General features: G+C 35.3%; 1 protein-coding gene and 1 pseudogene across 3 annotated transcripts; one reads left to right on the top strand and one right to left on the bottom strand.

The window, feature by feature from the left end:
* Window positions 1-296: 296 nt before the first annotated feature.
* Window positions 297-226488, bottom strand: VPS13A (vacuolar protein sorting 13 homolog A). Of its 3 annotated transcripts, XM_045781058.2 has the most exons (72): window positions 226189-226488; window positions 207288-207331; window positions 204802-204844; window positions 202489-202584; window positions 202132-202233; window positions 196294-196403; window positions 195602-195661; window positions 193876-193935; window positions 193602-193682; window positions 189510-189567; window positions 186524-186651; window positions 186229-186335; window positions 184636-184807; window positions 183017-183079; window positions 182367-182496; window positions 181474-181568; window positions 180990-181132; window positions 177251-177440; window positions 177050-177164; window positions 170829-170965; window positions 168958-169090; window positions 166362-166479; window positions 153998-154136; window positions 141446-141527; window positions 139659-139813; window positions 139125-139281; window positions 132264-132343; window positions 130729-130788; window positions 130365-130518; window positions 129542-129658; window positions 129359-129462; window positions 124195-124362; window positions 122520-122824; window positions 113196-113343; window positions 110049-110199; window positions 103199-103326; window positions 102692-102861; window positions 101937-102154; window positions 100575-100807; window positions 91563-91655; window positions 90489-90845; window positions 89251-89352; window positions 87789-87947; window positions 87369-87624; window positions 85865-86025; window positions 75993-76096; window positions 72240-72522; window positions 69402-69797; window positions 69041-69145; window positions 68771-68917; window positions 64509-64637; window positions 63944-64077; window positions 57843-57972; window positions 50933-51165; window positions 47791-47944; window positions 47130-47276; window positions 46846-46927; window positions 45680-45749; window positions 44771-44876; window positions 40739-40852; window positions 39525-39670; window positions 38236-38317; window positions 37072-37185; window positions 36161-36236; window positions 35909-36072; window positions 34998-35043; window positions 34768-34891; window positions 28152-28266; window positions 11670-11755; window positions 9126-9249; window positions 6691-6765; window positions 297-5664 (listed from the first exon to the last, which is right to left on the bottom strand). In XM_045781058.2, exons 1-72 carry the CDS (start codon window positions 226286-226288, stop codon window positions 5614-5616), a joined length of 9519 nt encoding a protein of 3172 aa, XP_045637014.2. In that variant the 5' UTR covers window positions 226289-226488; the 3' UTR covers window positions 297-5613. The 3 variants fall into 3 exon arrangements, with proteins under 3 accessions (XP_045637014.2, XP_045637015.2, XP_045637016.2); XM_045781059.2 differs by lacking the exons at window positions 297-5664; window positions 6691-6765; window positions 9126-9249; window positions 11670-11755 and adding an exon at window positions 25024-25607; XM_045781060.2 differs by lacking the exons at window positions 297-5664; window positions 6691-6765; window positions 9126-9249; window positions 11670-11755 and adding an exon at window positions 25614-27950.
* LOC148107179 (thymosin beta-4-like) lies at window positions 148957-149078 on the top strand (annotated as a pseudogene).
* Window positions 226489-236985: the final 10497 nt, after the last annotated feature.

Raw genomic sequence — 236985 nt, 5'->3', positions numbered from 1 at the left:
TATACGAAAATCAGGACTTTGGCCAATCTGTTTGTTATACACATTTATTTAGGCCCCCAAGAGGGCAGAGTTTAGATAGGTGAGGGAGGACTCACTGGTAATGTTTCTGGTTCTACCCAACAACTAAAAACAGAAGCAGACTGAAGATCAGAAAATTTTATTTGACCCATTTTATTTGAAAAAGTATACATAAACTGAGGAGTCATCTGACCAAGAAATCTAATTCTAACCAAGTGCAAAAATTAATACTTGTTTAGAAAAAAGTCATTAGTGAGCATGGCTAATCAACTTGCAGGAAAAAAAAAAAGACCAAGTTCAATTTCAAGGGGAAGAACGTCACTATAAATGTTTCTGTTTATAAATTATCAACATAAAAAAAAAAAAACAAGGCAGAGACTATAACAGGCAATTGGGTCAGGAGCCCACATAAGGGGTAATAAGGAACACAAAAGTGAAGGAAATATGGCAGCATTGCAGAAATAGATATTCTAAAAATTGACATCATAATAACCATATTTTTACCAAAGAATAGTAAGCATCCCAAAGAAGCACAGACTATTTCGTCAATAGAAAAATTAGTAAGGAAGTATTTTTAACATGCACATTCCCTAAACAATCCATTTTCATTTGTCATACACATATTCACATACAGAGATGATCACTTTTTAAAAAGTCTGTAACAATCTACCCGACCTTGAAACAAGCCCCAGGTATAATTTCTAATAGATAGTGTATGAAATTGTTGATATTGAGAACATTTCAATGTAATCTACATTTTTGAGTGTTTTTCAGCCCCTAAATGGAGAAGTATGATGGCATAATAAGGGATAGGGGGGCTTTCCAACAGGTTCTAAATACTCTTCTGATTATTAGACTTTTTATTGTCTAACTCTCACACGATTTCTTGTTACAGGACCTCACTAGAAGGGACCCATTATTAAGGTCTCAGAGCAATACTTACTGAGTGGTGTTCAGTGACAGGGTTTTCAGATCGACAGATCATATCATAGCGGCATTAAACTATAATACATATTAATTTGTATTGTATAAGGTTATAAAAAGTCCAAGTACACACATATCAAACTATAAAATGTGAAGTTACATTTGTTATGTAGCTCTTTGGGTAACCGAAATTATCAACTTTTTTGAAAATGCTATTATGCTTTAAAAAAAGAATCCATACTTCTAAAGTAAAACTTTTTTTTTTTTAATGACATGGCACAATTTATTTTACAAAACAGGAAATAAAGTAGAAAAGGTTTCAATTAAAGAAACATGAAGGAAGTTTGTAATAGAGTAGGATCCAGGATCTTCTCAGCCCATGCGCTGGCCTGCTTGCAGAATAACCCTGAAACAAGTATTCCTTTACCCCAATTGTGGCAGAAAGAAAAGAAGCACAAGCAAAGGTCTCCATTAATAGCTGTATTGGCCAATGACCAAAACTAGAGAGTCAACGAACCATAAAAATTATAACTGATTAATACCAACTTGATTGGTCAGCATTAGCAGTCAGGTATAATTTCAAAAGTATATTTCAAAGCACTGGGTGAACGGCCCTCTTTTAAGGCATATGAAGGAACTATAGGGGATACTGGGTAATAGCACCAAAGAAAGTCAGATTGAATGAATTTTGTCCTGAACCTTAAATGAGGGATGCAGGTTATTTCTACTGGATATCTACAGAAATGAGGAAATCCAATTATTTCACATCAACTGCACCGACATTTGTGTAGCACCCTCCAAAGAACGAGTACTTTGACCCTACAAAAGTGTGACCTATAGCTAAGCTCCCCATTTTTAAGGGCCTTTACCACCTTACAGTGAACCATACCGAAGGTGGATAGAGCAAATTCATAAAAGGAGAGAACTTCTGTCCCCAATCCTAGTAAAATGTTTACTGGGAGAGAGGTTAAAATATCCATAGCTAAAGAATCTCTAGTTAAAAGCCTGTGAATTTTTCTGGGTGTTGTTTGCAGATCTAACTTTTCTATGCTTTTTCTGGTACCGGAGGGCATCAGGAAAGGAAAATATCTTATAAAAAGCAAAACAAGACCCAGCCTATCTTCTCACTCAAAAGAAAAAGACAGTGCTCACAATCTGAAGACGTCCCTGAGTTCTGGATCTGCTGCTCCTTATCTAAGGTCAGGCTCCACACAATCCAGACTGTTGCAACAATCAGTGCTGGGGCCACGCCTCCCACAGCAGAGGTTCTCAAGGGTTTTTGTTTTGTTTTGTTTTTAAACTGCAATTCACAATAGGAAATAACGTTTTATATTATAACCCGGTACACATAGTATGTAAACTATTTAGGAAACATCTCAGAAAATAATATTTAACCTTGTTACATGCAATGTTCTCTTATTTTCATTTCTATTCCACTTTTAAAATATGCTGGCCTTGAGCTGTGAAACTGGTTTTATGGCCCACTAACGGGTTAGGACCTACAGTTTGAAAAACACTGTCCTTGAGGATTTTGATTGATCTTGACCCAAACAAATTTCTCTCAATTGTGTTGGCAGGAACAGGAAAACATCAGTTCCAAACGGCTACTTCTATCTGCAGTGTATTCAGCACCCAGTTGCAACTCCTATAGGCAAACCAGCCTAGTATCTCCTGTCCCAGCCTTTTTTAATACAGGACCTTGGCTTGGCCTGAGGGATCACTTAACACTGGCAAGTGATGACTGAATAACTAAGGTGCAGAAAATTCAGCACTATATTTTTTTTCTCAGACAAGAATAAAATACTACAATATTTCTAAGAGATAAGCTAGATGCATACATATTCACTGGGAAAATTTACTGTTATTACCATCATAAAAAAAAGATAATCATGATGGAAATTATATAAGAAGAAATTCTTATTTATTTGGAGGCCACAGGACAGTTTTGTCATGGGTTAGAATTGTGGAGGAGGGTGGATCAGGGAAGGACTGCCTACAGCAGCTAATGATTATTTAGGGACCAGAAAATAACTTGGCTGTATTAAACTGAACCTGGGGGAAATCCCAAGGTCTTAATACTGGGGGAAAAGCAGCTAATACATACACAGTAAGAGCGAGGCCAACGGAGAAGTGCACATGCTCTTGGGTTCAGACAGTATCCTGTAAATGTGAAGAAATCGCAAGCTTCTCATTGTACCAGAAATCAAAGTTGCTATTTCTAGTGATCATAGTTTTCCGGAGGAGAGTTGGCAGGGGACAGATACTCTTTGTTGGGCTTTACACAATCCTCATGGACCAGAACAGATGCTGGGCTAGAAATAAGGGGCTGGGGATAGAGCTTACAACACAGAGAAGGGAACACAATACTCGGGATCTCATCCCATAGCAGCTACCTAACCAACCAGGAGAAGCTTAAAGCTCTCAAACAGAGAGCCATTACATGTTAAATAGAATTCAGGGAAGATTATTTTCAAATACAGTAAGATTATGGACTCTGTAATGTTTAAGAAAAAAGAATATAGAATCAAACATAGAATTATAAAATGTTATGCTAAAAAGACTCCTTATCTAGTGATCTACAGTTGTTCCTTATTTAGATACAGACAATCTCCTAAGACAATCGATAAATGACTGCTCTTGTAATCGTGGGTCTTCCTATTCTAGAAACAAAGGAAGTGACGGGAGGTGTTGATGGGCAGACCATTACTCAAAAATAAGAAAAGATATTTCTAGGTCCTCATGGGTAAGTGAGCAGGAAGAACAGGCAGGCTGGCTTTGCCTCAGTACTAGTTATAAGACCCGTTCCCTTCTGCTCTCCAGAGGAAACTAGAAAAATCTTTGCTTACTCTTTTAGGCTTTTCCCCTTTACCATGGAACACCCAAGAAGTTATGGGTCTGTATTTTTTCTGAGAATGAAATCATGAAACTGTAGTAGGTAAAGAGGTACTTGGTTAATGGCACTGAATAGAACTCCAGTAAAGCAACATTTAAAATGGGGACAATCTGATGAAAGTTTTCTGGCCACTACTTTTAGTTTTAATTCTAATGTATATAAAATCGGAGGAGCTGAGCAACAGAGAAAATGTCTATGTTGCTCTGAACAAAAGTTATCATGGGAACACGCACTACCATGGGATATGAAATTTGTCATCATTTGATTCAAGTTATGTTCAGCAAAGAAAAACACATTCTGGGGGAAACTACTGATAATGAAGTGTTTTTATAATCAAAGGAAAATCAGTAGTAGGATTCGGTCAGGAAGAAATACAATTACCGTCTGGCATGCTGTTTATTTTAGCTTTTACAACAAAGCAAGGGTTTGCGGACCCTGAGAAAAATTTCACAATCACCGACTATACAGAGTCTCCAATCCCAAAAACAGTTTATAATAATTTCATGGCACATACGACATGCATCAAATACTCTGTACTATTCAATAACTAAATAAGACACTGCATCATTCTCTTCATGGTTCACAATCATATATTCATCCCCTTTCACTTGAAAAAGTCCATTTATATTAAGGTACAAGGATCTTGGACAAAAACCAAGGGAAAATAACCCCATGACCTTATTTTTACTAATGCGCAGCCCATGATTTTTATCCTGATGAGCTTTTAAAAGTGATTCTGATTTGAATAACTGCAGAGAAAGCACAGCAGCAATTCTCAATCTTCTGCCAACAGAACGGGTAATCGACACTTTAGAGTACAGACACTTAGTTACAAGAAGGGCTACCTGTTCTGAAGCATAAGTTGTATCTAAGATGGTGGGAATTTCGTTTATTTCATATTATCAGTGAATGGAAAGTTGGTATTGTTAAGGCTTCAGGGATTTTCCGTTAAAGTCAGCAATCTGTTAAAAATGTGACTTGGGTAAACCAAGTAGTCCCCATGAAGTTGGCTTGAGGAAGTATTTCTAAGGCTTCAAAGTTCTGAAAAGGGCTTTTCCTTTTTGGGTATGACACTCATTTCTTCCAGCCCTTCTTAAGATGAGGCTTGAAGGGGTATTATTCAATCTAATATTATATATTATATTATATTATATTATATTATATTATATTATATTATATTATATATATCAAAAAAGGTTGTTTTTCATAGTCATGCTGTGGAAGTATAATTCAAACCTATCCTTTATAAAAAAAATAAGGAAAATAATACCAAAATATTTATCTGTAAAAAGAACTTCATGTTTCTAAAGAAACTACCACTAAGGTTCTCTCGATACCATTGAGGCTATATTTGATTTGATCGTTTACCTGTTACTGATTCAGGGAGTCTGAAGTAAGCACGACAGAAGTCTAAAATACGAACGAGAAACATTAAACTCAGCTCCATGGCAGGTGCGCAATATGGGCAATTTCTCCGCGTTGCAAAGAACCACTTGGAGCAAATATTTAAGATTCATAAAAGAAATGTTTCTTTTATAAAGTAATTAGAATTTTAACTAGATGCATGATTCAAGTTAGAAAACCAAATGGATCCCCAATGAGTTGAAATATTTTAATCACATGATTGCTTTACCTGATTGTAACCAATTTTTTGTTTTTTGTTTTTTCCTTCAGTACTTGAGATTACTTCTGTACTATACTTCCCAAATTGGTTTTGGAAGGTACAAGGTTGAAACTCTAATGATTTATTGCTGTGTCTCTTCAGGCAGTATTCTCCATCATAATCTTGGGGAAGGTTCTCTTGCTTCTTCTAGTTTTGTGAGGATCCACTGTTGTGGGGAAATAAACCAACATTTGCTTATTTCAAGAACTTGCAATGAAACTCACAATGTAATGAATGTAAATTTAGAAGTTGGCTTTCTAGTTTGGTTAGGTGTATACTCATGGCCAATAATTAAATTCATCCTGCATAAGACATCATTTACCTCAGTTAAATAGCCCGGAAGTTCAGAGACAATGGTACCAGGTTTGATTTAATAGTTAAGAATGTTTTTCTAAGGTCTTTGGACTTGAATATTCATCTTCAGAACAAGAAAAGTAAAATAAACCATCCTGAGAGAGAAGGGTAATTTGGCAGCTGGCTGAATAACTGTGGCATAGTGTGAAAACTATCTATGCAAACTTACTTCTGACTGATGTCAATTCTGACCTTCAGGATTCCATATATGGGATTCTACTGATGGAGTAGGAATAATTACATATAATGCTACAGTGGCTGGCAGCATAGCAACCTTCTTGAGCATTTTGGGTGCTCTCATCATACAGATCTTTTCTATTTTAAAGGCTTTAAAATTGCAAAAATAAAATGCAAATATAATGTGAACCTTCCTACCAATAATGTCTATTATCACTGGGGCTGTGTGCCAGATGAAAGCCCTGGAGGCAATATTAGGGTTATCCCATTACGAGAAGCTTCAGCAGAGGTATATGTGCTTCTATTAACGTAAGAAGAACTTAGTGGGAATGTCTCTAAGATAAACAAAGAATGAGAACTGAACCCAGTAGCCTTCTCTGGATGTTTCTGGCAGAGCAGAAAGATTAAAAACAAACCTTCTGGGATAAAATAACATGGTGACAGAGATTAAATGAAAAACATATTACAGAGAAACTGAGAAAGGTGGTAATGAAACATAGTTTTGAGGAAACATTATCCAGTTACATACACTAAAACTGTAAAAATGCAAAAACAAAATTAAAAACAAAATTTATCTGTCTTAGAAAACAGTCCAACTTATTACATGGCTTTGAAATGAGAAGCTTCTATCTGTTTAAGTAAAAGAGATTCTTATATTTACCCTAGCATCCTCTGGGGTCTTGAAGTTAATTATTTTTCCAAACTCTTTGGCATGAAACACAGACTTCACCCGTTCCTATAAACAGAGTAACTTCATTAAAATGAAAATCCAGTTGTAGAAATAGGATTTAAAAAATGCCACAGTTTTATAAATCTGTGCTTAAAGTGTCCACCTTACACAAATCATATACCTTTAAAAAAGCCAAGAATGAAGAACCAAGAAGAATCAAACACAAATGGGGAAAAAAAAGACTTAATTCTAACATATCCATTATCATTAAGCTTAAATTAGGAAGCTTTGAGATTTCAACTGCTAAAGCCATACAGCGTTTATGCAAAGGATGAGGAGGTAAGTCAGAGCAGTGTTTTCCCCTCCAAATAGTTTCTCAGATAGTTCTTGGTATCTGGCCATGAAATCAAGATGAGTTCAGTTAAAAAATAATATACACATGTGTACAGGGGTGTGTGTATGTATGTAACTTCTGATATTTTAAATCAGTCATGCAATAAGAATGTAGCTTAGGCTTAATGCCCTCTACTTTTCTTTTTTTTTTTTTTTTGTCTTCCACTTTTACACTCCTCTGGTATTCTTTTCAGTGTTTGTGGGGAGAGCTAATGGTGGATAGTAAGCATAAGAGGGACAAACAGAAATAATAGGACTAATGATGAGTAGGGCGATGTTTACCTCTATTAACTTAGGGCAGAGCTATACAGGAAGCAATGTGAGGGTCTCATAGGTCGAACAATTTCTCTAGTAATTCAAACATTCACATAAATAGACTCAAAAGATATCAGATTCTTTTACTTAAAACACACACACACACACACACACACACACACACACACGCAGATATTTGCTGATAAAAGGTTTCAGGAAAAGGTAAAAGGGAAAGAAACCAAGAAGATAAGAAGAAGTTTATCTTTAGAGAGAGAAAAAGATATGAAAAAAGCCAGGAAAGCAGTATAGGCTAGAGCAGAAGGTAATAGCCACTATCCATTATTTCGCATAAGGCAACAGGGCCTTTCATTTTCTGAGTGAATCAGAGAAATTCTCAAAGTGTAAGTTGGTCTAGGATCCTCAAGAACAAAGAGCCAGTCTACTCAGGAGCTGCCTGTGTCTTTGGAATGAGTGGTAAGACTGAGACGTGATCTTTAATGGTTAAACACAAGGCCCCGGGGCAGTTCTGTTCTATCGGCTAGCCCAGAAAACATCTGTTTCTGCCTGCCTGTGTCTACTGCTTCTTCCTCAGCTACGACTTTTTGAATCTCCTTTGGGCAACTATTTCTCACCTTCTCTCACTCCAAATACTTCAGATAGAGCTGACCCTTCCTTCTTGGTAGCACCACGGTGATCCCATGACCCTCACCTGGCCAACTGGCTCATAACAGCTCTTTGACCAAAGTGACTGGCTCAGGAATAGGTATGTGACCAAAGGTGGCCCAGTGAGACCCAGTGAGAAGCTTTCATGCTGCTGAGCTAGTAGGATATAAACCTGGAACTTCTGCTGGCCAGCTTGACAATGAAGACAACACTGAAGAAAGCAGAACCTAGAAGTGGGGGTGGTGAAGAAGGGGAGAATGGAGGAGGACAGGAAGGGAGAGAGAGTAACTGCTAATAACATCACAGGAGCACATCTAACTAGCAGATACAGACTTAGACTTTCAGTTATAGGAACCAATTAAATTCCTCAAAATCAAAATAAAACAAAATAACAAAGAACAAAACTTACTTGGGCTGTATCATTTACAGTATTTCCTACTAATACAGCCAGTGCCAAAGTGCCCCTACACAAAGGTATCTGGTCAAATACTTTGAGGACAAATACCTTGCATTTCTTTGTATCACTTATAATACCTCCTGCAATCTTTAAAACTTACAATGGATACTGAGTCTCTGTGATTTGCCAAATGACTAACAATTCATTATATCTACATCCAAGTACCAGATACCATGCTAGTTATCAATGCAGAGTGAGAAATGGTCTCTACCCTCAAGATTATAATGGAATTGGGAAGTTGGTATCTATAAAAAGTACCACCAATAACTGTCTGTTAGAGAGAGAGGTAACTTTTCAAGTGTCCTTTTTTTAAGATTGTCAGGGAAAAACATTTTGTATGGAACTTCTAGGGATTCTGAGGTATACAAATGATTTTCTCATTTTTGTGTCTTGGACAGCAGTGAGAAGTTGGGGTTCTAGAAAGTGAAGGCCCAGGAACATTGCTGTCAACACAACAGCACACAAAGTCACATATTTTTTCTTGGCCTAGCTTGCTTTTCTTTAAGCCGGAATAAGACAGGAGGTATAAAGGAAAACCACAGTAAGACAAAGCAATGTCTATAAAAGAGATGGGAAAATTACAAAAGGAAAGAGGACCATTTCAATGTATTATTTTCAGTTCCAAGTTTTTTAAAAACATCTATTCTATTTAACATACCTTTGCTTCAATGCGTAATCTTCTCCCATGAACAATGAATGGCTCTTTGGTAAACTCATCAAAACTATACTGCCACTCACATGTAAGCTGTCCAAATGTTCCTTTTGTTACAAACAATACACCACTGGGGGGACAAAAAAGAATCCACTGTAGAAATAAAGGGATTTATGTCCAATAATATAATAACAGCAAGATATACATTCATTGCAAGTACACATAAAACATTAACTAAGAGAGACTATATTCTGAGTCATAAAAAAAATCTTATATTCCTTAAGGAATATAAAAGAACTGAAATCATACAAAGTATATCCTCGGATCATAATGAAATTAAACGAGAAACTAGTAACAGAAATTTCCAAATGCTTGGAAATTAGCATACTACTATACAATCCATGGGTTAAACAATCTCAGAAGAAATGAGAAAATATCTTAAGTGAATGAGAATGAAAATATAACACAACATAGCAAAATCTGTGGGATGTAGCTAAAACCATGCTTAGTGGGAAATTTATAGCACAACATACTTATGTTAGAAAAAATGAATGTAACTTCTAAAAGTCAAATATGTAAGGTATTTTACACACAATAGAAAAAATTTATAGAATCTATTATTAGCTAATATCTTGGAGAACTTTCATGTAATTAATCACTTTAGAATGTTTATTACCAAGGCTCCATGCAAAAGGCTTACCAACCTACCTCAAAAAAGTATTTTAAAATTAATTTTTGTTTTCCCACCTTAAAGGAAAAAAAATCAAATGAAAATGCATTCTGTCTATAATAATTCTATTTAATCCTTCCTTCAAAGGCCTTTACTTTCCCAGGTCTTCTTTCTGCTTGAAACATCAATTCTAGGTGCAACCAGCTGTTTTTTTGTTTTGTTTTGTTTTTTAAGTAAGTCAAGGGACTGCATTTAAGAGCTGGCTCCTGGCAGGAACAAGCGCATCAGGATTTACATCTCTCACTTCAATCTTCTGTCTCTGCTCCCCTCTTTCACCAATCCTGGATTACAGGGACTGTTCCACACATCTTCAACCATGTGAAAAATCCAAGACAGGCTAATCTGGCAGCGGGCACCTGGTACTCCCCGCCCCCCCATTCAAAGACCCTTTAAATCCTCAAATCTGAAACTTGGAAAGAAAGGAAATGTGAAGTATGAATACCACCTTTCAGTCAACTACAACTCACTGTCTTCCCTTACTTTATCAAGTTTAAAGGACTTCCTTTAAAGAGGTCTACTGTGTTGAGAAGGTCAGTTTTTAAATGTTGCAAACTAAATTGTAAACTATTAAATTTTGCAGCTGACTGCTGTTTAACTCTGATGAGTCACGCTTCACATGTCAATGATGGGAGAGAGGGTTAAGAAAAACATGACCGAAAATCGCTATGAACAGAAATGGCTGCTGAAGCACTGTCCCTAATTATAAAAGTTTATTAACAACTTAGATGTAAAATACAGTACATATTCTAAATGAACGCTAAGCAGTCCTTTAAAAATTAAGAAAGATGTCCATATGCTGATATTGACATAGATCTAAAGCAAAAAATTACAGAATGGTACATGTAACAGATTTCCATTTATGTTAAGACATACATGCTTGATGCTTGTATAAGCACAGAAAGTTCAAGAAGGAAACAAGTCAAAGGGGTTGCCTCTGGGACAGGGAAAGGAGGGACTGGTATCTGGGACGGAATAAAGACTAACTTTACATGTGTATCTTCTAATACCATGTGAATTTTCTACTCTGTGTTACTTTTTAAATAAGAAAATTAGATAGTGTAAATTTTAGACTCAGAAATGATTAGGATGAAAAACATTAGAAATGACTGCTAAGTTCAACAGTGAGCTTGAACTAACAAGATGTTCATATAACTTCACCTTTTCCATAGCGAACAAAACCACAGAGGCTTACTGACCACTCCTTTCTATTCAGCCATAATCTCTGCCCCTCAGGCATATTTTCACTCTGTGCCATCCATCCAGAAATCCCCGTTTTAATACTGCACCAGCTCATTCTTTTCCTCAGTTTAACAACGACTCTTGCAAAAAATAGCCCCTCCGAAGCTGTGTATTTTTACATGTACCTCTACCGTCTATAGTCTACTATATTTGGCTATAGCTGGGGGTATCCATGTAAGAACTGATCTGTCTCCAATGGTGTATGTACGTATGTGAGTGAATTTCTATGCATTAATGAAGAGATATCACCAGAAGACTTGTGGGTTAATCTGAAATCGTGTACTTTTTCAGAAGGGGAAGAAATGGTATAGTTTCATGGGAATTTCTGTGCTATTCATATTGGTTGAAAAAATACTAAATTATTTATATTTGTGCATGGCTATGCACTTATATGTATGCACACACAAATCTAAATATGAACTTATGTAAGGTTTTTGGTACAAGGCTTGTAGCACAAGAGGACCAGAGTTAGCAGGAATCAGTGTGACTGTCTGCAACAAATGACGGATGTCGACTGCTGCTCTTCGTGAGTGGCTTCTCAGTCAACCTCTCATCCAATTACATTCCAGAAAGAAACTTACCTTTTAGTTATCATTAACATATCTGTCTTATTGATCATGACATGGGTAAAATACTTGTACTTTGCAAATCTTCCATTTTCCATGACCTAAAAGAGGGTGACAGAGAGAGAATTTCATTATTATTCTATTCTAATGCAAGTAATGCACTGTGATCCTCTAGAAGCCATTTCTCAGTGGGGGCAAATTATTAACATACAGTAAGTATATCATCATAAAATTGAATATGCACAAAATCACTGCTGCTTCCTTTTTAAAAGCAACTTTTTGCATTGCTTTATTCAAGATGACTCAATTGCAGCTATGCCAATCGTTAATGCTGGATTTTTAGAAGATATTGTTATTACCTACAAAGTTTAAATTGAACCTATTAAAGTTACTATTAGTACATTCATTTTATCCTGGAAAAACATAATCATACTTGATCACATCTGCATAAAAACACATGCTAACACATATTTACATGTATTAGTATATTAGTATTAGCCCCATCTTGCATCTTCCTGTTATTTTCCTATCTGCCTTACAAACATGCTTTTCTTTGCCAACCTCCTAACACATTCAAAAATAAGGAACAGAGTGTTTCTGGACAAACATGGAACCCCAGGACCTAACTAGCTTACGCGACAACCTTTATTTTCAAGACTGCTGAAACACTGTCTATCCATGACATTGTCAACAATTCTTTTTCCCTGAAAATATTAAAAAACAAAACAAAAAATATACTTATCATTTTTAACTCTCAAAACACTATTTGCTCTGAGGATGGAGTTACTCAGGCTATTTAAAATATATAGTAGGCTAGACTACTATTTTTTAAAGGCAAACAATGTAATTGTGACTAAGATCCCTCAACAGGAAGGAAGTATGTTAAGAATTTAGCCAAAATGTTAAATCTCAAGAAATTCCAAGAAATATAAAGATTTTAGAAAACTGTGTTCCATGAGGCTATATCCAGAAACTAAAATTATCTAGCTTAGAAGAAAGCTAACAAGTGACTTCATAATAATCTTAGTAGAAAAAGCTATCAGAGTGGTCTTCATTTTATTGCAGACAAAGTTAAAAAAAAGAAAAAAGCAGTGAAGACCAACAGCAGGATGAGGCATACAGATTAACTGCATGGAAGAATTTTCTAACTTCAAAGATAATAATATTGAAAAAAGAGTATCTTTACTCTTTACTGTAGTAGGTAAGGCAAGTAAACAAAAATTCCTTGAGTAACAAACAAAAAGGATATAAGCACAGATTCAAAAGAAATTAATAAGAATTATTAGATAACAAATTATGCAAATAAATTAGAAAAACTAGGTGAAGTGGGCCATGTTTTAATATAAATTATTTTTTTAATGTTTTTTTATTATATGTTAGTCACTATACAGTACATCCCTGGTTTTTGATGTAAAGTTCAATGATTCATTAGTTGCGTATAACACCCAGTGCACCATGCAATACGTGCCCTCCTTACTACCCATCACCAGCCTATCCCCTTCCCCTACCCCTCTCCCCTCTGAAGCCCTCAGTTTGTTTCTCAGAGTCCACAGTCTCATGCTTCATTCCCCCTTCTGATTACCCCCCCCTTTTCTTTATCCCTTCCTTCCCCTACCGATCTTCCTAGTTCTTATGTTCCATAGATGAGAGAAATCATATGATAATGGACAGCACTAGATGAGATAATGCTAAGAAAATATAAATTATTAAGAGAAAGAAATATCAAAATTGCAGAGGAAAAGTAGAAATTTTTTTGCAGATGACAGTATTGTCTGGAAACCCTAAGTACGTAAACCCAGTAACTTTATTTTATAAACACAATTTCAAATTGAAAAATGGAAGGAAAAATTGTTTACGAGAGTAACAAAAAAGATAAATATTTATGCACAAGTTTAACAAATAACATGCAGAATTTACATGATAAAAGCTGTAACACTATTGAGGGGAATAATGGAAAATATAAAAATAGAAATCCCTATCATATTCCTAGATAGAAAAATTCATCACAATCATGGTGTTACTCCCTCTCCCCAGCCCCAATTTTTACACCCCCCTCCCCATATGATCCCAAGATGGTGTGTCTTTGTTCTGAGGGCAAGAGATGGAAGTGTTTTGACAAAATTATACTAAAATTTACCTAGGAAAAAAAAAGTGATAATATCCAATAAATTTTAAAAGATGAATTAAAAGAGAACTACGCTAGCAGACAGTAACACAATCTATAAGCTTCAGCAGTGGAACAGTTTGGTGCTACTACAAGTAACATATAGACATATTAACAGCAACAATATAGATTCCAGAAACTGACCCAAATGCACACTAGGACTTTATAAAATCCTATATATCCAAAAATAGGAATAAATAAAATCAAGACTGCATTTTAAATTACTGGGGAAAAGCATGTTTTAATAAATGGTGTTTCAGGCAACTTGTTGGCTAAAGCTGGGTCCCTACTTCTCTCTATACCAAATTAATTCCACATAGATCATTGATTTAAGTACACAAAATGAAACTATAGAATTACTAGAAAAAGTAACATTTTAATCTTAAAGTGAGAAAGCCTTAAATATAAAACACAATGCCCATAAACTAATGTAAAAAAAATTGTTCAGTACATGGAAATTAAACATTATGCAGTGGCAAAACAGTAAGTAAGTAAACAAATATAAAGTAAATAGCAACATAAAAAAGAATTGGGAAAATTCTGTCAATACAGAGATATGGACCTAACTTCATAACACAGAGGAATATGAATAAATCAACAGAAGAAAACTGAGTAAACCAATAGGAAAATGTGTCACAAGTTTATGAACAGGTAGTTCAGCAAAACACAAAATCTGACCAATAAACATATGAGAAAATGTTCACCTTAACTCAAAATCAAGAAAATGCAAAACAACTAAAAGTATGCATTAAGTCAAGAATTCGACTGCTAAGATTTTATCTTATGCAAAAGTATGCCCAGATATACATACAGAAACCTTCACAGTTATCCTATGTTAAAATAAAAATACCTAAATGTTCATTAAAGGGGACTGTTTAAATAAATTATAGCATAGCCATACAATGGGACATTATGTGGTCATTAAAAAAAAAAGGGTAGATGTGCATACTGATATCAAAGATGTGCAGATATACCCAGTGAAAAGAAATTAAATTACTGGGAATGAATGGCGGGAGACTAGAAACACATTCGTGTATACTTACTTACAGATCCACAGAATATACCTGGGACAGTTGGTGGTAACACACAAATCTAATAACACTTATCTCTGGGCTTGAAAAGGCTAATAGTGGGGGCAGAAGTGAAGTTTCATATTTAATTTTACAAACTTTTGTTTCAGTTATTTTTCGTATTTGAAAATAAATTAGTTTCAAAGTATTTATTTTCTTTTGTTCTACATAACCAAGTAGTAAAAATCAAGGGTACAAATATTGATCTCCTCAAGAACATCAGTACTACCAGGAGTCAAGAGTCCACATGCCCCATTAATAGACTACAATCCTCAAATAGCTCAAAAGCTATGGTTTACCTCTAAATACCTAGCTTCTATTTCAGTATTGTTTTAAATTTGGGCATTACAGATGCCCCTGCTTCTCATCACTTTCCACTTTTCAGATCCAACTTAAATAAAATCTAACCTTTGCATATAAGCAACTAAACCTATGTCAATAGTCACAATAGTACCGACAGAAATAAAAGCTAAAAATCTCAAAAAAAAAAAAAAAAAGTCATTCACGCAATATTTTTTTGGAGTTCACCAAAAACCTTAAATGCAACACCTGAGAGATGATTGGACATTATGGTCATAGTAATTTACTTTGAAACTATTCTCTGTTATCAGAATGGATATATTTGAATAAATATCAAAGGTAACTCCTCATACAGCAAAATTTTGCTGGTCAGTCTCCGTTACAAACAGGTACACAGGGAATAAAACCAGCACTATAAGCAGAAGCTAAAACTTTGGAACTAAGTCCCAAAGAAACATGGGAGCGAATGAGAGACAACCTGATGGTTTATCAACAATCATCTGCCATCATGCTGTAACGTCTACAAATGTCATGCCTTTGACCATAATTTCCTAATTATTTGTCTTTATAAGTTTCCTATATATGAAGATATATACTTTTCAAAACATCATTATAAATTATTTTAGAAAAAAAAAACCTCCAGAATTTTAGACCTCAAGGAAAGGTATTGTTCATCTAGGCATGAACACGTAACACATGAAGCAGAGGAGGATCAGGTTAAGTGTCTTACCCACCTAATCTTCACAACCACCTTGGTAACTAGGTAAGGTAACACTTGAGTGACTTGCTCGGGGTCATACTGTTAGTTGCAAAACCGGGCTCAGAAAAGTGGTTTCTTCAACATCTAGTTCCAGAGCTTTTCACTAAACCATGATGTGTCCTCTTATGGTGTCAGGCACGTGTTTCCCATGGCACGTCAAAACGGTCTTCCATACCCCTGGATGCTGGGTGATGCTGAGGCAAGCTGCTAAAGCAGCAGGAAGGCTGAGTTTTTTTAGGTTAACAGGGTCCAAACAGTTTAGTATTAATATCCTATCTTCCTCCCTCCAAAACAGATATTAGGTATCAATGTTTCTATTGAAATAATTTGATACCCTTTAAACTAAATGAAGAACTAGCAAAACCGGGGCTAGAAATCACTATGTAGAGATTTGCACAAAGACCAAAATTTGGCTGAAATATGAAATAATTAATTAGGCTGAAGTATCAAGTACATTAGCTAGTATGCTAGACATGTCAGCCTCATGAACATGAGGCAGTGTCAAATAAAAAACAAATTTTTCTGTATTCATTAAAGTATATATTAATTACTTATCACTGAGAACTTCCTTAAATAGAGAAACATAAACAAACTGTTACATATAATTGTCAGAATTTGTAGCCAACAATTAAAATGTATGGTTATTGGTAAAAGGGTTCCTTTTGCATTAGAAAAGATGAATATGTAGACCTTAGCTTATTAGATACAAATAAATCCAAACCGAAGTGACCGCAAACTTAGAAACACAGAAAGTAGGCACTTGCAAGACAGCGGCATCGGAGTTACCCTCTACTAACAGCCACACTTCCCTTCAGATCAGTCCCATTACTTTAGAAAAAGAACATAAGCTGGAAACTATAGTAATGCAGAGAATATTGCTAACACTTCCAAATCATCTAAATGCTCTGAAGCAGCAAATTTCCACAACAAAAATATTTCTGGAAAAACAGAGCAAAATATGAAAACACAGGTATTAGGAATAAATCACTAACATGGAAGGCTTTAAATCCCAAACAATATAAAGTGCTAATATTCATGGGAAATATATTTAAGGAAACTGGATAAAGGATAAGAACACGCAGTTCAGCAAAAACAAAAACAACTGTCTAATCAGTGTCTGACTCTTTTGGAAGACTAGAATCTCATGGAGGTAAGAGTTCCCCCCCCCCCAAGATAGCAACATGAAGTATAAGAGGAAAATGAAATTCATCTAGATGAAAAATAAAGAGTAAGAATGCTATCAGGCAAGAAACTCTATTGGACAACAAATAGATGGCTTTATAGATTGGCTAATTTGAATAGTCAGGAGATGATGGGGAAAGAGGAAAGGTTTATAAACATGTTCTATTAAAAAATTAAGCTTGCTTTTAAAAACAAAATTTAGGCAGGTAATCATAAATTAAAATGGTACATGACAGCATTTCTCAATTATTTAAGAAATAAATAGACAACGTGTTCAAAACAATCTTTAGAGAAAGATATAGTAAATAAGTAGAACTTTCCTAGAGTTATCTGATTAAAGGTTAGGGATAAAACCTTTTTCTAATTCACTTTAAATATGATTGATTTGAGGGCCATGGCCCAGGAAAAACAAGGCATTCAACCAAGCTTCATGATAAAATGTAGTAGAAATTCATTACCTCAAAGCTCAATGATTTCATATACAATAGAATAAACACTTTTAACAGTGAAGAAATGATATTTGTCTATTCTGTGAGGCAAGTTGGTGTTAAAAAAAAATCAAATCTCACTGTCATCAAATCTGATGAAGAATTAGCTCTTACTGAATCCCCCATACCTTTGTCTCCTCCCAAGCTAATGAGCTATCTGGATTGTTAACTAAAGGATATGCTATGCTAACAGCTTAGACAGGGCATGTAAGCGGAGTATAACCCTGCGACATAAAATCAAATAAAATATTACCTTAAGAGATGTGAACCATCATCAACTGGTTCAATTAAAAGTCTGGACAAAGGACAGAATCATGCTCATGACATAATTATGTACATTGAAAACAGAAGACCATTAATTAACCTACCTAGTACATTCTAGAAGAAGGGCCAGAGGTGGGTCAGAAATAATGTAAGTGGATAGTTATGTCTTTTTAACATATTTCCAGCAGAACCTCTACTGAGCAATATTTACTTATTCATGATGCTATCCATACTTGAAAACAGCAATTTCTTTTAAACATTTTACCATTTCTCTTAATATATTATGAATTTCAGAACAGTTCAATTACTGAGGTTTTATTGTTTCTATTGCTCACCAATTAATGTGTGGAAATGGCTGTGGTATTTTTCAAGTATTCTATTAACACTGAAAGGAAAAAAAAGGGTAAGATTTATTGATGCTTTTATCCCAATAAAAAGGAGACAAATGAGGAACATAAAATTTATGTAATAGTGACCAAGAACTAGCATCGGTTGGTGTTCACCTGGAATAATGAAAACATAGCAAGTTCTTACTATACATTGTGCTAATAATTATCTAATTACCTCACTTGGTTTAATTATTTTAAACCACCAAGGTTACTGTTCTTTTGTTAAGTAGTGCAGTTATCTCCATTTTGCAGTCTGGAAACTAAGGTCAGACAAGCATAAGAGAAGATTATAAAGCTAGCAAAAGGAGAAGCTGGAACTGAACTCAGGTTTACTTGGTTCCAGATTCCAGGCCCTGAGCCATAGGATATTGTTGCAGCTCAGATACTTTTCATTGTCAAAATGGATTAGTACAGAAGAACTACGTATAGTCCAGTGGATGCAGGGAGATGCCATTCTAACAGCTCACTGGAATATGGATTCGGATATCCCACAAGCTGTACTGTGTCAATGCTGCAATGTCATGTAGTACCTAGCAATCATTATCTTTTTGGATGACTTGGCATATCTTATGTCTCCTTTGATTCTTACAGTTCCTCTGAGCCTTGGTGTAGCAGCTAATCAACCAACAGTGAAAGTCTGACATGACAGGGCTGGCCTCTAACACAGCTCTGGATTTATCTTCAAATCACCAGCGTAATAAATGTCACTACAGTTATAATCTCATGAGAGATGAGCAGGAATCTTTGACTACTCTCTTTAGGCCTGTAATCTTAAGATCTAGAAGGGTGTCCGATACATAAGAGTTTAACAAATACTTGTACAGAGAATAAATACATGGCATTAAATTTTTTCTTTGTATTCATATGAACCATACTAGATCATCTAACAGAAATTCACTTATACATATATAATTATACATTTACTCTTGGCAATTTTGAATTTGAAGTAGTCTGGCAATTTATTCTACTTTACAAGAAATATGCAGACTCCCACACTTGTATGTTCCAACACTGGTGCTTTATTATATCTTGAACTTAAACAGCTACCTCAGATTTGAAGTGCCACAAAATGCCTAACATAACGTTTCTCCACCTTGCTTCCTATAGGGTTCTTTACAGTGGTCAATTTTCACTGAAAATTTGACATTACCATTCATTAGAGTCATCTTCAGAAGTAACTGGGATATCATTTCATTTGAATTTATAAATTAAGACTCTTAACTGGCAGAAAAAGTATACACGGTGCTTCCGTTCATAGATGACATTAAAGTTTGTTTTTAGATGAATGAAAGTGACCTCCAATTTGACTTTATATGAAAAGGAATAGTTTCATTTGGCAAGAGAACATCCTTTCTTTCATAGGCTATCTTGCCAATAAAAAAATAGACTTCAAAACTTAATACTAATTGTCTTCTAAAACACTACTGTTAGAACACACACTAAAAAGTTTTCAATGAGCTTCACTAAGTTCAACTAACGCTGAAAATTTAGCACCTTTAGTAAAATAAAGGTTAAAGATCTTCTAAACTAATACTTCGTAAGAAGAGAGTAAGACTCCAGGTGAACCTACCTGAGTGTAACATTTGAGGATGTACTAAATTTTGTTTTGATAGTATTTATTCTTCTCTAACATATTTACAAATTTAAGGGATACAATAATGACAAACATTTGAAAAAGATTTAAAAATCGAATTGGTCTCATTCAAATTGCTGGATTAGAAAAGAGAATTTCAAAAAATCATTTTATACTTGAGACAAAGAGAAAACTGGAAACTCCACTAAGTAGAACCATCACCTCCAAAGAAAAGATATAATTTCAAAGTCTTATTCAAAAAGGACTATTTATATAATACTGGATGGTTCTAAGTGGAGTGAAATATTTTTCTGGTGCAAACTAAAGTTAGTGGGACTTACTACTAAATGTTGGAAAATATGGGCCTTTGAAAATGATGTACCCAAAAACTCTCCAAGAAAACTGATAAATGAGGGAAGAGACTGTAGCCAAGTTGGATGGGTAATCTCCTTTCCCATAGGATCTGCTTTATTTGGGACACTAAAAGCTCGAACTTCCCTGGATAACAGATTTGGCTCTCTTCAGTTTTCTCATCCCATTCAGAAGTCTACTTCTGGAGGAGAAGAGTTACAAAATGAAGAGTGAAATCCAATAAGCCTTTGTCTCCTAGTTCTTGTCCACTTACTCAAAATTTCAGATGAAGCCAGGAAGAGTGTTCGGCACTACTCTGGTGATCTGACTGCCTATGGTAAGCCCTTTCTTCCAGATCAGTTGTAATTCTCCTCCCGAGGTAAAGGGAAAGACCACGTCGGCTGAAGGCAGTTATCTTCCAACTGCCATTTAGGCAGTGTTTGAAGCTAATTATAAACATCTGTAATTTCTGAAAGAAAAGAAATACACGACAAACAAAAACAGCCTCCCTGCTACAACAACTCACATAATCATAACTATGATATCATGGAAAGAGATGTAAGAGATTCAAAGACAACACAGATAAAAGTTTAAAATACCTGAAATGCTTAAGAGTATACTACCCTCGTGGGATAACCCAGCTGACAACATTCATACACAGTGAATGACACAAAGATCACACACACACACACACACACACACACACGCACACTCATTTTAAGAGGCAAAATTTAAGGGGTGAAAACCTTTTTTAAAAAGACAGAAACATGTTCAACAAAAAACAAGAAAGGAAAGCTGTTACAGCTATAAAAATTATAAAAATTAAGAAAATTTTTTATTGAGCTTACATGTATTCCAGAATTTTTTCTGCTGGCTTTTATGCATTCCAGAAATAAAGACCAGTTTCCCCACACTGGGATTTATTTTATGAATAGATCACATTTTCAAATTCAGAAGTTAATAATTCTACTTATAAGAATTTATAATAACAAAGACATACAACAGAAATTTATATATTTGGATCATAATCATGTTAATAGAAAATTTAAAAAGGAAATATACCATAAATGGTGGGGTATTAGGATAATTTTTATTTCTACAGTTTCCTACTTTACTGAGCATACATTAATGTAAAGAATAATTTTTGAAAATTTTCATATCTCCTATAAAATACTACAATTGTACACCGAGAATCAATGTTAGGTAATTGATTCACAAAAGGAATTAGCTTTTTCCATGGAAGTGCGGGTCTCTAAATTTTTTAATTCATAGAAATCCCAAGCTCTACATTCAGAAAATCTTTGCAGACATATATGATTAACAGGTTATTGATAAATGATAACTTAGGGTAGAAAAACACAGCATACACAAATATTATATATATTTAACTAAGTTTCTGACGATGCTGATTATGTTTTTTTAAAAAAAGTAATAACTATTACTTTCAATGCTTCTTTAGAGCATCTCTAAGATTCAGAAGAATGGCATAGTGCAATTTAGTACATATCTTTGTTATCATTTCCACTGCTTGGAATATTTATATTAAAAAAGAGGGCTATATGAAAAGCCAATTTGATAAAGTTATTAGACATTTAATTTCAAGCTCATTTTTTAGAGATACCTTGTTGCTAAATTCATCACACTGATTGACAGATAATAAAGTACATGAAAATGGTTTCTCACAATAAAACTATCCAACCATAAACCCCTATGTGTGAAAATTATATAGTATTCTAATTAGCTCCCTAACAGACCTATTTGAAATCATGTGTTTTGTTCTTCTCTGATTCAGGACTTTCCGTAATGTTCTGTATTGTACTAAGTGTACTCACTGCACTGCATCAATTCAAACATTCATCCACTGAAATTAAAGATTACATTAACAATCTAAACCTTTTCAATTAATCTCCATTTATCTCAAAGGTGCAGGGATAGAACAATCAAACTGATTTTTTATATGTCCATAATTATTACATGATCTAAATGAATAATTGTGTATCTTATTTAGATCCCACAGAACCTTTAATTTTTTTTTACTATTATAAATAATAAATTATACATTTGCAAGGAAATCTATAAAACAAAACCCAAAGGCTTGAAGGTACAGTATAAGAGTGCACAATAACACCTAGGAGGGTTGTTTCTGTTCCTCCTCCCATTACTATAGGGAAGTATGAAGCTAAATTTCACCACAGGACTCAAATCAGACAAACTACTATAGCAGCTATCATTCTTTTAGTATATATGACCTTGGGATGTAATTATGATAGCATATATTTCATGTTGAATAGTGATGTCTTAGTCACAGACCTACAATGGCTCCATTTGCAATTTTAGTAACATGACCTGAAGATCAACACTTAACACTGATATGTGTTTTGAACAATTTCAAAAAGTAAAATTTACAAAATCCAGATTATTTTAAATACAGAAACAAACTGAAATTTATTCTGACTTCTTTTTTTATAAGGAATATTGACAGCTCTATCATTCTGGATCTACATTTGTCATATCCAATTCATCTTACTGCATTTATAGGATGCTCTTATAAATTTATCCATGGTAACAGGTGTTCACAATTTCTTTATGAATTTTTCAATATGTTATTCAAGTGTCAAATAAATACAAAGGCGATAAAGAACGAGCAATTACTCCCTTAGAAAAGACAGAAGGACTCTCCTTCCCTTTTTCTATACATAAGCAGTGACCATGTAGAAATTCAGAATATAAATAAAGGATATGGACAGGTGTGTTATTTCAAAATCAATCTTTCAAATGCAGCTTTCTCACTAAACTTTCTCATTAGATAATACTCTGATTTTGAAATTCTAATTAGTTATAGAGCCTCTAATAAACAAAAGAACGATTCATCCCATGAAAGTGCCAAAGTTGAACTCATTTTCTATTTATTTGATGAGGAGTAAGAAGATATTTTTGTCCATGTCCTTTATCTCCAACAAGAGCACATTAGTGTAAAATAAAGAGTGCAACCTTAAATCTTGAATTTTTCTCTAATAAAATCAACACAATTTTTTTTAACTGGAAAAATAGTATCTGTGGTCAAAGAAGCTTGGAAAGATTTTTTTCACAGTGGCAGGAAAACAGAAACAGAAAGATCAAGGGCAATTATATTGTTAAAGAACGTATTTCACTTCTAAGGGTTAAAAAGTTAAGACTACTGAATCCGTAGAACCACATGAGCCACATGACAGTTTACCTGGTACTAGAATATTGTTTTAAATCATTTCACTATTCGAGAGATTTTAAATAAATGTAATCCTACTTACAATTTTTTTTGCATTAAAATGGCAAGTCAATGCTGAAATATCCAGAACTTCCCCAGATAAATTCTTATGAATCTTTATGAAAACTATACCATAGCATTAACTGTCATAGACCAACCACAGGAAACTCAGTAAATGCCTTGCCAATCAAGAAGTTTAGCACTTTCCCCTTTTAGAAAGGCCCTGTGCCTAGTTGAAATGTAAAAAGCCGATGAAGACATTTCCAGACCTCGCTTTCCTAAGGCATACAACAATACATAACAACAGGCTGTGTTCTTTCTAGCTTCTTGTAGGAGTAGGTTTTGTATGATTTGGCCAGAGGTGAGAGAGACCAGTGGGGACCAGATACCAGACTCTAATACCAGTCACGACTATTTTAATGGTCACTGTTCTCATGTATTTACTTACTCCAAAACGATAAGAAAACTATTTTGATGAAAACAGTAATTACATTCTTTGGCACTCACGTATTTCTTAGTCCTAGTACACACAACCTTGATTTCCATTTAATTTAAATGAATGCTAGGCAGGTAGACATTTTTTGTAAGCTCAATATTAAAAAATTAAAATAGTCACTTTCTAAGAAATAGAGAATACTGATTTATAGAAATAAAATCTTGGTAAACTTAAGAATTAGATTCAGAATCATGGGCTGAATCAATTTAGCCGAAAGTTGAATAATTAAGGCAGTTATTTACTATAATCTAATTAATATAAGCTCAATATACATAAACTGATTAACATAAATAAGGTAAATGTTTCTTTGTTGATCCAAAAGCACAGCAGTCATAGGGATTAAACATCATATTACTATAAAAGAGAGAGAGACACACACAAACCAAGAAATAGACTCTTTACTACAGAGAACAAACAGGTTATCTGAGGGGAGATGGGGGGGAGGGGCGAAATAAATGATGGGGATTAAGGAGTGCACTTGTGTTGGGCACCAGGTGATGTATGAAGTGTGGAATCACTACAGCTAGTAGTGAAACTAGTTTTACACTGTATGTTAACTATACTGGAATTTAAATAAAAACTTCAAAAAAACCCATCATATTACTAATAGTCATTCACTCTTTAGAGGGTTTTTTTGTGTGTATCTAACTTACTAGTGAAAACAGGACAGAATAGTTTTATCTAAATTGAAAATTAAAGAAAACCCTTCAGTGCACAAAACATAAAACAGTTCTGCTCCTAGATCTTTGAGACACTGATATTTTCCAATATAACCAAGAAAAAACATACATAATTATGTTTACTATAAAAATTCTTTTAATGTCCTGAATTAACTTTTAATATTTAAAAATAATAGGGATAGAGCATATGGATATTTAGAGTAACAAGTAAATATAATGAGTATAAAACCAACTTTTGTTCATTGTTGATATATATATGTAATAAAATAAAAAGTGAACCAAAGAACAGAACTTCTTTTTTCATTCTAAGACTATAAATTATGACACTAACTTCCATAACAAATTGTGAATGTTCCTTATAATAGCAGTATAACCTATATGGTTTTGGAATAGAACAACAAATCCATATTGTTGGAAGTTACATAAGTTTATTATTATTATTAAAAGAAATCTAACAAAAAAACTTTTAAAATGCTAAATATAAAATACTGACTAGCTATTACTATTCTTTTCTTTATACAATGGCATTACATTACAGCCCAGAAAATTTACAGAGAATGTTAAAAATGGCATTTTGCTAATAAGCAGATAATTGAAAATAAAACTAGTGAACATTAAAAAAATATTTAACTTTAAATCTTAAAGACAAACTGCATTGCAAAGCTACAAAACATATACAAGCAAATGCCAGAATATATAGTATGCCCGACTTTGGATATAGAATACATTTTTTCTGTGCTTAAATAACGCAATTACTTTGCTTTCTATACATACGCAGAAAAACATTTTAAAGGAAAAAAGTATTTTAATTCCCTAAAACTGGACATATGGGCATTATGGTAGCAGTCATACAAAACATGTTAATGAAACATTCCAAATAAAATGACAAAGAACATATGAATTTAACATTTTAGATCTGACTAATCATCATCATCATCATCATCACTACTGCTACTGTGAGTCACAATCCACTCCCTGTAGACCTGAATTTTCTGTAAGCATGGTAGAGGAAAAAAGAAGCACAAAGGTTAGTTAAGCATGGCAAAATGCTTGGAAAACATGTAAAACTATGAAATGTTCAAGGAGTCAGAATAATCTTAAGGCAGAGTTCAGATCTGAGTAGGGCAGTAATAACGGATACAGTATTCCATAACTTAACAGACCTAAGACCAAACCTCACTGGTTGGTACACTCAATGGATAAATAGTTGGATGACACCAGTAAGGCATTCCATGAATATATGAGAATTATTATTCTATTTCTCTAGTAGGTAACTTGAATTGACTAGTAGGAGGCAATATAATATGGTACTTTTTTCTAGAGACAAAGGCATACAACCAACCAGTGTATTTTGTATTTAGTTATATATAGGCCCATATAATTTACTGAACACAGAGTACTTTTTTTTAGAGAATTAGAAAATAAAAGGAGAAACATTTAAAGTATTAAACATTTTCTAAGGCACCAATGTTAAATCACTTAGATTAAATCTCTCTAGATGAGATTTTAAATCCTGTTTCTACGTCATCTGCTTTTTTTCTACAGTACTGGCACTCATGTCTTGTAAACTATTTGCTAGTAATAGAGTTTTAATTTAAAAAACACCATTACCACCAAACCAACAACCTCTTTCTTACACCTGTAAGAGAACAATGATCCTAAAGCCTCTGGTGAATTCCTACAGGTACTCCAGCTAATACTGTGTTTAATGCTCTTGCTGAAATACAAGTAAAAGGGCTGACAAGGATTGTGAGGTTTTAGTCATTTAAATAGCTCTTTTAGCAGTTAATACTAAAACGGGCCTACTAAAAATAATATGTACCTTTAAAAACACACAGTCGAAGGTCATGGCTTTTAAATCCCAAAGTTTAAAGCTTCAGCAAACCATTAATGAAGGTATAAAATAAATTTACTTGTCATTAAAATCAAGTTAGAAATTTTTGGTATCTCATGACTTTCTCGTTTATCATACTCTATTTCCTAATAATGAGGATGTATTTCTAAATTCTCCTCACTACTCATCCTTACTTCTTACTGAATTAATTAAAAGTTTCTCAAGAAATATTTTGTTTTTCCATAGGTGATCTAATAACTATTCAGTCCAGTAAAATGTCAGTAATATGTTATTAACATAAGCCACTGACATGTTACTTCCCTAAAAAGAGAAGGCAGGAATTGAGAAGAAGTATATTTTTCAATTGCATTAACCACGGGTGACTTCTGCACCATTTCTTCTTCCAAAGAATGATACACTGTCATTGTAGAGATTGCATAAAATGCCTTTTAGAGCACAACCTCTCACTAGATTGCTAGTTCTGTCCCAATGTGCAATTATTTTGATGCTTTAAAAACATTGTAAACCCACTATCACTTTGCTAAATAATACAAATTATCTCAATGGTCATGTTTTACTATATTAGATGGAAGTACATTTTATGCAAAATTATATACTCTGCATGTAGTGGGTAAAATATTGAAGTTTTAAATATTTACCATGATCATTTAAAATATGATAATATTTAAAATATCAAGGCTAAAAAGGAAGGACCATATCCCCATAGTTTATTATTACTATGAATATTTTCAAGTCTATATAACATGACCCCTTGTCTGTTTGCAAACAAATAATTTGATTTAGTAGTACACATCTAAACCACAGATGAAATAACTTTATATTGATGTAATCTATTATGGTATGTTACCTACACCATAATCCAAATTTTAAAAAGTCTAGTTTTCAAAATAAAAAAGTATTTTAGATAAAATATTCTACGTTCGAATGATCTTTTGTTTCAAATCTACTTTTCTTTAATAAAAGATGTTGGCTTCATGTGAACTGCTTATCAGATTCCACAGGTTTTAAATAGACTACACAAGCATAAGGCAGGAAGAGGGTCAAGGCCAGTTGAGTATCTTCAAAAGAAAAGCCTAAGAACCCAAGAATTCGCCAATAGTAGCGGTATGGTTTTTTCCTTATCCATGCCCATGTGGACATGAGAACTGTATAAAAACTACTAGTGGCTTGATATGCAGAAGGTAGTACCCTAAACAGAAATGGTTTAACTGGTTAAGTAAGTACCACCAACTATGAGGGTACATAAGGCACAATGGTTTTCAACAAATCCAGCAAATCCAGTACAGAACTAAGAATACCCTATAAAAAGATCAGATTCACTAAAATCCTATTCAAAAATTTACCAATACAAAAGCTTTTCTTTGTATTCAAAATACTGAAACAGCTGTATGTAGTTTGTAAATTTTAAGACTAAAATCTACTGTTGGCTTTCACTTGCAAAGTCATGCATTAACTGTTTTCATATCAAACTTTTTGATGCCTGTAAAAAAGAAAAAAAAAATCTTATAGTAAATAAATGTACATTAAAACCTAAGTAAATATAAGAAACTTATAAATAGAATTAAGCAAAACATATAAAAGCCCAAATAATCTAACATACATTTGAAATATTATATAACTACTTTTAATAAAGCGAACTTGACTACATTAATTTTAATGTGTAAGATATCTCTTCACCCACCTGTAACATCTGGTTTCCAGTCCCATCCCTCAGCCTGTAAGGTCTGATAACTCCATCCTCATTAAAGAATCGAGGGGGTCGCAGGCTCTCCACTTCATCAGAAGTCTCTGTAGCTCTACAGGAAAAAAAATATAACTTGATTATAAAAATTATTCAAAAACTCTTAAGTACACTTTAAAATGTAACTACTAAAAAGAATCTTCTTTTGGATAAGACTATTATTACATCACTTCTCTATTTTAAAATTTGTCTTTATGGCACTAATGTAAGTTCTCCAGAAAAAAGTTAACTTGTAAAGAAGTTTGTTTATAGATTGTCTTAGACTTTCTTTGTAGACAATAATCAGAATCAGCAAATGAATACCGCTTTTTTCTTTTTTCTCTGATTTAAGACTTAATTTCTTTTTCTTTTCCTATTATACTGTCTGGTTCTTCCAGTTCAATGCTAATTACACCAACACAATACTAAATATAAGAGGGGACTGTAGGCAACCTTGTCTCATTTCTAACTTTAAGGGGAGAGCTTCTAAGAGTTCTCCATGAAAAACCAATATTAACTAATGTTTTTCTTTTGTTTTTAACAGCACCTTTTGTCAAACCAAGGATGTTCATTTCTATTCCTAGTTTGTTTATAGTTCTTCGTTATTGTTATTGTTTTTAAAAATCTTGAATGGTCAATGAATTTTTTTTTTTTAAGAATTTTTATTTATTTATTTGACAGAGAGAGCACAAGCAGGCAGGGTAGCAGGGAGAGGGAGAGGGAGAAGCAGGTTCCCCACCAGGCAAGGAGCCGGATGCAGGGTTCGATCCCAGGATCCTGGGATCATCACCTGAGCCAAAGGCAGTTGCTTAACCAACTGAGCCACCCAGGTGCCCCCGGGCAATGAATTTTAAATAAGAAATTCCTTCCTGGTCATTGCTGTTATCATATAGTTAATCTCCTTCAATCTATTATTGCTATAAATCACATTGGTTTTCTAAAGTTCAAATACCCTAACATTCCTCATAGTCCCACTTGGGCTTGACATGCACTGTTTGAAACATATATATGAACTGCTAAATTTGGTACTATAATAATTTAACATTTTTGACTGTATGGACCTAAATGAGAATGGTCCATTTGTTCATTCATTCAACAAATATTCACAGATTCAATAAACATTAATTAAGAGCTTACCACATAATGTATCCATCTGTATAACACATACATATGGGTAAATTCTCCAATTAAAAGGCAGAAATTGGCAGAATGGATAAAAAATATTATCCAACTATATGCTGTCCAAAAAAGATTCACTTTAGAGTCACAGACGAAAGTAAGTTGAAAATGAAAGGATGGAAAAGATATACCATGTAAATAGTAACCAAAAGAGCACTGGAATAGCCATACCAGGTTTAGAAGAAAATGAAATTTTAAACAAAAAATTCTCATTAAATACAAAGAAGGACATTTTACAAGAAAAGTTAATGTAACAAGAAGATATAAAAATTATGAACGTTTAAGTACTTAACAAAAGAGCTCCCAAATACATGAAGCAAAAACTGGCAGAACTGAAAAGAAAAAAAAAAAATCAACAGTTATTTCTATATCTTACTTTCAATAATGAATACTAAACAGAAGATCAGCAAGGGAATAGAAGACTTGACTAACACTATAATCCAACTAGACCTAACAGACATCTACACAGAGAACAAGTAATTCAACAACAGGAAACTATATCTTTTTCTCAAATGCACCCAGAATACTTTCCAGGACAGACCATGTCTTAGGCCCTAAAACATGTCTTAATAAACATAAAAATACTGTAACTTATGAAGTATGTTTTCTGGCCACACAGAATAAAATTGGAAATTTATAAGAGAAGGAAATTTGGGCAATTCACAAATTTGTGGAAACTGAACAGCAGAAGCCTAAATAACTAAAGGTGCAAGAAAAATAACCAAGGAAAGTAATAACTTTGAGACAAATGAAAACAAACACAACATAACAAAACTTACGGGATATGGCAAAGACAGTGCTCACAGATTGATTTATAGCTGTGAATCGTAACACTTAAAAAGAAGAAAGACCCCAAATCAATAATCTAAATTTACACCTTGAAAAACTGGAGAAAGAAAAGCAAACTATACCCGAAGCTAGCAGAAGGAAAGAAATAAGAAAAATTAGGGCAGAAAAGAAAATTAGAGTAGAGATAGACAGAAAAACAATGGAAGGGATCAATGAAACCACAAACTGGTTCTTTGATAGAATCAACAAAAATAACAAAGAAAAAAAGAGAGAAGACTTCAACTGTCTGAAGAAACAATCCGATTAAGACTTCTATCAAATAAAGAGACTGAATTAGTAATCAAAAAACTTACCAGAAATAAAAATCAAATCCAAATGGCTTCACTGGTGAGTTTTATCAAATGTTTAAAGAAAAATTAATGTAATCCTCCACAAACTCCTCCCAAAAAATGAAGAGAAGGGAACACATTCTCATCATTCTATGAGGACAGTATTACCCTAATACCAAAACCAGGCAAAGACATCACAAAAAAACTACAGACCAATGTCCCTTGTGAATACATATGCAAAAACAAACTCAATAAAATGTTAGTAAACTAAATCTAGCAGCACATAAAAAGGATTATATACTATGACCAAGTGGGATTTGTTCCAGATATGCAATGTTGGTTCAACATATGAAAATCAATTAATGTAATATACTATATTAATAAAACAACAGAAAAAACAAACAATGCCAATTTAATTAATACAGGAAAAGCATTTGACAAAACCCAACATCCTTTCATGATATAGGCACTCAAATGCAAAACAGAAAGGAACTTCTTCAACCTGATAAAGGATATCTACGAAAAAAAGCAATGGCTGTTATCGTAACTAATGGTTTAAGACTGAAAGCTTTCTCCCTAAAATCAGGAGCAAGACAGGCATGACTGCTTTTGGTACTTCTATTCAACACTGTCCTAGAGGTCTAGCCAAGGTAATTAAGCAAGAAGAAGAAACAAATGGCATTTAGATTGGAAAGGAAGAACTAAAACTACTTTTATTTTTAGATGGCATGATTTTATATATACAAAACCTTAAGGAATCCAACTATTAGAGCTAACAAGTTTGGTAAGGTTGCAGAATAAAAGTTAAATATACAAAAACTAGTATTTCTATATACTAGCGATACACAATCCAAAAATGAAATTAAAACATTTCCATTTATAAAAAACTAAAAATAATACTTTGGAATAAATTGAAGACATGAATACTGAAAACTATAAAACATAATTGAAAAAAATTAAAGACCCAAATTAATGGAAAATGAATCCATTTTCATTCATTGGGAGACTTAATATTGTTAAGATGGCAATAATCTCCAAACTGATCTTAATTCAATACAATCACTATTCAAAATTCCCACTGTCCTTTTTTGCAGAAATTAACTGATCCTAAAATTCATATGATAATTCAAATGACTCAGAGAACATCTAAACAATCTTAAAAAAGTAGAACAAAGTCAGAGGACTCACACTTACGGATTTCAAAGCTTACTGCACAGCTACAGAAATCAAAACAATGTGTATTGGATACAGATCAATAGGATAGAATGGAGAATCTAGAAAAAAACTGAATAGTCACTTGATTTTGGAAAAGAGCGTGAAGACCATTCAGTAGGGAAAATGCAGTCCTTTCAACAAATGGTGCTGGGACAACTAGATTTGCACATGCAAAAGAATGAGTATGGATCCAACCTCTCCAAACTCTCATCACATACCAGATTTAAAAATTAAAATGAATCAAAGACCTGAACTTAAGAGCTAAAACTGTAACTTAGTTTTAGATGTAAATCTTCATGACATTAGAGTAAGTAATGCTTTCTTAGGTATGACAGCAAAAGCACAAGCAACCAAAGAAGATAAAAATAAGTCAAACTTCATCAAAAGGCACTAGGAAAGAGCTAAAAGACAATACACAAATAGGAGAAAATGGCATCTGGTTTCCAGAATATATAAAGAACTCTTACAATTCAACAATGAAAAGACAATCAGCCCAACTGAAAAACACAGAAGGATCTGAACAGACATTTTGCCAGGAAAGATACATAAATGACCATTAAGCAAAATGAAATGAATGCTCTACATCATTAAGAAATGCAACTCAAAGCCACACTGAGGTATTACTTCACCCTCTAGACTAGCTATTAAAAAATAGCAAAATGGAAAATAACTAGTACTGGAGAGGATGTAGAGAGATTAGAACCTTCTACGTTTTTGGTAAGGATATAAAACAATGCAGCTGTGTGTAGAACAGTCGGGCAATTCTTCAGAAAGTTAGACACTGAGGTTACCAAACCGACCAAGCAGAGCAGTTCTAAAGAAAAACTGATGAGAACTGAAAGCCTATGTCCACATAAAAACTTAAACATTGTTTTTAGCATCATTGTTCATAACAAAGAGTAAAAAACAACCTAAATACCCGTCAGCTAATAAATAGATAACCAAAGGTCGTCTACCCATCGAATGGAAAATTATTTAGCCATAAAAAGGAGTGAAGGTCTCACTTATGCTACAACATGGATGAACCTTGAAAACATCATAATGCTAGAGAAGGCCACACATTATATGATCCCATTTATTTGAAACATCCAGAATAGGTAAATCTACAAACAGAAAGTAGAACAGTAGTTGCTACTGGCTGAGAGAAAGAGACATGGTGAGTAACTGCTGACGAGCACAGGGTTTTCTCTGGGGTGAAAATGTTCTGGAATTAAGAGAGTGCTAGTAGTTGTACGATCTCGTGAATGCTAGAAACTACAAAATGCACTTTAAAACAGCAATTTCTTATAGTATGTGAATTCTATCTCAATTATAAATAGACTATATTAAGGTGTTTAAAGGAGCATTAAAGATTTCAGGGGTCTGTGGGAGGGAGGTAGATGAGTTGTGAAAGGGTAATGCCAACTATTAGTGTGGTGCTGGAACTGTTTAGTATCCAGACTGGTGGATACGTGAAAGTGACGAAATTGCATGGGATGAGAGCATACACATGCCAATGAGTGCAAGTCCAAGTGGGGAAATCTGAATAAATTTGACAGAATGCATCAACATCAATAACCTGGTTGTGATATTACACTAGGGTTATGCAAAATGTTACTAGTCTGAAATCAGAGCAAAATCTATGTAGTGGTCTCAATGGTGATTCTTGAAGAAATCAGGCTAGATCTCTGAACTTCTGAATGTCATTTTATATGGTAAAGTCTCTGAGAATGTGACTAACTGAAGGACTCTGATTTGAGGTGATAATCCTGGATTATCTGGGTGGGCCCTAAAAGCCACCACAAGTGTCCTCATAGGAGAGACGTGGAGAAAGACCAGGCCTACAGAGAAGACGGTGATGTGAATGAAGGCAGAGCTTGGAATCACGTGGCCACAAGCCACCAGAAGCAGGAGGAGGCAAGGTGCAAATTCGACCCTCCCGAGGGACTGCAGCCTTGCTGCCACCCTGATTTCTGACTTCTTCACAGTCCATCTTTAATAGCTCTTAGTCTTATTTTTATTAAAAATGTTTTACTTTGCCCTTAATCCTTAAAGGTAATGCAGCTCAGTACAGATTGTTAAGTTTAGAAAAATGGAAGGCTATTTTAGCAACTCTGGGCATATACTTGCATAGCTCTCTCTAGATCTTATATTACTTATGTTTCAGTTTTGAGCTTCTCTGATGACTACAAGTAAACAAATTCTATTTGTGAATTTAAAGTTACATGTAGAAGAGACTGAACCTTTTTCCCCCATCTTAACTCTAAATTACAAAACTGAAAACACCCAATTATAGTAAGCAGTATGAGACACTGACTTAAGGGAAGCAGCTCATATGATGACATTACTTATCTCTATAAAGCAGGCAGGAAGTAATATATTAGGGTGATGTCCACCCACCTAGCTTTCTAAGTTAGGTCTCATTAGCATGAATTTAATCAACTGTTGTATGTGTTACAAATCTCCACAGCAGAGATAACAATAGTGCAAATATCAAATTTCAGTTCTAAACTAAATTTAACTTGGAGGAAGAGAGAGCATGTTTTAAAATTATCTGCACAAATGAAGAGAAATAGAGGAAATGGATGTAATAGTTTCATAACAAAGAAGATCATAAAGGGAAGGGGAACACAAGCTGAGTTTGAACCAGGAATACAAAATGCCATTCTTTATTTCTTAATTATATTTGCTAATTTTATAAATCATGGGTGTGTGTGTATGTGTGTGTGTGTGTATATATATAGCATTATATTAATATATACAGATAGCATTACATATATATATATATATATATAGTATTATATATATGGCATTATATTATAATAATGTACTTATAATAAGTAAAAGCTTGCTTAACTTGCCAAGCCTTTCCTGCCAAGGTTCCTGGGAATGAATGAGCAATAATAGGAGACCTCTGTAAACTTGAAATGATACAAAGGAAACAACTTAAAAGGGAATTAAGAAGATAATATGTAACTTGCCATATTATAAGGTTCATAACTTAGGGTTTTGAGCCAAACCACCAATTTATTTTATTTCTCATAGTTTAAGCATTTTACTCATATCTTCCACCAAAGAGAACTTACCTTTTTATTCCCTGAAATGTACTGCTGGCCATGTCTATGATGCCTCCAGTTGGCCTTGCCACTGCTCCAACTAAACCTTTCCCAACACCTTTGAAGAAACCAGCTGCTCCTTCTTTTTGAGCTCCTAGAAAGAAAAAAAGACAAAGGTTTAGGCAAGTGGATCAAGAACGAAAACAGAATCAATCTGTGAAAGACCCGGTAATATACATTACCCAAAGGAATATACTTGCCTTTTATTGGTTTTGTAACAATTCCTGTTATGCCACTTACAAAACCCTAGAGGAAAAGCACAATCAAAAATGTATAATACTTTCTTTTAATAATATTTTTTATTATATTATGTTAGTCACCATACAGTACATCCCTAAGTTTTTGATGTAAAGTTCCATGATTCATTACTTGCATATAACACCCAGTGCACCATGCAATACATGCCCTCCTTAATACCCATCACCAGCCTATCCCATTCCCCCACCCCCCCCCTCCCCTCTGAAGCCCTCAGTTTGTTTCCCAGAGTCCATAGTCTCTCATGGTTCATTCCCCCTTCTGTCTACCACCCCCTTCTTCCTCCTTTTCTTCTCCTACCAATCTTCTTATGTTCCTACTTCTTATGTTCCATAAATGAGTGAAACCTTTCAACATGATGCTTTAAAGAACCAAGTCTGGCTTACAAAAAAATAGAGAGCTCTGCTTTCTAAATACCATGAGAATCTAGAAAGCACTGAAACAGAACTACATCTAGAAATACATTACCTAAGTACCTTAAACAGAATGCTTTTAGAGGCTACTGACATATTTTATATAGGACACAACTCACTGCTCCTCCAATATCTAAATAATGCTTGAAGGAGTGCAAGTTAAATGTCTATTTTCTTATTCACAGAGTGTGGCTTTAAAAGATATTCCTTGAGGGGCGCCTGGGTGGCTCAGTCGGTTAAGCGTCTGCCTTCGACTCAGATCCTGGGATTGAGCCCTGAGTGGAGTGGGGCTCCCTGCTCAGCACGGAGTCTGCTTGTCCCTCTCCCTCTGCCCCTCCCTCCTGCTCATACACTCGCTCTCTCAAATAAATAAAATCGTTAAAAAAAAAAAAAAAAAAAAAGATAATCCCTGATGGGTTCACAACCCTGGGGGAATTTCTTACAGAAACTAAGCCTTTTCCTCCACGAGTGATGCCTTCTCTAAGACCAGCTGGTTGCTTATTCATGGCTTCCCTTCTCTTCTGTTGGTAGTCTTCATCCATAGTCATAGCTGCCACCCCTTTAGCCATAGCATTGGTGATTTTGGAGGCAGCACCAGCTAATCCACCTAGCAGAAATGATAATTACTTTTAGTAAAAGCAAAGGTATCATTGCTTTCTAGCATAATCATACCTGGTAGGCATCGTCTTTCTTACCAACAGCTCCACCAACTAGCGCCTTCAGTCCTAGTGCCATCCCCTCCACAAACTCTTCTGGACCCTGGATGGCTCCCTAAAGGGTCAAATAACAACAACAAAGGTTACATTTTCTTTTAAGGTGAACTTATTGATATAAATGAAGACGTAGTGACAAAAATAAAAATATCCTAGAGGAAGTGACAGCAGCAAAAAACTTCACAAAATTCTCAGAGATATTTCACGACACTGAAAGTACAAAGAATAAGTTGACCCAAACTCAGGAATAGGACTATTCACCAATGTGTACAAAATCCTGTACTATAAGTTACAGGATGAGAACGTAAGCACCAACTACTCTGGATAATTTTTGTAAAAGAAATAACTGCACTTTAATTCTTAACATTTCTTATATTTTAAATTATACTGCACAATACGAATAAAAGTTTTACTTTTTCATTATCTTCTACATTTAAAAGTCAAGGTAGGAGAGTTTTGAATGTTTTAACAGAATATGTTAAGGGACACAAAATAATCACAGTTTTTGCCACAGATTAAGACTGCTTTGCACAGTGTCTGTCTGCAGTTATTTTTACTGTCCCACACAACTGTGCAAAGCAAGACTGTCTGCCCATGGTGATCTTACTTCTACTACCGACAAAGTTTATCCACCTTTAATATTCTAACAGAATACTTAAAATTCAGTGTATCTTAGTAAAGTTGTAAGTTTAAATTTTGAGGGAAAGGGTTAAAATTTCCCTCCAAATTTCTCAAAATTTCCCTCAAATTTGCATTCTCTGCTGCAAATTAAGTTCTTTCGTTGTGTTTTCCAAAATCTATTTACACTTACACTACTTAGTAATTGGGAATGCGTTATTTATTCAAAAGTATTAGTGATATATTACACAATGCAAGAATAAGTATTTTATTACCTGGTAAGGTTCATAAAAAAATGCTTCCACACCTTCAGAAAATTCTCTAATCAAGCCAAAGGGATTTCCCAAAACTTCAAGTCCAAGAATGAGTACGTACATTTGCTTAATGGCCTAAAAATGAAATACAAACATAAATCAATTCAATCAGAAAAAAATTTTAATATTCAGTACACACACTCAGTTTTTGTTTAGGCTAACACCCTGATCACCAATTTAAGCACCTACACCCTAACACCCTATTTATCACTAGTTTTGTTTTTAAAAAGTGATTTGGTGTTAGAGTATTAGAAATCATATGCCATATTTACATAAAGCTTTAGAATACTCAAAATGCTTTCACTTTTACAACTATGTGTGACAGTTGCTATTACCACCATCATTTTACAGACTGGAGAAACATACAGGTCAAATGATGCCCAGGCTCACACAGGAGGTAAATAGCAAAACTGGAATCCAAACCCAGACATCTTGAATCAGGCTTAGTGTTCTGACCACTATAGAGCAGCTGTCTCAGATGCTCTATAAGTTATAGCGTAAGATACTGGAGTCTTTCTAAAGGTGGAAAAAATCCATTAAAATAACACATCTGGGGTGCCTGGGTGGCTCAGTTGTTAAGCATCTGCCTTCGGCTCAGATCATGATCCCAGAGTCCTGGGATTGAGCTCCGCGTCAGGCTCCCTGCTCAGCAGGAAGCCTGCTTCTCCCACTCCCATTCCCCCTGCTTATGTTCCCTCGCTTGCTGGCTGTCTTTCTCTCTGTCAAATAAATAAATAAAATCTTTTAAAAAAATAATAAAAAATAAAATACAATATCTGACTCAACAACACAATTATGTTAAAAACAGCCTGTATTCAGTTAGTTATTAATAGTTTCCCTTGAAACTATTTTTTTAAGTTTGGTGAATTAGTTAATATTTTCTTTACAGATATTTGTTTAAGTCCACACTTATCCAGAAAAGATTTCTGTCAGTGGCTAAAAAACACAAAGGTAAAAACTGAAATGGTGGCACAGCTCCATTTCTTCCTCAATTCTGAGAAAAAAAAAGTTTTAAGATTTTGAAAATAGCTATTCACTTCCTTGTCAAATCTACATTACACGTGTACAGACACAAACAGTTTCACTATATCAATCTGTCCCTTTATAAAACAATCTCAGACAAACCTGTTTCGAATAGTGTCTTATTACTTCAGACTGTAGTTCAGATGCTGTATGGAACTGATAATTCAGTTCAAAAAATGCAAGCCTGAAAAACATATATAAATATGTATGAGGGTGTGTGTAGGAGAGGAAGAGGCAAAGAGGGGGAAGAGAATGTTTTCAACATTTACAAGTGGTTTCATTTTCTTTACAATTTTTCTCTCTTTCCTTTCCGTACCTTTCCCATGCCAATCAAGAAAACCTGCTCTTTCACACATGCACCTTCTGGTCAAAGAACCCTCTAAGAATCTCATGAAAGCTATGGATCTTATCCTCAAGAAAGTCACCAATAAATACATATTTTCACATCCTTTAGGGGATTCAGAGACCCTCTGGATCCCACTCTCAGACATGGACCATACTTCTCAGCTCTGCCCTGTCATGGCCCACACAGAAAATGTCTGACATGCTGAGATGAACAGAAGAGGATGCTCAAGAATGGCCAGGCTTCAGTTGCTGCGGATCCGGTCTCGTCAGCTGACAGCTGAGAATCCGAGGTCGGCTGACTGCTAACCTAGTCACAGTATATACAGATCTACTGCTTCGGAAGCACTCTGTTAGCTGGTAAGACAGAAGCTGGATGAGAAATCTCATTCTATTCCCAACGTTCTCAAACCTATGTTCTTTAATTTGACTGTTACCTAACTTTATCTAGATTTAGAGTTACAACCTACTGGACTCATTGATTCTTACTACGGTTCTTAATAACATTTCTGGGTGCTACCTAAAAAGGTCATTCTCATCTGAAGTCTCCACTCAGACCTTTTTGAGTTTCTTTGGTCAGATACTCTAATAGACTCCATTATGACTCACATTAAAATGTAATATTCGTGGCTGTAACATTTAAATGAATCCCTTCATTTCCCCTATCATGGCATTCATTTTGTTCAAGTCACAAATGCTTTGAAGAATCTTGATCCTAGAAGACTTGAAGCCACATGGTTTAAGTGCCATACCTTTGGGCACAGACAGCTTCTTAGGAATCCTTCCGTAGGCCAGAAAGGACTTATGGATGCACAAACTTGTATGGTCTCTGTCCCTCTTTCTTAAGGAAATTATTTAATAATTATTCTGTTCCTTGATAGTGAAGGCTTAGCAGGTTAAATGTTACTTAAATCATATTCCATTTAACAGCAAAACCCATATTTATCTATGATCTCCAATGTCCTTTATATACTTTTTCACTTGTAAAGCTTTTAGGTAAATGTAAAATGGACTTTTCATCAGTTTATAGATTTGAATATTGAACATACTTAAAAACTACATCTTGTACATCTGTAAGGGTAGCACCAATACTCTTCAGCAAGAGATTTAAAGAACGAACAGCCATCAGTCCTTCCTGTTGTTCTGAATCTTTAGCTTCTTCTCTGCCCGAACTCAGTGAAACACTTAAATGCAACTAAAGAGACAAAGAGGTAAGTATTTAAAGCACTATCTTCAAAAGGACAATTTTAACATTTAAAATTTAATCTTATTTTAAATTTACTACACCATAAGATTTCAAAGTTACCTGGATTATGTTGAAATTATTAAGTGAAAAGTTAAAAGGAATTTAAAATTGAATACAGATCTTTTTAAATTTTAACATCAGCAATATAAACTAATATGGTATTTAGGTTCAATCCAATTCTTTTGGTAAAGCTATGAAAATAATAATTTTTATATATTTTAAAATAATAATAATCTAGAAGTTGAAGTATACTCAATAACTCAAATAGTGTTTCAACTATTAGAATTAAGTTAGCATGTTGAAATCAGTTAACACTTTCATACTGCATGCATTTATATATATATAAATATATAGCTATACAATAATTTCTTCAAGTGTTCAATAATTTTCTTCAAGTAATTCAGAACTCTGTGTGAGGAACTTATATTTAGTTCTATTCAGTCTTCAGTTCTTAAATCAAGGTTACTTCATGGATTAATTTGAAATTTACAGACTATAGTTATATTGTAGTGTGCTACTTGAAAGTTGCTAGGAGAGTAAATAAATCTTAAAAGTTCTTATCATAAGAAAAAAAATTTTTTTTAACACTGTATGGTGATGGATGGTAACTAACTTACTGTGGTGATCATTTCACAGTGTACGCAAATATCAAATCATTACCTTATACACCTGAAGCTAATGTATATGTCAATCATACCTCAATAAACACACATACACACCCCCGCCACACACAAAATTTTAAAAACTGTCATTAAACACATGAACAGAAAACTAAGGTAACAAAATGTTAGGTCAAGATATAAATATATATAGGTGGCTCCAATATTATTTCCATATAGTGAAGAACTGTTAGAAGCATAAATAAAAATTTCAAAGGATTATTCCTGCTACTTTATTTACAGAATTTATATACTATTAGAGAATTATAATTTATATGCTCATCTCCCCAAACGGATCAAGCCAATTTGTCATTACCTAGATTATCAAGAATAATAAAAATGACTTCTATTCCCCTACCTTGATAGGAGATATATGGAAGTATTCATAGAGACTGACTTGTGATGAATCTACTAATGAAGCTGTTTTATATTCTTCTTGGAAAGCTTCTATATCTTTATGAAAAAGTTCGACCTATAAAGAAACAAAGTATTAAAAACTTAAAGGATCTATCTGTATGAGGCACTTCAGTCAATAATTCAGACACTGTAGAACACTCCTCTGTAACCTCCATATTCAACACTGTTCATGACTATAAAGTTATTGCATTCACATTTTGACCTACCATCAACAATATCAAAATGATAGCCTTATTAAAAGTATAGTATCTGGAAATTGACTTCTGGGATGACAGTGTGAAGGGCTCTTCAGACCATTTCTCCAGTGAAACTGGTGAAATTAAAAAAAAAAACCAAAAAAACCAAAAAAACCAAAAAACATTTGGGGTGCCTGGGTGGCTCAGGTGGTTAAGCATCTGACTCTTGGTATTGGCTCAGGTCATGATCTCGGGGTCATGGGATCGAGCCCTGCATCAGGGTCCACACTCAGCGGAGAGTCTGCTTGAGATTCTCTCCCTCCCCCTTCAAAGCCCCCCCCCCAATGCATGCTTTCTCTAAAATAAATATTTGAAAAAAAAATCCAAATATTTAAAGGCCTCTATGAATGAACCTAACAGTATAAGCAAATAAAACACCTTTTCAAGAAAATCTACGAAAATTTGGTAAGAAAAGTCAATATGTAGTATTTGAACAAGTCCCACTCTCCCAGATTCCCCTCCTAGTTCAACAAGCCATAACTCCACTCTAGACTGCTACACCCAAGAACACAACGTTCCCTCTCCACCCAGTCTCTAACTGGAATACTTTCTTCCTGGGAGGCAAAACACGTCAGCATTTCTCATCCTGCCTCCAATTACTAGCTGCTAATGGTACATTATGGGGGATGTGGGAGCCTCCATCCAGTTGCCCAGCCTCTACTCACGAACAAAAAGCTCTAACTGGGTGGGATACCACTGAGAATACTGGGTTCTGACCACTCCTGTTCCACCCCCCCACCCCCCCTTGTGAAACTCTGGTTCAGGTATTTTTGCCTGGAGGACAAGGAAACTTTAAAATAACTCCAAGTCTTTTCCCAAAGAAACTGCCTTCAAGGGCAGGAGAATGCGAAGAAGTTCAAGCCTGAGCTTTAGGAAACAGTGAATGTCATAGGGAAAGGTAACTAGAAGGAAAATCAATGATTCAGTGGAGATGCAGGCTAAACTGTAGGCCTCTTAGTTTTCAGGAGTGAAATGGGGAAACAGTTTAAAGGGGTCCCCCTGGGGTCAGAACAAATATCAAACACTGATCTCCGATCAATTCCTTCAAAAAAAAAAAAAAAGCCCAAGTTTTATTAGTTTGCAGAACAATTTATGGCCTAAGGTACTGTGGAAAAAAAAAATAAAGCAATCAGCCCGCAATTAGTGGAGCTCAATAGTTAGGTGTGGTTGTGAAAAGATAAGAAGAGGGCCGGCCCCAAAACCAGTTATTCCACGGAAAGGGTGGGTATCCCAGATCTTCACCTCTCTGAGGAGCAACACGAAAAGCTGAACAATGCAGGAAAAGTCAGGGGTATGGGTAGGATAGACTTCAATAAAAAAAATCTAACTAACCAGTCACAGAATGAACAAATAAGCTAATAACAATAAGCTTTGGGGAGAGAGGGACTAGTAGCCAGTTTTTATAATGTATCATCTAAAATGTCTAATTCCCAACCAAAAATTATGATATATGCAAAGACATAGGAATGTATGACTCATACACTGGGAAAAAACTAGGCAAAAGAAACTGAATGTGAGATGTGACTAGACTGGATTAAAAGAAAAATACTTCCAAGTAACCACTGTAAATATGTTCAAAGAACTAAAGAAAACCTGGGGGCCTGGGTGGCTGAGGTGGTTAAGCATCTGCCTTCAGCTCAGGTCATGATCCCAGGGTCTGGGATTGAGCCTGGCATAGGGCTCCCTGCACAGCAGGGACCTGGCCTCTCCCTCTCCCTCTGCTGCTCCCCCTGCTTGTGTTCTCTCATGTTCTCTATCAAATAAATAAATAAAATCCTAAAAAAAAAATAACTAAAGAAAATCATATTTAGAAAAATAAAAGAAATTATGATGACCATGTCTTATCAAACAGAATAATATACACAGAGGGAGAAAAATTATATATTAAAAACCTATTAGAAATTCTGGAATTGAAAACTGTACATTTCTGTAACAGAAATGTAAGATTCACTAGAAGGACCTAACAGTGTATTTGAGCTGACAGAAGATCATTATAGCTAAATTAAACGCATTGTTTCATCATGAACTTGAAGATAAAGTGTTAAAGATTATGCAATCTGAAGAACAGAGGAAAAAGAGTGAAGAAAAATCAACAGTCTCAGAGAAATGTGGTACATCATTAAGCATACTAACATACACAATATACGAGTATCAGAAGGAGAAAAGAGAGAAAAAGCAGAAAAATATGTGAAGAAAAATAGCTGAACGCTTTCTAAATTCAATGAAAAACAATAAGCAACATATCCAGGAAGTTAAATGAACTCCTAGCATACAAATGGAAAGAGGTTCACAACAGACACACAACAGTAAAATTGCTGAAAGTCAAAGACAAGGAGAAAATTTTAAAAACAAGAAAAGCAACTTATTACCTACAAGAGGACTCTGATAAGATTAATAGTTTGGATGCCCGGGGGACACAGTTGGTTAAGCGTCCCTCTCTCGGTTTTGGCTCAGACTGTGATCAGAGGGTCCTGACACAGAGCCCTATGTCAGGCTCTGCATTCAGGGCAGAGTATGCTTGACTTTCTCTCTCCCTCCACACCTCCCCAACCTGCACATGCGCTCTCTAATAAATAAATCTTCTAAAATAAAGATGAATAGTTGACTTCTTAGCAGAAAGGAGGCAAGAAGAGAGTGGCATAACATACTCAAAGTACTCAAGAAAAAAAACTGCCAACCAAGAATCCCATATATCCAGTATAGTTTCCTTTCAAAATGAAGGGACATGAAGACTTTTTCAGACAAACAAAAACTCAAAAACAGAGAAATTTATTGCTCACAGGTGTGTCATACAAGAAATACTAACGGAAGTTCCTCAGGCTGAAAGCAAGTGACCCCAAATGGTAATTAAAATCCAAATGAAAAAAGAAAAAAAAAAAAAAAACGGAAGAAAATGAACTGGAAAAGACAATTATGTAAAATGGTATAAATACATAATCTTTTCCTTTTCTTCTCTTAACTAATTTAAAGAGCAACTGTATATATGTATAAAAAATATAGTGCTCGCCCTATAATAACAGACCAATATCCCATGAATATGAACACAAAGATCCTGAACAAAATACTAACCCAAATCCAGTAAAATATGAAAAAAATTATACACATGACCAAGTGGGCTGTTTTAACATCCAATGTAATAAAATCAACAGAACAAAAACCACATGACCATCCCAACAGATGCAGAAAAAGCATTTGACAAAATTCGACATACTTTCATGATAAAAAACACTCAACAAACTGGGAATATTAGAGACCTCAACTTAATGTACGTTATCTACAAAAAATCTACTGTTGATATCATAATTAATGGTAAAAGACTGAAAGCTTTCCCTTTAGATCAGAAACAAGGCAAGGATGTCTGTTCTTGGCACTTCTATTCAATGTTTCACTGCTGTACTAAAGATTCTAGCAGGGTAATTAGGCAAGAAGAAACAAGTCATCCAGAGTAGATCAGAAAGGAAGAAGTAAAACTATTTTCAGATGGCATGATCTTATATATAGAATCTATAAAACTATTAGAGCTAATAAATGAGTTCAGTAAGGTTGCAGAATACATCAATATAAAAAATCAATTATATTTCTGTACACTTGCAATGAACAAACCAAAATAAGAAAAATTTTGAAATTTTATTTTTAAGGGGATCAAAACCATTTTAATACCTTTAAAAATTTATAATTTTTTTTAGTCCTCCTTGCTCCCTGACCCTTCCCGTCAGTGCTATCATTCTAAATCTTACCTCGGTTTTTTCAGTCACTTCGGCTTCTGTCATAAGTTCTGCTAAAGCATAGACAAACCCAAGATCTAACCTGAGGTCCATTTCTTGGATCAACACCTTGAAATATCTATAATACAAAGTAGAAAACATTTAAAAGCCATCAATTAAGTGCATTAAGAAAACCAGATAAGAAAAAAAGCATTAGATAACTATTAGAATGTTGAAATTTAGGATTTCCTAGATGAACAAATAAAAATATCATGGCAACATTGTTCCTAATAGCAATAAACTCAAAAGGTGAAAATGCCTCTGAAGAGAAAACTGGTAAGTAAACTGTAGTATACAGTCATACAGCAGAATATTATACATCAGTGATAATAAACTCAAGCTACACACAGCAAAAATAATAAATTTTAGTAAAAAGCTGAATGAAAAAATCCAGTAAGTATATGTTGAGTTTAACAAAAAAAAAAAAAAAAAGGAAAAAAAGGAAAACAAGAAGCATAATATTTAGATACATATGTACAATAAAACTATTTTAAAACGTAAGGGATGAAGTTAGTGTTTATTACGGTTGATAGCGTGGAGAAAACAAGAAATAGGGGAGTAATATATCAATGGATGTTTCTGTCAATATTCTATTTCTTAGACTGGGTGGTATAAGAATTTTAAAGTATCATTTTTTTTCTTATTTCTAAAACAATATGCAGTAATTATAGAAAACGTAAATGAGAAAATAAATATAAGTACATTTCATTCAGAGCCTTCTGACTCGTCAAGATTATAAAACAGATTTTCCTAATGATCTTCATAATATTTTGCACTTAAACCTTTGACTCACCTAAAATTGATTTTTTAAAGAGTATAATTAATCCACATATTCAAATCAAAACATTAAATAAACACACAGAAAGATATTAAGACACTTACTTAATACGTGATATCTGGGAATGCCCTGCAGATCTCATGACAATACTGACATCTGTAAAGGGCTTTGGAGCTACAAAAGTTAATAAATATGATTAATCCCCTGATGCTTTAAGCAAAAGATAAGCATTTTCTTGTGATTTAACACACATTATAATGGAGAACTAAATGATTTACTTAACCATGAGTATCAATTAAAATTACTATTTGCAAGATTGATTACAGTCTTAATTTCAGACCCCAGGATTTTTTTTAATTATCTATATTCACTTTAAGGATAACTAATCCTTTAAATTAGTGATTTTAAAACAGAAGTATGCACTAGAATCACCAGGGAAACTGTGAAACACAGATTTCAGGGGCTTGTCCTGGACTTCCAGGTAGAGGGTCTTGGGCATATACAATGGTCAAAAGCTTCCAAGCAGATGATCAATACTGCCTTAGATAGTTCAGAGCCAGTGGTGTGGAGGTGGGGGCAGGACGCAAGGGGAGGAGGGAGAAAAGAGAAAAGGGAAGAGGGATAGCAAAGAAAGAAGGAATCTCAAGGGGAAGCAGAGGATGGAAGAAAAGACTTGTCACTACACTCATCTGGAGAATACGGGACATTTTCCATGGTTAGAAACCACTCTGAATTTGATTTTCTTCACAATTTATTCAAAGGTCCTAGTGGCTTTTAAATCAGGGATTTACAAATCAATAATATTTCTAAAAATTTAAATATAAATTTTTTTCTGTATCTTGTCTTGCCGAAACCTTTTTTATTATAATAATTTTTCTGTGCATTTTTTAATAATATTTTTTATTATATTATGTTAGTCACCATACAGTACATCCCTAATTTTTGATGTAAAGTTCCATGATTCATTAGTTGCATATAACACCCAGTGCACCATGCAATACATGCCCTCCTTACTACGCATCACCAGCCTATCCCATTCCAATACCCCCCTCCCCTCTGAAGCCCTCAGTTTGTTTCTCTATCTTTTCCTCAGAATTCAGTCAATGTGTTGTTGATCTTAGTTGAGTACTTGTTCTTTACAAGCGGTTCAATTTTCTAATGATCCCACTGAAACTAAACTTGAGAATGGTTTCATTTCGTGTTTTTATCGTAAAGTAAACCATACAGCCGATACAAACATTTTTATGGCAATCTAAAAATACAAACAAACCTGAATCCATGCTGACCGACTTGGGAGGTTTAATTGGATAAAACACAAATGGAAATATAGCACCATGTATCTGGTTTTGGATCTAAGAAAATAAAAAACAGGTCAGTATATTAATATGTTAATTACAGAACCCTACTAGAATAACAGGATTTAATAAGTAGAAGGAATCAAGCAGTCTAGTTCAACACTGAAATTGAAGTACTAGGTAAGAGAGACCACGGGAATACATTTGGTTTATTGCTATGTTCCTTATGAATACAATTTGACAATCTTTTCAGACTCACCTGTATTCTGTAAACTTGAATTCTAAATGCTGACTGATGCGCGGATGTGCTATATTCTACTTTTAATGCTGGAAGATAATTTCTTCTTATAGCTATTACATGTGGCTGCAGAATTTTCATGTTAGTACCACTAGGTGTGAAGCGAACCTGAAAAATACACCCCAAAACATTGACTTTCTCTGTATTCATAATTGTTTAAAATTAGAAATTTGTATCTAAAACTTCAAAGATAATGTTAATTAAAACAGTAGGCTAAATAGCTGATTAGACTGGATCTTTACAATTTGACTGGGTTTAGACCAGATCTTTCCAATACAACTCACAAAAATGTTCATATAATCTTTATAGCTTAGTTGTATAACTTTTTATATTAATTTACTAAAAGAAAATAAAGTGATAAAAGAAAAAATAATTTTAAAAGTAAAATAAGTAAAACAACATATTGACTTCTTGTTAACTAAGGAGTAGATCATTAGCTTCTTAAGAGAAAGTCTGAGTTACTAATACAGACAACTATCCCTTTAAAGTATTTTATATAAAGTATATATGATAGAATCATTGTTTTGTAAGGAAACCAGACTTTCCTTAAAAGTTCACTAGTGATTCATCTAATTACAACAGGCAAAAATTAAAATTTCACATCAGTACTTAAAAATATTACCGGAACGTTAGTGTCCAATTCAATAACCTTATCTTCTGAAGGTGAAGATTCAGTATATTCCTTAAATTCTTTCTCTAACTTCTCAGTGTGCTTTACACTCATTGGCTTCCATCTTGCCTTCTTCTTGGGCTTTGTCTCCCAAACCACATCAGAACTTACAAATGAAAGCAAAAATCATGGTGCTAATTTATAAACATTTTCATTTTACCTGGTTTATTACATGAATTGCAAAACCTTCAGTAAAATTTTACCATATCCTCAGTCACATGCAAGCATACTACAGATTTAAAAATATGAATTCATTCAATCAATACTTAGACTTTTACTCAGACACTATTTTAGGTGGTAAGGATATTATCAGTAAACATCTTCACCATCCTAGAGCTTTATTTTAGCTGAGTGACAGACCATAAATAGTAAATATAATAATTTGTATATTTTATAGACTAAGAGGTGAAAACGGTTTTGAAAAGAGAAAAAGTAAGACAGGGTGAGGTAGATCTGGAATACTGAGATATGCCAAGTGATGGGGCTTGCAGTATTAAAATAGAGTGGTCAGCCAGGGTGTCACTGAGAAGATGAGACTTCAGCAACCTCAGGAGATAAGGGAGCTACCCAGCAGACAATAAGAGAAAAGCATTTCTGGGACAAAGACAAGCTAGAACAAAGACTCAAAAGCAGAGCCTGCCTGTAGTGTACAAAGAAGAGCAAGGAGGCAGGCATGCCTGGAACATACTAAGAGTACAAGATGAAGACAGATAGTGGGAAGCCAGATAATGTAAAGCCTTATAGAATACTGTAAAGACTTTGCGTTTTATTGTGAAATGAGGAATCACTGAAAGATGATGAGATCATCAGTGTGATCTGACTCAAGCTTTGTAAAGAATACACTGTGTGCTGGGATAGAGGGGAAGGGGTGGGGGTGAAGGTCAGAAGCAGGAAAACTTGTTAAGTTTAATGGAGTAAGCCAGGAGAAAAATGGTGATGGCTCTGCCTAGGGTAGAACAGTGAGGCAGTAAAAAATGGTCAGACCCTGTTTCTATCTTGAAGGCAGGGTCAGCAGAGAACTTCTAGATGGATTAGATGTGGGGTGTGAGATAAAGAGAGGAATCAAAGATAATTCCAAAGCTTTTCACCTGAGCAACCAGAAGGAGGACGCTGTCATTAACTCCAATGGGGAAGCAGGTTTTGAAGAAGGACATAAGGAATTAGTTCAATTCCTAATTAAAAATTAATTCCTAATTAATATGAAGTTTAAGAAGTCTCTTAGATATAAGAGTAGATATTTTGCATAGATGGTAGATATACAAGTGTGGAGTTGGGGACAAAGTTCTGGTTAAAGAAACATTGCTAAATTTTTTGGCATATATGTGGTATTTGAAACAGAGAAGAGGACTCATGTCTGAGGGCCCCAGGGCATCCAATATTAAGCAGTTGAGATGAAGACAAGGAACCAACACATGAAATGGAGAGTTCTGAGATAGAAAGAAAAACCAAGATGGTGAGGTATCCTGAAAGTCAAGGTAAAGAAAAACTATCAAGAAGGGATCTGTGTTCAATGTTATAAACTTAAGCAACATGAGGGCTGGTCTCTGGTGATCTTGACAAGACCAACGTCATGGTGTGTTGACAGCAAAATCCTGGTGGGGATGGTTAAAGAAAGAATGGGTAAAATAATTGGATATAGTAAGTATATTAAGCCCTTCTGTAATTGGTAACACTTTTGAGGAGTTTGGCTAAAAAGGGAAGCTAAAAAGTGGGCATATGGGTAGCAGGGAAAGTAGGCTCAAGAGAATTTTTTTTTCAGTTGAGATAAATAATACTGATGGGCATAACCCAAAAGAGAGCCAAAAATTACTGATGTAGGAGAGAGAAAGAAGAGAATTGTGGGATCAATGTCTCAAGAAGGCAAGAGGAAATGGAACAGAATGCGAAGTTGAAGAATATTTTTAAATAGGAGCACATGTATCTATAACTGTGGAGAAGATGCTGGCACAGTATGTAGGTAAAAAATGCTCATAGGTAGAAAGTTGTGATTTGGGCGAGTGGGTCTTTGGAAATTCCCTTTTGACTGCTTCCATTTTCTCACTGAAATGGGATACAAGGCAGTGAGGTGTGAGAGAAAATGCGGGTTTAAAATGAGACAAAGTGTGAAATAGTAATCTAACAGGGGATGAAACAAATCTCATTACTGAAAAATTGCTGAAAGACTTACATACAGAATAAAAACATCCAACCACATTCTAAAATTACTCCGCTTACATATGTTAAGTATTCTATTTATTAATTCCCTCTAAAATTTATATTCACTTAATAAACAGAGAGCCAGGAAGTGTGTATTATTCCTCTTTGCACTCACATCATTTAGCATAGCACTTAGCAAATAAGAAACACATTTCTTGAGAATAAAAATTTGTAAGAAAATAGTTTTTAATATTCCTTTTTAAATGGCATGGATTTCATTCAATGAAAAATCAAGGGCATTTCTAGATGAATTTATATAGAAAACAAATTTAAACCTATACTACATACCTTTAACATATATGTTTGACAGCTTAAACTCAAGGGTTAAAACTATATTATCCTGGTTATACAAACTGGAATCTAGAAATGCTCTCAAATTAGGCACTAATATATACAAATTAATTTCACCTTAAGCATTTATGAATAGGAATATTAAAGGCATAAAGAAAAGAGTTTTACTGGTGATGACTTACACGAGGGAATGATATATTTCATATTACCTTATTGTATCTTAAGAGCGTCAAGCTCAAATTAAAGAATGTATCGGCTTTATTCCTCCAACAACTATATATGGAGCATCTACACTGTATCCTATACTGTGGTGGTAGTAATAGAAAATTAAATATTTCCTTACGACATGTTAAATAAAGTATACTTCTGATAAGCTGAACAAATCTTTTTCGAAAGCTGAGAGAATCAACATAAGACAGGATTTATAAATTTGATTTTTGACATATCTTTATCTCAAAAGGCAAAAAAAAATATCAAAAGCATTTTTAAATCAGCATTACCTTAGTATAATAGTCAAAACACAAAATTTAAACTACATTATTTTAGATTTTATTATCACCGTTCTTAATGATTAAGAACTAATCATTTAAATTTAAATGTATCTAACCTTGTAATGCCAATATAGGCTACTTCTTGCTTTGTGTAATTGTTGACGAGAGAAATTCCAACATCTTGTAAGGCCAACACAATTTCTTGCTCCGCTAACTCTGCTTTCTCACTTTCATATGTTACTTTAAATACCCTTGGATCTTCAGTGAATAAAATAATGCGTTGCAAGCCTTCAAAGAATGAAACTAAATAAATGGTCTTTTTCCCCAAATTTATAGGTGTCATCATATCCTAAAACAAAACCATCAAAAAATAAAAAATTAGAGTCTTATTAACCAACAGGAAATCTATAATCCACATTTGAAAATGAAAATTATAATGGTAAGTCCTTCAAAGGGTTGGACAAACTAAATGAATTAATATTTGTATAACATTCAGAAATTTACATAATTAAAATCAGTTGATGTTAGCTTCTGCCATTTTTATTATGCAGTTATTAATCAGAAAGACAGGTCAATTGTTATTGTTCTTTCTACATCTTAATAAAATCTAACTCGTCTTTTGTAGGCTAATCAGTAACACAAACTATTATTTTCTCTGCTTTAGTCTAAGACTAACCAATGTGTTATATATTAAAAGTTGTTCAGTCAGAAATTTATATTTCCTTACAGAGCTGAATTAAATAGGATAAAAGATATCTGACACTTCAGTTGCATGCTCTGTAAAGCACAGATATTCACCACATGGTTAATTCTGCAGGAAGCCCTTATTTATAAGCACTGTGTTAATATCAGGGTCTTGAAGTTCAATGACAATAGCAAATTCTAATAATAGCCATGAATTTTTGGTCAATATTCTAGTGAATATTCTGATCAATAGGAAATTTTAATATACAGTAGTCCCCCTTCTCCATGGTTTTGCATTCCATAGTTTCAGCTACTTTTGGTCAACCACGTTCCAGAAGCAGATGATCCTCCTTCTGACATATGGTCAGAAGGTCAATAGTAGTCCAATTCTACATCCCAGTGTCTACAACTTTCATCTCACTTCATCTCACCACGTATGCATTTTATCATCTCACATCATCATCAAAAGAAGGGTGAGTACAAAATGTTTTGAGAGAGAGAGCACATTTACAGGACTTTTATTACAGTAAATAATTGTTCCATTTTATTATTAGTTTTTGTTTTTAATCTCTCACTGTGCCTAATTTACAAATTAAACTTTATCATAGGTATGTATGCATAGGAAAAACATGGTTTATATAGGGCTTGGTAGGGGCACCTGGGTGGCTCAGCCGTTAAGCGTCTGCCTTCGGCTCAGGTCATGATCCCAGGGTCCTGGGATCAAGCCCCGCATCGGGCTCCTTGCTCGGCGGGAAGCCTGCTTCTCCCTCTCCCACTCCCCTTGCTTGTGTTCCCTCTCTCACTGTCTCTGTCAAATAAATAAATAAATAAAATCTTAAAAAAAAAAAAGTATTATATAGGGCTTGGTACTATCAGTGGTTTTGAGCATCCACTGGGGGTCTGAGATGGCAGGGAGCGGGGAGGACACATTGTATCATACACATTCATATTATAATGCAGTGAATTTAAAAAGTGGAGTTGCTACCATAAAGTCAGTACTTAGAAAGAGCTAAGCTATTTATAAGACTTTCTAAAATAAAATACATAGCACTAAAACTACATTGAAAAATAAGACAACTAATTTATTTCCAAATAATTCTGAAGTCCTAATATTTTGAAGTGGATTTCAGATTTATCTTTATAAAGTTTATTATTATGATATAAATATGCAAAAGTACTAATCAATAGATCAAATACGATTATTTAAATAAAAATAAAATTATTTTTCCTGAATAAATTCTAATAGCCAAGAATTAAAAAATTAAAATTAGGCTTCTCAAATATATAAAAAGACAAAAAAAACCTATACTGGACTCCACAATAGCAAAACTAGAAGACAATGGAAAAATATATCCATATGCTGAGAAAATGACACTCAACCCAAAACTCCTTACTCAGCAAAAATATCCTTCAGAGAGTAGAAAATAAAGTTGCCTAAAGACAAAAACTACTAAATTTTACCATCAACAAGGACTGTCACTCAAGGAAATTCTACATGAGGAATTAAATACTGACACAAAGTGATTCAAGATGGATGTTTGCAAGAAAAAAATGTTATGCAAATAAAATAGCACCTATTTGGGAGAAAACATTTTCTAAAATTCAATATCCAATCATAATAAAACCTTTGGCAAACAAAGAGTAGATGAGTTGTTTTTTTTTTTTAAAACCTCTTATCAAATTGTCCTCTCAAGAAAATACCAAACTTTGGCAAAGATCATATTTAAAGACAAAATGTTGAAGGTATATAATTTAAGATCAGATATAAGGCAAAAATATTCGCAAACACCACTTTCACTCAATAGTATATTAAAGATCCTAGCCAGTCCAGTAAGGCAAAAAGAAATTAAAGATGAAAGGACCGAAAAGGAGAAAACAAAACTCTCATTATTTGAGTCATGACTGCCCATACAGAAAAATAAAAAACAAGTAATATTAATTAGAGAATTCAGCGAGTTTTCTGCATACAAAATCAATACACAAAATGCCATGACACTCCCATATGCTAACAAGTTTAATTTTGAAAATATACCATGATTTACTGCTCTAGCAGTTGATGAGTAGGTAGTCTTTGGACCAACCCTCTTGCTAAAAACAAGAACTTTTGCTAGACAAAATATAAAAAGGATAATGGTCTGAAAAGACAGTAAGGCTACTAAGGCAGTGAGGATTAATGAAGCCAAGATCTGAGTGAGAAGGAAAGCCAATACAAGTGAATTTCATATTTGTAGTTGCTTTCTCAAAAAGTCAACTGCCAATTCTAAAAGTAGAAGCAGACACCGAGAAGTTAAGAAAATCAGAAAAATATTGTGTAGTCTCATGGAAATGGAAAGATTAAAACTGGAATATATGGCATACCAAAAAGAAGGGGTCAACAGCTTAGGCTTTTAGTTGAGCCCCCAAAGATTAAAACTGGAATATATGGCATACCAAAAAGAAGGGGTCAACAGCTTAGGCTTTTAGTTGAGCCCCCAAAGGTAGTTGAGCTACCTATACTCTAGGTAGCAGGGTTCTTACAAGGACTAAAGACTAGATTCAAATCATTAAAATCCCCCTTTAGATTAAGGCAATCTCTCCCTAGACCAGCTGCCTGAGAAAGGCAGAACGATTTCTTCTCAAGAAAAAGGGACACTATACAAAGCCTAAACTGTCGCTAAAACTTTTCATATATTATGTCCAGCACACAGTCAAAATTAAACATGCATTTAAGGAATAGATGTGAGTGAAAACTAAGAAATAAAAGAGAAAATGTAGCAGTATCCACAAGAGATCTAGATATTAGAATTATCAGATAGGCTTTAAGGTAGCTATGATTAACATATTCAAGGAATTATGTAACAAGATAGAGAATTTTGAAACAAAAACTTCTAAAACAGAAATCCTAGAACTGGTCATTTCAATAATTAAAGTTAAGAACTCAATGGATGACATTAAGAGATTAGATACTGCAAGAGAAGTATAGTGCAAGGTCAGAAAAAAATATTCATACTGAAGGTCAGAGAGAAAAGGATGAAACAATAGAGTATCACATGAAAATCACAAGGGACATGGTGAAAAGGTCTAACATTTACATAATACTGGAGTCCTAAGGTGAAGGAAAAAGGTAAGTGCCAGCTCTGAAATTTGACATACAGCATAAATATCCTACCAAGAAAAAAGACAAAATAAAGACATTTCTAGACAAATGAAACTGAATGAGAATTTGTCAGCTGTTGACCTGCATTAGAAAAATACTGAAGAGAAAAAAATTTAACACAAATGGAAACATGAAGATGCAGGTTGGAAGGAAAAAACGGAAGAAAGAAAACACGTGAGTTAACACTATTAGTCGCAGAAAGCAGTATCAATACTTCTTATGGGATTTAATATATATTTAGAAATAACACACACAACAACAGTACATAAGATGAAAGGGGATAAATGGAGTAAGAGTTCTAAAGTCCTCATATTATTGGGAAAGTGGTATCAGTACTAATTTACAGCAGGTTTTAGTAAGTCAAGAATGAGTGTTGTAATATTGCTAAAAACTATTGATTTCTTTTAGTGCAATGATGTCTGTACATTCCTTGCAGAACACCTATAAGCTATGGTCGTGGGTTGTTACAAGAGATATGTGCTACTGTGGAATAGGGCTTGTAGGTCAAAGTGGCTCATAACACACCCAAGTGAGCCTTGTTCCATCAATAAAACCGTCATTGCAGGTGACCAAAGAGAATGCTTCCTTAACTGCCAGGCAAAATGTCCGATGCTCCCGGCTGGCATGCTTTGTTCCCTGGCCTGTATCTTTCTGAGTAGGCAGTTGCAAACTGCAGCCTATGATAGTTTTGAGAGTCTAAACGTTTAAATCTAAAAAAGATACAATGGTGGGCATTGTACTATTATATACTAATGATGCATGACTAAATACTAAAATGATCAACCTAACAGGAAGATACAGCAACTCTAAATTTTATTAACCTAATCACACAGTCTCAAAATATATAAGCCAAAATTAATGAAACTAAAAGATGGAAGTATATTATCTACAGGAGATTTTAAATACAATGGTACAAGCAAACATATGCACAAAAAACCTAATGAGCTAGAAGATTTAAACAATATAATAAACTTAAACAAACTGACATATACAGAACACTGTAACCAACAACTACAGAACACGTATTCTTTTCAAATATGTGTGAAATATGCACAAAATGACTACACAAAATCTGGCCCATAATATCTATCTCAATAAATTTCAGGACCAAATCAGAGTATGTTCTCAAATCACAGTGGAATTAAGTTAGAAATCAACAAACATAATTGGAAAATTCCCTTATTTTTGAAAATTAAGCAATGACCTAAGGAGCCATGAAACCAAAATATTAAAAAAAAATCACAAAATATAAAAATATGTAAAATATTAAAAACAAAGCAATATATATATATATGGAATACAAAAAAAATAAAAATGAAATTTAGGAAATGTTTTGTTTAAAGATTTTATTTATTTGATAGAGAGAGACAGCCAGTGAGAGAGGGAACACAAGCAGGGGAGTAGGAGAGGAAGAAGCAGGCTCCTAGCGGAGAAGCCTAATGTGGAGCTTGATCCCAGAACACCAGGATCACTCCCTGAGCCGAAGGCAGACGCCTAACGAATGCGCCACCCAGGCACCCCAAAATTTAGGAAATATTTTGAACAAAAGGATAATAAATATAAAATATATCAAAATTTGTGAGATAAAACTAATGCTGTTTTCAGAGGGAAATTTGTGCCTTTAAGTGACTTCATATAAGAAGAAAATCTGAAAACCACTGATCTCAGTATCTGCTATTAACTGAATTGTGTCCCCTCACTCCCCCCAAAGTCATATGTTGAAGCTCCAATGTGACTCTTTTGTACACAGGGCCTTTATGGAGGTAGTTAAGATTAAATGACATCATAAAGGAGGGGTTAGGGCTCTGATCCAACAGGATTAGTATCCTGCTAAGAGACATCAGAGAGCTCACTCCTTCTCTTTCCACCACGTGAAGACATAGTAAGAGGGTGGTCGACTGCAAGTCAAGAAGAGTCCTCACCAGGTTCACCAGAACCTGACCATGCTGGCCCTTTGATCTTGGGCTTCCAACTCTCAAACTCTGAGAAATAAATTTGTGTTGTTTAAGCCACCCAGTCTAAGGTATTTCATCATGGCAGCCCAAGCAGACTAACACAGTATCTATCTCAAGAAATTTTTAAGATTTTGTTTATTTGTCAAAAAGAAAGAGAGAGAGAGCGTGCACAAGCAGGGGGAGTGGCAGGCAGAGGGAGAAGCAGGCTCCCTGCTGAGCAAAGAACCCAATGAGGGACTCAATCCCAGGACCCTGGGATCATGACCTGAGCAGAAGGCAGACACTTAACCGACTGAGACACCAGGCGCCCCAACTAATAACATTTTAATAAAAATTTCTCAAAGTCATTCCAAATGTTACTGGAAAATACTTATATATAACTTAATCATTATAATAAACCACTCAAAAATGAATTCTTTAGTGGGTCCCTAAATGATCCTCACAGAAGCCACATTGACCTAAAATGGCTGTCAGTGCAGAGACTCTGTTATGAGACAAATGCTGAAAGCACCTACCTAAGCCTAGTGTACCTTTTAAAATGTAAGAGCAGCGAATAATGATGTAGCCATAAAATAGGACCCCATCTGGTTTTAAATGTTTTTGGCTAAAGTCTGAATACTGCTTTTAAAATCTTTGACATTTTTTTTTAAACAATATTTGGTTCTAATACATGAGCATGGAATATTTTTCTACTTCTGTGTGTCATCGTCACTTTCTTTGATAGATGTACAGATCTTTTACTTTTACCTCTTTGGTTAGATTTATTCCTAGGTATCTTATGGTTTTGATGCAATTACAAATGGGATTGATTCCTTGATTCCTCTTTCTGCTGCTGAGAGACTACTTTGCTTAGCGAAATAAGTCAGAGAAAGACAAATACCATGTGATTTCACTCACATGTAGAATTTAAGAAATAAAACAAATGAAGATAAGGGGGAAAGAAAAGAGGCAAACCATAAAATAGACTCTTAACTACAGAGAACAAAGTGAGGGTGGCTAGAGGGGAGTGGGTTAGATGGGTGATGGGGATTAAGGAGGGCACTGGTAATGATGAACACTGGGTGTTACATGTGAGGGATGAATCACTCAATTCTACTCCTGAAACTTAAAAAAAAAATCTTTGGCAGTTGTATAAAGTACAGACACAAAACAGGCCTTATAACTAGCAAAGCAGGAAGAGAATACCTTAACAAAACAACAACAACAAAAAAAGCATGCTTAGAACATAGTAATACTTAACCCCATACGTACATCCTTTTGTGTTACTTCACCATGGCTTTTTCCACATCTCCACTTCAGCTTTCTAGAGCCCACTGGATCAGCCCATGTATAAAATACTGCTTTTCCAGGAGGGAGGGAATCTTCTATTTCACTGAGAGAACTATCATAAATAGTAAAAATATGCATTAAATCAAGTGCAAGCATATGAATATACAAAGAATCTAAAATAACACTTAGATTCTGAGTCCACTCACTGAGATTTGTGGCAGTTCTGATTAAGAGTAGATTGAAATTTATTTTCCTTATACAATGAAAAAGAGGTTTTCTTTTCTTTTCTTTTTTTTTTAAAGATTTTATTTATTTGACAGAGAGAGACACAGCGAGAGAGGGAACACCAGCAGAGAGAATGGGAGAGGGAGAAGCAGGCTTCCCGCTGAGCAGGGAGCCTGATGCGGGGCTCGATCCCAGGACCCTGGGATCATGACCTGAGCCGAAGGCAGATGCTTAACGACTGAGTCAACTAGGTGCCCCTGAAAAAGAGGTTTTCTAAGAAAATGAGAATATTTCAAGGGAAATATCTGTCCCACTTAGAAGATAAAGAGTTTCATGTTTGAAACTTTTTATTTATTTATTTTAAAGATTTTTTTATTTATTCATTCGACAGAGAGAGAGACAGCCAGCGAGAGAGGGAACACAAGCAGGGGGAGTGGGAGAGGAAGAAGCAGGCTCCCAGCGGAGAAGCCTGACGTGGGGCTCGATCCCAGAACACCAGGAACATGCCCTGAGCCAAAGGCAGATGCTTAACGACTGAGCCACCCAGGCGCCCCTGAAACTTTTTTTTTAAAGATTTTATTTATTTATTTATTTGAGAGAGAGCACGAGCAGGGGGAGCGGCAGGCAGAAGGAGAGGCAGGCTCTCTGCTGAGCAACGAGCCTGATACAGGGCTTGATCCCAGGACCCTGGGATCATGACCTAAGCAGACACTTAACAGATTGAGCCGCCCAGCCATCCCTGTTTTTGAAACCTCTTTGTGAACTTCTGTTTTAATACAAATGAATTGTGGAAGAAAACTATTCCAACTATTATATATACTAAATCTAAGAGAATTTTTTTGAGAACTCTTTCCTAAGTATTGGTCTTATTCTGGCAAAAACAAGACAGCTATTTTTTTTTTAACCTTAAGACAAAGGCATATAAATCTAATTAATTCAATCAACTCACAAAATAATTCCCAGAAAAACAAAAAATTGGAGAAGATACGAACCAAAGAAATAATAGAATATAACTTTTTTGACTGAACCAGCAGCAGACTCCGGAGGTTCAATGGCAGGGCATTACACAAAATTAATATAAATGGGTATCATCCTAGACATATCTTTGTAAAAAGTTTAAGTTTTAAAGAAAATATAGGGAAATCTGCCCATAAACATGTAGGAAAATCACAGTTTACCCACAACGGAATAAAAATAAGACTGGTCTCACATTTTTTTGTAATATTGAATGCCAGAAAACAATGGAGCAATGTCTACACAATTTTAAGAGGTTAGGACTTAAAATTTTATGTCAAATTGTCATTAATTGCAAGAGTAAGATTCTCAAACAAGCAATAACATATTATCCACAAACCCTTACTGAAAAAGTAACTCAAAGTCTTTTTCCAACCAAGCCAGAGGCACCTGACTGGCTCACTTTAAAGATGGTCTGGCTCTTGACCTCAGAGTCCTGAGTTCGAGCCTCACATCAGGTGTAGCCATTACTTAAATAAAACTTTTTAAAAAATTGGGATATAAAAATATTAAGAAACTAAACTAGTCAAATCAACTTGTCAAATGCCAAAAAAAGCCTTGAATAAACAGTTTTGAAAAGCTAACCATCTTATATTAATTTGAGCCAAAAATTTCAAATTATATTCATAAGAAACTGGGAATTTGGAAAGAGAAGCTGAAAATGTGAACGTGTTCCATTTTTTCACCATGGGTCAATTAGCAGATTCTGTTTCATTCTAAATTTAAAATGCATCTAAATCTTCAAGAACAAAAAAGTAATTATCTACAACAAACACAGAATTTATATTTTCCAAATCATCATTAGAAAAAAATAATCCATATTACCAAAAAAAGGCAAGGAATCTTAAGTTAGTTAATAGAAGGGCTACAAATGGGTTAAAGATCTTTCTTAAAAGAAATGGATTCTAACATTACACAATTAGACAATAACCATAATTCTCAAGAATATTTATAGTGCATCTAAATGATGGGTCATCAAACATTTATTAAAAATTATTTAAGGGTAAATTTACATGCTCACAATAGCTATTAAAAACAAGAGATTCAGAAATATAGATAGCAACAGTAAAACAGTGTGATAAGAAATGCAACAAAATGTTGACAGTGTTAAAAAAAATGTTGACAGTGTTGGGATTTCAGGATTATGGTTTTCTTTTCACAATTTTTCTATGGAATTAAGAAAATTGACAGCTATACTTTTTATATGCAGGAAACAATGAACAACCATATTAACAACAACAAAGCCAAGGAAGGAAAAGCAGAGGTGAAAATAGCCCTATGGGCATTGTTTATTCCATGAAAAAAATATCAGATGTAAATGTAAAACAGATAAATTGGTTTACAAATATTGATATTGAGAAATGCTTTTAATTCATATAAATTGTAATCTGTTTAACTCACTGCAGAATATTTCTTACAAAGAAAATTCATCTCAATATTTCTCAGATAGGCAATGGGAATTCAAAGAAAATAAAACTGGAGTCCTCAAAATGCCAACTATACATGCGTACAGTCTTAAACTCACAAGACAATGACAATGAAATGTGACAAATGCTTTAATCTACATACGCAAAGGTACAACTGAAAACTGGTGCACAGATTAAGGTAGTGGGGAAGGGATCACAGGCCGTAGAAGCTTTTCTGGCAGAAAGGAGCACCAAAAAGGTGAAAACACATGGAAGGACAGAAAGCATTCAGGAAACCAAGACTTGAGCTTGTCTTAAGTATAGGGAAAGAGAAATTGTTGAGAAAAGTAGCTGAGAAACATATTTTATTTGAACAGAAATGGAAAGTCACTAAAAAACTCTAAACAAGACACAGACAAGATTAGATTTAGTATTTCTGGAAACCTACCTCTGGTGGCAAATGGAGGATTAAGTAGAGACATGAGCTACAGAGATGCAGATTAAAAAATCTACTCAAACAAGAAATTTGGGAGCCTGAACTAGGATAATTACAGGAAAGACTTGACAAGCGGAGATTTTTAAAAAATAGTTTAACTATGTGATTGAGTATGTGATACTATTACTTATCAGAACATTACAACTATTAATTATGTGATAATGAGGAGGAGGTAGCAGCCTGAAGCTCAAGAGAAGTGGTCTATGTTGGAATACAGTTTTTGCGATCACTGGCATACATGACTCTGGAATTAATGAATGAATGAATTTGTTTGTTTGTTTGATAGAGGGGGTGGAAAAAGAAGAGAGAGAATCCCAAGCACATTTTGTGCTGAGCGGGGAGCTGGACTCATGACCCTGGGATCATGACCAGAGCCGAAACCAAGAGTCAGACACATAACCGACTGTGCCGCCCAGGAGCCCCTCAATATTCTTTTAAACCACAATTTCAGGTTCTTGATTTAACAACTACAAATAATTTTAAACCTAAATCTAGTGTTCATTACTACAGATTGTTAATTTTATAAATTTCCATTAAGATCGCAATTTTTTTAGGTTTTAGAATTTCAATATAAGATCACATTCCAGTTTCTCCCCTATCTATTACTTTTACAATTTTAACAGTGGAGTAGTTAAGATTTCTAAACACTTTATATCTGAACTGTATAGATAACTGTAAGGTCAAGGCCACAGATGAGACTGAGAAGTCTCTAGTTCAGCTTCAGCCAAGCTCAACCAGTTGTCAGAGAAACTACGGTGCCCTCCATCATTCATAGTATATAAGGAATTAACTTAGCTCCTCAGTGTGGCTCTAGAACATTACCAGCCATACACTATCCTTGAGTGAACGGAAAAAAGAGTTACTCGAGTCATTCTCTGTAGGTCTTAATTCTGAACACTATGAGAAAGGCTACTTGGGGTACGTGGATTGAAGGGCAAATAAACTCTTTATTTTCATCGGTTATGACCAATCAACTCATTATTTTTGTAAGAAGGATAATCATAGAACACAGGCTTTCCTGTTTCTCAACATCTTCCACAAATGAGAAAACTGATAGGGCAGGAGGAGTTCTAGATACTTGCTAGTCCAGCCTTAGGGTCCTTACTCAATGTTTATTTGATCTTAACCAGTGGTTAGAAGTGTACATTTAGCAGTGGAAGGAAAGCATAAATGAACTCATGAATATAGGCTTACTGACAAGTGACAGATGAAAACAAAAAGAGCAAAGTAAATTCAGGAGAGCCTGGGACCAAGTAAGAAGAGGAACAGAAAGTTACATAAACTGTCACAGTACTAGGAGGATATGATATCACAGCAAATTAAAACAAACGATGTTGAGAGTAATCCTGGAAAATCAAGATTTAGATATAGTCTTTAGGGAAGCTTAAAAATGTAGCAGTCCTTTCCACCCACACCCATCACAGCAAGAAGAGGGTATCTACTGCTTGAAAAAAACCTAAAGTTTCAAAATTTACATTATGTTCATTAAAAATATGAAAAATGTAAAAAACAGACCAAGTTCTTATGATAAACCCTGACATTTCTTCACCAGATTCTACAATGATCAAGCTTTTGCCATACTTGCTTCAGTTCTTCCATTTTTCTTTTTAAAAGTAATGAATGCCACTAATCATCAGAGAAATGCAAATCAAAATCACAATGAGGTATCACCTCACACCTACTAGAATGGCTATTTTCAAAAAAGACAAGAAAAGAAGTGTTGATGAGGATGACTGCTGGTGGGGATGTAAACTGGTGCAGCCAATGTGGAAAAGAGAAAACAGACGTTCCTCAAAAAATTGAAAATACAACTACCATTTGATCAAGCAATTCCACCTCTGGATATTTATCCAAAGGAAATAAAAACACTAACTCAAAAAGAAATCTGCACCCCCACGTCACTTCAGCCATTATTTAAAATAGCCAAGACATGAAAATAACGGAAGTGTCCATCGACGGATGAATGGATAAAGAAAATGTGGTGTATATATACAATAGATTGCTATTCACCCACAAAGAACAAAGCTTTGCCATTTGTGACAACATGGATGGACCTCAAGCGCATTACGCTAAGTGAAATAAGTCAGACAGAAAAAGACCAACACTGTATGATCTGTATGTATTTATAAAAGGGGTCTAAAAAGCCAAAAACACCAAAGGAAAACAATGAAAAACTCCAAACACATAGATTGAAAAAAAAAAAAAAAAGTGGTGATGGTTGTTAGAGGTGGGAGGTGGGGATAGGGTGTGAAGTGGGTGAAGGGGTCAAAAGGTACAAACTTCCAGTGAAAAAATAAATAAATCATGGGGCTGTAATGTACAGCATGGTGGCTACAGTTAATACTACTGTATTGCATATTTGAAAGTTGACAACAGAATTTTAGTTGTCATCGCAAGAAAAAAAATTTGTAACTACGTGTGGTGATGGGTGTTAACTAGACTTACTGTGGTGATCAATGTGCAATATATACAAATAAATCATTATGCTGTATTTGTGAAACTAATATAAGGTTATGTCAATTACATCACAATTTTTAAAAAGTAAAGTACAGATATTAATGTCAGTTTTACCCCTACATACTTCAGTACACCTTCTTTAAAAAATTGTCTTTAATGTCATTATCAGTGATTTATTTTTAAAGGTTTTATATATTTGAGAGAGAGACAGAGCTCACGCGCATGTGCGCATGATTTGAGCGAGCATGAGCAGGGGGGAGGAGCAGAGGGAGAGGGATGCTCCCTGTTGAGTATAGAGCCGGACATGGGGCTGAATCCCAGGATCCTGAGATCATGACCTGAGTCGAGGTCAGACACTTAACCAACTGAGCCACCCAGGCACCCCGTCAGTGTTATATTCTTAAGAAATCATCATAAAGTCAATGGCCCATGACCTAGACTCTGCTAAAATCAGGGGGATACTGTATTTGTGATAATCTTCTTACCTTTGATTGTACTGAACAATGTCACTCTTGGTGTGATTTATTAATAGGAATGGAGCTGCTCCATCATGATAATCTGAAAATGTAATAACTGTAGAATGCTCAGCCAAATTAACTTCTGCTATAATACCTCCAAGCTAGGAAAAAAAAAAAAAAGGAAAAAAGACAAATATTCTCTTACGTGATCATTTTTCAAAGAATATTAACTAATAACATTCAATAAGACTATTCATAACTTAATACATTTTTTGATGATTAAGAAAGCAAGTCAGGATTTTCTACTGCATATCCGGGAAACCATGAATCTCAATTAGTGTATACAGATGGGTCAAATTCCGTATGTTCTAGTATTCTAGGCATTCTAACTTTCTGTTAAACAATTAAATTGTTTTATGTCTCTGTTTCTGTTTAGTACTTTTTCCCTTTACATAAAGAAATGTTTGTTCCTTTTTGGTAAAAGGGAAAAAAATCAAAGATACAAACAAAATTACGAGTAAGTATATAATAGCTTCTCTAATCATACACACACACACACACACACACACACACACACACACACATCACCCACCTCATTATCCAGACGCAATAAAATGCAATTTGCTTGCTTGTTAAAATGTATCTTTTTGGGAGGGCCTTGATTTCTTTCAACTTGAATAAGAAGTGCATTAGAAGCATCCTCGGGCCAAAAGGGGATACACTAAAACACATATTACACACATTTATTTTTTTTAAATTTCATCATCAAAATTTTATCATTTTAATAAACCCATCAGGATAGACTTAAAATAAATGTCTTTCAACACTGCTCTAGTTATTCGGTTGCTTGGCTAAAAAGCTACAAACTGCCAACTTAGAGCTGGGACACCACCTGTGGGCACTGTGAGTACAGGCAGTGCTGGGTGGGAAGTTGAGGAGCTGTGGTAAGCGGAGTGCTGGTGAAGAGATTTCAATGTGGTCCAGAGATCTAGAGGAGGGATGAAAAATCAGCATATAAAAGCTGAGCCCAGAAGCAAGTGATCAGTTTAAAACAAGGGTACATTCAGTTCCTAAAAATCACAGTCAGGTTGTGGGTATCATTTGGTAATTAAACAACAGCCAAAGTACATGCAAATGTTCAATCAGGTCATGGGTGAATCTAGAGTCCTGGAAGTCCAACAATGGTAAAAAAAAAAAAAAAAAAAGTAAAAGTAGTATCTAAAGTTCAGAGTAGGAAACAGGCTCAAAACCTTAAGGAACAACATGAGCATCAGTGATCTGGAATCCAAACTAGTAAAACAAGAAACAGTCAACTCCCTGAGAGAGACAAGTTCAGACAACAGGAGCAGAAACAAAGGAAAGAACTAGGAGAAGAGGAAAGGAGAAGCAGCGTGGTCTGTAAGCTATTCTGTACACCCTGCCTTACTGTGACAGGCCCCCACCAGACCGATGACTTCACATACTTCAGTGAAACTGTTCATGTGGGATACCCACCAGCACGACATGACCTGGAGCAATGGAGGAGGAACCTGGATCCTAAAGTCAAGTGCCTTAGCTTGTTAAAGCCAGCCTATTCAACCTTAAGAGGTAACTAATGGAACTAGACAGGAGACACGGTTAAGGCTGTAAGAGGCTTAGAATCTCCCACTCAGGGCTTCTTGCAACCTAGCAGGAACTTAAATGGGAGAGTCAAAGGAGCAGCAATACTAACTGAAGCGTCATACTTCCCATGAGGAACGGAGAAGACTAACAATGATGTGCTCTCTGGATATTCCCAAGCCTGCTACTCCCTGGTAGCCTTGGTTTAAAAATGTATGCTATGTTTAGCAATATACACTGTATTGTTTTAAAGAGTTATGTGCTCAAAATTTTGCAACTAGAGAAAGTGCTAATGTACTTGTCTTCTGTAATGGGAAAAGAGAGATCTAAGTAAGTTTAACAAACAACATAGGCAATAATCACAAGTACACATCTTAAGGTTGACCACTATATGCCAAAATTGAAATGTAAAAATTTTAAACTAGCACAAGAAAATTTATCTTAAGAAAAGCTGAAATTGAAAACAAAAAGAAACAGAGAAAGTAAAATAAAAAATAAGTTATGCAGTTGTAATTGCACTTCATGTAAACAAACTGTTCAAAGACAGAGGCTGTAAGTCAGGTTTTTAAAAAGCTAAGGCCCAACAATGTTATCTGCAATAGACATACAAATCAAGACACAGAGCTGCTCTAAGTATGGAAGAAGATACACCTAGAAAAATAATTAAAGCAAAACAAAGATGGAGTTGGTAATCTTAGCATCTGGACACAGAGAGCTCTACATCCAACAAACCAAGAACCCTAGACCTAATGAGCACACGTGGAACACTTGCAAAAATAAAGTATATATTCATTCAGTAAATATTTATTGAGAACCTACTAATCACTGTTCGAAACCATCTAACAGCTCTTCACTTCATGCAGAGCAAAAGCTAGAATCGTTGCAATGGCTCCCAAAGTTCTGCATGATTACTCTTCATCACTGTTATGCCTTGTTCTCCATTACTTTCCTGTCTCCAGTAATACCGGCCTCTTTTGCTATCCCCCAAACATGCCAAAGTCCTTCCACTTCAGGGCATCTACCCTGGATGATCCTTCTGCCTCTAATGCTCTTTCCCCAGGTATCCACATGGCTGAGGATTCCAGCTCCTGGCTAAAAACCTATGTGTATTTTTTTCACATCACACCACAGGCAAGTACAAAGGCCTTATCCGGCAGGCCTCACAGGGCTAAGCTGCCCCCCTCACAGCAGACTAGGTGCACAGTCAGCATACAACAGTCTCAAGGACCCAGCCCTCACTTCCAGCCATGCATTTACACGTATCTGAATTCCTACCTGAGGTACCTTCATTCCGAGGCCTCTCTATCATGGCCCATGGCAGAGGCCTCTTTGAGGAACCTCCCGGCCAGACCTCTTTAAAAGGAGAGAGGGAGAACCTTGAAGATGCTTTTTCTCCCCTCTCAGTGTTCAGTACTTTTCTACTCCTAGCTCTTCCCCCTTGTTATTGTTCATCTCCTAAGCCCAGAAAACTGGAAGAGCCTTTTGTTCAAGGCTCCCTTGACAGTGACACAACCTCCAAGTCTGTGCTGATCCACATGATCCCTGACCAGTGCTCTTCCACAGGGAAAGTAGAATAGGGTGGGGAGAGCTGGCGCTTTCTCCAGTTTAGTCTCTTGCTTATACTATGGCAGTAAGTGACTAAAGGCTTGACTGTTACTTTCATTTTGAGTTGCTGTCCTAATAGCTACTCCAAACACATGGCAGCTCACTGAGCTATCGGCAACTGCTACCTCCCATATTTCCTACAAGTCTGCTCAAATATGACCTCAATGAGTCCTATCCTTGACCACCTTATATAAAATTATAGCCCACCCTGAGCTTGCTAGAACTCTTTAATACTTCAAACCCGTCTTATTTGCATTTCCCCAATTAGACTTTTCACCTTTAACCATATTATACATTTTACTAAGTATGATATTATTAATGTTTCCACACACCCCACCCCATGAAACGTAAACTACACAAGCACAGGAACTTGTGGTTCTTTTAATAGATGTTATCACAAGGCACCCAAGGAATACACACAACTATTCATTAATAAATGAACAGGCAGATTTTAAAAAGGTAGAACTTCTGAAAATAAGAAATATAATTATTCAAATAAAAAACTCAACTGAAGGCTTAATAGCAATTTAGACAGAGTAAAAGTAAAAATTTATTAAAGATATACATGTAGAATTTATCCAGAATGCAGGAAAGAGAGCTATATAGATGGAAAATACTTTAAAAAATGTTAAGAGACATGGAAGATAGAATATGGAGGTCTAGAGTATATCTGATTAAAGGCCAACTGAGGCAAATGAAAGGACGAAGAAGAGACAATATTTAAAGAGACAATAGCTGCAAATTATACAGCAAGTATGAAACAGATCGATTCACAAATCTCAGAGCATAGCATCTCAAGTAGGATATATAAAAAGAACCCACATGTAGACAAACAGTAGTACGGCTACAGAACATCAAAGACAAAGATCATGAAGACAATTAGGAAGAAAAATGACCTCTAAAGGAATGACAGAATCACAGAATTCAACTAAAGTGGAAGCCAGAAAACAGAGTAAAATCTACAAATATTGAGGAAAAAAACAGAGAAGATAAGCAAGAGAAATTATCATAAAAGAACCATGACAAAAACTTTTATGGATAAACACAAACTGATGGCATTTCCCTCCAAAATGAGCTCTGAAGGAAAATCTAAAGAATGTCAAGAAGAATAATCCCAGCAGGATGGTTTAAAAGCAAGAAGGAACAGTGAACAAAAACAGCAAACACTTCTCTTATAATTTTAACGTATTTAGAATATAATTTCTTCAAAAGTAAAATATTCCATCAACCTCAGACAATCCTTTAGAAAGCTCTTACCCAGAGGTCTAATAGCTAAACATGGAGTAGAATCAAAATTTCATTCCTAAGCCACTACCGTCTTAAAATAATTGGCTTAACTTATTCCACAAAGGCATTCCTAACAGCTTCACAGAAAGAGTAAATCATTTCCTACTCCTGATAGCATTTATACCTTATCTAGTCATCTACTGCTGTATTTAGCCTGCTTGGTTACTAGTTGTTAAATATCTATTTCCCTTATCAAGCAATGCATTCCTAAACGACAAGCCTTGGTTTTTAAAAATTAAATCTAGAGCCTGATACAAATAAAGGGGGGGGGGCAATTAAAAACTTACATAGTGGTTTCAAGTAGTTAACTTCAAGGAAAAATGAAAATCCAAAGAGGTGCATTTTTGAAATACATCTACCCACCTGCTCCAAATCAAGAGAGAGCCATTTGTCATTTCCCTGTTCAGCTACTGATATATGGTATTTGCTTTTGTTTTCAATCATATAAAAAGGGGTAAATGTCACAATTCTGGTAATGTTAAAACTGCTGAGGTCTATAGTGACACCAACCTAAAAGGAAAAAAATTAGCATTTCAAAAACTGTTACATTATTACAACATCCTTATAAAAATTAAGTAGTCAGTACACACAGTTTAAAATACAAGTTTCTCCATGAGCGAAGAATGAACTCACTTGATAGTCCATTTTCAGGCCTTTACATTTAACAGCTCCATGACTACCAACAGTATCAATTGAAAACTGATCCGACAATTCACTATCAGTTACCATAAGCTGAACCTAGGAAAAAGTATTCCAAATACATTACAATTTAGGTACCTTTAAAAATTCCTACCTCAACTGATAAATTTTTTGCTTTTTGTATAAATATTATATTACTAATGCACTAAACATTTTCCCATACTAAATTCTAATGTTTTTGACCTCAAATATTTAAATGTTATTTCTACCTGTTTCATAATATTCTTCAAGACTCAAAAATTAAAGGAGTGAAAAGTAGCTAAAGGAGAATGAAAGTTTTCAAAAACTTACATACCTTATTATTATTAAAAAAGTGCTTTGGTTGAAAAGAAAATAGAACTGGCTTTTTATAATTAGGTGGATGCTTCCGATGAATTCCATCTGCTTTATACTGTAACATTCGACTGGTTTTATTGACCATCCAATAAGGACTATGAAATGCCACAACTGTCTGGCCAGTATTATAAGTCACATGGATAGCAATATCTAAATCAGTCTTTTCTATTTCTGTAACACAGGTAAAATTGATGAAACTAATATCTTGCTGATTAGGTTTTATATGATATTCACTTTTCCAATCATGATTAAGATAGTCAAGTAATTTTAAATGTAGTCTGGCTTTATCCAACTGCACAGTACAAATATGGGCTGAATGTCCTTCATTTAGAGTATAAACTTTATGTTCAATCCCCTGCAATAAAAAAAATACAGTCAAATGTTAAACATGTCAGAATAATATGCCAAAAAATTCTATTTAATGATTCCAGATGTCATACACATAAGGCTTTTGAAACACCTCTGCCAGAACAAGTCAAAAGACTTATATTTGAGTTCTAACTCTGCCAACTGTGTAAACTTCTATAAATTGAGATTTGAATTACTGTGTTTATAAAATGGAATAAATGCTCTACTTCAAAGGACTACTGTGAGGATAAAATTAAATAACACAAAGTAAAACTATGCTGGAACTAATCAACATTATGAAACAATGTAATTAGTAAAATACTTAAATAAATGTTATCCATTAGTGATTTTAGTTTTTAAAACTACAAGACGAAAAATGAAAAAAATGACAGTAATTCAAAATAAGCAACCCCTACTAATTCCTGTTCTTGCTTTTTAACAATCCCTCATCATCCATTTCCAATCACTGTCTATACTACATCTTCTGTATGTCTCAAAACTGTACCCTTATTAGTTCATGTCACTGTGACCTCTCACTTTAAGAGTCTCCTAACTGCTCTTGTCCCTTATGACCCTCTCTCCATTCCACGGCTGAACTGTCTTCCTAAAAATTTAAAATATCCTTTGGAAACTAGCAAACAAAATGTGATCTCTAAAAGTATCAAATTAAAAGTTCAATAAGAATGGGACATAGATAGATAGTACATCACCAGTTTTTCCATTATCTCTAACCTGATTCCTTCCTGTTGTTAGAACACAGGAATTTCTTAAGATTTTAAATTACTTAAAGCAAAAATTATATAAATTATTGATGCCTGACATGTTAAGTAATATTTCACAAAATAAGAATAGCAGTGGTTGGTGGTGATATGAGAGAGGAAATAATTGGCAACCATGCGCCTGAGAGGCACTATGCAAAGTCCTTTACATGTATTATCTGATTTGATTTTCCCCATATCGCAATCATGCAAGTTTTATTACTATTCCTATTTTATAGACTAGGACAAATGATTTAAAAAGATAATACGACTTGCTTAAAGACATAAAGCTAATAAATGATAGAACCAGGATTCAATCTCAAATCTGATAGCAAAGTACAAATTGTTATGGTATCTGGTATCAGATACTATGGTATCTGCCAACCATACAGAAAATTGATAACCTTAAACCATAGATATGTTACCTTCCTCCCCTGAATTTATCAGACAAGTATACACATAGTAAATCCCAATTATTAATAGGCAATAAAAACTAGTAATTAATAGACTACAATAAGGAGCTACTCTTATATTTGAAAAGCATGGCAAATGGAACATTTACATAAAATCTTAAGATGAAAAGATCCCTGTTATAACAAACGGAAGGAATGAGATGTAATCTATTAAAACAAAAACCACTTAAAAGAAAAAACATCTTTACAGGGAATTAAAATCCTTTTTCAAAAACTAGCATGAGAATAATATAATGTAGGGTGCTTTTTCTATCTATTTAAGTCTAGTATTTGAATATTAAGACTAATTCTCATACTTGTTTCAGAAGTTAGTGTCCATCTTTTAAATATATATTAAATGAGATGTACATGCACAGAATAGATTTTAAAAATATATACAGGCATACCTCAGAGATACTGAGGGTTCAGTTCCAGACCACAACAATAAACCAAGTATCACAATAAAGCAAGTCGAGTGAATTTCTTGGTGCCCAATGCATATAAACATCACATTTACACTACACTGTAGTCTAGTAAGTATGCAATAGCATTATGCCTAGAAATCAATGCATACACCTTAATAGTTTATTGCTAATAACGTTAACCATCATCTGAGCTTTTAGCAAGCCATAATCACTGATCACAAATCATAACGATTAAGAATGAAACGTTTGAAATATTGTGAGAATTACCAAAATATGATACAAAAACACAACGTGAGCAAACACTGTTGGAAAAACAGTGCTGGCAGACTTGCTTGACACAGGGTAGCCATAAACCTTAAATTTGTAAAACACAGAGTTTCTCTGAGAAGTGTGATGAAGGGAGATAAGCCTGTATCCTAAACCTGAGATGCTATCTTCATCTGAACATGCGACTTTCAGATGAAGTAATTATAGGCAATTTTTATTAGCCCTATTTTCTAAATTTTCCCATAGAAATATATATCATTTTCATAAATGATTTAAAAAATGGAGTATCACTTTTGTGCACGTAGTTTATATTCAATTTAGTAGCCATAATTCTATGGTAAATCAGTGGAAAAAAATTTTTTTTAAAAACCCTTTTTTTATAACGATGGAAACATTTTTTTTCCATGTGAAAAACATCTGCACTACCCATTCACCAGTACTATCATTTTTATGAGAACATTAAAACATTGTTTTATTGTTCATAATTTTGAATAACGAAAGCTACAAAATCAAAGACAGGAAGGCATTAAAAAAAATTCTAGAATACCTCTATATAATAAGCAATTTTATAAGGAAGAAGATTTCGTAGCAGGATAGGTGGCCACAAATGCATTATGTATGGTAAGTCCCAACCATCTTCTGAATACACTGACAGAGAAGCCAAATTATCTTTTTCTGGGACAATATGAATGATAAATGGTTTCTTAGCAGTGTTTTTAGATCTACATTTCTTCTTTAGAAAAGTGCCATCATTTTTTATAATTTCTTCAAAGTCAATTCTTTCACATGTTTGATAGTCCTCATCTTCTGGCTTCAGAGAAAGGGGTGATCTGTGTAAAGGTTGAAACAATAAGTCTTAAAATGCTTTAAAAGAAAACATAAATTAGGTGATTACTACTTTGGAACAATGAAATTACATCATTCCCCACTCTTGTAATACGTTTTTTATAGGTTCGCATTCTTCTTGAGATAGCAGATAGACTGGTAAATAGATACTTAACTATCTGGAAAACTAATCAAGTTATTTGTCTCTTAAGAGGAGAATATTTTTCTTACAAACGTACTATCTTAGAAGTTTATAAGATAATAACTGGTTTCCTACAGAAAATATGTAATTTTATAGATCACATATGCAAAGCAAACATACACAACTATCTGTTGGTTTGCACATTTAACTTAAAAATGTTGGCTTTCCTGAATAAGTGGTCCTCACAGGAAGTACATGTCATGACTGAATTCATAAACTAAAAACACATTTCCATTAAAAAAAAATCATCAGCTTTTCAGTGTAAATCAAACAAAAGCTTTCAATAGATATTTAACTGCTGAAACACTGGGCACAGTTGCAGAGGTGGTTGCAAGAAGATAGTGATAAAATCATGTAGGATTAATTCTTATATTTAAATATCACACTCTCTGTTTACATTTCAATTATATTTTAATCATTTTTCAAACCTAACATGTCCAAATATAAACACTTAAATATTTTTATACTTGTAAAACCAATCTTCTATGATTGTGACACTATCCCTTACAAATGAACTGTCCATACTATCTCCAGCCAAGATTTTGTCCTCAGCCCTAGTCCTAAAACTTTAAATATCCACTACACACTTCTATAATGATGTCCGACAGTGACTTAAATTTGCTAAATTGAACTTTAAACAGTCCATGCCCGTTTCTCTGTGTGTCCCTTTTCAGGAACTTTCAAGTACTAGCACTCTGAACTATGAAAGAATATTCGACTTTTCCATTTCCACTGACATATACATAAATCTAATCATAGATCAAATCAGTTATCAGATTTAACCTATTTTGTCTTTACATTCTCTCTCTAATTTTCATTCTCTTTTCCAGTCTAATACTTAAAAACTTATTTTTCTCCAAATTAAACTAATGTCAATAAATTCATCCTGATTATCAAAACATTTATTGGGCCCATTATTTAACAATGAGAAGGTAAAACTGGAAATGAACAAATGAGTAAGTCCTTCTTTACACTGTATTACAGAGATCCCAATTAGGTGGAGGAAGCAATGTTAAAAGAGAACTAATGCACTGTGATAGGTACAAAAAAACATATGTACACGGCAGACTGACGGCAAGAGAGTGTGGTGAAGTCTTTCTAGACAGCTGCAGAGCTTTTTGCAGAGGTAACAATTTTTCCAAAAAGCTTTATTCTGAAGAGAACACCTGAATTCGAGAAATATGCAAGGTTAAAGTTAAAGGAAAGTTTAAGAAATGAGTATGAAGAAAACGTGAGAGAAAGATGGTCAATGGCAAGAGGTTCTGAATGAGAAGAGCTATTAGAATGAAAGGTCTTAAAATAGACACCAAACGTTCTGAGAGAAGAAAGAAGAAAAAGAGCATATTCAACATACAGGTAAAATTAACATAAATGGGGGCATGAAAATGAGGGAGCAAGTACCTTAGTATGAATTTAAACTGTTTCAAATGCACACTACACTCTAATCATGCCGCAACTATTTTTTATAGACACATATAAACCCTGTGCTTGCAGGCCTCCTAACCCTCGTTCATGCAATTCCTTCCACTCAAGACTGCCCTTCCCTGCTATTCCGCACATTATTATGTTTGACCTTTAATTCATGTATCTCTCCCAGGAGTTAATCATTAATACCTGCTTTGTTTTCTGTGGTTTCCTGCAACTCTACCTCTTCTGTAATTCCCTCCCTACAACCCCACTGTTCTTTTCCTTCTGTATTTACATAATGTATCAATCTCTCAAAGGTCGCAGCCATGAATAATCGATCTTGGCATCCCAAAGTAGTGTCTTATACACAGAATATCTGACAAATATTTGTTAAATGAATTAAATTTAAAGATCAATATATTTAAATTCTCCAGGGAAAGGTAGCCATTTAACTTAAGACCTCATATCTTAAATGCAAGCATACCTATCTATATCTAAGAACTGGATTAGAAACATATCTAACGTGAAATATAAGCTGGCTCATCGTTAATAATTCTAATTAAGATTAATTAATTTCCATTTGACAAATTAATATTTAGCCTTGAACAAGAAAGTGTAAAGATACTGTAAGTTTTCTCTTCTATGGACAGAGTCACAAAACATGTAACGATAATTTGTTAAAAATAAAGCAAAATGCCATTAACTTTTCTCATTCAAGGATGAAATAAGTTTCAATTTCTTCACAGAAGTTTTTAAACATATCCTAATCTAGTCTTGTAACCTTTAAACATATCTTTAATCTAGTCTTGTAACCCACCAAAAATCCTTCCTAGAATAAGGTCAGATATTATGAACAACTACATGGATGTTGTTCTCGCAACAACAGAATTCTTTCCCCAGCAAATTTGAACTACGCAATAAAACACTCATTAGGGTTAGAAGGTATATGTAGTACAGCACTCCTTGGAACTAGCAGGTCTACTAACTCAAAGAATGTGCCTATAACTGCTAGACTGCTCTCTAAGCATGAGGGAGCCAATGTGGAACTCCGGGCAGGGACGAGAGGAGAGGCAGAGGGTATCTCAGAATGGCTTGCAGTTCTGCCTCCTTCTGCAGCACTGGTCTGGGCCCAGGGCTAGTGTGTGTGTGCTGAAATGGTACTTAGACAAACTATAGTGCTTATTCTCAGGAAGACAGTATTTTCCAATAGAATTCATTATCCCTGTAAGAGATTATTTTCAACTCCTAATATCCAGAATCCCTGTTCATTATGATATTAATCCCATAATTTTAAGACCAGCCCATCATTAGCATTTTCTAAGAATTTTAAATATAAGAATTTATATCAAGTTTAACCTTATTTTTACTATTTAAAATTGATATATGTCATAATTTACAGTGTAATTCTATCACTGAACAATTAATAAATATGTAGATAAAAGATAAAATATTATGTTTTCTAAAGGGATTTTTTTAAAAATTCTATCGTAAAACATTTGAAAAGTAAAAAATCACTTCATAAGAGTTGCATATAAGTCCAGAAGCTACCAATCATGCTTAATTCAACATTTTCTAAAAATCATATATAAATGATTATAGTTATGGCAGCTATACTGTAAGCATGTAATAATTGTATTTACTAGTAAAAGCATAAGTAATTTATATAGTATAAATTAAATACATTAAATATTTTTTAAAAACCAAAAAAAGTTTTAGCGTGCTTGGAAGGTTAAGTTAGACAAATTATTAACAAAACAGATTTGATTAAACTTTGATCACTTAAAGACAGATATCCCTACAAAATCAGAAACTTAAAATTCTATAAGACACTTTAGAGCAAATAAAAAGGTAAGGAAAAGCAATCACCGGTAAGATGTTAACGGTATGTTGAATTCACTTCCAGGTGAAGCCGTTCCCAATAAAGTGTTCCCTTCATAAACACAAAGTGGGATTGAAAAATGATTTTTAATCTGAGAAAGAAAAATAAATCATATTTAGCACCATTAAGACTCTAAAGACATTTTTTTTAAATCCCATCAAAATATCCCAATAAAGAAACTCGCAGGCAGTATTTACCTTATGTAATTTAGAAAAGAAACAAACACGCTATTATTTATCCCCAAAAATGCAAGGAAGGCCAGCAGTTTTATAGAAAAGGTGTGTGAAAAACAAAAACTTTAAAAATCCTAGAAGGAACTAAGTATGTTTTTGACCTTGAGATAAGTATTAACTTCTTCAGACAAAAATAGAAGAATTCATGGGAAAAAATATTATATCAAAATTTGAGATGTCTGTATGACAAAAGTGGAAAAAAGGCCACAGGCTGGGAAATGAGTGCCTTTGTACTTCACTGTTGTATGCTGCTCATGGAATGAGATACTCTCCATGCACTTTGGAGAATATCTCCTCCATCCCACGAGCAGCATACAAAAATGATATAAATGGTAACATTGCTTTGATTAATATATATTATTAGATAAACTTCCAAACACATTTACCTTTGAGATGGATAAAAACAAATCGGTTAATAAAACCACTTTCATATTCTAATCTTTCTCTTAGTAAAATCTTATTTAAAAAAAATCATACCAAAATGGAAAACATGCTGAGAACTAAGAACTGAAACATGGATAACCCTAACTAAACTCTATCTCTAGATAAACTGTTTGCTCTATTTGAAGAAATAGGAATACATTTAAGTTTCTATAAAAAATACCTAAAAGAAATTTAAAATTAATACATAACTATTTAAAAAATAAAAAAAAAAATCAACAATAGAGAAGTAGGCCCAACAGTCATCTTTTAAAACAGTTATCTACAGATAAAAAAATTGAAAGGGAAGAATTTCTGCTTTCAGCCATGATGGAATAATAGAGACCAGATAAACCTTCCCAATGTAGACAACTAAAACACAGGGGAAAAAGAACCCACATTAAACGATGGATTTCAGAAATTGGGCAGCATACAGCCCAGGAAAGAAAAAAAATTAAAAAGAAACCACAAAGATAAGTCCTCAGATTGCCCCAGTTGCTGCCTCAAGTTTCTAGAATACTGTGTAGGAGAAAAAGAGAAGTCAAACAGAGCCCAGTCTGCTGGAGTCAAAGAAACAGATATAAGAATTTGGGGAAGCCAGTGTTTCTTAAACTCACAGCACACTGAGGAGCGAGGTACGTGGAGAGAGAAGAGTTACAGATTTAAGAGTGTCCCCTGTTGTCAAAATTTCACATTGGTACTGACTGGAATATGCACATGAGTAAACAATCAAAGGCTCAGTAAAGACCCGATGACCAACCTGCCCTCAATAGGAGTTCTCCAGAGCAGCTCATGTCTCCTCCCTCCCACAGTGGACCTGAGCAAAACCTTATCACCGTGCACCTACTTCCATGTTCTCCTGCAACAGGAGTCATTCAAAGTGGTGTCATTATCCTTGCAGTGTGTAAGGAGACCCTACAGTAGCCAGCATCACTTCAGAGTGACTGGTGTGACCAGGAGAGGGGAAATAACCAGACACACCAGTTCAACTACAGCCTCAGCAGTGGGCTGGGGGCAGACAACTGATCTGAATGTGGGCCTTGCCCACCAACAAAAGCTTCCTGGGGACAAAACAGGGAGAGTACCCTACAGTTCAGTGTGACTACAGCTCTGGCAAAAGCGTGGTCTGAACCGACTCAACTTCAAGGTGGCCCCAGACTGGCCCACTAACAACACAGGGACTAAACCCTACCCACAACAGGCAAAGAGTCATTGCACACAACTGAACTGAAGGCAAATGCAGCTCAGCCACAACAGCAGGGCACACATAACACACATAGGACACACCTCTGAAGTGCCACATTCTGGGTACCAGGGGATATTACATTGGAGGACACTACAGGACTTCTTCTTCGTAAGGCCACTACTTTCAAGATCAGGAGACATAGCTGACTTTCTTAACACACAGAAACAGACACAGAGAATTAGACAAAATGAGGAGACAGGGGAATAGGTTAAATGAAAGAACATGACAATCACAGAAAGAGAGCTAAATAAAATGGAGACAATAAGCCTGATGGAGAATTTAAAGTAATGGTCATAAGGATACTCACTGAACTTGAGGAAAGAGAGGAGGGTCTCAGTCAGACCCTAAACGAAGTGACAGAAAACATTAAAAAGAACCAGAGATGAATAACTCAGCAAATGAAATTAAAAATATACTAGAAGGAATAAATAGTATATCAGAGGAAGCAGAAGAACAGATCAGTGATCTGGAAGACAAAGCAATGGAAAGCACCGAAGCTGAACAGGAGAGAGAAAAAGAATATTAAAAATGAGAATAGGTTAAGGGAACTCACTGACAAGGTCAAGCACAATAACATATGCATTACAGGGATCCCAGAAGAAAAGAGAGAAAATAGGACAAAAATTTATTTTAAGAAATAAGAGCTGAAAACTTCCTGAATCCAGGGAAGGAAACAGATATGCAGATCCAGAAGGTACAGAAAGCCCCCAGTAAAATCAACTCAAGGAGGTCCACATCAAGACACACAGTAATTTAAATGGGAAAAATAGTGATAAAAAGAACATCTTAAAAGCAGCAAGAGAAAACAGTTACATACATAAGCCTATCAGCTGATTTTTCAGCAGACACTTTGCAGACCACAGAGAATGGCACGATATATTCAAATGCTGAAAGAAAAAAAACCTGCAACTAAGAATACTTTATGCAGCAAGGCTATCATTCAGAATAGGAGAGATAATTTCCCAAACAAAAATTAAATGAATTCATCACTGGTAACCCAGCCTTATAAGAAATGTTAAAGGGGACTCTTTAAGTGTGAAGGAAATACCATAAGGAAGAGTAAGAGAAGACCAAAGACAGTAAAACTAAGTATATCTATAAAAATAAGTCAAGTGATTCACAATGTAGAAGAACATAAAGTATGAAACCACATACTTAAAATGTAGGGAGGAGAGGAGTAAACATTTAGTGCTTTTAAAAAAGGTTAAAAAAATGGGTTCAAACTTAAGAGACAATCAACCTAATATAGACTGTTACAAGCATAAGATGTTACATATAAACCTAATGGTAGCCACAGATCAAACACTTGTAATAGGCGAAAAATAAAAGAGAAAGGATTCCAAGTGTATCATTAAAGAAAGTCAGCAAACAGAGAAAAGTCCAAGAGAAGAAAGGAATCGAGAACTACAAAAACAACCGTAAAACAAGTAAAAAATGGTGATAAGTACATACCTATTTAAGGACTTTGCATGTAGGAGACTAGATGCTCCAACCAAAAGACACTGGGCAACGGAATGTATAAAAAGCAAGAACCATCCATATGCTGCCTACAACAGAAGCATTTCAGACCTAAAGACTTATGCAGAATGAACACGAAAGGATGGAAAAGCATTTATCATGCAAATGGAAGTGAAAAGAAAGCCGGGATAGCAACATTTACATCAGACAGACAGACTTTAAAGCAAAGACTGTAACAAGAGACAAAGAAGGACACTACATAATCATAAATGGAAAAAGCCAACAAGAAGATTTAACAACTGTAAATAGTTATGCACCCAACATGGGAGCACCCAAATACATAAAGCAGCTATTAACAAATATAAAGTAAGTAACTGATAGTAATACAATACTGGGGGACCTTAACACCCAACTTACATCAATGGATACATCATCCAAACAGAAAATCAACAAGAAAACAGGAGCTTTGAATGACACATTGGAATAGATAGATCTAACAGATATATTCAGAACATCCCATCATAAAACAGCGGAATACACATTCTTTTCAAGTGCACATGAAACACTGTCCAGAACAGATCACAGACTGCCATAAAACAAGTCTCAATAAATTCAAATATTGAAATCATACCATGCATCTTTTCTGACCACAGTAACACGGAACTAATCAACCACAAGAAAAAAATCTGGAAAGAACACCAATACACGGAGGTTAAATAATATACTACTAAGAACAATGAACAGGTCAACCAAGAAATCAAAAATTACATGGAGACAAGTGAAAATGAAAATACAAAGGTCCAAAATCTTTGGGATGCAGCAAAAGCTGTTCTAAGAGGGAATTTTACAGCAATACAGGCCTACCTCAAGAGGCAAGAAAAATCTCAAAAAAAAAAAAAAAAAAAAAACATAACCTGGGTGCCTGGGTGGCTCAGTGGGTTAAGTGTCTGCCTTCAGGTCAGGTCATGATCCTGGGATCAAGCCCCACATCGGGCTCCCTGCTCAGTGGGGAGTCTGCTTCTCCTTCTCCTTCTCCTTCTCCTCCTCCCCTTGCTCGTGCACACACTCTCTCTCAAATAAAATCTTTTTTAAAAAATGCTTAAAAAAAAAAACCATAACCTTACATCTAAAAAAGCTAGAAAATGGACAAAAACCAAAACCAGTGAAGGAAGGAAATAATAAAGATTAGAGAATAAAGAAAACAGAAATTTAAAAAAATAGATCAATGAAACCAAGAGCTGGTTCTTTGAAAATATCAACAAAACTGATCAATCATTAGCCAGACTTGTTAAAGGAGACAGAGCACTCTCACACAAACAAAATCTGAAATGAAAGAGGAAAAATAATAACCAACACATTACAAGAGAATATTATGAAACATTATATGCCAACAAACTGGACAACCTAGAAGAAATGTAGACATTCCTAGAAACATATAACCTACCAAAACTGAAGCAGAAAGAAATAGAAAATTTGAACAGATTAATTACCATCAATGAAATTGAACCAGTAATTAAAAACATCCTAACAAACACAAGTACAAGATCAGACAGCTTCACAGGTGAATTCTACCAAACATTTAAAGAAGAGTTAATACCAGTTCTTCTCGAACTATTTCAAAAAATTAAAGATGAAGGTAAGCTTCCAAATTCATTCTATTAGGCCAGCATCACCCTGATACCAAAACCAGATAAAGACACTACAAAAAAGAGAACTACAGGCCAATATCTCTGAAGAACATAGATGCAAAAGTCCTCAACAAAATATTAGCAAACTGAATTCAACAATGAATCACACAAAATCATTCACCATGATCAAGTGGGATTCATTCCTGTGATGCAAAGGTGGTTTAATATTCACAAACCAATCAAAGAGACATATCACATCACCAAAAGGAAGGATAAAAACCATATGATCATTTCAATACATGCAGAAAAAGCATTTGACAAAGTACAACATCCATTCCTGATAAAAACCCTCAGCAAAACAGGTTTAGAGAGAACATACATCAACATAATAAAGGCCATAAATGAGAAACCCACAGCTAACATTATCTCAATAGTGAAAAACTGAAAGCTTTCCCCCAACACCAGGCACGGGACAAGGATGTCCACACTCACTACTTTTAATTCAGCATAGTACTGGAAGTCCTAGCCACAGCAAGCAGACAAGAAAAAGAAATATAAGGCATCCAAACCAGTAAGGAAGAAGTAAAACTTTCATTATTTGTGGATGACATGATGCTATATATAAAAAACCCTAAAGACTCCATCCAAAAACTACTAGAATTGATAAATGAATTCAGTTAGATCACAGGATACAAAATCAATATACAGACATCTATTGCATTTGTACACAATAATAACAAAGTAGCAGAAAGAGAAATTAAGAAAACAATTCCATTTATAATTGCACTAAGAACAGTAAAATGCCTAGGATAAACTTAATCAAGGAAATGAAAGGCCTGTATTCTGAAAACTCTAAAACACTGACAAAAGAAACTGAAGATGACACAAACAAATGGAAAGATATTCCATGCTCATGAATTGGGAGAACAAATATTGTTAAAATGTTGATACTACCTAAAGCAATCTACAGATCTAATGCAAGCTGTATCAAAATAGTAACAATAGGGGCACCTGGGTGGCTCAGTCGTTAAGCATCTGCCTTCGGCTCAGGTCATGATCCCAGGGTCCTGGGATTGAGCCCCGCATTGGGCTCCCTGCTCAGTGGGAAGCCTGCTTCTCCCTCTCCCACTCCCCCTGCTTGTGTTCCCTCTCTCACTGTGTCTCTCCGTCAAATAAATAAATCTTAAAAAAAAAAAAAGCAACAATATTTTTCATAGAACTAGATTAATCCTAAAATTAACATGGAAACAAAAAAGATCCCAAATAGCCAAAGCAATCTTGACAAAGAACAAAACTGCAGCTATCACAATCCCAGATTTCAAGATATACCAAAGCCATAGTAATCAATAACAGTATGGTACTGGCACAAAAATAGACACATAGATCAATGGAACAGAACAGAAAGCCCAGAAATAAACCCACAGTTATATGGTCAATTAATCTACGACAAAGGAGGCAATAATATGCAACGGGGAAAAGACAGTCTCTTCAACAAATGGTGTTAGGAAAACTGAACAGCTACTTGAAAAAGAATGGAACTGGACCATTTTCTTACATCATACACAAAAATGAACTCAAAATGGATTAAAGACCTAAATGTGAGACCTGAAACCATAAAAATCCCAGAAAAGAGCACAGGTGATAATTTCTCCGACACTGGCAGCAGCAACAATTTTCAAGACATGTCTCCTAAGGCAAGGGAAACAAAAGCAAAACTAAACTAGTGAGACTATGGCAAAATTAAAAACCTTCTCTACAGCAAAGGGAATAGTCAACAGAATTAAAAAACCTACTGAATGGGAGAAGATATTAGCAAATTACATATCCAGTAACGGGTTAGTATCTAAAATATACGAAGAACTTACACATATTAACACCAGAAAAAAACAAACAATCCAATGAAAAACTGGGCTAAAGAGATGAACAGATTACGAAGAAGACATACAGATGACTAACAGACACAGGAAAAGATGCTCAACATCACTAATCATCAGGGAAATGCTAATCAAAACCATTGAGATATTGCCTGACACCTCAGAATGGCTAAAATCAGAAACACAAAAAACAAGTGCTGGCCAGGATGTGGAGAAAAAAGAAACCTTCATGCACTATTTAGTGGGAATGCAAACTTATGTACCCACTGCGGAAAACAGTGTGGAGGTTCCTCAAAAAATGAAAAGTAGAATTACTGTATGATCCAGTAAATGCACTATTGTGTATTTACCCAAGAATACAAAAACACTAATGTTTATTGCAGCATTATTTACAATAGCCAAATTATGGAAGCAACTCAAATGTCCACCAATAGACGAATGGACAAAGAAGATGTGGTGTATACAAACAATGTAATATTATCCATAAAAAATAATGAAATCTTGCCATTTGCAATGACATGGATGGATCTACAGAGTATAATACTAAGTGAAGTAAGTCAGAGAAAGACAAATACCATATGATTCACTCTTACGTGGATTTAAGAAACAAAGAAAAAAAGACCAAAAAAAGAGATTCAAGTATAGAGAACAAACTGGTGGTTAACAAATGGGGGTGGGTGGTAGGATGGATGAAATACATGAAGGATAGTAAGAGTACACATATCACGATGAGCAATGAGTAACGTACAGAACTGCTGAATCATACACTGTACACCTGAATAACACTGTACTTAATTATGCTGGAATTTAAAAACTAATTTAAAAAATTAAAAATCAACTGTCATTGAATACAGCAATTACAAATCAATGTAACTCACTCACCACATTAATAAATTATTTTTTTAAATCCTTTCAATAAACAGAAAACCGTTTGACAAAATCCAGCAACCGTTTCTGATAAAAACTCAGTAAACTAGAAAAAGAAGGGAGCATTTTCAACCTAAGAAAGGTCATCTACAAAAAAACTACAAGTCAAAACATACTTAATGATGAAAGAGTGAATCCGTTAACTGCTAAGATTGAGAACAAGGCAAAAACACCTGGTTTCAGAACACCTATTCGTGTTGTATTGGAGGTTCTAGCCAGTGCAACAGTCAAGTAAAAGTAAAATAAAATAATACACATCCAGATTTGAAAGGAAAAGGTAAAAAATTTTATCTGCAGATATCAAAACTGTATCTATGAAAAAGCTACTAGAACAAATAAGTGCACCCAGTAAAGTTGCACAATACAGGTTAATATAAAACTCAGCTGTTATTCTACTAGCAATGAAAAATCAGAAATATGTAAAAATGCCAATTTAATCATAGTGTTGTAAGAAACACTGAATATCTGGGGCGCCTGGGTGGCACAGCGGTTGGGCATCTGCCTTCGGCTCAGGGCATGATCCCGGCGTTGTGGGATCGAGCCCCACATCAGGCTCTTCCGCTATGAACCTGCTTCTTCCTCTCCCACTGCCCTCTCTCGCTGGCTGTCTCTATCTCTGTCGAATAAATAAATAAAATCTTTAAAAAAAAAAAAACTGAATATCTAAGTCTAAAATTTAAATGCAAATAGAATGGACTTGGAAGAGCCAAAACAACTTTGAAAATGAACAAGGAAGTATTACCTGATTTCAAGACTCATGATAAAACAGTAATGAAGACAATGTGGTACTAGCATAAAGAGATCAATGAAACAGAAAAAGAGAGTTCTGAAATAAATCCACTTTGGGGGGGAGGGGACACAAAATGTCAAGGCAATTTAATGGGAAAAGGATAATGTTGGCTGGCACAACTGAATAGCCACATGGAAAAACATAAACCTCAACCCTTACCTTCATAGCATATATGAAACATTCATTCAAAATAGTATTTGGTATATCCATTTAATAGATACTAATCAACAACATGTAACTACACACAATATTAATACACAAAAGTTGATACATGTAAAATGACACTGAGTGAAAGAAGCCATACTCCTTTTTGTACTTCATTTACCTAAAATTCTATACTGTGCAACTAATATACAATAAGAACATGTAAGTGGCTATCTAAGAATGGAGTAGGAAGAGAGGGAACTTTCTGGGGTGATATGTTTAGCATGTACACTGTAATGAAGGTTTCACAGGTCTGTTTTTGTGTCCAAAATCATCAACTTTAAATATATGCAGTTTATTGTACATCAGTTTGACCTCAATAAAGACATAAATATTTTTCATATTTTCTAATTAAAATCAAAGGATATGCATTATACCACAAAGACCTAAAAACAAAATATTGATGAGGTATTTTAGAATAGTCCAAAAAGAGTTTATAGAAAGAGTCCTATAGGGGCGCCTGGGTGGCACAGTGGTTAAGCGTCTGCCTTAGGCTCAGGGCGTGATCCTGGCATTATGGGATCGAGCCCCACATCAGGCTCCTCCGCTATGAGCCTGCTTCTTCCTCTCCCACTCCCCCTGCTTGTGTTCCCTCTCTCGCTGGCTGTCTCTATCTCTGTCAAAAAAATAAATAAAATCTTTAAAAAAAAAAGGGGGGGGGGCGCCTGGGTGGCACAGCGGTTAAGCGTCTGCCTTCGGCTCAGGGCGTGATCCCGGCGATCTGGGATCGAGCCCCACATCAGGCTCTTCTGCTATGAGCCTGCTTCTTCCTCTCCCACTCCCCCTGCTTGTGTTCCCTCTCTCGCTGGTTGTCTCTATCTCTGTCGAATAAATAAATAAAATCTTGAAGAAAAAAAAAAAGAGTCCTATAAAAAGTTACAAGAAATATTAAACAAAATCCTACCACTGTTTATTCCAGAGTAGTATAATTACTGGTAATGATTCTTCTTTTTTATATTAATTGTATTTCTATTACAGTTTACATTCTTTTGGTAGTAATTAGCTTTCTTTTTTTTTTTTATTGACACACAAATATGTATAATATGACCCCACAAATAAAAAAAAAAATTATTTTGTACCTGCACTGGGGAGCGAATTGTTATCTTCTTACTTCCTTCCACTCCATCAACTTGACAAACAATAGATCTTTCAACTCCAGACACTCTGTGTCTTACTGTGTATAGTCGTCGACCCACTTTTGTTAAAGGGATTTTATCAGCAGTAGAGTGGTTAGCAGGTGCTAAATGGAATATATATGTTGGAAAGTTTTTATTATTAATCATATATTAATCTTAATTAGATGTTAAATGCTAGACATATCAGATAATTTCTTAAACTTGTAAATAACAGTCACTAAAGTTTTTAGACATAAGACTATAAAAAAAAGGGCTATTTCTTTGTATAATCTATACAAAGGGATATATTAAGAAGCCACAATACATTCCCAGGCATTCATCTAAAACCTTCAAAGCACTTAACAAAAAAAAATTTTTAATTAAAAAAAATTTTCATTCAGTAGTTTAACCTAAGTGCAATATATGTTTTGAAACTAACAAGAGAAATTATTATAAAATATAAGAACACTGATCTTTGGTTTGCTGTCTTAATAACCAGAGCCTAATACCTGCTGGCACTCACTGGCAATTACCAAAGTAGCTGCAAAATTTCAGTTTTTCATTATTCCAACAACCTGTGATACCTTATGGTTTCTAAGACCTGATTAAACAAAATTTTATACACATTTAATATACATATTGCATTTTATTGGGGGGTGTGAATTATTTATTTACATATACCCCTCCCCAAACTCCATCAAAATGTTAGTTCAAAAACAAGTCAGGTAAAATTGACGAGAGCAATTCACTGAGAATGCCGGCACAACACCTGAAACCTAGCCATTGCTAAGCAACATTTCCTGCCTAGGAGAAAGCACAAGGTATCAGTTTTAGCACCCCTCCCCTCTGTCTAGTAATCTTTCAAATTCCCTCCCTTCTAATTATTTAAATATCAGAGTATCAGAAAGGGATGTGGGTGAGGCTTTGGGACTAGGTAACTTCACAATGAATAAATATTATGACAATTAAGAATTTTTTACTTTCATTTCTCATGAAAACAAAACACTCCTGAGAATCACAAAGGACAAAAGAATAACCTTCCACCTCAACAGGCAGAAAATAAAAACCATTTACGAACCCAGAAACCAATGGAGTGTGCCATTTTCATGACTTCAAACTTTATTTTGAATTCACGTGGCTGTAAAACTAGGGGAATATTACTGAATTATACAAAATGTGGTTAAAACAACAAAAAGCTGAGTAAGGACAGGATCAAATCTTTCTCCTCCCAAAAATATGAAATGGTGAACTACCATGCCCTAGATAACGCAGTGGATAAAGTCACAATTTGGAATATAAAAATACAGTGACAACGAGCAACCAAAGCCCTGCAAAAGAAAAAGCAAAGTTCTTGACCTATTTGGAAGGAGATTTAAAAACCTGTAAGATACTACATACAAGTAAAATGCAATGAAAAAAATGTAACTTAAAAGAAATTAAAGCCCCAGGAAAATAATTTAACACTTACTGAGAAGAATGAAGAAGAGTTTACTGCTTAGGCTGGTCATTGCATTGAAATGATCATTGTCTTTAGTTCCCACATAGTCCATACTTAAACTCTCCGCATTTTTCAATACGTATGATTTTGCCAATGGAACGTTAAGTACGCTAAAAGAATCACTTGGTGAAACAGAGACAGTAAGTCCGAGAGAATTTAAAATCATAAATGGTGCTAGATCCCGTATGAAGCCAGTTGAAGCTCCAGTGGCAGCTTCTGTAAATGCCTAATAAGGAAGAGTTATTGTAAATAAAATGAAAACTAAATGACAATAACACTAAGGGATGTATGACAAATAAGTTAATAAAAAACTTTTTATTCAATTAAAAAAAAAAGGCTTAGGCTCAGACTAGTATACCAACACTTAAGTTTTCAAATTTCTTTTCTTACCTTGGCTAAATTATTTAACATTACAAGACCACATTTGGATAATGTAATGTTTAGTTGGTCTTTTGAATGGAAACTGATAACAGTTTTGTATTCTGGCACTTTATAATTTTCTTCTTCAGTATCTGACTCAACAATGGCCTTTTTTGCTTTCTTTTTCATCTAAAACGACACATAAATTACAGAAATATAAGGAAAATTTGTTCCTAGGAACACGTTATTCATTTTGCAAAGAAAAAACAAACTAGACAAATCCCAATAATAACATTAGAGACAACAATAAGTTTTATCAGTTCCACTGCCTTACTGGAATTGCTTGGATATCTGCCAGCTAAGGTCACACAGGACAGGGGCAATATTAGAGGAAAAAATACTTCTTATCCTCAGTGATACTAAAATGGCAAACACAATTCAAAAGGAAAAATAAACCCTAAACCTAAAATCACTAAATGCATGTAGCATTTGAATGAAAATTTAAAAGCACACACTTGATAGCTCATGGACATTCAGAACAAGAAAAATCATTTGGTTTATTAGTTAGGTTTATTGGCTATGGAATAAATAAAGAATAGAAACCAAGGGACTTAAAAAGTCCAAAAACAGTTGCAGAACAGTGCCACTAGAACCTACGACTCCGGAGCATCAACACCATCTACCAGTTTTTTACGATTCACAGATCCACTGCCCAGGTAGATTCTGACCTAAAAAACACCCAAGAAGTTTCTTTATCCAATCCTTTATCTGAAATATGTACGAAGTACGTGTAGTAATCTAATACAAAAAAGTTGGACAAGCAAGTAACCTTTGTTGTTATATTAACCGGCTTTCAACCACTGAAAATGTGTCTGCAGGTGACTGAATCATTATTTAGAGAGGAGACATGCTAGCAATTCTTCAGTTTCCAGCTCTGAAGCACAATTTCATCCATCTAAGGGTCCTGACTCTTATGATTACATAAATTTACAATCCATCTGAGAAACAAGTAACAGTATACTTTCTTCTGTATGTACACCCTTCTAAGGACAAAGGAAACTCAGGGTAGACAGCAACCGACAAGAAGATGCTAGAGGCATTTAACACGGTGGTTCTGAGCGGGGCTCTGCAGCCGGAACTGCAAGCCACCTCTTCCACTCTGAAGGTACTGCTTTAGGGAAGGCTCTAAAGCTCTCTTGTCTCAGTTCCTTTACATGTTAAAAACTCTGACTTCAAAGGGGTGCTGTAAGGGTTCAAGCAAAACTACATTACTTAAAACAGTGTCTAGAACACAATAAATGTTACACGATTACTTGCATTAGCATAGGAGGCACTGGTCTTGGGTCTGAAAATTACATTCACAGGCCACACAGGGAAGTACGCGGCAAGGCTCACAATGAGAAAACCTGAACTTTGTTATTAAAATTGAACTGTTTTGTGTGGTATGGACATTTACAGTTTTTGAAAAACAATTTTCAGACTTCAAATATACCTTGATTCCAAGATTCCACGGCCTAAAATCCTCAGTCTGATCAATTTCTAAGGGTTCCAGCAAAGGCTCCCATACACCAAACATTTCATTGTAATAATGCACCTAGAGAGAGAGAATTAAATTTTGAAATAAGACAGCCTTTCCTTTCTAAAAGGATCTTCCATGCTGTTTCCCACCACTATTTCCTTTGGCTCTGCTATTTCTTTATATGAAAACTGTTCTCTGAGACTTTCCTTAGTTCTTATACACACTCCCTCAGCACTTTTCTCACCTGGCTAACTTCATAGTCTAGTCTTCACAATTTAATCCAGATAAAACCCCCCTTTAAGCATTTTTCCTTGACTTCCAGACTGGGCTAAAAATCAAAAACTGTGTCCATTTATCATGTATTATTGAGGTTTTTAAACAGATCTGCCTATCTGCACTGATTTTTTGAAACCTCTTGATGATGAATTACAATTCAGTAAGTGCTTATTTACTTGAACTCTCAGAATCTCTTGGACATCCTAGACCATATCCTCTGCAAAATATACAGAATCTAGCCAGAATTTCAAAATCTGAAATCCAGTCAGTCAGTTCTACCTCTATTAGTGTATATTTCTGTATCAACACACAAATAATTTATCAGCTCACAAATTTTTGTATTTATTAATATAAATTAGTAGAATATCCAATTAGTTTCCACTACACATAAACTCATAAATTAAACCAAAATATTTTTGGGGATAATTCTATGTAGATAAATTCCGAAGCAAAATGTATGTTGGTTCAAAAGAAGTATCTTCCTTATAATTAAAGTACTCTCACAAAAATGTGAAAGATCTTTGTAGATACTCACTAAAGTTAATGCACTGTATAAAAGTATGAGGCATATCCTTCTAATTCTTTCTACTACTCTTTTAGAAGAGATTCAGAAATAGTCTATTATCCTTCTAAAGGAAAAAAGATATTCCATTCTTAAAAATAAGAATTCTGAATCTAATCAATACTTTATTAATGTATCATCTTTAAGTTGATAAAATCAATTGATATATCCAAGTTAAGTTTATGTTACAATAATATACACATAAAAACAACTATACCAAGGGCATAAATTTGTATACTTTCTTCCAAAAGTACCATGAGCCAACATTCATATTTACAATAAACTTAATTAAAATACTTACGTAAGATACCAAAAATACTCCATGTGTAGCATTATTTGTAATAAACTCCGGAAAAATACTGCATGTACTTACTTCTAGTTCAAGCTGACAGTAGAGATTTATCAAGGAACTCCAGTTTTTGCCTTCCCCTGAAAACCGTGATTTTGCCAAGAGCATAGGCACTGTTCTATGACCAATTCCAGCCTCAAGAACTATAAAAATAGAATCAATGTTCACTCTTATCATCTCTCCTTTGAGTATCAATTCAGTGGTGGGAGCTTTGTTTTCAACTTCATTTGGTTCTTCAAGAAACCACATTTTTAAATTCTTTGTATCCTTCTTTTCCCATAAATGTGCTGTAGAAGAAGTAGTTTCTTGGGGGATGGTATCCTTGGATGTATAAAGTGCTGATGTTATGGTAATCACAGTATTTATGATAACTGGTGAAACCTAAGGGGAAAAATTAAAACTAATAAAAAATCTACCCATACCACTTTCAAAAATTAGGTACTTCAAAAATATTAAATATATTTGTTGAAAGATCATGAAGCATTAATATTAAACTAATATCACTACCATCAAATAGTAGATACAGTTTATTGCCTATGAAAATTTTATAACTAATTTCAATTTTTAAAAAAGATGTATTTATTTATCTTGAGAGAGAAAGAGTGTGCACATGTGCACAAGTTGGGGAAAGGGCAGAGGGAGAGAGAGAATCTGGACCAGAGTCCCTGCTGAGTGCGAAGCCTGATGTGGCGCTCAATCCCATGACCCCAAGATCATGCATGACCTGAGTCGAAGAGTCGGATGTTCAATCGACTGAACCACCCAGGTGCCCCTAACTAATTTCAATTTCTAAAATATTAACCTGAATCTTACAGATATTAGATTGATCAAGTGTAAGTTCAAACATGTATATCATAGGAATGTTAGATGTTAACTACAGAAGAAGTCAAACACCAATAATAAATAACATTCAAATGTGTATTAAATAATACACTGTAATAATGTGTCACATAAAAATACTTTAAAAAACACAGCTGCTCTATTTTTTGCTTATTTAACAATTAAAGACTTGATATAATAATTGCTTATTTTTAGGTTTTACTACTTTTTTAAAAAGGTGCCCTAAAGATATGAATAACTGATTACATTTTAACTTACCTTTAGTGTGAGGGACTTTACTGATATATCAATCACTTGTGGATCTGTACCTATTTGAGTAGCTTGATAGAACAAGTCACAGGGCTGCAAAACCTAGGAGAGAAAAATTCAATACCACCAAATTAACATTGTTCTAAAAGTTTTATTTAAAGACATTCCTAGTAATTGTTACGTTAAATAAACAAGTAACTTTTAAAAAACACAAGTGACTCAATAACACAATTATCTTTTATACTTGTCTTTTCTAATAGAAAGTATTAACAATAATAGCAACAATATTAATAAAACATAGTTAAGTCAAGGAGCTTAAATATGCTTAAATACATGAAAACCCCATAAAGCTTGTATTATATATTTTATTTTACTTAATATAATACAATTTTCTCCATTATAAAGTTGAAACAAAATAATCTATACAGGAAAAGCTACAAAAGATGAGGAAAAAATTATAAATACATTAGATTTACTAAATAACTCTTAACATAACCATAAATTAACTTAAGTTTTCTCTAACTGTGGCAGAATTCTGCCCTCTAGCCCCTGAAAGAATCACGTTGCTCTCAAGCACAAAACATATTCACTCACCTCCTAAGGCTTCTAATAGCCTCATCCCATTATAGCCCAAAGTCTAAAATCTCATCATCTAAAATCTCAATCAGGCACAGGTGCTAATGAAGTAACTATGTGTAATCTATTAAGTACAGCTGCTGGGGCACAACTTCCCTTCTGTGGATCTGTGAAAGGAACGGAAGTTATCTGCTCCCATCCTCCCAATACAGAATGGCGGGGCAGACATAGGATAACAATTACAGACATTCCAGTTTAAAAGGGGGAAAATGGAAGGTAAAAAGAAGTCACTAGCCCAAAGTAACCTGAAATCCAGCCAGGTACAAGAGTTTCTTGATAAGGTTTCAAAGATTGTCTGTGGCTCTCACCTCTATCCTCTGAATCATCCTTCCTTTTCTAGAAAGGGTAGCACAGATTTGTAACCACACAGTTTTATCATCCTGCTTCCTGCCAGTAGAATTTTGGGGGTCCAAAGAGTCTCTCTTCATTTTCTACTCCTTGTCCCTCCCAGTCCATGCTGGCAGTGTTTCTGCTAAAATCACTTTCTCAAGAACCTTGAAGGCCTTCTGTAAATTTTACAAAGTTTTACTCCATTAGACAAAAGCAACACCCACCGATCTTTTTGAGATAATCATGGTCTCTCCTCCCGCTGCGACAGCTAAAGGATGACACCTTTATGATTCCTAGACTGCTCTCAGTGTGATGAGAAGATCTGTGAATCACATACTAGTCTCTTGAAAGGGCCCTCTGTGTGTCTGAACACTATGATTTTTTGACCTAAGATGTAGCAGAAGTTCATACAATCACACGGTCTTCTCTCTATGCTACACTTTTGGCAGCCATTTCTGACTTTTAGCATCTTCTGCCATTTGGAAAGCTAAGAAATATCAAATTCATAAAGTCCTGGTTCTCTGGTTCTTTTTGTTTAACTGTTCTTTCTCAATTCATCTCTCTGCTCTATCATTTTACTATAAACAATAAGAAATCAGACAACATTTTCAAATCCGGCAGCTTAGAAATCTCCTTAGCTATATATCCATGTTTGTCACTTATGAGTTCTGCTTTCCAAACAACTACAAGACACAGTTTTGCAAAGCTCTTTGTGACTACATTTCAGGCCATCCCTTTAATTTCCAATAACACGTCTTTTACCTTCCTTGTAGGCCCCCTTTGCAGCAGCATCAAAGACCATATTCTTACCAAGAGTCTATTCAACACAACTGAGGCTTTGTCTATCAATCTCCATAAAATTCCTCCAGATTCTGCATACTGCCCATTCCAAAGCTGCTCCCACGTTCGAAATAACTGCTACAAGAGCATCTTACTACTGCTACAAACCTCTGTATTTGTTTCCTATTACTGCATAACAAATTATTACAAACCTACTAACTTAAGACAAATTTATTATTTCCCTGTTTTCATGGGTCAAGAATCTTTCAGGTGTCAGCCACCTGGTTGTCCTCATCTGAAGGTCTGACTAGGGAAAGATCTTCTCCTGAGCTCCTTCAGGTTGTTGGTACAATTCATTTCTTTGTGGCCTGAAGACTGAGCTCTCCATTTGCTTGCTAGCTGTTGGCCAGAGACTGCTTTCTATTTCTACTAGTCATTCACAGGTTCTTGCCTTCTCCCCAGTTTGCTCCTTCAAGATCAGCAGGAAAGCATTTTGGTGTCTCACCATTTTAAAAATTAGGTTAGGCCCACCCAGAATCTTTGATTAACTCAAAGTTAACTAATTAGTGACTTAATTATATTTATTGATCCTGTACACATTCAAGAGAAGACTATATTGGGCACATGCAACAGGGAACAGAAATCTTGGGGGCCATCTATTAGAGTTCTGCTTATACTGACAATGAAGAATAAATCGGGGGGGGAAATGACATCCAAACCCATTCCCCAAAGAAATCACATTACAATCTACCAGTATTCTAATAACATTAGCAAGATCAACTGGTACATAACTTAAATATTCAGTATATCATTTCTTTAAACTTCAAGGACAGAAAATTATAACCACTTTACAATACATGATCCGAGATTTTCAACCTAAAATTTGTTATCTCTTCATCTTACAGAAGACAAAACCAAACCAACAAATAGTATCATACATATAAAAGTTTTTCTATAACCTGAAAACTTTTCATAGTAGCCCCTTCCCAAAATGAATACAAAGGTATATGTTGATCCTTACCCAATTCCTTTATTTTCAAGTCTAGTTATTGAAGATTAGAAATGTAGCTAGTCATTAACAGTAAATGTGTTTATGCCAAAACTACATTACAGTCAAGTTGTAACGAAGTCCATATAGATCGATTCAATGATGTAAAATCATTTCTTAAAATGGAACTGTTTTCCTATTATTATTAGTCTTCAACAGCAGCAATTGTGATTTCAATGCTATTTCTATCATTCTTTCTCCTTCCTACTCTCTCACCTAACTGCTCCCAGTCTTATGTGATTTTCACTACCCATGCATTCCTTTCCTGCAGCTACGCTTCCCCTTCAAAGAAGCAATCTTAGGCTATAGACAATATTTACAGAAACCTACAAGAGCTCACTATAAATTCCCCCCTTAGCTACTCTTACAGGAGAGTTAGTCTTCTATTATAGAATCCCCAAAGGTACTTTCAACAAAATACAGAAGAAATTAAAATAGTCTCCAATTTAGGGTATTTTACCCATAAATGTAAGGCTCATATGCCATGGGAAAAACTATTAATGTAATTTAAGAATACTAAAAATATTACACTTCTTTCAATAGATGGTAGTAAGCACTCAATAAAATTGCACATTTACTCATGATTAAGATTCTTTCAAAATTAGATAGGGAAAATTTCTCAACATACTAAAGGTTTTATATATAAATTCATAAGCAAATATTAAGATCATACTAATATGACCTAATGTGAATACAATGAGGATGAATCATTACTGGCATTCAATGAACAAACAATGTTACTTCTGCAGGTGATTTTTAGAAAATATAACATCATTAAAAAATATTGGTATAGGTAACAAGTTTAGGAAAATTATAGAATAAGATAAATTCATTTAAAAAGCTGACAGCCCAGGGGCACCTGGGTGGCTCAAGTGGTTAAGTGTCTGCCTTCGGCTCAGGTCATGATCCTGGTTTCCAGAGATCCAGCCTGGCACTGGGTTCTCTGCTCAGTGGGGAGTCTCCTCCCTCTGCCCCTCACCCAGTTCATGCTCTCTCTCTCTCTCAAATAAATAAATAAAATCTTTTAAAAAAACAAAAAGCTGACAGCCCAGCCATCAAAAAGAATGAAATATTGCCATTTACAAGGACATGGACGGAGCTACAAAGTACCATGCTAAGTGAAAGAAGTCAGGCAGAGAAAGACAAATACCATGATTTCACTCATTTAAGAATTTAAGAAACAAAACAGATGAACATAAGGGAAGGGAAAAAAGAGAGAAAGAGAGAGAGAGAAAGAGGCAAACCAAGAAACAGACTCTTAACTATAGAGAACAAACCTAAGGTTTCCGGAGCGGAGGGGGGGGGGCAGCGGGATGGGTTAAATAGGTGATGGGGATTAAGGAATGTACTTGTGATGAGCACTGGGTGTTGCGTGGAAGTGTTGAATCACCAATATTGTACACCTGAAACAATATTACACTGTACGTTAACTGGAATTTGAATAAAAACTTAAAAAAAAGGTGATAGCTACTTATTGTGATATAAAATGATTTAACTTATTAGGATTTAGGAATTTATTCAAAAATTATTATAAAACACTAATGAATGAAATAAGGTCAGACAGAAATAAATTTATACTGTACAGGAGGCAAAGATGAGAATATCCCATATGTTAAAATGGGTAGAAAAATTTGGTGCCATGTATCCTTTGAAAATTAAATAAATTCTCTTTTAAAAATGCATGTATACAACACTTTACATACATTTTTAAAAGTTTCATGAAGTTCTACTAAGCATCCATGGACCCCAATTAATATTAAATTAAGAAACTTTGTTTTAATATAAAATAAATACAATACCAATTAAAGTTGTACTAACTACAACTTATCAAAATGTATGTGGCCAAAACTGCTGGTTGGCCATAAACACTCTTCTCAAAATTCTCTATAATCACAGAAGTTTCCCTTAACACGTGGTTACTCAGCTAAAGATCTCCTTCTCTAGACTTCCATTTCCATCTATGAAGGAAGCAACTTGTAGCACAGTAATAATCCATCTACAAGTTGAAAGTGATGTTAAAAAAGTCTGCTTCGAAGTAGAAGCAAGCTACCAAGACAACCCTGCAAAGTCCCAAGGGTGGGGGCGGGGGGAGCAGGGAAGTTATCTCAAAACTTGGAAGTGATTTACCTTCAAGTTATTTGTCAAATTCTTTAGCTGTATACTAAGCAGAAGGCTATCGCTAGGTTAGCAATTTCAAAATGGTCAGCAGAATGGGACCAAGAAGAAAAAAATCAATTTCTTTGAACAAGCAGATTAAGTTACATCCTAGGAATAGCTCAGCAACAAGATGGAAAGAAAGAATCTTTTAAATGTAGTTAAACCATGCTTCAGCTACTTCTCTGGGGGGGGGGGGTACCTCTTGTTACAGCAGCCTAACTAATATCCTAATACAGAATTTCACACCTAGAAGTTGGCACCACTGTAATAAAGTCAAATATCTGACTGATTTAGCAACTGAATGGACATGGGATATTTTAAAATGAGAGAGGACATCAACTACTTCCATTCTGACCTCTATCTGTACTTTCTAAATGATTTTTTTCTTTCCATCTTATTTCTTAACTCAGGCAAAAGACCGTGGGGGCAAAGCATTCCCTGATGGCAACTGAAACTACCCCTGCATGCAGAGATGACTGTCCTGAGCCAGCAAGACCCCATGTGACTGACCCCAAGAAAATGGTCCACCTGACCTTTACTGCCCACCTGCATGGACCCACCGACCTCTGTCCCAGTTTTTCCTTCTATAAACCTGGAAAAATTTTTGGCACCTTGGAGACAATCTTTGAGATACTGGCCCACTGTCTTCTTGGTATCGGCCTCACTGAAATAAATTCCTTCCTTGTTTCACAGCCACTCATGTCTCTGCCTTTGGATTTTGCAAGTGGCCAGTGGTCAAATGTTGTCTGTTTGGAACCCCAGCCAGACAATGTACTTTAGAAAAAAGCCTACTGCCAGACAGGTTTGGAATACTTAAAATGTTGCTATTTATTAGCTCCTTCATTCTGCTGTTTGCAAAGCCCTATAAGAGAAAGGAAAATACTGAGGAGACTCAGGCTCTAAAGAGGAGCCTCAGCAAGAGATAAGACTGCGGCTCCTACACTTTCTCTGGCAATTTTTGTTAAAATCAAACATGGGAACCAGCCCATGACAAAAACAACAACAACAATTAGAGTACAGATGGTGCCTGTCCCCCTCGCTCAATCCTATTACTAAAGTAGTCTTTACTAAATGAGGATGAAGGCAAAATCAGTATGAAGATTAGTAAATAAAACAGGAGTTTTCTAGAATAAATGAATGAATGCATTCTTTGGTTATGGTTGCTTACACCTGAACTACCTAGAACTAAACTAAATGTTCAAGGAATGAAAAACTGCCAAAGAGGGGCGCCTGGGTGGCGCAGTCGTTAAGCGTCTGCCTTCGGCTCAGGGCATGATCCCAGCGTTCTGGGATCGAGCCCCACGTCAGGCTTCTCCGCTGGGAGCCTGCTTCTTCCTCTCCCACTCCCCCTACTTGTGTTCCTCTCTCGCTGGCTGTCTCTATCTCTCTCAAATAAATAAATAAAATCTTAAAAAAAAAAAAAGAAAGAAAGAAAAACTGCCAAAGAAACCATTATCAGCCATGCAAAAGCCTTCTGTTAATTCAACTGCTAGAGCAATCTCCAAGTAACCAACTCAGTAGGAAGTGAGCTGTGGAAACAGTGCAGCTCCCGAAAAGAGACAACAGCCACTTCAGATGGGTCTACAGAGAATAATGGCTAAAAAAAAAATCTTTTAGAGGGGAAAGCTGGGGCCACCTGAGAAAATGACCATGTTTTTCCATGGGAGTGAAAATGGAAGATTCCAACATGGGCTCTCCCAGGAACTTGACTCCATTGCAAGAGCTGCAAGTTTTCACATTTCTGCTCACAAGATGTGACACTCGTTACGGATAAGTGACTACCAAGTGCTCCTCATTCTTATTTTTCTGAATGGGTTTTTAAATTGCAGTTATCCTGTCCTTATACCACCATTATATAGTGGTTGTGTGTGTCGGTGATGGAGTATTTGTCTGCTGAAAAGCCGTGGCTTGTCTATTAGTTAATAGAACATCAAATAAGAGAAGTCACAGCAGACTGAACTAAGAAAATCACCTCAAGATCCTGGACTTTGAGACTGTATCCCTTAAGGAAGAGATGAACATGTTCTATGTCTGAGAAAACACAAATATGAATTATTTGTGTGGACAAAGAAGAAACCTCTGAGTGAACCAATAGGTCAGGACCTCTAATCGTTACCTGATTATCTCCTTCTAGAGAGCAAAATGGAGTCTCTCAAGTCAAGCAGGAGCCTGTGTCGAGCAAAGACGCAAGCAGTTAAGGTACCGCAGCTAGGAGATATGGCTGGGACCAGTGTCAGCTGACACCTCAGAACTGATAAGGAGCAGAACCAGAGACCCAAAACTGATTAAATCCCTTTAAAAAGGAAAGGATTTGGGGAGTAAACTGTCAGACTCTTCAGACCTGACCCTTCTGTCTGACCACTTAAAAAAGGCAATTGCCACCGAAGGCTCTGCCTGATTGATCTCCGAACAGAACAAAGAGCCTTCCCTGATTGAACATCAGAAGCAGTAAATGCTGAGAGCTGACCCAGACCATACCGTGGCCTTATCTCAGCTGCGCGTCCCCAGACTGCCTTCTCGTTTGGTTCATTAACTTCTGTTATCTTGTTTGTTGTGTGATTTGTCTTATGTCCTGTTTTGTGTGCTGTAAGAAGCCAAGTTTAATCATATGGTGAACTGTCGTTGAGTTTGGAATCCTGAACCTGCTTTATAATTGTGATTTAACTTTGCTTTATGATTGAATAAAGCTGACACTGTGGAAAGACCCAAGTCCTGGGTGCGCCTTCGTAGCATCCTCAGGACACTCCTTTTCTATAGAAATACAAGTTTTACCTGAGCACAAGGTAGCTCGGAAAAAAAGACCACATTCCCCAATCCTTTGTGAAGATAAGTGTGGTCATACAGCTAAGTTCAAGTTGTTAAAACCACAGGATCAAGATGGAGTCACGTATGCCAGCCTAAGTCACTAAACTTAATACCTAACCTAATTGCAGTTTCAATGTCCCCTGAGAAATGCAGTCTTAGGAAACTTTTGGCCTGCACATGGACCCTTCTCCATCCCCAAAAGGAAGATAAATTAATCCACCAAGAAGACTCCCTCTTTTCCCTCTAAGGGAACATGGCCTTGTCTGAGACAATCCTTTCTTTTGCTAATAACTTCCTCGCCCCACCCTCCTTCCTATAAAGGATCTTCATTTTATATAACCCCTATATGCATCCTAGCTGGGATGCAGCCAAATGCATGAAATTCTTAATAAAGTCAATTGGATCTTCAAATCTACTTGGTCGGATTTTGTCTTTTCACAAAGCCAAACAGATATAAATAGAAGAACTATATGTAAAACTTCTAAATTATAACCTAAAAGAGAATCTGTATCCCCTCCATTTTTATTTCCTCTTTTCTTAGTGGTGAGCCCGCAGCCTTGCAAACTAGGAAAATAAACTCTCTTGTATCCTAATATATATGTATTTACTTTAACAAAATTATAGCTTATATTTCTATGTTGATGGTATTTATGCTGCTATTACATTTATGCTTCTACTACTCCTTGCAGAAGTCTACACATTTTATAAGTGTTCCATATGAGCAGAAGTAATAGGCAGTTGAAAAAGATGTGTATGTCTTTGAAGAAATAAACTAATCAGTTATGAAGAGGTAGAAGGCCAAGAGGCTACCAGAGAGTAAAACACAAATGTGATGTTTATCAAAGCAAATGTCTGAATGTTCAAATAAGTTATATGTAGAAAAGAAAAAACATACCTGAGCAAAAATGTCGAGATAGGTGGAAAAGATTAAAAATAATAAAACTGAAACAACCAAGCAAACAACTGGTGGAAAGTCTCAAAGGCCTCAGAGGAACTGACGTGGTCAGAAAGCCACAGTGCGGTCTTTGAGAAGTGTCCAGATGAAAACATCTTAGACTATTCCCACAAATACATACAACACTGAGGAGCAACTGGAGAAAGAAAAGACGTGCAAAGCCGGTATAATGATAATCTAGACTAGGCGCTCGGAGAAGAAAGTTATTTTACGGAGAAAGGCTGGAAAGTATGTAGGTCGTTTTCTAAAGTAGTATATACCAAATTCAAAATAGTTTACAATTAAGCAGATAATGAAAAAGTAAACTCACAGTAGTGATTTTGCCTTTTCTCTTGACTGGAAGAAATGGGCATGCTCTCACTTGAAGGTCTTTAATGGCAGCAGTCATTGTATTGTTCTCAAGGTCACCTTTCCAGCAAATTTCACATTGTGTTGTAATGACTAAGGCAGGAGCATCACTTCTTGTCATATCAGCCACAAACACAATTTCAGGATTTTTAATAATAATATTAACTTCCCACTTCTCTGATTCCTGTACAGGTACTAAATAGAACAAAAATAAGTTCACATTTTAAAATATTTATAAATCTTTGTTATACATATTATTTATGAATAATTATTTGAGAGAAAATGTTTTTTCATTCCAAGCAAAAAAAAAATAAAAGAATCTTAGATCCCAAAGGAATCTACTGCAATTCTCTTAGGTTAAGAATTCAAGATTCTGTAGGGGCGCCTGGGTGGCTCTGTCTTTAAGCGTCTGCCTTCGGCTCAGGGCATGATCCCAGCGTTACGGGATCGAGCCCCACATCAGGCTCCTCTGCTATGAGCCTGTTTCTTCCTCTCCCACTCCCCCTGCTTGTGTTCCCTCTCTCACTGGCTGTCTCTATCTCTGTCGAATAAATAAATAAAATCTTGAAAAAAAAAAAAAAGAATTCAAGATTCTGTAAGTCTTCAGAACATTTAAAAATGTGGGGAAAAAAACCCTTTAATGGTAGAGCTGGTAACTAACCCAGTTTCCAACTCTCAACTTGATACTACTTCTGCTCTACCACAACGAACGAAATACGTAAAAGATAGTGGAGAGCTATAAAGATAACAAAAATAAAAGAGAACTTTAAGTTATAATATTATCTTTAATTATGAAAAGTAATGTTTTTTTTTTTTTTAAGATTTTATTTATTCATTCGACAGAGATAGAGACAGCCAGCGAGAGAGGGAACACAAGCAGGGGGAGTGGGAGAGGAAGAAGCAGGCTCCTAGCAGAAGAGCCTGATGTGGGGCTCGATCCCATAACGCGGGGATCAGGCCCTGAGCCGAAGGCAGATGCTTAACCGCTGTGCCACCCAGGCGCCCTGAAAAGGAATGGTTGATTCGTTATTCTCCCTACTTGTTTTTGTCAAAAAAATTCTTTGAAATTGCTGCCTGTAGGGAAGTATATTTGCTTATTCTAATACAGATCTCATAATTTGTGAACCCAATACACATTTACATCCTTAAAAATATGCAAATTGCACATTCTACCAGAAAGCACACTTAAGTTTTCCTCTTACCTCTGAAAAATATTTTAATTGAGTAATTCACTTAACCTCATCATCTAGAAAGGTCATCAATGGTGAGCACTACTGTAGCACTTCAGTAATACAGATATGAAATATTTTAGCTAATAACTAACCTTCTTCCTTAGCAGTCCATGTTTGAACACTGGTTTCTACAGCACTGCCTGTGCTGTAGGCCTCAAGAAAGACATTTGCAACTGTCAGCAGAAATTCCACACTTGCACAAATATACATTTCTTGAAGGACTAAATCAGTCACCCAACCATCTCTGACTCTTCTATACTTTACATCCATCATGTCCTTTTTGTCAAAACCAACTGTCAGCCCTATCATTCTGAAAAACACAATAACAATTCCTATGAGTATCTTACAAATAACCAAACAAACCAATAAAAGGCAAAAGACCTCTTATCCATCTTACTAACAGCAAAGCAGCATTCTGAAGTTATTTCTCCTAGGAAGATCACAAAGTAGTCCAAATAACAAACTTAGAAACTTCTGGAGCACAACTGTCTCATAAACTAGGAAGTACATTTATAAGAAATTAGAATCTCAGCGTATTGGTCTTAATTTTTCATGTTTTCATGTTTATAACTTGCAGAGATCAATAATAATTTAGATAATAGAGATTAATTAAAAAATCCAATGTAACTGCACTGATTATTTCTACTTAACCAATCCATTGAGCACACAGTAAGAACAGCACATAACTAAACCAGGACATTTTAAATGCTGACTGAGAACCATAACTCCATTAAATTGAAGCTCTGAAAACCTTGGGATGTACCCAGAAAACAAACATGCAACATTGGGAATATGTTTTACAAATATTATCAACCACTTCTCAAGTAAAAAGTAAGAACACTATTACCTAGGAGTTGCCTTCTTGACATGAGGCCTTTTATCATCTAAAATACAGTTTTTTAATGAGAAGGAAGAAAATATTGAGTCATCTGTATACATTTTTGCAGTGCTTATGATATTCTCCAACTTAAACTCAGCAAGTTTCAGAGAAGGATCACGAACATCTGTAAAGGAAGTCTATGGAAGAGGAAATTAATACAAATTTTACACAAAAACAAAGTCTAATACATATTTTAAGATACGAACTACCAACTTCTCTATCTCCATAGGGCCTGCTAACGAAAGGCCAAAAAAAACTTAATTTAAAAATTTATTTTTTACATCGCTGCCTACAGGAAAGATAACTTAAAAGGACAATGGTTAAATTTATTATTAAAGGGAAATGATCAGTAACATTTTTCAGAGGAAAACAGACTTCAAAATACATATGAAATATTAACAACAGTTACTTTAATAATAAGCATTCACGTATATAATTTTCATCAAGTGAAAAAATATTTTCTTCCCAACTCACCTGTTCAGGACCTGGACTGTACAGTACCATGGTGAGATAGTCGGTTCTGAAGCTCATATTCAGTGTTGTCTTAACTTGAGAGGCCTGGGAGTGTATTTCTACCACAGCAGCAGTCACTACAGTTGTTCCTTGGAAAAGTTAAATTATTGGATAAGAAAGTCAAGAAAGGTAGAAGTCATTAAAATAGGTTTTAAATAGGTTTAACAGAATTTTCAATTAAATATGTAGAATAATGTTAAGAAAATAATAAAGATTAGAAAATTCAAAAGTTGAACTTAGTAACTCCTGGCTTAGGATTCTTTCTGTGATAGTTCAGGAATATTAATTAAACACTTGGTGCCTCCGTTTCCATTTCTGTAAGGTGAGAATAACAAAACTAACCACCGGGTTTGTTTTGGGGATTAAGTAAAAGGGCATGTACTTATTAGACTACCTGGCACACAGTTTAATATTCAAATTTTACTTTAAAAATTAAAACCAAACAAGACATTTTAGATATTTTCAACAACTGTTCCACTAAAAAGAAGGATCCAAAATTCATTCTTGTCTGCATTCTATATTTTGAGTCAAGGCATTATATGTACATGGAATATATTAAATGGACTTTTCATTAAAACATAGCAATTGCTAAGTCTTAGCAATTGTCAACAGATTTTCAACTGTAGCAATTGCTACCCAACTCCAGAGACCAGTGCCACCACACCAGGTAACTCATTTTTAATTTAGGTAAAATTTACGTCAGTGAAATATGTAGATCTTAGCTGAACAATTTAATGAGATTTTGTACATCCATGCTACTAGCACTCCCATTAAGATACTGAATATTTACATCACTCCAGAAAGTTCTCTCATACCCTTTTCCAGCTCTTCCCCAACCTCCCTACCATTCTAATTTTAATCACAAAGGTTAGTTTTGTTTGTTCTTAAATTCTGTATAGAGTAACATTTAGAGTAAAACCTCTTTCATGTTTGGCTTCCTTCAGTTAACATGTTTCTGACATTCACCCACGTTGTCACATGTATCAGTAGTTCACGCTTTCTTACGCAGTCTATGAAAACACACAATTTACCCATTCTAGGACTGATGACCATGTGGGTTGTTTCCAGATTTAAGCGATTACAAATAAATCTGCTACAAATACTCCTAAGTCATTTAGTGTATATATACACCTATTTTGGAGTGGGGTAGGTGAAATACTTGGATCTGGAATTTTGTCACAGGGTAGATATATGTTGTTAATTGCCCAACTCTAAGTAGTTACACTATTTCATGTTCCCAACAGTATTATGTGAGTCTCAGTTGTTTCATACTCTCATCAACGCTTGGAGCTGTTAGTCTTAAAATCTGACTCATCTGGTAACGTGAAGTTTTCCTGAAATATAACTATGTTAGCATATTTTCATCTGCTTACTTTACATTTATCAACCTTTCCCAAGTATTCAACTAATCTGGTAATTATGTTATTTTTTTTAAGTTACTAATTTCCAGGAGTTTTCAGGTATTCCAGATATGAAAACAATGTCAGATACACATATCATGAATATGTACCCCAGACTGAGGCCTCACTTTTCAGTCTTGATACCAACTCTTGATAAGGAGAAGCTAAAAATGTTTATGAAGTTTACTTTATAAAGTTTTTATGATTAGCATTTTATCAACCTAAGAAATCTTTGGCAATCCCATGATCATGAAGATACTCTTCTATGGTTTCTTCTAGAAGCTTAGAAGTTTTAGCTTTCAAATATATGTCTTTCATCCATCTTAAATTAATTTCTGTGTATGGCATGAAGGGACAAAGTTCAATTTTCCTGTTAAAAGGTTTATCCTTTCCCTATTGACTAGTATCTGTTGAAAATCTGTTGACTCTACTTGTGTGTTTTCTCGGACTCTTCTGTTTTACAAATCTGTCTATGCTAACTTTCGATTTACTGCAAAAAAAATTTTTTTTTTTATTTGACAGAGAGAGAACACAAGCAGGGGGGAGTGGGAGACGAAGAAGCAGGCTCCCACTGGAGCAGGGAGCCCGATGTGGGGCTCGATCCCAAGACTCTGGGATCACGCCCTGAGCCGAAGGCAGACGCTTAACGACTGAGCCACCCAGGCGCCCCAGATTTACTGCAAATTTTCAACCAGATAGTATAAATCTTTGTCTTTCACAATATTTTTTTTGCCCTTTGTTTGTTTTTTTTTTTTTTTCTGGCTATCTAGTCAAGGGCATTTTTACTTCTTTCTACCCTTTAGATCTATTAATCCTTCTCCCAGCCTTATTACTCTGTCCATGACTATCAGTCAACCTGGTGTGATGATTGTGGACACTTCTGACTTGTGTCCACTTTAGGGGGAAAACTTAACACTTCAGCATTAAGTATGCCTTTTAGATATTTCTAATTTTCACCATAAATAGGTACAGAATTTTGTCAAATGCTTTTTCTGCATCTATTGAAATATGATTTTTTTCCTCTTTGTTAATTTGGTGAATTATATTGATTTTTGACTGTTAAACCAACTTCGCATTTTGGGATAAATCTCACCTGCCAAGATGAAATATCCTATATCCTTATTGCTGGATTCAGTACACTAATATGTTGTTAAGAATTTCCATATCTGTGTTCATGAAGGATATTGATGTATAATTCTTTTTTTGAAAAGACTTTTTCTTTTCTTTTTTACCAGGATAATGCTTGCTTTAGAAAATGGCCAAGGAAGTGCTTCCCCTTCCTTTATTTTCCAGAAGAGTTTGTGTAACACTGGCATTATTTTGAACTTCAATATTTAACAGAATTTATCATTGAAATTCAATTCCTTTAACAGATACAGGGCTACTCAGACTCATTTCTTATGTCAGTTTTGGCGACTTAGTGCTTTCCCGGAAATTTGTCCATTTCAAACAAGTTGTGGAATTCTTTCTCACAAAATTATTCATAATAGTCCCTTATTGTCCTGATAGCAATCTGCAATATCTATTTAATTCTGATACTGATAATCTGTTCTCTCTTTGTCCTAATTTATCAATTTTATTAATTTTTTCCAAAGAAAACAATCTCTGACTTTGCTAATTTTCTCCATTGTATATCCATTTCTCTTCCATTGACTTCTATTCTTATCTGTATTACTACTTCCTTTTAATTTACTTTGGATTTAATTTGCTCTTCCTTTTCTTTCTCCAGGCAAAAGATTTAATCTTTTAAACTCTTTTTCTTTCCTCATCAAATCCCCTACAGCTAAAAGTTTCTTTCAGCACTGCTTTAGTTACATCTCACAAATTTTTATTAGATTTTATGTTCATTACTTTTCAGTTTAAATAATTTTATTTCCCTTGCCTTTTTTGACCCACAGGTTATTTAAAAATTGTTTGATATCCAAGCATTTCAAGCTTTTTTGACGTCCTATTGCTGCTATAGATTTCTAGTTTAATTCCATATGACCAGAAAACTTCATGGCCCCCCAGAATGGTTTATCCTTGTGAACATTCCAAGAGCCCTTTAAAAAACAAATACATTCTGCAATTATTGAGTGTAGTATTATACTAATGTCAGGTAGGTCAGTTTGTTAACAGTGTTCAACTGTTCTATATTTTGACTTTTTTTGTCTATATTCTATCAATTACTAAGAGTGGTATGCTAAATCCACAACTGATTGTGCATGTGTATTTCTGCCTTTAGTTCTGTCCATTTTTGCTGCATGTTTTGAAGCTCTGTTATTAGTTACAATACATTTAAAGTTGTTGGATCTTTTTTGCGAATTCGTCCCTTTATCATTGTTATAAAATACAAACTTGTAAAGAAACATTTCTGAGACAATCAGGAGAAAATGAAGCCTACCAGGATATTTTCATGGTCTACAGCAAGTACAGCTAATTTTTTAGGGGTGATAATGTTACTATGACTACATTTAAAAAGTAAATGGGGCGCCTGGGTGGCTTAGTCCGTTAAGTATCTGCCTTTGGCTCAGGTCATGATCCCGGAGTCCTGGGATTGAGCCCTGTGCTGGGTTCCCGGCTCAGCGGGGAGTCTGTGTTGCCCTCTGCCTTTCATCCCACTCGTGCTCTCTCTTGCTCACTCTCTCTCAAGTAAATAAAATCTTAAAAAATAAAACCAATAAAAAGTAAAGTTCTTACTGCTTAAATACCAACTAAAGGTATAACATCTGAGATTTGCTTTAAAATCATCTAGTGGGGTGGGGGAAGAAAATGCAGAGTTAAAGCTATAATAAAGGCAGCCACATGCCACCAGCTGCTGAAACTGTGTTGACGGGTACGTGTGGATTCATTACCTTAGTCCTTCCACTTTGGTGTATGCGAAAATTTAAAGACAATTATTAAAACAGTAATGTATTTAAATGTCTTTTTTTCATTTCATTTTAGACATATTTTAGTTATGTCTTCGTCTCTATGTTAACATGGTTAATAACATTTACATTCTTATTTACACAGTAAGTCTTCCATGTGTTAACTGTAACTATGTGGTAATTTTCAATGAAGAGAATTAAGTTTATTATAACATTTTTCTCTGCTGCTACATCACAACTAGTCCATCTCTCAAAAAAGAAGAGAGAATCTCTTCTAATAGTGGCTCAAAACTTGTAAAACTTAATCCACTTCACTTCTAGACTAGACTGATATGGTAGAGATTTCTCCCTTCCTAGGAACCAAAAACATGTCATCTTTTCCATATCACTTTTGTAATGTAGTTAATTTCTCATTCTACCTATTATATGAAATTTACCCTATTTTTCTTTTTAAAGACATTCTTGTACTTGTGAAATTTTTCTCACTGCATTCTGAATTCCTCTGTAATGAAACAAAGGACTTTCTAAGCCAATAAAACAAAATTTTGGGATTCCTTTTCAGTGCACTTCTTAGTAGGCTCATTGTTTTTGGATCCCATGTTTTCCTTTTTTCCTGGATTCCTTGTTTATTTTGCTAGATTATATTTTCAAACTAATTTCTTTAGGAATGAGTATGAAGGAAGTAAACTTTCAGTCACTAGAAAATTTGAGAATTATTGTGTTTTCACATTTTATGGTTTGACTACATATAGAATCTTAACTTCAAAATCATTTTCCTTAGAAATTTGACTATATTGCGCCATTGTCTTTTTTCATCCATCTACCCTGTCCCATCCAGTTTAGTTCATGATACTCTAATTCCAATCACTTTTTTTCTAAGCCCCTAATAAACAGCTTGCTTTTGTTCTGAAACTAAAAATCTGACCTTTGTTGTTCTGACATTTCATGAAAATGTGTTTGCATGGGCAATCTTTGTTTATTCCATCTGCTTGAAACTCTAGATTTTTATAACCAAGAATTTATTTCAATATTTATTTAGCTCTAGAGATTTTCTTCTATCATTTCTTTGAAAGATTCTTCTCTTCCACTTTCTCAGTTCTTTCTCCTAACATACTTATTATTCTGGATTTTGCAACTTTCAAACTTTTTTTTTTTAAAGATTTTATTTATTTATTTGACGGAGAGAGACACAGCCAGAGAGAGAGGGAAGTGGGGGAGTGGGAGAGGAAGAAGCAGGCTCCCAGCGGAGAAGCCTGATGTGGGGCTAGATCCCAGGACTCTGGGATCACGCCCTAAGCCGAAGGCAAACGCTTAACAACTGAGCCACCCAGGCGCCCCGCAACTTTCGAACTTTTGAAAGGTCTATACTTCTTAAATTTTATCTCATTTTACGTCTCTATGGCTTATTTTTCTGCTGTGTCATGGGAGATTACATCAACTATATATTCCAACTCAGTACTTATATTTTAACCTCATGCTTATTGCATTTGTTGTGTTTCAAAATTTCATCAATCATATTTTTGGGTTCCAAGAACTCCATCTTATCTTGAGAGGGTGGAAGGTTTAGTGATGGTAAGATTCAGTTTCTGTATTCTCAAAATCCTCTGATTATGATTTAGAATTTGTTTTCTGTTTGTTTATGTTCTCTTGTTACCTGAATTACTTCTGTTTCACTCAGAAAACAGTATTATCTTATCCTGGTCTCTTTTATGATTAAGTTCTTGTTATTTTCTTAACCCGACCATGAATATTTTAACAATAAAGGACTAGGCTGATTATTGTACCCAGTAAGAACAGAGTTTCCTATAATGTTTTAAGTATAGGGTTGTTTTTGTGTTAGGATTCTCCCTGACTGGAAAAGGTGTGTGTTATCTCAGGGCTTTGCTAGAGTGGGTCTGGTAGACTAACAGGTTTCATTTTGAGGTAAGTAGGTTTAAGGATCCCCCCAAAATGCTAGAATGTGAATTATTATTCTTTTGAAGCACAGTCCTCCCAGCAGCCTTAAGTGACCCAATTCTCTCTTATGCGCTGGTGTTGAATTTAGAACCCAGTCAGGTTCCACACACCACATTAAATTCAGTATTAGATACAACCTCTGAGTTACAGTTCCCTCTGCCCTATTCTACCCATCTATCTTCCAGATACTTGCTGAAATTCATCATTTACTAATGATCATTCTTTCTTGACATCCTTAATATTCTGATACTCCTAATTTAATATAAAATATTCCATCTGGGATATATGCTGCACTAAGAATTAGGGAGAAGAGGGGGCATTGGGAGAAAAATTGAAAATAAGGACATATAGGACAGTTGGGATAACAAGAATAAATATGAAGGAATTTTGTCACAACACAACTAGGAATTTTGATTCAACAACAACAAAATAAACAGAATGCCTAATAACAGACAATTTAGAGATACCCAGATAGGATTAGCTAATTATAAAAGATCTATAAATCTTATTTTTGAAAAACTCAAACTAGAGAATGGAAAGGAGGAAGGAAGAAACGTGGGATTAGAGATGGGGAGGTGGAGGGCTAATTTGAGGTTAAGAACATACCTTCTAAATGGTGTGAAGCATTAGTAGCTCCACTATTAACGCTATTCTGATCTTTTATTCCTGCAGGTGAGGCACCACCACCTTCTTCGTACCATATATTGCCATATAATGTTTTAAAAATAGTTGTTATATCTTCTTGACTAAGAATGAACTGTGAAAAGAAAGATTTGCTTAACATTACTACTTTATATAGTGAGAAATTCTCTTATGCTGAAAAGCGAGTGTTTCATTTCAGTCCTCTACAAACCAATTTTTTAACGCATTAGATATTTCTACTAATAGGATATTCAGTTTCCTAAATGACCATGTGATCTTTAGTACTCTGTGAAATACAGAAATTAGATGTCAAAACCAATAAACTATGAATGATTAAGTTTTTTGTTATGAACATATCAATTAACCTAGTAATTTAAAACCTTTAAATTTATCTAGCTACTTTGCATTTTTTTTAGTTACTGAGCACCTCAATTTACAAATACAAATTACTCAAAAATATTCATTTGCATCATGAAAAATAGTTCACAATGTGTTTTATATGAATTATTTCATTTGAACCTCACAATAGTCCTAGGTATAAAGACTACATCCTGATTGTATAAGAAGCTGAAACTAAAATGGTTAAATATCATACTTAAATCCACTTAAAGAACTCATGCACTAACTCAAAATCCCATGTGTTGTGAATTTAGCCTAAAATCACCAACATAAGAACTATATCGAAAGCTATGATGGTTAGTTCTATGTCAACTTGGCTAGATCATAGGATCTATATACTTGGTCCAATATTATTCAAGATGTTACATATATGATATGTATATAGAATACATACAGGATGCACAGACCACCTACAAATACCCAGCCGCCTTCTGGGGCAGACCAACTAGGATGAAATTGGCTCTTCATGATCCACTGAAGTAGTTAACAGCTGCTGCTGCAGCCCACCTCAGGAGACCACATTTTTCACCCCTCCTGAACCTCATCCTCAGTGTCAGGGAGAGGCTAAAACTGAGTCATCAGGAAGTCGGTCTACTATATCCAGACCAAGTGTAGACACAGACACACACACACACACACACACACAAATACACACAGCCTATTGACTATGTTTCTCTGGAGAACTAAAATACAATAGCAATCATGTGGAAGAAAAAACAAAACAAAAAAAAACTATGAGTTTTAAATTGATGCTTAATCATCTCAAGGAAATAATTTTAATCCCACAAAACAAATTTGATTTGTACCAGGATTCCTTTGACTATATTTCAAAAATAATATACTAATCCAGTGTTTTCATTTATTCATGACATCTTATGTTTATTATGTATCTGGTACTACAAAAATTGTATGTTCATATAAATTAATAAGTTGAAGTTAAATATTACAACCATGTCTAAACCATGTCTTTCAATTAGTAAATGTATACTGAATGCCCCTCGAATATTGATATTAATGATCACTCTTCACTCCTGCCAACAGCTCGGTCCAGGAAGTTGCAAGAACTGTAAGGATCCCAGGACTGCTGGTCCATGGCTCCTACATGTCAGGACAGGCTATCTTGCTACTCCCAAATGTCTGACAAGTCAGAAATCACAAGATGCAGCACTTAGTCCAGATGCATTAGAGTAACTGATTCCAACTTCTCCCTGATCCAGGAGGGGTCAAATATGTGGACCCGGGTCCCTATCCGCTGACTTTTCAGGTGGATCAGGATAGGGGAAGACAATTTCATCTGCCCCGGAAGGCAACCAGCCCTTTACAGATGGTCTGCAGTACACCTGAACACGCTGCACGCATTCTTCCTGGAGAAGAGTGAAGCAAAATGGTGTCCCTATTGCCCCACAGAGATCTGCCTAAGACTTGGGCCTACTAAGGAGAGGATCTGTGCAATATGCTGGGTGAAACATGCTACTTATGTTTTAAAAGTTTCTATCAGTTGTCTTAAAATATAGAGAGACTTCAATTTTTATCTTTGAAAGATAATTTCTGGAGCACCTGGGTGGTTCAGTCGGTTACGTGTCTGCCTTTGGTTCGGGTCATGATCTGGGATCTTGGTGGTCCTGGGATCAAGCCCTGCATCAGGCTCCTGGCTCAGTGGCTTCTCCCTCTCCCTCTGACCTCCACTTGTGTACGCATGCGTGCTCTCTTGCTCATAAATAAAATCTTTTTTTTAAAAAAAAAAAGGAGATACTTCCCATTTACAAGTTAGGGAGTCTAATACGATCTTATACATTAAGAGCGTCAGGATTTCCAGTTGAGATGATCATGTTTTACACTCTAAATGTATTTCTGAACTAAAAATCTGAAACCTTGAAAAATGATGGTTTTCTCTTTTTGAATACATTTTTGGGGGGAGAGAAATAGAAATGAAACTGGGGGTGGGAGAAGGGAAGAGGATTTGTTGAGCAGGCTTCTTAAAGTAACCTTGTAGACAGAGTATGTGCTGCCGTCACTTTACCAAAGCATGTGATACAGTTTTGACTTCCGTGCAGTCAAAATGGAAGATTGGAAATTTTGGATAGTTACATTAAAGATCTGTCAAGCAGTATCAACCAATAGCTAGGTAAAGTTATGCATAAGAAACTGAACCATTTGCCATTTTTATCGTCAGCCTCTTCCATTTCTTCTAGGACCTTCTCTAGGTTATTTCACATATTGTCGTGGCTTTAAATACCATCTAGCTGCTGATGACTTTCACATTATTATTTCCAGCCTAGGACTCTCCGCTAAGTTCTAAATTAATATATTCAACTGACTACTTATCATGTCTGATATTTGCTTCCTGTATGGAATTTACCACAGTTTATAACTATTTTAATTACATGCTTTTGTACTTCTTTATAGTCTATCACACCTCTAGACCACCATGACTGGTAACCATTGCATTAGACCAGTTAGATTCCATGAAGCCAGAGACAATGCCATAGCTTCTTTGCTACTGTCTCTCCATATATAACATAGGACCTAACACAGAGTAGCCATTCAAATGTTTGCTGAATAAATGGAGAACATTCAATGAATTCTAATATAGCTACTATTTCAATTTTGACAAAGCTGATCAATATGTAACATCTACATCAAAATAACTTATGTTCCCACGCAATATTTTTAACCAACCAAACAGAAATCAACAAGCATCCAAAAAGTTACCTCCATGGGCTTTAGCTGAGCATTTACATTAAAACAAGGAACTTCCTGGTACCACTCCCACGATAAATTTCGCTCAACAATCACCTCAAGATTTAATGGCAATAGCAGATCTAGTACTTCCTGGTATGCATCATCAATAAATTGAGTCCTGTAAGTAGAAATAAAATTGTTTTGTTTCATATACACTCATAGTAAAAAAAAATTTTTATTCTATATACAAATACTAAAAATCAATAATTTTTGTACGTAAAGAAAAATAAAATCTACCCAGCCTCCCAAGTCAAAATGAGAGATATTCTATCCTACCGTGAATTTAGGTAACTTTCTCTGAGCTCAAGTTATCCATATTGTAGAAAACCCAATCTTTAGAATAAGATTTTGCAATATGTTGAAAAGTGCCAAAAACATGTAAGTTGGTCAGTAAGTCCTTAAAATGATGGCTATCTTTATATAATTGGAAAACATACAGTATCGAAGACCTCATTACAAAAGCAACTTAATTCACTCACTTAGGTATGGAGAATACCACATATCCCCTTAACTTGATAGCAAAGTTAGACCATATAGAATTTCTATTTCTGTGGATGAAAAACAGTTGAATATGGGAAATTTCATATTAAGTTGAATCATTATTTGCCTTTCCAAATATTCACAAGGGTAGGGCTGATGCTCAGGAATGATGAAAACAGGTTACTGAACCCATTTCAAGTAACAATGTGACCACAGAGGCCTCTCACTGTACAAGTTCAGTGACAACTTCAAAGTGGTACTCCTTAATAATGTACTTAACATTTTAACTGTCAGCAAATTCCAAATCCTTCAACTAGGGTATGAAAGTACGACTGGAGAATTTTAGATTCACTTACTCAAGTGGAGAGAAATATGGGAGTCATCAGGGACCTCTCAGAATGCCTAGTTATCATACCATTTTATGAATTAATTATAGAGTAACACCATACTCATGCATGCATGCTTGCAATCTCCACTTAATGGGAGTAAGCTGGGAAATTTAAAAGCCCTGTAAAGAATATTTCAAATGCAGTTTTATTTTTAAAATTTTTAATTTTTTAAATCCCAGTGTAATTAACATACAGTGTTATTAGTTTCAGGTGTACAATATACAGATTCAACAATTCTACACATTACTCAGTGTTCACCAAGATAGGTGCATTCTTAATCCCTTTCACCTCTTTCACCCATCTACTCACCCAACTCCCCTCTGGTAACCATCAGTTTGCTCTCTATAGTTAGAGTCTGTTTTTTATGTTATTAGTTTGTTCATTTGTTTCTTAAACTATACCAGTGAAATCCTATATATTTGTCTTTTGCTGAATGACTTATTTCACTTAGCATTATACCCTCCAGATCCATCCATTTGGTTGCAAATGGCAAGATTTCAGTACTCTTAAAATATTCTGATACATACACACACACACACACACACACACACACACACACACACACACTTCTTTATTCATCTATTGATGAACACTTGAGCTGCTTCCATAATTTGGCTATTATAAATAACGCTGCAATAAACATAAGAGTGCATATAACTTTTCAAATTTGTTTTTCATATTATTTGGGTAAATACCCAGTAGTGGAATTAATGGATTGTATGGTAATTTTATTTTTAATTTTTTGACAAACCTCCATACGGTTTTTCACAGTGGCTGTGCCAGTTTGCATTCCAACTGACAGGGCACAAGGGTTCCTTTTTCTCCATATCCTTACCAACACCTGTTGGCTTCTTGTGTTTTTGATTCTAGCCACTCCGACAGGTGTGTGACAATATCTCAATGTGGTTTTGAATTTCATTTCCCTGATAATGAGTAACGCTGGGCATCTTTTCATGTGTCTGGGGCCATCTGGATGTCTTCTTTGGAGAAATGTCTGTTCACCTTTTCAGCCAACTTTTTAAACTGGATGTGTGTGTGTGTGTGTGCACGGGTGCGTTGAGTTGTATAAGTTCTTATGTGTTTTGGATAATAACCCCTTACCAGATATATCATTTGCAAATATCTTCTCCCATTCACTAGGTTATCTTTTTGCTTTGTTGGTTATTTACTTTGCTGGGCAGAAGATTTTTATTTTGCTGTAGTCCCAATAGTCTGTTTTTGCTTTTGTTTCCCTTGTATGTAGCTGTTTTCTTTTCTCTTGCTGCTTTTAAGATTCTATCACTACTTTTTCCCCATTTTTATTACTATGTGTCTTGGTGTGGACCTTCTTGGGCTGATTTTGTTGGGGGCTCTTGCTCCTTCCTGGATCTGGATTTCTGTGTCCTTCCCCAGGTTCGGGAAGGTTTTGGCTATTATTTCTTCAAATTTTCTGCTACCTTTTCTCTCTTTCCCTTCTGGGATCCCAATGCTGTGAATGTTATTACACTTCATGGTGTTGCTGAGTTCTCTTAATCTACTTTCATTTTTTTATTAATCTTTTCTGTCTGGTTGCTTGTTTTGCATTGCTCTGTCCCCCACGTCGCTGATCCATCTTTGTTTAGTCTATTTATTACCTCTCATGTATTTTAAACTTCAGTTATTGAGTTATTAATTTCTGATTGGTTCTGTTATGTCTTCTTTCTTTTTGTTCAGTGAGACCCTTAAGTCCTCCCCTCTTTTCTCAAGTCCATGAGTATCTTTATGACCATCACTTTAAATTCACTGTCAGGTATATTATCTCCATTTTGTTTAGCTCTCTTGCTGTGATTGTGTCCTGTTCTTTCATTTGGGACATATTCCTCTGTCTCCTCATTTTGTCTAACTCGGTGTCTGTTTCCATGTGTTAGAAAAATCAGCTATGTCTCCTGTTCTTGAAAGAGAAAAATCAGCTATGTCTCCTGCTTAAGAAGTCCTATAGTGTCCTGCAGTGCAATGTCCCTTGTTCACCAGAATGCAGTGCTTCAGGAGTATCCTCTAGGTGTTATGTGCACCCTACTCTAATGACTGAGCTGAATTTGCCTTCAGTCCAATTGCCTGAGATGGCTCTCTTTGCCTATTGTGGGCAGAGTTTGGTCCCTGTGTTGCTAGTAGTCCAGTCTGGGGCTACCTATTGACTTGGGTCAGACCAGGTGTTTGCCAAAGCAGTGGTAGCAATGAACTACAGGAGCCTCTCCCTCTGTTGTCCCTGAGAAGCTTTTGTTAGTGGATGGGGCCTGCAATCGGACCAGATGTCTGCCCCCAGCCTATGCTGAGGCCATAGGTGAACTCCTATGTGTGGTTATTTCCCTTCGCTCTGTTGTAGGAGTCCCTCTGGAATGGTGCTGGCCCCTTTTGGTGCTGCTTACACACTGCCAGGTCTGTGCCACTTCTTTGGATGAACTCCTGCCAAGGGCACATTGGAGGGGAAAGGTCTGCCGGAGAATGCGTGGGCAGGGTGTGTGGTGCCAGCAAGGTCCGCACTGGTCTGCTATGGGAGGGGACCTTCAGCCAACTAGGAAAACTGCCCAGCCACGATGGCTGGAGTGGGTCTGCAGTGTGTGCAGGGAACAGGGCACACGATCAGCGAGCTGGGTAGAGAGTGTGTTTGTGCCGTGCTGGTTCCCACAGGTCTCCATGTGTCTATATTGTGGCGCAGGGGAAGGCAATGGCAATGGTCAGCTTCTTTGTTCTTATGTAAGATTCCCAAAGACCCCCTATCCCTTCTGCACATGCTCTGAGACTAGTAAATAAATCTCCTTCCTGTATACCCCAGACGTTTTACGAACTGCTGCTCGTATTTCAAGGGGGCTATTTATTGAGCTGTCTCTTTGATGGTGGGTATTCAGGCTCCCATTGTACTCTGGCTTTCCCAGAGCCAAGCCTGTGGATTTTAAAGTTCCAGGTATTAAGTCCCACTGATTTTAAGAACTTGCTAAATTACGCCCCTATGATTTTCAAAGCCAAATGTTATGAAGATTCATCTTTTCAGTGGGATCCCCTGTGCCTGGGGTGGGATCTGTATCTCTCTCTTCTCCATGACCATGGGTGTCCCTCCTTCCTATGGATGGACGGCCCTGAGAGTCAGTCTGGCTCCCCACCATGTCTCCGCCCTTCCTATCCTCTTTGATGTGGCCTCTTCTCCACATTTAGCTGTGGAGAGTCTGTTCTGCCAGGCTTCAGGTCATTTTCTGGGTTATTTATACTGATTGTTATCAGTTATCTAGGTTTATCCATGAGACAAGGTGAGCCTAGGATCTCCCTACTCCACCATTTTTTCCAGAAATTCCTCATGTGCAATTTTAATAGGTGCATGTTATATGACACATAACTAAGTCATTTTATCAACCTTCTGTTGTTAAAAAGTTATGTTGTTTTTAATTCTTCACTATAATACTTTATCTCTGTACATATCTTTGAGTTAGTTTCTTCTTCTGGACAAACTGCAAGAAACATTAATTGCTGTGTCAAAAGATTACTTCCTTAAAAAAATTCTCCTTATCAGTACCAACCAATATCTGGGGTAGATACCTTTTCTATGCTCTCACACATTCTATCTAATAGTATTTTAATAGTTTATTGTCTTGTCTGCAGTTTCAATTAGAATAAAAGCTTCATGAAAGAAGGGACTATGTTTATCTTATTCTGCACTGTACTGCCAGTCCTTCACTTAGATTACTGCAGTATGTCATGTGCTGTACAATTATTTGCGGAAATAAGAAGGCAGAATGTCACTTTGTCTGACACCTCAGTTGGGAACATAGGCTTTGGGAGATCAACATTTGTCATGGCTAAGCACATGTAGAAATAACCGTAAAAGTATCATGAGTATTGATTTCGGGATTACAAACAGGTTTTAGCGAGTGGGAAAATTCACAAATATGGAACCTCTAAACAACAGGATTGACTACATATATGAATAATGAAGATACACATACACACATGTGGTCAATCACTGGCTTTCTATTCTGTTTCATTATGTTAATCATTTTACTTCATAATACATTTTAGAAGTATTTAATACAATTCAATCTATTTTAGTAGTACCTCAAATGTTATGATGTCTCCATTCCCCATCTCAATTTCTTCTTTTAAAAAAAAAAATCTTCGAGACATCTTTTCCATTTATATTTCAAAAAAAAATATTTCACAATTTTTGAAAGACTTGAAAAAGAACTGCTATTTGATTTTTATTGAGAATGCATTAAATGTATAAATTAATGCATACAAACTAATATCTCTATAATATTAGGTCTAGGAAAATAGTCTCTCCACATTTATTCAAGATTTCTTTCTGGCCATTTTAACCAGTTAAGTTATACAATTTTCCTCACAGAAATATTGTTAAGTATCTTTTTAAAATTTTACATTGCAATTCATAGCTTTGTAACAAAATGATTTCAACAGAGGTGGTCACAACTATGAAATACTTATTTGTCTTGATGTGCTTTACTCTGAAGCTGTAACCAAACTGAATTTCCAAGTATCAATAATTTTAAAATTATTTCAGGGAAAATTGATTATACTCTATAACTGAGTAATTCTATTTCTAGAAATTCATCTATAGGAAATGAATTATCCTAAAGACATGAGTAGAATGTCATATAAGTATTGATGAACAATTGTATCAATTATCATTACAGTGTTATTTATAACAGCAAAAGAACCCAGAATCAAATTAACTTTTTAATAACAGGCAAATGAATTTTTAAAAACCTGCAGAATAAAGTGAAATATTTAGAAAAAAAATGTTGCACTCAAAATAACATGGAAAAATACTTACAGCATACTGTTAAGGGAAAAAATGAATTTAAGATCCAAAATAGACAATTTTTATTTTACTCAAATATATGTGCAGAAATAATTAACTAGAAGAAACACACCAAATTATTAGTACTTACCTTTCAGTGGTCGTATTGTCAGCAATCTTTTCTGTTCATCCTAATATCATTTTATGTATTTCTTCAATAAAAAGTTAACTCATTTTTGGACATAAAAATAATAAATATTTTTTAATACTCTAGAGATATTTAGTGAACTCTTTTCAAAACAATCTATTTGTAATATAGGCTCACACCTAATTTACATCTACCATTTCTTGAAATAAGGCAAGATGTGATTATAGATCATCTTTTTTAGTAAATTTAGACTTTTATACAGTTTAAAAGTTAATGAGCCATCTAAAGTTTAAATCATTACGCTTTATTATTAAAATAGCAGTCTCTCGCCTCAATATTTTCCTATGATTTTTGTATTCTCTGGACTTGGCTGAACAAATCACTCTACATTTTCCAATGGCTTCACTAACTGTATCACCTTAAACCCGGCTTTCCATGGAGCTCTATCATACAGAGGCCAATTTTTCTCCAACACACTATCAATCTCAGGGTTAAGAGATATAGAAATCATTTTCCTTAATTTGCAATGATACTCCCCAACTCTCACTCCAATCCCTTTAAGCATATCAACCAGGTTTACCACCTTCTACTTCTTGCTTTAATCCATCAACTAGTCAGCGTTTATTTTTGAACTTTGAGATTGATGAATCTCCAGTTTCTAAAGCCCTCTCTACATTCTTTTACTCTAGCAGTACCCTCGTCTTTGATTTCTTCCATCTCCATTATCCATCAACATGACTCTCAATATTTAACAATCCTGTCCCACTACCGTGAGTCACACCTGCTTGTTAATTCACGGTTAACAATATCAACAGAGTCCTCAACATTGTCTCAACATACCCTCCTGGGCTGCCCCCCATCTTTCTCTGCCTGCTCTTAGTCTCTTTTGAGAAATATATGTTCCTTATGTATTGGCATTTGTGAGCATTCTGTCCCATATGTCCCACTCTACAAACTGTGTGATAATGGCTTTAATAACTACCTACATATTCCTAAGGACTCCCAAATCTGGAAGTCCAAACACTCTAATATCTACACACATATGTCTAAGTGCCTTCCAATCTCTTTCTATGTATCTCCATATCAAAGTCAGACAACAACTTCCAAGTTACTTTGCCATTAGAGAACTCAATGTCTCCAGCTCAACTGTTTTTTTCTGCATTGCTCTATCTTATCTCAGTGAACTGCATTATTACCAAATACTGAATTTTACAAACCTGCAACCCAAAGTCAAATTTAACTTCTCTCCTTGAACCCTAATCAACAATCTCTTACTAAATTCTACTTTTAAATTTCTCTTAACTGGTTAATTCTCCACCACCTCACTTCCCTACCCTAGAGAGCATTACATATTATTCATAAGTGAATCACTCCAGTAGTTAATAAACCATTCTTTCAACTTCCAGTTTTGTCTCCTTTTCACCTGGTTTTCTACAACCCTTCCAAAATCTAAATGTGATTCTAGTTTTGTGCATCAGCTCAGTAAACTCATTAAATAACACCTACCTCAACAATGAGGTAGGTACTATTTATTCATCCTTTGTAAAGACTGCTCATTATTATACTTCTTCCTTGCACAGTAACTGAGACATACTAGGTGCTTAATAAGTACGTAAATACTCAATTGTTGAAAAGTTCTCCTTCCATCCAAGATGAAATAATATGAACCGAGTTTACCATCCTGCCTGAAACAACTACCCCTCACCAAAAAAAACCCCACATAAAATGCATTAAAATGTGGTTTTCAAGACAGAACATCAGGCAACTCATTCCTGAGAGTTGGTAAACAAGCAAACAAACAAAAATCACAACAACAACAAGGTGAGCCCTGTGTTTGCTCCAACTTCTATGTTTTGAGATAATTTACAGGCCATGGTAAAGGGAGGGATAAGCCAGGAAAGGACCAGCAAAGTCCACAAGTTGAGAAGACAGAGCTGAGCGTCCAAAAAGAACAAGGTAGCTAAGTTCAATGGTAAAATGCCAGAGAGAAACTCTGAAATTTTAACACTAAGTGCCCACATTAGATAAGAAATGTTCAAAGCAGTAATCTTAGCTACCACCGAAAGATACCTACAAAAAGAGCAAAATTAAACCCAAAGTAAGCAGAAAGAAATATCAAAGAAGAAATCAATGAAAAAGAAAAGAGAACAACAAGAGAGAAAAATCAAAAGGTAGTTCATTAAAATTAGTAAAATGATATAAATTTTAAGTATCAAGAATAACGGGGATGATATCACTACAGATATTAATGGATAAAAGGAGTATTATGGACAACTTTATGCCATAAAATTTTACAACTGAGATGAAATGAACAAATTTCATGAGAAAAAATTAGAGATCACTTGAGAAAAAAAAATCTGAATAGTCCTGAGTTTATTAAAGAAATGGAAATTGTGGTTGAAAATCTCCCACAAGTAAATTTCAGGTCCAAATGGCTTCAATGGTGAATTCTACCAAATATTTAAGAAATACTACAATTGTACACAAACTGTCACACATGTATCCATGTCAAAACTTTCAAACTATATACTTTAAAAATATGCAATTTATTACATGCTGATTATATCTCAATACAGCTCCTTTAAAAATATTCAACTAATAGAAAGAAGGGCCAGGGACACCTGGCTGCCTCATTTGGTAGAGCATATGACTCTTGATCTAAGGGTCATGAGTTCAAGCCCTATGTTGGGCAAAGAGCTCACTTTAAAATTTTTTTAAAAAATTAAAACTAAAATTAAAATTTTAAGTTTTAAAAAAAAAGAAAGAAAGAAAGAAAGAAGGGCTGGAGGGAGCCACACCAGCCAGAGGTCAAAGAGAAGTAGATGTAGCAAAATAAGGGGAATGAAACAAAGAAAATGAGATCAAAGAAAAATGACAGGAAGAAGAGGGCAAGTCAGTGTTATAAATAGAGGGATCCAAGTTGGGAAAGAAATAGTGTTAAATCTAGAACAGGTGATTAGAAATAGCATGGAAACACAGTTAAGTCGTTCTGGAACTATTCGCTTATTCTCCTAATTTGTATTAGGAGATTCCCTTATTCTCCTAATTCATAATCCTATGCCCAATGATTACATATGATGTATTCTGTGTTTTATTTTGTTTTAAATTAGAGCATCAGATCCACAGCACAAAGCTGATAGAGTGGTTTGGTTAATGCTGTTATTACAAAGTGAATAAATGTATTATATTAGAAATTCTCCCACTTTTTTATAACCTTATAATTTACAAAAGAACTACAAAAAAGCACAAATATACATCCTCAGATAATACACTGTACAGTGTTCCTAATTATCTAAGGAGTAATTTTCAAATACCATCTAGGTTTTCAAAAAACTGGGAGAGTATTAATAGATCTTGCCAAAAAGCTTGGGGAAGAGAAAAATCTCAAAACTAAGTATAGTTACATAAAGTAAAATCTCCCTGTACACAGAAGACTCAGGATACCAAAACCTTTAATGTAGAAAGTTTGAAAAAGACTGCATTCTCCACAAATGTACCTAAGCAAAGCTTACCTGTATAGTCGCATTTCACTCAGCCTTATTGTTATCAAATCAATAACGGGTGGGGGGTTGCTCTGGCTCTCTGTTATTATATGGAATGTGTTTGTCATTGTAATTAGTCCAAAATCAGCAACAAAAACATTTTCAGAAACTGGAGACTGTGGGATGACCACCACTGGGGCTTTGATGTTAACATCCAACGCCATTCTAGAACTCCTCTGTGCCAATTCTTTTACACCAGTAGCAGCCATTCCTGCTGCCTGAACAGTAGCCTCAGCGAAGGCTTGTTTAGCAGCTTGAAAATTATCTATAAAAGCCTAAAAGATAACAGAATTATATTCTTACAGTTACCATTAATGAATGATTGTTAAATATATCTTGATGCTTATGATTTCACTCCCATGAGAAAAATTTTTTCTTGGTACAACCAAGCATTCTTTATTCAAAGTCTGGTTGTCTGTATTAAATCTCAATTTTCTGCAATAAAAGTTGAGAAACACCAGGATACAGAAACAGTGGAAAAAACAAAAATCTTGTCCCTACAACACAGCAACATGCAGATATTTCAAGGTTTCACTGGCAACTCTTTTCCTTTATTATCTCACTTTCCCTAAAGGCTAAGCAAGCATACTGTATTTCCCTACAGAGCCTCAATGGACTGTGATAGCTTATTTATGTTTGTAAGACAAAAAGTAACAGAAAAATTATAAAATATGTTTGTCAAGAACTCTAAAGTTTTTTTTAATTCTGAACTCTAGAAAATACTTCAGTAATGTAAAATATATCTAGAATTATACTTAATTTTAAAATTATACTTCATTTTCATGTTTCAAAACAATTCATTTTCAGTAATTTTTGAGTAAAAGGCAGGGCTTTGGGACATAATGATTTTGATTTATAAAAATAAATCAGAAAAAATAAAAATTAGACCAGGGATGTTTGTTCATCTTTACTATCTGTGTATGAAAAAAAATCATGGCTATGGGAAAAATTGTATCATAACCTCAGTTTAAAAGATCACAAAAATAGCGACATTATTTAGAATCAACTGATTATCTAGTTTATACACCAAAATTTAGAGACCACATTTTTTTAAAAAGTGAATACTGAAGTCATAGAGACAGGTATGACACTCACAGGAAAAAATTAATAGCTGACAGCAAGGGAAAAACGGGGGAAAAGACTGAAAAGGAGAAAAGAACACAAAACACCTTGTGGTGGTATCATACAAAATTAATTCTAAACACTTTAAAGCCCCACATGATCACAGTTACAATATGCAATAGAAAATACAATTTCCATAATGATTACATGAGACCAAAACAAACTTCAATTATATATTTAATATATTTCATTAGAATTATAAGTCAGGTAAAACAAAGACTTAAACCAATTATATATAAAATAAAGAATTCAATTAATATATACAACAAATCCTATATATGGTCTATAATGTACATATTTAATACATTAGTATGCATGTATGAATTAACTGGACTATTCTTATATGAAAAAGATTTTATATAAATAATACACTGTGCATTTCAGTCATGATAAAGGATACCCAGAAAATTATGAAAAATCAGGGAAAAAAATAATGCAAGGAATTTTTGCTCTTTACCTATGTCTGACACCCAGCAATTTCCAACTAGTAGGAAAAAATAAAAAATTTGATTAACATACTTACCAATATAGAATAAAGAAATTTTGTGACAAAAACTACTTCAATGCAACCGACAGTTAAATTAACTTGAACATCAACCACGTTCATATCTGTGTATGCAGAACCAGCAGTTGCATCCACAAAAGAAATCATTTTGAAGCTAAAAACTTCTTTTCCAGTGATGTAAACAGCCTTAATGAGAGAAAATTCAAGTGTCAAAATCCACTTGTGAAATGTGCTTTCAGTACAAAAATAAAGCACAAAATAATGAAACACACGTATTTGGAAAATCTTCCTAAGTATTCAAGCCAAGTACAAATAAAGCAGTAATTCTAACTAGTGTTTGTTTTGTTTTAATGTAAGCCCCATGCCCAGTGCCCACACTCACAACTCTGAGAGTGAGACCTGAGCTGAGATCCAGAATTGGACACTCAACCGACTGAGCCATGCAGGTGCCCCCTAACACCTTTATCAGAACCTAAACGGCAAGGTTTTTCAAACTGGTGATGGCAGCTTCCTTTGTGGGTCATGAAATTAGTTTAGTAGGTCTGGCCCAACATTTTTTTCAATAATATTTTTTCACACTCTCGCTCTCTAAACTAAAGAAAAATGATCGGACCATACATTTTCATTTAGTGCGTATACTTATATAATAAGAGTAGCCATATGAATGTATTATTTGGTCACTGTAAAAAGTTTGAAAAACACCGTACCTTTGCAACTCAATGAAACCTACTTCTCTTGATTTATGTGAATAGGTTTTCCAGATTCTTCAAAAAGTCTCCTCCTATCACTATAGTTCTCTTATTAGTTTGTGAAGGGTCATCTCAACTGCTGAATAAGACTTACCTACGGCAGTTTGAAATCTCAAGCTCTGCACTACTAGTGAAAAATGGTAGAGACAACAGCACATGTGAAATGTCAAAAACATTTTGGAAGATGGACATATCATCAACTAATTTCGTTTATATCTTTCCTGACCCTCCTAAATGCTAGAAGCCGGAAAGCTGAAGAGCCATCAAAAAAGCAAATGAATTCCAACATGGAACAAAGAAAACCTAAGAAATCAAAGAAATTAAGGAGCTCTGAAGGCGGAGGTGCAAGATGAGGCTGAAAAAAGCCTACAGGAGTTCTGCTTCTGTCTCAGATGTAGAATGCTGAGCAGAGGCCCATTCCAAACCTTAACGGCAACCACACCACCACCAAAGAACCAGATAAACTATAAAACCGTAACTTTTCTTAAAAACCATTAGAAATTTGAGGCTACAAGCCAACCAAGCAGCCTAAAATCTAAGGATAAAAAAAGTACCTTCAGGAGAGACAGAACACAAGCACCAGTTTACCTGTGTTAAGGGGAAGGAGAAGGAGATGCCAGGTACCACACAAGCTAGATAAGAAGAATCCAGCCAAAATGGTAAAGGTGGACTATGGACTAATGTGAGATATAGAATCTCTGGCAGCCACAGACCCAAGAAGAGTTCACTCCCAGTTGCAAGGACTTCACGGGGAGCTCTCTGCTAGGAGCTTATGAGAAATACTGGGGGCAGAGTAGAAGATGAGAGAAAGCTTTCCTTGGTTATGACCCTGGAAGAGGGAGAAGTCTTCATTGCAAAAAGGGCCAAAAGACCACCAGGATTATTCTCTTCTCAAAACAAAACCTTAAGAAACTAGGAGAGGGGTGCCCAGGTGGCTCAGTCAGTTAGCGTCTGACTCGGGTTTTGGCCCAGGTCATGATTTCAGGATCCTGAGATCCAGCCCTGCCTAGGGCTCTGCACTCAGTGGGGAATCTGCTTAAGGATTCTCTCGTCCTCCCCCTCCTCTCCTCCCCATTCACACTCTTGCTCTCTAAAATAAATAAATCAATCTTAAAAAAAGAACCTAGGAGAAAGGCAATACTTTGTTGTCCTCAGGAACAGGTGAAGACACTATGCCTCAGGGGCTAGGATAAAAGAAAACCCCTTCTACACCCATGCAGAGAAACCTTCTAGGGGCCACACCATTCTAATTCACCTTCTCCTAGGGCAGGGAAGAATACCTCTCCCCATAGGAACTACTAAAGAGATGAGTCAGATGCCATGGAAAAGAGGGACAGATACATAAAGAATGCCCTCTTTTTTTTTTTTTTTAAAGATTTATTCATTTTAGAGAAAGAGCACATGCAAGCAGAGGGAGGGTAGAGGGAGAGAGAAGCAGACTGCCTACTGAGTGTGGAGCCTAACACAGGGCTCAATTTTTGGACCCTGAGATCCTGACCTGAGCTGATCAAGAGTGAGATGCTTAACCGACTGAGCCACCCAGGCACCCCATGAATGCCCCCATTTTAGAAACTTAAAGGAACAGGCATGGCGAGGACTGGAAGAGGACTAGGACAACTGACAAGTCTACCCAAAACACCTCTCTGCCAACAAAATACTCACCATCAAGCAGGAAAGCACTGAAGAAAAAGCAGCAGTAAACGATCATGAAAGAAACGGTCAAGAGTACAGAAAGAGGGGTGCCTGGGTAGCTCAATCGTTAAGCGTCTGCCTCTGGCTCAGGGTGTGATCCCAGGGTCCTGGGATCGAGCCCCACATCGGGGTCCCTGCTCAGCAGAAAGCCTGCTTCTCCCTCTCCCACTCCCCCTGCTGGTGTTCATTCTCTCGCTGTGTCTCTCTCTGTCCAATAAATAAATAAAATCTTAAAAAAAAAAAAAGTGTACAGAAAGAGAAATTTTTAAGGTATGGAAGTAGAGGGAAGATCAAATACAGAGCATGGAGCAGCATTCCAGGAACAAAGTCCCCCATCCTAAGCACAAAATATAGCTGAAGGAATGTGTAGTATAATGAAGGCAATCCTATTAAACAAGAAAACTCAAACCCAGCTCAGCTCTCCATTAAACTGTCTCAATCTCCATGCTAATAGCCTAGCAGAGAAAGTACCCATTATCAGACATAAATATTGCTCATTTCAGTATGTGTCCTATACATGATCTGTCACATTCAATCAGTAACTAAGATATACCACAAAAAGCAAGGAAAACCAAAACCCAACAAATGACAAAGAAATCAACAGAACCCAGGCCTGCCTGTAACACAGACGTTGGAACTTCCAGGCAGTGAATTTTAAGTTCCTATGATTAATAATGGTAAATGCTTCTAGTAGAAAAGGTAGAAAATATGCATGAACAGATGAATGTCAGCAAAGAAACAGATGAAAGAAGAATAAAGAATATATTAACGACTAAAAAAAAAACTTGGAACAGAGATGAAGAATATCTTCTATGGGTTAATACGTGGGTTCAACAGACCCAAGGATAAAAAATAAAAATAAGTGGGTAATTCTTGTAAACATTCACTTTTAAAACATACTTCTATAAAAAAGATATAAGAAACTAATTTACAATGATATCTTCTTATTTCATAAGAATGTTAGATCAGCTAGACTCCTTCTTAGAGTCCATGTTATTCTATATTATGTATAACGCACGTAAATAACAATTATCTGTACAATGGTTCTAGGGTAAACAGAGGATGATGCTCCAGAACAGATGCAAATAGTCTGAGAACTCCAGGTATCCTTTGCCCAATTTCCCAAAAAGCTGAGGGGCTAAAATACATTATTGTGCCCAAAACCCATTCAGAGCACAATAGTCTGTCATGGCACAGTAATTAGGAAGCTTTGATCTGGGGCAAAATGTTGTCCTTCTAATTCCTTGACATGTGGAGAGTTACCGAACCAAGGCAGTTTGTTTAAAAATCACGTACATTGGAGGAGCACCTGGTGGCTCAGTCGGTCAAACGTCAGACTCTTGGTTTCAGCTCAGGTCATGATCTCTGGATCATGAGATCGAGTCCCGCGTTGGGCTCTGTGCTCAGCACAAAGTTTGCATGGGATTCTCTCCCTTTCCCTCTCCCTCCCCTCCTGTTCCCCAGCCTCCCCTCCCCCACCCCACCCCCCACACTCTCTAAAATAAATAAATAAAATCTTTTTTAAAAATCTAAAAAATCATGTACACTGGAATCAAAGTCAAGGAATAGGGAGAGGGAAATGGGGATGGGGCAAGAAGACCGAAGTACGAAACTTTTCATTTTGTAGCTTTTTGTAAATTGTTTTTTTTAACCTTACAGATGCATTAATAATAAAATTAAATAGGAGAAAAAAAGTAAATGCCTTGGGTTACATTATCAGTTCCATTACTAACTACTTGTGTGACTTTTAGTAGATGGACTTATTTATGTGAGCTTTACTTCCTAGACAGGGCAAATAAAATGCATAATCTACTTCTTAAATGCTTTAGTACTTTTGTTTTTTTCTTAAAAGCAATAGAAGCGCATTAAATCATGGCTTCCGGAAAATTTCTTGTTCCTTATTACTATGGACCACACACATTTGATGCTTTGGCACCTTGTTTTCTCACACTAGCAAGCCTAATAACAAAATATAAAGAGTAAGGATTTTTATTTAACAGAAAAATCAAGTCATCACTGTATCTCATCAGTATTATTGGCTAAACCTCACTTATTTCCTTTCACACTCCAAACTCTGACTTCATGACTCAAGAAGTACCTCAGCCTTTTCTGATCCTACTCCTTGATGTTGTCTTCACTCTCTTAAATATACCATCTTACATAGAGGCTCGACTGTTCAAAAATTACCTGTCCAACTCTACAACAGTATCTGGACCAAGAACCTTACTGTCTTATACCCAGTACTAATACTGATCCCTTCGACCACTAGCCATCCGTTCAAAGGACTCAGTTAATATTGTGAACAGCTATACCATAGTAAGTACCCATGAAAATAAACTTAAAAAATAATCTCATCTGTTCAGTCTGACTTCATACCCTCTGCTGCTGAAATCTGAAATGCATCACAAAGTTCACGGTATTTGGAGAAGAACAAAAAGAAAGAAAAAAAATGAAAAAGGCATTTACTAACTGCCCCTCCTTAGCCCCCAACTATGTTTCAGGAGCATTATGTAAACTTATTTATGAGATACTTAATCCTCATTTTACAAATAAAGAAACAGAATCTCAGTTTAGGTCACTCAACTGCTAAGGAACAGAGCTAAGATACAAACCCAATTATGCCTAACTCCAAAACCCATCCACTTAATAGCCACATTGCTAAATTTCAGCAACTAATTTATATGACCAATGTTTAAGGACAAGCATATTTAATGAGGTACTATTAAGTAACAAATTCATACCTTTTTGTATACGGCTGTCTTATCAGAATCCAAAACAATTATATTCCTTAGCTTTGCATTTATTTCAGTTGCAGCAGGCCTCATAACGATCTCAGAATCAAGCCCTAAGGGAATACAAGAATGACTGAATGGCTTTTCTTCCATTTAATAGTTCTGAATTTATTTTTTCTGAAATTTTAGTACCTTCAATCTTAATTTCAGCAATGTTACGTTTCTGATCTTGAATAAAGATCTGTAAACAAGATAATTCCACTAAAATCTGCCAGGTAATAATATCTTCGTTCTTGGATAGTTTTAAAGCTGCAAAAAAATAATTGTAAAACATAAGGAAAAAGTTTAGTAGTTAGCTCACTACCCTTATAAAGTAACCGAAGTATAAGAAAAATTAATGATAATACTAAGGAAAATCTGATTTGCCATTCCATTGAAAGCAAGCAAAATAATCTTGTCACTACTCAATTAGGGATTCTAAAAAAAACCAATCAAACCTAATAAAAACAAAGCCAAACAAATCAGACCCAACAAAAAACAGTTCCTAGATGAGACTAATATTTAAACCTAAAAAATTATAGTTGTAAAACCACAAATCACTTGAGACACAATGATTATGAGGTAATACTTCTCATTGTCAAACCTCAACTTTTCATTGCTTAAAAAGTACTTGATTAAAAAGCACACCGTGAAGTGATTCAAATTTTCTCAGTTCTATTTTTCTAATCTAAAATTATGATATTAAATGCATGAATTTTAATCCAAATCAAATACTAGCACTGTATAATATCTGACTAAAAAGATTAATGTGATAAATAAAAGTCACATTTTCTTAACTGGTAATCACTTTCTTTAAGTATCATTTTCTAAAATTTACCTGGATATAGTAATCTTTCTAGATATTAATCTAGGCAATAGAATTCTGAAGCCAATATTAGGCATGAATAATAAAGCAAAAGCTAATTTATTATTGATCCACATGGTAAAAAACTTTGAAGCTGAATTTTAAACATACGCATTTTTTTAACGACCTCTCCTTTGTCTTCAGTCTCTGCAACAGACACTGGAGCTGGTTTTTCTTCCAATTGTGGAAGTATATTATTAAAATAATTTATTGTATTCAGAAGTGCTTCAGTATGTAAATGAATATCCAAAGAGGAAAAGTTCACCTAAAGAACAAAGCTGATTTTAGTAACAGGTCAATAAATATTTGTTTGCTGCTCGGTATAAGGCACTATGGTTTGTGGTATAAAGGATAAAGAATTTATAATATTCTATTTTTATCTTCAAGGATCATACAGTTGTAGTTATAAAAGTTTTCATAATATATTTACTTAAAAATACAGTATCTAATTAAAAAATAAATTATTCATTCATACCTTAATCAGTTGCATAGCATTGTTATAAGCACTTTTTAAGTTGGGTAGATTCTTTTCAGCCTATCCAAAGAGAAAAAAAAAAAAGCAAATCTGTTCGAGTATCTTAGGAAGACATATAGTATACACAATTTCAACTCCATAAGGGCCTTCCTAATTCTTCCTCTATGTGACAGAATTGTCTATCAAGTATCCAAATACTGTGCATTACCTTTAGATCTAGAATGCTTTCGTCATATAAAAGCTATTTAATGCATAAACAAAAACCCAAAATATCTACATCAATAATAGTAAAAATGGTCTTAAAAGCAATAAAATACTCTTTCAGCGTTATTATGATCAAGTATTTTTTTTTTAAGATTTATTTATTTGAGAGAGAGAGAGCACGCATGAGGGTGGCTCAGGGCAGAGGGAGAGAGAAAACTTTAGCAGACTCCTCACTGAGATGGGAGCCCCATGTGGGGCTTGATCTCAAGACCCCGAGAACATGACCTGAGCTGAAACCAAGGGTCTGAACGCTTATCCAACTGCACCACCTTGGCGCCCCTAATTAATTACTTTAAGATTTTATCATATATTTATTTTAGAGAGAGAGATAGAGAGCACACAAGTGTAGGGGGGGAGGGGCAGACGGAGAGGAAGAGAGAAACCCAAGCAGACTCCGTGCTGAGCAGAGAGCCTGAGGTAGGGCTCCATCCCACAACCCTTGTGATCTCTCACAACCAGAGGGGAAACAAGAGTGGGAAGCTCAACTGACCACGCCACCCAGGTGCCCCTACGATAAAGCAATTATTAAATTAATGTGGCACTTACATAAAAGTAAAAACAGGTCAATGAAAACATGGAATAAATCTTAAGTAGACCCTAGTACATATAAAAACTTAATAAATGATGAAATTAATATCATAAATCAATAGAAAAGGAATAGAGTCACTGAAACCAGGAAAATGAGGTAAGTTCAGATAACACCAGGAAATCAAATGAAAGACTGATCTCGTATCAAAATAAACTCCATCAAGATTAAAAGGTTTGGGTTTTAGGGCACCTGAGTGGCTCAGTCAGTTAAGCCTCTAACTCTTGATTTCGGCTCAGGTCATAATCTCAGGGTTACGAGAACAAGCCCAGCGTTGGGCTCGTGCTCAGTGGGAGTTTTCTTGAGATTCTCTCTCCTTCTCTTTTCACCCCTCTCCCCCACCCCCCGTCCGCATGCATGCTGTCTCTCTCAAATACAATAAGACTAAAAAAAAAAAAAAAATGGTTTGGGTTTTTGATTTTGGGTTTTTTTTGGCTATCGGAGGGGAAAAAAACTCAAAACTTCATGTCATTTCTACTTAGAACAGAGGCCTATTATTTTTCTATATTAAGTGTTTTATAAATCAAAACTAATAAAGGATGACAAAACAAGAAAACCTTAAAATTTTTAGGAATTTTAGAAAACACATTACGATGAAGATTAAGCTGCATCTAACTTACAAAACTTGATTACAAAATTACAGAAGTACATTTACCACAACAAAGCATACAAACGAAGCACTCACCTTCACATATTCCAGTGTTAGCAGATCTTCCATTGTATTATCCAGTGTTGTAATCAAATAAATTGGTTTCTCGTTTGCATCTAAAAATGATTTTTTAAATTACTTTCATATAAAAAAACAATGGAAAATAAATATCAGCAACATTAATAAAATATAACTGGAAAAGAAGAATTTCCTGTATCAGTTCTGGGCCTTGGATTCTACCTTACCCAAGTCAGGTCCCTCTCCTCCTTTAAACTCTGAAGCTGTAATTTCTCCTCACAACTCCCTTCCCATCTCCTATGTCACAATGTGAAACAATCTTACCCTTCTAAACTTAGACAGAAAGGTGTAAAAAAAAAAAAAAAAAAAAAAAAAAGTAGCAATCAGTTAAAGAAAAAACGAGTAATTACCATGAGCAATGAAAGGACATGGAGAGAATTGTGAGCCATTCATTGAGCCACAGAAATACCTTGAAAGAAAATCGTCAGACTCCCTGAAAACCTATTTTTGACAGATCAGGTATGTGATGAAAAACTAAGTTTTTCTGTATATTAGTTTAGAGTAAATCCCATTGCCGTAAAATTAGTCTTTACTAGTTGCATTCTTGCTTCTGATTAAAATTTAAGAAAATAGTAGGAAAACTGCTGTAAAACAGTATTTTGTATGAGGGCTTTAACTCTATCATCACCAAATTATTTATGATTATTCAAAATTAGTATCTAGATAGTGGAAGAAAGGAATACAAATCAATCATAATACTCCTGGGGAAAAAATGCAACACATTCCACAGAATCTTCCAGATTTAAAAGTTTATTAGCTATTCAGCCAGCTTTCTACTTCAGATGCTACTTGCATTTCAAACCTTAAATAGGTCTTGACTTTTCTCACACATTTACTTATCCACAGAACTATTTACTGATCATTTATAAGAAATTATGCTATCCGCTTCTTCCCACTCCAACTAAAAATACAAAAGCAAAAATGTTACAGAAATAGGGGCCATGGCAACTTTGTATCAGTATTCTGCAAACTAGGGTTTTCTTATCCTGTGCTATTGGGAAAACAAAAAATAAACATAACAATTAAAAACTGCTATAATACTTCTGGATTGCTGGGGAGCACTATCAAATTGGTTCACTTTTTTTCCAATCACAAGAGCAAATGGTTTCTTGATGTAAAAAAGCATAATAAAGTAAAACTCTGTATCTGCTATGTATGACAGTTTTCTTAGCAAAAGATAATCATAGTAAAGTCTACCACACTCATGTTCTCAAGGGCTACAGAACAAGTGTAGAATATGGAACTAAATTGGACTTCATTAAAATTAAAAATCCTGCTCTGTGAAGAACAATGCTAATAAAATGAGAAAAACAGCCACAGATGAGAAAATATTTGCAAAAGACACATCTGATAAGGGGCTGTTATCCAAAATATACAAAGAACTCTTACAAATTATCAAGAAAAAAACAAACACCATTAAAACAACAGATCAAACACCTTAATAGACAACTCGCCAAAGATCTACAGAAGCCAAATCAGCATATGAGAAAGATGCTCTAGGTCATCAGGGAAATACAAATTTAAAAAAATCAATGAGATACCACTTCATACCTTATTGGAATGCTCAAAATCAAATACACCAACATCAAATATTGGTGAGGATCTGAAGCAACAGGAACTCTCAGTCATTGCTGACTGAGAATACTACACGGTATAGCCTGTTTGGAAGACAGCTTGATTGTTTCTTACAAAAGTAAAAGTACTCTTTCCATATAACCCAACAGTGGTGTTCCCTGGTATTTACCCAAAGCAGCTGAAAATTTACGCCCACACAAGAACCTTCATACAGATGTTTATTGCACCTTTATTCAGAACTCTCAAAACTTGTGTGCAACCAAGATGCCCTTTATAAGTGAATGGAAAAATAAACTGTGGTACATCATCATACAATGGAACATTATTCAGTACGAAAAAGTGAGCTATCAAGTAATGAGAAGATACAGAAATACGTATTACTAGCTTCAAGTCAGTCTGAAAGGCTATATATGGTATGATCCCAGCTATGTGACACTCTGGAAAAAAGGATAAACTATGGATACGGTAAAAAAGCTCCGTGGTTGCCAGGACGAGGGGCAAGACAGAAAAGAATGAAGAGGTGGAATATAGAGGATTTGTAGAGCAGTGGAACTGTGTATGATAATATAATGCTCGATACTTGTCATTACACGTGTCCAAAACCCTTAGAATGCACAGCACCAAGCTGAACCCTAACAGCAACTGTGGACGGTGGGGGTACTATGCCAATGTACACCAACTGCAACAAACGTACTCCTCTGTGGTGGATGGTGATAACGGAAGAGGTTGTGCATGTGAAAGTACAGGGGGAAAGCCCTATAGCGAAACTGCTCAGTGGCACTAAATCAAAAACTGCTCTATAGTTAACTAAAAATTGTTAATGTCATTCCTAACCATATACAATGTTCTTCTGTTACAAAGAAGCTTTATAAAATTAAAATTAACCTACTAAATCAGTTCTCTTTTTTAAATTGAGTATGTCACACATAACACTGTATTAGTTTCGGGTATAAAAAAGAATGATTCATTATTTGTATATATTATGAAATGATCACAATAATCTAGTTAATATCTGTCCTCATAGTTACGATTTTGTTTTTCCTTGTGATGAGGACTTTCCAGATTTACTATCTCAGCAGCTTTCAAATATGCAATCTGGTATGTTAACTATAACCACTATGCTATACTTTGTATCCTCCTGATTTATTTCATAACTGGAAATTTTTTATCTCTGGAGCCCCTTCACCCATGCCAACTGCACTGCACCACCACTGCCTCTGGCAACCACCAATCTTCTATGTACCTATCAGCTTGGATTTTTTTTTTTTTTAATATTCCACATATAAGTGAGATCAGACGGTATCTTTCTCTGACTTATTTCACTTAGCATAATGCTCTCAAGGTCCATCCATACTGTCACAAGTGACAAGATTTCATTCTTTTTTATGGTTGAATAGAATTCTGTTGTGTCTTTGTGTATGTGTGTGAATAAGATAATCACATCTTTTATAAATTCACTCATTGACTGCACATCTTGGCTATTATAAATAGTGCCACAAGGAACACGGAGTACATTTATCTTTTTGAGTTAGTGTCTTCATTTTCTTTGGGAAAATACCCAGAAGTGGAAGTGCTAGATCATATGATATATTTAAATTTTTGAGGAATCTACATATTGTCTTCCATAATGTCTGCACTAATTTACATTTACAACAGTACACAAGGGTTTCCTTTTCTCCACAGCCTCACCAACACTTATTATTTCTTGTTTTTTTGAGAACACCCATTCTGACAGGTGTGAGGTCATATGTCATTGAGGTTTTGAGCAGCAGTTCCCCAATAATTAGTGATATTCAGCATCTTTTCATATACCTGTTAGCCATCTTTATGTTTTCTTTGGGGAAAATGTCTATTCAGATCCTCTACTCTTTTTTTTTTAATTGAATTGGTTTTCGGCTATTGAGTTGCAGGAATTCTTTATATATTTTGGGTATGAACCACTGATCAGATTTTAATTTGCATGTATCTTCTCCCACTCAGTCAGCTGCCTTTTCAATTGGTTGATGGCTTCCTTAGCTGTGAAGAAGATTTTTGGTTTAATGTAGTCCTACTTGTTTATTGTTGTCTTTGCTTTTGGAACCAGATCCAAATAACCAACAAAAGACTAATGTAAAGGCACTTACTGCCTATATTTTCTTCCAGGAGTTTTATGGTTTCAGGTCTTCCATTCGAGCCTTTGATCCATCTTAATTTTTGTGTATGGTGTAGGATAGTAGTCATAGTCCAGTTTTATTCTTTTGCATATGGGGGCCCAGTTTTCCTAGCACCACTTATTGAAGAAACTATCCTTTCCTCATATTATATTCTTGACTCCTTTGCCAAAAGTAATTGACCATACATGAATATGCTTGTTTCTAGACTTTTTTGGTTCCATTGATCAATGGGTTTGTTTTTATATTGCTACCATAAAGTTTTATCTTATATCAGTAGCATAGATAACTTTGTAATATATTTTGATATCAGGGAACACAATGCCTCCAGTTTTGTTCTTTCACAAGACTGTTCTGGGTATGTGGGGTGTTTTGTGGTGGCATACCAATTTAGAATTTTTTTTTTTTAGTTCTGTGAAAAATGTCATTGGAATTTTGACAGGGACTGCACTGAATGTGCAGATTTCCTATGAATAATATGAACACTTTACTCATGTTAATTATTCCAATCCATAAGCATGGATTATCTTTCCACTTATTTTTTTTTCATCACTGTCTTATAGTTTTCAGTATACAGGTCTTTCACCTCCTTAAATTTATTCTTATGCATTTTAATTTTTTGATGGAACTGCAAATGGAATTGTTTTCTTAACGTCTCCTTCTCATAGTGTATAGAGACCCAAAAGAATTTTGTATTTTTCTATCCTACAACATCACTGAATTTACTGATTAGATCTAACAGCATTTTGGTGGAGCCCTTAAAGTTTTTATATATATATATATATATATATATATATATAATCACATTTTATATATATATATATATATATAATCACATCACCTGCAAATAGTGACAGTTTTACTATTTGGGTCAACAAAGAATTACTGCAGATATTGACAATTTTCTACTGAGTCAATAAAGAAAAGAAAAAAATTTTTAAATACCTTAGGACCAATGAGAACATAAATACAATACACCAAAATTTATGGAATGCAGCAGAAGTATTTGTTAGAGGACAGAGCACAGCAATAAATGCCTACCTCTTGAAACAAGAAAAAACTCAAATGAACAATCTAACTTTATACTTCAAGGAACTAGAAAAAGAACAAACAAAACCCCAAATTAGAAGGAAATAAAATATCAGATTAGAAATAAAGGAAATAGAGACTAAAAAAACAATGGAAAAGATCAATATAACTAACAGCTGGGTCCTTTCAAAAATAAGCAAAATGCACAAACCTTTAGCTAGATTCACCAAGAAAAAAAAGAGAAGGCTCAAATAAAATCAGGCATGAGAAAGGAGACATTACAACTAACAACCACAGAAATACAAAGGATCATAAGAAACTACAATGAAAAATCATAACACTAATAATTAGGCAACCTAGAAGAAACAGATAAATTCCTCGAAACATACAACCTTTCTAGACTTAATAATCAGGAAATACAAAATATACATGGACCAATTACTTATAAAGAAATTGAATCAGTAATCAAAAACCTCCCAACAAACAAAAGTCCAGGACCAGACTGCTTCACTGATGAACACTACCAAACATTAAATGAAGAACACTAATCTTTCTGAAACATCTCTAAAAATTAGAAGGAAACACTTCCAAACTCATTTACAAGTCAAGCACTACCCTGGTACCAAATCCAGCCAAGAATACTATAAGAAAATAAAATCATAGGCCAATATTTTAGAGGAACATAATGCGAAAATCCTCAACAAAATATAAGCACAATAAATTCAACAATACATTGAAAGGATCATACACCATAAACAAATAGGATTTGTTCCAAGGATGGTTCAACATCCACGAATCTATCAATGTGATATACTACATTAACAAAATGAAGTATAAAAATATTATGATCTCAATGGCTGAAGAAAAGCATATGACAAAATTCAACATCCATTTACATAAAAACTTTCAACAAAGTGGGTAGAGAGGGAACATACCTCAACATAATAAAGACCCTATATAACAAGCCCATAGCTATCATACTCAATGGTGAAAGCTGAAACCTTATACTCTAAATCAGGAACAAGAAAAGGGTGCCTACTCTTGTCACTTTTATTCAATATAGTACTGAAGTCCTAGCTAGAGTAATTAGGCAAGAAAAAGAAATAAAAGGCATTCACATTAGAAATAAACTGTTTGTCTTAATCATTCCATCAACCATTTACAATTATCTTACACGAATAAACCCAAAAACATAAAGGAATATACATAATACCCTCTTCTAAAGGCCTAACACAGTAAATGGAAGTATTATCCGAGGTATCATATAATTTATCCATTATGATTCTGGGACATAAAATGTTTATGGTAGACAAAATAATGCTATGCCCTGACACCCAAGGATATCCATATTATGTCTCCCTAACACCTGAGAATATGTTACCTTATATGGCAAAAGGGACTTTGCATAAGTAATTAGGTAAAGAGGAAATTAGCCTGGATTGAGATCAGAGACGACAACATGAGAAGGATCTATCACCCTGTACTGGTTCTGAGATACAGGAAACCAAACGCAAGGAATTAGAGAGGCCTAGAGGAGTTAAGGCCAGCCCTCACCTAATAGGTAGCAGGAAGCAGACTTAAACCACATGGAAATGAGTTTTGGCAACAACTGAATGAGCAAGGAAATGGATCTTCCCATACAGTCTCTATATAGGAACTCCAATTGGCACCTTGATTTTTACCTGTTTAAGACTTACGTCAGACTACTGATTAATAGAACTTTAAGATAACAAATTTCTGTGGTTATACGACACTAAGTCTGTAGTAAACTGTTACATGATATCAACAGGAAACTAATTCAGCACTGTAGTACTTAGATTTAAAATTAAAATTAAACCAGGACTATTTTATTCTCCTTTATGAAAAAAATTATCTTCATTTTGTCTTTGATCTACCTTCCTAGATTTCCAAGTATAAGATAAAAACTGAAGACCAACTCATAATATAATATTTCTTTGAGAATGTTTTAATAAATGTACTGATTTAAAGCCTAGAGAATTTTAAACTCTCTAGTAGGGAGTCAAACAATAAAAGTTTATTACTTTAAAAAAATTGAGATGCTTACCAAAGTATTCTGGGCATTTTAGGCAGAACTCTTTCAAAAAGGCATTTGCTTTCAAATCAAATGTTCTAAGTTCAACATCTGTGCCCAATCCTAAAACATCAACTTCTACCACAGGTAGTTCACAATCTCCAACAAGGTGATAAAACTGAATCAAAACCTAGAGAAAAAGAAAAAAGAAACTACCACTACCAAAATAAAAAATTATTTATGCGGATGGTGGTTATAAATGGATATATAAGGTATACATATGATCAGTATTTAAAATGTAGGAAAGATTTTATATCACACATACACATTTATGTTGTACAATTAACTTTTTAATAAATATGTATCAAATAACCCTACATATGACTAACTTTTGATTAAGAAAATCTTCAAAGAAAGGGGAGGAAAAATCACAGAGTAACATCTGGATTCAGCTTAAATTGGATGAAACAGGAGTACATGTTAGTAATGAGACTATATAAATACGCTGAATAGCAGCAGTGACTAACAATTTAAATAAGCCATATTAAATTTTACCATGGTACATACCTCTGGCACTTCAAATCTTATTTTATACTGAATCATATTTTTTGAACAATCCAGCTTTTGAAACTTTTTCTGCTGATAACTTTGAACTTCAGTGGGAGATTGAAGAGGTTCGTCCAAGGGACTACATGGTGCATCAAAAAATTCTTCCTCTGAATCTAAATAGTACAGAACACTGTTTAAGTCAATAATCAAAATGACTGATTTAATAACATTATAATTTTTCTGAAATAAATATGAATTTTTTTTAAAGATTTTATTTATTTATTCGACAGAGAGAGAGACAGCCAGCGAGAGAGGGAACACAACCAGGGGGAGTGGGAGAGGAAGAAGCAGGCTCATAGCAGAGGAGCCCGATGTGGGGCTCGATCCCACAACGCTGGGATCACGCCCTGAGCTGAAGGCAGATGCTTAACCGCTGTGCCACCCAGGCGCCCCAAGAAATAAATATGAATATTAATACATTAATGGTCTAAATATTTCAAAATCTGAATTAAAAAGATGAGAAAATAGAAAATAGAGATTATGCCCAAAAGTAACATTTTTGATGACAAAAAATACATAAAAGTTCATCTTTAGACTAATGAACATCACCTTTTAAAGTCATTAGTCTAATAACTGCAAACAAAAATTTTATTTTTATTTTTATTTTTGAGAGCAAGAGAGAGAATGTGCATACACCAGCAGGGGATGGGAAAGGGGCAGAGGGAGAGAATTTTAAGTAGGCTCCATGTTGGGCTCCCCCAAATGCAGGGCTTGATCTCATGACCCTGAGGTCATGATTTGAGCTGAAATCAAAGTTGGATGCTCAACTGTCTGAGGCACCCCGCAAAAGAAAATTTTTATAGCCAGTGCCAACGATTACATGCAACACGAATTTTCAAAGGAACACACTAATATGATGCTCTACCTGGGTAACAAAAATAGGACAGAGCTACAAAATCTGTACTATTAAAAGCACAAAGCAGGCCCTGAGGTTCGGATGAAGAAACTGAGATCAATCACTATGTCTTTCGTGTGTGTGTATGTGTGTCTGTGTGTGTGTATACACACACATATAATTTCCAGAATTTGCTATCAAAAACAACTCCAAACCATTAAAAGAAGATTTAAAGGAAACTAAAACCATCTGAAGTATATCCCTAACAACCAAAACCTGAATTTAGGGTAGATGATCTCACAAACATCTCCTCCCCACCCCTTAACCACACAGAAAGAAAAACATTCTCTAGAAAACCTAAGATTGGCATGGTAACTGCAGTTACTTAACATTTAGCAATTTTTAAAGCCTTAAAAATAGAGAAATACATTTACTTTTCTTTCCAATGTGGCCAAGAAAAAGCAGATATCTAATGTCAAAACATTTACCAGTTTTCATGTGTGAATGTAGGTATTAAGGCTTGATTTTTTCATTTAATAGTAAAAAAGGAAAATATAAAAATAAAACTAAAATTTTACTATAAGATTCTCCAAATAACTAAGTAACATTATAAATTATGTATCAATACAGTTTTATAGGGGCTCCTAGCTCAAAGGAGGATAAAGATGATTAACTTACTAGTGGATTTTGTGAGATTATGAGTTTAACTTTTATTTACCAAAAATTCCTGCTGCAAAAGGAACTTTAAGGAACATTCAAGTTCTATTATCTTAAAGGAATTTTAGTGAAATTTTCTGGAAAACATATACGTATCAGCTATTGCCTGCAATTTTTTGTATAGTCTCAAAATGAAAATCATATTCATAATACATTTTAATAAGGAAAACTTCCTAAACCAGTTTCATTTTACCATCATCAACACATGGAAGTTCCAAGAAAGGAAGCACTTTCTGTGAAATCTGTGATGTTCCCAAAGAAGTGGACCTTTGAATCTGGAAGAAAAGTAATTCGGTGTTAATTAGCACAAAGATTTTTATTCAAAGTCCTAAGACAATGTTGACAAAAACAAAAAAAATCTCACTTTGAATGAAGAAAAAAAAATCCAGTCTGAATTAGGAAAGTAAATTATAAAACACAGATTTAAAGAAGTGGTTTTACAATTTCAAGGCTAAATAAAAATCATAAAACTGTTATATTAATTTTCTTGTTGACAGGCTTTGAGTAGGAAAAGATCTTAGATACGTGTTAACTCAATGTCTCACTAAGTAAGAAAACCATCTCAGGACATCCACAGGAAATAACCAGTCCCAATATTTAAAACCTACGGAGTTGGGAAGTTTGCAATTTCACTTTTCATTTTTTGAAAACTATTTCATTAAATTGACTTTTTTACTGCTTTGAGAAATATAGCACATAAAAACATATAATGCAATTTGAAATAGTAAGAAAAGACATACCTGAATCTTCTACTCAGGCCAAAAAACCAAGCAGTACTATATCCCTACCTAGAAGCATCTCATGTGATCCTCCTTGATTATATTCCCTATGACTGATCATGATTTCACTTTAATTTACTTTTTTACCTCCTATGAATGATTCTTTGACATGGTTTATCCTCTGCTTCTTTCTACACTGTACAAAAAGGGAGTATTAGACATTTTCCTATGACATTCTTCTACAAAACAATGTTTAAATTTTATCCATATTGATTGTTCAACTCATTCTCACCGCCTGACTATATTGCATATTTGATGAATAAACCACTACTTATTTGTCCACTACACTGTTGATGAATATTTGTATTGTTTACAGAGTTTTTGCTTTTATTCATAGTGCCACCATAAGCACCCCTGAACATGTCTCCAGGTGCTCACATGTAAGATTATCTAAGGTGTATTTATCAAAGAGTAGAATTGCGTATGTTTACCTTACTAAGTAGTATCAAACTGTTTTCACAAGTAGTTGCAACATTAAACTAACATCAACAGATAAGAGTTTGCACGGCTGCATAGCCTCATAAATGCTTAGTGTTTTCAGACATTTTAAATTTTGGCAATCTTCCTGGCAATTTCACCTTAGCTTTAAATAGAATTTCACAAATGCGTTACAGTTACATGTCCTATCACAGGTTCGTGGGTTGGGTTTGTCCTTCTCCAAATCCTATTTGTTTTTGGGAAGGCATTTTTACTGAGCATAAAATGTTTTGGGAAAACACTTTACATAGGAGTACAAACTAAGTATAAGGTTCAGTAAGTTGTCATAAAGAAAACAACCAGGCACCCGAAATTCAGATCCAGGAACAGAACATTACTATCAATGCAGAGGCCTCCATCGTGTTCCTCACAATCATTAGGCAAACCCCCCAAAAGAACTATGCTGTCCTAATTTCAATTCTTAATGTTCTGAAATTTTTTACATCTACATTAATGATAGAATGGTTCTGCTTTGCATTTTCCTGATGAGTAATAAAATTAAACACCTTTTCACATGTCTGCTCATGTTTTATTGGGCTATTGCTCTCCATGTTTTATTGGGCTATTGCTCTCCTTATATATTTTGGATAAACTATTCTGTATACTATGTATTGCAAATATTTTTCACAGTTGGATGGCTTGCCTTTTTCATTTTTAACCACTGTCCTTCAAAAAGTAGAAAATTTTAATTTTCATCAATTTATTTTTCTTTTTTGTGCTTCTTTATCCCAAAAACATCTTTACCTACCACAAGCACTTAAAGATTTTCTCTTATATTTTTTGTTAAAGAAACTATACTTTTGGGACATTGACATTCATGTTTGTATTCCATTTCAAGTTAAATTCCATGTGTTATTTTTTTCCCACTTGGAAATCTAGCTATTTCAAAATCATTTATTGAAAGAACTATCACATTTCCCCCACTTATTTGGGTTGGCATCTTTGTATAAAATCAAATATATATTAACCATGTATTATATTGTACATTTATATCCAGGCTTATTCTACTTCATTGATCTGTGGGTCTGTTCTCATACCAAACAAAACCACTTTCTTTAGTAAAGTAGCCATAAAATAAACCTTGAAATCAAGTATTAGAAAACCTCTAACATTATTCTTATCCAAAATCGTTTTGGCTAAGATTATGGAAGCAACCTAAGTGTCCATCGACAGATGAATGGATAAAGAAGATGTGGTGTATATATATGCAATGCAGTATTATTCAACCATAAAAAAGAATGAAATCCTGCCATTTGCAACAACATGGATGGATCCAGAGAGTATAGTGTTAAGTGAAATAAGCCAGAAAAAGACAAATACCATATTATTTCACTCACATGTGGAATTTAAGAAACAAACCAAGGAAGAGACAAATCAAAACACAGACTCTTACCTACAGATAAAAAACAGATGGTTAATGGGGGAGGGAGGGGTGGGTGAAATAGATGAAGGGGGTTAAGAGTAACTTATCTTGAAGAACACAGAGTAATATAGGGAAGTGCTGAATCACTATACTGTACATCTGAAATGAATGTAACATTGTTAACTATACTGGAATTAACATTAAAAATAATAAATTGTTTTGGCTAATATGTGTCCTTTGTATTACTGTACATACTTTATAGTTTGTTAATTTCCAGAAAAGAAATCTGTATTGACTGAAGTTGTGAGAAATCTACAGAATTTGGAGAAGATTGCCAACTCAACGAGGTCAGGCCTCCAATCCTCAACTATGCATATCCTTCCACTGTTTAGGTTTTCTTTTTTTTCAGAAATGTTTTGCAGTTTAAGGTTTACAGGTCTTGTACTTCTTTATTAATTTTTTCTTAAGTATTTAGCCCTTTTTAATGTTATGAATGGAACAGTTCTCTCCATTTTTAGAAACAATTATTTACATTATGATAATGTATCTTGCAAACTTGCTTACTATTACTAGTGACATTTTTCTACATCCCTTAGGACTTTCTGCTGATGATCATTTCACCTGCAAATAAAGATAGTTTTACTTCTTCTTTCTTTTTCTTGATTTATTTGCAGAAGCTAGAACATTCACTATCAACTTGAATACAAGTGGTGAGAAAAGGCATTCTTGAACTATTCCGGATCTTACAAGGAAAGCATTCAGTCTTTTTCAAATTAAGTACAATACTAGCTATAGGTTTTTACTAGATGTCCCTTACCAGGCTGAAGAAACTCTTCTATTCCTCGTTTGTTAACAGTTTTTATCACTAGGGCGCCTGGGTGGCTCAGTGGATTAAGTGTCTGCCTTCAGCTCAGGTCGTGATCCTAGGGTCCTGCGATCGAGCCCCCAAAAGAGCTCCCAATCCAGCTCCCTGCTCAGCAGAGAGTGTACTTCTCTCTCCCTCTGCCCCTCCCCCTGCTTGTGCTCTCTCTTGCTTGCTCGCTCTCTCTCAAAAAAATAATTTTTTAAAAAAGTTTTTATCATCAATTAATGTTGGGTTTTGTCAATACTTTTTCCTCTTCCACAGAAATGATAATATACTTTTTCTCTTTCATTCCATGAATATGATTAATAGCCTTGACTGGTGAACCATTTTTGCTTTCATAAGGTAAATACATTTGGTTATAGTATATTATCCTTTTTATATATCATACTATTTGGTTGTAGTATTTGTTAAGGACTTTTGCATCTATGTTAATGAACATACATGTCTAGTTTTCTCATAATTCCTTTGATTACTAAACAGGACAATCTATGCAAAGAAACAAGAGAGAATGGCCCATACACAGACAAAATTAGCAGACACAGTTGCAGAGGAAGTAAGGCACTGGACTTACTAAAAAAGGATTTTTTTTTTTTTAAATGCCTTAAATATGCTCAGAAAGCTGAAAAGGACTATGGAGAAACAGCTAAAGGAAACCCCAACAATGATGTCAAAACAGAGAAAACATCAATGGAGAGACAAATTTTAAGAACTCAAAAAGAAATTCTGAATCTGAAAAGCGCTAGATAACAAATGAATCAGTTATCTTCATGGATCCTAAAGTCATTTAAAGGATAAGGACTAGGGGCGCCTGGGTGGCACAGCGGTTAAGCGTCTGCCTTCGGCTCAGGGCGTGATCCTGGTGATCCGGGATCGAGCCCCACATCAGGCTCCTCCGCTATGAGCCTGCTTCTTCCTCTCCCACTTCCCCTGCTTGTGTTCCCTCTCTCGCTGGCTGTCTCTCTGTCGAATAAATAAATAAAATCTTTAAAAAAAAAAAAAAAAAAAGGATAAGGACTAATTAGGAACAACCTTACTTCCACATATTCAGCACCTTGGATGAAATGAACAAATTCCTTAACAGACAAAGTCTTATAAAGCTTGTGCAAGAATAAACTGATACTGTAAACAGTCCTGTAAAAATGAAACAATTTGAAAATCTCTCAAAGAAATTCTCAGCATAGATGGCTTCACTGGTACTTAAGACAGAAATAGTATCTACTCTTTACAAAAAAATCTCATAAAATAAGAGAAGAGGGAAACCTTTTCCAATTCATTTTACAAACCTGGACTTTCTCTGATATCATATGCAAACACATAACAAGTATAAACCAGGATCCTGTATGAACATAAATACAAAAATCCTCAACAAAAAATTAGCAAATAAATCCAACAATGTATTAAAAGGATAATATATCATGAATAAAGGAGGTCTATATTAGGAATGCAAGGCTAGTTTAACATTCAAGAATCAATGTAATTCATATTACAAGAATAAAGAAGAAAACTGTATGATTACAAGAGATGCAGCAAAAGCATTACATAAAGTGCTACAAATATTCCTGACACAAATAAAACTATCAGCTAACTAGGAATAAAAGAGCACCTCCCTCAACCTGGGAAATAACATGTAGGAAAAATCAATAACTATTATCACACCTAATAAGGTAAGACTACACTCCTGCCATTAAGTAGCAGACTGACCCACTGAACCTGAGAAAGCAGCACCACTGTCGGAAATCCAGGGGGCAACTTTAGCTCCCAAACCTATACCTTCTGAGCCCATGTTGGTAGTGGCACCTCTGTGGATCTCAGAATAGCCTTCAGGATTATTCTTTTCCCTTCTGAGGAATAAAGCACGTTCCCAGCTGGATGGCTCTACTGTCCTACCCTGTAGTATCTCAGAAGTTTAAGGGATTTTCTTCATTTTGTTCTGAGACTCTGCCCTCTTTAGTCTAAGCTGGCAGTACTTCAGCCAGCCGGTACAGCCCCATCTCTATTCCCGTCTTTGGCTGAGATGGTGGGTTAGACAGACCCATGAATCACACCCTTAAGCCCTTTATCAAGTGTTTTGTGCAAATGCCCTTGGTTTTCTCTCTGTAACACACTTTCCCATTTTTTGTAATATGGATAGGCTGAGCATTTGCCCAATCTTAAGTTCTGTTACTGATGTGCTTACAAAATCCTTCTTAAAAATGTATCTTTTCTTGCATTTTACTATAAGCAATTAAGAAAAACTAAGACCATGTCTTGAACAGTTTGCTTAGAAATCTCAATTAAATATTCAAGTTCATCACTTACAAGTTACACACTAGAAAACAATTCGGCCAAGTTCTTTCCCATTTCATAACAAGGATCATCTTGCCTCACTTTCTAGTACCAAAAGCTGTATTAGTTTGCAAGGGCTGCCATAACAAAATTTCGTAGACTGGAGGGCTTAAACAACAGAAATTTATTTTCTCACAGTTCGGGAGGATAATAAGTCCAAGATCAAGGTGTTGGCATAATTTGTTTTAACTGAGGTCTCTCTTCTAGGCTTGCAGATGTCCACCTCTTGTCTGTGCCCTCCTCCTCTAAGCTCTCCCACGCCAAGGTGTTTTCTCTGTACATGTGCATCTCTGGTGTCTTTTTCTCTGTCTGAATTTCTACTTCTTATGAAGATGCCAGGCTGCATTAGGACCCACTCTAATGGCCTCATATTAATTTAACCACTTTTTAAGGCCCTATCTCCAAATACAGTGACATTTTCTGAGGTACTAGGGTCAAGGTTTCAATATGTGGATTTTCAGAGGACACTGAACACATGTACATTTCAACTACAAAATACTTACGAAAAAACTTAAATACACCTAAATAAATGAAAAAATGTATCATGTTGATGGACTGATTCAATATTGTTAAAATGTCAATTCTCCCCAAATTGCTAATACAATAAAATCACCATCAAAATCCCAGCAGAATTTTTTTGTAGAACTGAAAAAGCTGATTCTAAAAGTTATAGGGAAAGGGGAAGAACTAGTGGAAACTATTTGGGAAAAGCAAACAATTTAGATGTCACATTACCTGATTTCAAGATTTACCATTTTCAACTGTATCAAAAAGGACACCTACGAATAAATTTCATCAAAGAGGTGAAAAATCTGTACCCTGAAAATTATAAAACATTGATGAAAGAAACTGAAGACACAAATAGATAGAAAGATATTTCACACTTAAGGATTGCAAAAAGTAGTATTGTTAAAAAGTTCACACTACTCAAAGCAATCTTCAGATTCAATGCAATCTCTATCAAAAGTCCAGTGGTACATTACACACACGTAGAAAAAAAATCATTCTAACATTTGTATGACCCCGAATAGCCAAAGCAATCTTGAGAAAGAAGAACAAAGCTGGAGGCATCCCACTTCCTAACTTCAAGCTCTATTACAAAGCAAGGTAATTAAAACAGTATGGCACCAACACAAAAACAGATCCATAAATCAACGGAACAGAAATGAGAGGCCAGGAATAAATCTATGCATTAACGGTCAATTTTTGGCAAAGGAGCCAAGAATATACAGCAAGGAAAGGACAGTTTCTTCAACAAATGGTGCTGGGGAAACTGGACAGCCACATGCAAAAGAATAAAACTGGACTCCTCTATCTTATACACAAAATCAACTTAAAATGGATTACACACTTGAATGGAAGACCTAAAGCCATAAAGCCTGTAGAAGAAAACATAGGCAGGTAAGCTCCTTGATAGCAACCTTGGCAATGATTTTTTTGGATCTGACATGAAAAGCAAAGGCAGCAAAAGCAAAAATTAACAAGTGGGACTACCTCAAACTAAAAAGCTTCTTCTGCACAGCAAGGGAAACTATCAACAAATGAAAAGGCAATGAACTGAATGGGAGAAAATAAATGCAAATAATATATCTGATAAGGGATTAATATCCAAAATATATATCCAGAATTCATTCAACTCAGCAAAACAAACAATTCAATTAAAAAACAGGCAGAAGAAAGAAATGGACATTTTCCAAAGAAGACATACAGATGGTCAACAGACACATGAAAAGATGCCCAACATCACTAATAAAGGAAATGCAAATCAAAACAATGATGAGATATCAGCCAACATGTGTTAGGATGGCCACTATCAAAAAGACAACAGACCCAGCGTGGCTACTACACAGACCAGACTTCACTTGCTTGTGTGCCACACTGCTTCCTCTGCAACCATGTCTGATAAACCCGGTATGGCTGAGATTGAGAAATTCAATACATCAATATCGAAGAAGACAGAAATACACTACCTTCAAAAGAAACAAATGAACAGGAGAAGCAAGCAAGGGAATCATAATGAGGCATGTGCTGCCAACATGCCCTATAAATTTACAAGCACTGTCTTATTTTACTTCTTTTAGCTGTCTAACTTTGTAAGATGCAAAGAGGTCAGATCAAGTTTAAATGACTATACTACATCCTTTTCACATCAAAGAACTGAGAACTACTGACAACGAAGGCTGGGTCTGCCACTCTTATCTGCCAGCTGGCTGGCAAGAAAGGAAAAGAACTTTCATTTTGGTGAAGGAAGATGCTGGGTGGGATGACAGTGAAATCTAGAATAAAAACAAGCTGGCCCAAGGTGTCTTACAGGCTATAAAACAGGGTTCATGGGGTTTAATCACAGTGCCATATTTTTGTTCAAATGGTTTTAAATTACTGGAATGCACAATTTTTAATATGCAAATAAAAAGTTTTAAAATCTGAAAAAAAGGGCACCTAGGTGGCTCAGTCGGTTAAGCGTCTGCCTTTGGCTCAAGTAGTGATCCCGGTGGGATGGAGCCCTTCATCAGGCTCCCTGCTCCTCGGGGAGCCTACTTCTCCCTTTGCCTCTGTCTCTCTCTCTCATGAATAAATAAATATTTTCTAAAAAAACTGAAAAAAAAAAAAAGACAACAGGTAACAAGTATTGGAGAGGATATGGAGAAAAAGGAACTCCTGTGCAGCGTTGGTGGGAATGTAAATTGGTGCAGCCACCATGGAAACAGTGGGGAGGCTCCTCAGAAAACTAAAACTAGGAACTACCATAATCCAGCAATCTCACTTTCCTGGTTTTTCCAAGCAAAATGAAAACAGGATATCAAAGAGAAACCTGCACTCCCATGTTCACTGCAGCGTAATAGCCAAGATGTGGGAAACTATCTAAGTGTCCATCATACAGATGAATGGATAACAGCATGGCATTTATAAACAATACATAAGCATATACATATTATATATACACACACACACATATATTTTTATATATATAACATAAATTACTCAACCATGAGAAGGAAGGAAATCCTGCCATTTGTGACAACATGAATGGAACTTGAGGGCATGATGCTAAGGATGCTAAGTGGAATAAGCTGAACTGAGAAAGATACTGCGCAGTATCACTTATATGCAGACTCTAACAACAAAAAGATCAAACATAGCAACAGAGTGTAGACGTGGTTGCCAGGGGCTATAGGGTGGAGGAAATAGGGAGCAATTAAGTAAAAGGGTACAAACTTCCAGCTTTGAGATGAGTAAGGCTGAGGATCTAATGTAAACTATGGTGACTATACGTCAACAAAACTGTACTGAATAACAGGAATCTGCTCAGAGAGCAGAACAAAATGTTCCCACCAAAAACCAGTATGTGAAGTAAGGGATGTGTTAATTCACTAGACAGGTGAAATCCTTTCACAACATACACATATATTAAACCACCACAACGTACACATTAATATTTTATAGTTTTATGTGTCAACTGAACCTTTATAAAGCTGAAATAAAAATTAAGAAGAAAAAATCTATTGTACAAAGAGAACAAGGACATCCAGCTTCAAGAGATATTTAGGTGTTAAAATCTTTCAGACTTGTGACTGAAACTCTGTTTCTGAGACAAGCCAAACAAGCATCCATGAAGGGGTGATTCTTTGTTTAAAAAACTTTTCTTTAGCTGACCTATGAAACCCCTTCAGGTTAAATTAAAACTCTTAGTAATGATCTAGTCTCTGGTACTGAACTTTCTTAGGAAACTTGGAAAAAGTGGAAAATAAAGTCCCTGCAGATTAGGATGTCATTTATATAGAAAGCAGCATGAAAACAGCAGAAAGAATGTCAGCTGTAGGGCTGTAGATTTGTTTAAAGACAGAAAGGGAAAAAGAAACCTGAATTCAAAATTTGGCTCTGCAAGCTAAAAGCTACCAGGCTTTATGATCTTATTAGCAAAGTATTTAACCTAAGAGTCTGTTCCCTGGGCAAAATGACGGTTAATACTTAACTTGCTAGATTGTGATAAGGATTAAAGATAGTAACTATGCAAAATCTAGAGGTGGGCTAGGTGTTGAATATAAATAATTAACAGATGACTTTATACAGTAATCCTTAGCCAAATGTGTGGCCTGACACATAACAGAAATTCAGTATAAGAATTATTACATAGTTATTCTCAGCCTATTTTTATACAGGTATTTGATTTTAAAAAGAACATGTAGTGTAGATCATAGGTTTGACAGCCTTACGATATACAGATTAAGTCCAGGGGATGGGAGAGAGAAGAGTCCTTTTAAGCTTCAGTGATAACTAAGAATGAACTAAGAATGAACCTACGCAAGTACTTTTTCTAAAACTTAGAGGCATTTAAAAAGGAAACATAAATAAAAGTGTAAAATACAGTATATATTACGACAGAAGGGACTCAGAAGTGCCGTCAACATAGCATAAAACTGATGGAAGAACCAGACTCACAAGATGGTCCCAGAAAAATTCTCCTTAACATCTAAAGAAGGGGATACAAAAATTAATTAATTAATTAATTAAAAAGTACTTACCATGAACCCATGTAGTAAATAAGACATTATAGTATTAGCGAAAGGATAGATACAAATCAAAGCAGTATCACTGGAGTAGAAAAGAGCCAAAAAACAGGCTCAACTCAATCGAGAAAGAAAGAGTTTTCAACAAATGAAACTGAAATAACGAAAAATACAAATGTACAGAGTAACTCATCACATGCACCACTTAAAAATTTAACATAAAATGGATCATGGAGCTGAATATAAAATCTAAAACTACAAAATTTCTAGAATAAAACACAAGAAAAATCTTCTTGATTTTGTGTTAGGCAAAGAGTTCAGAGATGGGATATAAAAAGCTTCATCCATAAAAGAAAATACTGACAAAGTGGATTTCAACAAAACTTAAAACCTCTGCTCTTCAAAAGAAACTGTTAACAAAAAGCTCAGCAACAGATTATGAAAAAATATTACAAAACACTTCTGTTTTCAGGGTTATGGTACAACATGTCAGCATCTCACAGGGTTTGATGAAGTTCCTTATATTATTTTTACAATTTTTCTGTAAGTTTGAAATTATTTCAAAAGAAAAAAGTTAAATGTGAAAAGAAATGAAAATTTTTAAAAAGAGAAAAACATGAATGGATTTTAAGATTTTCTTTGAGAGAGAGCACAGGTGGGGAGAGTGGGAAGAGGCAGAGGTAGAAGGAGAAGCAGACTCCCTGCTGAGCAAGGAGCCTGATGAGGAACTCAATCCCAGGACTCTGATATCATGACCTGAGCTGAAGGCAGATGCTTAACCAACTGAGCCACCCAGCTGCCCCAAATGGATATTTTCTTTCTGAAATTTTCTTCGTAAGAAATAAGGTGCATAAAATAAAACAGAGAAATCATGAAGGAAAACCTTAATAACCTTTTTTTCTAGATTTCATTTATTTATTTGTCAGAGAGAGGAAGTGAGAGGCAGACAGAGGGAGAAGCAGGCTCCCAGCTGAGCAGGGAGCCCAATTCAGGACTTGACCCAGGACGCTGGGATCATGACCTGAGCCAACCGCAGACACTTAACTGACTGAGCCACCCAGGCATTCCACCTTAATAACTTTGAATATGTGAAAAGCAAAAGCTTTGGTATCCCAAAAATAAATGAATCCAAGAAAAAAAGAAAAAAAGTTTTTAACGGACAAACAGCAACAATTTCCTTAATTGGAAAAACCACAACACAAGACAAACATAGCAGTTTTCAAAAACAGAAAGTCAAACACCCAATAAACTTAAGAACATAAGTCTATGTTACCTGTAAATGCAAATCAAAACCAGAATGTAACACTTCTTCATTTAATAGAATAAATCTTAAATTGTTAATACTTAAGACTAAAGAGAACAGAGAAACAAACATTCATTTACTGCTGGTGGGACTATAAATTAGTACTCAATTTAAAAAAGAAAATTTGGCGAAGTTCATGAAAATATAAAATTCACTGAGCAATTCCACTTGTATGAATTTATCCAATGGATAAAAATATACCCAAATATAAGTACAAGGAAGCTGAAAGCAGTAGGTTATAACTATGAGCACTCATATCAATATCAATGTCCATCAATAGGGGATTACATTAGGCAAATGATGGTACGCTTGCACAATTCAATACTATATTGCTCTATAAAAGTAAAACATAGATCTGTACGCGCTAATATGAAGCTATCTCTAAGGTATATAAAATATGATAACTGTGCAAAGAAAACAGATTCAGAACAGTAAGTATAATTATACAATTTACATAAATTTTGAGAACATAAGAGTACATACATATATATACACACATGAGCATGCCATAGTATATGCCATAAACATTCTGGAAAACAAGAGAAGTGGCAGTTGACAGTGTTACCACTGAGGAGAGTGACTGCAAGCCAGACAAGTGAAGAAAGGCAGACTTATCATACAACTTTCTTTACTATTTGCACCTTTTACTCTTTCAACACTTTCTCTTTTACAATGTAAAAAAAAAAAAAAAATTTTTTTTAGAGAGTGAGAGTAACACGGCAGGGGATGGGGCAGCAGCAGGGAGAGAGAGAGAATCTTAAACAGGCTCCACGCCCAGCACAGAGTACAAAGCAGGGCTCAATCTCACAGCCCTGAAATCATGACCTGAGCCAAAATCGAGTTGGACACTTAACCAACAGAGACACCCAGGTGCCCCAACTTTTCTTTTTTTTTAAAGCAGTCTCCATGTCCAGCATGGAGCCCATTGTGGGACTTGAACTCACAACCCTGCAATCAAGACCTGAGCTGAGACAGAGTCAGATGCTTAACAGATTAAGCCACCCAGACGCACCTAAAATGTAATTTTTAAAGGTCTCTTGAAAATGAATTGTTTTGCCCAAAATTGTGGGTTAAGTTGTCAAGTTTCTTTAATTTGTACTTTTATCAATTTTGCAAAAATATTACCTGAAATGGTTTGACAGGGGCATATGTTTCAGTTGCAGGTGTGGGTTTCGGAATGCTTTCAATCAATTCCAAAATTCCTTGCAGTTTTTTATCTGAGATTCGTAAAGAAATCAGTGGTAACTTTCCAAAAATCTTGAATCTGTTTCAAAAAACAGGAATCATTATAAAGCAAACGTCATTCTGATTTAAGTGTACTAATTAAAAACACAAATGTTCCCCTTAATATATCCAAAAATAAGAAAATGCAATTTTAAGCTCTAAAAATTATCCACACAGTCCATAAGACATTCCACAATCTCCACTCAAATTTCTATTTGGCCTTAGTAACCCACCTCATCAGGTGAACTAACCTCATTATTTTTCAGATTTTTTTTTTTTTAAGATTTTATTTATTTATTTTTGAGAGAGCAAGAGAGAGCAAGCGAGCATGAGCAGGGGGAGGGGTAGAGGGAGAAGACTCAATGCTGAGCAGGGAGCCTGACACGCACTTGATCCCAGGGATCCTGGGATCATGACTTGAACTGAAGGTAGAAGTTTAGCCGACTGAGCCACCCAGGCGCCCCAGAAATTTATTTTCTAATGTTATTATGCTTATTATCCCTTTACTATTTGCCAAAGACACCTGAAAATTAATAATTACTGTTTATTACATGATACACATTAAGGAAAGCACTGATATGCATTATCATAAGTTCTCACAACCTATACGGTAGACAACCAATTTCTGCTGTTTTTTATAAGTTCCCATATGTACACGGTTCCTAACAGGAAACTAATGCTTAGCAAGTTCAAATAACTTCTCTAAGAGATAATACACCTAAACCATGTTTAAGTCAGATGTGACTGAAGAAAAATTACATGATCATATGAACTTTACATGTTTTACATGACAAAATCCAACACCTATTCATGATAAAAACTCTCAGTGAACTAGAATAAAGGAGAGCTTCTTCAACTTGATAAAGAGTATCATCAAAAAACCTACAGCTATCATCATATTTAATGATAAGAAACTCAGTTTTCCCACTCAGGTACAAAGCAAAGAGGTTGCTCTGATCACTCCTTTTCAACACTGTACTAGAAGTCCCTGCCAATGCATTAGGACAAGAAAAGGAAAAGGTATGCAGATTCTGTTCACAGACGACATGATCATCTATCTATACAGAACATCTTAAAAAAAAAAAAAAAAGACTCCAAGAACTAATAAGCCCTTATACTAAGGTGCATAATACAAGGTTGGTATGCAACAGTCAATTGCTTTTCTACATACAATGGACAAGTAGAATTTAAAAATTAAAAATAACACCATTTATATTAGCACCCAAAAAATGTTAATACTTGGGTATAAATCTCACAAAACATATACAAGATCTATATAGAGGAAACTGCCAAACTCTCTGATGAATGAAATCAAAGAAGAAATGAATATAAATGAAGAGATACTCCATATTTATTTGTGGATAACAAAATTCAATATTCTCAAGATGTCAGTGTTTCCTAAAATGATCCACAGATTCAATGCAATTAAAGTCAAAATCCCAGCCAACTACTTAATGAATACTGACAAAATGACTCTAAAGTTTAAATGGAGAGGTAAAAGATCCAGAATAGCCAACATAATATTGAAGAAGAAAAAGGTTGGAGATAATATTGAAGGAGAAGAACAAGGTTGGAGACTTGACACTCCCTGACCTCAAGGCTTACTATTATAGCTACAGTAAGCATGATACTGGTATTGGCAATCAAACAGACAAGTAGATCAATGGTCAGAATAGAGAGCCCAGGAGCCGACTTCCATAAATTCAGCCTACTGATCTTTGACAAAGGAGAAAAGGCAGTACAATGAAGCAAAGATATACTCTTCAAAAAACTGAACAGACTAATCTAGAAAAATGTTGTTAAGGCTAATGTTCAAATTACTATCTATGTTTTCTTTTAGGATTTTTATGGTTTTAGGTCTCATACTTCGGTCTTTGACTTCATTTTTGTGTATGCTGTAAGAAAGTGGTCCAATTTCCATTCTTTTGCATGTAGCTGTCCAATTTTCTTAGCACCATTTTTTGAAAAGACTGCCTTCTTTTCATTGTATATTCTTGCCTCCTTTGTTACAATTGACCATATAGGTATGGGTTTATCTCTGGGCACTCTATTCTGTTCCATTGATCAATGTATCTATTTTTGTGCATCATACTGTTTTATTATAGCTTTGAATTATATCTTGAAATCTGAGATTGTGGTATCTCCAGCTTTAATTTTTTTTTCAAGACTGCTTTGACTATTCAGGCTCTTTTGTGGTTCAATATAGATTTTAGGATTATTTGTTCTAGTTCAGTGAGCAATGTTGTTGATATTTATCAAAATATCATATTTAATCTGTAGATTGCTTTGAGTTGTATGGACATTTAATGATATCAATTCTTCCAAAAATGAGCATATATAGCTTTCCATCTATTGGTGTCTTCAATTTGTTTCATCAATGATTATAGTTTTCAGAGTACAGGTCTTTCCTTTCCTTGGTTATGTTTATTCTTAGGTATGTTATTCTTTTTGGTGCAATTGTTAATGGGATTTTTTTCTTAATTTCTCTTTTTGCACTGTTATTAGTGTATCAAAATGAAATAGATTTCTGTATATTAATTATTTATCTGCAAGTTTATTGAATACATTTATTCTAATAGATTTCTGGTAGAGTCTTTAGGGTTTTCTATGTATAGTTTCATGTTATCTACAAGTAAGGGTCACAGAAAAACTGAAAGGAGATAGATTTATATATATATATATATATATATATATATATCCCTTGCGTTTACCCATCCATTTTCTCCTTCATTAAAAACATTCCCAACCAGAATGGTACATTTGTTGAAACTGATGAACCTACACTGACACATCATAATCACCAAAGTCCACAGTTTACATTACTGTTCACTCTTGGCGTTGTACATTCTGTGGGTTTGGTCAAGTGCATAACGATATGTATTAATCATCCTATCATTTAGAGTATATCATATAGAGTATTTTCACTGCCCTAAAAACCCCTTGTGCTTTAATTATTCATCCCTCCCCTACCACCTTCAAGCCCTAGCAAGCACTGATCTTTAAACTGTACCCACAGTTTTGTGTTTTCCAGAAGTCATCTAGTTGAAATCATACAATATGTAGCCTTTTCAGATTGGCATCTTTCACTTGGTAATATGCATTTAACGTTTCTCCACATCTTTTTATGACTTGTCAGCTCATTTCCTTTTAGCAGTGAATAGTATTTCATTGTTTGATATGCTATAGTTTATCAATCACCTATTGAATGACATCTTGGTTGCTTACAAGCCTGGGCTATAAAATTGAAATATAAAATTTATGTGTATAAGCTTTATATAAAAGTGTGAATAAAACTGCTATAAACAACTGCATGCAGGTTTTGTGCGGATCTAAGTTTCAACTCCTTGAGACCTAAAACCATAAAAATCCTAAAGGAAAACAGACAGTAATCTCTTGTACATCAGCCTTAGCAACAGTTTTCAAAGTATCTCTCCTCAGGCACAAGAAACAAAAGCAAAAATACACTACTGAGACTACATCAAAATAAAAAGCTTTTGTACAGCAAAGGAAACCATCAACAAAATGAAAAGGCAACCTACTGAATGGGAGAAGATACTTGCAAATAATATATCTGATAAAGGGTTAATATCCAAAGTATATAAGAATTTCTACAACTTGACACCAAAGAAACCAAACAATCCAATTAAAAAATGGGCAGAGGACCTGAATAGACGTTTTTCCAATGAAGACATACAGATGGCTAAAAGACACATGAAAACATGCTCAATATCATTCATCATCAGGGAAATGCAAATCAAAACCACGAGATATCACCTGAAACATGTCAGAATGACTAGAATAAAAAAGACAAGTAACAACTGTTGCCGAGGATATCAAGAAAGAGGAATCCTCATGTACCATTGGTAGGAATGTAAATTTGTGCAGCCATTGCAGAAAACAGTATGGAGGTTCCTCAAAAAATTAAAAACAAATACTCTATGATCCAATAATTTCACTGGTGGTTATCAACCCAAAGAAAATGAGAAGAGTAATTTGAAGAAATACATGCATACTTATGTTTGTAGTATTATTTATAATAGCCAGCAGATGGACACACCATTGAAGTGTCCATCAATAGATAAATGGCTAAAAAATTGTGGTACACATATATAATGGAATATTACTCCACCATAAAAAAAAATGAAATCTTGTCATTTGTGATATGTAAAGACTAGAAGGTACAATGCTAATTGAAATAAATACCATATGATTTCACTTCTACATGGAATCCAAAAAAACAAAAACAAAGAGACACACAAACACAGAGAATAAAGTGATGGTTACCAGTGGGCTCGGGGAGTGGGTTGGGCAAAATGGGTGAAGGGTAGTGGGAGGTAAAAGCTTCCAGTTATGGAATGAGTAAGTCATGGGGATAAAAAGGTACAGCACAGAGAATACAGTCAAATGATACTGTAATAGCCTTGTATTGTGATAGAAAGTGGCTACACCTGTGGTGAGCACAGCACAACATACAGAGGTGTCAAATCACTGTGTACACCTGAAACTAATGTAACCTTACATGTCAACTATACTTCAACTTTTTCCTGTGACCCTAAAACTGTTCTAAATAGTCTTTTTTAAAAAGATTTTATTTGAGAGAGAGAGAGAGAGAGAGAGCACGAACACAAGCAGGGGGAATGGCAGGCAGAGGGAGAGGAAGAAGCAGGCTCCCCACTGAGCAGGAAGCCCAACATGGGGCTGGATCCCAGGGTCCCAGGCCGAAGGCAGATGCTTCAAAGACTGAGCCACCCAGGCGCCCCTCTAAATAGTCTTCAAAAAAATAAGAGTCTAAAAGAAACTGAGATCAAAATGCAAGTACATTTTTACTCACCATTTTTATCCCTATATTTTTCCTAAAACTTAACTTTTTCAACTCCCACACATGACTAAAGTTATCAGTCTAAAAATATATCTGCATTTCTTGAGAAAATTACAACCTTCTTTTACCTCCAATAGACTAAATATATGTAATTAGTTCCATATATACTAGTTTAACTTAGGTACATATTATGAATCTATCTCAATGTATCTAAACTTTTCAATTTTTTTTATACATATCAATTGTACAACCCGAAAATGGGGGCATCAAATTACTACATACCAAATAGAACACTTCCTTTTATTTGCCTTAAAAGTTTTAAGCTCAAATTTCAAAGGATGCTGCCTGATACTTGGACAGTTCCAGAGTTTTACATAAGATATATTCACTTTATACTGTTCCAGCTCACTAAATTGAAATCAAATGCTTCTCAGATTTGATCTTTCTAAATCATTTAGTTTCTGCCTTTTATTATAATTAGCTGTACATCTCTGATCCTAACCTATAGCAATTTTAGTATCATTAGAATACTAGTTCAAATGGCTTTCCCGTATCTTTTCCCCTTTATTGGTCATGTCTGACTATAATGCGCTGACTCAGAGACTGGCAAAATATGGTCATTGACTAATTCAGCCTGTTACTTATTTTGATAAATTAAGTATTATTGGAACACACCTATGCCCATTCAATATGTATTGTTTATGGCTGTGTTCATCCTAAAACAGTAGAGTTGAATAGTTATGACTAACAATACGGAATTCAAGCCTAAAATGTTTACTATCTGGCCCTTTACAGAAAAAATCTGCAACTGCTATATTGGATTGACCTCTCATGATCCCCTTCCTCTATCTATCTATCTATCTATCTATCTATCTATCTATCTATCTATCTACCTAAGTATTTTAATCGGTTATTTCAATTGTTTCTACATTATACATATTCCCTGCATTACAGGACATAAATTCTTCCTAATTGTACACTGAGAGAGCAATCCAAAGCAAGGTCCTTCAGAAAAGTATCAACTTTTTTCTGGTACCCCCTGACTTTCTAGATTCTAGCATACACAGAAATAAGCTAAAAAGGAATCAATTCATACTCATGTTTACAACAGGAAATCACATACACCTTTGCTCTTTACCACATACTGACAAACTTTACAAGAAACATTTAACAACAGTAAATTGGCAGTGTGACATCTGGGTAAGAACTAAAGAGCCTAAGCCGCGTTTCTAAAATCAAACTACACCTAGTGCTGGATTATGAAAAAACAGCAGAATGTGTAGAATGGCTTTCTTTCCTTCTTTCTCAAGCCAAATTTCTGACATTCCTCTGCCTTAGGACTCTCAGAGTGCAGTTTGATTTCCTAGAAGTAGTCTAGGAGAACAAGATTTAGTACACTACGCTACATTTGCTAGTAGACAGAGTCACTATACTTTAAAAAGCAACAGAGAAGGGTGTAGGTCTCTCTTTCATGTGACAAGAGCAGTTAAGTAACAGCCACATCTTACAGCATATGGGAAAAGGCCAGACTATTTACTGCTTACCTCTATCCTTCTCCCTATACTTCAGACCCAAAGCCTTGAGCACGACTTTATGAGCGTTCTCTTGTTGTACCAATCCCCTGGGGCTGTTCGGGAAGTATTAAATGGGTCTTTGGTTAAATTATAAAATAGATGTCTGGCTGAGATTTCAATGTTCGCAAGGGAGAGAAAAAGTATGGTGGAAAGAAATGAAAGGGTTAGCTACAGTCTAAAACTATTTAGAACCACATATCTTAACAGTACAGTCAAGTTCAACAGACATCTCTACTTAGAATCCTCGGCTCAGAGTTTCAGCTAACAATAAATTATAAGGATCTCAGTTTATTGAGATTTATCTTTAGATAAAGGTATTTACATGAAAAGTGTAAATCAAGTATTACTTATTACAGTTTTTTATTTTTACTCTACTTTTTATTTTCTATGGGATTTAAAAGACAAATGCATAAAATTATAAATCTATGTTAAATGGGTACACAATCCTTAAGATGTGTGACAATAGTAACATAAAATGAAGGGAAGTGGAGCAGTAAAGAAGTAATTTTTTGTATGCAATTCAAGTTCAGTTGGTGTCAATTTTAAATAAATTGCCACAACTTTACAATGCTACATGTAATCTCCATAATAACCAATAATAAAATATCTACAGAATATGCACACAAGGAAAATAGAACAGTCAAACCATGTCAAAACAAAAAAAACTAAATGCAAATGAAGGCAGTGAAAGAGAAAATAAGGAACAAAAAAGCTGTAAAACCTATAGAAATAAATAACATAGGAGAAGAAAGGGAAGAAGAAAGGGGGGGTAAACAGAAGGGAGAATGAACCATGAGAGACTATGGACTCTGGGAAACAAACTGAGGGCTTCAGAGGGGAGAGGGGTGGGGGAATGGGATAGGCTGGTGATGGGTATTAAGGAGGGCACGTATTGCATTGGAGCACTGGGTGTTATACGCAAGTAATGAATCATGGAACTTTACATCAAAAATTAGGGGTGTACTGTATGGTGACTAACATGATAAAAAATATTTAAAAAAAGAAAGAAAGAAAGAACAAAACAACAAAAGTCCTTCCATATCAATATTTACTTTAAACGTAAATGGTTTAAGCTTTCAAATCCAAGATATAAACTGACAGAATGCATGGGAAAAAATGAGATTCAACTATAGGCTGTCTGCCAGACACTCAGTTTAGATCTAAGGACACAAATAGTTTGAAAGTTAAAGAGCAGAAAAAAATATCTCATGCAAATAACAAATATAAGACATCAGGAATAGCTTTAATAAAAGCAGTTAGAAGAGATTATAAGTCAAAATCTGTTACTAGAGACAAAGGACAATATACAATGATAAAAAGGTAATTTCACTAAGAAGACATAAATTAAAACATATGCACCAGACATCAGATAAAAAATATATGAATCAAACACTGACGGAATTGAGGAAAGAAACAGATCTACAGTCATCAGACTTCAATACCCCATTTCAATATCTGATGCAACAACCAGAGAAAAGCCCAACAATGGAGGACGAGAACAATGCTATTGACAAAAATGGACCAAAACGGCAGAATACACATTTTTCTTAAATGCACACAGAACATGCTCCAGGACAAACCATAAATAAGGCCACAAACAAGTGTCTAATTTTTTAGAGGTCTGAAATCACTGAAAGCATCTTTTCCGATCACAATGGAATGAAACTAGAAATCAGAAGAAGGGAAGTGTAAAATTCACAAATATGTGGAAATTAAACAACACACATATTAAACAATAAGTCAAAGAAGAAATCACGAGGAAAAGGATAAATATCTTGAGACAAGTAAAAACGAAAACAGAGGATATCAAAATTTATAGAATATAGCAAAAGCCATACTGAGGGAAACGTATGGCTGTAAACACTTATGTTAAAAAAATATCTCAAATAGACAAACTAACTTTACAGCTTAAGAAACTAGAAAAAGAGCAAGCTAAATCAAAGGTCGGCAAAAGTAAAAGAGCAAAGAGAACCAAAACAGACAACTGAGAAATAACAGAGAAGTTCAACAAAACTGATAAGTGGTTCTTCAAAAAGATCAACAGAGTTGAACTTTTAGGGAGACTGAGAAATAAAAAGAGAAAAGACAACTGAAATCGGCAATGAAAACAGGGGCATTACTACCAATTCTACTGAAATAAGAATGATCATAAGACAGCACTATGAACAATTTTACACCAACAAACTGGATAATCAAGATGAAGTGGACAAATTTCTAGGAACCTAAAAAACCTACCAAAACCCTAAGCTGTGAAGAAACAGAAAACCTGGATAGACCTATAACTAGTAGGGAGATGGAATCAGTAATCAAAAATCTCCCAATAATGAAATGCCCATGATTAGAGGATTTCACTAGTGAATTCTAGCAAACACTTTAAAAGAATATAAATTCTTCTCAAAATCTTCCAAACACTGGAAGAGAAAGGAACACTTCCTAGCTCATTTTAAGGCCATCAACGCTCTGATACCAAAGCCAGACAAAAACACTTCAAGAAAACTACAGACCAATATCCCTTATGACCACTGATGCAAAAATCCTCAACAAAATTCTAGCAAACAAAACTCAACAGTACATTAAAAGGATTATACACCATGACCCAGAATTTATTCCTAGAATGCAAGAATGGTTCAACATATGAAGACAGATCATTATAATACACCACAGTAATAGAATGAAGGAAAAGAAATACACAATCATTTCCTCTGCTGAAAAAAAGTATTTGAAAAAATTCAACACACTTCCACGATAGAAACATCCAACAAATTAGCAACAGAAGAAAACCACATCAACATAAGAAAGGTCATATATGAAAAAACCTACAGCTAACATACTCAGTGATGAAAGACCAAAAGCTTTTCCTCTATGCTCAGGATAAAGGATGACTGCTTAAATCACTTCTACTCAACACAGCACTGGAAATTCTAGTGAAACTAATAAGGCAAGACAAAGTTAAAGGCATCCAAATTGGAAAGAAAGTAGTAAAACTGCCTTTGTTCAAAGATGAAGTGATCTTATATGTGGAAAATCCTAACACACACACACACACACACACACACACACACAATAAATGAATTCAACAAAGTTACAGAATATTAAAATCAACTCAGAAGAATCCATTTCTTTTTTTTTATTATAATAATTTTTTTTATTATATTATGTCAGTCACCACACAGTACATCCCTGGTTTCCGATGTAAAGTTCGATGATTCATTACTTGCGTATAACACCCAGAGCACCATGCAATACGTGCCCTCCTTAATACCCATCACCGGTCTATCCCATTCCCCCACTCCCCTCCCCTCTGAAGCCCTGAGTTTGTTTCTCAGAGTCCACAGTCTCTCATGCTTCATTCCCCCATCTGATTACCCCCCCTTTCTTTATCCCTTTCTTCTCCTACCGATCTTCCTAGTTCTTATGTTCCATAGATGAGTGACACCACAGACAAAAGACTGGTATCCAAGATCTACAAAGAACTTCTCAAAGTCAATACACAAGAAACAAATAAACAAATCATAAAATGGGCAGAAGATATGAATAGATACTTTTCCAATGAAGACATACAAATGGCTAACAGACACATGAAAAAATGTTCAAAATCATTAGCCATCAGGGAAATTCAAATCAAAACCACACTGAGATACCACCTTATGCCAGTTAGAATGGCATAAATTGACAAGGCAAGAAACAACAATTGTTGGAAAGGATGTAGAGAAAGGGGATCCCTCCTACATTGTTGGTGGGAATGCAAGTTGGTACAGCCACTCTGGAAAACAGTGTGGAGGTCCCTTAAAAAGTTAAGAATCCATTTCTATACAGCAACAATAAATAATCCAAAAAGGATATTAAGAAAACATTCCATTTACAATAACATCAAAAAGAATAAACTTAACCAAGGAAGTAAAAGACATACATCGCAAACTACCAAAATGCTGCTGAAAGAAATTATAGAAGACACAAAGAAAAAAGGGAAGCCTTCTCATGTTCATGGATTGGAAGACTTAATATTAAGATGTCACTACTCAAAGCATTTACAGATTCAATGCAATCCATATGAAAATCAAAGTATCTTTTATAAAAACAGAAAATCCACCATGTAATTCATATGGCATCTCAAAGGATCCCAAATAGCCAAAACAATCTAGAAAACAAGGTTGGATAACTCACACTCCTGATTTCAAAACTTACTACAAAGCTATAGTCATCAAAACTGTGTGGCTCTGGTATAAAGATAGAAATAGAGACCAAGGAAATAGAAAACCCAGAAATAAACCCTCACATATATGATCAAATGATTTTCAATAATGGTTCCAAGACTGTTCAGTGGAGAAAGGATAGTCGTTTCAATAAATGGTGCTGGGGAAAGCAGATATCCACATACAAAAGAACAAAGCTGAGTCCATACCTTATACCATATCCAAAAAAATAACTCCAGATCTATCAAAGATCTAAACATCAAAGCTGAAAGCATAAAACTCGTTGTACAAAAGATACAGAAGTTTTATGACATTGAATTTGAAAATAATTTCTTAGATATAACACCAAAAGCACAGTCAACAGATAAACCGGACTTAATATTTAAAACTTTTATGCATCAGAGGACACTATTAAAAGAGTGATAAATAAGGCAATCCACAAAATGAGAGAAAATATTTGCAAATCATTTATCTGATAAGAATAATATATTTAAATAATATATTTTAAAACAATAAAAAACTCCTGCAACTTAACAAAATCCCAGTTAAAGATGGGTAAAGGACTTGAATAGATATTTCTCCAAAGAAATACATGAACTACCAGTAAGTACCTGAAAATTACCTAATCAGTAATCATTAGGAAAATGCAACTGAAAACTATAATTAGATAACTACTTCATACATATCAGGGAGGACTATTTTTAAAAATAAGAAAATAAAAGCTGGTAAAGAGGTGGAGAAATTGGAATCCTTGTGCACTGCTGGTAGGAATATAATGGTACAGCTGCTATGGAAAACAGCAGGGCAGCTCCTCAAAACATTAAAAATAAAATTATCTTGGGGTGCCTGGGTGGCTCAGTCATTAAGCGTCTGCCTCCAGCTCAGGTCATGATCCCCAGGTCCTGGGATCGAGCCCCGCACTGGGCTCCCTGCTCTGCTGGGAGCCTGCTTCTTCCTCTCCCACTCCCCCTGCTTGTGTTCCCTCTCTTGCTGGCTGTCTCTCTGTCAAATAAATAAATAAAATCTTTAAAAAATAATTAATTAAAATTAAAATAAAAAAATTAAATTATCTTATGATCCAGCAATTCCACTTCTGGATATATAAACAAAAGAATTTAAACCAAGGACGCATACAGATACTTGTATATCAATTTTCACGGCAGCACTATTACAACAGCCAAATTTCACTGCAATAATCCAAATGTCCATTGACAGATGAAGAGATAAAATGTGATCTCTATAGATGCAATGGAATATTTCTCAGCCTTAAAAACAAATGAAATTCTGATGTGTGCTACAACATGGATAAACCTTGAAGGCATTATACTATGTACAATAACTCAGACACAGAAGGACAAATATTGCATGGTCACATTTATGTAAGTTACCCAGAGTAGCCACATTTATAGAGAGATAACATAATCAATCATGACTGCCATGGGCTGGGGGAGTGAGGCATTATTATTTAACGAGTAGTGTCAGTTTGGGAAGATGACAGTTATGGAGATGGATGGTGATGGTTGTCACACAACAATGTGAATTACTTAATGCCAATGAATTATAAAGTTTATGTTACGTATATTTTTACCATACACACACACACATACACACACACAAAATCAATGATATACAGTATTCCCTTAGAAAATCTACAATCACACGAAAGAGACAATACATACTTGGGCATCCTTATATCCATGAAAACCATGGCCTTGGAGAGCTCCACATTGAAGTGCATAGGTACCAAAATGTGCTGTGTAGATACGTTGAGTTTTCGTGCTTCTCTCCAATTATCGCCTAATTATGGAAAACAGTACATGTTTATCCAGCACACATATAATTTGAAAAACACATTAAACCTAAAATCACCATTAATACTTTGTAGTCATATACTGCCTGGTATGGAAAAATCTTCCTACATCTAGATAATCTTAATGCCACCTTCCTAGGTACACACAATGAGCAGGTAAATTCACTTCCCTTTCACTTCTTTTGCTGCTTCAGAAAGACTCTCTATTTCAATAGGAAAACGCTTATTAAAAAACCAACAACACAGTTTAATCAAATCTACTGTGCATCCATTTACAGTCACCACACCCAGCAGATACTTTACCCAAAAACAACATGGCTCTAAGGCAATAATGAAAAAGGCAGAGAAAAGCAGTTTTTCTGTATTAATAAAAACAACCAGTTATTCGAGATTTGTAACAGACATTGTTCTAGGCAATGTTTAAATTTTCATTTAATTCTCACAATGATGTTTAATCACCTCATTTCAGAAAAGTGAAACTCAGAGGAATTTTTTAATTTGCTTACGGTCAAAAGGCCAGCGTGTGGTACAAGTGAAACTGACATCCAGGTCTGCTAACATGAAATCTGTGTGATACAGTGCATCTTCATATACATTAAAGCTCATCTGAGCCTAATAATCCTCATAAGAAAAAGTCCTCAATCAAGGAAGACCAAGCCAATGAAAGATTAGATGCAGAGAAAGGTAGTAAAGTGAACTCTATTACAATTCTAAAAATTCTAACAGTATCAGGAGTAATAAAGTATTTCCTTCTATTCTCAATGTATACAGAAAAAATATGTAAATGCATGTTTTCAGTATTTATCAAGAGAGCTTATGACAATTACCTAAAGCAACCCCAATGTCAAAAATATGTTGCTCTAAAAAAGATTTATTTAAGAACAGTTAACACTTATAAAAACAATTCTAAGGAATTCCAATAATTTTCAGACAATAATGGAATACTTTAAGTTGTTCTTCACAAAGCATCTCAATATCTTAAATATTAAGTACACTTCATGGACTTCAAAAATTAATGATCAAAAAGTCCAAACATACCACAATACTGTTATTTATTCCTTGAAAAAAATTATGGGTTTTCTATAAATAATTTATATTTGCCACCCACTATACTTCTGGGCTAATTCTACACCAACTAGATAATGATAAAAACAGAAATCATGTTTATTATCCCAAAGTGAATATAAAGAAAATTAAAATGTTCCAGTACTATATAATTTAATACTTTTAATAACCACTACTTTGGGTTCTCATTGTTTCTCTTTTTATTAGTTATCTCAGATAATTAAAATTTGACCATATACATACAGATCTCTAAAACATCCACCAATCCAACTCTGTTTTATTATCTAAATGTTTACTAACACTCCAGGGATTCAGAAACAGTATGACACAGTAAAAAGAGGGCTCCACTAGTCTCAGATCTCTCACTATGTACTTTTATAGTGGCTCCTGATGAGTTAATTTCTGGCTCTGCTGACTTCATCTAAAAACTAGATCTGCATCAGAGACTCCACCAAAAGTGAATGCGGTAAAAGCAAGCCTATGATACCCTCCTCAATCCTAACATCCTCCTCAGTCTTTGTGTGGCTGTTTATGGCCTGTACGGTGGGAGGCCCTAGGCTAGAATGCCTCTGGCTGTGAGCAGCCGCTTGTGATTATCCTGTATAAAACAAATATTTTAAATATGTGCCAATGTTTTCCAACCCTGTCCAAAGGATTTCTCAAACTCAGCACTATTGGTATTTGGGCCAGGTAAGTGTTGTGGGGTGGCTTTCCTCTACACTGTATGACGTTTAGTAGCATCCCTGACTTCCACTCACTAGATGCTAGTAATGCCCCTACTCAACTGTGACAAAAATGTCTCCAGACATTGACAATGTCTCTTGAGCAGTGAAATCAAATACCTGAGATATTGCCCCTAGACACTATCTACCATTACCTCTAACTCAAAAATATAAAAGGTTAATTTTTTTTTTAATTTTACTTATTTGGGGGGTGGGGGAGAATAGGGAGGAGGAGGGGCCAAAGGAGCAGACCCCCACTGAGCAAGGAGCCCAACACAGGGCTCAATCCCAGGATTGGGATCATGACCTGAGCCGAAGGCAGATGCTTAACCAATGGAGCCACCCAGGTGTCCCAAAAATATAATCGTTTTGGGCGCCTCGGTGGCGCAGTCGTTAAGCGTCTGTCTTCGGCTCAGGGTGTGATCCCAGCGTTCTGGGATTGAGCCCCACATTGGGCTCCTCCGCTGGGAGCCTGCTTCTTCCTCTCCCACTCCCCCTGCTTGTGTTCCCTCTCTCGCTGGCTGTCTCTCTGTCAAAGAAATAAATAAAATCTTTTAAAAAATATATATATATATATAATCGTTTTAATATATTTGGGATAGAGGTCTTCAGAGAAACTGTCTAAAATCCTAATCATTCCAGCAAAATTAATCAATAAATAATGCATTATATACTTACCAACCGTGCTGTAGAGCAGCTGTATGCTTGTAAGCTGAACATCAAAGGAATCATAAGCTCTATGCATGATCTCTTCAAGTCTGGCCCCACCTGGTTTCATATCTGGCAATTCCGAACGACTTTTACTTGTCACCTTAAAGTTAATTTTAACAGTTTAAATAATGCAAAATGCTTCAAACTAAAAATAGAAATTTTGTATCTTTATGACTGTAACACAAAAATTTAATAGAAGATAAACTCACAAACTGACATGTCAGGTTAATAGAAACATCTTTATCCATGACGTGTATAATGAGAAGACCAGAGACATTATTTTTACATAATAAGTTATATTTCTCAATTACGTAATTCAAAGAGGGAAACCAAGCCAGCCCTGGAGAACAATACATTTGAAATTTTTTATATCTGATAAGAAGTCTTTTTTAGTTAAAAACAAAATTAAGAGACAAATATAGCCTACAAAATGTTTCTATATCATGATGACAGATATTTAGATAGTTTTATAAGAAGAAGAATCCAGAATTAAATATTAGGAGAGATGAATGCAGTCCCAACTCTGCCATTTAGACAACCTAATGCAAGTTGTATTTGTACCATCTCCTTCTTGGCGTACTATACATACTAGTTTTTTCACTTAAACATCCTGGAGATCAATCACTCCACCACAGTATATAAAGAGCTTATTCATTCATTCGTGTGTGTGTGTGCAGGCGTGCACGCGTGCGCCTTAACATTTTCACCTCTATTTTATATAGCTCACATGCAGCAGACTGTCAAAACTGATTATCTCTGAAGGGTAATGAATTTTAGATAAAAAGTTAAACAAACTTGCCTAAGGTCACAAAACTAGATAGATACCCTATTCCTGCTCCAGCTACCACACCACACTGCCCTTGAAACAATTCTATAACTAAAGTCAAATATGAATAACTAACTATGAATATTATAAACATAAATCCAGCAACCGTCTATGTAATTACCAACTGAAGAGTAAAAACAAAGAATAAAAGATACTATCAATATCAAGAAAAGTACATATTTGTTAGGTAGTTAGAAAAGTTTTCCAGTATTACCCATCCTTCTTGGGTCTTTAAATTCACATAGTTATTTAATATATATTTAATGACCTAGAGCAGGTGCTGTCCCACAGAACTTCCTATGAGGATGGCATTGTTCTCTATCCAGGCTGAAATAGCACCCCCAAGGCACTTATGACCATTAAATTCTTCTATGTGGCTAATGTGACTAAAGAACTAATTCTTTATGTTATTTAATTTTAATCAGTGTAAACAACTACCGGTAGCCAGTGGGTACCATATAAAACAGTACAGATCTAGAAACACAGAAAAAAATTATTCTCTACTCACAACTGAGGAAGAAAAATATACATAACTGGATGAAAAGGGAATGACTCAGGTAAATGTGAGAAGAATGTCTCTCAAGTTAGGATTATTTAATAGAAATATTAAAATGTCAATATCTACAGTTACATATACAAAAAATTTCAGAAAGATGAAGATTTGATTATTTCCAGAATCCCCTCCCATTTGATGTATTTTAATTAGTCAAGTAGTAAATTTATATTGAAAAGGAAATAATCTCTTCAAGCATTACTCTCAAATTCTGTAAAAATAATTCCTAGGTTCACCCCTAACCTGCAGAGTTCAAAATGATCATTTTGGTATGAGAAATGTAGGAAAACTACCTAGTTAAATGAAACTTTGCATTATTTACTAAAAAGAAAGAATTCTCAAATCCTATAATCTACCATAAAGCTAATAATCAGGATAGCAACTGTTTAAAAAATAAAATACATTTTAAACAGGGAAACACCTTAAGTATCATAATATAGGGCAAATGTTACTATGTACCTTTAGATGACCAAGATCCAAAAGAAGTAGATTTGATGTAGGACTAAAAATTCCATCCTGTGGGATAATAACATATGAAGCCTTCAAATTGATTTTGAGATCAAGAACTTTCTGTGTTTCAATAATATACAGTAAACCTGCAGAAAATTTAAATTGAAAATGTGAAGTATTAATTTTAAAAATACATTGAGCAAAATATTTTCAACATAATGTAATTTGTTAATCAATATGTGCGTACACTCTTAATTAAATACAACTGAGTACAAAATTGTAATGATTCCTCAAAGAAATGTTTCTGATCCACAAATTCAATTTGAGTAAAACCAAGGACATACATATCTAAGAAATTAAGTTCTATGAAACATTCAATAAGCTTAGAACTTAAGTACAGAATGGACTCCAAGCACAGCTGTTAATTTTTTCCCCAAAATTATGTGTATTCAAACACAGACAACCTGGTTTTACTCAAGTTGTTTGCTGGGTGAGTCAGGTAGGACAGTCCCAAGAAGCAGTCAGAAAGGACAAACTGGCATTTGAGATGCTTGGTACCACTGTCAAGCATTTCTCTATCCTCATTTTCATCTCCACCTGGATGCCAGGAAATAGTGATCTGTCTAGTTTGTTTCTTAATGGAAGAGGGGGATCTTGAATGTTTGGTTTTGGATATCAGTCTATTGTCTCTCCTCTACTTCCCACCACACTTAGAACAAAATCCAAGTTGCTTAATATGACTTTCAAAGTTTTGTTTTACCAACACTATACCTGCCTTTTTAATTTTTAACATCATTCCACTCTCCCTCATTTACTACATTAGAACCAACCTAGCCTGCAGCTGCCAAAAATCACCCAATTTTGTCCCAGGCTGGGACCCTCACACTTTACCACTGCTTTGAAGGCTCTTCCTTACACTCTTCAGCTAGGTGGGTCCTACATGTTACTTTTTCAAAGAGCTATTCTCTTACGTCACTAAAACTATATGCAGCTACCCATTATTCTCATTTCCTTCATAGCATCTGGGCCTGTTAGCAATTTATTTCCTCCATCAGCTCTATATTCACCCATGTGAAAGTGGATCTGAGCCTTTCTGACACTTTTCTGTTGCAAATTAGTACTGGAAGGAGATAGGAAACGCTGGTTAGACACTGTAGGAAGAAAAGGTGTTGCTTCCTGGTGTCAGTGGGCTCACTCAGCAGTATTCCACAGCAGTATTCCACAGTAGTGTGACTTTCTCCAAAACCAGGCTCATGCTGTCTGTGCACAAGTACCAACAGCATCCAACAGCCATGCTTTCCTGAAAAACCCCCTTCAGTCCATTTCATAGCAGAATGCATTCAGTGCGACACTGTCCCATGAACAGCTTCCCCATCACATCAGAGGGTAAGTTCAGACAGCAAGTTTCCAGGCCCTTTCCCCAACATGGCATGAAACTCAACCCTTGGAGAAGACAGGGATATCCTGCCAGGGAATGCAATGTCAGTGTGATGGCAGTGGCTACTACTTACAGCTACTCTTCCTGTGTTCTTTAAAATTACTTTTTTAAGTGAATATTAAAATTTTTAAGTGGATAACACTTAGTTCTATGCCTGTCTTAAGATTATAAGATCCATCAAAGGGTAAAAACTACATCTGTTTTTATCACTGCTATGCTCTCCAAAACTCAGTACAGTGTCCAATACAGATTTGGCTCGTGATAAATATTTGAGTGAATAAATGAGATCACTGAAAGAAAATGAATAACTATGATCCTATCAGAGCACCTTATTTTTCAAATGAAGGGTTTTCATTAATGACATTTGTCAAAACCACCACATTTGACAAGGGTAACTAACTACATGTGTGTGTTCTAGAAGCTGATCCCCCTACCTGACAAAGAGGAAAAGATCTGAAAACCTTCACTCCTAATGAAGAAAATAATACAAGAAAGAAATAAGGTTATAGAGGAAGAGGATAATAAATAGAGGCTAATATAGAAAAAAAAAAAAGTAAAAGACGGAAAGAGAGAATGAATGAAGAAAGAACCAAAAAAGATAGAGCTATATAACAGATGAGTCTCTTCCCAAATTGGTAAATTTTAGCTTTCTGGAAAAATATTAAAAACATACTATTGAATTTTTTATTAAACTGAAAACTTATAGTAGCACCCCGCTTTTTCATAATATTAACATTTCATTCTACTAATATTATTTGTGCACAGAAAAAACAGGAATTAGAAGAATAGACTTCACATAGTCAAGTCTGTTAACTTTAGAAGGTAAAATACTGAAGACTTCCACTTCTTAAAATATTTAACACCTGGAGAGGAGTCAAAAATGGAGGAGTAGGAGATCTTAGTTTCGTCTGGTCCCAAGAATTCAGCTAGATAGCTATCAGATCATTATGAACATCTGTGAACTCAACTGGAGATCTAAGAAAAGAATAGCTGCAACTCTACAAATAGAAAATCAACCACTTCCTGCAAGGTAGGAGGTGCGGAGAAGTGAATCCGAGGCAATATGTGGGGAGATAAACCAAGGGGTGAGGGAGCCTCCATAAGCTGGCTCAGGCAGTGAAGCGGGGTGGAATCCTAGGTGGGACAGTGTGGTCTCAGGATCCAGGGGTGCTTGAGTGTGGTCTCAGGATCCAGGGGTGCTTGAGTGCAGCGGAGTTACCAGGCATCAGAGCAGGGAAGCTGGCTACAATCAGCGAGCCCAGGAGAGGGCTCAGCCAGAGCTGCCACAAACATCGGACCGTGGCACTCTCCCAGCAGGGGCCCAACAAGTGGCAGAACCAGGGAGACCCCCCCCTTCCTACCCTAAGAGGAGCGGTGCGGGAGAGCACTGCAGGAGTCTGCAGGGTTTGAAGACTCAAAACAGGGTGGTGTGCCTGTGATAGAAACGCTCGGTCACAGACGGGATGAGTGCACGGAGTGGCCGGGGACCAGGGACAAAGGAGTGGCTGACAGTTTTTCCTCTGAGGGGTCAGTGAGGAGTGGGGCCCTGAGCTCTTGGCTCCAGGCCAGAGATTGGAAGGCCACCATTTTCATTCTCATCCTCTAAAGCCCCACGGAAAGGCTTCCGGAAACAAAAGCTACATATAGGAAACCTGAGCAGATTACTTCACCTGGCCCCCAAGGGGGTGCAATTCTGCCTGGGGCAAATACCCTGGAGAATCAAAGCAACTCTCTCTAGTTCTAAAAGCAAAAAAAAAAAAAACAAAAAAAAAAAACTATAATATGTAGAATTGGCTATCATGTTGTATACCTATCACTAACATTGTAAGTCAACTATACTTGAATTAAAAAAAATGGAAACCAGTAAAACAAAGAAATAACAATAGCATGTAAATGATGAGGATGGTAAATGGGAGTTTAAAGATTACATTCAACCTGGAAAACCAGGACATGGTAAGAGAACTTAACCCTCCAACTGGTGAGACTTTTACTTAAGGGAACACTTGATACAGTCATATCACATCCCAGATACCTAAGCTGGTGATATTAGTCGATCAACATTAACACTTTCCTAGAAATCACTGACAACTACAGAGGTCTCAGAAGACTGAAATGGACAAATGCCCAGATTTCTTTAGAAAGAAAAGGATAAGTTAATATCTTTTATTAACTGGTCAAGTGAATATGGGTTGTGAGAAAAAAAAAAATCTTCTTAAAGATTTTATTTATCCATTTGGCAGAGAGAGAACACAAGCAGGGGGAACAGCAGGCAGAGGGAGAGGGAGAAGCAGGCTCTGAGAAAAACTGGGAGAAGGGGGTAGTACCCCTCTGATTGTAACCACAACAAAGCCCTCATGTGCATACACAGCCCAACATCTCTTTGGCATTCCAATATATCTCAAGTACTGTCCACCAACATGCCCAAGACAACTGGGAGAAGAAAATAAAATTCTTCCTTGAATGAAAGTCCATTTAACCTAGACTCCAGAGAATTTTCCCAAATAATTTTCTAAGAAAAATGATCAGCTCACAATCAAAAATCACTAAGTATGTAAAAACAAACATTACCGTGAATAAGAATCACCCAAGGGGGGAAAAAAAAGATAGGATGAAAAACAAAGATGTCTTCACTTAATGGAACTATCTAAATAGAGAATTATCTGGTGAGAAATAATATAAAATAACTACACACACTGTTTGAAGAAATAAAAGTTTAAAGATATCCATGAACTATAAAGAACTATAAAGAACAAAGCAGATTTCAATTTATAACAAAACGGAATTCCACAACTGAAAAATATAATCACTAAAATTTAACCTAAAGATTTAGTAACATATTCGACACAGTTTAAGAGGATCTCAGTAATTCAGTAGATAAATTAAAAGAAATTACCTGGCATGTAACAGAGAGGGGGAAAAAAAAAAAAGGAAAGAAAACAGGATATAGAAGAATAAAAGAGTAAGAAAGGCTAAAACACAGTAATCCAGGGTACCAGTAATCCAGGGTACCAGAAGAATGATTTAAGAGAAGTATATGAAGAGTTAATGGGTAAAAATTTTCAAGATGAATTTTCTAAAATTCATTTAACTTACCAATCCTCAGAATGGTCCACAGCTGGATATATATTACACTGAAACTATAGACTAGAAAAGATAAAGACAATCTTGGGGCTCCTGGGTGGCTCCATCAGTTAAGCATCCAACTCAGCTGCAGCTCAGGTCATGATCTCAGGGTACTGAGATAGAGCCGCATGAAGCTCCATGCTGGGAGTGGAGCCTGCTTAAGAGTCCCTCTCTTCCTCTCCTTCTGCCCCTCCCCCACCCAGCTCAGAACTTGTGCTCACTCTCTCTCCCTCTAAAAACAAAAACAAAAAAACAGTGTAATATGTAGAATTGGCTATCATGTTGTACACCTATCACTAACATTGTAAGTCAACTATACTTGAATTTAAAAAAATGGAAACCAGTAAAACAAAGAAATAATAATAGCATGTAAATGATGAGGATGGTAAATGGGAGTTTAAGTGCTCTCAAGTCCTTATAATGACTGAGAGAGTGTAAAAATTTTTATTAAATTTCTATCTTGAGAAAAACATGTGTTGTAATTACTAGAGTAAAAAAAGAGAGAGAATGTTTAAGTTTTAAATGGTATACTGAGGGGGTGGAGGAAAACAAAGTAATGCTAAAATTTATTTTTAGAGAAGGAAAAAAGGAAAAAAAAAGTCTGTAAATATAGACTGAAAAGTATCCCACTATATGTTGTCGATATGACACATCTAAAAGTAAACATACCAGGTAAAAGAACCAATAAAAACAAGCAAATTCGAACCAAGAAAAAACTAGGATATCCATACTAATACCAGAAAAAAATATTATAATGGGAAAAAAATTAAAACATTACTAAAAATATATGCAGTCAACTTCATAAAAGGAAAAGATTTGGTTTACTGGAAAAAAGTTTTTATTATGCATGTACCTGTTGACAGCAGATTTAGAAAGAAAAAAATGACAGATCTAAAAGCAATAGACAAATGCACATTCATGGTAACACTATTTTTCATTTATTTCTCTGAAGAACCACTGGAATACGGTGACAGAGACAGGAAAAAATCCAGTAAGGATACAGAAGATTTGAAGTACATGATAAATATGACCTAAAAATATGTATAGGTATGAAAAATATAGGCGTTTCAAACATATGTGAAATATCTTTTTAAATTACCATATACTGAGCCAGAAAGCAAGTCTCAAGAAATTGCAAGGCACCAAAATCATACAGATCAACTTTACATGATCTTGTACATTTTAAATACATATTTAAATATATGGAATCTGTAATTTAAAATTTTCCACAAAGAATTCTTCAATACCATATGGTTTCACCGTTCAATTAAGTAAAATACTAGAAGAATAAATAAAACCCAATCTTATAAAAACTGCAAAAGATAAAAAAGGATAGAATTTTTATTTTCTGAGGCCAACATATTAAAATCTAGAGTTCATTACATGAAAGAAAAATGACAGGTTCATTTTCTCATGAACAGAATTCCAAAAACCCTAATAAGATATGAAATTAATTTGAATGTGATAACAGGTTTGTTCTTCCTGGGTGTAAGAAATGATTATTGTTATACCTGAATTTAAATATAACAGTACCAATTAGTTTCAACTAAACTATATCTAGTCTAGACACATAAATTTAAAGTTTGCCTTACTAAAATCAGTGTAACGTGACTAAAAGTTTAGTATAGGATACAATTCTTAATGTAACAACATTAATATTAGCATTTACCTGTTGCTGTCTTCTCACGAAATTCTTCAAGTTTTGTCAAAGTCGCTGAAGTGAGCTGTGCTAGATTTACCTCTTTTGGAGGTCTGAAGAATTCCACTATACTATTCACTGTTCTCTGTTAAAATAAGTACAATTAACATTAGGCACAAACTCAAAGCAAACTGAAATATATTAAAACTTAGTGATTAAAAAAACGCTTACTGCATCATATATCATTTCTAAAGGTTCAGCTTCTATGATACACCTTTGAGCAGCAGTTTCATCTAATGGATTTATCTCAAATATAATTTGGAAGAGTGATGCAGCATCATCCAATGAAGAAAGAAGGCGGGGTTTTGTTGAATTATCTGGTAAGCCAGTAACATGAAATGAATCAATTTTGGTTTCAAATCTACATGAAAAAAGATAGGACAAAAATTAGCTACCAACCCTATTTTACATTTTACAGTATTTTTCAAATCGAAAATAAAGTAAAAATTAATGAAAGCAATTTCAATCTGCATTTCTTCCTATTCCATTCATGTCGAAGAAAATACACACTTTGATCTGAATTGACACAGATTAATTCACAAACAACTGTATTCACATGTTGATTTCTAAATTTGAAAAAAAAAGTTGGGGTGCCCGGATGGCTCAGTTGGTTAAGTGTGGGCCCTTGGCTCAGGTCATGATCCCAGGGTCCTGGGATCAAGCCCCGCATCAGGCTCCCTGCCCAGTGGGGAGCCTGCTTCTCCCTCTCCCTTTCCCTCTGCATGCCCCCTCCCCTTTCTTGTGCTTTCTGTCAAATAAATAAAATCTTTTTAAAAATTTTTAAATAAATTAATTTTAAAAAGCTATGAATGGAGTCACAGATTCCCAGAGCAGGGGCTCACGAAAGAAAACTACCATGTACACCAGTGCCATAGTTGGAAAACCTGAACTGTTTCATTCTCTTGAACTGCTGGAGATTCAAAGTGAACAACTCTAGGGGACCCAATCATATGGGAGCCCCCACAGTATTTGGAGATACACCTTCAGAAACTGGACCAGGTTCCCACAATAAATACTGGAGAAAAAGCCCTTCATGCTTCAGGCAAGGAAAGGAGAAAAGGAACCATTTAAAAATATGCCACAGCACTACGTTCTTAAAAAAGCATGCTCTTTGGAGGAACTAGTTAACTGGAGCCTAACCTAATGAAGTATTATCGAGCCAAAATACTTAAAGAAGGAAAATACCCAACTTCAGTCAGGTCTACTATTCCTTACGGAAGAAGGGAAACAGTCAATTTCCGCAACTCTAGCTAACCTCTCCCACTAAGGCAGGAGGAGGGGGAGTACTGGGAAACTTCTTAAGTTCACACACCAGAAGCATGGGATCATTAAAAGACTGAGAGCTAATCACAGCACTAGAGATCTCTTCCCTTTCCCCACACATCTTACAACCAAATCACTAGAGGCTTAGTTACAGTTCTTTTCATCTAGTACATCATGTCTGGCTATCAAGTAAAAACAGCATGGCACACCAAAGGGCAAACAACACAACTTCAAGTGACAGAACTATTTAAAAATAACAATCAATATGCTAAGGAGTATAATAGACAAAGTACAACATGCAAGAAAAGATGAACAATGTAAGCAGAGAGACAGAAATCCTAAGAATGAACGAAAAATAAAGATCAGAAACACTGTAACAAAAATGTCTTTAATGGGGGGCACCTGGGTGGCTCAGTCGTTAAGTGTCTGCCTTCGGCTCAGGGCGTGATCCCGGCATTATGGGATCGAGCCCCACATCAGGCTCCTCTGCTAGGAGCCTGCTTCTTCCTCTCCCACTCCCCCTGCTTGTGTTCCCTCTCTAGCTGTCTCTCTCTGTCAAATAAATAAAATCTTTTAAAAAAATAAATAAATAAAAATGGGCAAAATAAGTTAATACACCTTTCTCTAAAGAATATACAGAAGTAACCAATAAGCACAAGAAAAGATGCTCAATACTGTTAGCTATCAGAGAAATGCAAATTAAGACAACAATAAAAGACCAATTCACACCCATTAGGATGGCTGTAATTCAAAAGGACAGGTAGGAACTGGCAAGGATATAGACTAATAAGAAACCTCATACACTGCTGCTGTGAATATAAAATGGTGCAGCTGCTTTGGAAAACCATCTGGCAATTCCTCAAAAAGTTAAATACAGAGTTACCGCATGAGGAAACAATTCAGCTCCTAAGTACATACCCAGGAAAATTTAAGCCTTATTGTCCATACAAAATATTGTGTGAGAGAGAGACCGAGAGACTGATACTATACAAAGCAAAATTTTTCTTCAGAAAAGCAGAATCATTTTCTACCCTCATCAGTAGTAAATATGAGTGCCCCATCCCGATTCATGCCTTTTATATTAAAAGCATTACTACATTGTCTTTTTTATGCTTTGTGACTATTTTTCCCCTATTAATTGTATTTCAAAAGTATTTTACGTAAGTGGGTTCTCATATAACCAAGTTCTAAATTATCGTATTTTTCTCTTACAGTTTCTCTTTTGATGTTGTATTTCAGACATTTTTTCCACATACCAAGATTATATAAATGCATATCAAAAATTTATCCTTTATCAATTTAAAATACTAATTTTATCATATTTAAAATCTTACTAATAAATTTTTTTAAAATTCCTACATGGTCTTTTGACACATGTCTATTTTTATAAGAAGAGTGAATTATCAGTGTTTATAATACTTTTTAATATCTGAAAGTTCATGTCTTTTAATTATTAATATTTTTTCAAAAACTTCTTAGCTGTTCTCATTGATTTACTGTTTCATCATCTCAAGGAAGGACAGCTGGTTATGGAGCATAGGCCATAGCTGCAATCTATTATGAATCTGTTAGTATGCTCTAACATGATGACTGTATCAATAAAATAGATAAAATATTTAAAAAAATACTGTAAATATCCTGAGCAACATTATTCATAATAGCCTAAAAATAGAAACAAATATCCATCATCTGATGAATGGGCAAACTAAATGTGGTATATCCATACAATGGAATATTATTGTGCAATAGAAAAAAAATAAAACACTAATTCACGCTGTACTATAACTGAACCTTGAAAATATGCTGAATGAAAGAAGCTGGACAGCAAAGGCCATATATCATATGATTCCATTCGTATGAAATGTCCTCAACAGAATTCTTAGTAATAGAAATTAGTTGTTGCCGGGGCGCCTGGGTGGCACAGCGGTTAAGCATCTGCCTTCGGCTCAGGGCGTGATCCCGGCATTACGGGATCGAGCCCCACATCAGGATCTTCTGCTATGAGCCTGCTTCTTCCTCTCCCACTCCCCCTGCTTGTGTTCCCTCTCTCGCTGGCTGTCTCTATCTCTGTCGAATAAATAAATAAAATCTTTAAAAAAAAAAAAAAAAATTAGTTGTCACCATACACTGGGGAGAGGGGAGAATAGGGAGTAACTGCTAAAACGTGTAGGATTTCTTTTTTTAGGGTGTCAACATGTACTAGAATTAAGATAATGGTATTGTTGCACAGCTCTGAAAAATGCCAATGTGAATTTGGTATATGACACCAAAAGTGTGATAAACAAATGAGTTGTATGCACACTTTAAATGGATGAATTGCACGGTATATTAATTATATCTCAATAAAACTTTTTAAAAACAAAAGTAAAAGATATTCCCAGATAAAAACCAAACTGTTGATGCAGTTTCTTTTTATATAGTGTGACTGCTGACATTTTTGTTTTATTCTTCAGTGTCCTTCTTCATTTCCTTAGCATAGAGATTTCTATTGAAGCTGTATTCTTTTGAATAATTCCACAATGTAAGTTCCTAAAAATACATATGGATACATTAAACCATAGTACCCTTACAAAATACTCTAAGACTGTCATCTAACTTCCAATCTCACAGTGAAATGCTTACTCACAGGCAAAAGAAAAATACTTACTTAATGGCTTGTGCTCCTGGTCTTTGCACAATCAAAGTGCTAAATTCTTCTACTACAATATCTAACAGCTCAGGTGTCTCTTGTTTTTCTCTTAGAACAATAGACATACTTTTCAAGTGAACAAAGAACTTCATGGCTTCAAACTAGAATATATTGAGAGAAATAAAAAGAAATTTATATATATTTATTTATATATGTGTATATATATTTATATATATGTACATAAAGACAACAAATATTCTTCTTTAGTGTTTATTCTTTCCAATAACCAAAAAATACTTTAAAAACAACCTTCTATATAGTAAAGAATCACCATATAAACACTAAAAAGTAGGGACAATTTTTATCCATACCTTGAAAATTAAAATAAATATAATATGTACCGACTAGGCAAAGATCACAGAATGAGTAACATTTTTGAAAGGATTAAAAATAGGCATATGTACTGTTAAACTCTAAGGTATAAGGCAAGAAAACATCTTACTGTTTTTGGCAAGGTTGGATCAACTGCTGTTTCACTATAGCCAATTGCTTCATACAGTAAAGTTTTTTCTTCAGCTGTCAACATTTCTTCAAGAACTATAATCATAAAGAAGTGTTTTGCATTCTTAACTGGTAAGATAAAACTAACCCACAATTTAGCTGCTTTTAACAAATTGGCAAATTTAACTCTTTTTATACTTTGAAGAAATTACAAAAAAAATTTTTTACTTAAAAAAATTATAATTACTGAATGTTAGGATGGCACTGGCTATTTTAGAAGGATTAATCTCCAAAAATATAAATTGCTAAATATATAAATTTAGCAATAGAAATTTCTAAATATTTGGATTAAGCTCACAAAATGACTAACTGTACTAGGCACCAAGTGGTATTGTGCTAAGCAACATACTTAGCATACAAAGTAAGTAACAATATCATAATTTCCCATTTTACAGATGATAAAATTGAGGTTTTGAGAATTTAAATAATTTGCCTGGGCTACACTGCTAGTTAGTGATAGATCCAGGATATACACTTAAGCCTGTAAGTCTCCAAAGCTATGATCTTAAACATGTGGTAAGGAAACAAAAACCTTTCCAAGAAACGATTTCAACAAAAATTTACAATGGCTTATACCCTTGGAAATTCACACATTTATTAAATCCTGAGCTTTTATAAAGCTCTTTTGTAAACATTAAAACATTTTTTATTTAACATATACATGTACAATGTTTTAATAGTAATTTTATTGATAAGGATAAATCATGTATATGTATATGCTTGTTTATTTTAATTAGAAAATTTTCTGCAAAACTTTATTTTTACAACTGATGATTAGCTGCACTAAATTAACCTAATGATTAACTGTACTACTATAAAATGAAATGGACCTACTTCCAGGCTTAACATCTGGTTGTTCTTTACTTCTTGGTTCTGACCAAGTCCACAGCCAGCTAAACCATCCTTTATTTTCCTCTGAATCTTTTGCTCCTTCTCTGAAAATCCTATATCCAGCTTTCTTTACCTAAAATGAATAAATTTTCAAATAAATAACAAATTATCTTTTATTTAGCAGTCTAAGAGAAAAATGACATTTACAAAATTTAACTACTCCAGTGAAAAAAATGTAAACAATATACAAACTGACAACAAAACACAGTAATGCAACACATAAGCCAAATATAAGAACTTAGGATTTCCAGGTAGATAGCCCTACTGTCTTACAAGTCACAGTAAATCACAACACGGCCCCTTTCCCCCGCCAAAGATTGGATTTTCACCTTCACATGAACTCAGCGTTTCATATTTAGCAAGAATTTTTATTTAGCCCAATTATTTAGCAAGAACTTTTTCCCCATAGGACCTAATTCAAATGTATGGGGCAAAACATCACATCAATTTTTCTTATACCACAAAGAAGCAAATTTGAACCCCTTTTAGGGAACAGTATACTACAGCCCCAAACTAATAGTATCACTCCATCTGTCAAATCTATATGGAATCTAGATTTATTGTCTACCAATTAAAAGATAATGTGGAATTACCTCAACTTCTGCCTGTTGTCTTGATATAGTTATATTAAATACATCCAAGGTCTTTTCCAACTCCTTAAAATATAAACAAAAGTGTGCTTCAATGAGTAACTTTATATAATCTATAGAAAGATTATAAAAATTACAAAATTTCAGTATATAATCTAACAAACTGCTGTAATAAGGAAAGATAAAATAGGAAGCAAAACACAGATCATCCATCAACATAATACTTCTGTTAAATTCTGAGAAGCAGTGTTTGTATATATGTCAGCTTGGAAATCAGTAATGATGGACTACCTCTCTTAAAGAAATCATACATATCATGCATATAGGTGTCATATTAAGATTTATAGACACATACTAAAAGATACCATATAGGCACTGTTTAAAATGACTTTTATTTGGGTTTTAACTACACCTAAGGGTAAATATACTAGTGTCACTTTCAACTAAAATTCTAAATCCTTCATATTATATGCACAGTTGGTGTGTCATCTTTATATTCCAAGTAGATCTAGATACACTTAAAACTTGTTTTGAAATTCTACACTTTCCAAAGCTTTTATGGCTACCAAACTGAGATAAACTAAATGTTTCATCATATTAATACATTATTTCCATGACTACTTTTAAGAGTTTCATGCTAAAATCTTTTTCCCCCTAAAAGAAGCAACCATGACCTATCTTCTAGAAAACAACTTACTCAGAGTTCTACTATCCCGTAGACTTGGAAGATTCAGGTTAAGTTAAAAAAAAAAAAAAAATTAAGGAAATCTGTAACCACCCCAAAGGACTCTAACTCCAAGCATTCTTAATAGTCTAGGTCTGCAAGAAGTCTTCTACCTCAAACATAAAAATAAAACTCAATCTTTAGGGAGCTCCTAATTGGAAACTGGCCTAGATTCAGAATGGTTACATTAATTTCAAGAGGCTATCTCCCCTCAGTATCCCTAAACTAAACACAACCATCTATCCATAAAACAACCCCTTCTAGAATATATCATAATGCTAACAGATAAGACTAGTATTTAGGGAATTCTCAAGACAGATAATGATATGTAAAGTTGCTGGTAAAGACTAGAAATGCCACAAGCATGAAGAGAAAAGGGACTCTGTACAGGCAGAAAATTCAGGAAAGTTCATTCAAGAGATGGGACTTAAGTACAGTTTGAGGAATGAGTAAAACTAGAACAAACAGAAATGAGGAAAGGCAGATGGACTTGGCTACAAGTATAAGCATAGTATGTATAAAAGACAGGAAATTTATTTAATTAATGCCGTTAGATGGTAACAGGGGAAATGGAGTGGTGACAGGTAGTATAAGGTTCTGAAACTGACACAGAGAAGACTGGAATTAATGTAGCAAATGCTTTTCAGGCTTTGAGGTTAAAAAAATCATAATGTAAGGCTTCAAGTTACTATCTGCATGAACCCAAATCTGTTCAGATTGAGAAAAATCTCAAATTCTAACAGCTCACAGAAGAGTATCACCAGAGCTCATATCGCCCAACTGAAGTGAAGAAAGAGTACAAAAAAGTCTAAGTGAAAGCGAATGGTCAGTCAAAATTAGAACAAATTATGAGGAATTATGTAGTACAAAATATTCAACAATTTCTAAATATGCTAACCTCCAAAGAGATGAGAATTTCACCAGTTGGCTTCTTAGTTGTTATCTTTTTTTTATACAGTTCTTTATACTGCTTCATTTTTTGCCTATGTTCTCTAATATGCTTCCATGACCACATCCGTAACCGGGGGCAGACATTTACTTCAAGAATACCATGTATAGCATAAGCCCACCTAGTTAAAAAACAAAAACAAAACCCTACACTTAACACCTTCAGACCAACAGTACAAAATATAAAATTACTTCCTTACCAAAACAACATACATACTACAGAGACTATACTATAGTACAGAGACTATGAAAAAGGTGTACTATCTGAGCACTTGATCCTCCCCAGCCTTGTTTGTATTAAGACTACATTAATTATTAATCTCATCTCTTTCCTGAGTGAAAACAAACAAAATCACTGAATTTTGTTACAAAAAATATAGCTCTACAGAAAGACTATTGAAGTACCACTTGGCAATAGCACTTTAGTCACCTGAATAGTAATTAAAAGTCAACTATAAGAGTAACTGCAACTTCTAGAAAACCACAAGAGCTTAATAAACAGAATAACAAGACTTCTGGATTTTAAAAAGGGGCTGTACATACCATGATTTTCAACTTTAATCATATAGGTTTAAAATATCTAATACAAAAGCTTTAATTTTTTTTTAAAAAAGACATTACCAGACACAAACTAGGATATAGTTCTTAAATAACCCCAAAATACAGTTAATTAATGATATTTTAGTATCTCCATTTTTAAATTTTGTTTTAAAAAATCCCTTAAATCAATTTTATTAACATAATAAGCAAAAGCCATAAATCAAATGACAATTAGTATCTGCCCTTAAAGAGTATCTTAAAAAATTATTCTTAAATTCAATAAATTCACTTTTAAACTGTATTTTATAAATCTTAAAAAAAATTAAATCAAGCAATTCTACTTCTGGTTATTTATCTGAAGAAAATGGAAACACTAGCACAAAAAGATACATGTTGTTCTCTAACATTAAATGCAGCATTATTTCAATACAATAGTCAAGATACAAAAACCACCTACATGTCCATCAATGAATGAATGAAGAAAATACGGTATATAGATATACAATGGAATATTATTCAGTCATAAAAAGGAATGAATCTTACTATTTGTGACAACATGGATAGGCCTGGAGGACATTATACTAAGTGAAATTAGACAAAGAAAGAAAAACATATGATCTCACTTACATACGGTATCTTAAACAAAAACCAAAAAACTGAGCTCACAGAGACAGAAAACAGACTGGTGGTTGACAGAGATGAGAAATAGGCAGTAGGTGAAATGGGTGAAGGGGATTAAAAGGTTCAAACTTCTAGTTATAAAGTAAGTACATAATGAGGATATAATGTATAGCATGGTCACAATAAAACTATACTGCGTATTTGAAAGTTGCTATCTTAAAAGTTCTAAAGAACAAATCTGTCCTTATACATGGTGATGGACGTTAACCAGACTCACTGTGATCAGTTTACAACATATACAAATATCAAATCACTATGCTATAAACCTAGAACAAATATGTCAAATTATATCTCAATTTTAAAAAAACGTAAGTCATTTTACCAGTCTCTGGCATGATAGTGAAGAGGTACATCAGGTTTGAATTTCCTATAGGGCAGATTTTGCGTCATCATATCAACTGATTCAAGAAGCTCCATAACACTGAAATACTGAAGATGAAAAAATTAAGGCTCTTAAATGTTTCCAATTTTTTGTTCAATTATTAAAAAAAGTTAAATTATTGACTTTTTAAAGGAAAAGTTACCATGTAACATTGTGTTTGAAATATATTTAAAATCTTAGTTCTGCTTTTATCAAATTATACCTGACAATTTAAAATTTTGTTTAAAAAAATCACCTGTGGCTTATTAAATTCAATTGCTATGTCATGTAACTCAACATCCAGGTTTATCTTGGGGGCAGAAAAGTCAAAATCTGATCGCCGATTCATCTGAAGTTTGGCATTAGCAGATATGGGGCGAAACACTGAAAAATAATATAAATTTTATAAAGTTAAACTCAGTTATATTTCAAGAGTCCCAAAGTACAAAGGGGATGAAGTGGAAAATATTGATTTTCATTTCTTATACTCTTTCTACTTTCCCAGATTTCCACACTGCTACAATTTGATCAGATGAACTGTCATTTAATTAATGAAGAAAATTCTTTTATCTTTTTCCTACCTATAATTTATATTTTAAGTAAATGAAGACTAAGTGAACTCCCCCTCAAAACACCAACATAATCCGTAAAAGCAGGAACAATCTCAAAGGCAAAAATAGTGTAATAAGATAATCTTAACAGAAATACTTTAAAGGAATTACATTAATAATGCTAAAGGAGAAAAGATTATATTTGACCACTGACTTCCATTATAGAATTATAATTTCTGAATTTCTGATCAGTTTCTATGTATCCATTTGCCCCATTTTAACATGTAAAAGGAGAGGTGAGAAGATGAGTGAGTTAACCCAGGATAACCTTCTTGGCTCAACCCATAATCTAAAATGGATTAAACTCAAGCCTTTATATTTAGTGTCAAAAGAGTAAGAATATTCTTGCAGAGGGAGACCAGAAATAGCAGAATCTATACCAAGATCAACTATTAAATTATAAGCTAATCTATATAAAAAAAACAGTATGTTTCTCGTTTTAATCATTCCCGAGGCATAGCACTTAATTTTTTTTACACACTGAGCATTTAAATATGCTGTGAACTTGAAAAGAACAAGAAGATAGTCAACAAATGGAGACTGCTTAAATTCATCAGGATCCAGCTATACAGTAAAGTACCATACAGTGAAAAATGAGAAAAATTTATATATACGTAAGTGGAAGGAAATAGTAAAAGAAAGTTCAGGGGCGCTTAGGTGGCACAGTCAGTTAAGGGTCCAACTATTGGTTTCGGCTCAGGTCTGATCTCAGGGTCGTGAGATGGAGCCCCACAATGGGCTTTGTGTGGAGTTTGCTTGAGTTTCTCTCTCCCTCTCCCTCTGCCGCTCCCCCTGCTTGTGCTCTCTGACAGAGAAAATCTTACCAAAAAAAAAAAAAAAAAGCCTACAGTCCTCCTTCCCTCTCCAGCAGGTAGATATATCAGTTGTCAATTTGTGAATTCCAAATTCATCCTTCATTGCTTAATCTAAAAACTAGATTTGGGCCCTTTAACTATTTTTTTCTTTACCGGCTAGCATAATGCTAGACACTGGAGAGTTACTGCAGGGGGAGTTATGCTTCCCGGTTCTAATGGGCTCATTCCACAGACTCCTGCAGTACCAGGACTTTTCCGCCGCCCAGACACTACCAAGCGCCTCCTACAGAAGGCAGCTTGTCCAGCATGACAGACTTCAGCACCGGCCTGTTGAGGAGCACAGCAGCTAGCAGCAGCTAGCAAATTCTCCCAGCACCCTATGGCAATTTTGCAGTGAAACGCCTATGAGACAACTTCTCCAAGAGAAATGCTATAGTTCCGGAAGGCAAATTTCCAACAAGTTTAGTGGCACGGCACCACAGAGACCTTTCCTGGCAGTCAGCGAGCCCTGGTCATGTCCTTTCCAACAAGGTCTAGATCTCAGTGTTGAGACAGGCAGACCCTGTTCTTTGGGCACTCCATTTAGTCCTAGGGTAGGGGCAGTTCCTTCTATTATTCCTATATTCTTTAGAGTTCTCTCTACTTTTTATTAGCCAACCCCTTGTTACTTCAATCCTGTGACAGTAATTGTTTTTATTAAATTTCCCCTGCTCAAATTACTGTATAGTTTCTCTCTCACCAGACCCTCACTAATGGAGCAGGATATGAGAGTAGGGCAAAGGAGAAATCAGTCAAACCTAAAGTGATAGATAGGAGAATCATCAACACACACAAGATGCAATCTCATCTGTTCTTACTGTTTGCTTTGAGGAAAAAAATCTAGAAAATAAAATATCCATTTCCTGGCTTTGAATTGGTTTCAAGAATGAAAACGGTAAGTCACTTCAAGGGTGCCTGGGTGGCTCAGCTGGGTGAGCACCCATCCTGGTTTCAGCTCAGGTCATGATCTCAGGTGGTGAGATCAAGCCCGCTTTGAGCTCCATGCTCAGCAGCGGGGCTCCAAGCTCAGTGGGGAGTCTGCTCCAGATCCTCTCTCTCTCTCTCTCTACCTGTCTCTCCCGTGCCCATCCCTCCACCCCACCTCATGCACATCTGAGCCCTCTCTAAAAAATAAATCTTAAAAAAAAAAATATGAGCCACATCAGGAAATTAATAAAGTATAATCATGAAGGTGGAAGAATACAGAGAAGAATCACTGATGATATCAGACAACCAAATCCAATAAATACATTATCAATCCATCAATCGGTATTTATTGGTTGCCTATAGGGTAGAAAAAATAGTACTCCTTTCAATTTGCAATTTTAGTTACTCATTTCTAATTATAAAAGTACTACATGTTCATTTTGGAAAATTCAGAAACAGAAAAAAGTATGAAGAAGAAAAATTTTAAATATACATTTTTAAAGTAGTAAGATCACACTACAGACCACAGCAGCTACTAGCCTTATTAAGTTGTATTTGCCATGGAAAATGTCTGTAAAAGATCATAAATCATTACTGAATAATCCTTAGAGATTTACCATGTTTATTACATCCTCTCTTGTTGGACATTTTTCTTTCCTATAGTTTCAAAATATAGCAAAAAGCTCCCCAATAGTGAATGGCATAGAACAGATAACTGGTTTTTTTGGTGATATAAATACCTTAAATTATATGACAAAATTAAGATGAAGCATCACAGTGACATTATCAATATTCATTTAAAAATCATACGGATTACTTTAATTGCACTTATTTTATAAAACATACTTACCAAAATCATAACCTTTCGGAACAATATTTCCATCGACAATGCCCTTCTTCAAGCTGTCCTATTAAAAGACAAACTGCTTTTTATTTATATTCATGTCAATATATCTTTATTCTACAAAATCCTATTATATACAAAAAAATATTTTAAGGCAATTTAAAAAATAACTCAAACTTCGAGGAGGACTTAGCTATGGAAAATATTAAAGTGCTTAGACAATATCCCATTAAACTACTACTATTAAAGAATGATCTAGGAACTACTTAGATATATAGTGTGTGTTTTTACATATTTGTGTACAAGCACATATATAAAATCTGACAAAATTCAACATTCACTTACAATAAAAAATCTTAAGAAAGCAGGTATAAGGGAAATACACCTTAACATAATAAAGGCCATATATGACAAACCCACAGCTAACATGCTCAACAGTTAAAAACTGAAAGCTCTTCCTCTAAGATCAAGACAAAGATGCCCACTCTTACCACTTTTATTCAGCATAGTATTAGAAGTCCTAGCCAGAGCAATTAAGAAAAGGCATCCAAATTGGAAAAGAAGTAAAACTGTCACTGTTTGTAGATGACATGACATTCTTTATAGAAAGCCCTAAAGACTCCACCAAAAACTGTGAGAACTGATGAATGAATTCAATCAAGTTGCAGGATACAAAATTAATATACAGAAATCTACTGCATTTCTATATACTAATTATGCAGTAGCAGAAAGAGAAATTAAGAAAACAATCCAATTTAAAATTACATCAAAAAAAATAAAATACCTAGGAGTAAATTTAACCAAGGAAGTCAGTCGGAGAAAGACAAACACCATATGACTACACTCATATGTGGAACTGGAGAAACAAAACAGATGAACATAGGGGAAGGGGTGAAAAAAAAAGTGGAGGGAGGAAAACCATAGAAAACTGAGGGTTGCTACAGGGGAGGTGAGTATGGCTAATTAGGTGATGGGAATTAAGGAGGGCACTTGTGGTGAGCACCGGGTGTTACCTGTGAGTAATGAATCACTAAATCCTACTTCTGAAACTAATATTACACTCTATCTTAACCAACTAGAATTTAAATTAAAACTTTAAAAAAGAAAATTAACTAAAACTACTATAAAGAAATTCATTATTCACATTTTATAACTCTAGGTAATTAAAACAACAAAACAAAGTATTTTAATTAAAAAAAAATTTTAACCAAGGAGGTAAAGCTTTGTACACCAAAACTGTGAGACACTGAAGAGAGAAACTGAAGATGCAAAAAAATAAAAAAAAGGGACTACATTCCATGCTCTATATTGCAAGAAATAATCCTGTTAAAAAGTCCATACTACCCAAAGAAATCTACATTTTTAATAATTTTTTATGTTAGTCACCATACAGTACATCCCTAGTTTTTGATGTAAAGTTCCATGATTCATTACTTGCATATAACACCCAGTGCACCATGCAATACGTGCCCTCCTTACTACCCATCACCAGTCTATCCCGTTCCCCCACCCCCTCCCCTCTGAAGCCCTCAGTTTGTTTCCCAGAGTCCATAGTCTCTCAGGGTTCATTCCCCCTTCTGTTTACCCCCCCCTTCATTCTTCCCTTCCTTCCCCTACAGATCATCCTATTTCTTATGTTCCATAAATGAGTGAAACCATATGATAATTGTCTTTCTCTGCTTGACTTATTTCACTTAGCATTATCTCCTCCAGTCCCGTCCATGTTGCTGCAAATGTTGTGTAATCACTGTTTCTGATGGCTGAGTAATATTCCATTGTATATATGGACCACATCTTCTTAATCCAGTCATCTGTTGAAGGGCATCTCAGCTCCTTCCACGATTTAGCTATTGTGGACAATGCTGCTATGAACATTGGGGTGCATAAGGCCCTTCTCTTCACTACATCTATATCTTTGGGGTAAATACCCAGTAGTGCAATTGCTGGGTCATAGGGCAGCTCCATTTTTAACCTCCACACTGTTTTCCAGAGTGGCTGTACCAACTTGCATTCCCACCAACAGTGTAAGAGGGATCCCCTTTCTCCACATCCTCTCCAACAATTGTTGTTTCCTGCCTTGTCAATTTTTGCCATTCTAACTGGCATAAGGTGGTATCTCAGTGTGGTTTTGATTTGAATTTCCCTGATGGCTAATGATTTTGAACATTTTTTCATGTGTCTGTTAGCCATTTGTATGTCTTCATTAGAAAAGTGTCTGTTCATATCTTCTGCCCATTTTATGATTTGTTTCTTAATCTGAAGGTCATAATCTGAAGAAATCTACAATTCAATGTACTCTCTATCAAATATCCAATGGCATAATTCACAGAAATAGAACAACCCTAATGTATGTATGGAACCACAAAAGACCCTGAATAACCAAAGTAATCTTGAGAAAAAACACACCTGGAGCTATCACAATTCTTGATTTCAAATTATAATGCAAAGCTATAGTAATCAAAACAGTATGGCACTGGCATAAAAAGAGACACAGAGATCAACAGAATAAAGAGCCCTGAAATATACCCATGCATATATGGTCAATTAATTTACAACAAAGAAGCCAAAAATATATAATGAGGAAAGGAGAGTCTCTTCAATATCTGGTGTTTGGAAAACTGGACAGCCACATGCAACAGAATGAAACTGGATCACTATCATACATCATACAAATCAATTAACTCAAAACAGATTAAAAGACTTGAATGTAAGCCCTGAAACCATAAAATTCTGAAAAGAAAACATAGGCAGTAGGCTCCCTGAAATTGGTCTTGGTGATGGTATTTTGGATCGGACACCAAAAGTAAAGCCAACAAAAGAAAAAAATAAACAAGTGGAACTATGTCAAACAAAAAAAGTTTCTGCACAGCAAAGGAAACCATCAACATAATGAAAAGGTGAACTACTGAATACAATCCAATTTAAAAATGGCAGAGGAACTGAATAGACATTTTTTGAACAGATAGCCAACAGGTACATGAAAAGGTACTCAACACCACTAATCATCAGGGGAATCACATATCAAAAGCATGAGCTATCACCTATTAAAATGGTTATTATCCAAAAAAAACCAAAATAAATAACAAGCGTTGGCAAGGATGTGGAGAAAAGGAAATTCTTATGCACTGTAGTGGAAATGTAAATTGATGCAATCCCTACGGAAAAACAGTATGGAGGTCCTCAAAAAATTAAAAGAACTACCATACAATCCAGCAATTCTGCTTCTGAATATTTATTCAAAGAAAAGAAAAACATGAACTAGAAGAGATGCATGCACCTCCCTGTTCACTGCAGCATTAATAGCCAAGATATGGAAACCACCTAAATGTCCATTGATAAATGGATAAAGAAAATAAACTGTATACACACACACACACACACACACACACACACTAGAATATTATTCAGCCATTAAAAAAAAAGGAAATTTTGCCATTTGTAACAAGGATGAACCTTGATGGCCTTATGCTAAGTGAAATAAGTCAGACAAATACCATCCAACCAACTTAAACGTAGAATGCTTAAAAAAAAAAAAAAAAAAAAAGCCAAGCTCATGCTCACAGATACAGAGAACAGACCGGCAGCTGTAAGAGGTGGAGTGAGAGATATGCAAAATGTGTAAAGGGAATCAAAATGTTAAGAACTTCTAGTTCTACAGCAAGTCAGTCATGGAGATGTATGTAATGTACAGCATGGCAACCACGGTTAACAATACCGTACTGCATATTTCAGCACTGCTGAGCGAGTAAATCTTAGAAGTGCTCATCAAAAGAAAAAAGTTCTGTAATTAACTATGTATGATAATGGATATTCGACTTACTGTGATCATTTCCCATTATGTACAAATACTGAACTGTTACAGTGCACACATAAAACTAATATATACTAATGTTGCATGTCAATTATACAAAAAAAAAGATCTATAAATGTTCGTGTACAGGCACATATATATTCACTAATTTCTGTAAATGTTAATGGATTTTTGCCTACGGGAAAAAAAGACACAGACTACGGTATGTTAATAAACAATAATAAAACCTTATGCAAAATATGACACCAACAAAGGTGTACATACACATTTCAAAAAGATTTACTTACCAATGATTCATCATAATCATTAAGGTAAAACAATTGAGACTTCACATTCCAATAGGCAAAAAGGTTATCCAACCGGATTAACTGAAAATAAATCAAGTTTATTATATGTTTCATTTTCTTCTTTAACATATGCTATTTTCAGAAGACTCAAATAATGGAGTCATATGATAGTTAACGCAAATAAACACAATTCACATAAATACTTTATATATATTAACATTCACCTTTCTAAAAGTCATTTTTATTAAGTCTGGGGATTGACAAAATATTTTACCTTACGAAATAGTTTCTCAGTTTCATCATGTAAACATGGAATCCAGTTTTGATCAGTTGTCTAAAAAGAAAATTAAAAAACAGAGAAAGTGTTATTTACATGTGAAATGGCAGACTTATAAATTGTACCAACCATGCCCTTGACCAACTTCCCATAAAAGTGTTCTTGAAAACATTCAGTGAAAGAACATTCACTGACCACAAGAAAGCCTCTGCTTTCAAAGAGCTCACTGCTGACTGAAAAAGCAAACAAATAAACAAGCAATTACAGGTTAGTGCCACCCTAAAGGTTAAATACACAGTTCTCAGAATAAGGTAAGAGCCTCAGACTTACGGATATAATGGAAAAAGTGATGTCCAATATATGATATATGAATAGAAATTGTTGATTTTAAGGTCAGTAAGGAATATGATTCGGAGTAGGAAAATATACAAATATGCAAAATGTTCAGGGCACTAAAGAAGCCCAGTATGGCCAGAGAACATAAAGCAAAGAAGTGAAACCAGATGTTACCTGGGGTCAGATTACAAAACGATTATAAACTATTTTAAAACGAAACTATTGACATTATTCCAATAGCAATGAGATGCCACTGAGGTGAATAAAGTGTTTAGATGATTATTCTACAAAGATGGTTTTCATTTTTTGGTAGAGAACTGAAGAGATGACAACAGTCAAGTTTTCAAACTTGAGCGTGCATCAAAATCACCTGGAGGGCTTTCCAAAACCTAGATTGCTGGGTCCCCACTTGAGTTTCTAACTGAGTATGTCTGGACTAGGACACCAGTTTCCAAAGTCTCCCAAAGGTGATGGTCAACACCACTGCTGTCACAGTTACCCATTACCTCCACAGCCACAGCCAATGGTTAATTCTCCATCCTTATTTTTCAAACTTACGTCAGCATTTGACAGTTTATCCCACCCGACTTCGTTCAATAACGTTTCATTTGGCTTTCCTTATTTATTTTGCTTGTAGTGGATCCATGTTTTAAGAAGAAATTATACACAAAAACCCAACGGATATAACAAATAAAAGCAGGTAATGAAATACTACACTGCAATTAAACTGAATTATGTGTAGCAACACAAGTGTCAAAAACACTGTCAAGAAAAATGAAAATGTAAAGAAAAATCACGTAAAATATTACTTAGGATGTTTATCTCTGGGAAAGGGTGAAGAGTAGACAACAAAACATATTTAAACTTTACTCCTAACAGTTTATTCTTTAAAAGTATTTATAACTTAAGTGACAAATTCCACAACTGTCCATTCTGGATGCAAGCTAGTGTTTCATAATCCTCTACTTGCTCATATACTTTAAAAATTCCTCAATTTGAAAAACTAGACAGGAAGAAAGTTTGCCATAATATTAATAATGGTAGTGAGGAGATGAGTGATTTTTTTTTATGCTTTTCAAGACTTACCAAAGTTTCTGAAATAAACATTCATTACTTTTACTTTCTACCTTTTTAAGAAATGTATTTTTAAGGAAAAAAAGTATCGAGTGTTCTAATTTGCAAATAGGTCCTCATATTTTAAACTAAATTTCATAATCAACCATTTTTTGAAATGCTGAACTACCTACTCCCAATTCCAATCCAGCCTATGCACTTTCTGTACTAATTCTATATCGACAACTACTTCTGATGCTGGCACACACAAACAATAATTAATAGTTAGATGAACTATACAACACAAATATGGTTAAATTTCTTTTCAAAGTACCTGCATGCTGAGATTTTGAAGGGAAATACCAAATGACAATGGGTTGTCTCGATTTGTGATCTGAAGAGAAAAGAGCAAATTTTACTCAGATTTTTAGTAGTTAAAATTCATTTTATCAAAAAAGTTCATTTTCTGGGAAATATTCTATTTCAAACATTCAAAAACATTTTACTACTTTCTACAACAAATTATACTCCTGTATTTTTCCAAATCTAATTAAAATATCAAGTATCGATGTATTATTGTACAGTAAATCTGCATGTCTTCCAGTTTATCAAAAAAGCTTATTGATAAATTGACTTCACAATAGTACTTTGAGAAGTCAATAATTATTCGTTTCAGAGAGAATACAGGATCTATTTGAGATAATCTAAATCTAGCTCTACTGATTCCTACACCAGTATAATTTCCACAAGGTAAATATAAAGCATTTTAAAATACATAACTGCTAAATTCATAATGCCCAACTATCAAAGATGATTGTAATATAAAAAGGCATTTTCCTCCATTATCTGATTTTTGAACATTTCAGGAAAGTGCAATCAAGGCAATAAACACTGCAAATAAAAACTATAATTACAGAAAAGAAATATCAAGTCATTTTTGGCTCTGTGTCCCTCCACTTCTCAGCATCCAATAGGCTGACCACTAAAGCAAACATAAAAATAAGTTTCACCTATTAAAATACTTACATCATCCTCATAACGAATATGGATGTTGGAAATTTTCACTTGAAGATTTTTTATGATCTGAGTAATTAATTTTTCTGTAAAAGTGTCCTGTTTCTCCACCCGATGTTTGTCTACAAGAGTAAACATTTTTTTAACTTGAATGAAAAATACACTGTATTCACATTTCAAGGTAACATAAACATCACCATGTTAAAGAAAAAAATCTGTATTTGTAAACAGAACACTAAGAGTCTGCTTTCCCAAAGTCTTCCATACCAATAGACTTTTCAAAGGCAACCAGATATAAAGTTTTGAAAACCTATTTTTCTAATAAAACTAACGCCAACCACGTAAAACTTACTGCCATTAAATTTTACAACTTCTGTTAACTATACCTGAGTACATAAAGATTTGGAAAACAATGAAGATTATTAGATAAAAATTATAATGGGCTTAAATTAGAAAAGCCAGAAATAGCAGGAAATAGGAATCTCCCTTAAAATTAGTGATACTATCACAAGTTGTACGCTGTTTGATATATAAAATAGTTGAATATGCTTCTCTTCCTGATGAATCCAACATGAAGACCTAAGATTCTTTCCCTTTCTCAAGGGAATGAAATTCATCATTTGTTTCATTTTCTAAAAAAGGTATTAACTGTTTCCAGTTTCAAAACTTTCCAGGGGAACAAAAGAATAAAGGATTGAGGTTCCTAATTTCTTTTTTAACATGCCTTTGAGGGGCGCCTAGATGGCTCAGTTGGTTGAGTTTCCAACTCTTGATTTCGGCTCAGGTCATAACCTTGGGGTCCTGGGATCAAGCCCTGCATTGGGTTCTGTGCTCAGAGGAGAGTCGGCCCAAGGATTCTCTCTCTCCTCTCCCTCTGCCCCTCCCCCTAAGATAATAAATCTTTGAAAAAAATATGCCTTTGATAACACAAGTTACCATCCCCTTCCCCCATTTGAAAATGCCAATGAAAACTATCTCATTTCCTATTTCTAGTCCTGTTCCACCTGTACATACATATTATCTGTCTTTTCTTCTAATTATGTACTACTTCCTAATTCAACTGGCCCAGGAGGACAAGCCGATGAAGGTATGTTTACATCAAATCCAAGATTCAGTTAACAGATCAGTAATTACACTTAACTACAAAAGAACTTTAGAATAAGTAAACAAAATATAAGCTCTTTGAAGACCGAGCATTTTAACCTTTGATTACCACCACATCCTAATAAAATCGTTTGCTCTATGAATCTATTCGTTCAATTCAATGCAAAATCTTCATTTCCCTATCCAGTAGCTTCCTTCCGAATTCCTTATCCCGCTCAGATTCCATAACCTAGTATTTCACCAACACTTTAAACTCTTTTGTTCCTGAATAAACCCAACTATCTACTTTTCATATAAACATGTTTACACCTGGCCAGTTGAGGACGGGAGGAGACAAATCACAACAGGATAGATGGTAAAGTCTATAAATTAGGTATCACCAACTTCACCCCAATAGCAAACTTACATTATTCCACTCCACTTGTTCACACACTCCAGAACAATTATGTCAAAATTCTGATTCTCCTCAAAGGTCTAATGACCCTTCCACTGCTCTCTTTACTCTGAGAGGACTCGCCTTCAACTTAGGAAGAAACAGAAGTTCCTTCTCTATAATCATCACTCAAGGACCCATGACATGCATGACATGAATAAAATGATTTCTTTATCCTCACTTTACCTGATACCTCATTGGGATCTAATGCATTCTTTGCTTCCTAAAACACTCTTTTCCTATGAAATTATAATCCCTCAATTTCTACTTATCTCATTACTCTTTCTTGATTTTCTATGTTCCTCCTCTAATACAATCATTAAATGCTGGATTTCCTTAAGGCTCAGTCTCAGGATTGTTACTATTCTCCTATACCACTGCTTCAGGGAATCTCATCCACACTTTATAGCTTAAACTATGTTCCTAATGCTGGTAACTCACAATTGAATATTAAAGTATAAAGTGAGATATAGTCACAGAGAAATTGATACATTCAACAAACTACAAATAGATAAGTATGGCTAGAACAAAGAATAGAAGAAAAAGAAGTGGGGCCAGTAACGAGGCTAAAGAGGTAGACAGGATTCAAGTCCTATGAACTTTTATGAATCATGCCAAACAGTTTAAACTTCTACCTGATAATAATAAGCTACCACTAATAAATTTGAAGCATAATTAAATATTTCTATTTTAGACCTACATAAAAATAGGAGGGACTTCTGATTAAACATAGTGGGTTGTTAACCATTTCTTCACTTCTCAGTAAAACCCCACCAATGCAAAAGTTAAGGAGAAAAGTAAATAAATCCCCAAGGCCAATAATAAAGATGAGTCGAAAACCAGAACCCTGCAAAGATTCAGAAACTAGAGTCCTCATGGGTGCCTGGGTGGCTCAGTCTGTTAAATGTCTGCCTTCAGCTCAGGTCATGATAGCAGGGTACTGGGATCAAGCCCCACGTCATACTCTCTGCTCTACAGGAAGTCTGCTTCTCCCTCTCCCTCTGCTTGTGCTCTCTCGCTTGCTCTCCCTCTCTTTCAAAAAAATAAAATCTTAAAAAAAAAAAAAAAAAAGAAGAAGAAACTAGAGTCCTCAGAAAACATAAATGGCAGGAAGAGGATGATAATACAAGTATTAGCTTAAGTCTGTGTAATTAGTAGTTAAGACTTCCAGGTATCTTCCCGCCCCTAGTCCACATAGCCAAGCAATTACCCCTTTTCATTTCTAGTGCGAAGCATGAATTTATTGTGAAGAAAATAAACGTGACTATAGACTCTGAAACCATGTACTTAAAGATACAGGGAGATCCATCATATCGAAACCACATTAAGAAAAAGTTCTATATAATAAATAATCACACCCACATTCACCCTACTATTGCCAAGTAAATAAATAAAGGTGTGCCACAAAACACATGTAATCAGAGTATATATACTATTTGGCTCAGTATTAAGCACTTAGACGTAGCCATGATAATATAAACAATGAATATTGATTTAACCAAGCATGCAATTATACTGGAAAGACAGAAAAATGGGTCGACCTTATAGTCCATAAATCAAGCAGTAGAGGTGTAATCACCTTAGGCAGCAATACAGAGATAAACACAAAAAACACCTTAAAACTTGAAAGCAGGTCTGCACGGAGTAGGCTTAGGGGCTAAGCCAGAAGACAGAATTTTTTGTTTTAATTATGGGTACTATATTACTTATTAACTTTAAAGCTATATATATTATTTTGATTAAGGTGAAAATAACTTTTAAAAGGCAAAAGCCTAGGAGACTTAGCAAAGGAAGGACTGGAAAAGAAGATTCTGGGGAAAATGGCAGAGTAGAAAACAACAAGAATCTGTGTTCTTAGTTAGATAACAACTGAATAGGCAAATTGCCTAATGTAAATATTCTGGAACTCTAGAGTCTCTTTGAGGACTTGCAACTTGCAGAAGAAGGCTTGAAAGTAAACTAAACTTCATTTACATCAATATTAGATCTTAGCACAGTAGCAGCTCTCCATCCCCTATCCTCAGGCCCATGGCAGTGAACTGTGCACTTACTCCTGGAGCAGCTTGCACTCAACTTGCCGGAGCCAAGGTGGGAAAAAAAAGGACCCATCCTTCAAATATTTGGAGATCTGAGCTCTCAAGGCTGATTGCTCCTCCAGATCAAAAAGAGAAGGGTGATCCACAGATGCTGCACCTTTCTCCACTGTTGCAAGCCCCTTCCTCTCCAGTTGATGAGACATCCAGGGCATTTAAAGGACTCACAGTCTTTTTTATTTTTGCCCCCCTTCATTATTCTCTTCTCCTCTTTTGTAAGCAAAAGATTAAAGACTAGGACATTCAAATGCAACTTCATACACAGGGAAAATAAGAATGTGACCACACATGTTCAGGGAAAGGAATAGGCTCAGGCTTAGAAAAGACCTGAGAATACCTTACATTTACACCTCAGGCTGATCCTTGGACTAGGGAATCCTATGATAACAAAAAATAACAAAAACATTAAAAAAAAAACACAGAAAACCACAGGAATAGGGGTGAATTTCATTTCCACAGGTACCACATTATATCCAAATACCCAGATTTCAGTGAGAAATCGCAAGGCATACAAAGAAACAGGAAGGTATGGCCCATTCAAAGGACAAAAAAGTAAGTTAACAAAACTATTCCTGAAAAAGATCTGATGACAGATCTACTAGACAGACTTTTTTTTTTAAAGATTTTATTTATTTATTTGAGAGAGCTAGAGAGCTAGTGAGAGAGCACAAGTGGGGTGAGGAGCAAAGGGAGAAAGAGGCTCTCCACTGAGCAGGGAGCCTGATGTGGGGCTCAATCCCAGGACTCCGGGATCATAACCTGTGAAGGCAGACACTTAACTGACCGAGCCACCCAGGCGCCCCTCTACTAGACAGATTCTAAAACAAGTATCACATAGATGCTCAAGAACTGAAGGAAGGTGTGGAGAACATCAAGAAAATAATATATGAATAAAATGGAAATACACATTTCCTAGAGTAAGCCGCCAAGGGGTTTGGAAGTGAGGAGGGGTAGAATGGGTGGGTTATTATTTAATGGGTATAAAGTTTCAATTTTACAAGAAAAAAAGAGCTATAAAGATGGATGGTAGTAATGGTTGCACAACACTACAAATGTACTCAATCCCACTGAACTGTACACTTAAAAATCGTTAAGGTGGGGGGTGCCTGGGTGGCTCAGTCGGTTAAGCATCTGCCTTCGGCTCAGGTCACGATCTCAGGGTCCTGGGATGGAGACCCGCATCAGGCTCCTTGCTCAGCAGGGAGTCTGCTTCTCCCTCTCCCTCTGCCCCTCACCCAGCTCATGCTCGCTCTCTCTCTCTCAAATAAATAAAATTTTTTAAAATGGTTAAGATTGTAAACTTTGTTATATGTATGCCACAAAAAAAATATAAAAGAAAAAGATGATTTGGGTATAGTGGTGAACAACTACACAGGATATGAAAGAACTGAGAGAAGTAAAAACAATTATAAGAAGTGTTGCCAGAAATTGTGTTAAATCTCCTTTAATATTTTTACCTCTTTGTCAAAACGGAAATATTTATTATTGGATTTCATTTTTTTATTAAAAAATAAATGCATGGCAAGGTTGGTGATATAAATATACAAATATTTTTAAGATGATTAGCTATTTATTAGACGAAGGACAGATGAACAGAAGATAAGCAGATAACTAGGTTAGGAAGATCATTTTGTGTTTGATAAGACAGGCTGCAGTATATTTACATACTAAGGAGAAAGCTTCACTAGCGAGAACCGAGTACAAAAAGTACCTGGTGATAGTGACCACTACACAAGGGGAAAGGAAATAGATTTCTACAGGACAGCTCTTCCACTGAGAAAAGTAAAGGGTTGAAGTAATGGACTATTTGGTCTAGGCTGAATAGGAAAGAATACGAACCCACAGAGTAAACAAACAGATTTGGAAAAACATAAAGATAGCAAGGGACTAAGTACACCCAAAAGATTAAGAATTGATATAATGGGATTTTTTTTAAAGCTAGAAAACAAAATATAATTGATGAAATTAATTATTATAGTTAAAAACCCTACCCTTATAAGCTACGTATATTACTTGTCATAAGGTAAGTTTCTATAAAATTTCTGTAAACATAAAATACACAAACCACATTAAAATTTCCCATAATAAGATTCCCCGTAATAAGATTCCCTCATACTTGTTAAATAATGTCATTGTTTCCAGAAAAAAATAATACTCAAATGTGATATTTAGGTCTTTTCTCCTTTTCTTATTACCATTCTTATTTACTGTTTCCTTTACCTTGATCAGCTACTTTTTGTTTTGCTTCTTCTATTCGTTTAAGTTCATGTTGCTTTGCTTCCAAGAGTTGTTTTTCTTCTTTTAAAGGATCATATTTTATTTCTACAGAAAGCATTAAAAAGAATATTTAATTACCTTAAGTATAATCATTCTAAAATATATCCTTGAAAATAATCACTAATTCAAAGTCTGCAAAAATTTAGAGTAAAAATCAATCTGAATTTCCAAATGCTAATTTAAATATAAAAGTTACCTCAAAAATTCATCAAAAGTATTTTGAATATAATTATCAAATATAAAGATTTTTCCACCCACAAATAAAAGTACTTTAAGTTATAATGTTTAAAATTGACTTACTAGACGAAGGCACTATGAGTAAATAAATGTCTCCCAGGACAGCTTCAACTGGTTGAGTATACAGGTTTTTCCATGGAATTGTAAGATTAAGATTACCTACATGAATTTTTAGAAAAAGGACAAAAAATATTATTCATTCAACCGCATTTACTGCCAGCCTATTTTCTGTCAGACATTAGAAGAAATAAAGTGACAAGCTGAGTCACTTTACAGAAAGCTATTTTACAACCACAAACAATAAGCCTTTGTTGTGATGATTTGAAATTATGTCTATTAGTACTGTCGGAAAATCTACTAAATGATAGTCTAAAAATTTACAAGTTTCTACTTATGGCAATCTGTACCACAAACATTAGTATTCTTCCACAATTAACCAACTACCCTTGATATTATAACTTTGATTTTCCTAATTCTTACTCTAAATCACTGTATTTATATTACATTTTCAAAAGGTAGACTATAAAATTGAAGGGTGTATTTTTCATATAGAGACTATATATATACATAATATTTATGTATGATTACGATTATAAGTGTATGTATGCACAGATTTCTATGGTAACAAAGACATGGACAAAATTAGAAAATCATTCAAACTAATGAAAATGTTTTACTACAATCTATTAGCAAAGTATTTTTTAAAGCATTAGATTTCTTGAATTAAAATATATCATGTAAGGTATTCATTATACTGATTCTAGTCTTGTGAATTTAGAAAATTTCCATAATAGAGGTGGGGGGGATTAAAAAAAGAAAATTTCCATAATAGTTTTAAAATATTTTAAAATTTTTTAAAAAGCATGAGTCAATTGATTTAGAAATAGTTACCATAATTGGCAAGGGAATGATTAACACCACAACGGCTGCATTAACTGGTTAGTAATTGGGGAAGGGAAAAAAAATCTACACAGATTTATCTCATTACATAACACCAAAATTCCATATTTAAAAAAATCCAAATTGAGAAAAAGATTTCATCTTACAATATCAATCCAGAGAAAAAGAACCAAACTATCTGATTTCTAAAAGACAGATGACTTTCTAAGTTTTAAAATCAGAGAAGATATGACCATTTCAAATTTGAGTACAGTACAAAATATAAGCAGAATGAGCACATTGTGACAAATCTGATACAATTTATAAATGTATCAGACTGCTTATACACATACACATAAAGAATCCAAAAAAGTAAACAAAAAAACAGAGAACAGTGACAAAATAGCATTAAACAATCAAAGAAACACATGTAAAGTTAATAATATATCATTTTCACCAGTAAATCTTGAAACAAAAAAAAATTTTCCTCTCAATATAAAGTACAGACTTTTAGAAAATTTGGAAAATACACAAAAATATAAACAAAGGTAATTCCAAAATATAACTACTTCTAAAATACGTATATATTTATACTTGCCATATATGTACTTTTGCATGTTACATGAAGGAACTTTGAAAGATCAATAACATTACCAACACCCAGTAACAGCAAGGGAAGGGGTGCCTGGGTGGCTCAGTCAGTTGAGCGTCTGACCCTTGGTTTTGGCTCAGATGATGATCTCAAGGTCATAGGATCAAGCCCCACTGTGGGCTCTGCACTCAGCAGGGAGTCGGCTTGAAGATTCTCTCTCTCCCTCTCCTTCTGCTCCTCCCCAACTTGTTCTCTCTCCTCTCTTAATAAATAAAGTCTTAAAAGAAAAAAAAATAGCAAGGGGAAAATATGTTCCTATAAAACTAGCTGTAACGCTATACTGCTCATTTGGAAATGTATACTACTTTCACTCAACAAATTGTGTGACAGGTATTGTACTAAGCGGTGAGAATAAAAATTAAACCGACTTAAGAAACTTACTCTCTAGAAGAAAAAAAATAAATAATGATATAAAAGAATGACAGGTGCTAGGACAGAGGTATGCAAACAACCTCAGAAACTAAGTTTCTGATTCGTCCCTAGCCACACTGCCTGGCTGATGCAGAATTGACTCCTTAGACCATATACCCATGATCAATCAAAATACAGCAGTAACTAGTCAGAAACCTAAGAAACCAAGAGAGTTATGCTATTAAACACATTGGCTCTCAATGAACTCATTTTTAACACCTAACAAGATGTATAATTTTATAGTTTTTTTAAACAAGGGATATATGGACCACATGGTATTTTTAAGTTACACAACTAAGTTCTACCCAGATGAGAACACATGATTTTCAATTACTGCTCAGAAACATTAAAAATATCACATTAAAAAGAGACTAGCATATAATTCTTACTCTACATCCAGCAAGGAGGACATTCAAATAATAAGCACAGCTTACCTATATGGCCAACTTTAACTTTAAATGGTACATCCAGCTGACTCTACAAAAATATCATATATAAAATATTAGTACCTATACAGGCCAACAAAACAGAGGACTATTTTTTTCTTCCCAAAAATTATTTAAAGGGTGAACTCAACGCCTTGTCTTTACCCTCAACACCTATTTAAATTTTAGATACATAACTGTAATATTCTCAAATCCACAAAATTCAGGGAGGCTGATCATTTTTAAATGAATAGGGGGAAAGTTCTACAGTAATACAGACCACCTAAGTTACCCATACCAAAATCATACTGCTTTTACATTGTACGGGGGGAGGGGAGAGGAATTTCACTATCAGTTTGTCCTCACAGGGAGGTTAAAACTCCATTTTGCAGGGGCGCCTGGGTGGCTCAGTCGTTAAGCGTCTGCCTTCGGCTCAGGGCGTGATCCCAGTGTTCTGGGATCGAGCCCCACATCAGGCTCCTACGCTAGGAGCCTGCTTCTTCCTCTCCCACTCCCCCTGCTTGTGTTCCCTCTCTCGCTGGCTGTCTCTCTGTCAAATAAATAAAATCTTTAAAAAAAAAAAATCCTTCCTTAAAAAAAAAAAAAAAAAAAAACTCCATTTTGCAAAAAGTATCCTCAAAAAAATTTCTCCCCATCCAACAGGGAAAAGAACAACTTTTTCAGTAAGAGGTGCTGAGAAAACTCAATATCCACACACAAAAGAATGAAGTTAGACCCCTACCCTATAACCATATATAAAAATTAACTTGAAATGGACATAAGACCTAAACATAAGAACTAAAACTATAAAACCCTTAGAAGAAAATATATGGTAAAATCTTGACATCAGATCTGGGAATGATTTCTTGGATATCATACCAAAGACATAATCAACAAAAGAAAAACATAGATGAAATTTCACCAAGATTAAAAACATTAGTACATCAAAGGATACAGTCGACAGAGGCATAAGGCCACATAAAGAATGGGGGTAAGTTTTGCAAATCATAATCTGATAAGGGAAAATATTAAGAATATTTAAAGAATTACAATTTGAACAAAGACGTGATTTAAAAAATTGGCAATTTTCACTAGACATGTCCAAAGAACATATACAAATGACCAATAAGCACATGATACAATGCTCAATCTCACTAGTTATGAGGGAAATGCTAAGAAAAAAACAAAATGAGACACCACTTTATATCTATTAAGATGGGTATTATCAAAAAACAAAAAATAGTACCTGGCTGGGTCAGTCAGTAGAGCATGTGACTCTTGATCTTAGGGTCATGAATTTGAGCCCAACATTGGGAAGACTATACTTAAATTTTTTTTTAAAAGAACATTAAAAAATAAATGTTAGCAAAGATGTGGAGAAACTGGAAACTACATGTGTTTGTGATGGGAATATAAAATGGTTCAGCCACCATGGAAAACAGAGTGGCAGTTCTTGAAAAGGCTAAACATAAAATTACCATAAAATCCAGCAATTCCACTAATAGGCATTTATCCATGGGGACTGAAAATGGTAACTGAACAGACATGTGTATTGCCAATGTTACAGCAATATTATTCACAAGAGCCAAAAGGCAGAAACAACTCGAGTGTACATCAGTATATGAATGGATAAACAAAACACTGCATATGGATACAGAGGAATATTATGCAGCCATAAAAAGAATACTGTTCTGATACAAACAACATAGACAAACCTTAAAGAAATTATGCTAAGTGAAATATGTTGAACAGAGTATGACAAACATAGCATGGTTCCACTTATATGAGCTACATGGAACAGGCAAATTCAGAGAGTCAGAAAGTAGATTAGAGGTTAACAGGGTCTACATGGAACAGGAATGGGCACTTATTTATTAATGGTTATAGGGTTCCCTCTGACCTAAGGGAAAAGTTACAGAAAAAGATATTGGTTGATAGTCATACAAATTCATACATGTAATTACTATCACTGAATTCTTGGGTAAGAAAAGGCTACCACAGCATTAAAAAAAAAAAAAAAAACAATTCTTGGAAAGATCAATTAACCATTTAAAATAAAATCACAGAAAAGAATTAGGAATATTTTTAAATGGGGAAAATTACACTGTCAAATTGTGCTTTTTAAGGAAATGAAAAGTCCACTTTGTAAAATCCACATTTTGCAAAAATTGTTTTCATAAAGTTTTCTCAAAGCTTGAATAATTTAAGATGACAAAGTAAATCAAGAAGTCTACATAGTTATAAATGCACTGACATTACACATTTTTTTACTCAAAACCTACGAGAGGGGTGCCTGGGGGCGCAGTCAGGTGTCTGACTCTTAATTTCAGCTCAGGTTATGATCTCAGGGTCATGGGACTGAGCCATGCATCAGGCTATACACTCAGCACGGAACCTGCTGGAGATTCTCTCTCCCTCTTCCTCTATCCCTCCACACCTTACACGCTCTAAAATAAACAGAACCTAAGAGGCAAAACAAAAAAACAAAAACCTACCAGAGCATTTTCTTTAATTTCAAGATTCTTCAAGGCCACAGCTCCTAAAAAAGATTTAAAAAATAAAATTAAAATACTAAAATATTTTTCATTTTACAAAGGCATACTTCATCCTTTAAATATTATAAATGAAAGAAAAATTATAATGTGCATAATGGAAAACAAAATAATCTATAATCTTATTAGCTCACCCTCATTCTTCAACTTAGTCTAAGATTGTATGTCTGACCAAAACATCATTTAGTGTATATTTTCACCTCAATGGTTATAGCCCACTATAATGTAAACGAACATTTTAGTCAGACTTATAAAAATAACAGGACTCTAGTAAAGATGCATAAAATATGAATATACAAAAAAAATGAACTGCATTTAAATATACTTGCAATGAACAAGTGGAAATTTGTAAGATCCAATATCAGTGAGCTTCAAGATACATATATATAAATTTCCCAAACTGAAATGCAAGGAGAAAAATAAAACAAAAAATAACAATGTCCAAGAATTGTAGGACAACTGTAAAAGCTGTAACATATGTATAAAAGGAATACCAAAAGGAAAAACAGAGAAGAAAAATAAATATTTGAAGTAGTATTGGCTGAGAAATTTCCAAAATTAATGATAAAAACACCAAGCCACAGCTCCAGAAAACTCAGAGAACACAAGGCAGGGAAATAACAAAAAATCTACAACTAAGTATATCATAACCAAACTACAGAAGATCAAAAACAACAACAACAACAACAACAAATTTGAATATGATCCAGAAATACCTCTTCTGGGTATAGAAAAAAAAACAAAAAAACCAACACAGGATGTTGAAAAGATTATCTGCACTCCAATGTTTATTGCAGCATTATTCACAATAGCCAAGATATGGAAACAACCTAACTGTCCCTCAACAGATGAAGAGATAAAGATATGATACTGATATAAATGCACACAATGGAAATTATTCAGCCATGAGAAAGAATGAAATCCTGCCATTTGTGACAACACGGATGAACTTCGAGGGCATTATGCTTAGACACAGAAAGAAAATTACTATATAATATCATTTATATGTAAAATCTAAACAGCTTGAACTCTTAGAAACAGGGAGTAGAATCCTGGTTACCAGGGGCTAGGATGTGGGGGAACTGGGGAAATTATGTTAGAAGATACAAAAATGCAACTAGGAGATGATTAAGTTCTGGAGATCAAATGCACACCACAGTGCATTATAATCAACAATACTGTACCATATATTTCAAAGTTGCAAAGACACTATAGATCCTTAATGTTCGCACCACAAAAAAGAAATGATTACATGACATGACAGAGGTGCTAGTGAAGCTACCATTGTAATCATCCTGCAATATACAACTGTAGCAAATCAATATGTTGTGCACCTTAAACTTACACAATGTTATATGGAAATTAGGCCAACAACAGCAAACCTTGAAAAAAGGGTAAGAAAAACACACATATTCCCCAACAGAGGTAGAAGGAATAACTCAATTGAAAAATCCAAAGCAGACTCCAACAGACAAAAGAATGAACTAGCAAACTTGAAAACAGGTCATCTGAAAATGCGGAGTGATGGGAAAAAAAAAAAAAAAAAGAATAGTGAACAGAGGCAAACAGACTTATGAGACATCTTCAAATGGATCAATATGCACTATGAGAGTCCCAAAAGGAGGAAAGATAGAGGCAGAGAGCTTAGTTGAAGAAGTAACATCCAAAAATTTCCCAAATTTGAGGAAAGATACATGTATATAGAAATCCAAGAATCTAAACCAACAAACATGATCATCAACAACAGTGAATATTAAAAGCAAAAGTGATTTGAGATCTACACAGGACCTTCAAAAAGATTATCAGATTTCTCAGCAGAAACCTTACAGAGAATGATATATTTAGAGTGGTGAAAGAAAAAAAAAAAAAGTCAACTAAGAACATTATATACAACAAAGTATTATGTCTACTTCAAAAATTAGGAATATTTTAAGATACTCTCAGATAAACAAAAGCTGAGAGTTCATTAACAGTAAATCTGTCTTATAAGAAATCTTAAAGAGAGTCCTTCCAGTTGAAAAGAAAGGATGCTGGGCATGGGGCACCTAGGTGGCTCAGTCAGTTGAGTGTCTGACTCTTGGTTTTGGCTCAGGGCCTGACCTCATGGGTCATGGGATGAGCCCAACACTGGGCTCCGTGCTCAGCGGGGAATCTGCTTGAAGATTCTCTCCCTCTCAAATAAATAATCTTAAAAAAAAAAAAAAAAAAGATGCTAGGCAGTAACTTGAAGCTATATGAAAATATAAAGTTCTCCAGTAAAGACTAGTGCATGGACAATATGAAAACATTATTATAATTTTACTTTAACTCAATTTTTGATTCTCTGTTTTTAAAATTTAAATTTAATTTTTTCATTTAAAAAACAAAAGAACTTAAGAATTATAAGTCTACATTAATAGGTACATAATGTGCAAAAATGTCATCTATTACATCAATAACAAAGTTGGGGAGGCAAGCTGTAAAAAGTAAAGTTACTGTATGGGATTAAAGTTGACATCAGTTTAAGATATATTCTTATACATTAAGGTATTATACGTAATTCCTGTTGAACCACAAAAAAAAAAACCTACAGAATATACAAAAAGAAAGTAAGGAAATCAAAATGGATCACTAAAAAAAAAAAACTGAACACAAGACAGTAAATTAAAACATGAAACAGTTCTAAGACATGCAGAAAATAATTAACAAAATGAAAATAGTAAGCCTTCCCTATCAGTAATTAAGTGTAAATAGTTCAAGAAAATATGGTGTGTGTACACACACACACACACACACACAATGAAATATTACTCAGCCATAAAACCGAATGAAATCTTGTCATTTGCAAGACATGGATGGAACTAGGGAGTATTACACTATGCGAAATAAGTCCGTCAGATAAAGACAAATACCATATGATTTCACTCTTATATGGAATTTAAGAAACAAAACAGATGAACACAGGGGTAAAAAATTTAAAAATTTTTTAAAAAGGCAAACCAGGAAACAGACTAGTAACTATAGAGAACAATCTGAGGGTTACTGGAGGGGAGGTGGGCAGGGGGATGGGTTAAATAGGTGATGGGGATAAAGAAGGGCACTTGTGATGAGCACTAGGTGCTGCATGTAAGTGATGAATCATTAAATTCTACACCTAATGCTAGCATTACACGCTATGTGAACTGGAATTTAAATAAAAATTTGACAATAAATAAATGTAAACAGTTTAAATTCCCCATTCGAAAGACATAGGTAGAACGTATTTAAAACCAAACAAAACATGATGCCCCTACAACTCTAAGAACATACACAGGTTAATATTTAGGTGAAAAAATGGCAAAAGATTTCCCATGCAAGTAACAAGAGACCAAATATGGCTATACATATATTAGACAAAACAGACTAAGTCAAAAGCCATTAGAAGAGATGAAGAGGGACATCATATAATGATAAAAGTGTCAATTCACTAATTATAAACATATCATGTCAATTGTAAACATATATTCACCAAACACCAGAGCACAGTATGAAGTAAACATTGACATATAAGAAGAAACAGCTCTACAATAATGGTAAGAGGCTTCAGCACAGAACTTCAATAATGGATAGAACCACCAGACAGAAGATTAAGAAGGAAACAAACTGAATTTTAAAAGCATACCTGAAACACCTCAACAAGAGCAGAATACACAATTTTCTCAAGTGCTCATGGAACATTCTTCAGGACAGGCCACGTATTAGACAACAACAACAAAAATATGAATTTTAAGAGACTGACATCCTATAAGGTATCCTTTAGAAGACATCACAAGAAAGAGGAAATCACAAAAAAAACTTTAAAACTTAAGAAAAATTAAAATGAAAGCACAACATACCAAAATTCATAGGCTGCAGCAAAGACAGTCCTGGGGAAACTTAGCTATTAAATGTTTACATTAAAAAATAATAACCCAAATTAACACCTTAAATTTGCACCTTAAAGAAATAAAGATTAACTAAGCCCAAAGCTACCAGAAAGAATAATAAAGTTTAGAACAGAGATAATTAAAATAGAGAAGAGAAAACCCAACAGGGAAAACCGATGAGACCAAAAATTGGTTCCTCAAAAATCTTTAGCTAATAAACTAAGAAAAAGAGAGAGAAGAATTAAACAATTAATATCAGGAATATAGGAGGGGATCATGCTACCAATTTTACAGAAAAATAAAAGATAAGAGAATACTATGAACAACTGTACATCAACAAATTGGATACCCTAGATGAAATGGATAAATTCCTAGAAAAACATACCCTACTACTAATGAATCCTCAAGAAATGGATAATCTGAACGGATCTGTAAGTAAGGAGATTTACTCACTAATCAAAACACTCCCAAAAACAGAAGTCCAGGACAAGATGATTTCACGGGTAAATTCTACCAAACATTTGAGAACACCAATCCGCCTCAAACTTTTCCAAAAAACTGAAGAGAAGGAAATATTTCCAAACTCAGTCTATGAGGTCAGCATTAATCTGATACCAGAGACAAAGATGCTACAAGGAAATTACAGATCATTATCCCCAATGAATACACAAAAATCCTCAACAAAATATTACCAAACAAAATTCAACAGCACATTAGAAGTATTATACACCATGACCCAATACTATTCCTGGAATGCAAGTATGGTTTAATATAAGAACATCAGTATAATACACCACAATAGCAGAATGGGGGGGGGGGAACCACATCCCAAGAAAAAGCATTTAAAAAATTTCAATACCCTTTCTTGACAAAAATACTCAACACATTAGAAATCAAAGGAAACAACCTCAATTAATAAATGCCACATATGAAAAACCCACAATGAACATCACATTCAATGATAAAAAATTTTTTCCTCATCAGGAACAAGATGAAGATGCACACTTTTGCCACTTTCCTTCAACATAGTACTGAAAGTCCCAGCCAGAGCAATTAGACAAGAAATAAAAGGCATCCACATTGGAAAGGAAGAAGTAAAATTTTCTCTATTCACAAACAACATAATCTTATATGAAGAAAACCCTAAATTTCCCATCAAAAAAAGCATGTTAGAATAAATGAATTCAACAATGTTGCCAGATACAAAACAAAACACAAAAATCAGTTGTGTTTCTTCCCACTAAGTAGTCCAAAATAAAAATTAACAATTCCATTTAAAATAGCAGGGAAGGGGCGCCTGGGTGGCACAGCGGTTAAGCATCTGCCTTCGGCTCAGGGCGTGACCCCAGCGTTATGGGATTGAGCCCCACATCAGGCTCCTCCACTGGGAGCCTGCTTCTTCCTCTCCCACTCCCCCTGCTTGTGTTCCCTCTCTCGCTGGCTGTCTCTATCTCTGTCGAATAAATAAATAAAATCTTTAAAAAAAAATAAAATAAAACAAAATAGCAGGGAAAATAATAAAACACTCAAGAATAAACTTAACCAAGAGGGTGAACGACTGGTACCTTCAAACTATAAAACACTGCTGAATGACATTAAAGGCACACATAATCAGGAAGACATCCATACCATGTTCATCGACTGGAACACTTAATATTGTTAAGATGACAATACTACCCAAACTACCGACTCAATGCAATCCACATTAAAATCCCAGTATTTCTTGCAGAAATAAAAAAAAAAATCCATTTTCAAATTCATGTGGAATCACAAGGGACCCCCCCCATTGTTAAAACAATCTTTTTAAAAAGGGGGGGAGAAAATGAAGCCTTACTCTTTCTGATTTCAAAACTTAAAAACATAACAATTAAAACAGTGTGGTACCAGTATACAAACACATAGACCAATGGAACAGAACAGAGAGCTCAGAAATAAATTCTCACATACATAGGCAAATGATTTGATAAGGCTGCCAAGATCACTCAATTTGGAAATGTCACCAAAAACTGTTGGAAAATGATAATCACATGCAAGATAAAGCTGGATTGCCATATACCATATCCAAAAATTAACTGAAAGTAGATCAAAGACTCAAATTTCAGATCTAAAACTATAAAAATCTAAGAGGAAAACCTAAGTGAAAAATTCTATGATAGTCAATTTGGCAATGATTTCTTTTGGATATGACACCAAAAAGCACAGGAAACAACAACAAAAAGATAATCTAGGCTTCATCACACTAAAAGCTTTTGTGCATCACAAGACATTATCAACAGTGAAAAGGCAACAGTATTTGCAAATCACGTATCTGATAAAAGGTCAATATCCAGGATATATATATAGAACTCCTACAACTCAATTTAAAAAAATGCAACCCAATTAAAGGATGGCCAAAGATCTTCAAAGACATTTTTCCAAAGAAGAGCTATAAATGGCCATTAACCAATGAGAAGATGTTCAAGAGCACTATCATCAGAGAAATGCAAGTCAAAAAGAATGAGACCGTTACTTCACACCCATGAGGACGGCTACTATGAATAAAACAGAAAATAACAAATGTTTCTGAGAATGTGGAGAAATTAGAACCCTTTTGCACTGAGTGAAAATGTAAAATGGGACATCTGGAAAGTAGGATGACACTTCCTCAAAAAAGTAAAAAGAATTACCCAGCAATTCCACTTGTGGGTATACACCAAAACATTTGAAAGCAGGGACTCAAAGATACACTTGCACACTGATGTTTGCAGGGCCATGATTCACAATAGCCAAAAGGTGGAAGCAACCCACGTGTCTATTCACAGATGAATGGAGAAACAAAATGGGATATATACATAAAATAAATATTGTTCAGCTTTAAAAATGAATGAAATTCTGATATACGTTGTAACAGATGAACCTTGAAGACATTACGCTAATACTACGTGAAATAAGCCAAACATAAAAGGACAAATATATGATACCACTTATAGGAGGTACCTAGTACAAATTCAGAGAGAGAGAAAATAGAATAATGGGTGCCAGTAGCAGAAGGATGGGGATATGCATAGTTATTCCTCAACAGGTACAATATTTCAGTTTTGCAAGATGAAAGGAGTTCTAGGGATGGATGGTGGTGATAGTTGCACAACAATACGGTTACACTTAACGCCTCTGAACTGTACACTTGAAAATAGCTAACATGAAAATAACAACTGACACCATAGAAATGCAGAAGATTCTAAGAGAATGAAAAATTACATGCCAACAAATTGGACAACTGAGAATCAATAAATTCCTAAAAGCTACAATCTTCCAAATTAAATCAGAAATAGAAAATCTGAATAGACTTATGACTAGTAATGAAATTGAATCAGCAATCACAAACTCCCAACAAGCAAAAATGCAGGACCAGATGGCTTCACAGGTGAATTCTACCAAATATTTAAAGAATTAATAACCTGTTCTCAAACTATTCCAAGAACTAGAGTAGAAGGGAAAACTTCCAAATTCATTCTGCAAGGCCAGCAACACCCTGACACTACAAAGGAAACCACAAACCAATATTACTGAACACCAATGTAGAAATCCTCAATAAAATATTAGCAAACCAAATCCAACAATACCTTAAAAAAAAAAATCACTGACCACAATTTGGTTATTCCAGGGATACAAGGGTGGTTTAATATTCAATAAATCCATCAGTGTAATACATCACATTAACAAGAGAAGGAATAAAAACCTTATGATGATCTCAGTAAAGGCAGAAAAAAAAATTTCACAAAATGCAACATCCATTATCAATAACACAAAGCGGATTTGGAGGAAACATACCTCAACATAATAAAGGCCATATATGAAAAACCTGCAGCTAACATCATACTCACTGGTGAAAAACTAAGTTTTTCTTCAAAGATCAGGAACAAGACAAGGATGTCCATGCTCAACACTTTATTCAGCATAATACTGGAACTCTTAACTACAGGAATCAGATAAAGAAATAAAAGGCATTCAAACTAGCAAGAAAGAAGCAAAACTTGCACTTGTAGAAGCCCTAATACTGTATACAGAAAACCCTAAAAACTCCGCCAGAACAACTATTAGAACTGATAAATGAATTCATTGAACTTGCAGGACACAAAATTAATATACAGAAATCTATTGCATTTCCATACACTAATAAGAAAGTAACAGAAGGATAAATTAAGGAAACAATTCCATTTACAATTGCATCGAAAAGAATAAAATACCTAGGAATAAACCTAACCAAAGAGGTGAAAGACCTGTACTCTGAAAACTATAAAACAATGATGAAAGAAACTGAAGATGACACCAACAAATGGAAAAATATTCCATGCTCATGGATTAGAAGAGAATTGTTTTAAAATGTCTTTACAGGGGCGCCTGGGTGGCACAGCGGTTAAGCCCTTCAGCTCAGGGCGTGATCCCGGCGTTATAGGATCGAGCCCCACATCAGGCTTTTCCGCTATGAGCCTGCTTCTTCCTCTCCCACTCCCCCTGCTTGTGTTCCCTCTCTCGCTGGCTGTCTCTATCTCTGTCGAATAAATAAAATCTTAAAAAAATAAAATAAAATAAAATGTCATTACAAAAAGCAATCAATAGGTTCAATGCAATCCCTATCAAAATACTAACAGCATTTTTAAAGAACTAAAACAAATAATCCTAAAATGTGTACAGAACCACAAAAAAAGTCCAAATAGCCAGAGCAACCTTGAGAAAGAAAAAGCTGAGGGTATCACAATCCCAGATTTCAAGATATACTATGAAGTTGTACTCATAAAAACAGTATGGTACTGGCACAAAAACAGACATACAGATCAATGGAACAGAAGAGAGAGCCCAGAAATAAACCGGTGCTTACATGGTCAATTAATTTGTGACAAAGGAAACAAGAATATACATAGAGAGAAGACAGACTCTTCAATAAACAGTGCTGGGGAAAGTGGACAGCTACTGAAAAGGAATGAAAATAGATGGACCACTTTCTTACACCATACTTAAAGATAATTCAAAGTGGATTCAAGACCTAAATGTAAGACCTGAAACCATAAAACTCCTGGAAGAAATCACGGGCAGTATTTTCTTTGACATCACCATAAAAACATTGTTCTAGATACATGTCCTAAGGTAAGGAAAACAAAAGGAAACCATCCACAAAATAAAAAGGCCAACTACAGAATGCGAAAGATATTTTCAAATGATTTATCTGACAAAGAGTTATTACCCAAAATATATGAAGAATGTATACAAGGCAACACCAAAAAAAACAAAAACAAAAACAACCTAATAATCCGATTAAAATCGCAGAAAACCTGAAGAGACATTTTTTCCAAAGACGACATACCGATGGCCAACATGAAAAGATGCTCAACATCACTCATCATCAGGGAAATACGAATCAAAACTACAATGAGATATCACCTCCTACCTGCCAGAAAGGTTAGAATCAAAAACACAAGAGGGGGGGCGCCTGGGTGGCACAACGGTTAAGCGTCTGCCTTCGGCTCAGGGCATGATCCTGGCATTATGGGATCGAGCCCCACATCAGGCTCCTCCGCTATGAGCCTGCTTCTTCCTCTCCCACTCCCCCTGCTTGTGTTCCCTCTCTCGCTGGCTGTCTCTATCTCTGTCAAATAAATAAATAAAATCTTTAAAAAAAAAAAAAAAACACAAGAGGGATGCCTGGGTGGCTCAGCTGGCTAAGCATCTGCCTTCAGCTCAGGTCATGATCCCCAGAGTCCTGGGATCAAGCCCCATGTCAGGCCCCCTGCTCAGCAGGGAGTCTGCTTCTCCCTCTCCCCCCGCTCATGCTCTCTCTCTCTTGCTCTCTCACACACTCTTGCAAATATATAAAATCAAATATATATGTCATTTTATATATACATATACATATATATGTGTACACACACACACGACAAGAATAACAAGTGCTGGTGAGGATGTGGAGAAAAACGAACCCTCCTACACTGTTAGTAGGGATGTAAATTGGTACACCCACTAAGGAAAACAGTATGGAGGTTCATCAAAAAATTAAAAATAGAAATACCATATGATCCAGTAATTCTACCACTGGGTATTTAACCCCCCCACAAAAAAAGAAAAAAACCCAAAACACTAATTCAAAAAGATGTATGCACCTCTACATTTATTGCATTACTTACAATAGCTAACATGTGGAAGCAACCCAAGTGTCCACCAATAGAGGAATGGATATATACACCCCCACCCATACACACACAAACATACACAGAATATTACTCAGCCATATAAAAGAATGAGACCTTGCCATTTGCGACAATATGGATGGACCGAGAGGATATCATGCTAAGTGAAACAGATCAGAGGGAGACGAATACCATGATGTCACTTACATGTGGAATCTAAGAAACAAAAAGCAGACTATTAAATACAGAGAACAAATTGGTGGCTGCCAGAGGAAAGGTAGGTGTGGGGGGGGGGTAGGCAAAATAGGTGAAGGCAATTAAGTACAAAATTCCAGTTATAAAATTAAAAAGTCACAGAAATGAAAAGTACAGCACAGGGAATATAGGCAATAATGTTGCAGAAATGTTGTTTGGTGACAGATGCTGACTACACTGAGGGTGAGCACCGGGTAATGTACAGAATTGCTCAATCAATACGCTACACACCTAAAAGTGAAAATATTGTTAAGATGATTAATATTATGTTGTATTTTACTACAATTTTTTAAGTGGTGATGTAAGAAAGAAATACTTTCTCAGATAAACAAAAACTGATGGAATTTGTTGCTAGACCTCCCTTGCAAGAAACGTTAAAAGCTTTCACAGAGAAGGAAAACAATATAGGTCAGAAACTCAGATATACGAGAGCATTAGAAAAGGAATAAAGGTAAAATTAAGCCTTTTATTTGCTTCATTATTAATGATCTAATAGAACACCATTCAAAATAATAGCAACAGTGCATTGGTAAGTACAGCTTATGGATAGGTAAAATTACTGACAGCAACATTATAAAGAGCAAAAGGAATGGAATGAATACTCTTTCTAATGTACTTCCACTATGAAGCAATATGGTTTTGATTGGACTTAGTTTTAAATGCATACTGTAATTCCAAGGAACCCTCCAAAAAATTAAAGAAGTATAACTGATATGTTAGAAGAGGAGAAAAAACAAAATTATAGAAAATACTCAATTAAAACCAGAAGAGGCAGAAAAGGGGGAAGATTTTAAAAAGCAAAGACACACATGCAAGAAATAGAAAAGAACTACAAATACAATAGATATCCATTAACCTAACTATATCAATAATCAGTTCAAATATAAATGGTCTGAATATACCAATTAAAGACAAAACTTGACACGCTGGATAAAACAAAACAAAACCCAACAATAAGATGTCTGCAAGAAACCCACTCTAAATATAAAGGCATAGACAAACTAAAAATAAAGAGATCTAATTAAAACTTATAGAACATTTCTTACAACAATAGCAGAATACATATTCTGCTCACACAGAACATTCACCACAGTAAACCAAACTTTGGACCGTAAAACATATATTAACAAATTTAAGGGAATGAAAGTCATACAAAATCTGCTTTCAGGCTACAGTGGAATTAAACCAGAAATCTGAAACAAAAAGAAAGCTAGAAACTCCCAAAATATCTGAAGATTTAATAAATGTTAATTTAAAATAACAGGCCAAAGAAGTCATCTCAAAAGAAACCATAAAGTATCTTGAATCAAATGAAAATACAGTTTTCAAAATTGGACATGCAGCAAAAGCAAGGCTTAGAAAGAAATTTACCATTGAATGCATATATTAGAAAAGAAGAAAAGGGGCACCTTGGTGGCTCAGTTGTTTAAGGAACCAACTCCTGATTTCGTCTCTGGTTGTGATCTCAGAGTCATGAAACGGAGCCCCAAGTCCAGCTCCGTGCTCAGCTCCGAGTCTGCTTGGGATTCTCTCTCTCCCCCCGCCCCTTCCCCTGCTCACACTCACACTGTTCTCTCTTGTGCATGCATGCACTCACACTCTCTCTAAATAAAATATTTTTTTTAAAAAGCAAAAAAGATCTAAAATCAATAATCTAAGCTTCCACCTTAGGAATCTAGAAAAAGTGCAAATTAAGTTCTAAGTAACCAGAAGAAAATAAATAAGAATTAGAGCAGAAATCAATGAAATTCAGTAGAGAAAAATCAAGAGAAAAACCAATGAAAGCAAAATATGGTTCTCTGAAAAGATCAATAAAATGGGTGACTCTCTAGCCAGATTAACTAAGAAAGAAAAAAACACAAATTACTAATATCACAAATGAAAGGAAGGGCCTTCATTACTGATCCAGTAGACAATAAAGGATAATAAAGGAATACAAACATGTTCACAAGTTACAACAATTCCTTTAAACATATATTTCAGCAAAACTCACAAAGAAAAAATATATAATTAGGCTTGTATCTATTAAAGATATTGATTCAATAATTAATAATCTTTCAAAACTGAAAGCATAATACCCAGATGGGTTTCACTAACATTCTACCAAACATTTAAGGAAAAAAATGATACTAAGCCCCTACAATTTCTTCTAGGAAACAGAGGATAGGGAACACTTCCTAACTCATTTATGAAGGTCAGCATTACCCAAACCAGATAAATATGTTGCAAAGGGGGAAAAAAAAGAAAAAAGCTACAGACCACTACTTCTCAGCGAACATAGATGCAAGAGATGCAAAAATCCTCAACAAAATATCAAATTGAATCCAACAATATGTCAGAATAAGTATATATCAAGACCAAGTGGGATTTAGTCCAGGTATGAAAGGCTCATTCAACATTCAAAAAATCAATTAATGTAATACATTACATCAACAGGCTGAAGAAGAGAATCTTATGATATCAATAGACACAGAAAAACCATTTTAAAAACCCAACACACATTCTTGAAGGAAAAAAAAACCAACTTTCAGCAAACCAGGAATAGAGGTACATATGGTAGAACAAAAGCAAAACAAACAAAAAAAAATCAGAAAATTGGATGCCTCTGGATATGGGGCAAAAAAACTTTTGAGTGTGATGGATACTTCTGTTACGTTGATCATGATGACTGTTTCTCAAGAGGATATATACATCAAGATTAATCAAACTGTAGACTTTAAGTATGTGCATTTTACCATGTCAATTATTATTTCAATAAAGCTATTAATGCATAATTAGTAGTACAATCTAGATTGTAGGTATATGGACTGTAAAATCTTGAAACATTCTGTATGTCTGAACACTTTTCATAATAAAACATTCCCTTTCAGCTCTAATGTTCTATGAAAGTTTCTCAAAATGTAAAGGTAAAAATAATATTTAAGAAATTAGAACTGGCAATTACCACTAGACTTAAACAAAAATTTGTTTGGCTCCCCCAGCATATTCCTGTCACAGGACTCCTTCCAATCAGGAATTGTGCCCTGAGAGGAAGGAGTTAAGATTGCAGAATAGTGGGGGGACCCTGGGCTTGCCTGTCCCTCGAACACAGCTAGATCGGCATTATGTCATTTTGAACAACTAGGAAATTGATTTGAAGATTAAGAAAACAGTCTGCACAATTAGAGGGAGAGAATGTGGTGGCTGCGAGGCTTATCTTAATAAACAAATCAAAGCACACCTAGTTAAAGGCTCAAACACTCCCCACTGCAAGCAAAGACGAGAACTCCGCAGAGGACTGACCTGTGGGAAAAGGCAGCCAAAACAGAACAGCAGAGTGCACATGGCATACAACAGAAAACACTTCCTGAAGCACCAGGCCCTGGACAGTGTATGACCCCTTTCTAATACAGCATTACTCTGAGGAGCAGGAAACATAACAAGCTTTCATAACATGCAAAAGACAGAAATTTAGCCAAAATGACAAGATGGAGGAACTCTCCCCAAAAGAAAGAGCAAGAAGAAATCACAGCCTAGGACTTGGTCAAAACAGATAGAAGCAATACATCCAAATAAGAATTTAGAGTAACAGTCATAAAAATACTAGCCAAGCTTGAAAAAAGCATAGAGGACACCAGAGAAAACCTTGCTGCAGAAACAGAAGACCTAAAAACTAGTCAGGCCAAAATAAAAAATGCTATACCCGAGATGCAAAACCGACTGGATGGAATCACAGTGAGGATGGAAGAAGCAAAGAAGCAAATAGGTGATATAGAAGATAAAATTATGGAAAATAATGAAGCTGAAAACAAAAGGGAAAGAAATTGTGCCCGAATCTTCATTTTCCTACAGAACCACTGGTATACTGGGGGTATGCAACAGGTGGCCACTGAACATTAAAGTCTACTATAAAGAGAAAACTGGCAACATTTCAAAAACAATATATGCTAGTTAAAAAACAAACAAAACAAAAGCAAGAAATCCAAGTTTCCAATGTTCCATAACAATGTCGGGTATAACAGCCACCACCAAAACCAAAACAAAACACAAAAACAAAACACGGAAAATTTATGAGTTTTTAATTTTAAAGAAAACGAGAGAAAGAGATGTAAGACAATAGAAGGAGCTATTAAGTACAAGTATTCTTTGCATTGCAAATGATAATTGTATCACACTGCTTCTGCTTCTGAATTTCTAATACTTTTGCCCTGAAAGTGCTCTAAAAATGCACCTAGCTGTGCATCACAATCCTGTGTCATTGTTTAAAAAAAAAAAAAAAAAAAAAAGGATTTTTGTGTACTACTTGACATAAATGAATTATAATCTCTGGACACCAGTTCAGAAATCTGTATCTGTAACAAGCACATATGGCTGATTCTGATGCAGCCTAGCTCTTGAAGAAAACATGATTCTAGATTGCTTAGAAAAGTTGGGAGATGAATCTCAGAACTGTCTATGAAGTACTACTACCTCCCTAAGTAGATGACATATAAAAAGGGTGGAGAATTATAAACAGCAGTGCATAAGAAGTATACCAACATCAAAATCCACCACTAGTGTGAGATAAAGTTCAATTCCTCTATCTCCCTCACAAAAATAGATTTTTGCTGCACTCAGCCTACTTCCTGTAGGGCCCACTACTGTAGCACTGTTTGGCTACATTATAATTACATAGATTTTTGGAAATTCTTCATTCATATATAACAATGTTTCCAAGGAAAAATGGATTCTAATTTCCAAAACAAGTGTCTCAAACAAATTTTCAGAGCACTTCCATTAGGTTTGAAAACATCTGTGTAACTCCTGAATACTAATTAACACCATTAATATGCTAACAGTGAAATTGTTACAGACACCTAGCAAAAACATACATTTAAAACCAAAAGGTCCTTCTGACATTAGACCATAAAATATTAGGTCTTTAACAATTTTCTCATGCACCATCTAGTCTCTATTATTGAAATTTTCAAATATTATTAAGTTTATCAAAATTACTGCTTTTTAAATTCTCAAATGATTTTTTAAACACTAAAAACTATTAAAGCTTCACTTATCAATATATAACCAACTTCTACACATAAAACACTGATATATTGTTTTAAAAATTTCATAAACACCAAAGTTGAAGGGTTCATACTCCCTGATTTCAAGACTTACTATAAAGCTAGTTATGAAGACAAGTGTAATATTGCTGAAAGAATGGACACACATATTATCAAAACAGATTACAATCCAAAAATAAACCCATACAATATAAAGTCCAATTTTTTACAAAAGTGCAAAAATAATTCAATGGAGAAAGGATATTCCTTTCAGGAAATGGTGCAACAACTGGACATTCGCATCCACATGCGAACAAATGAACAGCAACTTTCAACTTAAACCACACCTTATACAAAAATGGATCAGAAATCTAAATATAAAATATAAAATTATAAAACTTCTACAAGAAAACAAAGGAGAAAACATTTGTGACTTTAGGGAAGGCAGATTTCATAGAAACCCCAAAACATGACTCATGAAAAGTTTCTGCTAAAGTGGACTTCAGCAAAATTTAAAACTTTTGCTTTGCAAAAGACAGACTTGGAAGAGAATGGAGGAAAATATTTTCAAATCATATTTCTGACAAAGGACTCATACCCATAATATGTAAAGAACTTTCAACATTTAACAATAAGAAAATACTTTGGTAAAGAGTTTGGCAGTTCCTTTGTAAAAAGTCAGCGTTACCATATGATTCAGCAATTCTACCCCTAGGCATACACCCAAGAAAATTTTTAAGAATAACTTAAATGACCATCACCTGACGAATGAACAAAATGTGATCTATTCATACAATGGAACATTAGTCATAAAAAGAAATAATGATACATGCTATAAGACAAAGCTCAAAAAAAATTTTTTTTAAGTGAAAAAAGCCAGAAACAAAAGGCCACCTACATTGCATGATTACATTTAAATGAAATGTCCAGAACTGGCGAATCTACAGAGACATAAAGTAGATTAATAGTTGCTTGAGGTGGGGTTTGGGGGATCAGAATTTGAGAGTGACTGCTAATGCTTATGGGTATGAGGTTTACCTGGGGGTGTTGAAAATATTCTGGAACTAGTGGTGATAGTTGCACAATTTTGTGACTACATGAAAAAACATTTAATTGTACATTTTAGAAGGGTAAATTCAAGAGGAAAAGTACAGCAGACGGAATGCAGTAAATACTGTGATAATGTTGTAAGGCGACAGATGGTGACAACATTTATCATGGTGAGCATTTCATAACCTTTAGAATTGAATTCACTTTTATACACCTTAAACTAATATAACACTGTATGTCAACTACATTAATAAAAAAACATTTTTAAAAGGGTGAACTTAATGGTATGTAAATTAAATCTCAATAGAAAAAGGGAAAAAAGCCAATTTAAAAAGATGCTCAGCATCTTTAATCATTAAGGGTATGCAAATTAAAACCACAATACTTTAGCACTACATACCTATTAGAATGGCTTAAAAAAAGTTTAAATGACAACACTAAATGCTAGGGAAGCTGTAGAACAACTATACACTCATACAAGCTGGTGAGACCGCAAAATCGTACAGCCGCTTTGAAAAGCGGCTCCACAGTTTCACAGAAATTAAATATTCATTTACCATAAGACCATGCGATCCCACTCTTAGGTATTAACCCAAGGGAAATAAAAATTTATGTTCACACAAAAATCTGTACGTGAATGTTTATTAGCAGCTCTATTCATAATGGCCAGGGAGGCCAGCAGACACATAAATGTAATACATCCATTCAAAAAATACCACTCAAAATTATAGGAATGAAATACTGATGCATGCAACACATGGGTGACTCTCAAATTCATTTTACATAAGAAATGGAGTGAAATTAAGTAAAAGCAGTCAGACCCCCCAAAAGCTATCTACCATATAATTCCATTTATATGGCACTCTCTAGAAAAGAAAACTGTAAGGATGAAAACAGATCACTGGTTGCCAGGAGATATGGGGCTGGAAAGGGTGGACTGAAAAGGGGCAGCAGAGGGAACTGGTGTGCTGATGGAACTTTTTGGTATCACGACTGTGATAGGGGATACATTCCTTGTCATCACCCTTGTCAAGAAAGACAACCGTACATCACGAAAGTGAATTTTACTGTATACAAATTTTAAATATTCAACCATAATCACACCCTACACAAACCTCTGCCTTGAATGCAGAAGCAACCTTCCACTACAGATCAAAGCACACTACAAAATGTTTTCCAGGCTTCCTTCTGAGTTGTGTGAAGACAAACTGTGTTATTTTTACTCTGCAAGTGAGAAGCAAAACAAATAAAACAATCTTCAAGTTTCTGATACCGTTCAGAGGTGCAGAGCTAGCACCAACGTCCCTGGTTCTTGCCTTCTGACTCTACCATGCTACCAGATACCAACGGCAGAAACAAGAGGTTCTCTATCGAGCTAATTATCTACTCACACTCTTTCATAAAGGAGGAAAAGCAAGATAAATAAATATCTTAGAAGAGGGTGCATATTAACAGTTAAGTCCAAAGTCAAACAAACAAAAAACCCTAACTTTGGCCTAGGAGATTCACTTCGTAGGGAAAAGGAATCTAATTGACAACCGGTGCTTAAAATAAAGGGTAGAATACAAAACAGATGGAAGCACTAATAACGACGCTCCAAATAAGGGAGCGCAACAGAGTACACGGATACCATTGTCAAGCTTTGGTCCTTCATCTAAGTAACCTAAGCGCATGTTCATCCCCGCGTTCATAGGTCTGAGAAGTTGCAAAGCGCACCCAGTTTCTTAAAAAAAAAAAAAAAAAATCACTCTGACCCACAAAATCCCAAAGCCTTACAAACGTGACACACTCCTGGGTCAGGCTGTGAACTGAAAACCACCAGCCAACCATTTGAGTTGATTGTGCACAGGAGTTTCGCTGTTATCAGCAGAAACCAGGCCAGCAAACCGAATTCAGCTGGGGTGGCTGGAAAGGGGAGCCGAGAAGACACTACGGTTCAGCCACACGCCCGGGCTGGGGAAGAAGGCAAGGAAGAGGGCGTCTTCGATCACCGGCGCCTTGCCTTCACGTGCGAGGCAACGTGCGCCACTCCGTGGGCTCTCCCGAGCCTTCGTCATAACCCAAGGGGTACAACATGACAGGGACGGGACCAAGCCCGGGGGCATCTCGTGGCCTCCCCCACGCCCCGCACACCTGAAGCCGGACAGCACGGGGCGACGGGCAGAGAATCTGCCCTCCACGCCCTCGGAGTCCGCCGCGGGTCCCCTCAAGCCGCCCGGCTCGGAAAAGAGGGACTTTTCATTCCGCACCCCCGACCCCAACCCCAACCCCCTGCTACCAGAATATAAACAACTCGCGGGCAGAGGCCCTGGAACCGCCGCCCGGCTTTACGTAATTTAACCCCGAGGCGAGCGGCGGCAGGTGGTGGCGCCCGGCGAGTGAGGGGCCCGAGGCCCCGAGAAAGCAAAGGCTGGCTCCGACAACCAGGGGCCGGGAGGAAAACGAGATTGAGGGGCGGCGGCGGTCTCGTTACCTCCCCAGATGCCCAGAGTGAGCTGAGACGTGTCCAAGTTCACCACATAGTCCCCCAAGAACCGGTTCAACACGTCCACGACCACCGACTCGAACACCATTTTCCTCAGCCGCGGTGGCCACGGCAGCCGCCCCCCCGCGGTCCTTCTTCCAGCGCCTGACCTCCCGCGGCCTCCCTCGAGACCGCTCGGTTCACCGGCTCCCGGGCGGCTCCCACTAGAAATGCCCCGGCGCCGGACACGCAAACCCTCCGCGAGCCCTGCGAGGGGCGGAGGTGGCTACTCGCTCTGCGCTTGCGCACGGTTGACTCCAGGGCGGGGGCGGAGCTCCGCGCCGCCCCGCGCGCGCCTGCGGGAAAGAAGCAAGGGCGGCTGCGCGACCGCTCCTCTGACGCGTGCCCTTTCCATGCAGAACCCGCCTCCTTTTACTTGTTGGCCCCGCCTCCCCCTCATCACCAGGCAACGGGAGGAGCGTAGGAGTGGCCAGTTTTTTTCCGACCCCGCCCTCACCGGCCGACCAGTGTCCTGACCCGCGACGGGGGCGGGGCCGGGCGCGGCGGTTACACCTGCCAGGGAACGCCCGTCGCCCTACATTGGAGGCGACCCCGCACGAGGACCAGTAGGATCTGCACCTAAGCCAGGCGTGGGCAAATTCCAGTCCTTTCGCGGTCAGGCCGTAGGCGTCTCAAGGGAGGGTCCTAGGGACCCCCCTCCCCCCAGGTTCCTGCGTCCGGCCGGCCTGTGTCTGGACGCCTGTAACTGCCCCGCCCGGGCTCGGAGCGCGAGGCCAGGATGCGCGTCGGGTGACTTAATTTAACCAGCTGCAAATCGTCCCAGGAAGGCGGGGGGGAGGGCAGTGAAGAGTAATGCCACGCCCTCCTTCCGGGCATCTGAGATGGCACTCTTTTTTTGGTCAAATTATTCACAGGGAGCCTCCTTTCAACCCTTAGAAAGTTCTTTCAGATTCAGAGTTAGTCAACCAGTCCAGAAACTGCTGAACGCCCTTCAGGAAATACTGTGATACCTAGACTCAACCCTTGAGCCTTATGAAATGACTGACGTAAACTAAATAATAATTAGAGCTCTTTCAGCCCCTTCGCACCCCCATTTGACCTTATATAAGAAATAGGACCAAATGCCTGAGCTCACAGATGCTGGATGTTAAGTATGGAGAACTATAATTAATCACCGCCCTCTTAAGGATTTAAGATGTAGGAATGTACTTTGAACTTTTTCTCTGTGCATCCTTTACTTTAAAGGGAAACCTCAAGGGGACTGGCAAGGCTAGAAGGGGAAGCTAGGGAGTCTTAGTACTCAAAATCAATCACAGGAAGAATTGTCAATTATAGACCCTCAACAGAAGAATCTCCAGAGGAAAGAATCGTCAATTACAGGCCCCAAAAGGGAAAGAGATACATTACATCTCCTGTAAGAAATCAACTACCCCTGAAACTCAGCTGATGAGAAACTTTCATCACCCTGAACTCTTGCTTCTCTCCAACTGACTTGTTCAAAACAACCCCTCCTGGGGTTCCTGGGCGGCTCAGTCGGTTAAGTACTTGCTTTCTGCTCAGATCATGATCTCAGAGTCCTGGGATCAAGCACTGGGGCAGGGTCCCCGCTCAGAGGAGAGTCTGCTTGTCCCTCTGCCCCTCCTGGTTCCCCCATTGTGTGCTCTTTCTCTCTCTCTCTCTCAAATAAATAGATAAAATCTTAAAAAAGAAAAAAATACAACGCCTCCCAAGTTTCGCCTCCATAAAATAATGTATCTCACTTTTGTTTTTTAGACTTGCCTATGGTTTTGAGATAGCTTGCTTGTCCTATGTTGTAATTCTCTGCTGTTCCCAAATAAACCCAACTTTTGCTGGTAAAATAACTGGCAATTTTATTTTTAAGGTTAACAGTATCACCAATAAATAATGCCTCTGATGACTTTCTGTTAATTCCTGTATCATTTTAGTACGTTTTGTATGCAGTGACCCAATTTTTTTTTAAGGCTTAAGGTTTGTCTTTGCAAGTAAGAATGCCTGGCAAAAAAAAAAAAAAAACAGTATAAAATCTTGTTTTACATGAGTTCATAAATTATTTTCATACAATTTCATATTTGAAGGGTCTTTATTATATCACCAATTCAATCTCTTGATCTTGACAATCACGAAGCGTAGATGTTAGGGATCGATCTAAGGTGATATAACTAATGTTCTGTAGAAACAGAGCTGGAACCTGGCTCCTCTTACTGACTCTGCTCTACCACCCAACCAGACTACCATAGAAAACTGTACCTAGAAACTGATAGAGGCTGAAATGCCCAGAATAGGGAAAAGCCCATAATGAGGTATTTTGCTACTGTAGTATTATTTAGAAGAAGCCAGAAAGAAGCTACAAATTCCACTATTAAATCTAGCACCATAAATTTAAAGTGGAAGAACTCCAGAACTCAGTGCAAAAATACATTTTAAATAGCTTGCAAACACTTCATACTAGTTTTCTATAATCCTGAAAAATCCTCTGGAATCAGATGAAGGAGGAGTGTAACTGCTGAAAATTTAGAACTATAAGCATTTCATTGATAAAGAGAGTAATGAAAGAAATTCTGCTGAGCAAGTGTTAGACATATACAAGAAGATGCATATTGTAACTGTATTCTTCTCTAGTGTTAGGTGCAATATCATGAACACACATTTCCTAATTAGTAAAAGGTACAATGTTACAGTCAATCCTCTTGTTGCTTAATCCATCTGAGGAAATTTGTAAGCAAAAATATAGTAATGTCATCATGTAAAAGATAATTTCACTAAACCATTAAACAAAATACTTGCGGAACCTTGAAAAATAAGTCCAAAGACTACCAAAAAAAAAAGTGTTCTAAGTTTCAAATTAGGGAATATATCAGTGTAAGGTGTTTTTTGTCCTCCAGATCAAAATTTAAATGCTATACTTCATTGTTTGATCAGATTTAAAAAAAACTTTTTTTGAGTGAACCCTAACTGCAATATGATCCAACTTTCCAATAAATCCCTAACTTTGCAAGTAGGATTTGCTGTCTTCTGCTTACTTGACAAGCCACAGCTTTCCATCTTTGAAGTTTTGTCATGCTGGTAGTTATCGTGGACATTTTTTTCCCCTAATTAATTCCTCTGTCCACAAGTAAGTATCATTTGTCCTGACCTCATTCCCCATGTGAGGTCAGCACTGTGGGAGCAGGCTGGACGGCCAGATAGCAAAGCCACTGAAGCAGACCACATTCCCAAACACGTTCGGCTCCTGGAGGAAGAGTTCTAGAAGATGGCCATGCTACAGGAAAAGTTTTACTGACGTAGCTTCACAGAGCCCTGTGCTCCCATCTCAGTTAATGGTTTAGAAATTATAAACAATTAAAAGTTATTCGGATTTATGTGTTCCAAAACCTTAAAAAAAAACACACACACACAAATTTGTTGGAAAGAAGATATAAGTAAAAGGTTGAGAAATTTATAAGAACTTTACTCAGGCAGTGTTAGTAAAAATGTAAATCGATGCAATCTTTCTAAAAGGCAGTTTGTAAATATCTACAAACGGATATATACATATTTATGATACATAGGTATATTCATACATACATATACATATGTATGACTTTTTTTTAAGATTTTATTTATTTATTTGACAGAGAGAGAGCCAACAAGAGAGGGAGCACAAGCAGGGGGAGTGGGAGAGGAAGAAGCAGGCTCTCAGAAGAGCAAGGAGCCCGATGCGGGGCTCGATCCCAGGACCCTGGGATCACGGCCTGGGCCAAAGGCAGACGCTTAATGACTGAGCCACCCAGGCGCCCCAACATACATATGACTTTTGACTCAACAATCCCACTTCTAATGATTTACTCTAAGAAAACACAAAAATTTAAAAAGCTGTCACCACAAGAACATTCATTAAAGCATTATTTATAACAGCAAAAAATTGGAAAAAGCTAAATATCCATAGGGAAGCTGGTTAAGTGTACAGGCACACACAATGGGTTATTATTCAGGCTTTAAAAATGATAATGCAGGGGCACCTGGGTGGCACAGCGGTTAAGTGTCTGCCTTCAGCTCAGGGCGTGATCCTGGCGTTCTGGGATCGAGCCCCACATCAGGCTCCTCTGCTATGAGCCTGCTTCTTCCTCTCCCACTCCCCCTGCTTGTGTTCCCTCTCTCGCTAGTTGTCTCTCTCTCTGTCAAATAAATAAAATCTTTTAAAAAAAATGATAATGCTGATCTATACTAATATGGAAGGAAGTCAATAATATATGCTTGTGAGAAACAAGAGACAGAATAGCATCATACCAATATTATAAATTACAAACATGTTTTAAGTGTGCAGAGAATATATGTAAATATATATATGTATATACACAAGAAAGAAATGTAAAAGTATGACCACCAACTGTTAATAGCAATTATTTTTTTCTCATGTTTATACTTAAATTCTAGTTAGTTAACAAATATGGTAAAACTGGTTTCAGGTGTAGAATTTAGTGATTCATCACTTACAAATAACACTCAGTGCTCATCATAAGTGCCTTTTTTAATGCCGGTCGCCCATTTAGCCCATCCCCCACCCAGCTCCCTCCAACCCTCAGTTTGTTCTATACTGTTAAGAGTCTCTTATGGTTTGATAACCTCTCTCTCTCTTTTTTCCTTTCCTGTATGTTCGTTTGTTTTGTTTCTTAAATTCCCATATGAGTGAAATCATATGGTATTTGTCTTTCTCTGACTGACTTATTCTGCTTAGTGTAATACCCCTAGCTCCATGGCAAGATTTTGTTCTTTTTGATGGCTGAGTAATATTCCATTCTGTGTATGTATACCACATCTTTATCCATTTATTCATCCATTGGTCGATGGACATTTGGGCTCTTTCCATGGTTTGGCTATTGTTGCTAATGCTGCTATAAATAACAGGGGGGTCGTGCCCCTTTTAATCTGTATTTTTGTATCCTTTGGGTAAATACCCAGTAGTGCAATTGCTGGGTCATAGGGTAGTTCTATTTTTAACTTTTTGAGGACCCTCCATACTGTTTTCCAGAGTGGCCGCACCAGTTTGCATTCCCACCAACAGTGTAAGAGGGTTCCCCTTTCTCCACATCCTCACCAACACCTGTTGTTTCCTGTGTTGTTAATTTTAGCCATTTTGACAGATGCAAAGTAGTATCTCATCATGGTTTTGATTAGTATTTCCCTGATGATGAGTGATGTTGATCATCTTTTCATGTGTCTGTTAGCCATCGGTATAACAGCGGTTATCTTCAGATGGTGAGACTTTGGTCTTTTTTTTTTTTTTTATAGTGCGCATGGATTTTTTTCCCCCAAAACCAAAAAAAGCTGTTTGATATTATAAGAGTACTACAAAGGAAGTATAATACGACTTCTCTTATCATACTCATTGAAATGTTTTTAGCCTAAAGCAAATCAGCTTTGGAGATTTTGAACGATGGAAATTGAGTTTCATTACATTCAACTATATATCATACACTTAGAACATTAAAAAAGGAAATATAAACTTAATTTGTTCCTCTAAACTGTTGAAGAGAGATCTATCAGAAATGTTATTATATGAATTATATTATATAATTCTTCAGGAAAATTGCTCTCCCAAAATTGGACCCAACAGAAGTTTGTGAGCAAGTTCTCAACCCTGGTGGTGAATTGATGAAAAGATTTGTGTGAACTCTTAAAAGCATATAAGCACAGGAAAATCTGTTCACTATTATTAGCTACTGGGGAAATGAAAATTAAAACTGTAAATAAGATATCACTATACATCAACCGGAATGGTCACAAAAAAAATGTTGTAACACCAAATGCTGGTGAGGATGCAGAGAAACTGGTTCATATGTGCATTCATTGTGGAAATGTGACATGATACAGCTACTCTGGAAAAGAGTCTGACAATTTCTAAAGCAAAATTGTAAAAAACCAAAAAAAAAAAAAAAAAAACCTAAATATGCACCTATCATACAAGCCAGCAATTGTACTTCCAGACATGTATCCTAGAGAAATGAAAACCACGTTTGCACAAAAACTTGTACAAGAAAGTTCATAGCAATTTCATTCATAACAGGCAAAACTGGAAATGACCCAAAAACTTTTCAACAGAGGAATAAAAACAAATTGTATGTAGTACAGCCACACCATGGAATACCATTCAGCAATAAAAAGGAATGAACTAGCCATGCTATACAAAACCTGGATACATCTCAGGGCATTATGCTGATTCTATGTACAAAAATGTTCTTGAAATAGAATTAGAGATATAAAACAGATTAGCAGTTGCCAAAGGTTAGTATGGGGAGGAGGAACAGGTGTGGCTACAAATGGTTATAGCAGGAAGGAACCTGTGTTTATAGAGCACTTCTGTATCGTGATTGTGGTAGCGGCTAAATAAAATTACATAAAACTACACACACAAATAAGTACATATAAAATGCATGAAAACTGAACAAGCTCTATGGATGGTACCAAAGTCCTTAATATCCTGGCTTTGACACCACACTACAGTTATGCAAGATGGGGAAACTGGTGAATATACTGGGACCTCCTGGTAATTTTTTTGCAACTTTCTATAAATGTAAAATTATTTTGAAATAATTTTCTTAAAGGCTCTGATAATGTGGGGTCTGATTAGGTGTGTCCCTGAGAATGAGATGAGCCTGAGAAGTATGAGATTGTACACAATGCTTTATTATCTCTGTGCAGGGTGCTTGGTAAAATGTTCCCAAAGGAAAAGTATCTGACTATGACGCCTTATCAGAACATATCAAAATATCAATTACTCTGTGCTTGATACATATACATTTTTAATACCGTATCTATTGAAAGAAAGAACAAATGTTGGCTCTGAAGCCACAGCCAACTCTCACCACACTGAGCACACGGCCAGGGAAGTAGATTAATACTCCAAGAGCGACTCAACAGGTTTTGCACCTGGTTAGAGGGCGCAAAAACCCGAGGCTGTGATTGTGGAGTGAAGTTGCAGCCCCAAGAGAAGAGACATGGGAACCTCGGCTTGGACTCCCCACTGCTGGGCTCTGGGAGGCGGATGCAGAGAAAGAAAGAGGAAGCATGTGGAAAGCAAGACTCTAGACCCAGAATTAGGTTCCCAGTGGCAGGGCTGTGGTGAATCCAGGGAAGGCAATCTAATCTCAAGAGAGTATCCAGAAGGATCCTCTAAAAACTGTGTCACTTCTATACTCCAAAGCTGCTGTTGTACCGCTCACATCATCATGGGAATGGTCACAGCCCTCACAGTGGCAGATAAGGCCCTCCACAATTGGCCTTCCACTCCACCCTACCCTTATCTAGGAATGCTCTTTCCTCTGGTATTTGCAGACTCACTCTTGGTGCTCTCAGGTCATTTTCTCAGCCCTTTCTTGAATAGCTTGGTTAACATAGGTTGCCGGCTCCCCGCCCCTCAGAACTTCTCTGTTTACCTTCCCCGCTTTATAGCTTTCCTCAGAGCGCTTACCACCTGATACGCTATGCTTTTTACTTAATTATTTTGTGTCCGTCTCTCTCTCTCCGCTGTAATGTGTACAATATAATGTAAGCTACTCAAGGACAATTATTCTTGTTTTGCTCATTGTTCCATCCTCTGTGCCTAGAACAAGGTAGGCACACATTCGTGGAAGGCAGGAGAGACAGGCATGCCTGCCGAGTGTTGAATTATTGCCGGTCAGCTCCAAACCCACCCTTCTATTTTTAGCTCTGGCCATGCGGCCCGCCCGGCAAACCACACTCAGCTTGGGCAGCCGGCTCCTGGTTGGGCTCTGCCAAGAGGGGGCGCTAGAGGAGTTAGAGGAGGAAGGAGAGACATGGTCCTTTCTGTTGGCTCCTTGCAGGGCCGCCTGTCTACTCCCTTTTCTTAGGAGCCTCCCCCACAACCCTTCTTAGCCGGGGCAGCAGCACTTCCTTTAGCAGCCCCTGAATCCGACTTGCATTTTCCCTAACTTGCAGAATCATCATCATCTCAGCATCTCAGGGACTTGAGAACCAACCTCACCGTTCCGCCCTCTCTGTTTGCTCCTGCATCTGGGAGACACGCAGCGAGGCGAATCCCTCCTTGGAGGCCCGAGTTTGAGCTGGAGGGCTCCTCTTCCACGTGTACTGGTCTGTCCTTTTGCTCACTCGTCCCTCGGGGTTCTATCCGCTTCCTGCAGTAGCTACTTTGGTGATAGGTTAAAGCTCTCTTTTCACTTTTTTACTGCTAACCAATTTTGGACCTTATTCGTTGTTCTGTATACATCTCTGTGCGGGGAGCAGAGTCAGGACCCGCGTTTAAGTCCCTGCGGGAGACATGTTCGGGTGAGAGAGGGAGGTGGTATCCCTAAAGGGAGTAAATGTAAACTGTGGGTGAGTAGGGAAGCCAGACTCAGGGCCAGAGAGAGTATTAAGTGTCAGGACTGGCAACAACCGCCAGACTATAATTAGTAATGAATCCAACGATCAAGGACTCTGATCATTTAGAACGGGTCAGGGAATGAGTGTGAAGTGGGTCAAGATGGCGGCTGCAGAAGGCAGGCTGCTCGTACGAGGTGCTGGGGGTCTGTTCTTCAGTCTTGTGGCACAGGGGCAGTGGGGTAAAGTGGTTCACTACAAGCTGAATCCACTATACCACTCCCCTCCGTGTTTATTCAGTCCAGCCTCCCCATTCCTGAGCCCAACTTGATTTAGGCAGTATTTGAAAGATCCCCCCAGATACGTACTCTCTGCCCACCTGGACTTCTGAACATGGAGCACTATCTCCCACTTCTGTTCTCTTTCCTCCCTTTGTAAACCACTGAGTGCACCAGGGGCTGTGCGACTCTGTGTGTTGCTGCTTCTGTGAACCCTTCCCCAGAGCCTGGGCCACCTCAATGTGCAGTTCTAAGGCCAACCTCTGTCACTCTGCCTTGCCTACCCTACCCAGCCTGTTAATGTAAGTCAACCGAAATACCCCGATAGGAGCCAGGGACCAGGATGGAGTAGGAAAGTCCAGAGTTAGTGCCAGAAAGTCATTGTTGAGATTTAGGTGTAAGGCAGTTTAAATGAATAGAAAGGCGTAAGTCAGGGGCACCTGGGTGGCTCATTCAGTTAACCAGCGGACTCTTGATTTCAGCTCAGGTCAGTCTTGGGGTCCTGGGATGGAGCCCCATCTCAGGCTTCCTGCTCAGCTGGGAGTTTGCTTGAGGATTTCTCTCCCTCTCCCTCTGCCCTTCCCACTGCTTGCATGCCTGCACTCCCTCTTTCTCTCTCAAATAAATAAATAAATCTTAAAAAAAAAAAAAGAAAGAAAGAAAGAGAGAAAGAAAGAAAGAAAGAAAGAAAGAAAGAAAGAAAGAAAGGCATAAATGAAATGGAGGTTATAAAGGTAGAATTTATGAACTCTGAAAACTGATGAACTATAATCGATGAGGTAAATAAAATAATACCAAGATTGTGTCCTTCATAGTAACTGGAACATGAAAGCAAGGTATTGGTTTTACGGGTGATGATGAGAAATTCTGTTTTTGGTTGCTTCCATGAGAGCTGAAATCTAGGGGAAAATATCTAGGACACAGTGTAGTTTGTCTAGGGATAGTTAGAAATTAAAAAATGAGGTCCCAGTGAAAGTCCAGGACAATCACAGACACTTGAGACCGCCCTACAAAGAAGCAATTATCCATACGTCATGTGTGGATGCCACTTAGAAGTAAAGGAATGTAGAGAAAGAAAAGCAGACCAAGGATTGAACAGTGAAGTAACATTCTCATTTAGGGAAGAGCCAACTGAACATGAGAGGGGAAGCTTAGGAAAGAAGTCAGTGTACCTGGAGCGGGACGACACAGACGTCCAAGAAGGACGTACAGGAGGAAGGGTGGTCAACACGATCAAAACTGTACAGATGTTAAGAAAGACGAACACTGAAAAAACACAACCAAATTTAGCTATTTAATGAACACTTACAAAGTCTTTTGTTTCACTTCCCAAGAGATGTCTAACCAAAGTCATTTAAAAAGTAGATTTTGATAACAAAAGTGTTACTAACAAATTTGAACCTTACGCTTACCAATAGTATGCTTAATTTAGAAAATTAAATTCATGTCAACACCTATCAAGTGCTTAAATGCATATAGCCCCTTCTATATTAAAATAGAGATTCATTTTCAGTGAGGGTTCATTAATTAACGCCATACATGTCCACATTATTTTTTGTATCTTTGCAGTATTTAAACCCTTCTTGTTCTAGTATATGCTTTTATTATCACAATATAACATCATTCCTGGTAAGAATCTAAACTGATCTATAAATAAACCAGTCACCTCCACATATCCTATTTTCTGGCTGCTTTAATCACAGTTTGTCTCTGCAATCTTTATTTAACAACCACTTGGGTGGAAATGTGCTAATCTATAAGTAGGTATTTAACAAACTCTTTATAAAACTGTTTTCTAAGTTTACGTACTTCTGTAAGTCTTGACAAGATATTCCATTACCAACACCATAGGCATATATGTGGGGCTATGAGAAAACAAATCCCTTGTTCCCCAGTCTACATACATAGCCACATAGACAGATGTGATGTAGAAGTTGTAGTATGCTCCAGAATTTTAGCAATAATATTGTCCATGTCATGTGGAGATGGCTTATGTAATTTATATATACACATACATAATTCACATTATATATACAATCCACAGTATATATAATTGACTATATATACATATATACATGGTTTACATGTAGCATCACAGATGGAGGATAGATTTTTAATAACAACAACAAAAAAGACTGTTGGTGCATTTGAGCCTCATGTATACCAAAAG

The sequence above is a fragment of the Ursus americanus genome, chromosome 34 (assembly GCF_024610735.1).
Source record: "Ursus americanus isolate L20-20 chromosome 34, mUrsAme1.1.p, whole genome shotgun sequence".
Classification (NCBI taxonomy): domain Eukaryota; kingdom Metazoa; phylum Chordata; class Mammalia; order Carnivora; family Ursidae; genus Ursus; species Ursus americanus.
The sequence above is the reverse complement of the archived record's forward strand: the minus strand, read 5'-3'. Positions and strand labels throughout refer to the sequence as shown.

Excerpts from the sequence above, each read along its gene's own strand:
- VPS13A (XM_045781058.2), bottom strand. The coding sequence starts at position 226,288 with ATGGTGTTCGAGTCGGTGGTCGTGGACGTGTTGAACCGGTTCTTGGGG. Across the intron at positions 177,441-180,989 it reads CCAGGAGCACAAGCCATTAA|ATTTGAAACCAAAATTGATT; the intron begins GTAAGTATTTTT and ends TTTTTCATGTAG. Across the intron at positions 113,344-122,519 it reads AGTGAAATGCGACTATACAG|GACTCAATTTATTGATGATG; the intron begins GTAAGCTTTGCT and ends TTCTACTTACAG.